Raw genomic sequence first — 283844 nt, forward strand, 5'->3', positions numbered from 1 at the left:
CTGTCCTCAAAGCCTCTACTGAAAGGCGAGCCCTTCCTGCGGCCGCCATGTTACGGGGCTCCGCGACTGTGCCAAACAGCTCTGGTGTGAGTCGTGGTTCCCTCCTCCACCCACCCCTACGAGCCCCTGTCCCCTTACCTGCGGTCCGCGGCCCTCCGCTCCGCGCTCGGATGCCGCGGGGGTGCCAGGGACCCAGGGGACAGATCGTTCCCGGCGGCCGCGCGCTGTCTACCTAGACCCGCGCCGGGTCGCCGGCGGCTGACGGCGACGAACCCCGAGGACGCCCCGCGCCAGGTGCGCTCTGGCCGGGACGCCCACTTCCGGGAGAGGCGCGCGGACCGCCGGCGCGCTCAGGTGAGCCGCAGCCAATGCCGAGCAACACCCGCCCCGCCGGCGCCGCGTCCGCGCGGCGCAGCACGGTCTCGGCACTCCGGGCACGGGCGCCTGGGGCCGGGCGTCCCCTCTCCTGCGAGCGCGAGGCAGGAAGCGGCGCCCCTGCGACGCCGCTAGCGATGCCCCGGCGCGCGGGCCCCTGTGGCGCCGAGACCGCTCCAGGCTGGACTCACCGAAGCCAACGCCGCCAGCAGGAGCGCTTAGCGGGACCCGGCTTGGGCGGGGGAGCTGCACACCCCCGCAAACAACCCAATTTTTTACATGGAAAAAGAACTTAAAAACACCCTTCTCCAGATAAGACATACAAATGGTCAACAAACACCTGAAGAGATGTTAAACATCGTTAGTCACTATGGAAATGCACATTAATACCACAACGCCATACCCCTCCACAAACACTAGAAGGCCTATAATCAAGAGAATTAAAAATAACAAGTTTTGGCAAAAATGTAGAGAAATTGATACAGAGTTTCCCATGGGGAAAATGAATCGGTCCAGGAGATGGATGGTGAGAATATTTGTACAACAATGTGAATGTAGTCAATGCCACAGAACTGTATACTCAAAATGGTTTAAATGTTAAATCTTAGTTTTAATCACAATGAACAAAATGAATGAAGCACTGATGATACATGTTAGAACATGGATGAACACTGAAAACATTCTAACTCAAAGAGGTCATACAGAAAAGGTCACCCAGATCATACTTATCTCGTGTGTTTTAAATCCATAAAGGTTTTCAAAATGAGGGAAAGTCTCAGTAATGGTTTCAGAGAAACAAAACTGGATCAGAATGGGAAAAGACATTTCCATAGAGTTGGGGAGATGGTGAATGTTGAAGTGGGCCCGTGGATAGGATTATAAGGTGGAACCATAAAATTTCGTCTTTGGGTCTTTATGTGCTGGTTCCCTGGGAGAGGACCCCAGTATTGCATAAAACACACTGGAGTAGTTTATGTGAGGTGGTGTATTTTCTACTACTACTTATAGTGTTTTTATACACTTGAAATTACTGGGAAGTACATTACTTTTCAAAAGAACCATGTCAAAACCATGCCCAAAAAAAGCAGAGAACACATCAAACTTCATAATACAGGCCAAGCCTTAACCAGATCCAGTTCACCTAAAGTGCTAACGCTCATCAGTCTTGTAGGGTCCACGCGTTATTAACAGGCACCATGGGAAGATAATATTAGGAGCCACTGTGTCTCGGGTGCTGTGGATGACCTGCCTGTGGTAGAAACAGTGGGATATCTGAATTCTAGTTTTCCACATCAAACCACCAAAAACCTGTTAAAACTAATAAACAAATTCAGTAAAGCTGCAGGGTAAAAAATCAGTACACAAAAATCACTTCTCTTTCTTTTTTTTTTAAATAAATTTTTTTAAAATATTTATTTATTTATTTATCTTTGGCTGCGTTGCGTCTTCGTTGCTGTGCAAGGCCTTTCTCTAGCTGCGGCAAGCAGGGGCTACTCTTCATTGCAGTACACGGGCTTCTCATTGCGGTGGCTTCTCTTCTTGCGGAGCACGGGCTGTAAGAGAGCAGGCTTCAGTAGTTGTGGCACACGACCTCAGCAGTGGTCGCTCGCGGGCTCCAGAGCACAGGCTCAGTAGTTGTGGCGCACAGCCTTAGTTGTTCCGTAGCATGTGGGATCTTCCCGGACCAGGGCTCGAACCCATGTTCCCTGTATTGGCAGGCAGATTCTTAACCACTGAGCCACAAAGGAAGCCCTAAAAATCACTTCTCTCTCTATACAGTAAAAATGTGCCATCAGAAAGAGAAATTAACAAAACAATCCCGTTTACAATTGCATCTAAAAAATACCTGGGAATAAATTTAACCAAGGATGTGAAAGCACACTAAAAACTGTAAAACACTGATGAAAGAAACTGAACAGACACAAATGAATGGAAAGCCATCCCGTGCTCATAGATGCAAACAACACTGTTAAAATGTCCATTCTACCAAAAGCAATGTTCAAATGCAAAGCAAGCCTGGTCAGAACTCCAATGGCATTCTTCACAGAAATATAGCAAGCGTTCCTAACATTTGTGTGGAAACACGAAGGCCCCTGAATAGCCAAAGGGAGTCTGAGAAAGGAGAACAGGTTGGAGGCATCTCCCTCCCTGACTTCACACTACATTACGAAGCTACAGTCACCAAAAAGTGTGCAATTGGCACAAAAACAGGCACGCAGACCAGAGGAACAGAACAGAGACCCAAGAAATAAACCTACGGTTATGCGGTAAGTTAATTCACAGGAAAAGAGCCAAGAACATACACTGGGGAAACAACAGTCCCCTCAATAAATGGTGCTGGCAAAACTGGACACCACACACCAAAGACCACTGCACTCTGTCTACACCACACAAAAACTGGCTAAAAACCCAGTGCTCCACATGAAGCCCTTCCTCTCCTGGGTGCTCTGAGGACAGACACCCTCAGCAGTCAACCAGACACAAGAACCTTCTCTCCCACTTTTCCTCACCTTTTCCTTTAGCAGCATCACCTCCCAGCAGGTCCAGAGGAGACCTGGCTCCTGTCACCATGAACCAGACCCCACAGTGTCCCAAAGCCCCACTGGGTTCTGAGGAGACCCGGCTTCTGCTACATCCGTTCTCCTGTGGAAATTCAAATTGAAATAGAGCCAAATGACCCATGAACTCTCCAAAATACTTAAGGAGCAATTAACTAGAAACCGTAAGAAATGAAATGATTATAGACACAGACTTTACTTATTTTTTTTTTAATATTTATTTATTTAGCTTCGCTGGGTCTTAGCTGTGTCACACGGAACCTTTTTCTTTTTTAAGTTGCAGCATGCGAACTCTTAGTTGAGGCACGTGGGATCTACTTCCCTGACCAGGGATGGAACCCAGGCCCCCTGCACTGGGAGCACGGAGCCTTAGCCACAGGACCACCAGGGAAGTCCCTAGACACGAACTTTAAAACTTATGCCAAATTCACACAAATTTATTCACAGACATTTCAAATGCAAGGCTATGAAAATTACACAGAAACATAGAAGAAAATCGACAAGACTTTGGGTTTCGTCTATAGATCACCAGCTTTGAGTTTTAACATACAAGGCCAATCACAAAAGAAAAAAATATGCTGGACTTTATAAAATTAAAGATTTCTACTCTCAAAGACCTTATTCAGAAACTCAAAATGAGGCAGGAGATAAATGGTCTCCAGCCTACACATTTACAACTGGCCTCCAGTTCACACTTCCTGCGATGAGAAAAAAATGGGCTCCAGGCTGGACATTCATTACCAGCCTCCTGTTTACATTTCCTGAAGCAAGACACAAACGGGCTCCAGGACTACATATTTATGACCAGACTCCTGTCTATATTTCGAGGTCTGCACCTCGATATGAAAACCAGCAACAAAAATAGCGTAAATAATCACACATTGGACATTTTTATGGGAGGGACAGAGTGGGACTAAACCCTGTTAAAATATCAAGAGGTCATACATTTCTCATCCTTGGGGCAAGGGAAACATTGCACATGTGCAGAAAGGTTCCTTCGGGGTCAAAAAGGAAGGAGCACCACCCCAAAATAGGTGATGCTAAGGTCGTCCCATAGGCCTCTGGGCTGTAATCCATCTTGGAAAAAAGTTGCGCACGCATGTTGGGGAGGGTCCTAGGGCAGGGCAGGTGTGGAAAAAGAAACCAGATAATTGACCAGAGGTGAACAGAGACCCGGAAGAACTGCCCTATGTAAGTGACTTAACTGCCTCTTTACTGCACTCCTCCTCATTAGGGAGGGTCTCCACACCCTTTCTCTCCCGGTGTGCATCTCTGCCTTCCTTCTGTCTTAACTAAACAAACTGTTTCTCTGTGTGCTCTCCCACTTGTTGCTGTGCTATGTCTCTAATAATAAACTTTGTACCTGTTTTTACAGTTTTTACCTCTATGAGAAATGCATTTTTCACTGGGAGCAAGAGCTAGTGGGGGTGGTGGCTAGGATTCCTGGTTTTCATCCAGGCTACCCAGCTTCAATTCCTGGGCAGGGAATGAAGATCTCGCTTCATGCCACCACTCACTGCTGCCTCTCCAAGATAAAAAAGACAAGCCACAAACTGGCAGAAAAATACTTGTAAACCACATATCCAGTAAAGGACTTGGACTCAAAATGGACAAAGACCTCTAAAACAACCCCATTTTAAAAATGGGTAAGGATTTGAACACACACCTCGCCAAAAAAGATACACAGATAATAAAAATCATACAAAAATTATACAAAAAATTCATATACTATTAGGGATTTCCAAATTAAAATCGTGAGCCATCACAGCACACCTACTAGGATGGCTAAACTCCAACAAAACCATGGCAACACCGACTGCTGGAGGGTGAGAAGCAACCCCTCCTCATAGCTGGGGTGCATGTACAGCCACGTGGCAAGACAGTTCCGCAGCTTTTTCCACAACTAATCAAGTCTCCCCTCGGGGTCCAACAATTATGCGTCCAGCATACAGGCAACTGCTTTGAAAATCTATGTCCAAAAGCAGACAAGGGTGCAATTATGCACAGCAGCACTATTCGTAATGGCTAAAAACCTGAAGAAATCAGGATATCCTTCACTAGATGACTGCATAAGCAAAGTGGAGGACATCCATGTCAAGGTGAGCAGAATATACCATGCCAATATATGTCTCTCTGGCATAAGGATTATTTCAGTCTAATTCAAAAAAAGAAAGATAGAAAAAACTGAGTAGAGACTGACCTTTTATGAAGGACATTTATAAGGAAATCTCCATTTGTAATGGCGTGTCTCTCTTTGCACCAGAAATAGAAGGATGATTAAATCTCAAGTCACTCTTATCAAGGGAGAATTCCCGACTTAAATCTGCATACAATACCCTTGTTTACTGTGCTTTGCATGATAACCTGCCACTATTGGCTTCCCCCCTTCCCCAAGGTCTTTTGTTTTTATCTGAAGATGGTATTTGGTATTTAAGGTGATGGCTTTGGCCATTTCAGGGAGTGACTCAGTTTTTCTGGGTATCTCCCCTGTATACAGGAGGTATACATGCTCTTAAACTTCTGTTTTTCTCCTGTTAATCTGGCTTTTATTACGGGGCGGGGGTGGGGCTCAACCAAGAACCTAGAAGGACAGAGTGAAAATTGTTTTTCCTCCCGTACACATGCAATGCAATACTACTCAGCAGCAGAAAGGATGAACCATCGACCCACGGAAAGACACGGATAAATCCTCAGTATATAGTGTTACGTGACAGCATCCAGTCTGAGGAGGCTGCACACACTATGACCCCATTGATGACATTCTGGGAAAGGCAACGCTACATAGATGATAAGCAGATCATGCGGTGGCGGGTCTGAAGTATTCCATGTGATACTTTAGGATGGATACCTGTCACTATGCATTTGTCTAAGCCCATAGATGTGTATAGCCCAAGGGGTCAATCAAACTCTATTCAAATTTAGTTCTTTACAGTGTAGGAGTATTACAGGATGGAATACTCAATGTGACAGAATCTAACTGTATTAGAAATGCATGGGAAAAACTCACTGTAGGGGATGGGATAAAAGGTGCTGGCCTAAGTTAACTGTGGAAATGAACGCAATCTCTAGACTAAATGCAAAATGTACACAAACAGTGGACTTTATTTTATGGAGTTCTTTCCAGGGTGTAGCAGCTAACAATTCTGAAAGCTCTGCACATGTAATCTGGAAAGGAGCAATGCATAGGTAAATGGCAGATAGTGGGCACCAAGCTCCTCATTGTGGGAGTGGGAAGTTACAGATAAGCAAGGGGAGAGCCTCTGCCCTCATAATACTTGGCTGAGCTTCCTGGGAGGATGGTGTGGGGAGTTCACTGGCCATAGGACATGCACAGATCTTTACACTGGGAAGGCTGTAAAGACATAGGAAACTCACACCCCATCTTTCCACCCATACCTGCTGCAAACACTCAGCCCTCTGTAATCAGCCAGTTGCACCTTTTTAGACATTCTTGCCCCCAGGCAGATAAAGGAGCGTGAGGGTCTTGCATTACCTCTAAGCTGTCCCAGAATCCAGGCCCTGGGGGTGGAGCCAGGATGGGGGTGCCTGGGCTCCTGACCAGCAGGTGAGAGGAAGGAGAAAGACCACTCCTGAGGACAGAGGCTCCCTCAAGTCTGTGAGCCCAGGAGCCCCGATGGGATTCATTCCCAGTGAGGACATGGGCGGGGTCTGCAGTGGTTCTGTGCTCCCCCTGGACCCCTCTGATGAAGCCATGGCAGCACTGGCCCCAGACGTCTCCTGGTGGTGTTTCAAACTGACACAGCAGTTTTACAAAGGAACAGGAGAATGAAGCTGAGCTCCTGACGGCCACTTCTTCTGGCTCTGAGTTGCTTCTGTCAGGCCCACAGACACATCCGTGGAGTCTGCTGTAACCCACCTTCCCCCACCTGGCCTTTCCTCTTCCTCCCTGCGATGATTCCCGTGACATTTCCAGCCTGGACCCCTCTCCCAGACCAGACGCCTCTGTCCAGCCACTGCATCCCCATCTCACCTTGGGGGCTAACAGCGCCCTCAGGGGACCGGGATCCTGCAGCTCCCCACACCCAGGAGCAGCCCCACCTTCCCTGGTTGCTGAGCCCAGGCACCGGGTATAACCGAGCAGGACCCAACGGGGCCTTCCCAGGACAGACCCCTCCCCCGCATCCTCTGCTGTAGCTCCTCTCTGAAGTACCTGGATAACAGCATCTGATGCACGCTTCCTCAGTTGTTTTACAGACTTCTACCAGATGGAAGACATTAACTACTGTACTTGATGATCAAGAGCCCCCAGACCTACTGGTACCTAAGGATTGATACTGTTCACCACCCTGTTACCTCACCATCAACCAACCAGAGAATTGTGCACCAGCTGATCTCATACCCTGCGACCCCCTCCTCCAAATTCACACTAATTCCCCTCTACACCCACAGCCCTGGCCCAAGCCCGATCTAGTGCCTGGTTCCTCCATCAGGCCCTGACAAAACTCCCTGCCCCCACAGCGTGTCTCACATCCCACCCCAACGTGGTCTTTCTAAAGCATAAACGAGACTGTGACTCTCTCCCACATGTAATCCCCAAATGTTTCCCCACTTTCGCTAGAGTATCTGCTGGGAGAGACATCTGCCAAGGCCCTGAGAGTCCCCGGCATCCCTACTAGGCTAGTGACTCTTGGGTTCCCTGATACTGAGCACCTCAGCAGGCCAGGCGAGATGGCACCAAACCCCAGAACTGCTCACCTCAGGACAGGGCTGGCACTGCTGCTGCCTGATCAAAGAGAGGAGAGAAGGGTTCCCCAACTGGGACACAGACTCTGCACAAGTGGCCTCTCCCTGAGCTATCGCATGTTCCCCACGGGACTTGAGGGAAGGAAGGACCCAGGCACGTTAGTTCCTAATCAGGATGCTGTGGGCTCAGTTGTGTCCCCCCCAAATTCACATGCTGAATCCCTAACCCCCAGGACCGCAGGATGTGGCAGTATTTGGAGATGGGGTTTTTAAAGAGGTGATCAAGGTAAAATGAGGTCACTAGCGTGGATCCTAATCCAACAAGACTGATGTCCTACCACAAGAGATTAGCACACAGAAGATCATGTGAAGAGAACATGGCTGTCTACACACCAAGGAGAGAAGCCTCAAGGAAAAACCAGCCTGCAGACACCTTGATCTCAGACAGCATCCAGGACTAGGAGGTAGGTCTGTTGTTCAAGCTCCCCGGTCTGTGGTGTTTGTTATGGCAGCCCTGAGCAGACTCACACACAGGGTAAAGAATGTCTCACACTAGATAGCCCACTCTCCATTCCCCTGTATGTGAGTGACATTAGCCTCAGGAACTGAGGAAGGTGTGCCCGAGGAAAGGCACAAAATATGAGATTTTAGGCATAACACGACTGCACTGATTTTTTTTTTCCTTTTTTAAAGATTTTTTAAATCTTTATTTATTTAATTTATTTATTTTTGGCTTCGTTAGGTCTTCATTGCTGCACACGGGATTTCTCTAGTTGCGGTGAGGGGGGCTTCTCTTCACTGCGGTGCACGGGCTTCTCATTGCGGTGGCTTCTCTTGTTGCGGAGCACGGGCTCTAGGCGTGGGGGCTCAGTAGTTGTGGCACACGGGCATAGCTGCTCTGCGGCATGTGGGATTTTCCCGGACCAGGTCTCGAACCCGTGTCCCCTGCATCAACAGGCAGATTATCAACCACTACACCACCACGGAACCCCACGACTGCACTGATCTTAAACGAGCCTGATCTACATTCACACGAGATGGTTTTGTCCTGTATATACACCCACATTAGCACCTTCAGTCTCAAGGGCAGACCTTTGGCTTCACCACCTCCACTGAGAGCATTACCTTAATCTGCTCTGAACCACCTCCTATAGGATTTCCAGAACCACAAAGCATCGAAGACTGCATGCTGATGTCTAATCATGTTTCACAGGACCCAGAGACTGTGTGCTAGCTTCCGAGTGACCCTGCCACAGCAGAGCCGCCCAGCTGTCCACCAGAACCCATGTCCCTTTTTCCTGTTCACAGCCACCCTGCACCTCCCAGCTTTCCCACCCATTGCAGCTCCAAATGGAAGTGGTGGAGGTGGTGAGGGCCTTGGCTAGCCTGTGTCCTAGGATGGAGGGCATGGTGCCATGTGGTCACCCCATCCCCTGCTGGTTGGAGCCCTCCACCTGAAAGCAGGGAAGAGAAACAAGGAGGACAGAGCCTGGGCCTCGACACCCACCTGCCCTGAACTATCACATGAAGGGAACACAGACATCTTGAGCATCAGACTATTTTGGGGGGACACTTTCTTCCAGTAACAAACCTTTGCTTTAAAAACCAAGGTGCTTTACAGATCCCTCCCCAACTATAACAGAAAGTGAGGCTTAATTTCATCATAGAATAAAGTTATGAGGAATTTACAGGCCAAAGAAACTTAGGTTTGGGATACTCAATTAGTGAAGAATCTAAACAGAGTTTGGGCTTGGGGTAGTAAATTAAAGAAGTACCAAGTGTTGTTCATATAGGCTTCTGCACCTTTCACATGAGAGACTTATTTCCTGCTTTCAAGGAGATAGATAGTCAGAGTGTCCCTCTTGCATCAGCCATTTATTAAGGAACTGTAATTCAAAATAATTGATATGCCATTGTGGAGCACCCCTCCCTGAGACCCAACAATACACAAAGGTGGGAATACATGCATATATTTCCTTGCATTATCAGCTGAGCACTTTTAGCTCCTATATGTAACTTTTTCATAACATTCTCTAGTGAAAAGAACCAGAGCTCTTTGAAATAATGGCTGACACTAGGACTGACACAGTAAATATATGAGCCAGGACAATCTTGAATCTTATATCAGAAAATAAGGAAGTATCAAGGAAAAAAATCCACAGGGTGGAATGATGTCAAAGGAAAACAGGAGCCAATGGAAAGAGCTCTCAATAGCCAAAGTAGGAATGAACTTAGCAACAAAATCTGGACTGCTGGATTATAACAAAAAGTTAAAAAAACAAAGAAAAACAAACAAAAAAAACTGTCCACAGGTGTCCATGCTAGTAAAAATAAGTAACTGCATAGGGTTTTGTTTGTTTGCTTGTTTGTTTGTTTTAATCAATAAGGTTGAATAGAAATCTCCTATGCAGAAGTCCAAATAATTGATGTGGACACTCAGCCATCCATAGATTGTGGAGGTGGAGATGACTCCTGTCTCCATAAGTGCTGGTTCCCAAAGTAGCTTCCTCCTAAAGAACACACACAGCACGGAAATGGGAAAAACTTAACTTCATTGTGGGGAAATCTGACCAACTACCTCAGCCAGGTGACCAGAGTTAATAGTAACAGTGATAAGTTGCCTTGAGAGCCTGTTCCCTTGATATAAAGTGATGAGAAAGCACTTTACCTCTGTGATCTGCTTACTCAAAACCCATAACTCAAGCCTAATCCTGAGAAAAACACCAGGTAAATTCCAATGCGGGACAGTCAACAAAATATCTGACCAGTACTCCTCACCAATGTCAAGGTCATAGAAACAAGGACAGTCTGAGAAACTGTGAAAGCCCAAAAGAGCCTAAACAGACATGATGACTAAATGTCACGTGATACACTGGATGGCATCCTGGAAGAGAAAAAGTTAGAATGAAGGAAACCCAAATGAAATATGGATGTCAGTTAATAAGTGACAATTCGGTTGAAAACTAGACTGAGAAACCTATTGCATCACACTAGAAATCTAGAGGAAATGGGTAACTTCCCAGTAAAAACACACATTAACAAAATGGAACATAACAAAGGAAAATACAAACAGAATAGTTAAGCCACCAAAAGACCTCTTCCCCATTTTGCTTCTCCTTTCATTGTTCCGGGATTTCGCTCTCCTGCGACAGGGAAGGAACAGAGACACAGCAATCTGGCAGTTCCCCTAAGTTCGGACCCTGCTCAGTGTCTTCATCTCTCCCAGCCATGCCCCATCCAGTAGGGCACCCAAGGGAGTCTCAGGGATTATTGGCTCTGATGTATCAGCTATGACTTTTTTGATTCCAATGGACTGGACACACTTACTAAAGTAAAATAAAACATTATTTTTAAACGATAGAAATAAATTAATAACTGCAAGAGACAGGTTTAAGAGTGCATTTGGACCTGGCAGTTCTGGTGGCTCACTCTCTTGCAGTGTGATCTGGTCTCCCTCCAATCCTTTGTCCTGCTAAATGCCTTTGGGTGGCCCCATTCACAGGAACACTCTCTCTCACTGCATCCAGGGCTTCCAGAAACTGCAGGCGACACCCACTCAATGTCCATTTTAACAGAAAAGAAGAGGTTCAGTTAAGGTCAGTGACTGTGGTCACCCATCCAGGGCTCTTGCTGTCCTCCCTTGATGGCAGGAAGCTCTTCCACTAGCTAAAATAGCAATTTCGCTGTTGGTGGGAAACTCAAGACTCTTGCTTTGGGCATCGGGGCCTCATATCAGAGGCTGGCCCTGATTGCCAGTGTACCTCAAAAGGCACACAGACTTCATTTGTGTCCCTGGGAGGTGGGAGCCCAGGAGTCACACCTGCCCTCTGACTATATTAATCACCCATCTCCACAGAACACATTTGCTAATTTTCCAGTCTCTGCTCTCTCCTTTACAGAGAACAGAAACCAAATGGTAGGTGGTAAGGAAACTGTTACTCAACGGAGCAGTGTCTCAAGGATTATTCTATACCGTGGAATCCACAGTTGGCTGGCTTTCCGGAGGCCGCAGGGACTAGGCCCGGGATGCGCATGGCTCCTGGAGACCACATAGCCTCAGAGGGAAAACACCAGTTGGGAAGCCACTTGCTCCCATTCCTTTGATTTTTAATGAGTATGAATGTCAAAGGTTTGCAACAACCCGAAGGCCAAAGGATTGCAGGGCCACGGTCTGCTGTATGCTGGTTGTGGCCAGGGCCACACTCAATGTCTGGAGGGTTATTTCTTCTCAAAAGGCTGAGAGGCTATGAGGGAGGAGGCCCTTTTCTCAATCACATGGATGTAGGGAACTGAAACATCCCAAGGGGCCGTCTACGCTGCCCAGGTAGCTGTTCAATTGCCCAGCAGCAAGGTCAGCTCAGTGATTGGCCACAGGGGCTTGACAGGGCCCAGGCAGGCCTGAGCTGCAGGACCGCAGATGCCTGCCTGGATGGTCAGGGGTCAAGGGATATTCTGAGATTTTATTATCTACTACTGCCCACTCAAATGGGACGAAGGATGCAGCCAGTCCTGAAGGGCACCGCCAGCCCTCAAGAAGGCAGCATAGGGGGGCTGGCAGCGCTACAGCCTTGCAGACATGCCAACATGTCCCACTGACCACACTGCGTGTCAGGGCTGTGCTGGAGCCTGGGTCCAGCCCCACCCTCCCCAGGTTGGCGGCGGGGGACCTTCCTGACTTCTGAGGCCCTCCACAACCACAGACTGAGGTTAAGTTGGAGATGAAACAGCCAGCAACCAGAGCAGACATTTCATTCATCTTCTTTAGAGTCCAGGATGCGGAGAGGAAGCAGAGGCGGAGCAGAAAACCAACAGTCCAGCTTGACCCTGCGTCACTTGTACCACGTGAGTCCCGTCCATCGTGGAGGCTCAGATAGAAGAGAGAGGGGAAGGCGAAGCAGGCCCATTAGATCGTGAACACTAGGTGTGTAAAGTATGAGTACTTTCTGGTTTTCTTTTTATTTACAGGAATTTCTATTTTTCAATCATTAAGATACGCTATTAGTAAAATAAAAAGATTAAAATTGTGTATATCTTTTCACACGCCCCTCACTAAATGTGAATTCTGTAGAAGGTACACATTTTCTGAAATCTCTTCTTACAAGAGTCACGGATTTACTTACTAAACGCTGGCTGGAATCAACACAGGTGACTTTGCAGTTTTAGGATTGCCTGGGTCCATGGCTTGCTGGGCTGCAGTTCCCACTTTCCACCTCTGTAACATGCAGGTGAAGAAGCAAGGGTGAGACCTGTCTCTCTATTAGCTGTTCAGCTAGGACTTTGAGGTACCTACCTTGTGCAGTATGTGGTAGCAGAAGCACGGGTCACAGCAGGAACAGAGTACTTGCGCTCGGCCCTTAGATGACCCAGACTGGACATTACATACTCAGCCAACAACCAGAAAAGAGAGTCCCTTTATTAAAAAAAAGAAAAAAAAAGACATTCAGCCAGCACCTTGGGTTCACCCAGGCCTGCTCTGACCTTCTGTTCCCCCTCTAACACAGGCCAACAAGATAGCTCTGGGCAAAACTGTGTTCCCACTCACCTCCCACCCACCTCAGTCAGGTCTTGCTGAACCCAGAGCACCAGGAATGCTGACCATCCTTGCACTTTGGGGCCCCAAGGCTGTAAGCTCATCCCAGTGGGCCAGCTCTCTGGGGTCCTTCCGGCACACTCCCGAGGGCAGTGACGGGGACGCAGCTGGAATCTGAGCTGCACAGTCTGCTCACTTCACCTTCACTCGTTACGAAAAAGGTCTTTACCCATGAAACATTCACCCCATTTTTGGTCCTTTAAAAAAACAAATTTTCTTAGGAACTTTTACACCAAAGTGTCTTCCGGAAAGCAAACATTCACCAATAAGATTTATTTCAGTACAATTTCATTTTATGTACATACAAGTGTACTTAAAGAGGGCCATGAATAAAATGAGATGCCTAGTTTCCCATTTCTTTGAAGTCTGAGGCACCTGAGGGTGAGCATACCTGAGGTTTATGATTGTTGCTTTCATAGAGTACTGTCTTCTCGCCTTTATCTCCAGACCCAAGGATGGGGAACAAAGGTGAAACAGGTCTGCACACTGCAAAATGTCTTCAGAAATCTGCAAACCCAGCTTCTTACAGGAGTTAACGGTTAAGGACCAGGACAATGAAAGGGTGTGCGGGGGAAGGAATAGCAAGTAACCAAAACAAGGTGTCTGCGACCAGCCCGCCTTCTCTGTCAGGAGTGTGCACCTGGAGCTGCTCTCTGCGTTTGGGCAGCCCTTGTGCTTCACAGAAGCAGTGCTGAGCCCGGGCGGAGCAGCTGGCCACAGACACCACCTGCCAAGTACCCACTCTCAGTCCTGAGCTAAGCTTAAACCATAATTACATTTATTTGCTTATTTACTGTGACAGGCAATGTGCTCAGTACTTGGAGTGACTATATTCCCCCCCATTTTATTTTTTTAAACCACTTTATGAAGGTATCATTGACATACAGAAAGCTGTACATGATTAATACATGCAACTTTGTGAGTATGGAGACAGATTACACCCATGAAACCATCACCACAATCTACACCGTAAACATATGTGTCACTCCAAAGGTGTCCTCCCGACCTATTCATTCCTTTATTTATTATTATTCCTATTATCATCATTCTTTGTGTGGATGGTAAGAACACTTAAGATAGGAGCCATCCTCAGTAAATTCTGAGCACACAATACAGTATTGTTAACTACAGGCACCGTATTATACAGCAGAACTCCAGGACTTGTTCATCTGGCATAACTGAAACTTTGTGCCCTTGCACTAGCACCTCCCAATTTCTCAGGGACTCAGAAGGGGTGACCTGTTGCCTTGGGCCTTGACAGCTGGGAGGAAGCAGAGCCTTGGTGTCTTCCTGCTCTGTCCAGACCTACGCGCGGTCTGCAAATGCTCTGCCCCTGGCCGCAGCCCCTTGCTCACACGCCCTGGTATAAAACCCCAAGTTTGGACCCCAGGCCACCCATGCATGAGTGGCAGAAACCCTTCCCCAGGGACCTCCCTCTGCCTCCTTTTTCTAGTCTTGTCCCTCCCTCCCTCCCATGCCTCTCCTTGCTTCCCCGTGAAGAAGGAGCTGGTGGAGAAAAGCAAAGCCCGGCGGCTACAATCACACACACACACACACGCACACGCACACACACACACACCCCCAGACACACACACACCCACACACACACACACAGTGCTCCCTGCTGTGAGGGCTGCTCTGAGTGGTCACTGCATTCACACATTAAGCCTCATGACGACCTCGGGAGGGCAGTCCTCACTGTTCCCGCATTTCACAGATGAGGGCCCGAGGCAGAGGACAGCAGTAGCGCATCCACCCTCACACAGGATGAGGGCCAGACGCCCCTAACCTGTGGCTCACCTGGCTCCAGCCACAGCCACCTCGGGTTCTCGGAGACTCTGCTGGGTCTTTTCCACAAATCCCTTCGAGACCTACAGGCTCTTAACTAATCTACGAGGGCAAGTTACTCAAGTTCGTCTGAAAAACATCCCCCGGCAGGTGTCTAACCAGCTATGATCACGGGAAAAACTGAAGACAGATGGGAGAGCCCAGGTTACAGAAGAGGTTGAAGCAGCCGCTTCGTTGTCACAGTAGGAGAAGGGAGAGCTTGGCAAGGAAAAGAAGGTGCGTGGCTGAGAAGGAGGGGCGTGTGCACCCTCTCAACGCCCCGTCCTCCACTCAAGCACAGACTTGGACCAAGCCCAAAGCAATGTGAGGACTCTGCAGTCAACAGGTTGAAGAAGGCGTACACCCTGGACCAAGGCCAAGTGCCAGCCAATGTCTTCAGAAGGGAAGAAAAATATAAAATAGGTAGCTCTGCTTGGAGTCTTTGAGATTGAGCTGCGAGGGGCAGACCCCAGCATCATGCCACTCCAGCACATGTTCATGCCCAGAGGTACCTTCTCCACGGGGAACTGTGGACATTTGTAGAACATATCTGCCCTTTTTCTCCACAGAAGAAGAACCTGAGAGTCAGAGAACTGAGGTATCCTGTGGAGGAGCACACACCGCTTACAGGTTGTAAATAGCTTCAGGAGGTCACCACTGCTGACCAAGCCCCAGCTGCATGCGCATTTAGGCACACAGGCGGGTCAAGAGTCAGGCAGGGTCCTTTTGCAAAGCTGCCCCACTAAGCTTCCACTCTGATAAGGTTTTGGTTACAGAAATGCGTACTCATGGCAGAAGTTTTTAAAATGCAGAAGATAACTGAGAAGTAACAATTCCCTGTGATTCCCTCCCAGGAGACACCGCCACCAACCTACTGATCCATCCATCTCCTTTCAGCCTCAGGCTGAGCCCCTCCGACCTGGACTTCAGTCTGGCGTGGACACCACACCCCGCGCTACCCCTACATGTCCAGTGCGGAGGGGCCAGCGTGCTGGGGCTCGGGGATGGGGTGGTCTGTGCCTGGGAGAGCCTTCTGAAGAGGCCAACTCCGAAAGGCCCAGGCCGTGGGGCACGGTGTGAGGCTGTGTCCTCGTCACACCTCTGCTACTGATCAGCGGTCCCAGAACCTCGCGACTCAGGGGCGTTCCGCAGAGCAGCCACCACCTCGCTACGAATCGGCCTAATTTGTCTCTTTCTACCCCAAATATCACCCTGTACATTACCAGTGACGCCAAGACCAAGCCTGCTAGCGCCAAATCCAGCAGCCACTCCCTCTGGCTTTTCAGACCCTGCTCTACAACAGCGGGGAGCGTGGGGGTAAAGCGCACTCTGAGTGCACAGAATTCGGGGAGCTAACGAGGCCCTCAGGCCCCGACTCCTAAAGCCAGGGCACCGGGTCACTCACCAACAGCAGACAGCAAAAGGTCCTTAAATTGGAGCAAGCTACAGGAGAGGACCATCCCCCCCTTGTGGGCAGGAAGAGGGTTGGGCTGTCTCCTGAACTTCTCCTGGAGGCCAGCATTACCACATACATAGGTTTCTCATCCTCAGCACTGCTGACATTCTGGGCTGAATCGTTCTCTGTGGTGGGCTTTGTCCTGGGCATTGTAGTGTGTTTAGCAGCGTCCCTGGCCACCTGCCACTAGCCCACCCTCCAGACATTGCTAGGTGTCTCTGGGGAGGGAGGGTAAACTTTTCTGTTCAGGAACCCCTGCACTCATCCTGCCGCTCCGGCCAGCCCAGGGGCCACCGTGCCTGCAGGACTCACCTCCTAACCAGGCATACCGGGGAGGGTGGGTGGGGAGGGTACAGGCTGGAGTCTCTTCTCCACCAGAGTTGGCATCCAAAAATCCTAACTGCTGATTCTGCAACTCCCACGAGGTTGACATTTCTCCCCTCTCTTATCAGGGGCTTGAAAACAATTTATCTCTCTGTGGTTTCATTATTAAATCCCTTTTCTTTCTGATGAAAATGCCTTTGGTCCCTAAATACATAGAGGTTTAAGATTTTAAGTGTACTGCTACTTCTATTTTAGATACTGATGACTATGAGGGCAAACCTAGGCCTTTTGGGAAACACATTTTTCTGGGTCTATAACATGTTTCCTTTTTGATACTGGGGGGCTCGGGTAGCAGTTTGGGATGGATTATTTGAAACCAAAGATTTGAGGATTGCATCCTTACACCTGCCTATTTTCCCTCTCAGTCTCCATCTGAAACTAGCCTGGATACATGGAAAGTGTGTACCTCGGCAGCCAGGGTCTCAGTGAAGGGGCGCCGCTGGCTGAGCTCTGTCCATTCATGTGAAGGGCAAACTGCTCACTCCTGAAACCTCTCCACCTTGGACCAGGTGTGTCATTGCAGGGAAGGTACAACCTACAGACACTTTTATTGGCAGACCTCTTTAAAGATTTCAAAGTGGGGCCACATGGTGTACGTTTGTTGCCAGGTTATCGCCATGAATACGGGAGGGAAGCGCTGTGGTGCCCACCTTACAAATAAAGAAAGCTGAGGCTCAGTTAAGTGGCTTGCCCAAGTTGACCTAGATTCTGGTCTTTCATGGGATGCCTGCAGGACACACAACAGGAATATAACGCCTCTACACACTCCCAACACCTCTGATGAAATGGCTTCTGCCGTCAGGCACCCATTTCCCGGCGGACACGCAGCACACTTACACGTGCTTTCTAACAAGTGAAAAGAGACACGAGCTACACACTGGGCACTTCCCTGAATCAGCGTTTCTACACGGGGTGTTCTGTGTGTAGCGAACTGCCTCAACTAAGGAATGCCTGAGTTAGGCCTCCGGGCCTGTGCTTGCTCCAAAAGCCTGCAGTGTTACACGAAGAACTGTGCTTTCCTTGCAGTTGGAACGCGAGCCGACGTTCTCCTGGAGGCAGGGTGACTTCAGGCAGGAGGTCCTAGAAGGAATGCTTAGCACAGTGCTTTTTCAGTGCAGCTCACAATAGGGCAACGAGGCACAATTCCATGGCATGTTAGACGGGGTAGAAACGTTTTCCTAAAGCTGTTGGAGTGCTGAGGAAATCTAGTTCTCTTAAGGAAGAGTGTAGCATGTTGCCCTTTGCTCGGCATACCCAGAGGGCCTCCGAGGGACCGACCTATGGGTCTCGATGTTGCTCAGCAGGCCCACAGCGGTCTGGAGGTACTCAGTGATCTTGGAGGGAAAATGATGCACACACGAGGGGCCTAGGAGTCCTGAAAAGGGTACTTCCTTTAAAATAAAGCACAACAGCGACTAAGACCTCATGGAAACAGCTGCATGCCTCCCTTTCTGCACGGCTACTCAGGGCCTTACCTCGAGGCCAGTACTCACGTTGAGTTTCCCTTTAGCTCTGGAGCATGGCAGGATGAGCTCCACCCCAGCCATGGAAGCACCCAGTTTAGCTAGAGAAAACTCATTTTCTTCCCACAGCCATGCCTACAGCGGCTAAAGGCCTGTCAACAGCACTCAATTTCAGGTAGCTTCAAGGAAGCATGAATGGAGCTTTCAAAACGGGAAAGCAAGGCTGCTTCCATCAGGCCCCCATTTCCATGTGCACACGCAGCATACATCCCTGTGGTTTCTAATAAGTCAAAAGAGATACATTTTACCCAGTGGTTCCTTCCCGGAATCAACTCCTCAAAGCAGGGTGCTCTGCATCTAGCGAACTGCCTCAACCAAGGAACGCCCTAGCTAGGCCTCCGGGCCTGTGGCTCTTCAAACTCCTGCAGTGTTACACGAGGAACTAGGCTTTAGTTGCAGTTGGAACGCGAGCCAACTTTCTCCTGGAGGCAGGGTGACTTCAGGCAGGAGGTCCTAGATGGAATGCCAAGCCGAGGGTCTTTCTCAGTGCAGCTCAGACTAGGGCAACGAGTCAGACTTCCACGGCATGTTAGATGTACTAGAAGGATGTACGTGAACCTGCGGGAGTGCTGGGGAAATCAAGCTGTCCCAAGAAAGAGTGCAGTGTGTTGCCCTACACTCGGCATACACAGAGTGGCTCCGAAGGGCTACGGGCCTGGATGTTGCTTAGCAGGCCCAGGGGGGCCTGGGGTGACTGAGTGTTCTTGCAGGGAATAGGGTGCCCACGTGAGGCTCCTAGATGTCCTGCAAAGCGTCCAGCCGTTAAAAAAATGCAGAGCAGTGGCTGCGGCCTCATGGAAACTGCTGCACGCCTATGCTTCCGCACGGCAATTCAGGGCCTTACCTTGAGGCAAGTGTTCTCGTTGAATGATCCGTTAGTGACACAGCACGGTAGGATGCTGACTTTCTCCTCGAGCAGAGTGACTTCAGGTACGAGGTCCCCGAGGAATTCCAAGCACAGTGCTTTCTCAGGGCAGCTCAGACGGGGGGCAAGACGAAGACTTCCATGGCACGTCGGACTGGCTAGAAATGTGGTCCTGAGGCTGTTCGAGTGCTCTGCAAATGTAGTTCACCTTAAGGAACGTACAGTGGGTTGCCCATCGCAGGGCATACACAGAGGGCCTCCGAGGGACCGACCTATGGGTCTCGATGTTGCTCAGCAGGCCCATAGAGGTCCGGAGGTACTCAGTGATCTTGGAGGGAAAATGATGCATACCCGAGGGGCCTAGGAGTCCTGAAAAGGGTACTTCCTTTAAAATAAAGCACAACAGTGACTAAGACCTCATGGAAACAGCTGCATGCCTCCCTTTCTGCACGGCTACTCAGGGCCTTATCTCGAGGCAAGTACTCATGTTGAGTTTCCCTTTAGCTCTGGAGCATGGCAGGATGAGCTCCACCCCGGCCATGGAAGCACCCGGTTTAGCTAGAGAAAACTCATTTTCTTCCCAGAGCCATGCGTACAGTGGCTAGTGGCCTGTCAACAGCAGTCAATTTCAAGTAGCTTCAAGGCAGCATGAATAGAGCTTTCCAAATGGGAAAGCAAGGCTAGTTCCATCAGGCCCCCATTTCCATGGGCACACGCAGCATACATCCCTGTGCTTTCTAACAAGTCCAGAGAGACACAGGTTACCCAGTGGTTCCTTCCCTGAATCAACTCATCGAAGCACGGTGTTCTGCATCTAGTGAACCACCTCAACCAAGGAACGCCCCAGCTAGGCCTCCGGGCCTGTGGCTCTTCAAAAGCCTGCAGTGTTCCACGAGGAACTGGGCTTTAGTTGCAGTCAGAACGCAAGCCGACTTTCTCCTGGAGGCAGGATGAATTCAGGCAGGAGGTCCTAGATGGAATGCGAAGCCGAGGGTCTTTCTCAGTGCAGCTCAGACTAGGGCAACGAGTCAAACTTCCACGGCATGTTAGACGTTGTAGAAGTGTGTACGTGAACCTGTGGGAGTGTTGGGGAAATCAAGCTGTCCCAAGAAAGAGTGCATCGTGTTGCCCTACACTCGGCATACACACAGTGGCTCTGAAGGGCTACGGGCCTGGATGTGGCTTAGCAGGCCCAGGGGGGCCTGGGGGTACTCAGTGTTCTTGCAGGGAATAGGGTGCCCATGCGCGAGGCTCCTAGATGTACTGCAAAGCGTACTGACGTTAAAATAATGCAGAGCAGCGGCTACGGCCTCATGGAAATTGCTGCACACCTCCGCTTCTGCATGGCAATTCAGGGCCTTACCTCAAGGCAATTGCTCACGTTGGGTTTCCCCTGAGCAACAGAACATGGTAGGATGCTGACTTTCTCCTCGCGCAGAGTGACTTCAGGTACGCAGACATTGAAGAATTCTAAGCAGAGTGTTTTCTTATGGCTCTGGAAATATAACCCTAACCCTCTAACACTAACCCTCACCCTCCCCTTAACCTTAAACCGTAAACCCTAACCCTTAACCCTAACCCTAGCCCCAACCCTAAAACCCTAACCCTAACCCTAAACTTAGCCCTAATAAAGGCCACGAACCTGTCCCTAACTCAGTCCCTGACACAATAGCTAACAAAGGCTCTGATGCTAGTCCTAACTAAGGCCCTGACACTGTCCTTAACTAAGGCCCTGAAACTACTCCTAACTCAGGCCCTGGTCATGTCTTTAACTAAGACCCTAATGCTGACCCTACAAAGGCCCTGATGCTGCTCCTAAGTCATGCCCTGAAAACGTCCCTAGCTAATGCCCTGACGTTAGGCTTCACTCAGGCCCTGTCGCTCTCCCTAAGTCAGCCTCTGACGCTGTCCCTACCTGAAGCCCTGACACTGGTTCTAAAGAAGGCCCTGATCCTCTCAGTAACTGAGGTCTTGACACTATCCCTAGGTTATTTCCTGACACTGTCCCTAGATGTTAACCTGACCCTGTCCCTAGCTAACCTCCTGCCTCTTATGCTAACTAAAGCCTTTGTGCTGTGCCTAACTCAGGCCCTGAATTTAGTCCCAAGGCCGTGATACTGTCTCTAACTATGGCCCTACCCCTATTCCTAACTCAAGACCTGACACTGTACCTAACAAAAGGCCCTGACACTAATCCTAACTAAGACCCTGACACTGTCCCTAACAAAGGCTCTGATGCTAGTCCTACCCAAGGCCCTGACACTGTCCCTAACTAAGGCCCTGACACTATTCCTATCTCAGGCCCTGACACGATACCCAACAAAGTCTCTGATACTAGTCCTAACTCAGGCCCTGACACTGTCCCTAACTAAGGCCCTGACACTACTCCTAACTGAGGCTCTGACACGATTCCTAACATAGACTCTGATGCTGGTCCTAACTAAGGCCCTGACACTGTTCCTTACTAAGGCTCTGACACTACTCCTAACTCAGGCCATGATACAATATATAACAAAGGCTATGATGCTAGTTCTAACTACGGCCCTGACACTGTCATAACTAAGGCCTTGACACTACACCTAACTCAGGCCCTGACACTGTCCCTAACTAAGGCCCTGACATTACTCCTAACTCAGGCCCTGACACTGGCCCTAACTAAGGCCCTGACACTACTCCTATCCCAGGCACTGACACGATACCTAACGAAGGCTCTGATGCTAGGCGTAACTAAGGCCCTGACACTGTCCCGAACTACGTTCTTGACACTACTCTTAACTCAGGCCCTGACATGATACCTAACAAAGGCTCTGATGCTAGCCCTAACTAAGGCCGTGACACTGTCCCTAACTAAGGCCCTGACACTACACCTAACTCAGGTCCTGACACTGTCCCTAACAAAGGCCCTGCTGCCGTCAATACCTAAAGTCCTGACACTATCCTGAGCTTATATCCTGACCCGTCTCATACTAAGGTCCTGAAACTGTCCCTAAGTGAGCCTTGACACTGTCCCTAAGTGAGGCCCTGAGGCTGTCCCTAACTCCGGCGCTGAAGCTATCCCTGAGGCCTTGACGCTGTGACTAACTCAGGCCCTGATCATGTCTTTAACTAAGACCCTAATGTTGATCCAACAAAGACCCTGATGCTGCTCCTAAGTTATGCCCTGACAGTGTCCCCAGCTAAGGGCCTGACGCTAGGCCTCCCTCAGGCCCTGTCACTCTCCCTAACTCAGCCTCTGACGCTGTCCCTACCTGAAGCCCTGACACTGGTCCTGATTAAGGCCCTGACACTGATCCTAACTACGGCCTTGACGGTGGTCCTAACTACGGCCCTGATGCTTTCAATAACTAAGGTCTTCACTCTATCCCTAGCTCATTTCCTGACACTATCCCTAGCCTGGAATCTGACTCTGTCCCAAGCTAATGTCCTGCCTCTTATGCTAACTGAAGCCATAACGCTCTCCCTAACTAAGGCCCGGAATCTGTCCCTAATATAGGCTATGCTGCCGGCCATATCTAACATCCTGACACTATCCTGAGCTCATATCCTGACCCATCTCTAACCAAGGTCCTGACACTGTCCCTAAGAAAGCCCTGTCGCTATCCCTAAGTGAAGCCCTGAGGCTGTCCCTAACTCAGACCCTGAGCTATCCCTAACTGAGGCCTTGATGCTGCGACTAACTCAGACCTTGATCATGTCTTTAACTAAGACCCTAATGCTGATTCTACAAAGGCCCTGATGCTGCTCCTAAGTCATGCCCTGAAAATGTCCCTAGCTAATGCCCTGACGTTAGGCTTCACTCAGGCCCTGTCACTCTCCCTAAGTCAGCCTCTGACGCTGTCCCTACCTGAAGCCCTGACACTGGTTCTAAAGAAGGCCCTGATCCTCTCAGTAACTGAGGTCTTGACACTATCCCTAGGTCATTTCCTGACACTATCCCTAGATGTTAACCTGACCCTGTCCCTAGCTAAACTCCTGCCTCTTATGCTAACTAAAGCCCTTATGCTGTGCCTAACTCAGGCCCTGAATTTAGTCCCAAGGCCGTGATACTGTCCCTAACTAAGGCCCTAACCCTATTCCTAACTCAGGACCTGACACTGTACCTAACAAAAGGCCCTGACACTAATCTTAACTAAGACCCTGACACTGTCCCTAACGAAGGCTCTGATGCTAGTCCTAACCAAGGCCCTGACACTGTCCCTAACTAAGGCCCTGAGACTACTCCTAACTCAGGTCCTGACACGATACCCAACAAAGGCTCTGATACTAGTCCTAACTCAGGCCCTGACACTGTCCCTAACAAAGGCCCTGCGGCTGTCAATATCTAAAGTGCTAACACTATCCTGAGCTTATATCCTGACCCGTCTCTTACTAAGATCCTGAAACTGTCCCTAAGTGAGCCTTGACGCTGTCCCTAAGTGAGGCCCTGAGGCTGTCCATAACAGAGACCCTGATAATGTCTTTAACAAACACCCTGATGCTGATCCTACAGAGGCCCTTATGTTCCTCCTAAGCCTTGCCCTGACACTGTCCTTACCTAAGGCCATGACGCTGGTCCTAAATAAGGCCCTGATGCTCTCAATAGCTAAGGCCTTTAAACTATCCCTCGCTCCTTTCCTGACCTTATCCCTAGCCCATAACCTGACTCGGTCCGTAGCTAATGTCCTGCCTCTTATGCTACCTGAAGGAATAAGGCGGTCCCTAACTAAGGCCCTGACTAGTCCTAACTAAGGCCCTGACACGGTCTGTAACTAAGGCCCGGAAGCTGTCCCTAATGTAGGCCCTGCTGCCGGCAATAACTAAAGTGCTGACACTATCCTGAGCTAATAGACTGACCCATCTCTAACCAAGGTCCTGACACTGTCCCTAAGTCAGCCCTGACGCTGTCCCTAAATAAAGCCCTGAGGCTGTTCCTAACACAGGCCCTGAAGCTATCCCTGAGGCCCTAACACTATTCCTAACTCAGGCCCTGACACTGTACCTAAGAGAAGGCACTGACACTACTCCTAACTAAGGCCCTGACACTGTCCCTAACTAAGGCCCTGACACTACTCCTAACCCAGGCCCTGACAGGATACCTAACAAAGGCTCTGATGCTAGTCCTAACCAAGGCCCTGACACTGTCCCTAACTAAGGCCCTGACACTAATCCTAACTCAGGCCCTGACACTGTCCCTAACAAAGGCTCTGATGCTAGTCCTAACCAAGGCCCTGACACCGTCCCTAACTAAGGCCCTGACATTACTCCTAACTAAGGCCCTGACACTGTCCCTAACTAAGACCCTGACACTACACCTAATTCAGGCCCTGACACTGTTCCAAACAGAGGCACTGATGCTACTCCTAACTCAGTCCCTGACACTGGCCCTAACTCAGGCCCTGACACTGGCCCTAACTAAGGCCTTGACACTACTCCTAACTCAGGCGTTGACAGGATACCTAACAGAGGCTCTGATGCTTGTGCTAACTAAGGCCTTGACACTCTCCCTAACTAAGGCCTGATGCTACTCCTAACTCAGGCCATGACACTGTCCCTAACTAAGGCCCTGACACTACACCTAACTCAGTCCCTGACACTATACCTAACAATGGCTCTGATGCTAGTCCTAACTCAGGCCCTGACACTGTCTCTAACTAAGGCCCTGCGGCCATCAATATCTAAAGTCCTGTCATTATCCTGAGCTAATATCCTGACCCATGTCTTACCAAGGTCCTGAAACTGTCCCAAAGTAAGCCCTGACGCTGTCCCTAAGTGAAGCCCTGAGGCTGTCCCTAACAAAGGCCCTGATAATGTCTTTACCGAAGACCCAAATGCTGATCCTATAGAGGCCTTTATGCTGCTCCTAAGTCATGCCCTGACACTGTCCCTAACTCAGGCCCTAAAGATAGGCCTCACTTAGGCCCTGTTGCTGTACCTTAGTTAGGCTCTGATGCTATCCCTACATCTAGCCTTGACACTGGTCCTGATTAAGGCCCTGACGCTGGTTCTAACTATGTCCCTGATGCTCTCAATAACTAAGGTATTCACGCAATCCCTAGCTCATTTCCTGACACTATCCCTGGCCTGGAACCTGACTCTGTCCCGAGCGAATGTCCTGCCTCTTATTCTCCCTGAATCCCTAATGCTCTCCCTAACTAAGGCCCTGACTAGTCCTAACTAAGGCCCTGACCCTGTCCCTAACTAAGGCCCTGACACTACACCTAACTCAGACCATGACACTGTCCCTAACTAAGGCCCTGACACTACTCCTAACTCAGTCCCTCACACTGTACCTAGCAAAGGCTCTGATGCTAGTCCTAACTAAGCTCCTGACACTGTCCCTAACTAAAGCCATGCTGCTGTCAATATCTAAAGTCCTGACACTATCCTGAGCTAATTTCTGGACCCATCTCTTACCAAGGTCCTGAAATTGTCCCTAAATAAGCCCTGACGCTCTCCCTAAGTGAAGCCCTGAGGTTGTCTCTAACAGAAGCCCTAATAATGTCTTTAACAAAGACCCTGATGCTGATCCTAACGAGGCCGTTATGCTCCTCCTAAGTCCTGCCCTGACACAGTCCCTAACTCAGGTGCTAACTGAGAGAGTCCTCAGGTATTCCCTGTCGCTGTACCTTAGTCAGTCTCTGAAGCTGTCCCTACATCAAGCCCTGACACTGGTCCTGAATAAGGCCATGACGCTGTTCCTATATAAGGCCCTGATGCTCTCAATAACTAAGATCTTCACACTATCCCTAGCCCGTAACTTGGCTCTGTCCCTAGCTAATGTCCTGCCTCTTATCCTAACTAAGAACCTAATGCTGATCCTACCGTGGCTCTTATGCTGCTCCTAAGTCATGACCTGACATTGTCCCTAGCTAAGTCCCTGACGCTCGGCCTCACTCAGGCCCTGTCGCTGTCCCTAAGTCAGGCTCTGACATTGTCCCTACCCGAAGCCCTGACGTTGGTCCTAAATAAGGCCCTGATACTGTCAGTAAGGTCTTGACACTATCCCTAGGTCATTTCCTGACACTATCCCTAGACCTTAACCTCATCCTGTCCCTAGCTAATGTCCTGCCTCCTATCCTAACTGAAGCCCAATTGCTCTGCCTAACTAAGGCCCTGACTAGTCCTAACTAAGGCCGTGACACTGTCTCTAACTAAGGTCCGGAAGCTGTCCCTAATATAGACCCTGCGGCCGGCAATAACTAAAGGCCTGACACTATCCTGAGCTAATATCCTGACCCATCTCTTACCAAGGTCCTGACACTGTCCCTATGTAAGCCCTGATTCTGTCCCCAAGTGAAGCCCTGAGTCTGTCCCTAACTCAGGCCCAGACGCTGTACCTAACTCAGACCCTCAAAATGTCTTTGAGACCCTGATGCTCTTCCTAAGTCATGCCCTGACACTGTCCCTAGCTAAGGCCCTGACGCTAGGTCTTACTCAGGCTCCGTCGCTCTCCCTAAGTCAGGCTCTGACACTGTCCCTGCCTGAAGCCCTGACACTAGCCCTGAGTAAGGCCCTGATACTCTCTGTAAGTAAGGTCTTGACACTATCCCTAGCTCATTTCCTGACACTATTCCTAGACCTTAACCTAACCCTGTCCCTAGCTAATGTCTTGCCTCTTATTCTAACTAAAGCCCTGATGCTCTCCCTAACTAAGGCCCTGAAATTAGTCCCAAGGCCCTGACACTGTCCCTAACTACGGCCTGGATGCTTGTCCTAACTCAGGCCTTCACACTGTCCCTAAGGCCCTGACACTACTCCTAACTCAGGCCCTGACATTGTACCTAACAAAGGCTCGACGTTAGTCGTAACTAACGCCCTGACACTGTCCCTAACTAAGGCCCTGCTGCTGTCGACAACTAAAGCCCTGACTCTATCCTGAGCTAATATCCTGACCTATCTCTTACCAATGTACTGACACTGTCCCTAAGTAAGCCCTGACACTCTCCCTAAGTGAGGCCCTGAGGCTGTCCCTAACTAAGGCCCTGACGCCCAGCCTAACTCAGGCCCTCATGCTAGGCCTAACCCTGGCCCTGACATTGTCCCTAACAAAGGCCTTGACCCTAGTCTTACCTTAGGCCCTGATGTTTGGTCTAACTCAGGTTCTGACGCTGTCCCTAACTAAGGCCCTGAAGCTCTCCCTAACGTCAGCCTTGCTGCCGTCAATAACCAATGTGCTGACACTATCCTGAGCTAGTATCTTGATCCATCTCTTACCATTGTCCTGACACTGTCCCTACTAAAGTCCTGATGCCATCCCAAAGTGTGGCCCTGAGGCTGTCTCCTTGAAGCCCTGTTGCTGTACCTAACTCAGGCCCTGATAATGTCTTTAACTAAGACCCTGATGCTGATCCTAGCTAAGACCCTGACGCTAGGCCTCACTCAGTCCCTGACATTGTCCCTAACTCAGGTCCTGACTCTGTCCCTAACTCAGGCCCTGACACTTTGCCTAACTCAGGTCCTGGCAATAACTTTAACTAAGACCGTGATGCTGATCCTAACTACAGTCCTGATGCTGGTCCTACGTCATGCCCTGACACTCTCCCCAGCTCAGGATCTGATGCTGTCTGTAATATCTTGGTCTCTCCCTCCCTAATTCCCTGAGGCTTTCCATAACTATAGACCTGACACTGTTTCTAACTAACTGCCTGACTCCGTACCTAACTGATACGGAATAATCAGCCTCTCTGCACCGGTTCTGAATCAAATCTTGAAAACAGTGTTTTGGAAAAATAGAAAAGATTAGTTTTATCACTCTGCCAGCCAATGGAGGACACAGCAGGCTCGTGCCCTCAACAGATGTGTGTCCCAATGCGGGAGGATTTGGTGTTTTAGAGCGATGGTTCAAGGGTGTGGTTGCTCATAAGGATCAGTGTGTATGCAGGGCCTGCACTCCTTTAATCTGGTCTCAGATAGTTTCTTGATGAACTCCTCTGGAATGAAGAATGCTAACATCTTCCATTTGTTGGGGGTTTTAGTTCTTTAAGGAGCTCAAAGATATTGTTATGTGTATCCCTTGAGGCAGAACCAGGACCCTGCCTCAAGGGTGCACTATTGTTTCGTGACTGTTCCTCCCTGTCTCTGCATCTCCTCACTTCCATGATTAACAACTGTTTGAATTTTCCCTTTGGAACTCAGGGAAGGTCCTGGAGTCTCTAGTCTATTCCCTACAAACAAGTTAGGAGGCACACAGAAAGGCTTCTGTGCCCAGGAGACCACAGAGTCCCTCTCAGTTTCACTCCTCCTCTTCTGGATACTCCTCAATCTTGAGGAGAACAAATTTTTGACAAGAAAAGGAATAATCATTTCAGACTGAGACATTAATCATAAACTTGGCACAGAAACTCGGTTTTCAGGGGACTCAGTTTTAATCCCCACTTCACTTTTATCTTTCCCCACATCCTTCAAGGAACAGGGTGATGACCGCTCTGGCTACTTCTTGCTGAAATGGGGTGCAGTCCTGCCTAAATCTAGGGAAATGGATACCAAGTTAGAAACATTTGAGTTCCAAGTCCTGTACCTGAGACTCGTATGATTAAGATCTCAGTCCCTTGGTCCCCCATTTTGGTGCAACCAATCCAGTTAAAATAGGAGGAGTAACAACTGAAATTTTAATAGTAAAAATAGATCTCATTCCCTTAGGAATTCAGGAGAATAAGTCTGAAACCTGGTCTGGAACTGGCACTTCAGAGAGACTTCACAGCCAGTTGTCTAATTCTACCTAAGTAGGTTTTAACTTCTGATGTAGTATTGATGTATCCATAACAGGAGCTATTGACCACTACACATATGTCTCATCTTTCTATTAGTATCTGATCTAACGTCATTGTTTGAAATTTAATCGTTAAGAGAGGAGTCCTTGAACGGTTGCAGCTACCAGCAGACATTGTTTTGAGAATGGCTAGTGGCATCCTGAGTCTGATATAGCTCAGAAATTCAATTTCAACAATACAGGAACGCGGGGACTTACCTGGTGGTTCAGTGGTTAAGACTTCGCCTTCCAACGCAGGGGGTGCCGGTTTGATCCCTGGGCAGGAAGCTAAGATCCCACATGCCTCGTGGCCTAAAAACCAAAACATGAAACAGAAACAATATTGTAACAAATTCAATAGACTTAAAAAATGGTCCACATCCAAAAAAAAAACTTAAAAACAAAAAAAAAAATACAGGAATGCATCTAAATCACATCTACAATGGTCACAGGTTTATCTTGGATGTCTGAACCATAGTTACTTTTTGACTGTCAAATGCATTCCCCTCCTCAATGCCAAAGCAGATGTACAATTCATATCCAAAAGGCCAAAAAACAGGCCACTTTGGTCAGTAAAATTTAAGTTAAACCATGTAGAAGCCAGAGTGACTTCCTCACACCTCAATACGTGAAGAGTTTTTTTCCCTTTTGATTACAAGTCTTTCAATAGAAAGCACTGATGATCAAAATGTCAATCCGTCAGTGCCAGAATGATTCAGCTGTTTGGCCCAGGTGTAGATCATGTCCCTCAGTGCTAGGCCTCCTTTATATTTGACTAGTTAATCCACATGGGGGGAATACTGATCAGGTATCGTGAACATGCTCAGAGGTATGTTAATGAGAAAACGCTTTATATAGGCCATACATTTTATTATTCATACCCAATTGTCACACAAGCATTGTACATGTGCTTTTAGCAGTAGACCTAAAGCAAACAGTGATACATCATGAGTAATTACATTCTGATAACTTCACTAGGTAATTTTCCTTTCCTCTTAAACATCAGGGCAAAATGAAGCCAACACAGTAACTTTCATAAATACACACTTCAATACAGAGGTGTCATTTACCCAATTGCTCCAAGTCCTAAGTAGCTTCAGGTGAAGGACTTCCCTTTGTCTGGGAAACACAGATCAAAGCCAGTAACAAAAAAACAAAAACATTATAACCATATTCACCAGTTCACTCAGTAACCAATCCTTTTGTTAACTTTTTATGAAGCCATCCGATTCTCCATTAAGATTTTTCATTTCTCACCCAGTTTGGCATTATGATATGAAATTTATCAGAGACCTGTACTTGCCAAAAGGTCCTTCACATAGATCTTCTTGAAGATGGAGCAGTTTTGCAAAGTGTTAGAGCACAACAGTTAACTATCTATAAATCACATAAAGACTTAAAAGGTCACGGTTAAACATTTGATCACAATGTAAATGACAAAAGAAACCATTATTGCTGTTACATACAACATTTTAAAATAACTAGAATTATGACTGATAAAATTTTACCAGGACATACTAGATTTTTAGGAATTCCATGTAATATACTAATCAAACATTTCTCTCTGAGATGGCTCAAGGGCCTTCTAAAGCATCTCAAAGTTAGCTGGAGGTCAAAAGAACTGTTAGAATTGGCCAAACAACACTTATTCACTGAACCAAAGTAAAGAGATTTCAAACAAAAATACAGATCACAGACACACGCAAAGAAACTCACAAGCTATCCACAATCAAAAGCAGCATTCCAAGAAAACTTTGGAGGGAGAAACCAAATCCAGGCTTGCCCTAACCCACTTCCAACAAAATCCATCTTAGAAAATCCCGGTCATGCAAAGCTCTTTCCTCAGTGTTCCCTTTTCACACATGTTCATCACTTCTGTATCCATCTTATGTTGCCCCTTAGTTTTTTCCGCATTCAGACACAAGCAGCTCTAGTACAAAGTGACTTTCTCTTTGTACCATCAGCCTGTTACCTAGCTGCTCACTTTCTTTATTACGTAGCTTCATAAATGTTTGAACATATAGAACTTCTTTTGTCTTTCTCTTCCTGTGACAAAAGAACTAGCTGAAGGATAGTATAGTCATTCAGGCTACCATTCAAAGACCACCTTCCTGCATTTTTCAAGAATGTATCCATACACTGGCCAAACAAAATTACAATAGAATTTCATTCTTTTCTTAGTCTTAGGTTTACAACTATAGGTTGACCAGTCTGCCAGGATTTTGCCCATTGGCTATCAGATGGAACTGAAGAAGAAGCACTTCTTATGTTTGAACCACAGAACACTCAAATGCGGACTAAGAACAAAACAAAATCCTGACCACCAACGGAAGCCTCAAACCAAAGGAACCAGAAACCAAACAGAAACCAAAAACCAAACAGCACAAGACTCAAATCAGCTTCCAAGTCTCAACTTAGCCTGTGACCTCTGTCCAAGTGGTACACCTTCCAAATGAGATTTCCTGGAATGAAAAGTCACCCAAATGGGAACCAAGGTTCCCCCAAATGTACAGGGCTAAAAGGACCTCAGACTGCATGCCAGCGGAGTTACCACACGCTGGCTGAGGTGCTGCAACGTCCCAAATGCTATTTTTCTGGTTCCCCAAAATAATCCCTTGGAGTAGCACATTCGGGGCAGTCCAGGCAGGAGGAAGAGAGGAATGTCCTCAAGGCAAAGACAGCCTCGGCAGCTGCTAGGGTGGTCGCTCTTCCACCATCTACTCCTGCCCCAGAGTTCTAACTGCTGGGACGACTAGGGCTCGGCCTTTCCAGGCAAGGGTCCCACGTGGTCTGGCCTCTAAAGGAATTCTCCAACCCTACACTTTCTCGAAAGAGGCTGGCATGGAGAAAATCTCAGTGTCCAATCAAGTCAGGGGACCCACAGGGGCCATCCCCAAGTCAGCCCCACATTGGGTACTAAATTTGATGTCGAAAACTCGACCTCTGTGCACCAGTGCCAAATCGAATCTCAGAGAGAGAGGTTTGGAGGAAGTAGAAAAGAATACCTTTACTGCTTTGGCAGCCAAAGGGGGACACAGAAAACTTGTGCCCTCAAAAACCGTGCGTCCCAATGCAGGAGGATCTGGTGAGGAGTTTTACAGAAATGGTTTAAGGACACAGTTGATCCTAAGGATTAGTGTGTGCACAGGGCCTTAACTCACTTTAATCTGGCCTCAGATGGTCTCTTGATGAGCTTCTCTGGAATGAAGACCACTAAAACCTTCTATTTTGTGGGGGTTTTAGGTTGGTAAAGAGCCCAAAGATACTCTTACGTGTATCCCTTGAGGCAAAACCAGGATCCTGCCCCAAGGCTGCACTATTGTTTCTTGACTCTTCCTCCCTTGTCTCTGCATCCCCTCCCTTCCCTGATTAGCAACTATTCGAATCTGCCCTTTGGAACTCAGGGAAGGTCCTGGAGTCTCAAGCCTAACTAAGGCCCTGACACTACTCCTAACTCAGTCCCTGACACTGTACCTAACAAAGGCTCTGATGCAAATCCTAACTCAGGCCCTGACACTGTCTCTAACTAAGGCCCTGCTGCCATCAGTATTTAAGTCCTGACATTATCCTGAGCTAATACCCTGACCCTGATCTTACCAAGGTCCTGAAACTGTCCCAAACTAAGCCCCTGACGCTGTTCCTAAGTGAGACCCTGAGGCTGTCCCTAACAGAGGCCCTGATAATGTCTTTAACGAAGACCCTAAGGCTGATCCTACAGAGGCCCTTATGCTGCTCCTAGGTCATGCCCTGACACTGTCACTCACTCAGGCCCTAAAGATAGGCCTCACTTAGGCCCTGTTGCCGTACCTTAGTTAGGTTCTGACGCTGTCCCTACATAAAACCTTGACACTGGTCCTGATTAAGGCCCTGACGCTGGTCCTAACTAAGGCCCTGATGCTCTCAATAACTAAGGTCTTCACGCTATCCCTAGCTCATATCCTGACACTACCACTGGCCTGGAACCTGACTCTGTCCCGAACTAATGTCCTGCCTCTTATCTTCACTGAAGCCCTAATGCTCTCCCTAACTAAGGCCCAGACTAGTCCTAACTAAGGCCCTGACACTGTCTCTAACTAAGGCCCGGAAACTGTCCCTAATATAGGCCCTGCTGCCGGCAATAACTAAAATCCGGACACTATCCGGAGCTAATATCCTGACCCATTTCTAACCAAGGTCCTGACACTGTCCCTAAGAAAGCCCTGTCGCTGTCCCTAAGTGAAGACCTGAGGCTGTGCCTAACTCAGACCCTAAAGCTATGCCTAACTGAGGCCTTGACGCTGTGACTAACTCAGGCCCTGATCATGTCTTTAACTAAGACCCTAATGCTGATGCAACAAAGGCCGTGATGCTGCTCCTACATCATGCCCTGACAGTGTCCCCAGCTAAGGGCCTGACGCTAGGCCTCACTCAGGCCCTGTCGCTCTCCCAGAGTCAGGCACTGATGCTGTCCCTACCTGAAGCCCTGACACTGGTCCTAAATAAGGCCCTGATACTGTAACTAAGCTCTTGACACCATCCCTAGGTCATTTCCTGACACGATCCCTAAACTTTACCCTAACCCTGTCCCTAGCAAATGTCCTGCCTCTTATGCTAACTAAAGCCCTTATGCTGTGACTACCTCAGGCCCTGAATTTAGTCCCAAGGCCGTGACACTGTCCCTAACTCAGGCCCTGACACTGTACCTAACAGAGGCCCAGATGCTAGTACTAACTAAGGCCTTGACACTGTCCCTAACTAAGGCCCTGCTGCCGTCAATATCTAATGTCCTGACACTATCCTGAGTTAATTTCCGGACCCATCTCTTACCAAGGTCCTGAAACTGTCCCTAAGTAAGCCCTGACGCTGTCCCTAAGTGAGGCCCTGAGGCTGTCCCTAACAGAGGCCCTGATAATGTCTTTAACAAAGCCCCTGAGGCTGATCCTACCAAGGCCCTTATGCTGCTCCTAAGTCATGCCCTGATACTATCCCTAGCTAAGGCCCTGACGCTAGGCCTCACTCAAGCCCTGTCGCTCTCCCTAAGTCCGGCTCTGACGCTGTCCCTACCTGAAGCCCTGACACTGGTCCTAAATTAGGCCCTGATGCCCTAAGTAACTAAGGTCTTGACACTATCCCTAGGTCATGTCCTGACACGATCCCTAGACCTTAACCTAACCTTGTCTTTAACTAATGTCGAGCTTCTTATGCTAAATAAATCCTTGATGCTGTTCCTAACTAAGGCCCTGAAATTAGTCCCGAGGCCGTGACCCTGGCCCTAACTGAGGCCTGGAGGCTCATCCTAACTGAGGCCCTGACACTGTCCCTAACTAAGGCCCTGACACTACACCTAACTCAGTCCCTGACACTGTACCTTACAAAGGCTCTGATGCTACTCCTAACTCAGTCCCTGACACTGTACCTAACAAAGGCTCTGATGCTAGTCCTAAGTCAGGCTGAGACACTGTCTCTAAGGCCCTGCTGCCATCAATATCTAAAGTCCTGACATTATCCTGAGCTAATACCCTGACCCATGTCTTACCAAGGTCCTGAAACTGTCCCAAAGTAAGCCCTGACACTGTCCCTAAGTGAGGCCCTGAGAATGTCTTTAACGAAGACCCTAATGCTGATCCTACAGAGGCCCTTATACTGCTCCTAAGTCATGCCCTGACACTGTCCCTAACTCAGGCCCTAAAGATAGGCCTCACTTAGGCCCTGTTGCCGTACCTTAGTTAGGCTCTGACGCTGTCCGTACGTGAAGCCCTGACACTGGTCCTGATTAAGGCCCTGACGCTGGTCCTAACTAAGGCCCTGATGCTCTCAATAACTAAGGCCTTCACGCTATCCCTAGCTCATTTCCTGACACTTTCCCTGGCCTTGAACCTGACTGTGTCTGGAGCTAATGTCCTGCTTCTTATCCTAACTGAAACCCTAATGCTCTCGATAACTAAGGCCCTGACTAGTCCTAACTAAGGCCCTGACACTGTCCCTAACTAAGGCCCGGAATCTATCTCTAATATAGGCCCTGCTGCCGGCAATAACTAAAACCCTGACACTATCCTGAGCTAACATCCTGACCCATCTCTAACCAAGGTCCTGACACCGTCCCTAAGAATGCCCTGTCGCTGTCCCTAACTCAGGCCCTCAAACTATCCCTAACTGAGGCCTTGACACTGTGACTAACTCAGGCCCTGATCATGTCTTTAATACCCTAATGCTTATCCAGCCAAGGCCCTGATGCTGCTACTAAGTCATGACCTGCCAGGGTCCCCAGCTAAGGGCCTGACGCTAGGCCTCACTCAGGCCCTGTCGCTCTCCCTAAGTCAGCCTCTGATGCTGGCCCTACCTGAAGCCCTGACACTGGTTCTAAATAAGGCCCTGATACTCTCAGTAACTAAGGTCTTGACACTATCCCTAGCTCATTTCCTGACACTATCCCTAGACCTTAACCTGACCCTGTCCCTAGCAAATGTCGTGCCTCTTATGCTAACTAAAGCTCTGGTGCTGTCCCTAACTAAGGCCCTGAAATTAGTCTCTGGCCTGTGACACTGTCCCTACCTAAGGCCTGGATGTTCGTCCTAAGTCAGGGCCTGACACTGTCCCTAACTAAGGCCCTGCTGCCATCAACATCTAAAGTCCTGATACTATCCTGAGCTAATTTCCTGACCCATCTCTTACCAAGGTCCTGACACCGACCCTATGTAAGCCCTGACGCTGTCCCTAAGTGAGGTCCTGAGGCTGTCCCTAACAGAGGGCCTGATAATGGCTTTAACAAAGCCCCTGAGGCTGATCCTACTGAGGCCCTTATGCTGCTCCTAAGTCATGCCCTGACACTGTCCCTAGCTAAGGCCCTGACGCTAGGCCTCACTCAGGTCCTGTTGCTCTAAGTTAGGCTCTGACACTGTCCCTACCTGAAGCCCTGACACTGGTCCTAAATTAAGCCCTGATGCTCTAAGTAACTAAGGTCTTGAACTATCCCTAGGTCATTTCCTGACACTATCCCTAGACCTTAACCTAACCCTGTCCCTAGCTAATGTCTTGCCTCTTATGCTAACTAAATCCCTGATGCTGTCCCTAACTAAGGCCCTGAAATTAGTCCCGAGGCCATGACCCTGTCCCTAACTGAGGCCTGGAGGCTGTCCTTAACAAAGGCCCTCAACTTATCTTTAACTGAGGCCATGACACTCTCCCTCACTAAGGATTGAGGCTGTCTCTATCTAAGGTCCTGAGTCTGTCTTTAACTAATGGCCTCATTCTTTCCCTAACAAAGGCCCTGACACAGTCCCTAACTAAGGCCCTGACACGGTCCCTAATAACATGAGCTGTCCCTCATTAATGCCCTGATGCGGCCCATAAATGATGTACTGAAGATGGCACTAAGGTCCAGACGATGTCACTAATGACCCAAAATGTCTCTTACTAAGGCTCTCAAATTACCTCTAACTGAGGCCCTAAAGATGTCCATAACTAAGTCCCTGACACTATCTCTAACTAAGACCCTCAAGTTATCTTTAACTGAGGCCGTGACAATGTCCCTAACGAAGAACTTGACACTGTCTCTAACTAAGGCCCTGAGTCTGTCTTTACCTAACGGCCTCACTCTTTCCCCAACTACTCCCTGACGCTGCCCCTAACCAAGGCCCTGACGGTGTGCCTAATTGCCTGAGCTGTCTTTCACTAATACCCTGACCCTGTCCATAACTAACGCCCTGATGATGTCCCTAACGAACAGCCTGAAGTGTCTCTTACTAAGGTCCTCAAGTTTTCTCTGAGTCCCTGACACTCTCCCTAATTAAGGCCTTGACACTGTCTTTAAGTAATGGCCTGATGCAGTTCCTACCTGAGATGCTGATGCTCTAAGACCCTGAAGTCTCTACCTGAGAAGCTGACACTGTCTGTAACTGATTTCCTGACTTTTTCCTTAACTAACATCCTAATTTTGCTCCTAAATAACACCCTGACACTGGTCCTACCTACGGCCCTGATGCTGAACCTATCTAAGGCCCTGACGATGTCCCTAATAGACTTAGATGTCCCTCACTGTGGTCCTGATCCTGTCCATTACTAAGGTCCTGAATATGTGCCTAAGTACGTCTCTGACCCTGTCCTAAGGCCCTGACCCTCTTCCTAACTAAGGGCCTTGACGCTGTCTCTACAGAAGGCCCTGACACTGCCCCTAAATAACGGCCTGACACTGGTCCCAAGTGTGGACCTGATCCTGTCCATAACTAAGCCCCTGAAGATGTCCCTCATTAAGTCTCTGACACTGCCCTTAATAAGCCCCTGACACTGTCCCTAGCTAATGGCCTAAGCTATAACTTACAAAGTCCCTAACACTATCCCCAAGATGCTGACACCCTCCCTAACTTAGGCTTTGATGCTGCCCCTTAGTACCTAAGCGGTCACAAAATAACACCCTGATTCTATCACTAAGGCCCTGAATATATCCCTAAGAAAGTCTCTGAAGTGTCCCTAACTAACGGCCTAAACTGTCTCTTACTAAGGCCCTCACGTTATCTCTGAGGGCCTGACAACACTGTCCCTAACTAAGGCCCTAACTAATGTCCTGATGCTGAACCTAACTGAGGCCCTGATGCTCTTCCTAACTAAAGCCCTAAGACTGTCTGTAACTAATGACCTGACTCTTTCCCTAACTAACACCCTAATTTTGTCCCTCATTAATGCCCTGACACTGGTCGACACTACAGCCCTGATGCGGACCCAATCTAAGGCCTTGACGATGTCCCTAATAGCCTTAGATTTCCCTCACTGTTGGCCTGACCCTGTCCCTCACCAAGGCCCTGACCTCTTCCTAACTAAGGCTGTGATGATGTCTCTACCTGAGGCACTGACACTGTCTATAATAATGGCCGACTCTTTCCCTAACACCCTGATGCTGTCCCTAATAGCCTCATGTATCTCTCAATAACGCCCTGATCCTGTTCATAACTAAGGCCCTGAATATGTCCCTAAGTATGTCTCTGACGCTGTCCTTAACTAAGGCCCTGATGCTCTCTCTACCTAAGGCACTGACACTATCTATAATAATGGCCTGACTCTTTCCCTAACTAACACCCTGATGCTATCCCTAATTGAGGCCCTGAAGATGTCCCTAATACCCTTAGGTATTCCTCTGTATCACCCTGATCCTGTCCATAACTAAGGCCCTGAATATGTCCCTACGTAAGTCTCTGACGCTGTCCCTAACTAAGGCCCTGATGCTGTCTCTACCTCAGAATCTGACATTCTAATGTCCTGACTCTCCCTAACTAACATCCTGACGTTGCCCCTAAGTGAGGCCCCGACACTCTTCTTAACTAAGGACTTGCCACTGTCCCTACCTAAAACCCTGACACTGTCTGTAACTAATGACCTGACTCTTTCCCTAACTAACACCCTAGTTTTGGCCCTAACTAACACCCTGACACTGGTTCTAATTATGGCCATGATGCTGGCTCGAAGGCCCTGAAGATATCCCTAAGTAACAGCCTGAACTGTGTCTAACTAAGGTTCTCACGTTATCTCTAACTGAAGCACTGACACTGTCCCTAACTTAGGCCCTGACGCTGTTCCTTATAGTCTAAGCTGTCACTAAATAATGCCCTGATCCTGTCCATAACTAAGGCCCTGAATATGTCCCTAACAGCCTGAACTCTCTTCAAGTTATCTCTGAGGCTCTGACACTGGCCCTTCCTAAGGCCTCACCCCGGGGTTGTCCCAGGCTGCTGGGCAGTTTTCTCTTGTCCGCATCTCTAGCCAGCTGCCTGCCATTGGCCACTCTAAGATTCTGTGATGCAGTGGTCCCACGTGGGACGTGCCTGTGTAGGCTCACCTGCGGGAGGAGAGTCATGGCCACTCCGCCCTCCAGGGGACTGCGGCTCAGGGTAGGAATCTCTCAGCCAGTGTCTGAACACAGGGTTCTGTGTCCTTGTTTGTTGTAAATCCCTTGGAGTTACCTCTAACATTTTTTAAATGGATCTCCCCCTCAGCATATTTATGATTTAAATTATTTACCACATTAAAATACAGGAATGACATTATTAGAATGAGCAGGAAGATATCGGATGCCCCCCCGCCCCAAATGATCTATTACTTGGAGGATTTAAAATTCTAATGAGAAAACACTCACTCTCCTCACCCTCTTGGGCGTCAGCACAAGGCGGGAATCAGCTGCATTCTTTATTTATCCCTCTGATTTTCCAGAACCTTTCCTTCAAGGAGAAATCTCTGGGCTCTGCGGGAACTGTGAGTGGTGACCATCAGGTAAATCTGAGACTGAAAAGCAAGAGGAAAAGAGAGAGGGGAGGAGATGAGGATTGGTGATGGGGAGAAGCAGGGGCATCCACGTTCAATCTCAGGCTGAGAGTCTGGGTTAGTCTCCAATGAAGCTAAGGACCACCAGGATCTGGCCCCACCGGCCTTGTCTCCTGGTGTGGGGATTGGGGACAGCCAAACCACCATGGCCACTCTCAGAGAAATAAAGAAGGTGGGAGGGCACCCCTGAGAGCCAGGTTGAAAATGGTCATGCTGTGAAATAATAAGATGCCCTTTTCAGAAAAGTGAAGACGGTTCTCTTGGTTCTCAAAGACTCGCAAATACTCTGTGTCCTTCTGGAGGCATGCTGAAGCCTTCAGCCTTTGAGGGCAGTAATGGGAGTGCATCTGGGCTCAAGACCGTCCAGCACTCACTCCTTGAGGGTGCAGAGGATGACCAGTGTCCACCCCTCGGGTGCTGTGGGGCCTGAGATCCCCTGATCACCGAGGACGGGAGGGGCCGCACAGACACTCCACTGGGCCACCGGGGGCTTGGCTGGTGGGCTACAGTCCTTTATCAGATACATGGTTTGCAAACATCTTGTGCCATTTTGGATGGTGGATTATCTTATTCCTTGCTCCTTTTATACACAACTGTTTTTCATTTTGAGGAAGTCCAATTCATCTACCTTGTCTTTTGTTGCTTGTGCTTTTGGTAGCAGATCTAAGAAATCATGACTAAATCCAAGGTCATGAAGATTTACTCTCATGTTTTCTTCTACGAGTTTTATAATTTTGGTTCTTGCATCTAGGCCTTTGGTCCATTTTGCGTTGATTTTTGTATACGGGGTGAGGGGAGGTAAGGGTCCAAGTTTCTTCTGCATGTGGGTATCCAGTCGTTCCAGAACCTGTGCTAACTGTTTGGGAGAAAATACGCGCAAATGATGCGACCAACAAGGGCCTCATTCTAAAATATACAAACAGCTCATACAACTCAAGTAAGAAAAAAAATCAAAAAATAGGCAGAAGGTCTAAATAGACATTTCTGCAAAGACATACAGATGGCCAATAGGCACATGAAAAGATGCTCCACGTCGCTAATTATTAGAGAATGCAAATCAAAACTACAGTGAGTTATCACCTCATAGTGGTCAGAATGGCCATCATTAAAATGTCTAGAAATAAATGCTCGAGGGGGTGTGGAGAAAAGGGAACCCTCCTACACTACTGGTGGGAATGTAAATTGATGCAGCCACTATGGAAAACAGTATGGAGGGTCCTCAAAAACTAAAAATAGAATTACCATATGAACCAGCAATCCCACTCCTGGGCACATATCCAGACAAAACTATAATTTGAAAAGGTACATGCACCCCAGCATTCACAGCAGCACTATTCACAGTAGCCAAGACATGGAAGCAACCTGAATGTCCCTCAACAGATGAATGGATATAGAAGATGTGATACATATATACAATGGAATATTACTCAGCCATAAAACAGAATGAAATAATGCCATCTGCAGCTACATGGATGGACCTAGAGATTATCATACAAAGTGAAGTAAGTCAGACAGAGAATAACAAATACCATATGATATCACTTATATGTGGATTATAAAATGAGACCCAAATGAACCTATCTACAGAACAAAAACAGACTCTCAAATATAGAAAACAGACTTGTGGTTGTCAAGAGGAAGACAGGGGAGAGGGATGGATTGGGAGTTTGGGATTAGTAGATGCAAATTATTATATATAGGATGGATAAACAAGGTCTTACTGTACAGCACAGGGAACTGTATTCAATACCCTGTAATAAACCATAAAGGAAAAGAATATGAAAAATATGTATATATGTATGTATGTATATATGAATCACTTTGCTGTACAGTAGAAATTAACACAACATTGTAGGTCAACTATACTTTAGTATCAATTAGTTTGAAGGCACTTTTATAAATTAGGCCTTATTTCTCTTGTCCTTTCACCCTGGGACAAATGTATAACAGAAACTAACCTGGATTACTCCGGGATGAACTCATATCACACAGAACTTTAATTGTTGAACAAACCATGAATATCAGTTACACCATGGGATGTCCTGATCCAATATGAAGTTTGTATACCTTGTATCAAGCCTGCAGAATCCACTAAATTTGGAAATTCAAACTGAAATGAAGCCACCTATCCCATGACTTCTCCACAACTAGTTATACAACATCAATTGGAAACCATATACAATCAAATGAATGCAGACAGAAACAACTATAGCCTTGCTTTTTTTTCCTTTTAGATAAAGACGGTATTTAAGGTGATGTCTTGGGCCGTTTCAGGGTGTTACTCAATCTCCTGGGTGTCTGTCATGCACACAGGAGGTACACATGTTAGTTAACTTGTTTGTGCAACTATATGAAGGTAGTTAATACCACAAAACTGTATATGTAAAGTGAATTAAATGCTAAAGTCATGTTTTGTATTTTTAATGACAAAGAAAAAAAAAGTGTAGCGCTGATATTTGTTACAAAAATGAACATTAAAAACATTCTTAGTGAAAAAAGCCATACAGAAAAGGCCACCTAGATCCCATACTCATCTTGTCTGCTTCAAATCCATCAAGGTTGTCCAAATGAGGGGGAAAGTCAGTAATGGTTCCAGAAAAAGAAAACTGGATCAGGATGGAAAAAGACATTTTCATACAGTTGGGAGAGCAGATGAAAGTTGAAGTGGGCCTGTGTATTAAATTATAATGTGAACATCAGGATTTCCTCATTTAGGGGTTATGTGCTGGTTCCTTGGGCAAAACACACTGAGCATTTTGTGTGAAGTGGCAAATGTGAGTACTTTTTGCCATTACTGCAACTTTTCTGTACATTTTAAATTACTGGAAAGTAAATTACTTTTCTAGACAACCATGTCAGTATCATGCCAGAAAATCAGATAAGACAGACATCAAATTTTGTTATAGAGGCCAAGACTCACCCAGACCAAGTTCAACCAAAGTTGTGATACTTATTTCCCTTGTAGGAGTCCGCATGGTATTAAGAGGCACCGTGGGAAGAGTATATTAGTAGCTACCATGTCTTGGGTCCTGTGGATTACCTGGGGTGCAGTAGAAACAGTGAGATTTTAGTATTGCAATTTTTCACATTACTTCAAAAAATATGTTAAAAAATAAATTCAGTAAAGTTGCAAAATATGGAATCAGTATACACAAATCAGTTTTGTTTCTATACACTAATAATGAACCACCAGCAAGAAAAATTAAGAAAACAATCCCATTTACAATTCCATCAAAAAGAACAAACTATTTAGCAATAAATTTAACCAAGGACCTGAAAGACCTATACTCAGAAAACTGTAAAGCACTGATAAAGAAACTGAACACACAATAGAAAACAATATTCCATGCTCATGCATCAGAAAAATTACTATTATTAAAATGTTTATTCTACCCAAAGCCATCAACAAACAGTGCCAGGAAAACTAGACACCAGACTCCAAAGAACGACACTGGTCACCATCTACACTGCACATAAAACTAACTAAAAGCGCACAGTATTCCACATTAAACCCTTTCTCTCCTGAGTCCCCTGAAGAGGCACCCCACCCACCCAGCAGTCAGCTGCACAGTAAGATTCTCCACACTTGCTCATTTTTTCCTCTTGTGGAGTCTCCTCACCAGTGGTTCCTGAGAAAACCCAGCTGCTGTCAGTGTGGACAATGCCTCATGGTCCAGAAACCTAAGCCCTGACAGGAGACAAAGCTCCTGTCTGCTTGTCACAGAGCAAAGTCTGTGGGCAGGGTGCACCTGTGCCCCCAGGGTCAGACAGGTGGGTTCGGCGCCCCCTGTGGGACGTCAGAGAAGTGCCGGGAGCGCCGCACTCACAAACCCAGAGGCCTCATCCGGAAGGCAGTTCTGCTGTATATACTAAGTTTGGAAATCCAAACTGAAATGGAGCCAAGTATCTCACTGTATCTTCTCAAAAGATGGTTAAGGAGCAATTAATTACAAACCATATGTAATGAAATGAATGTAGACACAAACTTTACAACTTAAACCAAAATTCACTCAAAATTGCCCATAGACAAATTTAAATTACCAAACTATAAAAGTCCTAGAAAAAAAAAAGATAATCTACATGGCTTTGGGTCTGGTGACCTTATTCAGAAAACCGGAAGACAAACCACAAACTGCAAGAAACTATTTCCAAAACACATATCTGATAAAGGATTTGTACTCAAATTATGCCAACAACGCCATTAAAATTTGGTAAAGATTGAAACACACACCTGGCCCAAGAAGATAAACAGGCAGTAAATAAGCATACAAGAATATACTCAATATGCTGGTGGAATGCATGTACAACCAACTTTGGAAGACAGTTTGGCAGTTTTTTCCAAATATAAAAAGTCTCATCTTAGGATCCAAGAAGTGTACCTCTTGTATTTAGACAACTGCTTTGAAAAACTGTGTTCAAACCAAAACTAGCATCAAGTAATGCACAGCAGCTCTATTCATAATGGCTAAAAACTTAAAGATATCAGGATGTCCTTCTGTAGATGAATTCATAAGCAAATTAGGGCACATACATGTCAAGGGGAGAAGAATACACCACCCCAGGATATGCCCATTTGATAAAAGGATTATTTTGGACTAATTAATTTAAGAAACAGCAGACCCAGGAGAATCTTTCAAAACCAAGTAGAAAATGCCCTTTTAGGAGGTAAATTTACATTTATTAAGGATATCTCCATTTGTAAGGGTATGTCCCTCTCTGGACCAGGAATTGAATGATGACTAAATATCAAGAAAAGCTTGTTGGGACTTCCCTGCTGGTCCAGTGGTTAAGATTCCATGCTCCCAATGCAGGGGACCAGGGTTCCATCCCTGGTCAGGGAACTAGATCCCGCATGCTGCAATTAAGAGCCCGCATGCCGCAACTAAAGATTCCACAGGCCGCAACTGAGACCCGGCACGGCCAAATAAATAAATGTTTAAAAAAAAAAAAGCTTGTCAATGAAATAGGTCTGGATGTAAATCTGTGTAACAACCATACCCTTGTTTACTGGGCTTTGCCTAATAACATCCCTTAAATGGCTTCCTCCATTCCCTAACATCTTTCTTTTGTTCTCAGCAGAAGATAGCATTTAAGGTAATGGCTTGGGCCATTTCAGGGAGTGACTCAGTTTTCCTGGGTATCTTTCAAGTATACAGGAGGTACGCATGGTATATATTAAACTTCTGATTGTTTTCTCCAGTTCGTCTCTTTTTCATTACAAGGGAGATCTCAATAAAGAACATAGAAGTATAGAGGGAAAACTATTTTTCCTCTCATATACATGCAATGCAATAGTATTCAGAGATATAAACGAATGGACCATCAACCCGTGCAAAAAAAAAAAAAAAATAGATGCATCTAACACTTACATTGCTAAGTGAAAGAATCCAGTCTGAAGTGCTACACACTGTATGACCTCATTTATATGACATTCTAGAAAAGGCAAAACTGACAATGGTAAACAGTTTACGGAATATGTGGTTGAAATAGTCCATATGATACTTTAGTGGTGAATACCTGTCACTATGCATTTGTCTACACCCACAGATTTTTACAACCCAACAAGTAATTTACAATCTGTTCAAACTTAGCTACTTAGGATATGGGAGTGTCAAAGACTGGAATACAGAACGTAACAAAGAATCTAACTGATTCAGAAATGTATGAAAAAACTCACTGTTGGTAGTGGGACAAATGGGCTGACCTAAGTTAACTTTGGAAATGTACAGAATCTGTAGGCCAAAGACAAAATGTGCCATACATACACAGTGGACTCTATGTTCTTTCCATGAGGGGTAGTAGCTAACAGTACCGAAACTACTATATCAGTAATCGAATGCAACAAGCACTGAATTTAATAAATGACAAATGGTGGAAGCCAGGTTTCTTACCACTGGAGTGGGATGTTACAGTCAAACAAAGGGAGAAGGTTACAGTATCCACGTCATAACAGATCCGGTTGGAGATATCAGTATAAACTATCTTTAGCCTACACATAGTTCCACATGGAAATCTTTATAATTATGTGTATACGCATAGGCTGGGATACATGCATATATTTCCATGCACTGTCAGCTGAGCATATTTAGCTCCCACATGTAAGTTTTTAATACCATTCTCTAATAAAAGGAACAAGGGCTCTTTGAAGAAAGGGCTGATGCTAGGACTGAGACAGTAAATATATGAAGCAGGATAATCTTAAAATATCAGAAAGTAAAGGAGTACCAAAAATTTTAAAAACCCACAAAAGAAAAATTATGTAAAATGAGAACAGGAGCAAATGGAAAAAGCGCTCAACAGCCAAAGCAAGAATTAACTAAGCAGTCTAATAATGTAGTGCTGGATTATAACCAAAAGTTTACAGTAATTATTCACGTGTCCAAACTGGTAAAAATAAATTACATAGTTTTTGATGAATGGTGTTAAACAGAAATCTCCTATGCAGAAAGCTTCTAAACAATGTATACAGCCACTCAGCTGTCCATCAAGGATGTGAAGCTAACCCCTCTCTCCTCAAGTGTGGGTTCTGCATTATGACTTCCTCCTAAATAAAACACACAGGATGGACATGGGAAAAAAATTAACCTCACTGTGGGAAAACTTGACAAACATTACTTCAGCTAGGTGACCAAAGTTAAGAATATAAGTGAGAAGTTTCCTTAAGAGCCTGTCCTCTTGATATATAGTGAAGAGGAAGCACTTCGCCTCTGTGGTCTGCTTTTTCAAAGCCAAGTCTAACCACGACAAAACCACCAAGCAAATCCCAGTGCCCGGCAGTCTACAAAATACCTGACCAGTCCTCCTCCACACTGTCAAGGTCATGGAAACAAGGAGAGTCTGAGCAACTGTCAAAGCCCAGAAGAGACTAAACAGACATGATGACCCCATGTCCTTTGAGATCCTGGAACAAGGAAAGGTATAACAAATGGAACATGAATAGGGACTTCACTTAATAATGAAGTATCAATATTTGTTCATTATTTGTCATGATTCTGTAGAAAATTAGACAGGAAAGATTAAAAGTCAAATAAGAGAAACCTACTGTAACAAACTGGAAATCTAGAGGAAAAGGGGGATTTCTTTGTAAAAACACATTACCAAAATGCACCCTAAATTAAGGAAAATACAAAAAGACCAATTAATCACTGAGGAACCTCTTCCCCATACTGGTTATCCTATCACTGTTCCAGGGTTTCCCTCTCCCGGGACAGGGAAGGAACAGGGACAGAGCTGTTTGGCAGCTCCCCTAGTATCTGACCCCACCCAGTGTCTTCATCTCCCCCAGCCACGCCTACCCAGTGAGGACACCTGAGGAAGGATCAGGGATTATTGATTCAGATGTATCAACCAGGACTTTTTCTTTTCCCAGCGACTGGACACACTTACTGAAGTAAAATAAATTAGTATTTATTGTAAGGGTAGAAATAAATTAATACTTGCAAGTGGCAAGTTGAAGAATGGGTTTGGACCTGGCAGGTCCAGTGGCTCACACTATCTCAGTGTGACCTTGCTTCTCTCCAAAACTTTGTCCTGCTCAGTGCCTTTGGGGGACCCCATTCACAGGCACAGGCTCTCTCACTGCCCTTGGGCCAACAGCAATTCTAGGCTGACAACCACTCACCATCCATTTTCAGAGAAAGAGTTTCTCCTTTTCTTGAATTCCAAGAAAGTCATGGTTTTAAATGCCTTAGATCTGGCTTGGGTTGCATTCTCATCCTTGACCCATCACCAGAAGATGGAAAATGGGACTGGCTAGATGTGGGCTGTAAACCCATCTTCGAGCTGGGTGGAACATGGGCTCATCCTTCTGCAACTGTTTGGACTGGAAGCAGGTGAGATGTAATTCCCAAAGGAAAACTGAGGCACTTGGGCCTGAGAACAGATGCTGGCTGGCAGAAAGCAACAGATTCTAAGTCAATGACCGCTCACTGCACAGCACAGAATCTGACACAAAAGGAAGAAAGGGGTTCACTCAGGGTCAGGGGCTGCAGCTACTCATCCAGTGCTCTTACTGTCCTCCCAAGACTGCAAGAAGTTCTTTCACTTACTGAAAAGTCAGGATCGTTGGTGGTGGTAAACTCAAGTCTCTTTCCTTGGGCATCAGGTCCTCACATCTCAGAGGCTGGCCCAGAACAGCCCATGTGCCCTCAGAAGACACACAGACCTCATTCCTGCCCCTGAGAGGTGGGAGCCCTTGAGTTATGCCATCTCCCTGGCCATATTAATTGCCCATCCCTGAAAAACAATACTGCTCCTTTTCCAGTTTCTTCTCTCTCCTTTACTAAGAGGAAGAAACCAAATGCTAGGGTGGTAAGGAAAACTCTTGTGCAATGAAGTAATGGGAGGCTCAAGAATTATTCCAAGCCATGGAACCCATAATTGGCAGGCTTTCCAGAGGCCACATGGATGCATATGGCTCTCCAAGACAATGCAGTGTCAGTGTGAACCTTCCATTGGGAGGTCCAGTTGCCCCCATATCTTTGATTCTTAATGAATATGAATGTCAAAAGTTTCTAACGACTGAAAGGACAAAGGATTGCAGGGCCATGGTCTGCTGTATGGTTGTTGTGTCAGGGACACACTCCAATGTTTAGAGGATTATTACTTCTCTTGGCAGCCTATGAGGCTGTGAGCAGGAGGCCTTTTTCCCAACCACATGCATGTTGGTAGTTGAAACTTCTCAAAGGAATGTCTACACTGACCAGGTAGCTCTTGAATTGCCCGGCATCCTGGTCAGCTCCGTAACTGTACATGAGGGCCTGACAATGCCCAGGCTGGACTGAGCTAGAGGACCACAGATGCCTACCTGGATTGTCAGAGGTCAAGGGCTGTCCTGCCTGAGACTTGATCATCTATTCATGCCCACTCAGATGGGACAAAGGATGCCTCCAGTGCCAGGAGGGCCCCACCAGCCCTTAAGAAGGCAGCATCTGGGGGCTGGCAGGTCACTGCACCCAGTCCTGTATAAATCCACACATGTCCACTGAGTGCCCTCCTGTCTGGGCTGTGCTGGAACCTGGGGCTGCCCAGGCAGAGTAGGGCCAGCATCACCCTTCCCAGGTAGGAGGGCAGAAGGAAACCATGCATGACTTCCGACACCCTCCCTAATCCTTGACAGAGGTTGAGTAGGATAAGAAACAGTCCGAGACAAGAACAGACATTTCATTCTTCTCTCAGAGCCCAGGACTGGGGGAAGGGAGGCCAGAAAAACAGTTACTGACCTCAGCTCCCTGACTCCTGTTTGACCCTGGGCAAGTCCTATCCATTCTGGAGGCTTCAGAGAGAAGGAGAGGGGAAGGCAATGAGGGTCAACTGTGCTTAAACCTAACTCTAACCTTTACCCTAAGAACCCTAACCTCTAACCTTAACCCCCTAACAACCCTAGCCCCAGACCCTCGCCCCTGACCCTTTAACCACAACCCTCTACCATAACTCTCCAACCATGACTCTCCAACAATGACCCATAACCCTAAACCGTGACCCCTGAACCCTCACACTGACTCAACCCCAGGCCTAAATCCTGGCCTAGTGGGTACCGAGGGATGACTGTATGAACTCTCAAATAAACCAAGGAATTAAATCTTCCTGACCATGAATTTAGCAATGGTTTCTTAGATTTGACAGTAAAGCATAAGAAATGAAAGAAAAAAATAGATAAATTGGATTTCCTCAAAATTACAAACCTTTGTGCATCAAAAGAGGTTATCCAGAAAGTAAAAAGACAGCCCACAGAATGGAAGACAATATTGGCACATTATATATCTGATAAGACTCTTTACCTAGAACATACCCAGAGCTTTTACAACTCATCAACAAAAAGACAAACAATAAAATTTTTGAAACAGACAAATGGCTTGCATGGACTGCTCTCCAGGCAAGACATACAAATGGTCAACAAGGACATGAAAAGATGTCAAACATCAGTAGTCATGATGACAATGCAAATTAAAGCCACAGTGTGATGCCCCTTCACACACATTAGAATAAAAATAAATTTTAAAATATATAAATAAAAATAACAAATGTTGGCAACAATGTAGAGAAATTGAAACCCTTAAAAGTTACTTGTGGAGATGTACAATGGTGCAGTCTATGTGTACAAAACTTTAGCATTTACTCAAAAATATAAAATATAATTACCATGTGGTTCAACAACTCCACTCCTAGATATATACCCAAAATATGGAAAACAGGCATTCAAACAAAAACTTGTTCACCAATTATTCATAGCAGAACTGTTCACAATAGCCCGAGGTAGAAAAGATTTAAATGTCCATCAGCAGGTAAATGGATAAGCAAAATAAGGTAGATCCATAAGCTGCATTATTCTGTCATATAAAGGAATAAAGTAAAATTATACAGTAGCTATGGAAAACTCTATGGTGGCTCCTCAAAAACATGGAAAATGTATGATCCCTTGATTCCACTCCAGGGTGTACACCCAAAATATTAGAAAGCAAGGACTGGAACAGATATCTGTACCCCATATTCATAGCAACATTATTCACAATAGCCAAAAGGTGGAAGCAACACAACACATCCTTCAACAGATGAATGGATAAGTACAGTGTAGTATATACACAATGGAATATGATTCAACCTTTAAAACTAAGGTAATTCTCACACATGCTACAATGTGGATGAACCTTGACGTCATTATGCTAAGTGAAACAAGCCAGACACAAAAAGGACAAACGTTCTATGATTCCACTAGTATGAGGTATCCAGATAAGTCAAATTCAAAGACAAAGTAGAATAAGGTTGCCAGGGGTTGAGGTGAGTTAGTGTTTAATGGCTATGGTTTCACATGGGGAAAATAAAGTTCTGGAGATGGATGGTGAGGATATTTTTACAACAATGTGAATGTAGTTAATGCCATAGAACTGTATACTTAAAAATGGTTTAAATGGGGCTTCCCTCGTGGCACAGTGGTTAAGAATCCGCCTGCCAATGCAGGGGACATGGGTTCAAGCGCTAGTCCTGGAAGATCCCGCATGCCGCAGAGCGACTAAGCCCACGAGCCACAGCTACTGAGCCCTTGTGCCACAACTACTGAAGCCCATGCGCCTAGAGCCCGTGCTCCACAACAAGAGAAGCCACTGCAATGAGAAGCCTGCACACGGCAACAAAGAGTAGCCCCCTCTCGCCGCAACTAGAGAAAGCCTGCACACAGCAACAAAGACCCGACACAGCCAAAAAATAAAAAATAAAATAAATTTTTTAAAAAAGCTTTAAAAAAAATGGTTTAAATGGTAAATGTTATGTGTTTTTAATCACGATGGAAAAAATGAATGAAATAATGATCAATGTTACAATGTGGATAAACACTGAAAACATCCTAAGTGAAAGAAGCCATACAGAAAAACCACCCAGATCATGCTCATCTTGTACACTTTAAATCCAGCAAGGTTTTTAAAGTGAGGAAAAGTCCCAGTGATGGTTCCAGGAAAAGAAAACTGTATTCGAATGGGAAAATACATTTCCACAAAGCTGGGGCAGCTGGTGAAAGTTGAAGCAGGTCTGTGGATAGGATTATAATGTGGAAACCATAATTATTCCTCATTTTGGGGTTATGTGCTGGTTCTCTGGGAGAGTGGCCCTCCCACTCCCACAGGGTAAAACAAACTGGAGTATTTTGTGAATGTGGAAAACTTTATACTGCTATTTAAAGTTTTTTATACACTTGAAATTTACTAGAAAATAAAGTACTTACCAAAACAACCATGTCATAGCACGCCAGAAATACAGACATCAAACTCTGTTATAGAGGCCAAGCCCTACCCAGATCCAGTTCACCCACAGTGGTGATGCTAATCACCCTTGTAGGAGTCCACATACTATGAGAGGCACCATGGGAAGATTATATTGGGAGCCACTATGTCTTGGGTGCTGTGGATGACCTGGATATAGTTGAAACAGTGGGATTTCTGAATTCTAGTTTTCCACATTCAACCACCAAAAAACTGTTACAACTAAAACATGAATTCAGTAAAGCTGCAGGATACAAAAAAAGAAAAATCAATGCACAAAAATCATCTGTGATTCTATACACTGATAATGAACCATCAGAAAAAGAATTTAAAAAAAAAATCCCACTTACAATTGCATCCAAAAAGATAACCAGGAGTAAATTTAACCAAGGACGTGAAGGACCTGCACACTGAAAACTGGAAGACACTGATAAAGGAAACTGAACAGACAAAAATAAATGGAAAGATACCCCGTGCTCATGGGTAAAAAGAATATTGTGAAAATATGCATTCTAAGGTGGGACTTTCCTGATGGTCCAGGGGTTGGGACTCTGCGCTCCCACTGCAGGGGGCACAGGTTCGATCCCTGGCTGGGGAACTAAGATCCCGCATCCTGCATACCACATGGTGTGGCCCAAAATTTTTTTTTAATTAAAAAAAAATATGCATCCTAGCCAAATTAATGTACACATTCAACGCAATCCCTACCAAAAGTGCAATGACATTTTCCATAGAAACAGAACAAACAATCTTAAGATGTGTGTGGAACCACAAAGGACCCAGAAGAGCTAAAGCGACCCTGAGGAAGGAGAACGGGCTGGAGGCATCTCGCTCCCTGACTTCACACTTCATTACGAAGCTACAGTCCCAAAAAAGTGTGGAATTGGCACAAAAACAGGCACACAGACCAGAGGAACAGAGCAGAGAGCCCGGGAATTAACCTACAGGTATGTGATCAGTTAATTCACAAGAAAGGAGCCAAGAACATACACCAGGGAAAGGACAGTCCCCTCAATAAACGGTGCTGGGAAAACCGGACGCCACACACCAAAGAACAACACTGCACTCTGTCTACACCACACACAAAAGGGGCCAAAAACCCAGTTTTCCACATCAAGCCCCTCCTCTCCTGGGTCCTCTGAAGACAGACACCCACAGCGGTCAGCCACCTACAGGAACCTTCTGCCCACTTTTCCTCACCATTTCCCTCAGCGGCGTCACTTCCCGGCAGGTCCTGAGGAGACCAGGCTCCTCTCAGCATGAACTGGACCCCACTGTGTCCCAAAGCTGAAGCCCCAGGGGGCCCTGAGGAGACCCGGCTTCCGTTAGTGTAGACTCGACCCCGGGTTGTCCCGAAGCCCGGCCGTCAGCGTGGACTCAGCCCCGCGTGTCCCAGAATCCAAAGCCCCAGCGGGTCCTGAGGAGACAGGGCTCCTCTCAGCGTGAACGTGAACAGCATGATCTGAACAGACATCCCACCGAAAAAGATATATAGATAGTAAAAGTCATACAGAAACAAGCTCAACATCATATACCATTAGGGAATTACAAATTAAAATCATGAGATATCACAGCACACCTATTAGCATGGCTAAGCTCCAAAAATAAGACACTACCAATTGCTAGAGGGTGAGGAACAAAAGGAGCTCTCCCTCGTAGCTGGGGGGAGGCATGTGCAGCCACTTTGTAAGACAATTTGGCAGTTTTTTCTAAAGCTAAACAAGTCTCACGTTGGGATCCAACAATCATGCTTCCAGCATTTAGGCAACTGCTTTGAAAATCTATGTCCAAATGCAAACGAGGATGCAATTATGCACAACAGCACTTTCATAATGGCTAAAAACTTGAAGAAATCAGGATATCCTTCAAAAGATGAATGCATAAGCAAATTGGGGTACATCCATGTCAAGGCGAGTAGAATATGCCACCCCAAAATATGTCTCTCTGGCATAAGAATTATTGGTCTGCTTTTAAAAAAAAAAAAAAAAGGGCTTCCCTGGCGGCTCAGTGGTTAAGAGTCCGCCTGCCAATGCAGGGAACACGGGTTCGAGCTCTGGTCCGGGAAGATCCCACATGCCACGGAGCAACTAAGCCCGTGCACCACAACTACTGAGCCTGCGCTCTAGAGCCCGCGAGCCACAACTACTGAGCCCGTGTGCCACAACTACTGAAGCCTGCACACCTAGAGCCTGTGCTCCATGACAAGAAAGGCCACCACAATGAGAAGCCTGCGCACCGCAATGAAGAGTAGCCCCTGCTCGCCACAACCAGAGAAAAGCCTGCATGCAGCAACGAAGACCCAATGCAGCCAAAAATAAAACAATAAATTTATTCAAAAAAAAAATCTCAGAAAACTGAGACTGCCATTTTATGAAGGACATTTACAATAGAGAAGTCTCCATTTATAAGGGTATGTCCCTCTTTGCACCAAAAATAGAAGGATAATTAAATCTTAAGTAACTTTTTTCACTGGTGAAGTCCTGACTTAAATGTGCAAACACTCATACCCTTGTTTACGGTGCTTTGCAGGATAACCTGCCAAAACTGGCCTTCCCCCCTTCCCCAGCATCTTTCTTCTGTTTTTAGCTGAAGACAGTATTTAAGGGGATGGTTTTGGTCATTTCAGGGAGTGACTCAGTTTTCCGTGGTATCCCCCCTGTATTCAGAAGGTATACATGTAATTAAACTTCTGCTTTTCTCCTGGTAATCTGTCTTTTATTTCAGGGGCAGGGGGGCCTCAACCAAGAACCTAGAAAAGTAGAGGGAAAATTGTTTTTCCGCCCATACACGTGCAGTGGAATGCCACTCAGCAGAAAGGAATGCAGCATCAGCCTATGGAAAGACATGGATAAATCCTCAGTGTACACTGCTAAGTGACAGCATCCAGGCTGAGGAGGCTGCACACAGTATGACCCCATTGGTGACATTCTGGGAAAGGCAAAGCTACATAGATGATAAGCAGATCATGGGGTGGGGGGTTTGAAGTATTCCATGTGACACTCTAGGATGGATACCTGTCACTATGCATTTGTCTAAACCCACAGATGTGTACAGCCCAAGGGACCAATCATAATCTATTTAAATTTAGTTATTTAGGATGTAGGCATGTGTCAGGATGGAATACATAATGTGACAGAGTCTAACTGTATTAGAAATATATGGAAACAACTCACTGTAGGGGATGGGATAAAAGGTGCTGACCTAAGTTACCTTTGGAAATGAATGGTATCTGTAGACTAAAGGCAAAATGGACCGTACATATACAGTGGGCTTTATTTTACGAAGTTCTTTCCAGGGTGTAGTAGCTAACAATTCTGAAACCTCTGCACATGTAACCTGGAAAGGAGCAATGCATACATAAATGGCAGATGGTGGGAGCCAGGCTCCTTGCTGTGGGAGTGGGAAGTTACAGATAAGCAAGGGGAGAGCCTCTGCCCCCGTAATCCTGGATCTGAGCTTCCTGGGAGGATGCTGACTGGCCGGGGGAAACACACAGATCTTCACACGGGAAGACCCTGCAGACATAGGAACTTCACGCCCCATCTTTCCACCCATACCTGCTGGAAACACTCAGCCCTCCATAATCAGTCAATTGCAGCGTTTAAGACATTCTCATCCCCAGGCAGATAAAGGAACATGAGGGTCTTGCTTACCCCTAAGCTGTCCCAGAATCCAGGCCCTGGGGGTGGAGCCAGGTTGGGGGTTCCTGGGCCTCTGACCAACAGGTGAGAGGAAGGAGGAAGACCAGTCCTGAGGACAGAGGTTCCCTCAAGTCTGTGAGCCCAGGAGCCCCGATGGGATTCATTCCCAGTGCGGACATGGGCGGGGTCTGCAGTGGTTCTGTGCTCCCCCTGGACCCCTTTGATGAAGCCATGGCAGCACTGGCCCCAGACGTCTCCTGGCAGTGTCTCAAACTCTGACACAGCGGTTTTACAAACGAACAAGAGAATGGAGCTGAGCCCCTGACAGCCACTCCTTTCTGGCTCTGAGTTGCTTCCAACAGGACCGCACTCACCTGCACGTAGTCTGCTGTGACCTACCTGCTCCCATTGGCCTTCCCTCTCCCTCCCTGCGATGATTCCCGTGACATTTCCAGCCTGGACCCCTCTCCCACGCCAGACGCCTCTGTCCAGTCACTGCACCCCCATCTCCCTTGGGGGCTAACAGGGCCCTCAGGGGACCGGGATCCTGCAGGTCCCCACACCCAGGAGCAGCCCCACCTTCCCAGGTTGCTGAGCCCAGGCACCGGGTGTAACGGAGCAGGACCCTACGGGGCCTTCCCAGGACAGACCCCTCCCCCACATCCTCTGCTGGAGCTCCTCTCTGAAGTACCTGGACAACAGTACCTGATGCACGCTTCCTGAGTTGTTTTACAGATGCTGAAACCACCACCAAACGGAAGAAATTAACTACCTGATGATCTTGAACAGGTAGCCCCGGAACTTCTGGTGCCTAAGAATTTAGAATGTTAACCGCCTGTTACCTCACCATCAACCACAGAATTGTGCACCAGCTGATCACATACCCTGTGACCCACCTCCTTCAACTGGCCTTTAAAATTGCTGTGCTGAAATCCTTCAGGGAGTTCGGGGATTTAGAGCACAAGCCGCCTGTTCTCCTTGTATTGGCACTTGTATAATTAAAGCTGCACTTCCCTTCACCACACCCGCTGTCAGTAGACTGGCTTTACTGCACTCGGGCAAGCGGACCCAAGTTTCGTTCGGTAACTCTGGGGTCTCCCAGGCTCCCACTCTCCTTGTGCCCCACTGACTGTCATCTGCTCCTCCAGAGTCTTGTTGCAGCAAAAATAGAAATGAAGTTTTCCCTCCCCTGAGAACAAGGAAAACAAAGGGAACAGCGAACAGGCTAGAGAAGAAACATAACCTGGCCTGAAAGAATTCATCACTCCTTGTTTTACTTTGTCACTAATTTGTAGTAACTAGATGTGTACTTTACAAAGCTAACCTCACCCCTTGACACTATGTAATTTACCTCTGGCACCCATCACCCCTAACTCTGTGTGAGTTACATCCCCTGCCTCTCACTCCCTAACCTTATTATGTCCAGCACTTACATTCTATATGCCCCTCATAACAAATCACCCCCTATAGTCTTTGCATTTCAGAAACAAGGTCACCGGCCGATAAATCAGAGGCAAACGGACGCAATTACCAGACTGCCAGACCCCAATTACCGGGCGGCCTGATGCCAACTATGACTGTTTTGAAATAATGCAAAGAAAAGGAGGAATGCAAGACCTTCACTACTTTGATCCTCATCCTATACCCCGGACTGCGAGAGCCCCACATATAAAATCTTCCCTGACTCTCAAGGAGGGCGGGCCCAGTTCTTGAGGCGCTAGCCGGCTGTGTCCCCTGCTGCCTGGCAGAAGAATAAAACCATCTCTCTTCCTCCAAAATCCCTGTCTCCGTATTTCTGTTTGGCCTCGGTGCACAGGGAAGCCGAGATTTCGACAACAGTCTGTGGCCAGTTCCCACACTAATTCACCTCTATGCCCACAGCCCTGGCCCAAGCCCGATCTTGTGCCTGGTTCCTCCATCAGGCCCTGACAAAACTCCCTGCCCGCACGGTGCACCTCACATCCCACCCCAACGTGGTCTTTCTGAAGCATAAACGAGACTGTGACTCTCTCCCATCTGTAATCCCCCAAATGTTTCCCCACTTTCGCTAGGGTATCTGCTGGGAGAGACATCTGCCAAGGCCCTGAGAGTCCCCGGCATCCCCACGAGGCTGCTGGCTCCTGGGTTCCCTGACAATGAGCACCTCAGCAGGCCAGGCGACACGGCAGGAAACCCCAGAACCGCTCACCTCAGGAGGGGACTGGCACGGCCACTGCCTGATCAGAGAGAGCAGAGAAGGGCTCCCCAGCTGGGACACAGACTCTGCACGAGTGGCCTCTCCCTGAGCCACTACATCACCTCGTGTGACTTGAGGGAAGGAAGGACCGAGGCACACTTGGTTCCTAAGGAGGATGGGATAGGCTCAGTCACGTCCCCCCAAATTCACATGCTGAATCCCTAACCCCCAGGACCCCAGGATGTGGCTGTATTTGGAGATAGGATTTTTAAAAAGGCGATCAAGATAAAAAAAGAGGTCACTAGGGAGGATCCTAATCCAATAGGATTGGTGTCCTACAAGAAGAGATTAGGACACAGATAGGCAAAGGGGGAGACCACGTGAGGACCTGGGGAGAAGATGGCTGTCTAAGCACCAAGTAGAGAGGCCTCAGGAGAAGCCAGCCTGCACACACCTTGATCTCAGACAGCAACCAGGACTGGGAGATAGGTCTGTTATTCAAGCTGCCCAGTCTGTGGTATTTGTTACGGCGGTCCTGAGCAGACTCACACGCAGGGTAACTCAGGGCTCAGACTGGATAGAGCCCACTCTCCATCCCCCTGTACGGCAGTTACAGGATCCTCAGAAACTGAGGAGGGGGTCCCTAAGGAGAGGCACAAGATAGAAGATGCTAGGCATTAACATGACTGCATTCACGTTAAACGTGCCTGAAGTCCATTCACACGAGATGATCTTGTCCTGTATGTACATCGGCACCTTCAGTCTGAACTGAGATCTTTGGCTTCACCACCTCCACTGAGAGCATTAGCTTCACCTGCTGTGGACCGTCTCCTATAGGATTTCCAGAACCACAAAGCATCGAAGCTTCACAGGACCCAGAGTCTGTGCACTACCGTCCAGGTGACCCTCACAGCAGAGCCGCGCAGCTGCCCACCAGATCCCATTTTCCTTTTTCCTGTTCACAGCTACCCTGCACCTCCCAGCCTTCCCACCCCTTACAGCTGGGGCACAGTGTCTCGTGTTACCAAGGGGGAGAGGTGGAGGTGGTGAGGGCCTTGGCCAGACTGCATCCTAGGACGGAGGGCATGATGCCCACCCGGTCACCCCACCCTGCTGGTTGGAGCCCTCACCTGGAAGCAGGGAGGAGAAACAAGGTGGACAGAGCCTGGGCCCTGCCACCCACCTGCCCTGGACTCTCACATGAAAGGGACAGAGACATCCTGAGCTTCAGCCCATTTTGGGGGGGACACTTTGTTCCAGTAACAAACCTTTGCCCTAAAAGCCAAGGTGCTTTACAAACCCCTCCCCAGCTGTCACAGAAAGTCAGACTTAACTTCATCACACTTTTCTCAAACCCCAGCTCATGCTGAGACCACCACTCAGCCTTAGAGTCAGCATTGGGCCCCCAGAAACCCTAAATCAGTGGCTGGACACCACAATTGTGAGGGGTCAAGTAGGAAGCCCATCCCTAAAGGTGCGGGTTGCACACGGCCTCCCGAGGTTCTTACACCTGTACATGTTGGGGGTATTTCAATCCTGACTGAGGACATTTAATGTCACCATTCATGTTGCTAATTAAGAACCCACTAGTTAGATGAAAACCCTATCAAGATACTTGCTACACTGATGAAAAATTCTGAAGTTGGTCAGAGGCGGGGCATTTTCTCACATGCTGCCAGCAGCCCCCCACAAGGAGCATCCTCATTGGAAAGCTGGTTGGACCGTGCGGAGGCGTCTCTTTGTGAACGTTAGCTGACCTCCAAGCCAGTTGCTCCTGAACTTCATCCACCCTTCCCAGGAAAGCCGCCTGAATATGTGCAAGGACCTTACAGGCTGGAGGAAAGGGCTTGCAGCCACCCCAGCGACAGCACACATGCTACGTGGGCTCCTGCACGTCACACAGGATGGTCCTGGCCCCGGCTGCTCTTCTGGAAGCTTTCCATTCCCCTACCCGAGTTACCCCTCCTGTCCTGGCCCCCACTGCCTTTTTCTTGCTTCCTCACCTCTGCCCGGGGACAACTTCCAGCAGAGGCCCTCTCAGACCGGGCCACCCTCAAGGCCGTGGCCCCTCACTCCCTCCCACCAGCCCAGCCCCGAGACTGCTGACAGGGCAGAGAATATGGTGTCAGGCACAGCTGCAGGGGCTCTTGCTGCCTGGAGGGGTGTTTATATTGACCTCAGCCCAGGCACACCTGGGGAGGGCTGGCCGGCCAGGTCAGGCTGCCCAGGTCAGCCAATCCTCGCCCCTCAGGGGCTCATAATTGCAGAAAACAGGCCTTGTTGTGCCGGCCAGGCCCAAGGAACAGGTGTGGGGTCCTGAGGGTCAGGATTGACATGGGGCTACAACTCTAGCTGATTTTCTAATCATTTTAACTGGCTCATGAGTAGGAAACAACTTCAAGAAGACCCTCTCCACACGAGAGGAACCCAGGAGTCAGGGAGAGGAGGGGCGGTGAGTGGAGACAGAGGCCTGGTGCCCCGGCTGCAGTGGAAGCCCCCGGAAGACCAGGCGGAGGGAGGCCGCACAGAGTGAAGCCCAGGGTCACAGACCTGTCGGAGCTGCTGTTTGTTAGTTCAGGTCCTGCTCTGAGGTGCTCAGGGTCAGCTCTGACCAACAGGTGGGCTGGGGTGCTCTGCAATGAGGGCTACATGCACGGTTCCTGTGTGCCCAGCCCTGCCGGGTGCCTGCCCAGGTGAGCTCCATATCCTGGGAGGGGCCTGACCACGAGAGCCCCGGGGGCTGCTGGGTGCCTGCCCAGGTGAGCTCCATACCCTGGGAGGGGCCTGACCACGAGAGCCCCGGGGGCTGCTGGGTGCCTGCCCAGGTGAGCTCCATACCCTGGGAGGGGCCTGACCACGAGAGCCCCGGGGGCTGCTGGGTGCCTGCCCAGGTGAGCTCCATATCCTGGGAGGGGCCTGACCACGAGAGCCCCGGGGGCTGCTGGGTGCCTGCCCAGGTGAGCTCCATATCCTGGGAGGGGTCTGCCCACAAGAGCCCCGGGGGCTGGGAGGAGCATGTGAATGAGCGTCCTCTCTATGCAGCCAGCACAGAGTTGCTTAGCGACTTCCCTGTGGGCGGTGCTGGGGTGAGATGAGAACCAGGAGCTACTGCGGGCCCCCTGAACCCCCATCTAGGCCCAGCCACAGTGACGAGGTCAGCAGGCGGTTGCTGGCTGCTGTGCTGCGTGAGGGAGGCCCCATCAGTACCTCTTGTTTCTTCTACCTGACACCACGGAGGCCTCCCCAGGACAGAGCGGACAGCCTGCACAGGATGAGTGGGAGCTCCTGGTGACCCTGCAGGGGACATGAGAGGGACGGACCAGGCAGGAGGGGAGTGGGCACCCAGGCAGAGCCGTGGGGCTTGGGGCCCAAGGGGGCATTTCTGGGTCTCAGACCCATTTCTGGGTCTCATTTCTGGGATGAGCAGGTGGTGAGTATCACCCAGGAAAGCTGCTCTGGTGACGTGAGGCTGAACACGCTTCAGGGTGATATAAGCTTCCCGGGTGACCCCAAAAACAGCATTGTGAGATGAATCCCATGAAAGGAAGGTTTTGTAACAGGAATCTTGCTGAAGGGAAGGTTTGCAAAGTGAATCCGCCTAAGAGGAGGCCCTGTGAGCCAGTCCCCTCAGAGGGGGGACATGGAACCTGCTGGGAGCAATCATCCACCCTGGGCGGGCGATGGGCACAGACCCCACTTCCTGCTCCCACATCTGTGCTTCTGCGTAGGTTACTTGGCTTCTTGGAGTCTCAACTTCCCAGTCTGTTCATCGGGTGACAGTAGCATGGATTGACTAGTAATTTGCTCACAACAGGGTAGAAAGGGGTCCCATGGAAATTCCACAGAACACCATCAGTATGGGAATCGCAGGCCCTGTTTCCCGCAGGTCTGTCTTCAGGATCAGGAGAGCAAATCTGAGCAGACTTGCAGCAGAGCCCAGGGATGGGCTCAGTTTGGTGGGTCCTCCTGTTTCCTGAACCTCAGAGAAGGGAGGCTCCAGTGGGTAGTGGCATGTTTACCCCACACCTGGGAGCATCTGGACCTCAAGTCCCAGCAGCCGCTGAGCCCTATCAGCCCAGTATCTGGGCCCCAGGAGGCAGGCGGGAAGCCTGGAGGGCTCAGGCAGGAAGCACTGGTGTGGTCATCACCCGTGCGGAAGCTTCCGAGCCAGTGTCCAGTGGGAGCTCTTGCCCTGCCCATGAGTTTCAAATCCACAGCACAGATCAGCTTCTAGCGGCTCAGTTTGTTCTCTAGACACAAAGCAAAGTCCTCAGACCCAGTATGTCCATGGCCCGTGAAAAGACACGTCTGGTCTGGCACCAGGAGCTGCCTCTGGGTCCCTCCTGATTGGACGCCCAGCAGCCAGTGTCACCATGTCATGACCGTCAGGTGGTGTCGGGCGTGGGGGGACGAGAGCACACGGTCCAGGCCCACAGGGGACCATGCTGTCCACGGAACCAGTGTTGCGGCTATAGGTGTGCCCTCCACCACCCCACGGGCAGAGACCACCGTCCCCTTACACATTGTTACCAAATTAAGTCATATGAACCCTACTCAGGCCCTAGCCTGGCTGAGGATCACTGCCTCGACAGGGAACGTTTCCTTTTTCCGTTCTGGTTCAAACAGGCGAATAACGAAACCAAAGCTGAGACCAACAGAGCACAGGCTTTATTCAGTGGCCAAAGAATGGAGAAGAGGGAACTAAGTTCACAAGTAAACTTCTCGCCCACCTGGAGAGAGTGATTTAATTTTAAAGAGTAAAGACACAATCAGCTCAGTAACTGGCCACGGGGGCTTGAGGGGCCAAGGCTAACCTGAGCTGGAGGAACGTGGATGCCTGCCTGGATGCTCGGAGGCCAAGGGCTGTTCTGAGACCTGCTTGGACACCCATGCAGATGGAACAAAGGATCCATCCAGTCCCAAGAGGGCCCCACCAGCCCTCAAGAACGCAACACCAGACTTCCCTGGTGGCGCAGTGGTTAAAAATCCACCTGCCAATGCAGGGGACACGGGTTTGAGCCCTGGTCCGGGAAGATCCCACATGCCGCAGAGCAACTAAGCCCGTGCACCACAACTACTGAGCCTGCGCTCTACAACCCGCGAGCCACAACTGCCGAAACCCACGCGCCTAGAGCCTGTGCTCTGCAACAAGAGAAGCCACTGCAATGAGAAGCCCCCACTCGCCGCAACTAGAGAAAGCCTCCGTGCAGCAATGAAGACCCAACACAGCCAAAAATAAATAAATAAATTAATTAAAAAAAAAAAAAAAAAGGCAGCACCTGGGGGCTGGCAGCCTGATGCACCCGAGTCTTACATAACGTCTACTTAGTATCTTGCATGTCAGGGCCATGCTGGACCTGGGGCTGCCCAGACAGAGTGGGGCCTGCATCACCCTTCCCAGGAGGGAAGGTGCAGGGAAACCCTGCGTGACCTCTGAGGCCCTAAGAACCCTTGACTAAGGCTGAGCTCAATTTGAAACAGTGGGTGACCAGAGCAGACATTTCATTCATCTATCAATCAGAACCCAGCACTGGAGGAGCAGAAAACAATGGCCTCGCTCAACCTTGACGCTAACCCTGACATGGACCCTAACCCTAAACTCTGATCCTGACCCTAAGCCCTGACCTAACCTTAGCCTAACCCGTACCCTAAACCTGTACCTTACCCTAACCCATGCTCTACCCGTATCCTACCTGTACCCCAATTCTCACCCACACCCTGACACAGAACCCTAACACCCTGAGACCAAAACCATAAACCTTAACCAATGAGCGAAACCATAACCATAACCAAACCATAAAATATATTCATTAACCATACCCACAAATAACTCATTAACCATAAAACTTAAACCATCACAGCAACCATAAACCATACACAGCCCCAACCCTCACACCAGCCCCAGCCCTAATGCTAACCCTCCAAACCACTTACACCAAGCCAAAATCCAATCAGATTATACAAATACATCTTAAAAAAGAAAACTGGGGAATTCTCTGGTGGCCCAGTGGTTAGGACTCTGTGCTTTCACTGCCAAGGGCTCGGGTTCGATCCCTGACTGGGGAACTAAGATCCCACAAGCCATGGGATGTGGCCAAAATAAGTAAATAAATAAAATGAAATAAAACCACTATTTTAAAAAAGATTTTAAAAATAAAGAAAAGAAAACTACCCCAGTATAACTTATAAATATGAATGTAAAAATCTATCACAAAATAATAGCAACACGAAGCCACCAGAACTTTAGATGGATGATGCCATAAGCAAGTATCTCTACACCAGAAATTTCAGGTTGCTCAACATAGTAAAAGTAAGCAACGTATTAAACCACAAAAATGCTGTGAAGTAAAAACACATAATCGTATCAATTAATGCAACAAATCTACAATGAAAATCCAGTGTTATTTCATGATAAACACTCAAGAAAGCAGGAATAAAAGGAAATTTGTTCAGTACGGAAAAGAGTAGTACAAAAAGCCACAGCGAACATCATGCTCAACGTTAAAGACTGAAAGGTTTACTCCTGAAATCAGGAACGAGGCCAGGAAGCTGCCCTTCATCCCCGTCACTCAACAGCGTACTGGAAGTTCTACCCAGAATCTTGAGGAAAGAAAGAAAAGGCATCCGTGGGTGAACGGAAAAATTAAAACTGTGTCTCTTCACAGAACATAGGTCACATCATCTTACATATAAAACTACCTATAATCAGCAAAGAAATTATTTGAGCTAATCAACTAATTAAGCAAAGTTATAGAACAAAATATCAATTCATGAAAATCTACCTTATATGCATACGCTAGCAAAAAATCTGAAAAAGAATTTATGAAAACAATTCCATTTTTAATAATGTCAACATCAATATTTAGGAGTATATTTAATCAAGGTACAAGACTTGTTTTTATGTATGTAAAGTTGTATGTTTGAAATTACTGGAAAGTCAATTACTTTTCAAAACATCATGTATGTCAATAGCATGCCAGAAAAGCAGAGAAAACATCAAACTTCCATGTAGAAGCCAAGCCTTACCCAGATCCAGTTCACCCAAAGTCCACATGTCATTTAGAGGCACTGTGGGAAGGTTATATTAGGAGCCGCTGTCCTCCGTGTTGTGGACGACCTGGATACGGTAGAAACAGTGGGGTTTTTGAATTCCAATTTTCCACTTCATTCCACAAAAAAACCATTAGAACTAATAAATTCAGTAAAGTTGCAAAATCAATACACAGAAATCAGTTGCATTTCTAAACACTAATAATGAACCATCAGAAAGAGAAAGAAAGCAACCCTATTTACAATTGCATCAAAAAGAACAAAATACCTGGGAATAAAGTCAACCAAGGAGGTGAAAGACCTGCACACTGAAAACTTTAAGACATTGATGAAGACACTGAAAAACACACCAATAAATGGAAAGATATCCTGTTCTCATGGAATGGAACAATTAATATTGTTAAAATATCCATTCTACCCAAAGCAATGGACACAGTGAATGCAATCCCTCCCAAAATTCCATGGTATTTTCCCCCCAAATAGAGCAAATCCTCCTAATATCTGTGTGGAACCACAAAGGACCCCAAATAGCAAAGAAACCCTGAAAAAACAGAACGGGCTGGAGGCATCTCCCTCCCTGACGTCACACTACATTACGAAGCTACAGTCACCAAAACAGTGCGGAACTGGCTCAAAACGGGCACAGGGACCAGAGGAACAGGACAGAGAGCCCAGAACTCAACCCACACGGACGGGGTCGCTTAATTTATGACACAGGGACCAAGGACACACCAAGGAGCACGACACTCCCCACGATAAATGGTGCTGGGAAAACTGGACACCCCATAACTCATGCTGGCTACCCTGCACACAAACCGGACCAAAAACCCAGCTTTCCACGCCAAGCCCTTCCTCGCTCACACGAAGACGGACCCCCTCAACGGTCAGTCGCCCACAGGAAGCTTCCCCCCACTTTTCCTCACCGTCTCTTCACCTTTTCCTCAGGCATCACCTGGGTCCTCAGGAAACCTAGTTCCCTAGTCAGCGTGGACGCAGCCCCACTTTGCCCTGAAGCCGAAACCCCGGCGAGTCCTAAGGAGACGGAGACCGAGCTCCTCTCAGCAGAGACGCCGAGCCGGGCGTCCTACCCGAAGGCCCCCACCCCCGCGCCTGAGGAGGCTCAACTCCTCTCAGCTGCGCTCCGAATCGAGTTCGCAGGGAACGAGCATGCGCTGTGGGTCAGCGAGGCGAACTCGGCGCCACCCTGTGGTCAGTGCAGGAAGTGCAGGCCGCGCCTCCCTCACAGGTCACTGGAGACAGCGCCCCCGACTGACAGGACTGCTGAATCCATTAAACTGGAAATTCAAATTAAAATGGAGTCTCTATCCCAAAAGTTTTCTAAAATTAGTTAAGGAACAATTAATTGGAAACCATTTGGAATGAAGTGAATGTAGATGCAAACTTTACAACTTATACCAAATTCACTCAAAGTTATTCAGAGGCAAATTTTATTTTATTTTATAATTTATTTTTGGCTGCATTGGGTCTTCGTTGCTGCATGTGGGCTTTCTCTAGTTGCGTCGAGCGGGGCTACTCTTCGTTGCGGTGCACGGGCTTCTCACTGCGGTGGCTTCTCTTGTTGGGGAGCATGGGCTCTAGGCGCGCAGGCTTCAGTAGTTGTGCCGCACAGGCTTAGTTGTTCTGTGGCATGTGGGATCTTCCCGGACCAGGGCTCGAGCCCGTGTCCCTGCATTGGCAGGCGGACTCTTAACCACTGCGCCACCAGGGAAGTCCCCACAGGCAAATTTTAAATACAAAACTATTCAAAATTATAGAAGAAAATTGACATGAGCTTGGGTTTGCCCATGTAAATCATGAGCTTTGGAGTTTTAACACACAACACAAAAAGGCAATCTAAAAATGAAAACAAGGAATAACATGAACTTAATAAAATTAAAGATTTGTACTCTGTGAATGACCTTACTCGGAAAATCAAAAGACAAGTCACAAGACAGGAGAAAAATATTTGCAAACACATATCTAATAGAGGTTTTGTCTCAAAACATACAAATAATTCTAACACAAACAATCCAATTAAAATAGGGAAAGATCTGAATGGACACCTGGCCAAAGAAGATACACAGACAGTACACAAAACTATGCCCAGGACTAGGGGGCAGAAAAACAATGGTCCAGCTCAACTCCCTGAGCCACTTGTGACTGTGGACTAGTCCTGTCCTTCATGGAGGTCTCAGAGACATGGAGAGAGAGGAAGGGGAAGAGGGCCAGTTATGCTTAAACCTAACTCTAACCCTGACCATTCCAGCCACTTTCATTTGACATGGTCTAAGAAGTCCTAGTCATAGTCATTAGATTTTAAAAAATAAAAATAAAAGGAATCTCATGGCAGAAGAAAAAGTAAACTGTCACTGTTTGTAGATGACATGGTACTCTATACAGAAAATCTTGAAGATGACACCCAAAACCAAATAGAACTCATCAGAAAACACAGTTAAGTTGCAGCATACAAAATTAATCTACAGAAATCGGTTGCATTTCTATACACTCACAACAAAATGTCAGAATGAGAAATTAAGAAAACAACCCCATGGACAATGACATTAACAAAGATAAAATACCTAGGAATACATCTAACTGAGGAGGTGAAAGACCTGTACTCAGAAAACTGGAAGACACTGATGAAAGAAATTGAAGACGACACAAACAAATGGAAAGACATACCATGCTCATGGATTAGAAGAATTCGTATTGTTAAAAGGATTCCACACCCCAAGGCAATTTAGAGATTCAATGCCATTTCTGTCAAAATACCAACGGAATTTTTCGGAGAACTAGAACCAAGAATTCTGAACTGTGTATAGAAACACAAAAGAACCTGAATTGTCAATACAGTCTTAAGAAAGAAGCACAAACCTGGACATATCACGCTCCCTGATCTCAAACTATACTACAAATCTAGAATCATCAAGACAATATGGTATTGGAACAAAAGAAATACACATATGCCCATGGGACACAATTGACAGCCCAGAAAAAAACCCATGCTTACATGGTCAATTCATCTATGACAAAGGAGGTGACAATATACAATGGGGAAAATATAACCTCTTCGATAAATGGTGTTGAGAAAACTGGACAGCTACATGCACAAGAATCAAACTGGAATCCTTTCTTATACCATCTAAAAACATAACCTAAAAATGAATCAAACACTTCAATATAAGACCTGAAGCCATAAATCTCCTAGAAGAAAACATAGGCAGTACACTGACATAAGTTTTAGCAATATTTGTTGGATCTGTCTCCTCAAGCAAGGGAAATAAAAGCAAAATGAACCAATGGGACTGCATCCAACTGAAAAGCTTTTCAACTGCAAAAAAAACTATCCACAAAACAAAAAGGCAGCCTACTGAATGTGAGGAATATTTGCAAGCAATATAGCTGGAAGTGGTTCATACACAAAGTAGACCAAGAACTCACTCACACAACTCAACCTCCAGAAAAACAAAAATCCACATAAAAAATTGGCAGAAGACTGAACATGTTTCCAAAGAATATATACACATGAAAACATGGTCAGCATCACTCATCATCAGGGAAATGCACATCCAAACCACAATGAGATTATCACCTCACACCTGAAAGAATGGCTATCATCCAAAAGATAACAAATAAAAAGTATTGCCGAGGATGTGGAGAAAAGGGAATCCTCATTCCCTTTTGCTGGGAATACTCATTGGTACAGCCACTATGGAAAACAGTATGGAGGTTCCTCAAGAAATTAAATATAGACATACCATATGATGCAGGAATTACACTTGGGGGTATCTTTCTGAAGGAAACCAAAAAATGAATTCAAAAAGATATATGCACCCTTATGTTCATGGCAGCTTTATTGGCAATAGTCAAGACATGGAAGCCAGCACAGTATGCATTGATAGAAAAATGGATAAAGAAAAGTTCATATATATAGTTTCTCTCCCTCTCTCTCTCTCTCCATATATATATATATGAAAACTACACACACACACACACACACACACACACACTGGAATATGACTCAGCCATAGAAAAGAACAAAATCTTACGACAACATGAATGGACCTAGAGGACATTATGCTAAGTGAAATATGGCAAAGAGAATTACCTTATGATGTCACTTATATATAGACTCTACAAAACAAAACAAATGAAAACAAAACAAAACAAAACAAATGAACAAACACAACAAAACAGAAAGGGATTCATAGATCCCAAGAACATGCTGGTGGTTGGCAAATGGGAGGGGGGGTGGAGGGATGAGTGCAATAGGTGAGAAAGATTGAGAGGTTCCAAATTCCTGTTATAAAACAAATGTCATGGGGTGTAATGTACAGCATAGGGACTAGAGTCCATAATACTGTAATAACATTGTATGGTGACAAATACTAACTAGACTTATCTTGGTGATTATTTTGTAGTGTATAAAAATGTCAAGTCACTATGTTGTATACCAGAAAACTAATATGTAATATTGCCCGTCAAGTATACATCAATTTTAAAAAATACTATCTTAAAAAAAAAGAGTGTTGGGGAATTCCCTCGCAGTCCAGTGGTTAGGACTCCATGCTTTCACTGCTGAGGGTGCGGGTTCGATCCCTGGTTGGAGAATTAAGATCCTGCAAGACTCACAGAGCGGCCAAAATTTTTTTTAAAAATTGAAAATTAAAAAACAAAAGTGTAGTGAGATCAAGAGCAGATGCAGAAGAAGCTTTGAAAAGATGCGGGTTGAAAGGCCAACTGTCCGCTGAAGTTTGACTTTCAAGTGGCCCAGACAGATTGAGGATTTGAAGAGAAACAGCCATGTGATGCTAATGGAATGTTATTTGTTTCTTTGCTTAAATAAGGTTTATCATTTTTTTAAAGAAGTTTTGAGTTCACAGCAAAATCGGGCAGAGTACAGAGAGGTGCCACGTGCCCCCTGCTCTGCTGTTACTGCTCTCCCCATCTACCCCCTCCCCACCTACGCAGGTGCTCAGAGTTTCCCTCTCTCCAACTATCCTATCAACATTCTGTGTGTTGGTCACTATCGATGAATCTACATGGACGCATCATGATCACCAGAGTCCAGAGTTTACACTAGGTTTCACTCCTGGTGTTGCACAGTCTATGCGTTTTGACAAATGTATCTCGCCATGAATGTATCACACTGAATAGCTTCACTGCCTTAAAAATCCTCTGTGCTTGACCTGTTTATCATGCCCCACCCCTCAACCCTGCCACAAACCCTTGGCAACCCACCCTTTCTTTGGTTTGCCTTTTCCTGAATGTCATATGTGGTTGGTACCCTAAGCTATGCCACCTTTCCAGATTGGCTTCTATCTATCTATCTATCTATTTATTATTTATTTATGGCTGTGTTGGGTCTTTGTTTCTGTGCGAGGGCTTTCTCTAGTTGCGGCAAGTGGGGGCCACTCTTCATCGCGGTGCGCGGGCCTCTCACTATCGCGGCCTCTCTTGTTGCGGAGCACAGGCTCCAGACGCGTAGGCTCAGCAATTGTGGCTCACGGGCCTAGTCGCTCCGCAGCACGTGGGATCTTCCCAGACCACGGCTCGAACCCGTGTCCCCTGCATTGGCAGGCAGATTCTCAACCACGGCGCCACCAGGGAAGCCCCAGATTGGCTTCTTTTAGTGAGTGATATGCACTTAAGGTGCCCCTCCTGTCTCCCCATGGCTCCATATCTCTCTCATATCTTTTCAGTGCTGAAGAACATTCTGTTGCATGGTTGGAGACCAGTCTGTGTGTCCATTCACCTCTTGAAGGACGTCTTGGTTGCTTCCAAGTTTTGGCTGTTATGAATAAAGCTGCCATAAAATGTCCCATACAGGTTTCTGTAGAGATATAAGCATTCGACTCATTTAGGTCCATCAATACCAAGGAATTCAAGGGCTGTATCGTAGTGTACAAACGTGTTTCATTTTCAAACACACAGCCCATGTTCACAGAGCTTCTGAAGATGGTAGCTGAGAGCATGTCAGCATGCTGAGGAATCAAGCCAAGGAAGGAGGTAGAATTCAAAGATGCTGGCAAGGAAGATGTGGCTGAGACAAAACCAGACCGCCACCCTCTTAGAGCTGAAGGCTGGTCCTGAGAATTAAATGGACATGAAACAGACTCACAGGAGGGAACCATACACATTTATTTCCCACAAGTTTTACCTGACCCAGGGCGCTCTCCTAAGGAAATGAAGAAAGACCCAGAGAAGTGGCAAAACCTAAATTCTTTTCTGTTGGGTTGAACAAAGAGAGGCGATTGTGGAAAAGGAACTGCACTAAGTGGGGAGGCTAAGGAGGATGAGAATTAGGTTGAACAAGGTCTGTTTGTACAGAATTCTCTCATTCTCCACTCTCTGCCCTTGACGATCACAATGTCACTCTCCTTCCAGGAGAGGGAAGATGTCTTCCTGGGGGGGGTGGGGCATGACATGTTATCTGCTGCTTCCAGGAAAAAGAAGGGGAAGGCTCAGCATGCCCTTCTGCACCTGGTGTATTGCGGGGTGGGGGGGGGGAATGTTGTTTTTGCTTTGTTTTTTGAAGTGTCTGTAGCTCAAGACAATATTCTGGTTTCCTTTACATCTAAGTCCTTTACCTGGCATCTGGCTTCTGACAGGAGGAGGGACACATGTTTCTGACATGACGGGCTGGGCAGGCAGAGGAGGATAAGATGGGTGCGGGCCCATGCCTGTTCTCTTCTCATGTGTTGGGAAGATGATTCTCCTCTTGCCAGATGGGATCTAATTTGTCCATGAACAATCTAGCAAGATATCAGCTAAAAAGAGGAAGAGCAAAGGTCAGAAGAACATGGAGAAGATGGACGATAGATGCTGGGGTCTCCTGAGCAATGATTTCATCAGAGGCACATGCACATCCCTGGTCTCTGGACCACCGTGTTTAAGGCCGATTTGGTGTGTAGGTCATTTTCAATGTATGGTGGTACCATCAGGACACTTTGGGGTACTGTCTCCGGCTCACCTGAGTGGTGCCGTCGTGCCCACATAAGACGGGGCTCGCCCAGGGATGGCATGGTGCCAGAGAAAGGGAGACAGCAGTATGTCACTGAGCTTAAGGTATTTCTAAGAGAGCGACTCTCTGAAGCGGCTGAGGTAGGAGAGCAGCCGGATATCTGTCTCCTTGTTTGTTGGGGATGGGGGTGGGGATGGGGGTGGGGATGGGGATGGGGGTGGGGGTGGGGGTGGGGGTGGGGATGGGGGTGGGGGTGGGGGTGGGGGTGGGGGTGGGGGTGGGGGCTTTGTTTATTTCCTGGACGAGGTGGAAGAACTCTTAAAGTGAAGGTGTTTCTACAAGGGGTCTGTCAGGATGAGAGGGTGCAGGTCAGTCCATATGCCAAGAAATCCAGAGAATCTATAATGGCTCAGACTCAGGCCTTTTCTCAGAAATAGGCAGAGAGAGGAGTTGGCTTTGGTCATCACAAAGCTAACTGGCGCCTCAGTAGTCACGACAGAAGGTTCCCAGGATGAATTGATTTGCAGGGGCCAGCACGCCTGCAGCCCTCTGCCCTCAGGTCTCAGCCCCCAGGTGGGGTACCTTTCACAGGAGAGATTTATTTCTTCCTAAAAAGAGGTAGAAAGTGTCTCTCTTGCACGGCTCTTAAGTAACATTAATTCAAAATAATCAATATGTCACTAAGGCATATTTAGAGGGAAATGCCCTCAAATGCCCCCACTCCCCTGATTACAGGGGAGACTTCAGGGTCCTCTTAGGTGGGAAGCACGAGGACCAACCATCTGCACCCAGGATCCCATCTGTAAGACCACATAGATGTGAAATCAACATAAATGTAAATAAATCTGCTTGTGTGTGAGAGACAGAGACAGAGATAGAGACAGATAGACCCTGAGAGAGATGCACCAAACCATTCAAGACGGTCACCTCTGGGGGTGGGATTGGCAAACCTCTTTTCTTTAGGTAATATTTCAATTTTTTATAACATGTGTGTATTACTTTAATAATTCTAAAAAGATTACAATCATATGTCAAGTGTGATCCATTCATCACTCATCTATGGAGTAATTAAAGTACAATATTTCATTTTTATTTTTAAAAGATTTATTACAAGGACAATAAACATTTATAACAGTAAAGTAATGAATTCTAAAGGAATTAAGAATCAAGTAAAGAACAAAAGTTTTTGGTGACTCAGTACCAGGCCAGCTAGGTGGCAGCACATGGCAGGGTCGGGGCAAGTTTCTCCAGGAGGCTGTGTGTGTTCTCAATCAGCCTCCAATAGAGGTGAGGAAAAAGGTGTACAAGAATTGTACACTGGGGCTTCCCTGGTGGTGCAGTGGTTGAGAATCCGCCTGCCAATGCAGGGGACACGGGTTCGAGCCCTGGTCTGAGAAGAGCCCACATGCCGCGGAGCAACTGGGCCCGTGAGCCACAACTACTGAGCCTGCGCGTCTGGAGCCTGTGCTCCGCAACAAGAGAGACCGCGATAGTGAGAGGCCCACGCACCGTGATGAAGAGTGGTCCCCGCTCGCCGCAACTAGAGAAAGCCCTCGCACAGAAACGAAGATCCAACACAGCCAAAAATAAATAAATTAATTAATTAATTAATTAAAAAAAAAAAAAGAAAAAAGAATTGTACACTGAAAACATGCAGATTAGAAAAGACAGTCTAGGGGCTTCCCTGGTGGCACAGTGGTTGAGAATCTGCCTGCCAATGCAGGGGACACGGGTTCGAGCCCTGGTCTGGGAGGATCCCACATGCCACGGAGCAAGTAGGCCCGTGAGCCACAATTGCTGAGCCTGCGCGTCTGGAGCCTGTGCTCCACAACAAGAGAGGCCGCGATAATGAGAGGCCCGCGCACCGCGATGAAGAGTGGCCCCCACTTGCCACAACTAGAGAAAGCCCTCGCACAGAAACGAAGACCCAACACAGCCATAAATTAATTAATTAATTAAAACTTTAAAAAAAAAAAAAAGAAAAGACAGTCTAGTTATTTTTTTAAATTAATTAATTTATTTATTTATTTACGGCTGCGTTGGGTCTTCGTTGCTGCACGCAGGCTTTCTCTAGTTGCGGAAAGCGGGGGCTACTCTTCGTTGCCTACTCTTCGTTGCCGTGCGCGGGCTTCTCATTGTGGTGGCTTCCCTTGTTGCGGAGCACGGGCTCTAGGTGCAAGGGCTTCAGTAGTTGCAGCATGCAGGCTCAGTAGTTGTGACTCACGGGCTTAGCTGCCCCGTGGCATGTGGGATCTTCCCGGACCAGGGATCGAACCCGCGTTCCATGCATTGGCAGGTGGATTCTTAACCACTGCGCCACAAGGGAAGTCCCGTCTTGGGTGTTCTGGATGACCTGGATGTGGTAGAATCAGTGGGATTTCTAATTCCAGTTTTCCGCATCAACCCACCAAAAATCTATTAGAACTACTAAATGAATTCCGTAAAGCTGCAGGATACAAAATCAGTAGACAAAAATTAGCTGTGTTCCTATACACTAATAATGAACCATCAGAAAGAGAAATTAAGAAAACAACCCCATTTACAGTAACATCAGAAGAACAAAATACCTAGGAATAAACTTACCCAAAGATGTGAAAGACCTGCACACTGAAAATGTTATGACATTGATGAAGAAATTGAAGACGTAAATAAATGGAAAGATACCCTGTGCTCATGGATAGAAAGAATTAGTAGTGCTAAAATGTTCATTCTACCCAAATATACACATTCAATGCAATTCCTACAAAAATGCCAAAGGCATTTTTCACAGAAACTGAACGAACAGTCCTGACATTTGTATGGAACCACAAAGGACCCCAAACAGCCAAGGGGATCCTGAGAAAGGAGAACAGCAGCTGGAGGAAACTCACTCCCTGACTTCAAACCATATTACGAAGCTACAGTAACCAAACAGTGTAGAAATGACACAAAAAGAGACAAAGGGGCCATAAGAATAGAATAGAGAGCCCAAGAATAAGCCCACACACATGTGGTCAGTTAATTTATGCCAAAGCTGCCAAGGACATACACCAGGGAAAGGACAGTCCCCTCAATAAACTGCCTGGAAAATGGAACATCACAAGCCAGAGGAGGACACTGGACACTGCACCACACACAAAACTCACTAAAACCCACAATTTTCCACATCAAGCCACTCCTCTGCTGGGTCCTCTGAAAACAGACACCCACCCCCAGGCAGTCAGCCACGCAGTCAGCACAGCAACCTTCTCCCCACTTTTTCCTCCCCTTTTTCTCCCATGGAGGCACCTCCCAGCCGGTCCTGAGGAAACTGAGCTTGTCTCAATGTGGATGCAGCCCTGCACTGTCCCGAAGCCAAATCCTTGGAGGTTCCTGAGGAGGCCACGCTCCTGTCAGCTGTGCACAGGGCCAGGCCTGTGGGCAGAAAAGGCAGGTGCGCACTGGTAAGAGGGGCGGGCTTGTCGCCCTGTGCTGGCAAAGTGGGAAATGCAGGCTGCACCCACTCCCAGTTCAGAGGAGACCAAGTTCCCTGCTGGCCGTCCTGCTGAATCCACTAATGTTTGGAAATTCAAACATATGGCAGCAAATATACCATGACTTCTTGAAAAATAGGTATAGAACAATCAGAAACCATATGCAATGAAATGAATGTAGACACAGACTTTGCAACTTACAACAAAAGTCATTCCAAAGTGTCCACAGACAAATTTAAAATATAAAACTATAAGAACTATAAAAGAAAATATAGAAGAAAATCTACATGACCATGGGTTTGGTCACATAGATCATGAGCTTTGACTTTTAACACACAACACAAAAAGCCAATGCACAAAAGGAAAAAAGTTAATAACATGTTCTTTGTAAATTTATTTTTTTTATTGAAGTATAGTTGATTTACAATATTGTGTTAATTTCTGCTGTACAGCAAAGTGACTCAGTTATTATACATACATATATACATTCTTTTCCATTATGGTTTATCCCAGTAACGTGTTCTTTATAAAATTAAGAATTTCTATTTGGTGAAATGCCTTTTTCAGAAAACTGAAAACCAAGCAACAAACTGGGAGAAAAATATTTGCAAAACACATATCTGATAAAGAATTTGTACTCAAATTATACAAAGGACTATAAAACAAACAACTGCATTAAAAATGGGTAAAGATCTGAATAGATGTCTGGCCAAAGAAGATAAACAGATAGTAAGTGGACAAAAACGTGATCAACATCATATACCATCAGGGAATCACAAAGTAAAACAAGACACCGATATGGACCTATTAGAACTGCTAACCTCCCCCCACAATGAAGACCCCGATCACTGGAGGGTGGGGAACAACAGCAGCTCTCCTTCATCACTGATGGAACGTGTAGACGGCCTCGAGATACAGTTTGAGAGGATTTTCCAAAGCCAAACAAGTCTCACACCTTGAGATCCATCAATCACACCTTCAATATTTACACAACTGCTTTGTAAAACTCTATCCAAACAAAAACAAGGATGCTATTGTGCACGGAAACTCTACTCATAATGTCTAAACCTAAATGGAATCAGGATGTCTTCAGCAGATGAATGCATAAGCAAATTGGGGTATATCCATGTGAAGGGGAGCAGAATGTGAAACGCCAAAATATGGAATTTCTAGAGACCCCAAAGAGCTAAAACAATTTTTCAAAAGATATTCAAAGTTGGAGGCTCACACTGCCCAATTTCAAATGTTAGCACACAGCAACGGTAAATAAAATACCCCCCTCTCCTGAAGTGTGGGTGCCACACAGTGACTTCATCCTAAAGAAGACACACAGTACAGACTTAGGGAAAAAGTAACTTCACAGTGGGGAAAATCTGACAAACACTACCTGGGCCAGAAGGGCAAAGCTAACATGAACAGTGATAAGTTGCCTTGATGTATGTTCCCATGATATAAAGTCATAAGAAAGCACTTTACCCCTGTGATGTGCTTCCTCAAAACCCATGACCCCATTTTAATCACAGGAAAAACACCAAGTAAATCTCAATGCGGGACAATCTATGAAATACCTGACTAGTCCACACAACACTGCTGAGGTCATAGAGTGAAGGATAGTGTGAGAAAATGTCAAAGCCAAAAACATACTAAAGTGACATTATGACTCAATGCCATGTGATACCCTGGATGGGATCCTAGGACAGAAAATGGGAGAATGAAGGAAACCCAAATAAAATATGGATTTTAGTTAACAATAAGGTACCCATATTTGTTCGTTAATTGTGACAATTCTGTTGAAAACTAGAGAAAGAGGAAAAATTAAAACTCAAATAAGAGAAACCTATTGCATCAAACTGGAAATCCACAGGAAATTGGTGATTTCCTAGCAAAAACACACAATAACAAAATGCATGCTAAAATAAGGAAAATACAAACAGACCAACTCACCTCCCAGGGACTTCCTTCCCCTGCTGGTTGTCCTCTCGTTATTCTGGGGATTCTCACTCCTGGACAGGAAAGGAAAAGGAACAGAGATGTTCAGCAGCCCGTGTAAGGTCTGACCCCCACCCAGTGTCTGCATCTCCCCCAGCCATGCCCAGCTGAATAAGGACACACTGCCAGAGGGATTCCCAGGGATCACTGATTCTGTGTCACCTAGGAGTTTTGCTTGTTTGTTTCTGGAGTATAGTTGCTTTACAACGTTGTGTTAGTTTCTGCTGTACAGAAAAGTGAATCAGCCTTACATATACATATATCCCCTCCCTCCTGGATGTCCTTCCCATCCAGGTCACCACAGAACACCAAGTAGAGTTCCCTGTGCTATACAGTAGGTTCTCACTAGTTATCTATTTTATACATAAACCTAGAACATCATAGTTTTAATTCACAGAAACTTCAACGGCTATTTAGGGAGGCCTATGTGTCTAGGAGTCAAGGGTGGCCTCTGGCTAGTGGCTAGCAGGAAGCCAGGGCCTCAGTCCTACTGCTGCAAGGAAATGAATTCTGTCAATAACCTGAGTGAGAGTGGAACTGGATCCTTCCCCAGTCGAGACTCCAGATGCGAACACAGCCCTAGCCAATACCTCGAATGTAACCCTGCAGAGGACCCACCAAGCTATGCCCAGGCTCCCCACCCACAGATGCTGAGATCATAAATCATAAAACTTAGTTTTAAGTTACTAAGTTTGTGGTATTTGTTATGAAGAGATATAAATCTAATACAGACTGTATTTATTTGCTAGGGCTGCCATAATAAAGTACCACAGATTGGGTGATTTAAGCAACAGAAATTTACTTTCTGACAGTTCCAAAGGCCAGAAGTCCAAGATCAAGGTGTTGGCAGTGTTTGTTTCTCCTCAGGCCTTTCTCCTTGACTCCTATATGGCCACCTTCTCACCATGTGTGCACATGGTCTTCCCTCTGTGCCTGTGTGTCCCAATCTCTTTTCTAAGGACACCAGTCACATTGGATTAGAGCCCACCCAAATGACCTCATTTTAACTTAATTATATTTTTAAAAGCACTGTCTCCAAATAAAATCACATTATGACCTACTGAGGGTTAGGCCTTCAATATATGAATTTTGGGGAGCACCCAATTCAGCCCATAACAAGAACCACTGGAAGGGAGAAGATGTTTTTTGTTTTTCTGAGATGTTAGCAAAGTGTGGAGATTCAAAGCTCAGGCTCAGAGTCAGACCGATAGCTCTGAATCTTGGCTCTGTGGCTGTTTAGCTGTGTTACTTTGGATATGCTACTTTACAGTCTGACATCATTTCTTTGTCTGCAATAAAAAATAATAAGATTACCTACTTCAAAGGGTTGTTGTGTTAACCAAATAAAATAATCCATTTAAAGGGCTTGATCTAGTGCCTGGCAGGTGATAAACTAGATAAACCTCAGCTGTCATTAAATGGTTATTATTAACATTCATGGTTAGTGTGTACTGGTGAGAAGGTGGTAGAAGCTTAGACTGTCGTCGTCAGAGCTTGGGAAAACTGACTCGTTATAGACTTATCACATTTAAGGCTCGGAGACACACCTTGGAGTCTGCCTTGGGCCTGGTCTCCTTAAAGGAGAGCCTTAGAAGAGAGGTCGGGTGCATAAGCCTTAACAAGGGAAGGCTCTGGGGAGGAGGATGTGAAGAAAGCAGGAGAAAGCAGCAGGGATGTGGTCTTAGCTGAAGACTACCTTCAACTTCATTCCAGAGGAGCTCGGAGCACGAATAGCACGAGTCAACACTCTTGGAGGCAAAGGAGCTGGGCCTTTATACTGCAACCCCAGTCAGTCATGAGCTCCAGGTGTTTGGGGAGTGATAACTTCCAGGGCGCAGCAGTTCCCATCAGCCAAGGACAATTAACTATTCAGAGAAGGGGGTGGCTGTGAGCTGTTGGCCCCCAGCACACCCAGAAGCCGGAGATGGAGGCACCGGGCAGTAAAGGGGTCTGGATGCGGCCCCAAGAAAGTCCCGGGGTCCAATCCCGCACAGGGACACCCAGACCCAGGGAGTCAGCTTGCCTTCTGGAGGTCACTTAGCGAGGTAACGGCAGCCCAACTCGAAGCCATGGTCGGAGACGGCGTCCTCTGCACAGACCTGCCCAAGACACACGAGGGCTCTCAGGGCGATGGCACCTGACTCAGCAGGCTGCTGAGGAGCAAACGCGGCAAAATGCGTGACCGCTCCTAGCAGGAGGCACGGCACACAGCATAGACTCCACAAACCCGAGACAGCCGGAGCAGTTCAGACCTTAACAAGGGGCTGGCGGTGCCTTGCGGGCAGACGCCCCGGAAGTACACGAGGGGCCCGTGCGCTCTGGCCCGCCCCGCCCCGGAAGCGCCCGGACCGTGGCGCGTATTTCCGGCGCGACGGCAGACGCGGGGGCGCCGGGCACCTGTCTGGGTCTCCCGTTCGCGCTTGCTCGGAGGCGGCTCCCTGGAGGCGGAAGCTGCTGTCTTTGGGCGAGACGTGACTTGGGGTCCGGGAGTCCGGATCCCGGCCCGGCGGGTGGGCACGATGCGGCTGGGCTCCGGGACCTTCGCCTCCTGCTGCGTAGTGATCGAGGTGCTCGGGGTCGCGCTCTTCCTCCGGGGATTCTTCCCGGTTCCCGTTTGTTCCTTTTCCGGGACGGAGCGCCCAACAGAGTCCCCAGCGCCCGAACCCTCGGCTGGTATGGACCGCTCCCCGGGCGTCTCTGTTCCCCGAGCCCCACTTTTCCCGGAGGACCCTCCTTATGAGTCTCGCCTCTTGGACTTCTTCCCGCGGCTCCCCGGTGGTCTCTTCCATTCTGGTCCCCAACCCCTAGGGTCCCCTTCTTACCGTTCCAGCCTCCTTTTATGTATCCTACAAGTTTGTGGTAAGCACCACTACCAGCCCTACTAAGATTCTCCTCCCTGGTTACCGCAAAGTAAGGTCTCCCTAACCGTAAAGAGTAAGCCTCTCCCCAGCTCTACTCATCCAGTGACACCCCAACCCCCTTCCCTGAGCGGATGTTTGGGTCACTCCCTGTTCCAGGCACCCTTTTTGCTCAGGAAGACACAACAGATAAGATTGCTGCCGACCTCTCGTGTTTTCTTCTATGGCATTCCTCCAAGACCCCGTTTTTTCCAGTAGTTAAGACCTCCCTGCCTAGGCCCCTTCCTAGCCCTCACCTACCCAACAGTATATCTTAGGTAAAGGAACTCACGTTTTGGATCAAATCCACACAATACCAGCTGCTAACCATGGAAAGACAGTTTGTAAATGCTCGCCCATCCCCTACCTGCAACACTGTGTTTTAGGTCAATCTCCCTAATGTCCCATTCCAGGATACTCATGAAGGGACTCCCCTGTGCCAGTACTCCCCATCATGCTAAGGGTAATTCACTACATAATATTAGGGCTCCCTGAGCTTACTTGTTGCCCACCCCCTGACCCTAGCGTTGTTTCCCAAGAACAGGCCTTTTTCTTTGGCTCAGGATATGTAGGTGTGACAGAGTATGTGCTGGAGAAGTAAGCAGAAACTAGATTATAAGGTGCTTGAATGCTAAATAAAGGTTAAAATTCAATTTCCTTTTTCTTTTTCAAACACTTAGGAGCCATTTCCAACTGGACCAAGCTCCCACCACCTCTCTTCAGTAAAGTTGTTATTATGCTGATAGACGCCTTGAGAGATGATTTTGTGTTTGGGTCAAAGGGTGTGAAATTTATGCCCTACACAACTTACCTTGTGGAAAAAGGATCATCTCACAGTTTTGTGGCTGAAGCAAAGCCACCTACAGTTACTATGCCTCGAATCAAGGTAAACAGTTTGACTTAATATATTATAGATCATGTTTTGGCTCTTTCAGAGGTTTAGAGGGGTTCTCTGTAGTCTGTTACTTGGAGTCCCAATTTTAACTAAGTGGAAATTAGTTTGGCGCTGTCAACCTGGCTGGGGCAATAGAATGCTGAAAAAGCCTCCCAGATAGGATGGAACTAAGACCCATGATTTATGCCCTCTGTAAAGGTAGCCAAAAGCTCATGCTTCATGGGAAGCATAACAGATTTAGAGCCAGATCATCTAGGCCAATCTAATCCAAGAGATACCATGCTCCTTGCTAACCTGCTATCTTCTTTAATCATCAGTGGGTCAGTTAGAATTCTGGGAGGAGCCTCTAGGGTTATCTAGTTCAATCACTTGACTTTATGGATGAAGAAGCAAATTCAGATAAGTTAAATGACTTGTACAAAATTTTAGTATACACAGTGACCAAACCAACATGATCTGGCCTCACAGATACCTGTTTTTACTCTATAAACCGCCTTCAGGTGTTCAGCTTAGTGGGAGTGCCTTTGAAGTACATATGCTTTACTTAAGAACTATGGGGAAAGAAAAGAGTAAAGCTTTATTGATTTGCTCAAAAACAAGTTTTTTTTTTAAAAATAACATCTCTGCCTTCATGGAACTTTCAGTCTCTAATGAGAGACATAGCCATTAAACAAATGAACATACAAGTAAATGTGCAGTTACAAAGTGTGATTAATGCATAATGAAAAAGAACAGAGCGTGATGTTCAGTGCTGGTTGGGGGCTCAGTTTAGATTGGGGTGGTTCAGAAAAGCCTGTCTGAGGAAATTGCGTTCAAGCTTAGACCCGAAGGTTGAGTGAAGAGGTGGGATCAGAAAAGGACAGAGGAGCTTAAAAGTTTGTGAATATACTGCAGGCCGGTACGGTGTAGAAGTCTCTGGCTGAACCTTACATCTGTGGATGATCGTGTGACACTTTATTATTTGGTGAGAAGGTGTCACTTGTTGATTTAAAGCTTGGGGGCAGCACTGGTAGTTACTCAACAAATGTTTACTGGATGAGTAAAGCAGTCTGGGATTAAAGGGGTTCATGCCGCATCTTTTACTGATTTTTTTTTCTTGAGTTTCCCATTCTCTCTGCCACTTTTGGATGTGGTTTGTCCTTCATTCAATATTCATTGAGCATCTATATGTACTGTGTGCTGTTCTAGATAAGAGGGGTTCAGTGAAAAAACAAGACAGCAACTGTCCTGTCCTCATGAAGCTCACTTTCTAATTGAGGGGACAGAAAATATGTAAGTATACAAATAAATAATCAAAATTGTTTCAGGAGGTGATAAATGCTACGGAAGAAATTGAGGAGGAGAATGTGATAGAGAGTGATGGGGAGTGGGGGAGGCCACCTGTAGTCAGGACGCTTGGGAACAGCCTTTCGGGGTGCAGTCATTCTGCTGAAACAAGTCCTGTGGAAGCTGGAAGAAAGGCATCCAGGCTCCTGACCATCAGGATCACTGCTTTCTTTATCTGTCCTGTCAGAAGTGTGGAAGGAACTCATTCCTCCTTTGTTCTGATAAGAAAAGAGTTATTAGGAATCTGGGCAGATTTGTAAGAAAAAATATAAGTGAGCGTGGTGGCTCCAGGTTCTGTTCAGTCTTGCACATTGGCCGCTGTGGTCCTCCCTTCTCCAGTTTGTTTCATTTTACCAAACCAGTGTTTTGTTTTGGGTCCTTTGCAGGTTCTTGCTCCTCATTCTCTATCAGGGAGGAGCTAGTATACAGGAAGTCCATCCTGGAGTTAGGGTTACATTGCTCTGGAATTTGATAGGATCGGGTAGTGTTGGCTAAGGAGTGTGTCCCCTGCCCTGCCTCCACTTAGGAAGGGACTTAGTTCATCTGGAGGTGCTGATACAATTGCCACGAGACACCAGTTTTAAAATTTCAAGACTAATGTCTCTAGTAGCATGTTCACATGTTAAGATGCTGCAGTAGCTTCCTTCTAAAATGTTGTAACTGATTTTTGAATGCCTTTCCTTTTCCTGGGAATTTATAGTTGTAATAGCGGCAGTTACCACTGGCTGTGGTGCGCCCGTGGTGGAGGCACTGTCTTGTACACTCTTACCACAGCCCCGTGGAAGCTCCATGATGTTGGTGCCACTCTCTTCTCCATTTCCCGGATGAGGAAACAGGCTTGAAGTGTGAAATCTCACAGCTGGCATCAGAAACCGAGCATAACCTTATGTGTACCTAGTTCCAGAGCCTCGGTTGGTCACACTGTGTTATACAGCAACACTGTGTTATACAGAATAAGGTGACCAGGTCAAATTCTCTTTCAGTAGTCTCTGCAGAGCCCTCCTTAATTCTCAGAAGTCAGGAAACTACTGTTCCCAAGACCACAGCAACCCCAGGAAAACCTCCAAGGAGATGACAGACAATCACTCACTTAAAATTTCTGGGCTCTCAGCTGCAAATTTTTTGCTGCCTACATGTTTCCTGGGGTGAAGGGGATACCAGGTAGTCCCTGCCCTTCTTAAAAATGTCCGTGTGAACCCAAACTAGTGTGAAGAGGAGGGAAGTGCCTTATAAAAGCCCAGAAGAAAGGGTGGACAGATTCAACCCAAAGTGGTGGAAGACATTATAAACAAAGTCAACTGACAGACAATAAATGGAAAAATTATTTACAGTTAACACAACAAACAAGATGTGAACCCCATGATATGTAAAGAGGATCTGATCAAGGGCAACAATCCAGTAGCAACTGGACAAAGGATATAAAGAAATCCACATAGAAAGAAATTGAAATATGTCAGTAAGCATATGAAAAGATTCTTAACTGTACTAGTAATCAGATTAAAGGCAACTAAAGAATCTATCACATTGTAAAAATTGAAAGGTTGATGATAACTCTCCTCACAAGAAATGAGGTGAACAGATCTCTGTATACTGTTTATGTGACTAACCGGACTCAGCCGCCACCTCCAGTACCCCCACTGTAGTCCAGTCTGCTATGGTGTGAGCCTGGATGGAAAACTGTCCCAGCACTTCTCACCCAGAACCTGTCCAAACAGATCACGTTGCTCTGCTCTAGTCCCGACAGTCCTCCAGTGGCTTACACTCTGCCTCCTAACCCAGGCCTCAGGGTGCGTGGTCTTCCACCGTTTACCTCTTCACCCTCATCTGAGCTGATTTCCCTCTTCCTGTGTGTTTTATCCACGCAGATCACACCTAGCTCCGTTCCCCATGTGTGCTGCCCCCTTTCACCTTGGGGTTTTTGCAGTTTGCTGTGTTTTGCCCTGGAAAGCCTCACCTCAGCTCACCTAGACAACACTCCACCTTCACACCTCAGCTCAAATGGCACTTCCACTGGAGGCTTTTTAACAGCAATTGCCATTACATTTTTCACAGAACTAGAACAAAAAATTGCACAATTTTTATGGAATCACAAAAGACTCCGAATAGCCACAGCAATCTTGAGAAAGAAAAACGGAGCTGGAGGAATCAGGCTCCCAGACTTCAGACTATACTACAAAGCTACAGTAATCAAGACAGTATGGTCCTGGCACAAAAACAGAAATGTAGATTAATGGAACAGGATAGAAAGCCCAGAGATAAACCCACGCACATGAGGTCACCTTATCTTTGATAAAGGAGGTAAGAGTATACAATGGAGAAAAGACAGCCTCTTCAATAAGTGGTGCTGGGAAAAATGGACAGCTACATGTAAAAGAATGAAATTAGAACACTTTCTAACACCATACACAAAAATAAACTCAAAATGGATTAAAGACCTAAATGTAAGGCCAGACACTATAAAACTCTTAGAGGAAAACATAGGCAGAACACTCAATGACGTAAATCACAGCAAGATCCTTTTTGACCCACCTCCTAGAGAAATGGAAATAAAAACAAAAATAAACAAATGAGACCTAATGAAACTTAAAAGCTTTTGCACTGCAAAGGAAACCATAAAAAAGAAGAAAAGACAACCCTCAGAATGGGAGAAAATATTTGCAAACGAAGCAACTGACAAAGGATTAATCTCCAAAATTTACAAGCAGCTCATGCAGCTCAATATCAAAAAAACAAACAACCCAATCCAAAAATGGGCAGAAGACCTAAATAGACATTTCTCCAAAGAAGACACACAGACTGCCAAAAAACACATGAAAAGATGCCCAACATCACTAATCATTAGAGAAAAGCAAGTCAAAACTACAATGAGGTATCACCTCACACTGGTCAGAATGGCCATCATCAAAAAATCTACAAACAGTAAATGCTGGAGAGGGTGTGGAGAAAAGGGAACCCTCCTGCACTGTTGGTGGGAATGTACATTGATACAGCCACTATGGAGAACAGTATGGAGGTTCCTTACAAAACTAAAAGTAGAACTACCATGTGACCCAGCAATCCCACTACTGGGCATATACCCTGAGAAAACCATAATTCAAAAAGAGTCATGTACCACAATGTTCATTGCAGCACTATTTACAATAGCCAGGACATGGAAGCAACCTAAGTGTCCATCGACAGAGGAATGGATAAAGAAGATGTGGCACATATATACAATGGAATATTACTCAGCCATAAAAAGAAACGAAATTGAGTTATTTGTGGTGAAGTGGATGAACCTAGAGTCTGTCATACAGAGTGAAGTAAGTCAGAAAGACAAAAACAAATACCGTATGGTAGCACATATATATGGAATCTAAAAAAAAAAAAAAAAGGTTCTGATGAACCTAGGGGTAGGACAGGAATAAAGACACAAATGTAGAGAATGGACTTGACACGGGGAGGGGGAAGGGTAAGCTGGGATGAAGTGGACAGTAGCATTGACATATATACACTACAAAATGTAAAATAGATAGCTAGTGGGAAGCAGCTGCATAGCACAGGGAGATTAGCTCAGTGCTTTGCAACCATCTACAGGGGTGGGATTAAAGAGGGTGGGAGGGAGACGCAAGGGGGAGGGGATATGGGGATATACGTATGCATAGAGCTGATTCACTTTGTTATACAGCAGAAACTAACACAACATTGTAAAGCAATTATACTCCAATAAAGATGTAAAAAAAAAAAAAAAGGAAGAGTGACAAAAAGAAAAGAAGAAACAGACACAGAGGAAAAAAAGGGACACATGCGAGACTGTGTCCTTTGAGTGACTGAGAGAACCACTAGCCTTAGTTCCTGTCAGCTTTCGAAAAGTTAAATCTCTCCTCAAACCTGACTGGACTTTCTGCTCGTGGGTACTCAGTATCCATAAAATAAATTCTCTTTTCTGCTTTCAAAAATAAAAATAAAGCAATTGTCATTAAATTCATCTTGGATAAATATATTGTATATCCAAACACTGGAGTACTTTGTAGCTGTTTTTAAAAAAGAAGGTGAAATACCTGTATGTTTTCTGTGGAAAGGGGTTCATGATATTAAGTGAAAAAAGCAGGTTGCAGAATTATCTATATAGTTTGTTACCATTTTGGTAAAAAAAAAAAAAAAAGTACTTTATATATCTCTGATTGTACATAAACAGATGAAAGGATACTCACCCAAAGTAACTGGTTACCTTTAGGAAGTAGAATTTTGGGGTGAAAGGCTCACATTTAAAAAAATAACTTCATTGAGGTAGAATTTTGTTTCATACAATACTGTATACTACAGTTTGATGAGATTGACCGAGTATGTACATCCATGCAACTCCCACCTCAGCTCAGTCCTGATCCCCACCCGGGAGTGCTGGTGGCTGTTGCTGTTTTGCTGACTTGCTGAGGCTACTTCTAGAGAGTCTGTCTCTCCTGAGGTCCTGAAATGTACACTCACTGATGTCTCTGCTTGTGTTTTTTTTAATTCCTGGGTTTTTTTTTAAGCCACTCTTCCGGAGGGGCAGCCAGGTCAGCATGGCTGAGTGGTGAGCCAATGACTGGTCACAGGTTGTGCTTAAACACATTGTGGTGTGGCCTCCACTCTCTACAGGGGGTCTTTGTGTGTGGCTCCAGCCATCAGCTCATCTTCAGGCAGTTTATGAGTCTTCCCTGACTCTCACTTTGTTTGAGCAGGGCCTTGTGTTCAGCTGGAAGGACCAGGCAACTAGGCCCTCTCTGTTCTCTCCTGAGTGTACACTCACCCTGTGTGTGCACACAGCCTTCCAGATTCCAGGAACATGTGGGAGCTCACAGAAGCCTACCGCAGCTGTCCCATTCCCCAGACCCCCTTTCCAGACTTTTTGCTGTGTCTTACTGCAACCAGCATTGAAGCCTCAGGTAGCTGTGATGTTGGCCTTCCCTGTTTTTACCTTGTCCCTGGCATGGGGCTTCTCCATGGAGTGCCAAATTGGGCAGGCCCCTCCTGGTCCTCATGGCTACCACGTCACAGAACTGGGTGTGCGGGAGGGGAGCAGCCCATGTTAAAACACCATAGATACAGTTCTTACTGAAATTCGAAAGTGTTTTGAATAAGAACATTTCAATTTGTGTATATCTTCGTTGAGTTTTCAAAGTCTTGAAGGGGTTGTTTTTGACAGTTTTATCCAGTTTTGTCGTTGCTCTTCAGGGAGAGGATTTGCCAAGCTCCTCATCCTCAAAGTCCAAGATTAATTCATTTTTGCGTTACTTTGCTGTTAAAGAAGTCTTGGCAAAATTATTATACTTGTTAGCATTGTCCAGATTCCTCTTTCTTTTCATTGCACAGGTCCCTGGATGCCAGTGTTGTAGGTTGTCAGCTAACTCCAGATCATGGAGACCCACGACCCATTTAGATTCTGCTAAAATGAGGGAGGTGGTTGACTTAATTCTATAGCAGAAAGGTGTGAAGACATGTCGCAGCCACCTGCTCCTCCAAGAAATTATGGTGCTGAGTGGGGCGGGGAAGTGGCCCCACCAGCATCCCTGGACGAGTTTACTGTGAGGATTCCTCAGAGTTCCTGTTTAGAGACCGCTTTCCTCCCTGGCTGTGTGAGAGGCTGTTCTTTCTCTCGGGGGTGGACAGTAGAATTACTGGGTTTCAGGGTCAGTGTGTGGAGTTTGCTTATCACATGAAGCAGATCTGAAGCTTAGATGAGGACCTGACAGTGGGTTGGGGTATACAGAGTGCATACCACCCTTTGCCATTTGTTTCATTTCTTATTATCCCTCACTGCTTTTTTGACCACAGCCGTCTAGCTACCCCACGGCCTCCTCCTTTGTCCTCTCATCGGCTGAAATATGGTCAGTTCTTCACTTATTGAGTCTGCTGGTTTTGCCAAGAATCTGTGTAGCTTTTCCCACTTTCTCCTAATACTGACCCAGCCTTCAGTACTGGTGTTGCTTTAGCTTTATGTTTGCCTCTTTCATTCGTTAGAATCATCTTCGGCAACTGTTCCCACGCTGTACTTGGATTCTGTGGTCTGACTCCTGAATGCTTCCTTCTGCAGGCATTGATGACAGGGAGCCTCCCCGGCTTCATCGATGTCGTCAGGAACCTCAATTCTCCCACGCTGCTGGAAGACAACGTGATCACACGAGCAAAAGCAGCGGGGAAAAGAATCATCTTTTATGGAGATGAAACATGGGTGAAGTTATTCCCAAAGCATTTTCTGGAATATGATGGAACAACCTCTTTTTTTGTATCAGATTATACAGAGGTCAGTTTTTAAGAAAAATATATCCTATGAGACAGAGCCTGGTACCCTCTAACTTAGTGAGAGGCAACGTTGTTTTGTATGTGGCTTTTATCAATATACTGAGAATAGTATGGAGAGATTGAAAAAATTGTTCCTTCCCATAATCAGCTACAAGCCAGGACCATAAACCCTAACGCAGGTCTGAGCATAGTTCTCTGAGCCCAAAGCCCAGACCAGGTGAGCACCCATCGACGGATACGGGGGTCGGGAAGGGCTTCCCAGGAGGAGCCGCTCAGCCGGAGTTTTGACAGGTGAGTGGGGCCTTCACAAGTGGACAGAATGGGGTGGCGGAGTCTACGAGGCAGAGCCTGAGGTCCCCACGGTCTGTCTGGGATCCTGCCTTGCTGCTGTTCTCCTGCGAGGGCGGCAGCATGAGGGCAGACGTGAGCTGGGCGAGCCTACCTGGTACGGAGAGCATAGGCCCTGTGCTGCGTGTGCAGCCTCCGACAAGGAGGTTACACCCCCCATGTTGGCCCCGGGGCAGAGGGAGGCCCGCAGGGCAAAGGCACCGTGCGTCTGAGCTGGCGTTGGATGGACCCATTTGCTTGGCCCGGGGGAGCGCCTGCCGTCCTGTTTACACCGACACCCTTTTCCAAAGCTGACCGTGTAGACACAGCAGTCACTGCCCACCCTGTGTGTGACGGCTCAGAAGCACTTGTCTTTGTAGTAGATTCTCCAGTGGGAGGGAAGGGTCAGGGCTGACCTGGCTAGTGGTTCTGTCAGGGGCTGTGTGGCTGGGAACCGCTGAGTGAGTGCCTCTTTCTTCCCCAAACAGCCTTCTCGTAGGACACAGGCAGACGCCCCCAGCTTCACCCTGCTGGTTTCTTGAACTCTGGGCACTGTCCTGTCTTAGCCAACTGCCCTAAGCCCTCACTTGCCTCATAACAACCTGGCACCCATTTAACTTGGTTATCTGGTCAGCTTTAGTTTAAGCTCCAGTAGTGATCCTGAAGAATTGTTTTGTGAGAACAGCCTTTGTTCGTTTAAGTTATAATATGTTCTATCCATAACTTAGAGACATAAAAACAATATTAGTGAAAGCTTAATCTAATGCAAACATTTTTTAAGACAGTTTTTATTTTGGGGGTTGGTTTGTTTGGTGTTTTGGTTTTGGTTTTGGTTTTGGTCTTTTCAAACTCCCATGAGTCCTAGTACCTAAAATAAGCCCGTAGATTTTAAAATGACCATATCACTTTTCCTTGAAGAGTGAACACCAGGGAAATTAGGGAGGCTATTCATATGTACTCTTTTTCCCTTTAAAGGTGGATGATAATGTTACAAGACATTTGGATAAAGTATTAAAAAGGCGGGATTGGGATGTGTTAATCCTCCACTACCTTGGGCTGGACCACATCGGCCACGTTTCTGGGCCCAACAGCCCGCTGATCGGGCGCAAGCTCAGTGAGATGGACAGCGTCCTGATGAAGATCCACACCTCACTGCTGTCAGAGGTGGGCCTAGAATGTCAAGGTGCCAATGTTTCCTAGAAGAAATGTAGCTTCTAAAGTGAACTGGGGTGACCTTGTGTGAGCTTCATACCTACCATCACTCAAGCAGCCTTCACCTACAGAGCACGTGCCGTGTGCCGGGCACCGTACCCAGCAGCCCTGCAGAATAGCGGCTCTTAATATCTCTACCTGTTCATCCAGCTCATGTTTCCTGGAGGCCTTCTCTGTCACTGTTCCTGTCTGGGCATTTGTGGAGCTTATTCTCTAGCCAGGAGGGAAGAACAGGAAGCATAATCAATGAGGACATAAGTATTCTAGACAGTGATTGGTGCCATAGCAGAACGTAGGGCAGGAGGAGGGCACAATATCTGAGAGAAAGGCTGTAATTTTAAACTGCATGGTCAGAGCAGTCTTCCTTAAGGACGTGGGAGGTGTGAGCCGAGACTTGAAGGGCAGGGGTGCCGATGCGCCATCTGTGAGGGGGTATTCCAGGTGAAAAAGCAGCAAGGGCAAGTCAGAGCCTGTCAGGTACATGCAGGGGCAGCAAAAGCCACAGGCCGGAGCTCTAGGGGCCAGGGGCAGGCAGCTCTGTTTGACAGATGAGGAGACTAGAGCATGAAGAGCAATGTGCCCAGGCTCCCATAGCTTGGAAATGGCAAAGACAGAAACCAAACCCTGATTCTCTGCCCTGAGAGGCCTAACACAACCCTTCTGTGCTCTGTGACCTCCATATGATTCCGTCTGTTTTATTTATGGCATTACTCGACGTTGACCCTTTGATCTGACTATAAGCTCATAGGTTAAAAAAAAAAAAAAAAATTTAGGAAGAGCTACTATTTACAAAGGAAAGCTGAAATCTGAGAACACATGATCTTCTTCTCCCCAGTCTGGGTTCAGCTGAAATGTATTTCCTTTGCCTGTAGAACCAATCTGCTGGTTCTTTGTGGTGATCATGGCATGTCTGAAGCTGGAGGTCACGGGGCCTCTTCTGTGGAGGAAGTAAACACCGCTCTGATCTTAATCAGCGCCGCATTTGAAAGGAAACCTGGTGAGAATTTGGGAATGTTTCACACTTTAAAACTGTACTTTATTTCTTTGCTTTCTGTAGTTTGATTTTAATTTTAAAAACCATTTAACCATTTTTGGAAGCTGTGTAAGTTTGAAAAACCCTGAACAATGTGAGAATGAAAAATAATGGGACAAGGGCCAGTCAGGATTTGGAGTTTACGTTTCTTGCCGATTCTTAAAATACAAATGTTCTTTTTGGGAATTGTGTGCTATGAATGTCACTGCCTCGATATCTGGAACTGTTAATTAAAAGTGCCAGTGGCTTAGAGACATCTGAAGTGCATGTATGAATTGAGAGAAACATAAAAATTTAAAGTTAAGAAATAGTATCCGTTATTTGAGACTATATCTTGAGCAGCAACGGTCAACGAGAACCACAGGAGTAGGGCTGAGTAGGACCGTCTGAGGGCCCACGTTCAGCGCTCAGACACACCGCAGCTCTCCAACCCAGACCCGCCGGGGCCCTCGGCCAGCACAGACCTGTGCACGGCCTCTGCCCCCTCACTTCGTCACATGCAGGCAGCCAGCTCGCCAGCTCTTTCCACACTGGACACTCTGGCTGCTCTCAGGTGACCCTTCAGCACCATTCGGCAGTGCTGACTCCTAGTCCTGGGACCCCCGACGTTTCTGGTTTCCCTCTACCTCTCCCTTTGCTGTCCAGTCTTCTTTGCTGGCTTAGCCTCCTTGCCCTGGCCTTTTTTCTGGACTGCCTCTGTTTCATTCTGCGTTCGCTCCTGAGATGATCTCATCCACTCCCATGGTTTTAAATGCCATGAATAGGCTCACACCTGTCAGATTTATCCCTCCAGCTGTCTCTTTTCCAACCTCCAGACTGTCTACTCGACTGCCTACTGATGCCTCCACTTGGATCTTCCACAGATAGAGCAAATGTGACTTCACCTGCAATCTGCCCTCCCTATTTCCCCGTCAGCAGATGGCGCCATTCACACGGCTCTTCAAGTTGGAAACCTGGGCGTCCACCTTGATCTGCCCTCTCCCTGCTCCTCGCATAAGCCAGACCGTCCCGGCTCCCAGCTCCCATACGTACCACCTTTCAGTAGCTGAACCTTGGATACAGTAAAAATCCTACGTGAGACTTCTCGCCTACCTCACGGCTTTGTCTTGAGCCACATTCCCCGTTACTCACTGAATCCTGGCCTCTCCCGCAGGTCCTCCAAGTGATAACTCTTCCTCACGTGCCCCGACCCCGTGCTCCTCAGCCCCTCAGCCTGCTCGTACGCTCGTCCTTGGTCTCAACCAAAAAACTAAAGTACCTTCCTTCCGGTCGTGCCGCAGTGCTCGTATATTCTACCATCATCCTTCGCGTGGTTTGTAATCACAGCCTGAATCGTGTGGTTTGTGTCATCTCTCTTCTTGCTGCGAGCTACACTTGGGCAGAACAGAGTCTGTTTTATTCATCACTATATGCCTTGGGCCTCAACATTGCCTGGCATTTGATGGACGCTGAAAATATTTATGGAGTGAATGAATCTTCCACTTGAGTGGGGATTGGTTGGGGAAGAAGCTCCACCTGGTTCCTTTTGTCTTTTTACAGCCCTGCCTCCTCTTGGATGTCTGACCTCCTAAGGTATAAGTTTTTGACTCTTGTAACCTGAGCCTTTCCTGGGTGCCCAGCTGGAGCCTGCCTTCCAGTGAGTGCACACGGTGCCCATCAGAGCACTGGCCTCCATGCACCCAGCTTTCCCGCTCTGCACACCCAAAGCAGGGTCCCGTGGGGCTCCTCTACCTCAGTGAGAGCCCCAGGCCAGAAACACCCTCTGCATCCATCTGTCCACCCATTCAGCAGAGGGGTACTGACAGGGAGCTTGTAGTCTGGGAGAGGGGTACTGGGCACCCACGGTGGGCTAGGCACTGTGCCGGCACTACGGACAGGGAGCTTGTAGTCTGGGAGAGGGGTACTGAGCACCCACGGTGGGCTCGGCACTGTGCCGGCACTACGGACAGGGAGCTCGTAGTCTGGGAGAGGGGTACTGGGCACCCACGGTGGGCTCGGCACTGTGCCGGCACTACGGACAGGGAGCTCGTAGTCTGGGAGAGGGGTACTGGGCACCCACGGTGGGCTCGGCACTGTGCCGGCACTACGGACAGGGAGCTCGTAGTCTGGGAGAGGGGTACTGAGCACCCACGGTGGGCTAGGCACTGTGCCGACACTACGGACAGGGAGCTCGTAGTCTGGGAGAGGGGTACTGGGCACCCACGGTGGGCTCGGCACTGTGCCGGCACTACGGACAGGGAGCTCGTAGTCTGGGAGAGGGGTACTGGGCACCCACGGTGGGCTCGGCACTGTGCCGGCACTACGGACAGGGAGCTCGTAGTCTGGGAGAGGGGTACTGGGCACCCACGGTGGGCTAGGCACTGTGCCGGCACTACGGACAGGGAGCTCGTAGTCTGGGGGAGGGGTACTGAGCACCCACGGTGGGCTAGGCACTGTGCCGGCACTACGGACAGGGAGCTCGTAGTCTGGGAGAGGGGTACTGAGCACCCACGGTGGGCTCGGCACTGTGCCGGCACTACGGACAGGGAGCTCGTAGTCTGGGAGAGGGGTACTGGGCACCCACGGTGGGCTCGGCACTGTGCCGGCACTACGGACAGGGAGCTCGTAGTCTGGGGGAGGGGTACTGAGCACCCACGGTGGGCTAGGCACTGTGCCGGCACTACGGACAGGGAGCTTGTAGTCTGGGAGAGGGGTACTGAGCACCCACGGTGGGCTCGGCACTGTGCCGGCACTACGGACAGGGAGCTCGTAGTCTGGGAGAGGGGTACTGGGCACCCACGGTGGGCTCGGCACTGTGCCGGCACTACGGACAGGGAGCTCGTAGTCTGGGGGAGGGGTACTGAGCACCCACGGTGGGCTAGGCACTGTGCCGGCACTACGGACAGGGAGCTCGTAGTCTGGGGGAGGGGTACTGAGCACCCACGGTGGGCTAGGCACTGTGCCGGCACTACGGACAGGGAGCTTGTAGTCTGGGAGAGGGGTACTGAGCACCCACGGTGGGCTCGGCACTGTGCCGGCACTACGGACAGGGAGCTCGTAGTCTGGGAGAGGGGTACTGGGCACCCACGGTGGGCTCGGCACTGTGCCGGCACTACGGACAGGGAGCTCGTAGTCTGGGAGAGGGGTACTGGGCACCCACGGTGGGCTAGGCACTGTGCCGGCACTACGGACAGGGAGCTCGTAGTCTGGGAGAGGGGTACTGAGCACCCACGGTGGGCTAGGCACTGTGCCGACACTACGGACAGGGAGCTCGTAGTCTGGGAGAGGGGTACTGGGCACCCACGGTGGGCTAGGCACTGTGCCGGCACTACGGACAGGGAGCTCGTAGTCTGGGAGAGGGGTACTGGGCACCCACGGTGGGCTCGGCACTGTGCCGGCACTACGGACAGGGAGCTCGTAGTCTGGGAGAGGGGTACTGGGCACCCACGGTGGGCTAGGCACTGTGCCGGCACTACGGACAGGGAGCTCGTAGTCTGGGAGAGGGGTACTGAGCACCCACGGTGGGCTCGGCACTGTGCCGGCACTACGGACAGGGAGCTCGTAGTCTGGGAGAGGGGTACTGAGCACCCACGGTGGGCTAGGCACTGTGCCGGCACTACGGACAGGGAGCTCGTAGTCTGGGAGAGGGGTACTGAGCACCCACGGTGGGCTCGGCACTGTGCCGGCACTACGGACAGGGAGCTCGTAGTCTGGGGGAGGGGTACTGAGCACCCACGGTGGGCTAGGCACTGTGCCGGCACTACGGACAGGGAGCTCGTAGTCTGGGGGAGGGGTACTGAGCACCCACGGTGGGCTAGGCACTGTGCCGGCACTACGGACAGGGAGCTCGTAGTCTGGGGGAGGGGTACTGAGCACCCACGGTGGGCTAGGCACTGTGCCGGCACTACGGACAGGGAGCTCGTAGTCTGGGGGAGGGGTACTGAGCACCCACGGTGGGCTCGGCACTGTGCCGGCACTACGGACAGGGAGCTCGTAGTCTGGGAGAGGGGTACTGGGCACCCACGGTGGGCTCGGCACTGTGCCGGCACTACGGACAGGGAGCTCGTAGTCTGGGGGAGGGGTACTGGGCACCCACGGTGGGCTAGGCACTGTGCCGGCACTACGGACAGGGAGCTCGTAGTCTGGGAGAGGGGTACTGGGCACCCACGGTGGGCTCGGCACTGTGCCGGCACTACGGACAGGGAGCTCGTAGTCTGGGAGAGGGGTACTGGGCACCCACGGTGGGCTCGGCACTGTGCCGGCACTACGGACAGGGAGCTCGTAGTCTGGGAGAGGGGTACTGGGCACCCACGGTGGGCTAGGCACTGTGCCGGCACTACGGACAGGGAGCTCGTAGTCTGGGAGAGGGGTACTGGGCACCCACGGTGGGCTAGGCACTGTGCCGGCACTACGGACAGGGAGCTCGTAGTCTGGGGGAGGGGTACTGGGCACCCACGGTGGGCTAGGCACTGTGCCGGCACTACGGACAGGGAGCTCGTAGTCTGGGAGAGGGGTACTGGGCACCCACGGTGGGCTCGGCACTGTGCCGGCACTACGGACAGGGAGCTCGTAGTCTGGGAGAGGGGTACTGAGCACCCACGGTGGGCTAGGCACTGTGCCGACACTACGGACAGGGAGCTCGTAGTCTGGGAGAGGGGTACTGAGCACCCACGGTGGGCTAGGCACTGTGCCGGCACTACGGACAGGGAGCTTGTAGTCTGGGAGAGGGGTACTGAGCACCCACGGTGGGCTAGGCACTGTGCCGGCACTACGGACAGGGAGCTCGTAGTCTGGGAGAGGGGTACTGAGCACCCACGGTGGGCTAGGCACTGTGCCGACACTACGGACAGGGAGCTCGTAGTCTGGGGGAGGGGTACTGAGCACCCACGGTGGGCTAGGCACTGTGCCGGCACTACGGACAGGGAGCTCGTAGTCTGGGAGAGGGGTACTGGGCACCCACGGTGGGCTAGGCACTGTGCCGGCACTACGGACAGGGAGCTCGTAGTCTGGGAGAGGGGTACTGGGCACCCACGGTGGGCTCGGCACTGTGCCGGCACTACGGACAGGGAGCTTGTAGTCTGGGGGGAAAAGAGACAGCTAAGCTGGCGTGCTTTTATTATAGGAATGTTAGAGTTATTTTTAACTAAAGTGCTGATGTTTCATTGCTCAGATGGGTATTTAAGGATCTCCTCCCTGGGAGGCCTGACACATCTTCAGATAGGAAGGGCCAGGGCGGCTGTGCATAGGAACTGCCTGCATGGGCTGCTCACATGGCTGACCTCAGTGCCAACAGTGAGTCTGAGCTCTTTCTTATTTTGTTTACTTGTTTGTTTGCTTTAAGAATAGTTATATTGTCTTCTCATCATGCTTATTTTTTGAGCGTTTTAGTTCATTCAGACTTGGTTAGCCATCGTCAGTGTCAATTTTGGGACATATCACCTCTTTAGTGGTCACCCCCACTTCCCCCCACCCAGTAGCACACCCACCCCCAGCCACTGGCAATCACTAATCTACCTGTCTCTACAGATTTGCCTCTTCTGGACATTCCATATAATAAATGTAGTGTATAAATGGTCTTTTAATAAATGGACCATGTAATAAATGGTCTGTGTGACCAACTTCTTTCACTAGGGTAATGTTTTCAAGGTTCATCCACATTGTAGCAGGTGTCAGGACTTCATTCCTTTCTATTGCTGAATAATATTCCATTGTACAGATGTACCACATATGTTCATCCATCCATCCATCAGTTGATGGATATTTGGGTTGTTTCTACTTTTTGGCTATTATGAATGATGCTGTTGATAACATTTATGAACAAGTTTCTGTGTGGACATGTATTTTCTTATGGTGCCATTTTCTTTCTCTAGTACAGCTTCGCTTCTCTTTACCTGTGCTGTTGTTGTCAGATACATTCCATTTCTATATGTTGTAGGCTGACAACATATATATATATATATATATATATATATATATATATATATATATATATATATATATATATATATATACAGACACATAGATGGTTTTATATATACATATATATGGTTTTATATAATTGCTTTGAAATTTAAGAGAAAAAAATATGTATGCTGTCTTTTGTAACTGTATAATTACTGATACTCTTTGTTTTTTTTAAACTGGATCCAGATTACCATCTGGAGTCACTAGCTTTCAGCCTGAAGAACTTCCTTTAGTATTTCTCGTAAGGCAGGTTTGCTAGCAGTGAATTGTCTTTTTTGCTTTTTTAGTTTGCGGATGTCTTCATTTCACCTTGAGTTTTTGAAAGGTAGTTTTGCTGGATGTAGGATTCTTGGTTGACTGGTCTTTTTCTTTCAGCTCTTTGCATATGCTGTCCTACTGCCTTCTGGCCTCTGTGGTTTCTGATGAGAAATCAACCATTAATCTAATTAGGTTCCCTTCTTTCCCTCTTTGTCTTTCAACATTTTTATTATATCTGTTAGTTTGTGTTTGTCCAACTTGGAGTTCATCGAGCTTCTTGGATGTGTTGATTTGATGTTTCCCATCAAATTTGGAAGATTTTTTGTCTGTTTCTCAGGTTGCATAATTTTTATCAGTCTGTCTATAAATTTGCTGATTCTTCTGCCAGTTGAAAATCTCCTATTGAGCCTTTACAGAGAATATTTCATTTTAGTTATTATATTTCTCAACTTCAGAGTTTCCATCTGGTTCTTTTTTATAATTCTTGTCCCTTTATTGATAATCTCTATTGGATGGCACACTGTCATCATACCTTCCTTTACTTCTTTATGCATAGTTTCCCTTAGTTCTTGGAACAAATTTACGATGGCTGCTTGGAAGACTTTGTCTATGAACTCTGACATCCGGGCCTTCCCAGGAACGTTCTGTTGCCTGCTTTTTTTTCTCTTTGAATCGTACTTTCCTGTTTCTTGGTATAATTGCTTTGAGTTTTTGATGAAAACTGAACATTAAATACTATATTGCAATAACTCTAACTACTGCTCCCCTCCCCTCCAAGGGCCTATTGTCATTGTTTGCGTGTTGATTTGCTGAGTACCTTGACTGGACTGCTCCAGGGAAGCCTTGACCCCCCACGTGTAAAGTCTGCTATCGTTTCTGTGAGGGCACCGTGCCCTGGGAGCCAGCGGAGCTCTGTGACGGTCACTTTCTGTGGCGGCTCTAAGCTGTTGCCTCTCTTGCTGCCACACCCACCCAGCTGTTGGCTCCCCTCATTGCAGGCTGATTGCTGTCTCATTTTTGACAATTTATAATCAATGTGCTCTGCAGTCTGGTCTCATCCTATTTGGGCCACTTTGCAGAAGTCATTTCGAGGCCTGTCTTTGAGTTTGTTCTGATGCCAGGGGAGCCCTTCTTAGCTCTCTTTTCTCCCTGACCCTCTCTGGTAAACTTCCAGCTGGCCTGCGGTTTAGCCTGTTGCTCTCATGAAGCTGCCAGCTTCCTCTTAGTTGCTTACCTCCAAAACCTTCATAGTTTTCAAGAGCATCCTTAGGCTTGAATTCCCCACGTTCTTTTTAAAGTAACGTCAGTTCTTGTTGATATGTCTCTAAGTCTCTTTTAATTTATAGGTCTCCACCCCCATCCTCTTTTATTGTGATTATCTGTTGAAGAACCTGGTTAGTTGTCCTGTGGAGTCTCTCTCTGCATTGTCTGCTAACATGTCCTTTGCTCATCCAGTAAATCCCACCTGACCTGGAGTCGTGAGCAGATTCAGATCCTGTTGGTTTGGTTGGTTTGGACCAGACTCTTGCTAGCAGGAAGCACAGAGTGCCCGACTTGTCTGCTATGTGGTGATATCAGTAGCCACTGATGACCACCTAGGGCCACTAATTCACTAGAGGTTACAAATAGTGATGTTTTAATTCTGTTAAGTCCTTTTTTTTTTTTTCATTAATTAGCCAAAATAATTCAGTAAAGAGAATCTTCCTCCATCTGCTTCTTGGTTACCCAGCATTAGCATTTATGTAAGAGAGAGGAGGTAAATGATGGCTTATTCTTCCCAATTGATTCCCAGTTTCAGATCAGTGAATTAGTTCACTATGAGTTCACTAGCATGCTTCAACTATGACCAATTCGTTTTTATTTTTATTTTGGGGACATTTTGAACTCATGGATTTAAGCTTATTTTATTTGTTTCAATTCACTATAGATACTATTTAATATTATTTACTATTCAGTTTGTCCCATCTTTGGGAACTGGGAGCATCTTCAGATGACCTCCTGAGTCCTTCTGACCTTATGGTCCCAGAGGCCTTAGTATCTCTGAGGGCTCTGTTGCTGTCTAGTCTGAGAAGGTGTCCCAGCCGCTTGTGCACAAGCCCTTCCCTGGACCTGGAATCAGCTGCTTCTCCAAGATGCCCTGGTTCCTTTCAGTGGAAAGGGGTCTTTGAGGACCACCGTCTCACAGCTAGCGGTGCTCTTGCATACTGGCTTACTCATTTCTGGACAAAGTGAGGAAATCTTTTTAAAATAAAATTGATCTTGAGTTCGTATTGATAACTTGCACTTCACTTCACTGCTGTAAAATTACCTCCTGAGATCTTTCACCTGTACCGTCTCCCTCCCGAGCTTAGAATCCTGGTTGTCAGTACCCTCGGATCTGACAGAGTATCCTGTGAGACCCTCAGTAGTCTCAGCACAAGACCAGCACCATCACTAATATCAGAGCAAAAGCACTTTAAGGTGGGGTTTTTGTTTTGGGTTTTGTTTTGTTTCAGATCAAAGCACCTAATGTAAGAAAATTCTAGAAGAAAACAGATAATAATGTTGGGTGGAAATGTTCTTCTAAGTGAACCCAGAAGCCATCAGTAAATGGTGGGTCAAGAAAAGATTAATACATTTCATCAAATTAAAAAGAAAAATTGTATACAACCAGAAATTGCCACAATCATAGTAAAACCTTTATAAACTCACACTAGAGTATCTAAGAGGCTTGCACCAGCACTGCCTCTCCTGGGTAGACTCTCCTGGTGACCCCTCAGCCCCCAAGACCTGCATTGTAGCTTCTGAGGTCTGTGGGCCAGATGCTCTCTTTACAGATGACAAAATTCTGAGTTTCTTGTCCAAAGCCTCCCACTGGATGGTGGCACAGCAGGGGCCTGAGCCCAGTGTCCTGACGTCACACCTGTTCTCCTGGCGGGAATTCGGAGGCTGGCCAGCCACTGCTGGGCCTTGGACTTGTTGGGAGGCGGCGTCTCGCTTGTCAGAGTTGGTTATGGAGCTCGGCCCAGCTGGAGCCAGCCTCGTCCTGCTCGCTCTCCCCGGTAGAGGCACCTGCTGCTGCTCGGGACGCGTGGAGAAGTCTGCATCAGCTTCCCTGTGGGGCCGCGTGGACGGCCTGACTGCAGCGGGGCAGGGCCGCCAGAGATCCACCCTCCCCCTTGTTCAGCCGGGTGACCGCTGACCTCACCAAAGTGAACATCTCTCGGCATCCACCCCACGCTCTGAAGCTCACGCGGTGTTGAGCTTCCTGCGTTAGTGCCTCTCCCGTGTATTGTGTGCTGCTTTTTAGGGAGGCACCAGGCTCCGCAAAGAATGAGCGTTCAGTGTTTTTACTGACGTGAAAAACAACGAGGTGGTTTCTGTCTGAATCTACACAGGACGGTTTGAAGAGATGGGTGGTTTGACTTACATTACTTGTAGAAGGTCAAATTCAAGAGTGACTGCCATCACACGTGTCCTAGAGCCTGTCACTTAAACTGTTTTCTTTCTTCTAGGTGACGTCAGGCATCCAAAGTATATTCAACAGACTGATTTGGCTGCAACACTATCAATAGGGCTTGGTCTGCCGATTCCAAGGAGCAGCATCGGCAGTCTTATATTCCCGGTTGTAGAAGGAAAACCAATGAGGGAACAACTGAGATTTTTACATTTAAATACAGTACAGCTTAGCAAGTTGTTGCAGGAGAATGTTCCGTCGTATAAAAAAGGTAAGCTAGTTAGTAGCTGCTAACATCTGTTATGCTGTGTGTGTGTTTCCATTGCGCCTGATGTCTTCCTGATGTTCCCGTGGTGTGCACTACAGCAGTCTTTGACTGTGTGTTCCTTTTTATTAGAACCCTGACTGTCACCATTAGCAACACCCACAGATGCAACCATGTAAGTCAAAATCTTTCATAAATGTATTTATTCAGCAAGTGCTGAATTTTTTTCACTAAGTTCCTGTTTGGCCGGGGGCTGTTGAAAGCACTAGAGACACAGCAGGAGGAGAGCTCTGCCCTCGTGGAGCTCATCATCCAGAGCGGGAGAGAGAGAAGAGCAACAGCAGATGTCAGATAGTGATGGGCGCCTTAGGAAAAGGCTCAACCAGGGAAGGGTGGGGATGCAGGTGGGCGAGGGCCACTGGGGCAGGTTGGCCTGGGAGGGAGCCTTGTGGCAGACGCAGAGTCTTGTGGTGGGGATGTGCCTGCGCAGTCGAGGAGTGACCAGGGGCCCGAGTGGCTGGAACTGGCGGAAGGCAGAAGGAGATGAGGTCTGAGGGGTGAGGGCCTTTTGGACGTTGAAGGGGTTCTCACTCCCATTCTGAGTAAATGGGGAGCTCCTGCAGGGTGTTGTGCAGAGCTGGAACCTTCCACTTGCGTTTTCAGAGGCGCCCGTGTGGAGGGCTCTGTGTTGTGCTGCCGCAGAGCCAGGAGGCTGCTGTGCTACTTCAGTGCAAGGGGAGGGAGCGAGGGCCCAGGCAGTGGGATCTGGGACAAATGGTTGGTTCTGGATCTGTTTTGAAGGTAGCGCAAGCAGGATTGGCTGATGCACTGGATGTGAGGTGAAGCGATCCAGCGACATAAGGAACAACTTGGGGTTTGCAGCTGAACAGTGAAAGGATGCAGTGACCATCACTGAGGTGGGGAAGGCTGTGGGAAGAGCGGGCTTGCAAGGCAGGTGCTTGTGTGTATGCTGGGGGGCCGGGGCGGGATCGGTGTCCACGAAGCCAAGTAAAGAAAGAATTTCAAGAAGGAGAGAGTGAGCAGATGTGTTGAATGGGGTTCAAGGTAAAATAAAATGAGGAATTGAGGGGACTTCCCTGGTGGTCCAGTGGTTAAGACTCCACACCTCCACTGCAAGGGGCGCGGGTTCGATCCCTGGTCCGGGAGCTAAGATCCCGCAAGCCATGCGGCGTGGCCAAAAATAAAATGAGGAACTGAGAACTGTCCACTCGTATGGCAGGTGAGGTCTCAGCAACTTTGCTGACAGAGCGGTTCACATGGAGACAGCCTGGCTGGCGTGGGTGCAGGTGAGGACCAGGGACAGGGCAACGGGCTGGCATCTGAGGTGGATGGGGCCCAAGCGGGGTGTGTCCTTAGTTTTAAGCTGCAAGAAACTGGAGGGTGTTTATATCTTGGTAGGACAGCTCCCCAGGACCATACTTTCAATCAGTTTACTCTGACCCATCCAGGGACGTCAAGGCTAATGTTTGACGCTGGGGCTGGGGCTTGTTGGGAAATGCAGAGGAGGTCACCTCCCAGTTTGAGGCAACATTTGATGGGATGTTGGCAGGTTTTCCTACTTGAAGTGGTGGGGTACTGCCCAGTGGAGTGAATGCCTGTGAGTTTGTGGTGACATGTAAACTGACCTTGAGTTGGTTGTGGAAGACACACCCTGCCAGCAGGGAGTGGTTGGGAACCAGGTGTCCTGAATGGCAGGAGGGCATGGGGAGCACCAGCTCTTAGATCGTGAGACAGCCCGGCCAGCAACTCTGTCAAAGGTGAGGCCCAACCACCGTGCATGTTTCAGTGCAGACCAGAGGCAAATAACTTATGAGTTTGGTAGCTTTTGCAAATCTGTTGTTGTTGGTAGCATGTGTCCTTTCTCCTATACCGACAACTAATAAAAACGAAACCCAAAAAACGGTGGGGTCGTTTGCTTATTTCAGGGATAGCAGGGTAGGGAGGATTGAGCACTGCAGTGGCTGTGGCCGTAATGAGCCTGTGAAATGAACAGAGGCCAGTCCCCGGAACGAGAAAGCACCCCCAGGGCCTCACACCCCCATCCAGGATGCCCGTCGTCTGTACCATCAGTGACAGTGTTTCCTGAAGCAAAGCTGGGTACATGTCTGACAGGGAAATAGATGTCAAGGCCTGCCATGATATCCACCCCAGTCTGATGCAACTCGCTCGTCTGACCATGTTTTGGTCGTAGTGGGGGCTGTTATCACCTTTGGACCTTTGCGTGTGCTATTCCTGCTCATTGGATGCTGTTCTACCTGTTCTACTGGTTAGTTCCTGGGCATCCTTTACATTTTAGCTTCACGGTCAGACCTCCCTTGTCCCCCACGCTCAACCCCATTCTTAAGTCAGTTCCCTTTCCGTTACCAGGGGTCTCTCACTATTCCGTCTACTTCCCCTCCATAGTATTTTTCACTATTTGTAGTTTCACGCATGCGTGACAACCCTGCTGGATCACAGACCCACACTGGCAGGACCTATCCTGATGCATCTAGCATGTAGTCAGTGTTCAGCCCATTTTTGTTTGGACGCATGCACAGGTGCCCCCCATGTCTCTGGCACTCTAGGCGGTGGGGTGCAGACACAGGTGCCCCCATGTCTTTGACTTTGGGGTGGTGGAATGTAGCAAGTACGGGTACCAGCTTGGATCCAGACTTAGACCCCAGCTCTCACCTGCCCGCCCATGAGCAGGTGTCTGAGTTGCCTCCTCTCTGAAATGGGCATTTAACCTTTCGGGTCCCATAGATCACGGGGAGAGGACCTGAGTGAGGGGCTTAGGGTCGTGCCTGCCACCAGCACTTGGTACAGGTCAGCTGGCTCCAGCAGCAATGGTGGGGCTGCAGGCATCGGGGCCCACGCTCAGGGGTTGTGCAGTGAGGATGCCGGGCTATGATCAGGGAAGGCGGGGTGGGTGCACTGCTGGTGGGCTGGACCAAGGCCCCTGAAAGGCATGGCCCAGACCGCCTTGGAACAGCTCTGCTTGAAGTTGAAAGAGCATGTTAAGTACCAGGGAGTCTCGGAAAAGAAGTTCTTGCTCTGCCGACCAGTCGAGTTACAGGTGAGTCTGGTCCAGCCCTGACAGGAAGGAAGGCAAGCTCCCTGGCCTTGGGCAGCACGCCACTGTCATCCCTAGTGGGGAGCCAGCTGCAGCCGGGGCTGGGCTCCATCCACGAGCCATCACGCAGCCCTGGCTTTATGTCGGCCGTGGATCATTCAGCCGGTGTGGTGCATGGGAGACATAGCGTTGTGGTAGGAGGGCTGGGAGACTGCCATCCCTTCCCAAAGAGGACGGGTGAAGAAGGGAAGCAGGTGAAAGAGGGGCGCTGACGGTGAAAGGCAGGAGGGGCCAGCCTGCCTTGGGGAAGGGGCCGCGGTGCAGCAGGCCTCAGGCCACTGCCTGCCCCGTCCTCACACAGAGCGTGAGGGTCGGAAAGATTTTGTAGAACTGAGGGCCTTCTCATGCAGTGCATTTCTGGGATGTTTTAATATTGCATCTTGAGGAAGAAGAGTGGAGAGAGAGAAGGGGGAGGAGGAGGCAAGCGGGAGGCAGAGAAGGAGGGGCCGAGCGGCGGGCAGACGCTGCTGTCCGTGGTGTGCACCGAGGGCTGGCGGGCAGGAAGGACGGCAGAGGACGGGCTGGCTTCATCCGCTCTTGGGGTTTTACTGAGGGTGTTGGCGGCCACCCCCACCCCCAGAATTTATCTTGGTTAGGTGTCAGGCTCTACCATGTGCCATGAATAACTGAGGACTCTGAGATTACACATGCGCGTGCATGTCGGTGATATGTGTGTGTTGCCTTTTCTTCTTGTCAGAGCCTGGATTTGAGCAGTTTAAAGTGTCAGAAAGGTTGCACGGGAACTGGATCAGACTGTACTTGGAGGAAAATAACTCAGAAGTCCTTTTCAACCTGGGAAGCAAGGTTCGCAGGCAGTACTTGGACGCGCTGAGGACCCTGAGCCTGTCCCTGAGCAGGCAAGCAGCCCAGTATGACGTCTACTCCATGGCGGCGGGGACCGTCCTGGTCCTGGAGGTACGGGTGCCTGTGCAGTGTTGCAGCTCAGCTGTTAAACTGAGCAGATAGCTCAGCCAGGATTTGGGGGTTTAAAGGATGTAGAGTATCAGTGTTTCTACAAAAGAGAAAGCGGAGTCCCCTGTCTGTCAAAGTCGCAGACACCACCGCTGTTTCCTGTTGCAGGTTGTCGCCCTGCTCCTGCTCTGCGTCCCGCAAGCGCTGAGTGGCGAGGCTGAGCTGGACGTCCCTCTGCTGTCGCCCGTGTCCTCTCTGCTCTTCTACCTGCTGCTCCTGGCTCTCGCCGCGCTCCACGTCGTCGTGTGCACCTCCTCTGACAGCTCGTGCTATCTGTGCAGCCTCCCGTGGCTGACGGCAGGCGGAGTGATGGTGCTGATCTCCACACTGCTCTGTGCAGTCGTATCTGCTCTCACCGGGATGTTTGCCGCTGGAAAGCGTCTGAGTAAGGTAAGGCTGGCTTTCCAGATAGGCTGTTCTTGTTACTCCAGCTGATGAGACATGGGTTAAACCCCCGGTGTGTACCAGGCGTGGTGCTGATGGGAGCTGAGGAAAGCGCCCACCCTTCGTAGGAGCCAACAGGACGTGCTCACAGTGGCTGGTCTCCCGGGTCCCTGAGCATCCCGACTTGACACGCTCAGACCTGTGCTATCAGGTCTCGTGCCTTCCTTCTCAGTTGGAAAGACAGGGTCCCTGGGACCATAACCAGGGGACTGTCCAGAGCGGCTGGCACAGAAGGACAGGCAGCTGGCTGACGGGGGGTCAGGAGGGGACTCAGACCCCGTCCTCATCCTGCCTCATGAGATGCAGTTTCCTGTTCTAGACTGATGTTTCCCTTTAGAATTCTTGCAGCCTTTGGCCTCTGACACCTTCATTCATCAGCTGCTTGTGGCGGCAGGGTGGCGAGAGAGAGGCGGGCAGTCCCAGTTGGTCCACAGTGCCCAGAGCCCGAGGGACCGAGTGCAGTGACTCCAGGCCCCCAGTGCAGCTCCTCGTCCCAAGGCCACAGACGCCCCACCACCACCACCACCTGTGTGTTGTCGTTTACCACACACATCTCTCCCCGCTGGAGCATGGGCTTCCCCAGAGCAGTCTGATTCTCCAGGGCCTGACCAGGCTCACAGTATCAAGCTTTATCATGTACTAGCTGCACACAGTTAATAGAACAAATATCGAGTAGTATTGAATGACGGCCATTGAGTCCTCATTTTACTTTAAATGCTTTAAATTAGTGTATTTAAGGGCTAGTACTGTGATGCCAACCGTTGTAATGGAAACTCTCTGGATTTCTGGAAAGTTCTTGGAGAACTTAGATGTCTGGTTTGGTGGAATATACCCTTGGGGCTCTTTGGTTTCGAGTAGCAGGCAGGGGCTCAGAGGCGAGGACAGGGTGCAAGGAGGGCCAGGCTTGGGGCTGGTGGGCGAGCGCTCCAGGCTCTGGCACCGCCGAGACGGTTTGGGTCCAGACATCTCCAGTCTCCTTGTCACTCAGCTTAGAACCTGCAGTCCCGGGGAGGACCACCCTGCTGCTTCCACGTCCTCCTGGCGGTGCTCGGGGGGACGGGGAGGGGTGGGTGCCGGGCGTGAGGAGCAGCGGGCTGTGTTCCGTGAGCAAAAGCTGGAAGCTCCTGCAGCAAGAAGACGTCCTGTTCAGACTTTTCCCTTACAAAATACATTTTCCTTTTTACAGAATCCGCCTCCATCCAACTCAAGGTGGTCAGAGTTAGATCTTCTCGTCTTGTCGGGGACCGTGGGCCACGTGTTGAGTCTGGGCGCAAGCAGCTTCATCGAAGAGGAGCACCAGACATGGTACTTCCTCGTCAACACGCTGTGTCTAGCTCTGTGCCACGAAATCTACAGAAACTGCTTTGTGGGAGACGACTGTGCGCCTCAGCATTGCCCGCACGCGGGAGAGGAGTTTGACAGGGTCGCAGCGGCCCCACAGGGCAAGGGCACTGGCCCTGACGTGTGGGAGCTCGACAGAGCGTCCAAGCACCCCTCTCCCCTGGAAGCGCTCAGAGGCCCTGAAAGGTGGATGGTGCTGGCGAGCCCATGGGTGATTCTGACCTGCTGCCGGCTGCTTCGGTCACTGAACCAGACGGGTGTGCAGTGGGCCCACCGGCCTGACCTGGGACACTGGCTCACCAGGTGAGAGCATAAGCCGTGGCCTCGGGCCAGACCCTCCATAGGCCTGTTTTTCATATTCAGGATAGAAATGGTATTTGAGATCTGAAGAAATAGAAAACTAACCCATGATTTGACATTGAGAGGTGAATTTATTTGAGGCTAGCTTGATAGTTTGGTTTTTTATTGCCGAATCACTGTAAGTGTTCATGTTTGAGAACCTGTGAATTTTAAAATGATCGCTGCAGCAGGATGTAGTTTGTCACTCGCTGCCCTGTCCCCGATGGTGCGAGGCTGGGGTGACAGGCTGGCAGGGCATGTGTCCAGGAGCCCTTGGGAGAGTGGCTTTGCCTTCTGTGCTTCCGCCCTTCTCTGTCCTCCTTCCTCTCTCCCCGCCCCCAGGAAGGGCAGCTGCGTTGGTTGGAGCCTGTAGGTGAGTCTTGAGCCCCCTCTGAGGCCTCTCACGAGTGGCCGGGAAATGTAGTAGAAAGTATAGCAGATACAGAGGATTGAAGTACAGAGAAGAAACTAGGACAGAAAAGACCAGCATTTGGCTATATCATAAGTTTTACTCTCTGTCAGTGAAGGTTTAGAAAACTAAAGTACGGGAACAGTGAAATGAAAAAGTATTTCCGAGAGTGACAAGGGTCACTGTCGGATCGCTGGGAAGAGCTTCTGTAAGAATTGTCAGCAGGAAGCAGGACTCAGGAAGGTGGTAGACACGTTCCTAAAGGAGGAAGTGCCAAAGGAAAGAACAGGAAGTGCTCACTCCTGCTCGTGATTCGGGAACTTCAGTTAGATAACAATGTGCGGTTTTGTACCTGATGAGGGAGGCGTCAAAAACCCAGGCTTGGCGAGCACCGGAGGGTCCTGGGACCACACACTGGCACGGTCCTTTTGGAAGATACCTGGAATTATACATCAGAGGCCGTAAGATCGTTTATTCCTCTGGCCAAATAATCCTCATGATAAATTTCTCCCAAGTGTTAACGATACTAGCAAACGTTCGGCAACCATAGTAATCACAGGTAGCGTTTTTCAGGTTCCTGCTGTGTGCCCACTCATTTCATTTTCACAACAACCCTGAAGAGAGGGCGCTGGCCTGTCCGCGCTTGGGGTGTGAAAGCAGAGGGGAGCTGAGGCAGCAGCAGGCGGAGCCAGAGCACGTGAGGATGAGAGCATGCTGGGGCAGCACAACGACCTCACTTCTTATTTTCCTGGGAAGTTGCAGCACTGCAGGAGGATTTGCTGATTTCCACCCACAGATGCGCTAACATGCGTGCAGGGATGCCCCCACCACCCCTGGCCCACTCTCCAGGGTGCAGCTGTGCCCGCTCCTGGGTCTAGACCCTCCTCCAGCACTCTGGACCCCCACCCCTTTCCATCAAGGGTGCTCCCCTCCTGCAGCACGATTCTCCCTGTCAGTTTGTAAAGAGGCTGCAGTTTCGGTGATTCCTCCTCCAGGGCAGAGCCTTCGAGAGACGCCCAAAGTCGCCATCTCTAAGCTCCATTTTCCATGTGTGACAATTAACAATCCAGGATCTGCATGGAACATGCAGCTTACAGAGCAACAACAGAGGCCCCAGTGTGGCCCCCATCACCGTCTGCCATCCCCGGGACCCATGCCCCGACACTGGCCTCCTTTCCTCCGCATCTTTCCAAGTTAGTTTTTCCGTGTGGCATATACATACCTTGGCTTAACAGCTATTGAGTATTTGGGCTTTGTGAGCATGAGCTGCAGTGAAGAGAACAGGAAAGAGCCCTGCCTCCCCAGGGCGCAGCTCAGCGAGGTAGCAGGGAGTGGTGGGCGAGGGCCAGGCAGAGAGCGGGCCTGTGACAGCTCTGTGCCCAGCCTCTTCCCTAAGTCTCCCCACCTGGGAGGGGGCAGACACTCCTGAGTGAGTCTGTCTGCACTGACGAGTGAATGGAAGAGGATGGTGCCAGGATGTGTGCGTCTCCCGTGAGCGGGCGCACGCTGGTAAATATGGAGTTTGCACACAACCTCTTCACCTGTGGTTGGGGAAAATGAGGCTGCCCCAGAAAGGGGGCACCAGGGGAGCCAGTGGATAGTGTTAAATATATCACTGCCCTGGCCAGTGCAGAGCTGATGGTAGGTACCAATTGTGAATGAGCAATGAGAGATTGGGTTAACGGCCCTTTATTTGTTCCACTTGAAGAACCTCTGTTTGAATTTAAAAAACCAAAAATTTTCTTTTTTGCTTTTCAGGAAAATGAGCTCTTTTTAGTACAGTTCTTAGAAAGCCACTTGGTGTAGATCCATAATATCACTAGTTATCCTTGGTAGTAATTTTTGGCATTTTACATTTCATTTCAGCTCTGATCATAAGGCTGAACTCTCTGTTCTGGCCACAGTTTCCCTCATCATGATTTTTGTGTTGGTTCAGAAGAGGTGCTCCCTGGCATCAAAAGTGGCCATGGCGTTTGGCCTGCTGGGCATCTATTGCTACAGGGTGGCCGTTGGAAATCTGCTGTTCCCATGGCAACAAAACAACAAAGACATTTCAAAGTAAGTGTACTGGCAGACACGAGCATTTGTTTTTAGATCTGTTCTAATGTTTTATGTACTAAAAAATGCCATGCAATCTTGAGAACATTGGAGTTTGGTCTTTGTGAATTGTGATTTTGTCAACAGTTACTGACAATGCCTCAGTGAACCAAGTCTGTTAGCCTCTTTTTTTGATAGGAGAGAGACAAATAACCTGGAAGCAAGGTCACTAAGATTTATTTTTTTTTAGTAAGGGATTCTTTAAAAATAAAGAATTTAAAGGATTCAGTTTTGCTCCATCATCAAGAAGTAACTAGTAATGACGATAATAACGAGTGGATGCTTCGTAGCAGTTGGGGGGCGAAGCATGCCAGAAAACCAAACTTTCCCATAACTTACGTGAGCTCCTGGAGCGGGGGTTCATGGTGATTGAATCGTCAATACCACTTTTTGCATGTCAAAGTGGCAGCTTTTTTGTTTTTAATGGTGATGTGGGTTGGGGTGGGCAGAGCCTGTTCTGGAGGGCTGTTCGTAAAACGTGTTAAGAACCTAGACTTTGTCCAACCCTCTGACTTGGGTGTCCTCTTATAGAATTTATCTCAAAAATACAACCAGAGGTGAGGTGAGAGACTGGGATATGGGCATGCTCTCTGAAGCATTACTTTACAGTTGCACAGAGTAAAAAACAAGGTAGTTGGCCAACAGTAGTGGATAAGCCTCGGAGTTATGGTTTCAGGTCTTACATTTAAGTCTTTAATCCATTTTGAATTTATTTTTGTGCATGATGTAAGAGAGTTGTCCCGTTTGATTCTTTTAAACGTAGCTATGTAGTTTTCCCAACACCACTCATTGAAGAGGCTGTCTTTCCCCCATTGTATATTGTTGCCTCCTTTGTTGTAGATGAGTTGCCCATATAAGTGTAGGTTCACCTGGGCTCTCTATTCTGTTCCATTGATCTATGTGTGTGTGTTTGTGCATTACCATACTGTTTTGATTACTGTAGCTGTGTAGTATAGTTTAAAGTTAGGGCATGTGATACCTCCATCTTTGTTCTTCTTTCTCAAGATTGTTTTGGCTATTTGGGGTCTTTTGTGTTTCCCTACAAATTTTAGAATTCTTTGTTCTAGTTCTGTGAAAAACACCATTGGTATTTTCATAGGGATTACATTGAATCTGTAGATTGCTTTGAGTAGTATGGTCATTTTAACAATATTAATTATTCCAATCCAAGAACATGGTATATCTTTCCGTCAGTTTGTGTTGCCTTCAGTTTCTTTCATCAGTGTCTTATAGTTTTCCAAATACAGGTCTTTTACCTCCTTAGTTAGATTTATTTCTAGGTATTTTATTCTTTTGATGCAGTTGTCAGTGGGATTGTTTTCTTAATTTCTCTTTATGATACTTTGTTGTTATATAGAAATGCAACGGATTTCTGTTTATTAATTTTGTACCCTGCAACTTTACTGAATTCATTGATGAGCTCTAGTAGTTTTTTGGTATTGTCTTTAGGATTTTCTATGTATAGTATCATGGCATCTGCAAACAGTGACAGTTTTATTTCTTCCTTTCCAATTTGGATGTCTTTTATTTCTTTCTCTTATCTGACTGCTGTGGCTAGGACTTCCAATACTATATTGAATAAAAGTGGCGAGAGTGGGCATCCTTGTCTTGTTCTTGATCTAGGTCTTTTCACCACTGAGTATGATGTCAGCTGTGGGCTTATCGTATGTGACCTTTATTATGTTGAGGTATGTTCCCTCTATACCCACTTTCTAGAGAGTTTTTTTTTTTTTATCATAAATGGATGTTGAATTTTGTGAACTGCTTTTTCTACATCTATTGAGATGATCATATGGTTTTTATTCTTCAATTTGTTAATGTTGTGTATCACTTTGATTGATTTATGGATATTGAACCATCTTTGCATCCTTGGAATAAATCCTACTTCATCATGGTGTATGATCCATTTAATGTTTTGTTGAATTCGGTTTGCTAATATTTTGTTGAGGATTTGTTATCTGTGTTCATCAGTGATATTGGCCTATAATTTTTTTGTGTGCAATATCTCTGTCTGGTTTTGGTATCAGGGTGATGCTGGCCTCATAGTATGAGTTTGGAAGCATTCCTTCCTCTGTAATTTTTTGGAATAGTTTGAGAAGGATAGGTATTAAGTCTTCTCTAGATGTCTGGTATTGCTTTCCTAATCAGAGAAAGAAAAGCAAGTGTTATCCTCTCTAAAAAGGTCTCAAGGTGAATTTTGAGGGCTATGGCCCGGTTGTTTGGGTGGCTGAGGGGCACAAGGGCCACACCTGGAAACAAGACCTGTCAACTGGTGTGGGACGTCAAGGTGATGCCAAGGGCCTGGCTGAGGTGACGGCAGAGTGGCAGGCCTTCATCTGAGGCAGGGAGGTCAGGTGGGGAGGGCATGGTGGGGAGACATCTTGAAGACTGTTCACTTCAAAGTCTGAGACTCTGGGCAGATGTCAAGGCTGGATGTCACATGTGAGGGCGTCCAATCCAGGGGTGTTTGTTTAAATCTCAAAGTGCAATACATGAATAAATTCCTCTTTCCTCTCGGATGCACCTGATTTCAGCATCACTCACCTCAAGACTTCGATGACTTCATTACCTTTCATGGATACAACAGCATGTACCTTGTTGGTGCCCAAACTATAGGCCAGTGCACCCTTTCATTAACCGGCACTGCTTGGTTCACATCCGTCCCGTAGAATGCTTCCATCCTCCACCCCCATCTGTCCTGATTCTAGACCCCTCTTGGTTCTAGATCTGCCCCAATTCTAAAGCTGCCCTAATTCTAGGTCTCCCTGAAAGCTGCTTCTCTCCTTTCAATCCCCGCAGGTGCTGCTGTCTATCGGTATTCTAGAATCCTCTACATTTAACTCTTGACTTTCTTCTCCACTCTGAAGCCCAGACCTGGCTGGAGCAGAAAGCCAATTTTCAGTGGTTCTGGATGTGCAGGCACAGCTTACTGGTTAGGGCAAGAGGTGGATCCATTAAAGGCATCCGGTGGTGCTCTCCCTCCTGTTCACAGTCAGTCTGCCCTGGCATCCTCCTTGATACAGAACCCAGCCCCTTTCTTCTTGGAAACTTCTATGATTACTTGGGCCTTTGCTCATTTCTCCCTCTTTGACCCTGTGGGTCCGTCATCAGCACTCAGCTTAGCACACACCTTGGCTGTGGTTGCATCTGACCCCAGCTCCTCCACCAGGATGTGGCCCCGTGGCGGGCCTCATATCAGTCTCTGGTGTCTCCATGTTGCCAGTAGATAGTGCTCCACTGTTTAAATTAAACTGATCATCCTAAAAAAAAAAAGCATTTTTAAAAAACGCAGAAACTGGGCTTCCCTGGTGGTGCAGTGGTTGAGAATCCACCTGCCAATGCAGGGGACACGGGTTCGATCCCTGGTCCGGGAAGATCCCACATGCCGCCGAGCAACTAAGCCTGTGCGCCACAACTACTGAGCCTGCGCTCTAGAACCCGCAAGCCACAACTACTGAGCCTGTGTGCCACAACTACTAAAGCCTGCGTGCCTAGAGCTGTGCTCTGCAACAAGAGAAGCCACCGCAATGAGAAGCCCGCGCACCGCAACAAAGAGTAGCCCCCGATCACTGCAACTAGAGGAAGCCCCGCATGCAGCAACGAAGACCCAACGCAGCCAAAAATAAATAATAAATAAGATAAATAAATTTATTTTTAAAAAATGCATAAACCTTTTCCTAAGAAAATCTGATATAGGAAAATTCAGTTTTCAACACAGATACATTCTTTTTTTTTTTTAATTTGTTTATTTATTTATTTTTGGCTGCATTGGGTCTTCATTGCTGTGTGCAGCTTTCTCTAGTTGAGGTGAGCAGGGACCACTCTTTGTTGCGGTGCGCGGGCTTCTCATTGCGGTGGCTTCTCTTGTTGCGGAGCATGGGCTCTAGGCGCGTGGGCTTCAGTAGTTGTGGCTCGCGGTCTCTAGAGCACAGGCTCAGTAGTTGCGGCGCACGGGCTTAGTTGCTCCGCGGCATGTGGGATCTTCCCGGACCAGGGCTTGAACCCGTGTCCCCTGCATTAGCAGGCAGATTCTTAACCACTGCGCCACCAGGGAAGTCCCCAGATACATTCTTAAGGTGAACATTTCATTTAAAATTTTATTTACTTAGCGTCACTTTAAAAATCAGCTTTTCTAGTATATATAAAATGTTTGATTTATGAAATGGATCTAAAATATGTTTTTGGAATATCTAGTGCCATAAATTGTATCCTTTACAGATGAGGACTGTGCTAAAATACTTAATCCACAGTAGTATTTAATATTTACTGTGTGTCAAACGCTTTACGTGCGTTCTCTTGTTTAATTGTCAGGACAGCCTTGTGAGGTGTAGGTACCATTTCTTTTCATTTTATGAATAAGAAGCTGAGCATCAGAAGTCGTAATTAACTTGCCCCAACAGCAGAGCTCGTCTGTGGCAGTGCCCAGACTAACCTGGCGCCACCTTCCTCCAGACCCGCAGTCTGGACTGCACCACTGTATGTGTGTGTCTATATACACATGCAAGCACGTACTTAAATCTGCTTGGTCGTGAACATGCTCGGTTGTGTCTTAGCATTTATGGACTTACGGAATTTCCTGACAGAGCTGGACCTTATCCTACTGCAGTGGTTTTTCAAACTAACTATGCAAAGTAGGTGGACAGTTCTTTTGGCTACAAGTAATGGCTCTGGTCCTACACCCAGGTGATCCTTGGGCCACATGAGCAAGATTTCCTGTAAGCCAGCTCCATCAGAGAAGTGAGCACAGAGAGGACAGGCCTGCCGGCTTCTGGGCAGGGGGTCCTGGGGGGCTGATGTGCAGAGGCAGATGCCCTCAATTCCACAGAGCTCCCCTGGCGGGTGGGTCCTAAAGCTTGTATTGTCAGCTCAGTAGACACGTGGTTTTCATGGGAAAACGTGTGTTTGAATTTTTCTAGCTGGTGCTAATGAATCTGACTTGTTTTGCTTTCTTTAGGGGCATTACCGAAGCTCGTTTTGTTTATGTCTTTGTCCTTGGCATTCTGTTCACGGGCACCAAAGACTTGCTTAAATCTCAAGTCACTGCTGATGACGTCACAGTCAAGACCGTGGGCCTCTGGGAAATACACAGTGGATTAGTTCTCCTGGCGGCACTGCTCCTCAGGCCTCACAATCTTCCCGTCTTAGTGCTGAGCCTCGTCATCCAGACCATCATGACTCAGTTCGTCTGGAGGCCCCTGAGGCACGACGCAGCTGAGGTCACCGTGATGCATTACTGGTTCGGTCAAGCATTCTTCTATTTTCAGGTAGGTTTTCATCATCATCGTGGGTAGAAGACTATTAACTTTTTATGTCGTTTATCTTTTAGTTTTTCTTTGAGAAAATTTTACCATAAGCTAGGAAGTTATAATGTATGTTTAGTGAAAGAACTGTCAGTATGGCATGGTGAATTATGCTTAAATTGCACATACAACATAAAGTACATGTAGTTATTGAAGACAGACATCCTTGGTGGCAGTGTATAGTAGCTGCGCTGGATCTGCTTTCAGCGGGCGGTTAGGGAAGCGCGTCGTGTTCCCGTGGCTTTATCGGATGTGGATGATGACTGCTGTCACCTGCTCCCCTGGCGGTCAGCACTGGGCGTTACTGGGGCTCCCCACTTGCTTATTAATCTCTTGGGCCCCGTGGTTGTCACGTCTTCTCTCCAGTGTTGAAGGGCCCGTAAAGGCAAGTCCAGCCGCCTCCAGGGTAGACCTCAGTGTGCAGCTGTGTACTTGGGAAACACCTGGACAGGTGAACAGAGCATCCAGCTGCTGGCCTTGGAGGGACCGAGTTCCACCCCAGCCTTCCCGCATCGCTGCCCTGGGTCAGGTGGCCCCGCCCTTGACCTGTACCGCATGCGTCACTCCTGTGGGTGGAGCGCAATCGCTGGAGTCCCCATCTCGCTCCGCACTCCCCGGCCAAGGAACTTTGCAAACCTACTGAACGTCTAAGTGTGTTTTCCCATCTGTACAGTGAGGATCTGTATTTCCTCCCTTCTCCTCTGTCTAGACCCTGGAGCTTGCCTGGTTCTCTGTGTCCCGACAGCTTGGCCTGGGGCCTCTTCCTCGTCTCCTCCTCCTCCTCTCCTGGTTTCCTGCTGCTTCCAGCCTCACCACAGTTGCATGGCTTTTCCTTTTGTTCCCTGAAGCCCAGAAGTGGGTAGGGGTAAAGTACTAGAAATCTGTAAGTCCTGGAGGGATGTGACCTGACCCTCACCCTGTCTGTGCCTCCCCAATCCTCCAACCCCACTTTCCTTCCATCTCCCTTTCACTCCAGCTGTAGCCTCGCCCCAAGGACCCCCACTTTCAGTGCCTACCATTGTCACCAGGACCCCACAGTGACGTCACAGCTGGGGTCCGTGTGGACCCAGGGAGTGGACCACACCTCCCTGGAGTCTGAGCCACCCATCGCAGGAAGGCGCCCTCTCTGACAACCAAACGCCGGACCACAGATTCTGTTCCTAGTGTGCCTCATGGTGTTTTACCACCAAGGACACAGCTGTTCGTACCTGTCAGAAGAAATTCAGAAGGTCACAGGCGTCATGGAGGTGGGGAAATGCAGAGCTTGCGTTTCCAGAATTGCAGAGTACCAGCTGGGAGTGGGAAGACAGCGAAGGGACCAGCGTGAACATGGGCCCCAAGGGAGGAGGGAGGAGAGCGGCCCGAGTGCCTGTTCCGAGGGCGCCTGCGTCAGAGCTGTCCTGCCGGCCGGTTGGCGTAGCTCATGTGTGGCCTCGGAAGGACTGTAGGTTTCACTGCACGTTTCAAGAAATGTCCAGATGGCCCATGTCAGTCTCTTTCCTCTCTTCATCTGGACGTCACTTGCAGGCCTGATCCTGGTGGTTGCCTCCTGTCTGGAGGTCAGTTAACGATGGTCACTCTGTCTCTGAGCACAAGTGGCTTGGTGGGGAATGGGAACTGTCACATCGGAAGATCGCCTCGTCCCTCTCCCTTCTCCAGGCTCCCCAGGGCCCAGCTGAACAGTGGGCTTGTCTGATGAACGCAGGACACCCCTGCCCGGGGGCGCACAGCCCCACAGCTCTGCGTGAGAGCCCTCCCGGCAGCGCCCACACAGTCTACAAGCTGCAGGTGCGTCCTGGTGGCACAGCAGACCCTGCTGGCCTGATCAGGCTGGTGCCCACAGTCTCCCTCTGAACCCAGACGGAGAAGGCGGCTGCTGGTCAGGCAGCCTGGCTCAGCGCTGAGGCCTCAGTGTCAGGAAGACTGACCACAGGTAACGCCCGAGCGAGGAGGCAGCCTCTGACGTTCGGTTTGCTCCTCTGGGGCATGTGGCCTCGTCCCACGGGGGTGAGCACGAAGCTTCCATGACGGCATGTGGTGCTGGCACATCTCGGGCGCTGCCCGTGGGCAGCCAGAGCGCACGAGTCCAACGGCCACGGGCGTCCCTGCAGCGGGCGCCATCAAACGTGCTAGAGGTCCCTCGGGAGCAAGACCAGCACAGGTCGGCCGTGCACGGCGGGCCCCGCAGCAAGTCAGACGAACAGCAGTTGTGCGGGCCTGGGAGCAGAGCGCCCCGGGGCCTTCCTCACCTCCCCTCCCACAGCCCTTCCTCCAGACGTCTCCCTTTTCTCCCTGTCGGGTTTCCTGGCAGGAGGATCACAGGCTCTCTGCTCCTTCCGGGCTTCAGCTCACCAGCTCCTCGTGGTATGGGGTCAGGAGCGTGGTGCCCAGCTGGCATCCACAGCTCTCCACAGGCCCCTGGGTCTCTCCCTGCCTCGGTTCCCCACCTGCACGGTGTCAGGACTGTTGAGGATCTAGTGAGTTAACGCAATGAAAGCCCCAGAGCATGCAGGCCGCGCCTTAGGTCGACCCTCTCTGACAGCTGAATCGGCTTCAGCGGGACCTCCAGCGACCTGCCTGGTGTCGGACCCGCTTTTCCATCTTCGGCCCGCCTCCCCTCAGCGTGGCGTTTGGGACCCTTGTTCTTCCTCCCCCCCCCCCCTCAGCAGCTCTAGGGTCTCCTCCTTCTCCAGGGAGGGAGTCGTGCAGTTGGGGGAAAGCCCAGGCGGACGTGGGCAGAGAGGGGGGGTCAAGGGGGAAGCTGCACGAAGGAGGTTACTGTCGAGAGAAGGGCACAGCTCTGAGATGTTTGGGGTCTGCACCACGACCCAGTGACTGCCGGGAGTGGCACACGGCCGAGGGAGAAGGCGGTGGGCTTCACCCAGCCGGACTTGTGTCCCAGGCCATCGGGTCAAGAGCTCCTGGGAGGGGCCTTCGCTGGGCTGGGACAGACGTTTGTGCTGTCAGACCCGTAAACATCATGAGTGTCTCAGAAAAGGCCCCCAGCGTCAATAAAGACTGAGAGTGGAGAGGGACTGAACCTTGTGAGACCCTTGCCTTGGATTCAAAACCCCACCCTCCCTGCGAGGGACAAGCTGTCCTGTTACTGGCCAGGATCTTGCATCTGACACGTGAGCCAGACACCGGGCAGCCAGCCCGCCCTCCGTCCGCCACCTAACAGCAGCGTCCCCCCTCGAGCGAGCCGCGTGGCAACACCGCCCTCAGCGCCCCCATGCCACGTGCAGCCCTCAGACTGGGTCCCTGAGGAGGGAGGTCGGTGTGTCTGTCTGAAGTAAATAGATCTGGGGAAGTTTGGAATTTTCCATAGTTATCATCAGACTTACATTTGTATAGTTTCTTGAAGGTAAAAGACATTCCACTTGCTCCTCCTGCCTGGACGTGAGGCGCGCAGGTGGAGGAACAGCATCTAGGGTCAGCCCCGGAACCAGGAGTGAACGGGCAGCTGGGGCTCCTGTGTGTCCAGGTCACCGTGACTGGCTCTCACAGTTGCTAGTGGCCATGGTATGAGACCACCCGGCTCAGCATGTTTCTCCCCGTGTCCAGGGAAACTCCAACAGCATCGCCACTGTGGACATCTCAGCAGGCTTTGTGGGCCTGGACGCCTACGTGGAGATCCCGGCCATGCTCCTGACGACGTTTGCGACATACACGGGGCCTGTGCTGTGGGCCAGCCACCTGGTAAACTTCCTGACCTCAGAAGCCAGCAGGTGAGGCTCCTTCACCTTTAATCTGATGGCAGATTAACTCCTGTTCCAGAGACAGGGTGCCTGAACCCCAAGGGCTCAAAGGTCTCTTTCATTGGTTTTACCTTGAACAGTCCACAGTGCGTGGCAGGGCTGGTCTGTGTGGGGACGGCTCAAACGCCCCTGCTGGCTTTTTCCAGCTCATACCAAGGTGTGTCTCCAGAGGGACAAGAAGGAAAGTCTCTTTGCATTTTCTCTACTTGCTGGTGACCTGGTTGGAGCACGGGGCGGGGGGGATGGGGGGGTTCCCTTTGGAACAAGAGAACAGGAGGTGCTGGTTCTCACCTCCAGGGTCCCTGCTGGAGAGAGGAGCCTGGACAGGCCTGAGGGGCTGTCCGTGGGGGTGCGACTCTGTGTTGCCCTGTCCTGCCCCCGTAGAGTCCAACGGTCACCAGCCCCAAAGGCTCCTTTCCCACCAGACTGACGGGGCAGCTCACTGCTCTGTCCTGCCCAGCACGTCCATCCGTCCACCCCTCCCCTGCCTGTTTACTCCACAGCATTCCCACCCCCTCACATGCAGTGCTTCCTTCCTTGTTTATACACCGCTCCCCTCAGAGAGGGGGCTTCATGAGGAAGGGGCCTCCAGCTTCTATCCACACAATAACCTCGGTGGCCAGGCCCACCTGGCAGAGTGCAGCCCGAGTGGGGTGTGGCTGCCTGATTCCATGCTTCCCACACGGGCCCTGGCTCCCCGGTCTGTAAAACGGGCGATGGTGTCGCCGCCATGGGTTGTAGGCCCATGTGAGGTTTCGCGGGGTGTGAGGCTCCCTTAGCGCCTCTGAACTCCTGACACGCTCCCCTCCGCACCGCGGGGGGTCACGCGGGTCAGGGAGGCCCCAGGAGGACACTTTGCAGCTGAGGGGAGGGCGAGCTTCCTGTCCCCGCCCCCCTCGGGGCCCCCACTTCTCCGCCCGAGTTAACAGCACGGGCCTCACTGTGGTGACGTCTGACCCCACACTGAAGCTGCCCCGCTTCCTCGGCCTCCTTCACGGGTTCTTCTCAGTCCCACGTGTCACCCCCAGACCAGCTCCTGAGACACAGGCCTCCGGGACCGTCTACCTCCGCACCAAGCTCACGTCCACGTCGATGGACGGGCTGAAGGCGAGCATCGGATTTGGGAGCAAGAAAGCAAGGGCGGCTCCCACTGCAGGGGGCGGGCTTCTGCTCTGAGGCCGCCGGCTCCCGGTGGGCTCCACCTGCCCTCTGCCCTCCAAACTGCCACGGCTGACCCTTGGCTTCCCCAGCGAGAGGCTCTCTCCCCAGCTGCAGGCTTGCTGAGGACAAGGGAGGGGCCTGCATGTGGCCTCTGGGATGTCTGTGGACAGACTCCCCTCTGATCAGCCACTGCCGATCTGGTCTCCCGCGAGCCGAGCGCCTGCTGGCGGGAGCGGAGGGACGTGGGGTCGCTGTGCGGCCCAGGACGCCCTCCCAGGCTTTTGTGCTGGACGTGAACCCACGTCAGCTGCAAGATCGCCGCTGAGCTGTGGGTTCTTTCATTAGCGGATTCCTAGATGCCCCTGGGGGTGGGCTTGGTGGGGTCGAGAGGCCCAAACTGACCGATGGGTGTCTTTGCATGTCGGGGACCAAGGGGCCATGAGCCGGTGAGGTGCGCTCACCGCTGCCCCAGAGGGCTGCCTGCTCTGGAACACGGCTCTCTGCGTGTGCCGCGTCTGCAGACCCCAGGCCTGCTGGGCAGGTGGACCCAGGCGGGTGAGGGCCAGACGGTGAGAGCCTGGGCTTCTGTGAAGAGCAGCTTCCTGGTGCTAAAATCACAACTTGATTTTCCTGGCACTTCTCATCTATTACACTTGTACTGGGGAGAAAAAAAGACAGATGAAAGCATTTTTTTAAAGTGAGTTGAAAGCATTTTAATCAGTTGGAGAGTGTTGTATGATGTTTTCCCTAATTAAGGAATGTTTCTCCTTTATTTTAGAAAAGGTTTTTCTTCTTCATTTTCACTCAAGTTTCACTCATTGTTTCTACTTTTTCTAGTAAAATAAGAAAACTATAACCAGATTAAAGTGGTAAAAAAAAGAAAATATATTTCTAATGGCTTAAAATTTAGGCCCTGGGTGGCCCGTGCCCCTCTGCTTTGGGGGCTGGCCTCCGGTCTGGAGCTCGCCGAGCGGTCCAAGCTGCAGGGCCTTCGTTCATCCCCTAGGTCGCAAATTGTCATTTGTTGAGGTTACGGGAACTGTCACCCCACTGGCTGTCTCTGTGGAAGGAACCCCAGTCAGAGTCTTCCGAGTGTGTGAAATTGAAACACAAGGAAGTGAGTGTCCTGCGCTCCCCTCCCTCACTGTCTGGTCAAGAGGGGAGTGGGGTCAGCAGGCTCCCAGCTGAGCACAGACGCCCTGATGCCCCAGGAGGGGGCAGCAGAGCCCGCGCTGAGGCCCGTCATCCACCAGGCCTTTCCCTAGGGTGCCCTTTGCTGGGTGTTGGGGGAAAGGCCCTGGGGAGGGAGGAGGTGATGCTTCAGGGCCCAGCTCTCCAGGGATCCCCTGCCGGATGGACTGGATCCCAAGTGGGACCCACGGTGTGGGCGTGAGGACTCGCTCCAGAAGCGTGGGGTCTGGTGGGGCAGCGGCGAAATGAGCCAGTCACAACGCTGGGGTGAGGGGTCAGGACGGCATCCCAGAAGAGGGCCTGCAGGTAGGAGTCGAGGCTGCGTGGTGCATCAAGGGAAGTAAGCAGAGCGTGTTGCCTACTGAGGGTGACGGGCAGCTGGAGAGCCCAGCAGGGAGGATGGGCACTGAGGCCCCAGTGGGGGGCCAGTTAGGGCCAGGCAAGGACACCTGCGCGCGTGACGGAGCCCCTGCTCCAGGAGGGGTGACCGCGGACAGGCCACCTGGAGACTCGGTGCGGGGTGTGAGGAGAGGCGCCAGGACTGGAGTCGGGAAAGCCTGGCCCCCGAGGATCTGTGGGGTTGGCAAGGAGTGAAAGGTGCCCGGGTGGTGGAATTTGTCATCCTGAAATGGTCACAACCCCGGACGGTGCCTTGAAGAACAGGCCAGATTTATGTAATGGTGTGGGCATGGCTTGGAAACAAAGGCAGTGCATGCATGTGCCTTGAGGGGGACTGTTCTTATTTCAGGAGTGAGCCAATGTCCCCAGACCAGACCAGACAGACCAGACACCCCACTGGACACCACACGTATCTCATCCTTGCGTGATTTTCTTTTCATTGTTTATATGTTATAACATGTATAATTTTAAAATAAATAACTGTAGAATTTGGGGGTGCATTTTTCAAAACTATTTTGCAGATTGTGGTGGCCCTAAGTGACTGGAGGTGCCCATCTGCAGCTGTCCTCTCCTCAGGTGCCACAGTGCCCACCAGACTAAGTCCCAGGAACAGGAGTTACTGTAGTCAAAGTACAAATATCGATTATTTGTGTGTGTTCATGCCTCACATGATCCAGAAGTGGCATGTACTAATGCATGTTTCCCTTTTTATTAACAGCGGTTCGGCACTGAGTCATGCTTGCTTCTGCTACGCACTGATTTGTTCTATTCCAGTTTCTGCGTATATCGTTTTGGTGACATCCCTGCGTTATCATTTATTTATATGGAGTGTGTTTTCTCCAAAACTTCTCTATGAGGGAATGCATCTACTCATCACAGCTGCTGTCTGTGTATTCTTCACAGCCATGGACCAAAGCAACACAAAGTCTCATAGACTAAGCTATTAAGACACTGGAAAAAGAATATATTTTTAAACTTTACTGTTTACTTCATGGATTTGCATAATGAAAGAAATCTGTTTAAATGCAAGATCATTCTTAAAAAAACAAGGTGTGAATTCTATAAGGTTGATGAACAGTTTCAGTTTCTTTGACTACTGTACTTGAATTTAGGTTAAATAGTAAGTGGTTTAAAAAGGTCATTTTAAAATACTTAGTTTGGATATGAATTGTATTCCCCTATTGACAATCACTCCAGAAACTTCTGAACTTTTAATTTCCTCTGGATAAGTTACCCAAATATATCTGTTTAAACTGAAGAATAAAAAGTTTCCAGGTTTGTCACAGTGCACGGGAGCCTCGGAGGGCCTGGGGCCTCTGTGGGACGAGGCTCATCTGCTGCCGGGGTCCCCTCGCAGAACTCAGGAACTACCGGGGTCCCCAGCAGCTTGGGTTTATGTGGGCTACGTCTGTCAGCATTTATGGCATTTAAAATTAAAACTAGGACATTCAAAAATATGTATTCATTTGAAAATAAGGTTATAAACCCATTGTGTGTTAATATAACATTTTAAAGAAAAATAACTATATTTTCCAAAACAAAAATATTTAGCGAGGAGAGTGGCATTGCTTTACATTTTTGTAAATCTAATGTCTGACTTAATTGAAGGCGGTTGGATTCTGCGTCTGTCTGTTGTGGTCTGTGTGTGTGGTTGCAGCAGTCGCACAGATGAGTCATTGGAAAAGGGAAAAGTACTTTAATATCCTTTTCTGATCATCATGGATGTTCTTTCTTGATACTGCACTAAAACTGGACCTGTGACAGTTTCTTAAAGGTTAGTTGGAGAAAGAAGAAATGAGCGTGTGTAAAACAGGTGAAGACCTACTCAGGTCTCACCTGAGTGAACAGACTGGCACCCATGTCCGCTGCCAGGTTTGACAAGGACTGTGGCCATGTTAGGTACTCTTGTTGGGGAAAGCTGGGTGGATTGTACGTGGGACTCTCGGTAATATTTTTATAACTTGTGACATTTAAACTTTTCAAAGTAAAAGTTATTTTACAAAAGAACAGATCAGTTGCATTGTGGAATCTGAAACCATATCAATGAACTTTCATGCTCTGCTTCATTAAAGTCCATTGATCTGTCCTGCTCCCTGAATGGATCTTCTACATGGGTGTGGTTCTGTAACATCTGTATTATCATTTGGGAAAAAGCGATGCTTTAAGCTGTATAGATCTTCCGGATGTTGACCCAGTCGGTCCATCATTCACCAAAATTCACTTGTCACGTCACCAACAGTCTCATCAGAAAAGTCTTTAAGTATTGGAAGCTCACAGTGGCAAATGTAAGTTTTCCAAAACTTTACTTACATGTGAAAACTCAAATTTTATGGTTGACAGCAAATACTGAGTGTTTTTTTCCTTGAACTGGCAGTCTCACTTGGTTCGTTTTCAAGGAAATGGCTGCCACATACCCAAACCCTGGCAACCAGTTTGTCATTCTTTCAAGTACAAATAATGGCATTCAGTGATGGGGCTTTTCCTGGAGACAACCTCATGGTCCAGGCGCATCCTGTGTATCAGGTACATTCCCAGCTCTTGAGGGATCGGTCCGCTTCTGCCAGCATGTCCTAAGGGACCTGGTGCCCCTCTGCTGAGCTACGGCGGTGAGGAGCACCGTGACCACGGGCATAGCGGTTTGACCCACTGTTGCTCTTAATGTGCTTGGTGCCCATCACAGGCAGCCTGTAGAGTTTATTCGAAAGAATGAACCTCTGATCGTTCTCACTGAGGTACTAGGAATTAGAGCCTGATTTCAGCTCCTGAACAAGTATTTGCTTCCTGGGTGCCAGCACATCCTGGGCTCTGGGGAACCTTAGTGAACAAAACGGGCAAAACCCTGCCCTCATGGAGCTGACATTCTATTGGAAGGCAGATATAACTCAGATCCATTGTTCCCTGCTGAGAAGAAGATGATAATAAAGAAGGGAAGTGTGTAAAGAGTGGCCAAAATGCTGTTTTTAGAGAGGATGTTCAGAATCAGCTATTCTGAAGAAGCAACTTTGAGCAGAGCCCTGAACAAAGCGTCGATGAGCTACACCTAGGTCAGCACAGCCCCGCGGCAGGAAGGAGCTGAGGGAGATGTGCAAGCAGGGAGGGGACATAGCGGGCTGGCCAGCTGCTGCTGCAAGAGTGCCACAAAGCCAGGACCAAGGGGGACTGCCCAGAGCGCTGGAGGGGCATGTGCCCCAGGGGGAGCCGCTGAGGAAAGCAGGCCATGCCCTGTCTGCAAGGCCCTTTGCATATGACCTTCCCACCATCCTGGACGATTATTATCAGAACTAACCACAGATGAAAAACAGGTGTAGAGGCGGAAAATTCTGTTTGGGGCCACAAAGCTAGTGAATGTGTGGGCAGTCTGAACAGACACTATGAGACTCTGCTGTGGTGAAGGACATGGGATGAAGAGTTAAGTGCAAGAGAGCTGGTCCAGGGTCAGTGGCCCTCTGGGCTTAGTGGCCAGCGGAGGGCAGAGCAGCCACACAGCAGGAACGCAGAGGAGGAGGAGCAATCTGGGGATGCAGGCAGTGTGTGGGAAAGCTCAGGGTCACACCAGACCTGATGTGAGAAGAGAAGGCTCCAGACCTTGCCTCCTGGCCCTGTGTTGGAAACGGCAGCATTCCCCCACCCCAGGTGCCCATCACACCCCCCTCAGTGGCATATGCCACCCATCAATGCACCCTGTCACCTGGCCTCAGTCACAGGCGTCTCTCGCCTGGGTTCTGAATAGAGCAGGCCACGGTCATCTTTGAAAGTAAAAACCAGGCAACAGGGCCCTGGTCAAAACCCTTCTAGGGCTCGTCTCATTCATGTAGAATAAGACCCAAGCTCCTGGTTCTGGCCTGTGCCGCCCTGCCGTCACTTCAGCAGATGCCCTAGTCTGCAGCCCACACCGGCTCCTTCTGCACACAAGGCAGTGCCCAGTCGTGTGTGGTACTGCTTATGGAGCTGTGCTCTCCTGCACTGTTTTCTTGACCTTGAACCTGCTTATTTCTCCTTTTGCTGCCCTCTTCCCCCTCCTCCTCACCTTCCTAGGGCCTGCCCCACCCCACCTTTTTAAGGAAAAATAATATTTTTTGTCATTTTTTAATTGTAAATACTTCAAACAATGAAGAAAAACACACCTATGATTGTGGATTTATGTGTTTCTTAGATCTGTTAGATTTTCTTCATATATTTTAAAACTGTTGTTAGACACATATATACTGTTTGTTATATTTTCCTTATATATCTACTTTGTATCATCATGAAATATCCCTATTTATCTCCAGTAATACTCCTTGTCTTAAACTCTATTTTGTCTGATATTAATACTGCCACTCCAACTTTCTTATGATTACTGTTTGCATATATCTTTTTCCATCCTTTTAATTTCAGCCTACTGTGACTCTGTTTAAAGTGGCTCTTGTAAGCTCAAAATTTGCAACCTGCTTTTTTATCCAGTCTGACAATCTCTGCCTTGTAATTGAAATTTTTAGTCCATTTACATTTAATGTAATTATTGATAGAATTGGATTTAGAGCTGCCATTTTTCTCTTTGTTTCATTTTTGGTTATTGTTGTCATTCTTCTGTGTCTCCTTTCTTGTCTTCTTTGGGTTAATTTAATACTTTTTAGTGTTCCATTTTATCTTCACCGGTGTCTTTTTTTTTTTTTTTTTTTTTTATTTATTTTTGGCTGCGTTGGGTCTTCGTTGCTGCACGCGGGCTCCCTCCAGTTGCGGCGAGTGGGGGCCACTCCCCGCTGCGGTGTGCGGGCTTCCTCATTGCAGTGGCCTCTCTCATTGCAGAGCACAGGCTCCAGGCGCGCGGCCCTCAGCAGTTGCGGCACGCGGGCTCAGCAGTTGTGGCTCACGGGCTCCAGAGCACAGGCTCAGCAGCCGTGGCACACAAGCCCAGTTGCTCCGTGGCACGTGGGATCCTCCCGGACCAGGGATCGAACCCGTGTCCCCTGCATTGGCAGGCGGACTCTCAACCACTGTGCCACTGGGGAAGCCCCACCATTGTCTTTATATTAAATTAACAGACTATCTTTTAGAATAGTTTTTGCTGTATGGAAAAATTCAGTGGAAAGTACAGAGAGTTCTCATGTTACAATCTCCTCTCTGCACACACACAGTTTGCTCTATTATTAACATTGTGCATTAGTGTGGTACACTTGTTACAATTGATGAGCCAATAATGATACATTATTATTAGCTAAAGTCCATAGTTGACATTAGTGTTCACTCTTTGTCTTATATATCTACTGGTTCTGAGAAATGTATAATGACATATATCTACTGGTATATCATCATATAAAATAATTTCACTGCCCTAAAAATCCCTCGTGCTCCACACCCTCCCTGGAGCCCCTGCTCTTTTTATTGTCTCCATGGCTGGAATCATACAGTTCGTAACATTCCCAGGTTGGCCTTTTTCACTCAGTCACGTGCATTTAAGTTTCCTCCATGTCTCTTTGTGGCTTGATAGCTCATTTCCTTTTAGTGCTGAATAATATTTCACTGTTTGGATGGACCACAGTTTATCCATTCACCTACTGAAGGACTTCTTGGGTTCTTCCAAGTTTTGACAACTATGAATAAAGTTGCTATAAACATCTGTGACTGGCTAGTGTGCTCAGTGGGATTTCAGCCCCACTTGCCACACACCAAGATCTTGGGACACAGTGTAGAGCTGCATGCAGGGACCTGAGCAGAGCAGAGGGAGGTCCCTGGATATTAACTGTGCAGAGACCCCCCAGAGCCCATGTCAGGAGGGATGAGAGCTCAAGAAGGAGGTCTGTACGAAAAGAAATCCTGGATTACTTGGAACATTTGAACACATGGAGAGAATGTTTTAACTTCTGTCAAAAGTTGGGGATGGGGCTTCCCTGGTGGTGCAGTGGTTAAGAATCCACCTGCCAATGCAGGGGACACGGGTTCGAGCCCTGGTTTGGGAAGATCCCACATGCCACGGAACAACTAAGCCCGTGCACCGCAACTACTGAGACTGCACTCTAGAGCCCGCGAGCCACAACTACTGAGCCCACGTGCCACAACTACTGAAGCCCGGGCGCCTAGAGCCTGTGCTCTGCAACAAGAGAAGCCACTGCAATGAGAAGCCCGCACACCACAACGAAGAGTAGCCCCCATTCGCCGCAACCAGAGAAAGCCCGCATACAGCAACAAAGACCCAACACAGCCAAAAATAAAAATAAATAAAATAAATAAATTTATTTTTTAAAAAAATTAAAAGTTGGGGGTGACGTGGCCACAGGTTCATGGAAAACATCAGTCAGCTGTTAATTTCAACAAAAACAAGAAAGAGAATGTAGTCACAGAACCCCATTTATCTCACCTATGGACAATGTTTATGATCTTAATAAAGGAGAATACCGATTTGACCCCTAAAAATCCCAAAACTCTACTGGGGAGAGAAGGTTGTGTGTCAGGTGGGGGGTATAAAAAAAACTAGTCCCAATGTTCAATAGTAAGAAATCAGAGGGGGAAGGGATAAATTGGGAGATTGGGATTGACATATACACACTACTATGTATAAAATAGATAACTAATAAGAACCTACTGTATAGCACAGGGAATTCTACTCAATACTCTGTAATAACCTATATAGGGAAAGAATCTTAAAAAAAGAGTGAATATATTTATATGTATAACTGATTCACTTTGTTGTACACCTGAAACTAACACAACATTGTAAATCAACTATACTCCAATAAAAATTTTTTAAAAAAGAAATCAGTAATCATCTAAAATGGAAATAACCAGCATAGTAATCATTTTTTCCATACATATGGAGGCATATTATCAAAGAAAATGGTTGCTTACAGGGGTGGAAATATGAATAGACGGATAAAACAATAGTACAATTGACTTTCAAATTAGATGTAGTATTAGCTTGACTTAAAATTGAACACTGGCTTAGTATAATTTACCACAGTAACAGATTAATCCAGGAAAAAACTGTGGAAGGAAAATCAAAATGGAGTCAGTATTGCTAAGAGAGCTCTGAAATGGAGCTGGGGGCCACTGCGGGAGCTTATATGGTCCCAACCTGAATGGAATCTGACCTTTTGACCAGTTAATGTCCCAATGAAGGCATCTGCCAGAAACTCAAGATACTAATCTGACCCTCACCCTAAAACAACTCATGACAGCCATCGCTTAAGGACAAATATTTCCTTTCTTGTGTCAGAGCACAGCCTCATGGCTTTTGGTTTATAAGCTTCTGACTCTTTCTATTCCCTAGAACACGCTTTTGGTTTTACCTGAATCTGTGCCTCCTGAATTATAATTCTTAAGACCCCAGATAAACTCTTTTCTTAATTGCAAGCTTCTGTGGCTTTTTTTCCTCTTTGGTTGACAAAACGAATGATCATGATAATCGATGGAAAAATACATAGATAGAATTCAATGCTTATTTATATTGGAAAAAAAACACACACACACAAAAAAACAAATCCATCCCCGCAAAAAAAACTCTTAGCAAACTAAAAATAGAAGAAACTTCCTTAATGTTAAAAAGTATCTACCAAAATTCCAGGCAAACCTCATACTTAATGACTTAACTCAGAAAAAAGAAGAGGAGGCCTGTCATTCCACCTCTACTCAATTTTGTGTTGGAGATGTCGGGGAGGGAAAAATTTCCCCTTGTACCCGCCTTGAGTTCTTGTGGCTGGACTAATAACATTGACACAGGGCAGATTAACAGGAGACAAAGACACAAACTTAATTCATGATCACAGAGGTCTCTTAGAAAGGACTTAAGAAGTTGCCAAAGCAGGCAGCTTTTATACTTTTTAGACAAAGAAACAATAAATTTGAAGGTAAGTGACAGGACAAAGAAATTTAGGTTTGGGTGCTTGACTAGTAAGGAATTTAAGGGACTTCCCTGGTGGCGCAGTGGTTAAGACTCCGTGCTCCCAATGCAGGGGGCCCGGATTTGATCCCTGGTCAGGGAACTAGATCCCACATGCCACAACTAAGAGTTCGTGTGCCACAACTAAGACCCAACACAACTAAATAAATAGATTTAAAAAAAGGAATGTAAGCAAAATTTGGGTTTGAGTAGTAAAGAAGTAAAAGTTTGTTTAGACAGGTTTCTCGCCCTGAATTCCCTGTCTCTGGAGATAAGGGTGTCCTTCTACATCCAGATGCAGGGACGGCACCTTCACATGAGAGACATTTCCTGCTTTCAGGGCACAGAGAGGAAGGTCAGAGTGTCTCTCTTGTGTTGGCCATTTCCTAAGTAAGTTTAACTCAAACTAACTAATGTGCCATTGAGGTACATTTTTCTACCTACCTTGGGCCCCAGCAGAGGTCTTAGCAAGAACACTTGGATTACTTGCAGAGGGTTTGGAAACCAAGGACATCATTTATGTCAACTGAAATTTTTAAATGCACAATGTGAGAGCTGTGAGTTTCAGTTTTATTCAGGGACATTACTGATCACAATAGCCTAGGAGACAGCCTCTCAGGTAGCTCTGAGGAACTGCTCCGAAGAGGTAGGGGAGCAGTCAGTATATGTGCATTTTTGGCTGAGAAATACTCCCATCAGGGAGCGTGAGCCACCCGTCTCCTCGCAGGGCCCTGCAATGAACCTCTCTCTGCTCCAAACTCCGACGTTTTGGTTTGTTTGGCCTCACTGTGCGTCAGGCACACGGACTTGTGTTGGGTAACAGGAGGTTAACGACTGCAGTGGTTGATGACCTGCCCTTGTAAAACCAGATGGAAGACAACATTATTAGTCACAGATGATATTGGAAATGGACAAATAATTAGAACTAAAACGAAATTTTTGCAATGTTCTTGGTTACAAAATTAGTACACCAGGTCAGTAACAGTCTTTACACCAGCAATAACCAAATAGAAAATGAAGTTTTTAAAAAGGCAACATTTACAATAGCCACAAAAACTAAAATGCATCTCAGGGAAAATCTAACAGAAGTCATGCAAGACAGTTACAAAGAAAAGTATTAAGCTTTATTGAAAAACATAAAAGAAGACCCAAATAAGTGGAGAGATAGACCTATTCAAAGATGGAAGGACTCAAAATTACAGGATGGCATTCTACTCAGAGTAATGTGTAAACCCCATGCAATTCTAGCCTGTGCCCTGGCAAGGTAATGCAGGGTACATGACAGTCTTATCTGAAATGCACATGGAAAGTGCCAAGAGCAACATTCTGAAGAAAGACATTGGACATGCAGTTCAATAGAAAAAAATGAATAACATGGAAGAAAATTTGTGTAAATATAGAATATCAATACATGTGAGTGTTGGGGAGGGGGAAATTTTCCTGCCCCTTCTAGGTTCTTCCCACTGGTCTAACAATTAAATTGACATGAGACAAATTAACAGGAGAAAATCAAACTGTCAATGAAAAGTTAATTAGTCAATCTAAGGAAGAAATGGAAAATTTTATTTGCTCCAAATTTGAGGATTATAGCCCATGAAGAGCATCTCAGAAAACTCTGAGAACTGTTCTGCCTGTTAGAAGTCAAGGCATAGTTATATACGTTTTTTGAGACAGAGGGCTATACATCAAAAGATGTATTATTGACAGTTTACATAATCCAGATCTAAGCGTCATTGTGGTGGGTCATGTGACCCCTTAGAAGATCAAGACGGAATGTTATCTTTAAGGAGTTATCTTGTTGACACTGGGAGAATGTTGCTCTTTATGGTTGAGCAGGTGTTCCTGCCAATGGGGAGGTTTGCTTGATGCATAATGCAGATATACGGTGAGGGGAGACAGGAGGCCAAAGGGCAGAGAAAATTTTTTATGTTTAAATTTTTCTTGTCTTGCCATAAACTATGAATTTTATTTCACAAAAGTTTACTAACACGTATACATGGGAGAGACCCAGGAAAACTGAACAAAATGGCCAAAGCCCTCACCTTTAATACCATCCTCAGCTAAAGACAAAAGAGAATGTTCAGGGCTTCCCTGGTGGCGCAGTGGTTGAGAATCCGCCTGCCAATGCAGGGGACACGGGTTCGAGCCCTGGTCTGGGAAGATCCCACATGTCGCGGAGCAACTAGGCCCGTGAGCCACAATTACTGAGCCTGCGTGTCTGGAGCCTGTGCTCCGCAACAAGAGAGACCGCGATAGTGAGAGGCCCGCGCACCGCGATGAAGAGTGGCCCCCGCTCGCTGCAACTAGAGAAAGCCCTCGCACAGAAACGAAGACCCAACACAGCCATAAATAAATAAATAAATAAATAAAACTACAAGCAAACAAAAAAAATTATTCCCTTTAAAAAAAAAAGAGAGAGAATGTTCAGAGTGGGATGAATCAATTACGGGTGGTTACAGGAAAAGCACAGTAAACAAGGGTAAGATTGTGATTCAGATTTAAGTCAGTGCCTTCTCCACTGTTAAGAGTTTCTAGAGATTTGGTCACCCTCCTCTTCCTGGTATAGAGGTGAAGACACCCTCACAAATGGAGATTTCCCTTACAAATGTAAATGTTTCTTACAAAAGGGAAGGAAATTCCTGCTTGGTTTTCAGAGTTTTCCCCAAGTCCTGCTGTTTCTTAGAAAATAACCAGCTTAAAATAATAGGCTGTGAGACACATTTTGGGGTGGCAAATTTTGTTCCCCTACGTGAGAGATGATGTTACAAACAGCTTAAAAATAATAGATTTAATAAAGGCACTGAAATAAAAAAGAAAATGTGTGAGAAAAATTAGCTATCCCTACAATAAAGATAAAATGATAAAGGAGATACCTGGATAGATGACAGATAGATACACACACACATCTGATGACAAATTAAAATTATAATAGAGTAATCATAGTGAAACTGAAGAGGACCCTGTGGGGCTCCTGGACACAGAAGCCTTTCTGTGTCCCCTGTTTCTTGTTTATAGGGAACAGACTCCAGCCTCCATGGCCTTCCCTGAGTCCTAAATGGCAGGTCCAAACAGTTGCTAATCAGGGAAAGGAAGGGATGCAGAGACAAGGGAGGAGTGGCCAAGAAACAATAGCGCCGCCTTGGGGGAGCGTCCTGGTTCGGCCTCAAGGGATACACAGAACAATATCTTTGGGCTTCCCTGGTGGCACAGTGGTTAAGAATCCGCCTGCCAATGCAGGGGACATGAGTTCAAGCCCTGGTCCGGGAAGATCCCACATGCCGCAGAGCAGCAAGCCTGTGCGCCACAACTACTGAGCCCGCGTGCCACAACTACTAAAGCCCAAGCGCCTAGAGCACATGCTCTGCAACACAAGAAGCCACCGCAATTAGAAGCCTGTGCACCGCAACAAAGAGTAGCCCCTGCTTGCTGCAACCTGAGAAAGCCCGTGTGCAGCAACAGACCCAACACAGCCAAAAATAAAATAAATAATAATTTTTTTATAAAACCAATATCTTTGAGCTTCTTACAGAACTAAAACCCCCAACAAATGGAAGATGTCAGCATTCTTCATTCCAGAGAAGACCACCTGAGGCCAGATTAAAGGACCCAGAGAAGCTCATCAGGAGACCACCTGAGGCCAGATTAAAGGAGTGCAGGCCCTGTACACACCCTGATCCTTACCAGCAACCTGCCTTTGAACCACTGCTATAAAACTCCTCACCAAACCCTCCCGGGTGGGGACACACAATTTGTGAGGGGCATGAGCTCACTGTGGCACCCTTTGCCTGGCAAAGCAATAAAGCTCTTCTTTTCTACTTCACCCAAAACTCTGTCTCTGAGATTTGATTCGGCACCAGTGCACAGAGGCCAAGTTTTCGGCAACAATAGCTCAGGCATGATCTTGGGTGGCCTTGGCCTGCAGCGGCTTGAAGCAGGATTTCAATTCCTGGCCAGAGACTGAAGTCAGGCTGCGGCAGTGAGAACGCTGAATCCTAGCCACTAGACCAGTGGCCAGTAACAAGGCCCTGGCCCGTATGGCTTTGCAGAAAATGAATTTCCACAAAGAAACAGAAAGTAGTGAAATAAGTGAAGTGTTTATTAGGAGGAAAAAGAGTACATGTGAATAGGCACACAGGGGTAGGCTCAGAGAGAGAGTGGCCTTCGTGGTAGTTTGAATCACTTTTATGGGGCATTTCTTCCAGGTTTCCTTTGGCCAATCATCTTGCTTTGTCTCATTTTGAGTCCGTATTTGCTTTATCTCAGGATCCTCCCATGTATGTGCGTGCATCTCTTAGCCAAGATGGATTCTAGTGAAGAGGCCTATGGGTAGGTTGACATCACTCCCTTTTTGACCTCCAAGGAGTCTTTCTGTGCATGTATCGTCGGGAAGGCCTCTTTGACCTCGAGAATGAGAACTATGTGGTCTCTTCTCTGGGCAGCGCTCAGCTCCCCCTCCTCTTCATCTGGCAGTATCTGTCCACAGGGGACAAACTCCAGCCGCTCAGCCAAGGGCCCATCTATCTCCTGTCTCAAGGCATACAAAAATGGAGTCAGGCAACCACTGAGGACCTGGTCTCAGACACTACCTGCACCACTGAGAACCTGAATTTTCTGAACCATATTAAACTCAAGGACACCACCAGCCGTTCTCAAGACAGTATCTGCCAGCCACTGCCAGCTGTAACCTTATGATCTCAAGGTTTCCCCTTCTAACTATGCAAACATTTTGGACTCCAACCAATCCTTGCTTAACTAGCATCCTTACTTCTTGCCAGCTCCAGTTATAATTCTTGATAAAAAACTCATTTAACTAACTGTAACCTTGCTGATTTTGCCTTCATACGCATCCCCCGTTTTGTAGTCCCACAGAACACAATTCAAGTGATCTTGGATCTGTGCCTCCTGGGCCACAGTCCTAACAAACCCCAAATAAACACCTTTTTATTTTAATCAGGTCTCATCTCAGATTCTAAAATGTTGGTTAACACATACATTTATATCTAATAATAAAGGATAAAGTGAGATCTCTACCTTACATTATAAACAAAGATAACTTCCCAGATGGATTAAAGGCCTTATTGGAAAGGAGGAAATTTCTCTCTCTATCCCTCGTGAGTTCTTGTGGCTGGACTAGTAATAAAAGTGACTCAAGACAGATTAACAGGAGAAAAAGAAACAAAATTTAATACATGTGCACAGAGGTCTCACAGAAATAGTACCTAAGAAGTGGCCAAAGCAGGCAGCTTTTATACTTTTTAGACAAAGAAACTATAAATTTGTGAGGAATTGAGAGAGGACAAAGAAACTTAGGCTTTAGTGCTCAATTAGTGAAAAAATCTAAGCAGAGTCTGGGCTTGGGGAATAAATTTTAAAACTAACAAGGTTTGTTTAGACAGGCTTCTCAGTCCTAATTCCCTGTCCCTGGAGATAAGGGTGTCCTTCTGCGTCCAGATACAGGGAGGGCACCTTCCCATGGGAGACTTATTTCCTGCTTTCAGGGCACAGAGAGGAGGTCCAGAGTGTCCCTTTTGCACTGGCCATTTCTTAAGTAACTTTAATTCAAAATAATCCATATGCCATTGAGGCACATTTTGGGGCAGCCTACCCTGGGCCCCAACAACTTAAATATAAAAGCAAAACTGTAAAACTTTTACAAGAAAAGGAAAAATACCTTTAAAACATCAGGATAGGGAGTTCCCTGGTGGTCCAGTGGTTAAGAATCCGCCTTCCAATGCAGGGGACACGGGTTGATCCCTGGTCAGGGAGCTGAGATCCCACATGCTGCGGGGCAACTGAGACAGCGCACCGCAACTACGCCCACGCTACAGCTAGAGAGAAGCCCGAGCCCTGCAACGAAGAGTCTGCGGGGCCAAAAACAAAACAAAACAAAACAAAAAACCACCAGGATAGGGAGAATTTCTTAAGCGAGAAACAGGAAGACAAGCGTCGACTTACAGAAAACTGCACAACATATGTGTTGTGAGCTTAAGTTTTATTCAGGGACCTTACTGAGGACAATGGCCTGGGAGACAGCCACTCGGTAGCTCTGAGAAACTGCTCTGAAGAGGTCAGGCGAGAAGCCTAGCTTATATATAATCTCTGGCCTGGGAATATGTGCAGTCAAGCTTACATCTTGGTAAAAGACTACTGCTGTTCATAAAGAACAGACATCTCAGGTTAAAGGTTTTAGTGCTTTTCTATGTAGGGGAAGATGCAAGAGCCTGGCTTCATTAAAATTCTTCCTGAGATATGCATCTAATGATCTAAGGAGCCTGCTTGTCCAAAGCGCAGATCGCCCATCCTGTTTTCTTCCTAAATTCCTCTCAGGGTGCATGTCGGTCAGCACTGCAGTGGCTGATGACTTAATCTGCATTTTCTTTATTTATCACAAGCCATATAGGAAAGGATTAATAAATGTGATTTACTTTTTGACAAATGACACCCCAAACAAACGAAAAGGCAACTCAGCTCTGGGATAAGGAGCAGTACCCAGGGTATGTGTCTAGAAATCAATCAGTAAAAAGACAAGCAATTTTTTTTTCATGCTAGAGAATAAGAACGTAGGAGTTACAGAGCAGTCAATACCTCACTAGTAACTGTGGAAATGCAGGTAAAAACTGTGAGATACCATTTCACAGCAACTAACAAGAGGAAACACGAGGGTCTCTGAGGGAGGTTCAGGAGACGGCCCTGAGCTGCAGGGGGGGCAGGCCCTACACACGCCTGCCCAGAGCCCCCATGGTGCAGCTCCTGGGAGAGCAGAAAGGCACAGGCCCCAGGAACACACCTGAGTGTGAAGCTTAGAGAAGCCTTGCCTGGGAATGAGACAGGTGAGGGGTTTTGTGCAGCACGGATTGTAAGGGGAGAAAGGAAATCCCCTAGGAGCGACTCGGTGGGGAAATGGCAAATGAGCTGAGGGTTGGCTGCACGATCCGACGCAGCACAGCAGTTAGAATACGGGAACAAGTTCCAGTGAGACCACAAACAAATCTCAAAGACATGATGTTGAGGTTAACACACTATGTGTCCTGTGATATTATCATTTACAAAATATGCACGTGACGGAAATGTGTTTCTCAGATGTATTTGCTCTTCACCCACAGTTCCTGGCTCCCAGTTCCCAAAACCCTTGGAATTTTCATGTCGATGAGATCAACGGGAGTATCCTTTGTTATAACATTTGGCCTCTTGTCTTCAGTTTCTGAAAGTGTTTCACGGCCATGAAGGTGAAGTAGCTGTCCTGTTATCCGTAACAAGCCCTGTCTATCACAATTGGGTTTACGTTAATGAGGTGACTTTTGTATCCCAGCCCAGGGTGGGGGCTGGTTGCCAGGAGAACCAGCCAGGTGATTAGGGGGCTGGAACTTTCAGTCCCACCCCCTGATTTCTGGGGAGGGGAGGGGAGGGGCTGAGGTTGAGTCAATCACTATTGGCCAATGACTTGGTCAATCATGACTATGTTTAATGAAGCCTCCATAAAAACCAAAAAAAAAGGAGTTCTTTTTGACCCTTTTTGGAGAGTTTCCATGTCAGGGAACCAGGAAGGTTCCTGGTGCCACCGTGCTGGGCCCCCAGCTCCACGAAGACAGAAGCACCTTTGTTCAGGACCTGGCCCTGTGTGTCTCTTCATCTGGTTGTTGATTCATATCCTTTAATATCCTTTAATAATAAATCGCTAAACTACTGAATAAACATAAGGTTTTCCTGAGTTCTCTGAGCCATTCTAGCAAATTAATGGAACGACCCAGAGGAGGGACTCATGGGAACCTCTGATTTATAGTCAAGCTGTCAGAGATACAACGTGGACTTGTGTTTGGTGTCTGAAGTGGAGGGCAAAATCAGATTCTATCTCTGGGTTGATAGTGTCAGAATTGAGTGGAATTCTCAGATTCCATGCTGGCATCAAGAACTGCTTGGTGTGAAGAAGCCTCCACACACAGTCATTGGAATTGGGTCCAGGAACTCTTCTCAGTATGACACCATTATGTAAAGTTTAAAAACGTGCACCCCAATGTTCACTGCAGCACTATCTACAGTAGCCAAGACATGGAAGCAACCTAAACGTCCATCGACAGAGGAACGGATAAAGAAGATGTGGTACATATATACAATGGAATACTACTCAGCCATAAAATAGAATGAAATAATGCCATTTGCAGCAACACGGTTGGACCTAGAGATTCTCATACTAAGTGAAGTAAGTCAGAAAGAGAAAGACAAATACCATATGATATCACTTATATGTGGAATCTAAAATATGACACAAATGAACTTATTTACAAAACAGAAACATACTCACAGACGTAGAGAACGGACTTGTGGTTGCCAAGGGGGAGGGATGGAGTGGGAGTTTGGGATTAGCAGATGCAAACTAGTATATACAGGATGGGTAAACAACAATGTCCCACTGTATAGCACAGGGAACTATATTCAATATCCTGTGATAAACCATAATGGAAAAGAATATCAAAAAGAATGTATATATATGTATAACTGAATCACTTTGCTGTACAGCAGAAATTAACACAACATTGTAAATCAACTATAGTTCAATTATTAAAAAAAAATTTCAAAGCAACACTATATAATGTGCACAGACACACACTTTTGTTGTGGAAGCATGAAAACACCCCAGGCATGACCCACAACCAACGAGAGGTGAGTGGTGACCCAGAGGACGAGGGGGACACCCTGGCTGCCCATGTACCACTTTACATATTTAAAATTAGAAGAGAAATGGGGACCAAGTACGGGGAAGGACATTTTAGACTGTTAAGAGTTTTCTGTTTTATTTTTGATGCCATGTAAACTGAATCTAGACGGTGGATACGCGTGTATTATATTATATGCGGTACATCATATTTAACATTTTTACTGATGAAAATAAAGGAAGCGTGTGGGGAGGAGGCTGTCCGCAGTTAGGATGCTCAGCAGCCACTCGCCACGGCAGCTACTGAGTCTTTGAAACGTGGCCGGTCCAAGTTGAGATGTGCCTTAAGTGTAAAATACAACCAGATCTGTGCACTTCGTATGGGAAAAAAAGAATATGAAAGTCTCTTTACCCTCCAGTCTCCCAAGGGTGAGCACACGCACGTGCATCGGGGCAGGCGGCAGGGAGGGAGCGTGCAGCACCCTCTGGGATTCGCATCTGGCCCGGTGGGTAGCTGTTGAACGAACACTGAGATGAATTAGCAGAGGCTGAGTTGAGGGGCTTGGTGACGGGCGTAGGGACGGAGCCCCTCAACCAAGAAGAGGGAGATGTTGAGTTTTGGCAAAAGGCTGAGTTTAGGGTCCTGAGGGACCCTGAAGGGGGCAGTGAGCAGGCCGTTGGCTGAAGGCACAGAGGTCTGGAGGGAGCTGGAGATGGTTACACTGCCCACCCCACACCTGGGCTCACAAAACTCCCACAAATGCCACTTGGGAACAGAACCTTGGTCCTGCTTGTGGCTGCAACAGGCAGGGGGCCCAGGCACCAGGCAACACTGGGCTCAGACTGCTGCTCTCACGCCAGCTCCATCCCGCGCACACAGCATGTTCCCTAAGCTTCGGTTTGCCCACCGGTAAAGTGCCATTTCCAGGATTAGGGGAGGCAGTGTCTGCAAAGTGCTTGCCACATGGGGCCTGGCCCATGGTGAGCCCTCAAGACAAGTTAGCCCTTGATCAGGTGATGCCTGTGCTGACAGAGATGGCAGCGGGTGTGGGACCCCGGGGGCTGGCATGCAGGCTCCATCAAAGCTAGTTGCATGGGCAGGTGAGGGCATGGTCTCCGGCAGCCCCTGGAGCTTTTCCCAGCCTCCAGGAAGGGATGGGGATGGCAAGAGGTGAGGGAGGCGGGAGGCGGGCAGAGCTCACAGCTGTGGGCGGCTCCACTGGGCAGGGGCAGGGGGCACTGCCTCAAGGGCCGGGGGCGCAGGTGGTCCTGCAGGTGCACCTGAGGGGCGCTCCCAGCAAAGGCGACGTCCCAGCGGGGCCACGACACGGGGCGGGGACGAGGGTCCAGGAATGGGCAGAGGCGCTGAGGGGACTGTGCGAACCAAGGCTGGGAGGTGAAAGAGCAGGTGGGCAGAAAGCCCTTAAGATGAGCAAGGCCGAGGCCGCAGCAGGGTCCGCGCTGCCCCAGGCGGAGAGGCCTGGAGACGGGAAAAGCCCCCTTTCGGAGCAGCCTGGGGCCGGGAGCACACAGTCCGTGGCCTTTCACCTGAACCCGAGCGGAGTCTCCCAGCGGGAGGAGAGCCTCTGACACCAGGGCCACCCACCCCCCCACCTGCCAAGAAGAGGAGGGTGATACATTCCAGGCTGGATTCACAAAATATCGCAGTCTCCGGGGCTCTTATCTGAAAATGTTTGCAAATACATCAAATGGAACTTATTTTCAGAAAGTTTTTCGCCTCGGGGGATTAATTTTACTCTTTCAGCTTCTTTTAGAATGTTCATCTGACAGCTGACGAGGGCTCCACCAGCTTCATGCCTGTGCCCCGGTTCAGGGAAGGGGTGCCTGTCCCCAGGGGTCCTCAGAGCTGGCCCCAGGCAGGAAGGAAGGAGCAAACCACTCAGCCTCGACTGAGTTCTGTACTGGGTTCAATATAGTTCAGCACTGTCCCACCCAAATTCTTGTTCACCCAGAACATGGCCTTATCTGGAAATAGGGTCTTTGCAGATCACTCTGGACTAGAGAGGAACCTAAAGCCAATGGTGTCCTTTTAAGAGGCAGAGAAGGACGCACAGAGGTGGAGGCCACCAAAGGCGGGCAGAGATAGCGGTGAGTCCACAGGCCCAGGCACGCCTAGGACTGCCGGCCCCCAGGAGCCTGGAGGGAGGCACGGAATGGATTCTTCCTCAGAGCTTCCAGAAGGAGCCAACCCTGCCGACCCCCTGACCTCAGACTTCTGGCCTCCAGACTGTGAGAGAATAAATACTTGCTGTTTTAATCCACGTAGTTTGTGATGCCTTGTGACAGCAGCCCCAGGAAACTAAGATAAGCTCCCAAAACGTCCAGGCGCCCGAGGCAGCACAGACCCCGCGAAGGTCCAGGCCCACGTCCTCGCGCCCCTTCCTCTCCTCCCGGACTCAGCGCCGCCGCTCCGTTAGCTTCCCCAAGGAAGCACACCAGCCTCGGTCGCCACGCCTACTTCGGCCCCACCAGACAGGAGCCCCCCGTGGCCCCCAGAGAAGGGTGAAGGGTCAGGCTGGGCCAGGTCCATGAGGGTTTCCTTTTCTTCAGAAAAGGCAGTTCTTGAAAGTTTCTGGGTAGGACAGCACGATCTGACACACGTTTTAGGAGAAAGTTGTATCAGGAGTGGAGCTGAAGAGAGGGCTCAGGCTGGCGGTGTAGGAATAGTGGACGGGCATGGCAGGTGTGCGGCCAAAGCCAGCCTGGGGTCAGGGAGAAAGGCAGCCCTCCGGGTGCCAGAGCCGTCCCCATCCCCCCCACCCCCCGGTCTGCCGGGAGCTCCTGCCCTCGGTAGAGCCCAAGTGGTCGTGACCACGCAGTCTGCTCGATCAGGACAAGCGCCGCAGAGACAGGGAGGAAATGATCATTTTGTGGAACGTGCTGTGCTCTGACACAGATCTCACTGGTCCTAAAGTAACAGGACTTCTATTGACATTCTGTTGAGGATCAATAGTAGATAAAAAGGTAAAGTAGAGATCGTGGCTTCTCTATATGAAACAAACATGGAGATTTTAAGAAAACCATTATAAACGGCGACAGGAACCACCAGGCTTTCTCCCACCTCCCCAGTAAGTCCTTAGAATTCAAACTGGGGACATAATGATGTATGGGCACTGTTTTCCAAAGTTACATTTTCTTTTTCCATTTTGGTGGGGGTTTTTCCTGTCAATCACTAGGCTGAAAAGTAGCAAATTAAGCAAAGATATTGGATCATCTAGAAAATAAACCAATGGACGTTAGGCTGCTGCCTCTGTCTCCTATAAAAGTAGGTACACAGGTATATAAAGAGTTTATACTTATTTATATGCCAGAATTCATTTTTCTTCGAGTCTCTCATTTATTAATTTTCATTCATATCTTGGTGAGAAAACAGTGCTTTGGGGCAATAACAACACTGAGGGCTTGCGTGCAGCCCTCCCCCGGCCCGGAGGTCACCCAGAGGTCAGTGCCCACCAAGCCCAGCAGTGTCTCCCTAACACTGCCGCCTGGGAGCCTGGGAACTCAGCCTGCGCCCAGCCCTCTTGACCCCGGCGCAGCCCTGCTGTGGCTGGCTGGGCTGTGCTGGCTTCTGGGTGAGGAGCCGTCCCACCAGCTCGCCACACCTGGATGTGACAGAGTGTGCAGGTCTATGTGGTGCCGCTCAGCACCCACAGGTGCCCTCCAAGCTGTGCTCCTATGACGCCTTGTCAAGGGAAGCGCCAGCCCACGGCCAGGCCACTCCACCCGACACGTTGCACCTGGCGTCCTGGGTGCCCCAAGCAGGGCCACCGGCCTGGCCCTCAGACATCGCCGGGGAGGCTGTGTGTGTGTGTGTTCATACACTGGTGCATGTGCTTGCAAACAAGTGTATGTGTGGGAGTATGAACACATGCATGCATGTGTACATGTGCACACGTGTGCATTTGTGTTTGTGGGCTTTCCTATGTGTATGTGCACTCATGTGATGTGTGTGCACGCTCATATGTGCATGCATGCATCGCACATAACTGTGTGCCTGTGTGTGCATTCATATGTGTGCATACATACGTATGTGTGTGCCTCTGTACACGTTGGAGGTTCCCACCTGCTCGGCGTCATGACACCAGCCAAGAGTAAAAACATTGCTCACCAGCAGTTTCATCTTCACCACAAACACCATCTGCCTGATTTTTTTAAATTAAATGATTGTTTAATTGAATATCAGTCAAAAATTCAGTTTTGTGGTTGCGATTTGTGTTGCCAAGAGCACCTCCTCTGCCTGAGGAAGCATGTAAACCCAGGCACTCTGGGATCACTGGTTCATCAGTCTTAAGAAAACACGGCTTGTTTGGTGACTGTGTCATGTGTGGTGTTAATTAAATTATTCTTTTAAATGTAAACAACTTTTATGTTTAAAATAGTAACTTACAAACTCAGCATTAAGTGATGTAAAAACACTAAAATGTGTTTAATTTTGGTATTTCATGATGATAATAAACTCTTGGTCTGGCCTCCACCAGGCCAAGAGTTTATTATTATTCTGAGAAATAGAATAAGACCCATATTTTAAGAAAGCTCCAAGAACTGGCATTATTTTCCAAGGAGCATAAAGAATCAATTCTAAACAACTAACTTAAACTTTCAAAAAGGAGAACAAGCGTGAATGAGAAGGGCTTGCGCAGTGGATAAACTTCCAGGACTCTGGAGCCATCACAGGAAGTTCGTCCCAATTAGAAGGAAGCTGGGCAGCTTCACGATTCTCCACTCGTTTCCCTGAGTACTGGTCTTTCGAGAATTTGAGTGTAGGGATATTTGAGATTTTATTTCCTCTAGTAAACTTTAAAAATTAAAACCCTGGTATCCCACATCATTATATCAGCCTCTATAACGTGGACTTAACCATATTCATGGAGTTAGAAACACATCTTTAAAAAGCCCATCTGGCTTCTTGGTCAAACGTACACTTGACAGGGCAGAAGCCGCTGTCCGCACCCCGATGCTCTCTGCTGCCCCGCCCCGTTCTGCCTTCTGCCCTACCCCAAGGAAGGTTTGATGCTTGATTTTGCTTGCAAGTTTGAAAGCTTCACAAGGCATCTAACATTTTCAGCTGCACAGACCGTGTAGACAGAACCTCAGAAGACAGGAAGGATACGGGAGGGTCTGACATCTGACGTCTGCGCTGCGCACGTATTTGCTCCGTGCCGGGGGTCTCTGCCCAGCTGCCTTCCGCAAGAGCCCACCGCGTGCCCAGCCACTGGGCACACACTGGCCAGGCTGCCTCCTCGCGTAGTTCTGGAAGGTAAGCCTTGCAGCTGCCAGTGAGGTCTCTGCCCCAGGAGTGAGGAGCAGCCCTGCTCAGGGGGCAGGAAATGCCTGGCAGTGCCGTATTGACTGGCTTAGGTAGATGGGGAAAAGTATTTTAAAAGTCACTTTTGCTGCCACTTATCACTTTTTCTACTTACGTTGATGGCCAGTGGGCTGGGGGTGTGGGGGCAGGGGGCGCCAGGCCATAAGGACCGGCAGTGGGACTAGTTGGGCCGGGCCCTCAGCCTGGCTGAATCCAGAGGCCCGATATGGACCATCATCTGAAGATATGGACCATCATCTGAAGATATGGACCGTCATCTGAAGATATGGACCACCATTTGAAGAGGTCTGTGGATGAGGACCTAGTAGGTTGGCTCTGGATGATTCTTCTTCCTCGGGTGGCATCAGCATAACAAGGAGAAGACACTGCCCATGGCCGCTCCGATCAGAATCCCCAGGTTTCACAGTAATTGTCCAAGCATCAGCACCACGGCTTTGCCTCCTCCACTGAACGGTGACAGGTCTGCACTTCTCTGAGTGGAAAGAGGGCCTCCTCTCTGTAGCAGTTTCCGTTGCAGCTGGGCAGTCTGGCCAGGTCCCGGCTGGACGTGGGCCTCGGTCACCTGGGTACATGGGGACTCGAGCTGCAGGCAGTGCCCTGGGAGCTAAGGAGAGGTCTCACCCAGAGCCTGCACCCGGAAACTGCATCTCCAACGCTACATCTGGCTACTTTTTCACAGTTAGAAGTGGACCCCTATACGCTCTAGAGAGATTACACATTATTTCCTTAGCTTTTGTCACCTCAAGTGTCTTGTGCTGTGCTCACCCTAGCAGAGCACAGAGTGTATCCTCAACTCCTTTTGCAGGAGGCACACACCATTTGGGTCAAGGTGGGGCTCTGCTTAGAGCACGTTCAGAATTAGCAGCACACCTGCCTGGCACCACAATTCCAGCACATGGGAGTTGGATCACCTTTTCCCAAGATTCAGAGCCTGCCTGGCTCCCAGTCAGCCCACAAGACTGGGTGGAAACACACTTCACCATCATCTGGAACGCATTTCATATTGCATGTGTAAACATGCACACACATGCATATCCTAATGATTTGAAAGTATGACCTTCACATCAATTAAGGCTATTTAAGGGGTATATTTCAAATGAAATGCTATAATATTCAAAATCACCAGATTAATGAATTAATCAACAGGATAATAATCTTTGCCAGAAAAACTATGACTGTGATTTTCCAGAATAGGATTGGATTGTTCTTATGTATTAACCAAAATAAGCTCAGCTTTGCTGTAAAAACCCCTTCGCCAGTTTCCAGAAAAAGAAATGTATGGGACCTGATATACACACAGAAATCTAGTCTCAGAAAGAGGTTGGATTTCGTCAACCAACTAGCATAATACAACTGTTCAAACTCAACATTTGTCTGACCAAATTCAATCATTTCCCCCCAAAACGGATTTGTGTCGACATCCTCTAACCCCAATGTGATGAATATCTCCAATAACATGGCAATTAATTTAATAAAGGAACTCACCAATTTTAAATTGCAATAAATTTACCAAACATTTTCACTGTTTATGGAGAGCTTTACAGTAAGAAAGTATCAACAAAAGCAGGCACATCCGTGTACAAAGTGTTGCTGTTGGGTGCTTCTTCACTTCTTCCATTCCTAAAGGACCAGCTGCTCTGTCTTTCTGTCCTCTCAGCGAGCGTTCTTCCCGCCGCGAAATCACCCTCGCTGGGTGAGCTCTCACTCGGGTCTCGGAGGGCGCCCAGGGAACGGACTTGCCAAAGAGAAGTGCGGTGGGGCGAGCCAACCCCAAAACATTTATTGTAAACTTTAAAATGGAGTCCGGATACGAACAGACACAGAAAAGAAGAGAAACCTCCCAGACACAGAAATAATCATACTGGAGGGCCAGTCTCGTGGCGGGGGGCCCCCAGAGGCGCTGGGCCAGATCGCCCCTGAAGATGCGTCGCCACGGAGAGGCCTGGCTTTGCGCCCCGCCAGCCCCCTACCTCCCTCGCTGCGGTGGCGGGTAGGGAGGCGGCCGCAGTACATCCGGATCGGCCCGGGGGCTCAGCAGGCCCGGCTCGGCTCCCAGGGGCGCGCCGCCTCGCAGGGCGGCCGGCAGCAGTAGGGGTAGGAGGCGTTGAGGTCGGGGTCCGAGGGCGCGTACCCCGGCAGCTCCACAGACGGGTGCCCCCCGCAGCACACCTCCACGCCCGCCTCGTCAAACGCGTGGAAGACGCCCACGTTGATGTAGGAGACCGCGTGGCGCGCCGCGAAGCCCGCGCAGTCCCCCGGGGCGGCGAAGTCCGACTCCTCCGGGGACAGGATGGAAGCCTCGCTCGGCCGCTGCTGCAGCCTCCGCCCCCGCCGACCCCGTCGGCCCCGCCGCGCCCGGGAGGCTGGCGGCAGCGCACGGAACCCCGGGCCGCCGCGGGGCCGCGCCAGGGCCCGGCCTCCCTTCCGCCGGCCGCGCCGGCCGCGCCGGGCCTGCGAGGACTTGTAGTTCTTTACCAGCAGGAGGCTGAGCAGGCCCAGGAGGCACTCGAGCGAGTTGAAGACGGTGGAAAGCACCAGGCCGCGCTGGTAGTCCTTCAGCTGGCGGCACTTGGCGGACGTGGCGCTGTCCAGGGTGCTGCGGGCGCGCGGCGCGCCGGGGGCCGCGGCCGCAGTGCCCGGGGCCGGGCCAGGGGCCGCGGCCGGCGCGCGCGGGGGCAGGCAGTAGTGGGAGTACTTGCGTTCCACTAGGGACACGGTGTCGCCGTCGATCACGGCGCCCGCGAAGGCGCTGAGGACCCCGAGCATGAAGACGAGAACGCCGAGCAGGAGCAGGTTCTGGCTGTTCACCCGCCCCGAGGGCCCGGCTGCGCTCCCCGGCTCGCCCGGCGCAGCCTCCGGAGCCCCCGCTGGGGCCGCGGGGACCCCGAGCCCCGGGCCCGGCCCCGGCCCCGCGAGGGGGGCGTCCCGGGGCCCGCAGCACAGCAGGGCGGCGCCGAGCAGCGAGAGGCCGGCGGCCAGCAGCAGCCCCGAGTAGAAGGCGCCGGCGGCCGCCCCCAGCCGGAACGGCTCCCCGCGCAGCTCCGAGCCCAGCGAGAAGCACTTGAGGCCGACGGCGGCGGCACTGAGCGCGCAGGCGAGCAGGAGGCAGGAGGAGAGCGCGGCGCAGGCCCCGCGGACGCTCCACTTCATCCTCCGCGCCCGAGCCGGCCCGCACCCCGCGCGCCCGCCGCCGCCCGCCGCCGCCCCCGCCGCCTGCGCCTCCTCCCGGCGCCGCGCGGCCGGACCGCCGGCCTCCTCCTCATCCTCCCGCGTCCTCCCGGGCCCGCGCCGCCGCCGCCGCCGCCGCCGCCGCCGGAGCCCGCATCCTCCGCCTCCCGCCGCCGCCGCCGCGGCCCCGCGCAGGGAACCGATGCGACGCGGAGGACCGCAGGACGCGCGCGCCCACTCCCCAGCCCGCGGTGCCCCTCCCAGGACGTTCAGCTCCCCCCCCACCCCACCCGCGGCCCGGTGCGCCAGGCCCAGGCGCCGCCCTCCCCCCTTCCCCCCAACCCCCGTAGCCCCTAGGACACCCCTCTGCCGCCTCCCCAAGGAGAGGTGCCCGCTCGCCGCGTCTCTCCGCCTTCCTCCCCCTATCAGCGCCCCTGGCCTCTCTGGGAACGCCACCCCCCACCCCTGCCTCCCTCCCCTGATGCCCCCAGGCCCCACCTCCGGCACCTCCCACCTCTCGAGACCCTGCCTTTGCGCTCCCCTGGTCACAGGGCTGGGGTCTCACTCCATGCCCACCGGCCTGCTAGAAATCAGGAAGCCTGGGAAGTTAGCTTGGGGGCAGGAATAGGGGAGCCCCGGCGCTGAGGGGCTACGGGGGAGAGCCTGACTGCGGGAGGGGGAAGAGGCGAGTCTGGGGGAGAGCGGAAGAAGGAAGAGCCCGGGGGGGAAGGAGGTTTGAGTGCGGGGGTGGGGGTGGGGGAAGGGACGGGGAGCTCGGAGCTCGGGGGAGGGGTGAGATGAGGGCGGGAGTCCGGATGCGGGGTGGGGGGGAGGGTTTGGAGGAGGAGCCCAGGGGCTGCGACCCTCCGGCGCCGCCCGGGTAGTACTGGCTCGAGGGCGCGGGGGAGGGGGTGGAAGTGCTGCGGAACTGGAGGTGAAGCCTCAGGCAGAACCTTGGAGGAGTCTCGTTGCGCTTTAGTCGCAAAAGCCCTTCTCAGGGATCATGCAGGAATTTCCCCCAGATGCGGGTGCGAGTGAGTTAACTCATCAGAAGGCGGTTCACGGCCTGAGAGCACCGCGGGGGAGGGGGATGCAGCGCGGGGGAGGGTAAATCGGCTCCTTCCGACCGACGCGGACCGAGAAGAACTCTCGATGAGTGAGAGGAAGGCTTGGGGATGGGTGGGGCGTGGAGATGGCCTTCCCCCAGGCCTCTCTGGGCCCCCATCCTCCTCCCGGAACCAGACCTGGGAGGGGCGTCTCTGGAAAGCCCTCTGAGGTCCCACCGGGCCGAGCGGCTGGGCCCGCGCCCTCGGCTCTTTCCACACCGCCGCTGCCGCTGCTGCAGCGAGGCACGGGGAGCCGATGACTCACCCTGCCGGCTAATTGCAGCGTTAAATAACTTTGCGCTGGATCCAGGGGAGGCGGGAGTGGCAGCAGCTAGAGAACGCGCCGGGGGAGGAGGGGACGGGGGAGGTGCAGGGGTGCTTTGAGAACACACCCACGTTCCTGCCGCCCGCTTGGCAAGTTCAGGCCTGGGAAGACGTCCCCCAGAACTCACAGCGTCATGCCCCTTCCTTCACAGAGTGTCCAGGGTGCCCGGCGAGCAGGGGCACAAGCCCCCAAAGGCCGCTTGCGCCTGGAGAAAGCCTCACCCGCATTCGCCAGGCAGCCCGCGCGCAGGGGTCCCTCGCCCACGTTTCACGGAAGCCATCTGCCCAGTGAATATATGTGAGCGCCCTTCATGCGGCTCTCTGGACATTTGCGTGGGATTGACTTGAACGTCAGTAGCTGCGCGGAGAAGGAGCAGGTTTCGCGGTATTTTTAGCGGGGGGTGCAGATTTTAGAACATCGGCTGAACCTCCTGATTCTGTCCTGCTCCGCATGCATGACGACTTGCCAGAAAAGTAGGGGTAGTGAGCCTTCTTTCACATTTATGGTGTATAGGTTTTAAAAGGACAGTGTGTAAATCAGCTTGTATAATAATTGTGGCACCCACGCGCGTAAGCGGAGTTGCCATGAGCTGACTTCCAATGATTATTTCGGTTTCCAGGGAGACGAGGTTTGCAGCCACCTCCGTGAAGGATGGAGCCGCTTCTCCATTCCCAATGCGGTGCCGCAGCAGCCCGATTGATTGTGCTTTGCGGGGAGAAGGGAGCTGACTCGCCTGGTCCTGCGCCCGGCCTCGAAAGAAGGCCTGAGTCGGCCTGGGCGGGCTGGGGGGGCGGGGTCGTGCAGCAGCCTCTCAAATCGAACGACCTGAACTAGGCAGGTCTGTGGTTTCGTATTTCTCCGGGATCTGGCCTCCTCTCTCCTCCGGAGCTCGCCACCGCCCCCTCTCACTAGACACTTCCCTCCCCTTGACCACCTCTATGTTCCTTAAATGAGCCGTGCCTCTTCCACAAGCAGGGCCTTGGCACGTGCTGTTGCCTTTTTCTGCTTTATGTTCCCCATGCCACATCCTCAGCCTTTTCATTTCTTAGACCTTAGCTTCAGCTCCCTTAGTCGGACCTAACTTTTGTTGGGTGCCCTCTGTCCTGCCGGCAATGTAAAGAGTGCTCCCCAGGGCTTTCTTGTTCAGTCCTTGCAACAAACCCTGAGGCACCTGGCACTGTGATCCTAACAGAGGCTTCCCACCCAAAATCGGGTGACCTGTGGAGACAGAACTCAAACCCAGACTCTGTGCCCTCCCCCTGCCCCCCCACCACCCTGCACCCCACCTCCCTGCACCCCACCTCCCTTCACCCCACCTCCCTCCACCCCACCTCCCTGCACCCCACCTCCCTGCACCCCACCTCCCTGCCCTCCAGCTCCTAACAAAGAGTCTCCCATAACAAGCAGGATCTCCCAGTGGTCTCAACGTCTGTCTTCCCGACCAGACTGGGAGCTCGGTGCAGGCAGGGTGCAGGCAGGGTCCATGTCCGACTTGTCCCCGCCTCCTCCCCATCAGGGCTCGGCCCTGCCCTAGCCGAGCAGCATGGATGAGTGAGCAGATGGGTGAATGGGTTGATGGCAGCCAACCTGGGGTTGCTCTGTCCTGTGACAGCATCTAATGTCAGTCCAGTTCTGCTCCCAAGGAGAACAGGGCCAGGTGACACAGGCCAGGCCAGCAGGCGGGAGAGGACCCACCTCCCTGTTGCGGAGAGCTTGTGGAGCTCTGCCAGCAGAGAGCGACCAGCGGGTGTCCTGTCATAAAGTGTCTTGAGCTGTGCAAGTTCGGACTTCATCCTGAGGATGGGGAGACCCTAGAAGGGCCAAAGGATGCTGTGCTGTGTTTTACAAGCACTGCTTCGAGAAGGCACTGCTTCAGAAGGGCTGGGGAAATGGCGGCATGTGGGGGGTCTCGTGCAGGTGGACAGTCCTGCCCCCATCACGGTGTTCATCTCGTGTTTCCCCCCCGCCCGGCCTCCCACCGCCTGGCCTCAGCAGATGGTCAGCTATCTTGCCGAGTGTGTGTCTGTCTCCCCTCTGTGTCCGCAGGAGGGAGGGGCAGAAGTCTGGGGTCCCTGCCATACAAAGCTCACAGGGACCCTGTAACCGCCCACTTTCACAGTGAGCGCCTCTGCACCTGAGCTGGTTTCTGACACCTACGACCAGGGGTGTAAATTAAAACAACCCATGCACATTTTGAAAGCTAATTCCATTGCTTTTTGACAGAATCCTTTTCCCCAACCCCTGACGGTCTCACCTGTGAAGCTCCTCCCCTCCCAGCCACCTGGCAGCGGCCAGAGGGGACCCTGGCACAGCTGCGGTCCAGGGAGTGACTTGGGGGCCCCACAGTGAACTCTGAGGCAGGGAGCTCACTCCGGAAAGAAGCACCGCCCTCGTGAGAAATGCCCCTCTAGGTGGTGAGGGGCAGGTGGGAAGGAGTAAGTTTTGAAATCACAGACCCTACCACATGCCAAGTAAATCCACAGGGACCCTTGAGTCGCCAGCGCGTGGGACGCATCACTGCCACATTTTAAAAACAGGGCACAGAGAGCAGAGATGACGATGTTTTTAAACCGTCATGTGTTTTTTTCTGATTACGGAGGTAATCATGTGTCAAGTGAAGAATATTTTCCCTATTAACTTTAAATTGCATTTTAATCTTACATATTTATTAGCATCTAAAATCCAATCTCCTACAGTGTTTACTTCAATTAATTTGGCTGATTCTAATTATTTTTTCTAATCTGTTTTTCATTTAACTTTCCAGCATTTTTATCCTTTATCTTTTTAACTGGTTAAATGCTCAAATGTTTCTTTTATTATTAATCCTAAGCCCCTTTTTTCTCCAGGAACAATCAATATTGATCTTCACGTATAGGTGCAGTGTGTGCATCTCTGTGCCAACGCTGCACAAGTGATGCTTAATGTAAAGCACTCAGTCTCACAAAACCAGAGCCAGTGAATTATTGGTGATACAGCATGCACTTTACTATTTTATAAGCTTTTGTCTTGTACAATATAATAGAGCCACAGAAACATCCATAAAATATGCATGGAACAGTTTAATGACTTATATATGAGCACCTGCGTCCTTGCCACCACATCAGGAAACAGAACACTGAAGATGCAAAGATGCAGCTCGCCCTGCCCTCCCCCAAAGGTTCTGCTGACTTCACTGAAACCACTTCTTTGTGTTTATTTGTACTTTGATCACCTAAGCATGCACCCCTAAACATTTCAGTTTGGCTTTGCCTGTTTTTGAACTTTATACAAATGGAATCATAGAGCATGATTGTTGCACATCTGGTTTCTTTCATCCAACTGAATGCCTGTTGTTGTGTCTGTAGTTTATCCCTTTTAATGCTGGTACTAAGCCATTGTGCGAATGTGCCACAATTTATTTATCCATTTTACTGATGATGAGCATTTGATTGTTTCTAGTTTGGGGATATTATGAATAAAGCTGTTGTGAACTTTCTTATGCTTGTGCACTGATGCACTTGAGCCTGCATTTTGTTGGATCATGAGTAATGTATATGTTCAGATTTTTGTGCGCGTTTTTATTGAGACACAATTTATGTGCAATAACAATCACTGATTTTAAGTGTTCGATTCAATGAGTTTGGACAACTGTACACATTGGTATGAGTCACCACCACAGTCACCACCACTAGTTTGGACTAGTCCAAACCCTCCACCAAAGTTCCCCTTTTCAGTCATGCTCTCCTCCACCCCAGGCCCTACATAACTGCTCATCTGATTTCTGTTGCTGTAGTTTTAGTAAAAACTTTCATGCTCCTACAATCATAAAGTATGTAGTCCTTCATGTTTGGCTTCTTTCACTTGACAATGCTTTGTTTTTATTGTTGAGTAGAATTCCACCAAAATTTGACTATCCATTCACAAGATGATGGACATAGTTTGTCCATGTGGAGTTACTATGAGTTAACATTCACGTGCAAGTCTTTTGTGAACGTAGGTTTTAATTTTTCTTGGGTACATACTTAGGAGTGGAATTGCTAGGTTGTGGCTCAAGTTTACATTTAACTTTATAAGAAACTGACTAGTTGTTTTCCAGAGTGGCTGTGCCATTCCGCACTCCCCTCAGCAGAGTGAACGTCCCCAGCGCTCCGTGCCCTCACCGCACCTCGGTGTTATCAGCAGTCTTCTTAGTAATGCTGACCAGATGATTTTGATTGGAATTTTACTGAACCTATAGATTAATTTGAGCATACGTGATATGTTAGCAACGTTGAATCTTCTGACCCATGAACAAGGTTTCTCTCTACATTTATTTAGGTCTTCATTAATTTCTCTCAATATTTTATAGTTTTCAGTATACAGGCCTTGCACGCATTTTGTTACATTTACCTTTAAGTATTTTGTATATGTAATCCTTCTGTAAATACTACTTTAAATAATACTTTCTTGTCCAATTGTTTGTTACTAGTATATGGAGATACATTTGATTTTTTAAGTTGCCTTTTAATTCTGTAACCTTGCTAAATTGACTTATGCTAGCAGCTATTTTTGTAGATTCCTCAACATTTTCTATATAGACAATCATATCACAGGTAAGTAGAAACAGTTTTAATGCTTCTTTTCCTACCTGCATGCCTTTTATTTTTTATTTATTTGTTTATTTATTTATTGTGGCTGCACCGCAGCAGGGATCTTAGCTCCCTGACCAGGGAAGCACAGAGTCCTAATCACTGGACCACCAGGGAATTCCCCATTGTTCCTGATTTCAGTGGGAAATCATTTGATTTTTCATCCTGAAGTATGATGCTTTTCTGGAGAAAATTTTCATCAGGTTGAAATCTATTTCGAGTTTTCTGAGAGTTTGTTTAATCATGAACAGGTGATGAGTTTTGTCAATTTGTTGTTGTTGTATTTGTTGAGATTATTATATGGCTTTTCTTTTTCAGTCTGTTAGTATGGTGAATTACATTTATGGCATTCCTAATCTAAATCCCACTTGGTCATTCTCAAGCAAGGAGCATCTATTGCCTATCATCAGGAAGAGAGGTACAGATACTTCTGCCCACTACATCTTGCTTTAGGAGTCACCAAGGAAAACACAATACAGTCAAGCACTCGATGGAACAAGCTTTACGCACACAGAGAAGTGACAGAGCAGAATAACAGCTTCACAAGTGAGTGTTGGTCTCCCATGGCCAGCGGGTCCTTCCCAGCAGCTGATGTGTGGCCATTAGCCTGCATGCACCCTGCTTGTGCTGCAGCAGCAGGACCCCGTCTCCTCCCTACGAGGAGAAGGTGCGGGGCTGCTCAGGTGCCCTACGGCACACGCTCTTAAGCAGAACAAAGGAACACACACTGAGCCTGAAACAGGGGAAACTATTCCCACACAAGGTGACAAGCCCAGTACAGGCTGGAGGGCTCTTTACCTCCTGGTGAGGAAGTGCTCCAGGCCCAAGGCCCGTTGTTATGGGCCGAGTGGGGGATTAAAAGGCTGCGTGCACAAGACTGCCTTTCTCAACAGTCACAAGGTGTTGTCCTTTTTATACTGGACGGAGGTGATTTGCTATTAGTTTGTTGAGGATTTTTTTTTTTAACATCTTTATTGGGGTATAATTGCTTTACAATGGTGTGTTAGTTTCTGCTGTATAACAAAGTGATGTTGAGGATTTTTGTGTCTAGGTTAATGGGGGATACTATTTTTAGTTTTCCTGTAATGTTTCTGTCTTGTTTTAGTGTCACGGTGATGCTAACTTCATAAATGAGTTGCGAAGTACTCCCTTATTTTCTCTTTTCTGAAGAATCTGTGTAGAATTGGTATTATTTCTTCCTTAAGTGTTTGGTAGAATTCACTTGTGAAACCATCTGGGGTTAAAGTTTTCTTTCTGGGATGATTTTAACTATACATTCAATTTTTTTAAACAGTTATAGGGCTACTCAGGTTATATGTTTTTCTTGATAAGCGTTAGTAGTTTGTGTCTTTTGAAGAATTTGTCTACTACATTTAAGTTTTCAGATTTGTTGGCATAAAGTTGTCCACAATATTCCCTTTTAAGTTGTGATTTTTATTATATGTAAAATATATCTCAATAAAGCTGAAAGAATAAAATGTTTAAAAATTAAAAAAAAATTTTATGTCTGTAGGATCTGTAGTGAAATTCCCTCTTTCATTCCTGATGTTGATAATCTGTGTGCTTTTTGCTTGATCAGTTTGGCTAGAGGTTTGTCAGTTTTTGACCGTTGGCAAAAACTAGTTTCTGGTTTCATTATTTTCTTTATTTTTTGTTTTATATTTCGTTGATTCTGCTCTTCTATTTTCCCCCTTTTTTTCTGCTTACTTTGGCTTTAGTTTGCTCTTTTTTTTTCTGGTTCTGATTTGAGACCTTTCTTCTTTTCTTACATAATCCTTTAATGCTATAAATTTCCCTTTAAACATTGCTTAGTGGCTTACATCAACACTGAGTGAATTGAATCCCTTAGTTTGAACTTGAATTCATAAAAGAAAATTCACTTTTTCTTTACATGCCCCCATAACTTTTTAAGGTGGTACCTGATGGAAGATACTAGAAGGTAGTACTCAAACTGAAAGACAGGAGCTGGGAGAACATATGGATGGTGGGTGGAGGGATAGGTAGGGGACTTCACTGGTAGTCCAGTGGTTAAGAATCCACCTTCCAGTGCAGGGGACACGGGTTCGATCCCTGGTTGGGGAACTAAGATCCCACATGCCGCGAGGCAGCTAAGCCTTTGCACCGCAACTACCGAGCCTGCGAACCACAACTAGAGAGAAGCCCACGCACTGCAACGAAGATCCCGACACAGTCAAATAAATAAATAAATAGGATAAGTGGATAAAATAAAATGCAAGATGGAATAGGACCAGTGGTGACAATGTGTCATGAACTGGGGAACAGGATTAACTCAACTCCGATCTGCGGTTAAAAAGGAAGTTAACTTCTTGTGTTGTGCTGGGATAGTAATCAGCCTCAGATGAGTGTGGCTTACAACCATCAAAGTATCCCTCACTCATGTTTCATGGTTGCAGGAGGCTGTGGTCTGTCTTCTTCATTCTAGGACCCCAAATAGCCCCTTTGGGGATGTGACACATTCATAGAAGAGGGATAAAGGGCCCTGGAGGCCCCCACGACTGCTGAGAAGTGCCATTCTTGCTTCCTTCCACATTCCATTAGCCAAAGCCACAGGTCAGTTGCCTGAGGTCAGTTGCAGGGATGTGGGGGTGGAGCTTAATCCTCTTACCAGACTGTCAGCCACTGCTTTTACGATTCCCACTGGGCAGTAGTATTTTATCCCAACTCCTTACGTGTCACCTTACGTGCAGCCACGGTTTCTTCTGAGCAGACTGATCCTTTGAACCAGAATATTCTGTCACAGGGCTTTTCAACGTTCCTCTTGGCCCTTGGGTCTGTGATCATCACCTGAGTTTTCTGTCTCAGTCAAGCATACATCCCGTCTGAGGTGAGGGCCCATCCCTTTCAGCTTGTTTTCTGTGCATTCAGACACTTCCCACGGTGAGTCTAACTCTGAGATTCACGCTCAGGCCACAGAGCCTACTGGTCTGTTTCTCTGGGGAGCCCGGGCTCACACGATAACAGCTGAATTTCCTCCACTGGTTGAGAAAAGCTGCTCACAGGGCTGAATGAACACCCGCTGAGGAGGGTGGGTTCCAGGCCCGTCCCCTCAAGTTCTTGGCGCTTCCCTCCTCTGGTCTTGGCCCTGCCCTCAGACTTGCCTTCCCCAGTACAGCCACAACTGGGCAACCACTGTGCGTGTCCCAGAGCAAAGAATCATGACTGGCCAGCATGGCCCGGGTGTTTCCCTCTGCACCGGTGGCAGTTGCCAGGAAACATTCGAGGCAGCTCCAAGCTGGCCCCCAGCCAGTCTCTGGCCCCAAGATGAGGCTGGCTTAGACCAGGCAAACTACAGTCCACAGCCAAACCTGGCCCACCACCTGCGTTAGCCTCGTGGGGCTGCCCTAACCGAGTACACCACGTGGGGGCTTGAACAGTTTATTATCTCTCAGTTCTGGAGGCCAGAAGTCCAGGCCTCTCTCCAGCTCCGGTGGGGGCTGGCTGCCCTTGCGCCTCTTGGTTGCAGACACAGTACCGCAGTCTCTGTCTCCGTCCACGAGTGGCCTTCTCCTCTGTGCCTCTTCTTATAGAGACACCACCCACCCTAGTCCAGTAGGGCTCATCTTAAATGGGTTACATCGGCAAAGACTTTATTTCCAAATATATTCCCATTCACAGATTCCAGGTTAAAAAAACAAAAGGCAGAAGTTAATTCACCAAGGCCTTCTTTACAGTTTTAAACAGAAAAGACAAAGCCCTGTGGTACCAAGGGGATGCCTGCTCCTACTCCCCTGCCCCCCCTGAGCTCTCCATGTGCCCCTCTCAACCCACCCCATGGAGGCGGAATGCTACTTGGTTGGCATTCACAGCCATAGGTCCTTTTTTGGTTGAGCTAAGTGAAGCTATTAAAATTCTGTAAGCTTGAGGGATCCCATCTCTTCTGCCCCTGGATCCATGTAGGTAATGGCCTGGGAGGCCCTTACCTGGGAGGGAGGCAGCATTAGCTAGGCCACCTGGCAGCACCCGAGGCCACGCCTTCTCTGGAGGGCTGGCAGCAACAAAGGTGATGGTCCCCTCCATCCGCTCTCTCAGCTGTTCCAGAACTGGGGCGGAGAACAAGGGAGCATTAAATTCCCCTCAAAACTCAAACAGGAACATCCTAAATGTCCATGAATAGGAGACTAATTAAATAAGTGTGGAACCTCCACAAAATGGAATTCTGTGCAGCCACTAAAAATGGTGATGGGCAGGCCAGAAAGGGCCGGTGCCCTGGGTCCCAGTACAGAATCGCTGGCTTGGACTTGTGTGCAGAGAGGAGGGACCAACATCGCCAGCAAAGCTCCTGGCAGGGAAACGGCGCCAGTGAGCGTGGCTGCATCTACCCCCTGGACCCGACACAGCCCCTTCGTGGGAGGTGGCAGGGTGATCCTCTGCATTGCTAGCTCTCCGACGACACGTGTTTTCTTATGTTACTTCTAACATGTCCGATTTCAGCTGGAGAACTGCCTCCTGTTGGGTGGTGACCCACTGGGAACACTGCGTGAGACTCCCACTGTGGCCCCTGGGGTTGTCACAGTGCCCCAGGCCCTCCCTCTGGTCCACCTCACCCCTCTGACCTCCCGCCTGGGGCTCAGGGGGGGCACAGTTCCCCTTGGCTGCTTCTCCTGCCACTTCTGGCCGAGGATGGATCGCCACCCCATGGCAGGGCGCCAGGGTTTCTGAAAGTCTGCCCACAGGGCTGGGGTGCCCCTGAGGGTGTGGAAGCTCACTCCCCACGGGGCAAGCCTTGGCCAGTGGGAAGCGGGAGACTGGAGGAAAAGAGGAGATCAAGTCCCCTCCTTCCTCCTTCCTCCTTCCTCAGCTGTCCTGGGGCACGTGGCCGAATGGTCACACCTGCTGCTCGGCCAACTGTGTCTGTGGCTCCTTGGGAACCAGGGTTCACTCTCCGTCCACCCCCACTGCCCCCGGGATCGTAGCTCTCCTGTGAAGTATTTGCCCCCGGCTCTCTTTTCAGGGAATCAGCCACGCACGGCAGGACAAGACGCCCCAAATCTTAATGGCTTAAGCAACTTCCTGTCTCATGATCTGTGGGTCACTCATTTGGACGGGGCTCAGCTGGGCAGTTCTGCCAGTCTCGCCTGAGGTCACACTGGGGCCGTGGTCAGCTGGCAGCTGTCCTGAGGCGGGATGGTCTAAGATGTCCACACTCATACGTCTGGCAGTGGGGCCGGCCCCTGGCTGTGGGGCGGGGCCCCTCCGCACACCCCCCCTCCTGCCTGCCGCGGGGGACCGGCTCACAGGGACTTCAGTCACCCCGAGCCTCCCTGGGGGCACCACAGATCCTGCTGGGATGGGACGTGTTCTGCCTCCTGCCCCTGCCCTCTGTGCTCTGGGCGGCTCGTGGTGCTGGCCCCCCAGCCTCACCCCCGGTTGGTGTGTGGTCCCGTTTGGAGGTCCCCTCACCCCATGCCGGGCTCAAGCACATCAAGGCCCGAGTCCGTGCCACACTGAAGATGATGACAAAACATGAGTGAGGAAGTGCCAGTTTCCCCTGGACACCACCGCCCAAACGCCAGGCACCAGGCCTGCTTTCTCTTCTCCGTCTGATGTTGTTTTCTACCCATGTTTTGGCTCCCCCAGATCAACACAGACCCCAGATGGGTGGCCACCTCGCCCCCTCGCCCCACTGCTCCCAGCTCTGTGCCTCCTCCCCCCAGGCCCCCTCGAGGTTGACCTCTGTTCTCTCCCCAGTCCCAGCCTCCCTGCCCGGCCCTCCGCGGCCTGTTTAGTGGGCCCTCACAATGCACTACGCCCGCACCACACCCTTCATGTCGCCACTGCTCACAAAAACACACGGCAACGTGCTTGTTGGCTAGAGTCTGCCCTGGAGTCAGGCAGCAGGTGGGGGCGGGGATGCAGGGGTCAGAGTCTGAGCAGCTCCCCCTCACCCCACCCCCCGTTAGCATCCATCCTTTCACGGCGGGACCGCTACCACCTTCCCATCATCTCTCCAGTGAAACCACCCTGTAAAAGGTCTTAATGGAGGTGTCCATTTTCTGCACCACAAATTTCATGAGATTTCTGAATGGGAACTCCGATCTTCTCATCCTTTCCACCTCTTGCCATTCCCCTTGACTGGTTAATTTTAATTTCAGGGCATTTGCTCCTTGCGAAATTGCATCCTCTCCACAGTTTGGGACAAGAACCTAGAACTCTCTCCAAGTAATAGCTATTGAGACACGCCTTGCTGTAAATGGCTCCCAGGATGGGCTTGCTGATAAAATCCCACATGATGATGAGGTAAAATTAGCAGGACCCTGGTGAAGGAGCAATCCCATTTCTCCTCAAACGCCCTCCAGGTTCACCTGTGGAGAAGTTACCTGTCGTATCTGATGGACCCTTGAACACAGGTGTACGTCACGTGTGCACCCCACAGGTGCAGCACCTCACAGGTGCATCTCAAAGGTGTATCTCACAGGCGCACCTTACAGGAGCCCCTCCAGACACACCTTTCTGCACACCTTGCAGGCACCCCTAAGTGGTGCATCTAACTGCATCGAGTCCACCCCTGGGGGCTGCTCAGGGGCCCAGGCACCACCACTGGGCACATTGAGAAGTGAGAGGGGAGGAGCACTGCAGGTGAGGTGGCTGGGCACTTACACCCCCGGAGCCACGCGCCCAGGGCGCCTCAGGGCACTAACGCCGGAGCCTCTGCTCCCACACCTGCAGGCACTTGAGGGCTGGGGGCAGCGAGACCCGCCAGTAGCTCACTCACTGCCCCCCGTGTCCCACGAGAGTGCTCCCCATGCACTCTGCGCTGAAGCCCCACCGAGCCCCTCCAGCGGCGGTGCCTCTGAGCCCAGGGCCGTGCCCCCAGCCCCGCCAGAAGCAGGCGCGAGCCTCACACAGGTGAGCGCCACGCCCACGCCCCGCCCTCTTCAGCCCCGCGGGGAGGGGAGAGGAGAGGAGCACATGCAAGGAGGGGGGGCCCCGGGTGGGGTGAGCGAAGGGTCTGGGAAGCATCCCCCCAGCGGCCCGCTCGGCCAGATGGCTGCCTCGTCGGCACTGGCCTCACATCCAGGCGTGACCTGGACTCCAGCTCTGGGGGCTCTGGAAGCCGTCTGGGGCTGAATTCAGAGCGCGGTGACCACAGCCCTGGCCGCAAAGCCAAGCACCAGTGCCCGCCCACAGCACCTCCCACAAGCGTGTGGCTGTCCCTTGGCCCCAGTCACACTCACTATTTTCAGGGAAGTGGGGGACCTCAGAGCAGATCCGTGAAAAGAATCTGCTGGTGACTCAGCAGAGGCAGGAACGTCGCGGCCCGAGGCCAGTGCCCACGCTTGGCCCGCTGGGCCCACTGTGGCCGGTACGGCTGCAGGGAGCCCGCCCGGGGCCCACGCGGAAGGCTCCCTGGAACGGACTCGTGCAAGCCAAGGGGCGCAGGGCCCACACGCAAACGTGCGCGTGCACGTCTCTACCAGCTCAGTGCACACAAACCGTGCCTCCCAGCTCAGAGCGTGGTAACAATATAGACACAGGCAGCACGAGAAAGACAAAGAAACTTCAGGCTCTTTCCCTCCGGGTCCTCAGTGACTCCTGGTTCCAGCTGAGCTGCTCTGCTCCCGTCTCTCACGGGTGGTCAGCATCCCTCTGGCTGCTGCAGAAGGTGAGCCCAGAACGCCAGGCCCCCCCCAACCTTCGTGAGTGGTGTGCACGGCTGGTCACACACACGTGGCGGTGTGATGTGTCACACCGTGGACAGAGCTCCCACCCCCAGCCGTCCAGCAGTCCCCGGGCACACGTGCACACTCACGCACGCACACACCCTCGTCCTCGTGCGCACCCAGCACCCCCGCACATGTAAGCACACACACGTATGCACACACATCTGCACATGGTTTCTTGTGTGACGCGAGAGTCAGACTGACCTGGGATGAGTCCTCCAGTTGTAACCCCCAACCTTTCTGATCGCATCCTGGCTCACAGGGAGGCTAATAACTGTCTGACTCGGGGGAGGACGGCCGCGGCTTCAGCCGGAGGAGCTTGCTGCCGTCTGGGCCGATGGATCCCCGATGGAGGCACGGATGCTCAGGAATGATCCCGTCTGTAAAATATGGCAGTGCAGCTGCGGGTCCTGTGCAAGGAGAGGGTCCAGCAGCGTGAATAAGGGTCCCAATACGTAGGAATTAGGCCGAGAAGGGAGATGCGTGGTGGGCATTCGCCAAGACCATTTCTAACTAAGGATGCTGGCTCTTAACAGACAAGAGCCGCCTCTTCACCACATAGGAGAAGGGAAAGTCTGTGCAGACCGCCCTATGGTCCCGCTTCCACATCTTCCTCCCTTCTCCCCACTTCCCTCCGTGGGCGTGGGCAGCACCGTCGGGGGGTCCCTCCACCTCCCCGAGGCAGAGCTGGTGCCCTGCCACCCCACAACACCTGAGCCCGAGTCTGGGGGCCCAAGAGACTTGGAGCTACCTGTCAGACCATCCCAAGTCCTCGGGCGGCCGCTCGGGCAGAAGGGGTCATGGCGCTCCGGGGGTTACCCCTCTCCAGGGGTTGGGTGTGAGGGCCTATCCCAGCGCCCAGGATCCCTGCCTCAGGCAGAAGGCCCTGAGCTGTTACGCTGCAGCCCCCGGTCCAGGGGCTCTGGTTTTCCCAGGAAGCGGGCAGTCCGGGCCTGGGGGTGGGGGGAGGGCAGGCGTGGGCGAGTCAGCTGGTGCGGTAATCGGTAATCATCGCTAAGAAAGGCTTTGCTGATGACAGCGTTTGCTGCAGGGCCTGGTGCGCTGGGGGCCGGCGCTTCTCCAGACGGGAAGCCGGGCACCATGAGCCTCAGTGAGGAACAGGTGCAGGCGTTCCTGGACCAGAACCCCGGCTTCGCAGACCGGTACTTCGGGCGGAAGCTGAGCCCTGAGGCTGTGGCCAGCGCCTGCGAGGATGGGTGCCCGGCGGGCTGCACCCGTTTCCAAGAGCTGTGCCAGGTGGAGGAGAGCACGGCCCTGTTGGAGCTGGTGCAGGACATGCAGGAGAGCGTGAACATGGAGCGCGTGGTCTTCAAGGTCCTGCGGCGTCTGTGCTCCATCTTGCATGCCGACCGCTGCAGCCTCTTCATGTACCGCCAGCGCAACGGCACGGCCGAGCTCGCCACGCGCCTCTTCAGCGTGCAGCCAGGCAGTGTCCTGGAGGACTGCCTGGTGCCTCCCGACTCCGAGATCGTCTTCCCGCTGGACATCGGGGTCGTGGGCCACGTGGCTCAGACCAAGAAGATGGTGAACGTCAAGGATGTGACGGAGGTGGGTCCTGGGCCTCGTGGCGGTTGGCGAAGGGTTCCCACAGGCCCCGAAGGACGGGTCAGCCCACTGGCTGCGAGGGGACCTTCGGCTTTTAGGAAGGCGGCCAGAGAGGCAAGTGGAACAGGTCCAGGCCAGAGCTCGCGGGAAGGAAGGAGGCCCTGAGGTGGCTGGGAGGGCGGCCTGGGCAGGCCCTGCTGCCCCCTTGACCTATGATTCCCTGGATGGGGGTTTGGGGAGGACGGGGTCTGAGCAGGGGCTGGCGCAGAGGCCCAGAATGGAGGGGCCAGTGGACCCCAGAGCCCTAACCATACTGCTCACTGGGGCGAGCAAGTTTGGGGGTTCAGGAGAAGCTGATCCAGGTTCCCCAGTAGTCCAATGGTTAGGACTCGGCGGTTTCACTGCCGCGGCCTGGGTTCAATCCTGGAACTGAGATCTGCAAGCATCACAGCCAAAAAAAAAAAAAAAGAAGCAGCTGGTCCAGGAGGGGGCAGGAAGGGTGGACGCAGTGCCTGGAGCAGCGAAGTCTGGGAGGACAGGTTCTGGCTGGACGGGAGGGAGGGAGAGGCCAATGACACTTCTGGGGGTGGGGCGGGGCGCCGGGAGGACAGATGCCCCAGGGGAGAAGGGGGCTGGGACTGGGGGGACCACGCCTGTTGGACATGTGTGAGGGGCAGGGCCCCGAGGGGGCGCAGGGAGAGCCGGCTGCCTTCTCCCGTCCCCTCCGTCCCACCTCAGAGAGGGCCGCTGGTATGGCCTGGGGGCGGGAGGCAGGAGCCTTGGGCTGGCTCACCTCCTCCACTTTCTGTGAACGAATCCAGAGGGCGTTACGCAGCGGGACAGGCCTCCGCCAAAGCAGCCAATATCCCCTCGTCCCTGGAGACAAACGGACTTGTGGACGGACCACCAGACCCCTGGCTCCTTGGCTGCAATCCTCTTAAACTTATCTGCTCAAACAAGCCTCAGTCCAGCGACCTGAATATAGTAATCTCTCAGATTAGCTTCATCTTCACTTCCTTTTTAGGAAATGGGTCACCCGTGAATTGGAATATCAGGAGCATAAATTACCAGGAAAAAAAGTTCGGCAGGAATGGGGGGGCTACAACGAGCGCCTCCCCTGCTCCCCGCTCCCTCCCATTTCTCCCTCCCTCCCCCCGCCTCTCCCACGCTACATCTCGCCCCCTCCCTTCTGTGAGCCTCCAGCTGCGCCCCGACCTGTGCTGCTGGTGTCTCTGAGGGTCTGGTTCAAACTGCCTGTGCCCGCCCAGGGGCGGGGCTGTCTCTCCCTGGGGCTCAGCTTCTCTTCCAGCCTTCACCCGGCCGGCTCCCTCTGATGTTTTCCCCAACTGCCCAGCACAGCTAGATGCCTCCTTCATGGGGCAGGGGCATGGCACTGGCCTTAGTCCTCAGGGCTACGCTGGGTCTCGTTTGTCATAGCTGCAGTGGAACAGAGACCAGAGTCAAAATCAGCAAAAAATCGAGTTTCCAATAAGTGTATCATGAAGCTCAGATGTCACTTTATGGAGGGGAAACTGAGGCAGAGCCTGTGTCCCACCGTGGCGGGGGGGTGTGGACAGCGGTGGCCAGAGGGGGTGCCGCAGGGCTGTGATGTCACCCCGCCACCCCTCTGTGGCCCCTGAGACTCCAGGGCTCATGGGGAGGCGGCCAGGCAGGAGGTCCCAGAAGGCTCAGCAGGGGCGCCTGGCTCGGCAGTAGTCTCTGAAACCGCGTCATGGGGATCCGGCATGTCACCGAGGCATCTAGACCCTGTCGAGGTGGGCGGCTGGCTGTGGGAGGAAATTCCCAGGAGCCGGGATGGCTCAGATCAGGGAGGAGGGGGCAGGACTGAGCAAGCCGTGCTGAGCACAGTTGGGCCAGGAGGTGGGGGAGCGGGGGGGTGCCGGGGATGCTGTGGTGACCAATGACTGGGTCTGGGCAGTGGAAGCAGAGAGTTGGGGGCACTTGAAAGAAGTGGGTTGGGTCGGAGGGGCAGGGAAGCACCAAGGCCCAGGTCCTCTCTGTGGGGTGGAGGGTGGATGCCAATCCTCGGAATGGGGACGGGGCGGGCAGGCGTTTCTGGCAGTGCGATTCAGGGGCAGTGGGCCTGAGGCTGGTCACACTCAGTCAGCTGGGCCCGGACAAAGCTCAGATGAGCTGTCCCCTGTGGAGACAGACCTAAGAGCCCGTCAACCGGCCCCTGACCAGGGAGCGGCCCCGAAGAGCCACTCTAAGGCCGGGGGAACCCGCCCTGGGGGCCAGAGTCGGGCAAAGGTCTTATGGCGGGGGCAAGAAGCCCGCTGGAGCGGGGGCCCAGGAGACGCCCCCCGGGGCCTGGCAGATAGGTCCTCGGTATGGGAGCTGGCCCACGGTGGCTGAGGGCAGCAGGAGACGGCAGCCTGGACTAGGGGGGGCTTGGGGGCAGGTGGACCAGACAGACTCAAGAGGCATCTAGAAGGCCAGTCGGCCAGACGGCAGCAGATGTGGGAGAAGCTAGGTCTGCCCGCAGCCCAGGGGGGCGTGCAGAGCCTGCAAGGACTCTGCAGCGCCCGTGGATCGAGAGCTGGGGGTCGCTCGCTCTGAGATGGGGTGATAGAGACTGAGCCAGGCTGGAGCCCCAAGGACAGGCCATTGTCCATGTCCTCATGTGCTTCCCAGGCTCCTGATACCCGGGGCATGGCCACCTGGGTCTCAGCACTGGCCTGGGCAGCTTAGCCCTGACCCCCAGGGACCAGGGAGACCAAGACTCCAGGTCCACAGAACGACGGCCTCTCCCTTCTCTCCTCTTGCCTCGCAGTGTCCCCACTTCAGCTCCTTTGCTGATGAGCTGACCGACTATGTGACAAGGAGCATCCTGGCCACGCCCATCATGAATGGCAAAGATGTTGTGGCTGTGATCATGGCTGTGAACAAGCTGGACGGCCCGTGTTTCACAAGTGAAGATGAAGACGTGAGTGTCAGTGAGCCCTCTGGACACGCACACCCGTCTGTCCCTGAGTCTTCACAGTCCTGTGCCTGGCGGGGCCCGTGCCTGGCAGGTGATGTCTGTGTAGGCACCTCTCCTAGGCTTGGCTCCGAGGGCCCACCTACGCATCTGTGTGTACAAGTCCATGGCCCGCGGGCTGAGGTCCATGCTGCATGTGCGCCCCCTCCTCCAGGCAGCTGGGTGTCTCCTCCACAAACGCACACCTGGGCACGCATCTGAAAACCAGGGTTTTTACCTGCTGTTGTCACCACTCCTGTTTCAGGTTTTCCTGAAGTATCTGAACTTCGGGACGTTAAACCTGAAGATCTACCACTTGAGCTACCTGCACAACTGCGAGACCCGCCGAGGCCAGGTACCCGCACGTGCTGCCAGCCAGGGCACCCCGCCGGCTCCAGGCCCTCCGGGCTGCCTGGGTGTGTCCAGGTCGCCCCACCCTGGTCTCTCTGGACAGAGGCACATGGTTCTGTGGGCACCTGGGCAGCCGAGGGAGAGGGCCCGGGGCTTTCGTGGTTGTGGACGCGGAGCTGTGAGTATACCAATCTGAGGGCAGGGAGGCCGGGTGCCTCGCCCTCAGGCCCCAGGGCTGTGACCACCTGCAAACACGGGCGTCAGCATTCCTCCTTAGAAGCTGCCTCAAACCTTCTGCGGGAGGAGCAGGGGTGGGTTATGAACGTAGAGCAGGGGCAGAGGGTCCCACCACTCCGCGGCCGAGCCTCCCGGTGGGCTCTGCCTCTGGCCACACAGGAGAGCAATGGCTTCCAGGACTGGAGTCTGCCTCCCCCCGAGCGAGGAGGCCTGGGGGCCCCGGGGGGACACGGCGCTCCACCCTCTGTGGCCCGTGCGGAAGGCGGTGGGGGGGGGCGGACACGGTGGGGAGGGGAGGGCGTGAGAGAGGGCCCTGGGCCGGGCCTGAGGCCGCGGAGGAGCTGGAGGCCTGCGGCCAGCTGGACTGCAGCGTGGGGCTGAGAGCGGGGCCTCGGGGCCCACTGAGGGCTCCGGAGTGCACGTAGAAAGGCCACCAGGCGGACTCAGCCCCACGCTGTGGGGACGAGGTTGCACGGGGGATTTATTAGGCCCGCTTCTTTCTTTCTGCGGTCGTTTGTCTATCAGTCTGGACTCACGGGTGTTTCCAGCACGACCTGACTGATTTCTTTGCTCAGCTTGTTTTCTCAGCAGCTCCTGTGCCCTCCGACATGTCCATCGACCCCATTTGTTCGGTTGTTTGGTGGGTGGATTTTTTTGGTTTGGGGGTTCTGCACATCCTTATTCTCTGGCACTACAAAATGCTTCAGTCTCATTTGTATTTTCCGGCCCCGTCCTGGAATTCGCCACTCCTCAAGGAGTACTGGTTCTTTTTGCTGGAGACGGTCTTAGAAACAACGACCTGGGCACCAGGTGTGATCTTGGCTTAGCGTGTCATAGCTTCTAGGCCCTCTCAGCTGACGGAGCGAGGAGATATGTGTGTGTCTACAAGCCCATGCATGTGCACGTCTGTAAATACTTCTACGTGTAACCATCTGCATCTATATTAAGTTAAGCCTGAGTTCTTGCTGATGTCACCAACCCCAATCATCCCCACACGGATTGTTCTGGCCTCCGCCCCCTCCACGCTACACGGAGACCCCTGGCTCCCGTCCTCTGCTGTCCACTTATGTCATTGTCCAGCCCCCTTGCACGTGTACAGCAGGGTACCTGTGACCCGTGAGAAACAAGTTCATCACTGGAGCACAGAGATGTGTGCAGTTCCTTTGCCTTTACTCTCACAGACGCCATGTATTTCCAAAAACGCTGAGGTTGGCACCTTTTCCCCATCCCCTTCAGTGAGGAGGTCTCTTGCATTCTCTTGTCACAGTCTGCATTCTTTCCTGGAATCCCCCAACCTACCAAATGATTTTTAAATTTGCAAACATTATGGTTCATTCTTTGTGCTGTAAATTTCTATAGGTCTTGACAAATGCATCATGACATGTACCCACCATTACAGTGTCATAAAGAATCATTTCACCACCCTAAAGACCCCCACCTCCACCAAAGCCCTGACAAGTACTGATATTTTCACTGTCTCCATAGTTTTGCCTTTTGTAGAATGTCATATACTTGGAATCATATGGTATGGAACCTTTTAGGACTGGCTTTTTTCACTTAGTAATATGCATTTAGGGTTCCTCCGTGTCTTTTCATGGCTTAGTAGCCCATTTCTCTTTTTTTTTTTAGCATCTTTATGGAGGATAATTGCTTTACAGTGGTGTGTTCGTTTCTGCTGTGTAACCGAGTGAATCAGCTGTACGTGCACACGCATCCCCGTGGCCCCTCCCAGCCCATGTCTTTTTATTGCTGAATAGTATTCCAATGTCTGGATGTGTTACGATTTATTTATCCACTCGCCCATGGAAGGACATCTTGATTGCTTCCAGCTTGGGGCAATTATGAATAAAACTGCTATAAACATTTGTAGACAGGTTTTTGTGTGGGTACAAGTTTTCAATTCGGTTGAATTAATACCAAGGTGTGTGATTGCTGGATAATACGGTATAATCGTGTTTAACTCTGTGAGAAACTGTGCAGAAGTGTCTGTACCATTTTACATTCCCATCAACAATGAATGAAAATTCCTGTCACTCTGCATCCTCGTCAGCTTTTGGTATTGTCAGTTATTTAGATTTTAGTCATTCTAATAGGTGTTTCGTATTATTGTTTTAAATTACAGCCCTCCAATGACAAATGATGTTGAGGATCTTTTCATATACTCATTTGCCAGCTGTACATCCTACTCTTTGGTGAGGTGTCAGTTCAGATCTTTTGCCCAATTTAAAATTATGTTGTCTGTTTTCTTGCTGTTTAGCTTTAAGAGTTTTTTTGTAAAACTGGGGTTTAAGTCCTTTATCAGGTGTGTATTTTGCCAATATTTTCTCCAAAAGTATATCTTGTCTTTTCATTCTCTTACCAGTGTATTTGGAAAAACAGAAGTTTTACATTCTCTTTTTCTAAAATCGAGTGTAGTTGATTTACAATGTTGTGTTAATTTCTGCTGTACAGCAAAGTGATTCAGTTATACATATGCATACATTCTTCTTTAATATTCTTTTCCATTATGGTTTATCACAGGATATTGAATATAGTTCCCTGTGCTGTACGGTAGGACCTTATTGTTTACCCATTCTATATATAAAAGCTTACATCTGCTAACCCCGACCTCCCACTCCATCCCTCCCCAACCCCTCCCCCTTGGCAACCACAAGTCTGTTCTCTATGTCCATGAGTCTGAAAAACAGAAGTTTTAAATTTTAATAAATTTATTTAATAAACTTTTCCTTCATGGATTGTAGTTGGGTGTTGTATCTTAAAACACCTCAGCAAACCCAAGGTCACCTAGATTTTGTCCTATGTCATCTTCTAGCAGTTTTATAGTTTTGCATTTTACACTCAGGTCTATGAGTTAATCTCATGAAAGGTGTAAGTGTCTACATACACTTTTTTTTGCATGTGATGTCCAGTTGTTCAGCAGCAGTTAGTGAAAAGACCAGCCTTTCTCCATTGAATTTCTTTGCTCCTTTGTCAAACTGCAGCTGACTGTTATTTGTGTGAGTCTACTTCTGGGCTCTCTATTCTGTTCCATTGATCTATGTTCCTATTTTTTTCACCAATACCATACTGTCTTGATCACTATAGCTTTATAGTCTTGAAGTTGGTAATATCAACCCCCCAACTTTTTTTTCTGCAGTATTGTACAGGCTATTTTGTGGGGTTTTGCCTTTCTATATAAACTTTAAAATCAGTTTGTCCATATGCACAAAATAGCTTGCTGACATTTTAATTGGTTCTGCGTTAAATCTGTACATTAAGTTGGGAAGAATTGGCATCTTAACAATAAGGAGTTTTCAACTCATGAACGGAGAATATCTGTTTACTTAGATCGTCTTTGATTTCTTCAGAGTTTTGTTGATTTTGCTTATAGATTCTGTACATATTTTGTTAACTTGTACCTAAGAATTTAATTTTATACTAATGTAAGTGGTATTGTGTTCTTAATTTCACGTTCCAATTGGTCATTGCTGGTATAAAGGGAAGCAACTGACTTTTGTATGTCAACCTTGTTATCCTGTGACCTTAAGACAATAACTAATTAGTTCCAAGAGGTTTTAAAGATTGATCCCTTGGTATTTTCACATAGATGATCATGTCATCTGCAAACAAAGACAGTTTTTTTCCTTCCCTACCCATCTCTATCCACTGTTCTTCCTTTCCTTGTCTTATTGCACTTGCCAGGACTTTCAGTACGATGCTGACTATGAGTGGTGAGAGGGGCATCCGTGTCTTGCTCCCAGTATTAGGGAAAGAACCAGTTTCTCACCATCAGGTATGACATTCGCTGTAGGGTTTTTGTAGAATTTTTATCTAGTTGACCAAGTTCGCCTCTATTTCCACTTTGCTGAGAGCTTTTATTCCGAATGAGTGTTCGATTCTGTCAAATATTTTTCTCCATCAATTGATATGATCGTGTTATTTTTTTCTTCTTTAGCCTGGTAATATGGTGGATTACATTAATTGATTTTCAAATGCTGGACCAGCCTTGCACACCTGGGATAACTCTCACTTGGTCATGGAGCATAATTATTTATATATACTATTGCATTTGTTTCACTAATATTTTGTTAAGAATTTCTGTACCTATGTTCACGAGAGATTTTGGCCTATAGTTTTTCTTTCTTGTAATGGCTTTATTTGGTTTCTGTATTAAGGTAATGCTGGCCTCAGAGAATGGGTTAAAAGGTCTTCCTTTGCTTCTATTTTCTGGAAAAGATTGTAGTGAATTGGTGTAATTTCTTCCCTAAATGTTTCGTAGAATTCACCAGTGAATCCATCAGGGATTGGTGCTTTCTTTTTGGAAGATTATTAATTATTGATCCAATGTTTTTAATACTTAGAGCTCTATTCAGATTATTCTATTTCTCCTTCTGTGGGTGTTGGTAGTTTGTGTCTTTCAAGGCATTGAAACATTCATTTAATCTAAGCTATTTAATCTAGATTATTAAATTGGGGGGCATAGAGTTTTAAAATTTATTACTTATTTTCTTCTGCTTCCTTTAGGCTTAAATTAGTCTTCTTTTTCTAGTTTCCTAGGATTAGACTATTGATTTTAGATCTCTCTTCTTTTCTGATATGTACATTCAATGCTGTATTTTCCCTACAAGCACTGCTTTCACTGCATCCCACAAATTTTGCCATGTATTTCCATTTTCATTTAGTTCGACATCTTTCTAAATTTCTCTTGAGACTTCTTCTCAAGAGAAATGTATTAATTAGAAGTGTATTGTTTAATCTATTTTGGAATTTTCCAACATCTTTCTGTTAATGACTTCTAGTTTATTGCCCTGTGGTATGAGAATGTATTCTTTATGATTTTTAATTCTTTCAAATGTGTTAAGATGTGTTTTGTGGCCCAGAATATGGTCTATCTTGGCGAATGTTCCATGTGACCTGAGAAGAATGTGTATTCTGCTGTTGTTGGATGAAGTAGTCTATAGATATTCATTATATCCATTGCTGTTTAGTTCAACTATTTTCTTACTGATTTTCTGCCTGCTGGATCTATCAATTAACTGAAAGAAGAACATTGAAGTCTCCAACTATAGTAGTGGATTTATCTATTGCTTCTTGCAGTTCTATTAGTTTTTGCTTTATGGAATTTGATGCTCTGTTGTTAGGTGCATACACATTAAGGACTGTTATGTCTTCTGGGAGAAATAACCCCTTTATCATTATGTAATATCCCTTTTTACTCCTGATCATTTTTCTTCTTCTGAAGTCTGCTTTGTATAAAATTAATATAGCTATTTAGCTTTCTTTTGATTGGTGTCAGCATGGTATATATTTCTGCATCCCTTTAATTTTTTCCGAATTATTTTCATTGTGGTAAAATACACATAACAAAAAATTTACTATCTTAATCATTTTTAATCTACAGTTCAGTGGTATTAACTACATTCATGTTGTGCAACCGTCTCCACCATCCATCTCCAGAACTCTATACAGCTTCCCAAATTGGAACTCTATCCTCATTAAACACTAACTCCCCAGTACCCGCATCCCAGCCCCTGGAAACCACATTCTACTTTCTGTTTCTATGATTTTAACTCATATAGGTGCAATCCCACAGTATTCGTCTTTTTGTGACTGGCTTATTGCACTGAGCACAATGTCCCCAAGGTTCATCCATGTTGTATCATATTACAGAATTTTCTTCCTTTTTAAGGCTGAATAGTATTCTATTGTATGTATATGCCACATTTTGCTTATCTATTCATCTGCTGTTGGACGCTTTTGTTGCTTCCACATTTTAGCTATTATGAGTAATGCTGCTGTGAACATGGGTGTACAAATATCTCTTTGAAACCCTGCTTTCAATTCTTTTGAGTGTATGCCCAGAAGTGGAAATGCTGGATCATATGGTAATTCTGTTTAATTTTTTAAAGAACTTCCATACTGTTTTCCAAAGTGTCTACACCATTTTACATTCCCACCAACAGTGCAAAGCAGTCCCAATTTTTCCACATCCCTGCCAATACTTATTTTCTGTTTTGTTTTGTTTTTAACAGTAGTCATCCTAATGATATTGGTCATCTTTTCATATGCTTATTGGTCATTTGTATTTTTTCTTTGGAGAAATGTCTATTCAAGTTCTTTGCCCATTTTTAAATCTGGTTGTTTGTTTTTGTTCTTTTTGTTGAATTTTAGGAGTTCTCTACATAATCTGGGTATTAATCCCTTATCAGAAGTGTGATTTGCAAATATTTTCTCCCATGTGGGTTGCCTTTTTACTCTGTTGATGGTGTCTTTTGATGCACAAAGGTTTTTAATTTGCAGAAAGTCCAGTTTGTCTATTTTTTTCTTTTGTTGTTAGTGTCTTTCAAGTCATATCCAAGCAATCATTGACAAATCCAATGTCATGGAGCTTTTTTCCTGTGTTTTCTTCTAAGTTCATAGTTTTGCATGTGGATATCCAGTTTTCCTGGTACCATTTGTTGAAAAGACTGCCCTTTCCCCACTGAATGGTCTCGGCATTCTTGTCAAAAATCATTTGGCCATATATGCTAGGGTTTATTTTTGGACTCTCTAAGCTATTCCTTTGGTCTATAGGTCTGTCTTTATGTCAGTATCACATGTTTTCATTAATGTAGGTTTGTACTATGTTTTGAAATCAGAAGATATGAGTCCTCCAGTTTTGTTCTTTCTCAAGATTGTTTTGACTATTCAGGGTCCCTTGAGCTTCTATATGATCCTTAGGATGGGTTTTTCTACTTCTGCAAAAACATTGAGATTTTGATAGGGATTACATTCAATTTGTAGGTCACTTTGGGTAGTATTGACACTGTAACAATATTAAGTCTTCCAATTCATGAGCAAAAGATGTCCTTCTAAGTATTTGTGCCTTCTTTAATTTATTTCAGCAATGTTTTATAGTTTTCATTGTTACAATAATTCTAGCTGTTATAATTGCTCATGTATTTACCTTTACCGGGATCTTTATTTCTCCATACAGCTTTGAGGTCCTTTCATTTCACCTGCAGGACAGTTCTTGCAGGGCAGGTCTAGTGGTCATGAACCCCCTCAACTTTTGTTTTTCTGGGGGTGTCTTTATTTCTCCCTCGCTTCTGAAGGACAGTTTTGCCGTTATTTTTTGACGTTATTTTTTTTTTCTTTTAGCACTTTGAATACATCAGGCCACTGCCTTCTGGGCCCCAAAGTTTCTGATGAGAAATCTGCTGATAAACTTACTGAGGATCCCTTGTATGTGATGAGTCACTTCTCTCGCTGCTCTCAAGATTCTGTCTTTCGACAGCTTGATTATAATGTGTCTTGGTGTGGGTGTCTTTGAGTTCATCCTACTTGGTGTGTTTTGAACTTCTTGGGTGGAAATATGCATGTCTTTCATCAAATTCCAGGGGTTTCCAGGCTTTATTTCTTCAAATATTCTCGCTGTGTGTCCACCTGCCCTAGGTGAGGTCTAGCCCATCTCTCTTGGAGGAGGTGTTCTGAGTGGCTCTCATTCTGCCCTTGCTTTGAGGCTTGCTTTCTCCCAGCTTCCTCTCAGCCAAGCCCCTTAACCTGACTGCTGTGAAGACATTTCCCCAAATTCGTATCAGCAGCTCCAAAACAGTGGCCTCAAGGCAAGATTCAAATCCAACCCCACATACCCCAGGTGCGGGCCTAGTGAGGCAAGTCTGGAGCACTTTCTGGGTCCTGCCCCACCACACACACTTTCCCCCAGTGGATCTCACCCAGGGGGATCGTGTTCCCTCTAAGAAAGTCAGATCTCAGGAGAAGCCAGGTTTTTGATTCTCTACCTGTCATGTCCTGAGTCCCCACCTCCCTCTCTGGATACCCCCGCTTTTCTGCTCCCCCTCATGCATACTGTCTCAGGGTCCCTTTCCTTCTGCACCTCTCATCAGCCACCCCAACTCAGCAGTCAGAGCCACACTTTGAAAACTTAGGTCCTGTCACTTGGTGGCCTTCAGGGACTCCCCTGCACCTTTCTGGCTCACCCCATTCTACCATTCTGCCCCAGCCATGCTCCCCTCAGGGGCCTCTGTATTTGCTGGTCCCTCTGCCAAGAACACTGTCCCACACACCCTATGGCTCCTCTGTGGAGAGATCTCCCCCGACCTGAGCACCCCCGCACTCTGGCCCTGCATTCCCTACCCAACTCCACCTGCCGTATCCCCTGCATTTACTCATCTCCCTGTACCAAGCCATCTGGTTGGTTGGTTTGTTCATGTTCTAGCTGCCACCCCTTCCCCCCTTTAGAAAGTGAATTCTAAGAGTTGGGGATTTTTGTCTGTTCTGTTGTCCAGTTATACCAGACCTAAAGCAGGCAATAAATATCATTCCAGCAAATGCATTTCTGACACTTAGGAAACACGACTATCTGGAGACTCATCGTTTCCAGCTCTTCAGACCGCATGCATGTACAGATGTGCTTTCGGTGGGAGTTCTAAAGGGGACTTCCAAAAATGGGCATACACATCTCAATTAAGTACTTTGATTTCCACTCAGACGTCGCCTAATCCCAGTAGAAAGCCGTTTCTGAGACTTACACTCTGAACAGCATTTTAAAGAAACCTAATTACTTCACAGCTCTACCTCACAGCTCTTTTTGAAAAGAAAAGTCTAAAATGAACCAAGCCTGGCTGCCATGTTGCCTGTGCTTCAGCCTGGTGCCCACTTCTTCCTCGTGCTGTAGGGGAGCCCCAACCTCGAATTAAAGCAGTTCCCACCACAGTGCCCACCCTTCCCTCCCCCAGACCTTAGCAAGCCTCCAGGGTCCTAGTCCCCCCTCCCCAAGTCAAGAACCACTGTCAGTCAGTCTTGCTCTCTGTCTCCATGGACTCTGGCTTGGGGGCTCCCGTTAATCCCTTTCTGAGGGTGTCTCAGCCACTTTGGTCAGAGGCCATAGAAGCAACAAAGAAATCATAGGTTTGGCCCTGGGATGTTGGAATTTATCTCAGACCTGCTGCGTCAAGCTGACGGGCCAGCTTTAGCTGTGGTTCCCACCGCCCAACAGTCCATGTTGCATCACAGCTGGATGAAAGTCCCCAGGCGTGCAGGACCTTGGCCTCCGTGCTGCCCCCCAGGCTGTGCTTTTCTCCACGACCCACTGGCTGCTGTGAAGACTGGAGCATGTGTGCTGCCCCTCCCAGGATGGGGTGGGAGACGTCCCGATTCAGGAGCTACATAGAGAGCATACAGGCTCAAATGCTGTCGCACATCCCTGATCTGTGAACAAGTGGAAGCATTCAGAAGTCAGGATATGTGAGTCTGGAGACAGCAAGGAGGGGCTGGCTCTCCTCTCCACCCTGGGCAGTGCAGGCTGGTTTCTGTCATTGCAGCTCCCACCGTGATGTCACTGGACACGAGGTTGGGAAGAGACGTGCTATAGTGTGGACCTTCTTTCCACCATCAGAAACCTTAAGAGTATGAATAACAGTGAACTGTAGTGAAATAATGAGGAAGCAATGCGTTTGCATATTTATTACCTTTGCCTTAATGTAATTTTCTTAATTTTTAATTTAATTTAATTAATTTATTTTTTGGTCGCATGGGTTGTGAGATCTTAGTTCCCCAAACAGGGATTGAACCCACTCCCTTGGCAGTGAAAGCCCCCTTCTTGGGGGCTGGAAAACTCTAAACCCTGACCTGGCAGTGGCTACAGGTGCCTCCGAAGATGCCTGCACCTCACTCAGGGTGCACCCTGCACTCAACTCAGAGAGTTAAAAATGGAACAGGAAGAAGGGGAAGGGCAGAGGCCTGGGGTGGCCCGCGCGTCTGGCTTCAGACCACCGTGGACACGCTGCCTGGCCCACTGAGCCCCCGTTTCCTTGGGGCCATATTAGAACCTGCTTCAGAGCAGGGTCCAACGTGGGGACTGGTCCTTGGTCCGACTGGGGCACTGGAAGGGCAGGGGAGACAGGACACTCTCTGCTGGGACAGAAGGAGGAGACAGGGTGAGGAGTGGAGGAAGGTCTCGCCTAGAGGCTGTGCTGGGACACCTTCTCACTCTGTCCCCCTCCTAGGGGATGAGTTTGGGGACTGAAGTACTCAGATGGCTCAGAAATTAGGTGTGTGGCCCAGACATCCTCACCTCTGAGCTCAGCTGTCCAGGACATCCCTGAGCGCCTGACCTCCCCCACCCTGACATCTGTGACATGGGTTCTGGTCCCAACCAGGACTGGTACCCGGGGATAGCTCAGCGAGTACCTGTGGGATAGATGCACAGGTTACTAACACTCACACACATTCACACTCAGATGCACACATTCACACACACCCACACTCACAGACTTGCTCACACTGGCACACGGGTCTCCTGAGAGAGTCTGCCACCTGGGAGTCTCCCACATGTGTTGGGGGAGGGGGGGCTCCATGGTCACCCACACCCACTGCCCTGCATGTCCTTCCTCTGTCAGCTGGTGACTAAGCACCTCAGTCCCCTGCTGCTAATGGCCTGGAAATGAATGCACCCGGCACGGAACTCTCTACCTTCCCCCCACGTGCAGTGGGTAAGGATGCCGGTCTGCCGCTCCCCAGCTCTGTGACCTCAGGAAAGTCAAGTAACTTCGAGACCTCAGGTTCCCCACCTATAAAATGGGATAGCGAGGTTCTGCCCTCTGAATGCTGGGAGGATTAAAGATCCTCAGAACAGCGAATCTCACCGCCTCCCATGCACTCTGCAAATGCACGCTGAGCACTCAGGGGCCAGGCGCTGCTCTAGCCATGAAAAAGCTGTGCCTCCCAACCTCATGGAGTTTGTGGTCGAGTCCGGAGACAATCAGACTGTACATCTGTGAGGCCGGGGACGAGATGGGGTGCTGCAGGGGATCTGGTACCACAGGTGCTCAAGGAGGGCCTTCCCTGAGCCACTTTAGGCTGAGACTCAAGGATGAGAAAGTTCTGGGCTGAGGGCTGTGAAGGCAGAGAACAGAGCTTGTGCAAAGGCCCTGTGGTTGGTCAGAGTGAGCTTTGAGGTCACAGTGGGAGTGCGATTCGTACACACGGGCAGAGAGGTGGCGGGGCCAGGCTACTGGGAAAGCCTCCTCCACCAATGGGGAGAGTTGGGCACAGAGGGGGCGGGGCCGGGCTGCTGGGAAAGCCTACTCCACCAATGGGGAGAAGTGGGCGCAGAGGGGGCGGGGCCAGGCTGCTGGGAAAGCCTCCTCCACCAATGGGGAGAGGTGGGCACAGAGGGGGCGGGGCCGGGCTGCTGGGAAAGCCTCCTCTACCAATAGAGCGAGATGGGCAGTGGGCTGCCTCCTGGTGAAAGGACTCTAGGGCAAGTAGGGTCTCCAACGCCCATCCCTACCTGTAACGACAAAGGGTGCGGGTGATGCAGAGGGCCCCGAGGGTGGCTGGCAGGAAGGGAGCCAGGCAAGGAAGAACTGCAGTGGAGGAGGAGGGGCTGGGCACCAGGCCGCCCTTATTAAAGGTCAGAAGGCACGGAGGTGGTGAGTGAGTGTGAAAGGGTGGGGCCTAGAGGGACCTGCCTGTGGGCTGTGGCTGAGGAGGTGGGGAGGAGAGCCTGACGGGTGGCCCTGGACAGCAGCCTGGGGCCCAGCTGGGCATCAATGTCTGGGGCAAGGTCTGGCCAGGGCCACTCTCAACTCACTTTGCAGAGACCACAAAAGCACTTGACATCCAGAAAACAATGAATTCATGTTCTCAAGCCCCAGCTTCTCATAGGCTAATTATGGAGGGCTGGCTGGTCAGATCTTTGCCTTTCAAGCTCATGGCAATTGATTTCAGTTTTCACTCATTCAGTCACTGACCCAGCCCGAGGCCAGCGCCAGGCAGTGAGCGGCAGGGATGTGGCCAAAGACTGGAGACTTTACCTTCCAGAAGGTTTGCAGGGCCCCTGAGGCAGGGAGCAGAGAGTCATGTGCTTGGATCAAAGCCTGGGTGCCGGCACCCTGTTGGGAGAGGCACCGTCAGTGTCCCCCAGGGCTCCGTGGTCAGAGCATGTGTGAATGTGTGTGTCTCAGGTGTGACAGCTCACACCCAGGTGCCGCTGTGGTCAGACGGGTGTGGGCAGGTGTGGCCACGACCCACAGGTATGTCACTCCCCAGGTGCTGCTGTGGTCAGCCAACAAGGTGTTTGAGGAGCTGACGGACATCGAGAGGCAGTTCCACAAGGCCTTCTACACTGTGCGGGCCTATCTGAACTGTGACCGATACTCAGTGGGCCTCCTGGACATGACCAAGGAGAAGGTGAGGCCTCAGCGCCCCAAAGACCTCCTGGCCAGCCTCGCCCAGCTCCGCCGCTGACTCAGTGACTCACTCCCTTCTCTCCTCTGCCCAGGAATTCTTCGACGTGTGGCCTGTGCTGATGGGGGAAGCCCAGCCGTACTCAGGCCCACGCACACCTGACGGCCGTGTGAGTCATGGGGCTGCGGGGAGGGACAGGCCCTGCCCGTGCACCCTGGATTTCCTGGCTCCAACTCTGGGGTGGGAAGGGGCCTGTCCCGGCCCGACCCAGGGTGGGAGAGGGAAGAAGGGCTAGGGGAAGGGTGTGGGGGCCGAGGACGAGGCTGTGGGCCGGCTGGCTATCTGACCGCTGCAGAGGTCAGGCCCCCGGGGCCATCTCCCCCGACTCCAGCCCTGCAGTGCTTTGGGGCCGAGGGCCAGCCCTGGTCTCCTGACGAGGATTGTCAGCCTGGTTGTAAAGACCAACATCTGTTCTGGTTGACCAGTCTTCCTGCTGCCCTATTCTTAAATCATTGTAACATCTGCCCAGGTGGGGCTTCGTGGGTGTGTGTGAGCAGGGTAGGGACATGCGCAGGTATCTCTGCCACTTATTGTGCGTCCAACCCGGGTCATACTTCAGAGCCTGGCCATGCCTCAGTCTCCCCTTCTGTCAAATGGGGGTAATAACAGGGCATCAGAGGATTCCGTGGGTTCTGTGTGCCAAGTGCATGCAGGAGTCTCTGCGCAAAGGCTGGCTGTGACCACGGCTTCTCATAGTTATGTGAGTGTCAGTGAGTGTGTGTGTGTGTGTGTGTGTCACAGACGTACAGACCTGGGTCAGCTGCGTGCGTATGTGTGAAGGAGTACAGGGCCCAGTTTTTGTGCGGGCTTGAGTGGGACACGAACGGAGGGAAGACAAATGTAAACCAGAGTGTGTAATGTGTGTCCCACGACGGTTGGCGCGTGTGTACATCGTGTGCACCTGTGTGCCTATGTGCAATTATGTGGGCATATGTTGTGAGGGGTTCCCATCGGGGAGCCCCTCACGCCTGCTGTGGTCTGTTTCTCAGGAGATCGTCTTCTACAAAGTCATCGACTACATCCTCCATGGCAAGGAAGACATCAAGGTCATCCCGTAAGTGTCAGGGTTTTATGAGAAGCATCACCCAAGGGCAGGACCACCCCGGACCCAGGCTGGATTGGCCTGAGGACCTGTCACAGCGGAGTCAGCGGCCCCTGGTTCGGCCCCGCACACCTTGGTGCTCCCTGAGCTGGGGGGCGCGGCAGGATGCGGTGGGGAGGGAGGCCCACGTACTGGTCCGGGAGGAAATGAGCGGGGGCTTGAGGAGGCCCGAAGCCCCACGGATGTTGGCGTGGATGTCCAGGGGATCACGTGAACTGTCCAGGCGGCCCTGTCAGCAGCGACTGGCCTTTGAGGCCCTCAGGGTCTCGTTTTGGTTGACCCGGCCAGCCCAGCAGGCGGAGCCCCCAGACGGGGAGGCCCAACACTGCACCCCCAGCGGGGTGGGACAGGAGGGGACCCAGCCCAGCGGGCAGCAGAGCCGGGTGGAGGTCAGGGCAGCCTAGAGAGACCGGCAGGTGGCAGCTGGCCATTACCAGCCCTACAGCCGCATGGCCATGTGACCTCCGTGGCCCCATAAGCCTGTCAGGACCCCACCCCGCAGGTCCCATGCAGGGACTGGGATCCAGGGCCAGGCCCGCGGGGATGAAGCGTGCGGCGCCCTGTAGGGCAAGGGGCCTCAGCGTGGGCCGAGGAGGAGGAATGAGGCAGCTCAGGTGCCCCCAGACCCCACCCCTGACCTCCCCCCACCTTCGGCTTCCCACCACCCACCTGGAGCTCAGAGAAGGGACTCGGCACGAATACGCAGCTGAGCGTCTGGCCCATCTGACCCTCTGCGTCTCTCCCCACAGCTCACCCCCGGCCGATCACTGGGCCCTTGCCAGTGGCCTGCCAACCTACGTGGCGGAAAGTGGCTTTGTGAGTCCCCCAGAGCCCTGTACTTGATCGCTGGCGCCGCACCCCTTCCCACCGGCCTGTGTGCCCCGGCTTTGCTTACTTGGAAGTTCATCAGCTCGGACAGTCTATTTTAGAATCATACCGTACACTTGGCTGCTTCAAGTGAAACTGTGTTTCTGATCCCTTTTCAGATCTGTAACATTATGAATGCCCCGGCTGATGAAATGTTCAAATTTCAGGTATCTGTCTCTTCATTCATAGAAAGTGTATTGTACTTAGGAAAGAAGATATTGTGGTTCAGAAATGATGGACTGAATTCGTTTTTGCTGTTTAAGGAACAAACTCAAGTCTCACAGGCTAACGGCAGCAAACACGTGTTCCGTACACACAGGTCTGCGTGTTGGCTGGGCATGGCTGTGCCTGGCGAGGGTCCACGTCTGCTCCATGTGGGGACACGTGACCAGGGCGGGCTCTTTTCTGAAGGAGGCTTAGGTCAAGTGGGCCAGTGGAGATGGGCTTTGTCTCTCGGGGCCTCCTCCAGGAACTGGCCAAGGTCCCTATTTCACTGACCAGGCATCAGTGGGATGTAAGCTAGGACCCGCTGTAAGGCCCACCGGGATGGGAGTGCTGGGCCCCTTGCTCAACAATTATTAGGAACTTGGCAGCAGGGCATTCAGTCAAGCGGGGGGCCTTCCAAGAGTGGGACCCTGTGCGACCACAGCGCTCACACAGTGAGGCCGCCCCTGTGGACAAGGCCGCCCTTCTCCTCTGGGGAGAAGTCACAACACGCACCCATGGGGGCCAACAGACAGGAACAGTGACCGTCTCCGCAGTCTGAGGGCCGAAGAAGCGAGGTCCACACTCCCTGGCTGACAAGCCGGGCCTGGGCCAGGCCCAGACCCGGGGCAGCGGTCAGCTCCGGACGCCTCTCCCTGCAGGAAGGGCCTCTGGACGACTCTGGGTGGATCATCAAGAATGTCCTCTCCATGCCCATCGTCAACAAGAAGGAGGAGATTGTGGGGGTCGCAACGTTTTACAACCGGAAAGACGGGAAGCCCTTCGACGAGCAGGATGAAGTCCTGATGGAGGTAAGCACCTGTCACCGGAGGGCCCCGGAGGCGACACCTGTGTGGTGGGGACACCGTCTGCTCCGGGCCCTGACCCGGCACGAGACCCCAGGAAGAGCTGAGAGGTCCCGTTCCGGGGGCTGGAGGCCGGCCCACCGGGAGCTCCCTGTGCGCCGGAGGGCGCCCGTGGTGGGTGACGCGCGCCTTCAGTCTCTCACACAGTTCCTGGGCTGGTCGGTGCTGAACACCGACACCTACGACAAGATGAACAAGCTGGAGAACCGCAAGGACATCGCCCAGGACATGGTTCTGTACCACGTGAGATGTGACAAGGACGAAATCCAGTTGGTCCTGGTATGTCCAGAGCTCCCGCGGGGAGGCGGGGCCTCCCAGGAGGGAAGGCACAAGCTGGAGTCCCGCTCGCTGCACGCGGCTGGGGGCGGCCCCTCCCTGTGCCCCAGCCCTCAGCGGTGAGCAGGCAGTGACCACAGCCCTTCTGGCCGTGCGGTGCGAGGCCTCCACCATCATGGTCCAAGTGGAGAGCTTGGACAGGTGTGGAGAGGCGGGGACGTGCAGGAACTGAGAGCCGGCTGGGCTCTCATCATCACCGTCTCGGAAGCCAGAGGCTCCAGCTGGGGCTTCTGGAGGCTCCCGCTGTTCTTTTGTGCCCAACGTCACTTTGTCCCCCAGTCACGAGGGGTGTAGCTGACACTGTCACTCTGTCTCATGACACGCGTTTTCTCTCCTAGCCGACAAGAGAACGCCTCGGGAAGGAGCCTGCTGACTGTGAGGAGGACGAGCTGGGGAAGATCTTGGTCAGAATCTGCCTCCCGCCCCTCAGGTGGAGACTGGGAGGGCCTGCGGGCGGGGGAGACGCCTCCATTCCCAGGAGGCCAGAGTGAGCTTGGGCACAGTGTGGGCTTGTGATGTTTGCTGCTGATATGCATCCACGTTCCTGTGCATCGTGTGTGCCCGTGTCAGGGCATGTGTGTCTGTGCGTCCTTCCGTGTGCCTGTATATTCACGTGTCCTTGTCTCTCTCTGCGTGTGCCTGTGTACGTGCGTATCTTTGTGTTTGTTTCCCTGACAACATCACCATGTCTGCCCAGCTGGCAAGTTCTTGTTGTTGGGCCACAGGTGGGGGAAGGGGAGAGGAAGGGGGCTGAGCTGGGAGGGGATGTGAGTGCCCCAGGCTACTGGCTTGATGTTACCGGACACCTGGGGTGTCTGATGCTGGACAGAGTGTCCTGAGAGGAGAAGAGCCGAGGAACAGGCGGGGCTTCGGTGGGCCTGCCCCCTTCAGCCCCACAATCCTTCCCACAGAAGCAAGAGCTGCCGGGGCCCACCAAGTTTGATATCTATGAGTTCCACTTCTCTGATCTGGAGTGCACGGAGCTGGAGCTGGTCAAATGCGGCATCCAGATGTACTACGAGCTGGGAGTGGTTCGAAAGTTCCAGATCCCCCAGGAGGTGAGGGGTCATTCATGATCAGGGTCCCAGTTCGGGGAGAGGTGGTCAGGGGTCCCAGATCCCGCAGGAAGTCTGGGGGCAAACATGTTCCTTACAGAATGGACAGTGCAGGCCAGCAAAATATACAGGGCAAGTGTGCGTAGAATACACGACTGGCTGGCTGGCTGGATGGATGGCTGGCTGGCTGGCTGGCTGGCTGGCTGGCTGGCTGGCTGGATGGCTGGCTGGCTGGATGGCTGGCTGGCTGGATGGATGGATGGGAAGTTTGTTACACAGCTACTCCAGGCAGTCTGATCATCAAGTGCGTCACTGGGCAGCAGTGGGTGTTTGGTTTGGGGGAAGAGGAGACAGAAGCAGCCCAGCACCTGCGCAGAAAGCACACAGCACCTCTAGGTGTGAGCACAGAGCCCGTCAGAGGCGGTCCCAGGGAGGGGGACAGCCTGCCCTGCTGTGCTGCTTCCCTGTGGTTTTCCAGGTCTGCGCTGCCTCCACCTGCACACCTCAGGGAGCCTCCGCTTCCCCAAGGCCAAGTGAGGGAACCGTCCTTCTCTGTGCCCTGGAGAACAAGTGCAGCAGGCTGGCATTTTCTAAGGACACTGTACAAAAAACAAAGGGAAAACACAAAAGAAATAAACTGTAGAAAGTATTAACAGAATAAAAAATTTCCAAATAATTTCTGGCCCTAAAAACCACAGTGGAAGCAACGAGAGGCTCCCTTGGGCCCACGTTCTACGGTCCAGAGACCCGCCACCCCTCGGCCTCTGGACCTTCAGCCACCATCCCCTTTCCCCCATCACTGGGCCAGGTGCCCACACATCCTGCCCCTTTCAGATACCCATGGCTGAAATGGACCTTGTCTTCTGAAATATCCCAGCCCCCTCTCCTGGAGTCCTTGTCCCAATCTGGGGCTCGGCAATAGGACAGAGGCCCCAGACGCCCTGTGAACTCCGGAGCTGCTCTTGGCTTTGGCTCCGCCCCTCCGGCTGCCTGCCACCCCTGGTCCACCCCGCAGGTGCCACCCACGAAGGTGGCTGGAGGCCAGTGGTGGGGCAGGGGACGGGACGTGGGCCTTTCCCACAGCTGTCAGCTGGGAAAGCAACGGTGGGACCGGGCGCTCGGTGCCTGGAGCCCACATCTCCGCCCCCCTCAGGTCTTGGTGCGGTTCCTGTTCTCCGTGAGCAAGGGGTACCGGAGAATCACCTACCACAACTGGCGCCACGGCTTCAACGTGGCCCAGACGATGTTCACGCTTCTCATGGTGCGTGGGTGCGGCGGGGGTGGGGAGAGGGCTCACCCGTCTGATCAGGGTGGGGAAGACCCTCCTGGTTCCAAGGGCAGCACCCTAGGTGGTGGCTCCTCCACGTGGGAGGTGGGGGCCTTCAAGGGCAGAGGCCCCTCCGACTGGCGCACACCCCCAGCCCAGGAAGTGGATGGAGAGTACCTGCGCTGGGAAGGGGCAGTGGGGTCGGGCCCAGCTCCCCACCCCCCACCCCCCCTGCCCCCACCCAGCGGAGCAGGGAAGCAAGGGCGGGCAAGGGTGCTGACAAGGCTGCAGGATTCTGGGCTCCTGTCTCTGCAGACGGGCAAACTGAAGAGCTACTACACGGACCTGGAGGCCTTCGCCATGGTGACTGCCGGCCTGTGCCACGACATCGACCACCGGGGCACCAACAACCTGTACCAGATGAAGTAGGCGCGCTCCCGGGGCGCCCACGTGGCTGTGCGCAGGAGTCAGCCACAGCGTCCCCGGGCAGGGGCCCTCGGAGAGCTCGCCTCCCAGCAGAGCGGCTGGGGAAAGCGCTCACCCCTGAGGGCCTGCCGCACCCGCAGGGGTGCCCCTTCCTCATGGGGGAAGCTGGGGGCAAACAGGCTGCTCTGGGGCTTCTGACCACTGCTTGTTTTTAACTAAACCTCTGTAACAGATCCCAGGACCCTTTAGCCAAGCTCCACGGCTCCTCGATTTTGGAACGACACCACCTGGAGTTTGGGAAGTTCCTGCTCTCCGAGGAGGTCCGTGCCCTCCCTTTCCTCTCCTGCTGGATTTCCTGGCGACTGACCTTCGCCCGCACCCCTGGCACCCCACTGCCAGCGCCCACACCACACAGCTCTGGCACTGGAGAAGGGAGGCAGGCTTTGTGGTGGTGGCCATGGGGGTGATGGGACGGGCCTGGTGATTCCAGTTTGGAAATGCCCCCACAGGGGGTGGGGTGGGCTCAGGTCCCCGGAGTGTGGTGGGGGAGAAGGGGGTTGGGGGCCTCCCGGTGCAATGTGCGGCCACCTGGGTCTGGGGCCCATGACCCTTGGGTAGAAGCTGGCCAGCAACGCCAAGAGAGACAGACGGATGACCTCCAGGAGGGGTGGGGGAGGGGAACAGACGGGGGGTGCGGGGGACGCACCTGTGACCAGAGCCCCACCTGCAGACCCTGAACATCTATCAGAACCTGAACCGGCGGCAGCATGAGCACGTGATCCACCTCATGGACATCGCCATCATCGCCACAGACCTGGCGCTCTACTTCAAGTGGGTACCACCGCCCACCCGCCTCGCGGAGACCCCCAGGAGGCCCCATGGGGAGGGAGCCTGGCTGGGGGGTACCTGGGGCTCCAGGCAGACAGCCCGCCCCGGGGCTCCACAAAGCATGCACTCCCCGCCTCGGTTCCTCTCCTGGAAGGGCGGGTGGGGTTGAGATCAAGGAGGACGTGTGGTCCTGCGTGGCGTGAGGGGGTGGGCTCGACTCCCTCCCTTTGTCCTTGGGGTTCAGGAAGAGGACGATGTTCCAGAAGATTGTGGATGAGTCCCAGAACTACGAGGACAGGAGCAGCTGGGTGGAGTACCTCTCCCTGGAGACGACGCGGAAGGAGATAATCATGTGAGTGCAGGGCGACACCTCCCCCTGCGGGACGCGGAGCCCCGGGGCCCCCAAACGCTCCAGAGCAAGAACAGCCCGCTTCTGGGCCGCTTCAATGCCTCAGACAAACGCTTCACCTCGCCTGCTCTCCTTTCGGGGGGGACTTGGGGTCGGACAGGCCATGTCCACAATTCAATAACTCGCTCACTTCACGAGCCTCCATCCCTTCACCTGCAAAGTGGAGATGCAGAACTACATCCAGCCCCAGGCCTGTCCCAGAGGTCCAATTAGGAAATATGTGTAAATCACTGGTCCCCAAGAAGCACTTGCTGACCTTCATCGTCCCTGGCTGCCTAGGGAGAGGGGCGAGGAGATGGGGAGCGTGGGGGGAGGGCTGGAGTGGTGTGCAGGGTAGGACCGTCCACTGCCGGAAGGACACCGGGGCTTGGACCTGTGCCCCCACGGCCACCGGGCCTTGCAGAGGTGGAGGGGAAGGAGGGAGGCCAGTGTGGACGCGCCTGGAGCTCCGTCTGCCCACAGGGCCATGATGATGACGGCGTGTGACCTGTCTGCCATCACCAAGCCCTGGGAAGTCCAGAGCAAGGTCAGAGCCACGCGGGGCCCCAGACGTCTTGCCAGTCCTCACGGGGTTGCAACTAGGTGGAGCCTGGGATGCGGGAACAGACCCATTCGTCTGCAAGTAGTGCCGAGGGCTGCCGCCCAGCTCTGGGGCCCAGCCAGTGCCGCCACGGTGGAATGGGCCGCTGCGCTCCTGTGTGCCAGGCCCAACCTGAATCGTAGGGACACCAGAGTCTGGGGTGCAGAAGACCAAGGGCACTGGCCAACCTGACAGGATCTCAGGACAATATCTGACCGAGCACTGAATCCACAGCATGCCTGCCTTCTGTGTGCCTTTCAGGTCGCTCTGCTGGTGGCAGCTGAGTTCTGGGAACAAGGGGACCTGGAGAGGACGGTTCTGGATCAGCAGCCCATTGTGAGTGTTGCTTCCAGAATCCTCCACACCCATCACAGTGCTTGGGAGCCTCAGGCCTGGCTCGGTGCAGACAGGGTACCCCCGGGGGTTCTGGGGTCCTGGGGCCTAACTGTCACTTTGTGGGGTCATGTGACATGAGTCTGGTGAGAATTTAGCTGGGACCGAATCTGGGTAAATTGTGGAAAAGACAGGGATTGGGTAAAACCGTGATGCCCTGCAGTGATGGAAAGCCGTTGCCGAAGCTGCAGAGCCAGACTGTGGCTCATGACCGAAAGCCTCCAGGGGCCCAGGCAGCTCTGCAGTGAGCCCCTGCCCGGCCGTGAGCTGCTCCAGGAAGGCCCAGGGCAGGGCAGGCCTGGCCCGTGGGGAGAGAGCTGGTGGCTGGAGACAAGGGCTCACCCCGGGTGTGGCTGAGGCCGCAGGGAGGAGGGGGAGAGGAGGCGGGGAGCGGGGGGGAGGGCTGGCGTGGTGTGCAGGGTAGGGCTGTCCAGTACTGGAAGGACCCTGGGGCTTGGACCTGTGCGCCACGGTCACCGGGCCTCACGGGGCGGAGGTGAGGGAGGGAGGCCAGTCTGGGCATGACTGGAACTCAGCCTGCCTTCAGGGCCATAACGATGCCGGGATCTTCAGCTCAGCAATGTGGGGGTCAGGAATCTGTTGCTAGACCGAGGTGGCACCTGCATGGGGACAAGGACACGAGCATTACCGAACAATGAGCAGAAGAGATTTAGTCTTCCAAGCCAACTGCAGCCACTGAAGAGCTCTCTGAGCAGCGGGCTGGGAAGGCTCTGGGGCCGGGCGCAGAGTGCAGGAAAGGGTGCCCTGACCAACTAGCAAAGTCTCTTGGGGGAAGGGCAGGCAGCCTGTCTGTCTCCTCCGGGCCAGGCCTCTAGGGTCCTGCATGGCTCACTCCAGCACGCCGAGCTCCAGACAGAGGGCAACTCTGAGGAAGAGACTGCCAGGAGGCAGCTGGGGTGGGGGTGGGGGGGCGGGAGGGGGTCCAGAGTCTGGACACCAAGGACAGCTCCTTCAAGAGCATCCGGGGTTTACCCCCTTGGGAGTCACGGGCCAGGCCTCGGGTCAGCACCATGGATAGCTCAAGCGGGGGGGAAGCTGGAGGAAGGGGCTCCGCGCTCCACCCCCGGCTGACGAGGCCTGAGCCCAGTGCTGCCTAGGGCAGCTCCCCAGAACGGGGCGGTGGCTCGGAAGGGAAGGGGCGTCCTGGCTTTCCCTCCCGAGGCCAGCTCATCCCTGGGGCGCTGCTCACTCCTGTCTCCGTGGACAATTTCATCGCGCTGGGGTGGGGCTGAGTCCTGGGGGCGTGGGGAGGTGGCAGGCATGCCTGCCACCAGGTGCCTCACGGTGTCCCTGCTCCCCCACAAGCCGATGATGGACCGGAACAAGGCGGCCGAGCTCCCCAAACTGCAGGTCGGCTTCATTGACTTTGTGTGCACGTTCGTGTACAAGGTGAGCGGGGTGGCCCAGGGCCTGGCTGGGTTTGCAGGGGAGGGGTGGGGGGGTGGGCGTGGGGGGACGCGGGGGGGACGGTGGCTCCCATCCCTTTGAATCTGCACTTAGAATCGAAATCCTCAGTGTCACCCCAAGGGGGTCCCCTCCCCATCAGTTCCTCAGAAGCACCAGGAGCCCCCCCCCAATTTCTCCCTCCCAGAATGTCCTCCTGCTCACCTCGAGGTCGTACCTCAAACGTCCCTTCCCGAACCCCATCTAAGGCACCCCTGCCCAGGGCCTGCACACTGTTTTCAGGGCACTGACTGCAGTATATGTGCAGTGCATTTGTTCAGTGTCTGAACCCTGGGAGGAGGAGGATGGTCCACTGTCGCCAGCTGGGTGCACGCAGCCCAGCAAACACCCGGGCACAGCCGAGTGACAGTGGGACGCATGCCAAGGAGCTGGGACAGGTGCTGTGACATCAGCTCCAGGGACTGGCAAGGGAGTGAGGGGGCAGAGCCCTCCCGAGTGACACACACCACGAGGTCACAGGCCCCGCCCATCTCGGGGCGGGGCAGACCCCACTCTCCGAGGAGGTTTTCAGGTTCTGAGTGACGTCCCTCCTGCCCCACTCCCCACCCCAGCCCCCAAGGTCTCAGGCTTCCCTTTACTGAAACACCAGCTCCCTTTTCTGCCCCCGCCAAGGGGGGGCTGTCAGTGCCGGGGAGGGAGGCGGGACCAGGGTGCACATGCTGGTCCTGAGGTGGTCACTGCCGGGAACCACCAGGCACTCCCCTCCCACTGCCTCCCCCGCCTGCATCCACCTGCACAGCCTCTGGGCGTTCATACGTGTTCCTGCGCGAGCATGTGCTCTGTGTGATGTGCGACGTGCGTATGAGAGAGGGTGAAGGAGCCCCAAGACCTGCACGTCTGCCCAGCCTTCCCAGCCCCGCTGCCGGGGGAACGTCCCTTCTGCTTTGAAGTTTTCTACTCTATTCTTGGGGACCTCGCCCCGCAGCTCCTGTTCGAACCTCAAAGACACAAACCCCCGAGTCCTTCTCCCTTTTCAGGCCTTTGCTGGGAACGTGGCACCTCCATGCGCCACCCCACCCCGGCCCAGCCTGCCCAGGAGCCGCTGGGGGTGTGGTCCGACTTCTCGGTTCCCTTTCCAGGAGTTCTCCCGCTTCCACGAGGAGGTCCTGCCCATGTTCGACCGGCTGCAGAACAACAGGAAGGAGTGGAAGACCCTGGCCGACGAGTACGAGGCGAAGGTGAAGGCCCTGGAGGAGGAGCAGAGGAAGGCGGCCGAGAGGACGGCGGCCAAAAAAGGTCTGCGCTCCACGCCTGCCGCCGCCAAGACCGCACAGCCGGGCCTCGGCCTGCAGGGGGCGGGCGCGAGGCAACAGAGTTCAACCTGGAGAAAAGCCAGGCTCTAGGCGGCCCTGCGGTCGGCGCACCAGGGCTCCTGGCTGCACGGGCGGCCACCGTGGGGAGCCCCATCCCACAGCAACAGCCCCGCTGATTCAGTGTAGCTGACGAGCACGGACTGACAGGGCGCGCTCGGGGTCCTAGCCAGGGGCTCAGGAGGGAGGTAACTGAGTGTTACTTCCTCTATAGAGGGGAGGAAAGCCCCGCGGAAACATCGTGGACTCTTAAAGCTCCTCTGTTCCATAATCAGTCAGCAGTGCCCTCTTAAGGGGCTCAGGAACTCCACCTTCGCTCCCGTGCCAGCCTCAGAGATAAAACAGCAGACCCGCAGACGACGACATAACACGAGCTAGGAGTCGGCGTGCGCGGTGTCTCCCCCTGCGCTGCGTGCAGACCACTTGTTCACCTTCACCCCGCACTGTGGGGACGTGGCTCTGTTGTAACCGGTCAGCACGCCCCCCAAATCAGAACCTGTGAGCTGTTGCCTTGGTTCTTGCTTGCGCTCTGCAACTTTTGTCGCCATTCCCTGAAATGTCCCGCAGGGGAGGGAACCAATAGAAACAAGCCAGCTTCAGAGGCCCAGGCTGGAGTGTCACCAAGGGCTAAACTAGGAACTGCTGGGCTAATCGGCTTAGGCCAACCAGCCGGTCTCTGCCCTTCCTCCTGCAGGGTGTGTGGAGGGGAGGAGCTCGGGTTTCTCGCTCACCGTCTTGTCTTCTCTCGCAGCGGTTGGGTTTCTCGCTCACTGTCTTGTCTTCTCTCCTCTCACAGCGGGCACAGAAGTTTGCAACGGCGGCCCAGCACCCCAGTCTTCCACCTGCTGCATCCTGTGAGCCGGTCAGCGGGCCCCCTGCCCCCTCACCCCACCGGGGCTGTGCCTCTAACCACCGGTACAAGAGGTTAAGAAGCCTGAGAAAATAGCTAAAGACCATTTTGCATATTTTGAATTTTTTTAAGGTTTGTGTGTTTACGAACCAAAGCCAACTACGAACAATTTGAACAGTGTAGCCTACCTTACACTCATCCATCTTTTGGATGCATAGTAATACCACCAAGAGATCTTCAAAAAGGGTCTGTGAACTGTGTGTCTAAAAGCACTGAGTGAATATATTCACACTGCACATGTATCTATGTGTATATGGGTGGAGAAATGGATACATAGATGCCAATTCCCATCTGGTTTAGAAAAAAAATATATGCACAAAAATTTAGAATAAAATCAAAAGAAAACACACTGCCCTTTTTTTATTTGGCGGACAACGTTCATTTGTGACCAACCGGAAAATCCTGCCAGAAAGGTCCAGGCTGTGAGAACAGCAGTGATCAGACTTGAGTGATCTGTGCAGAAATAATCTGTAATAAACCCTGCCCGGGAGCTGCTCTGAACCACGCTGACGGACCAGCACCTGTGGTCTGCACCACTGAGGTTTCCTTCATGGGAGCAACCACATGCCTCCAAGGACCTAATTAATGGTTCTGAGCCGGGAAGAAGAGCCGAGTCAGACCCAAATGGGACAACGCAAAACTCACGCTTGAAATGGGTACTAAATTACCTGATAGAAGTTAAGGACTTTTAACTCATAACGTTAACTCCAAAGCAAATGTTTCCAGATACTGGAAACTCTTCTTGGCTGCACCCTTGGCCAGGACTGCAAGGCCAATTGAGTTGTTTTAAGGCCGGTTCAAGATGCTGCCCTCTGCCAGCGCTCCCGGTGGGGCAGGGGGGGGGGGATTGGGGGGGGGTGGACACGCCCCACAAAACCTTCAGCTCACAGTGGCACCTGGTGGTGACAAGGGCCTGCGGCTGGGGACTCCTCCAGGTTCCCAGGCGGACCCAGTGCCAGCTACCCATCAACCTCAGGCTACCCCAGGGGGTGTGCACCATCACGCACTCCAGCCTCACCTTAACTGAAAACAGGGCTGTACGCCGCTTCTCACTTTCTCCTCACGTTTGCAGATGAACTCATTTGACAAATGAACTGGGGCTCTAAGCCTAGGAAACCTGCTCCTGGCACAAAACTGGGAACAGCAACTTCTGACACCAGGCCTGGGGATGAAAGGCCACAGCCACCAGGGGTGGAGTCTGCCGTCTGCTCAGGCACAAAGGCCTAAACCCCCGGAACAGCTAGCTGCACCCCAGCCTGGTCCTCAGGAGGCCACATCCCCTCCCTGGGGTCAATGGGAGAATGTGCAGGAGGGCGATGGAAATCCAGGTCCCAACCATAAAGGCATCAGGCCATCTCCACCCCCACCATCTGCAAAGCCTGCCCCTCCCCTGCCCATCCAAGGGTCTGGGCCAGGCTCAGAGCATAGAAGGCCGAGCAGCGCTCACATGCCTGGCCAGCTGTGTCTCCACTACAGACCGCATCCTTTGGGCTCCGCCACAGATACCCCAGAGCAGGCAATGGAGGTTCTGTGCATCCCGCCCGGTTTATGCACTGGTCACTGACTGGTTCTTCTGGAATCCCTCCCCATCCACACCCCACATAACCTGAGAAGGTAGGCACACAACTGCTAAGTCTGAGTCCAGAAACCAAACAACCGGGGACAGTAAAGGAAAGTCAGAGAATCACACAGTACAGGAGACTTTATTCATCCACACTGCTCCGGGGAAAGGCAGGCTCACTTTAATATGCTGTCCTCTTGGGCTGAAAAATTGGAAGGAAAACAGACGCGCCGTTACACACTCGGGCCATCCAAAGGGCCCACTTTCGACGTTCGGTGTTAAACCACCCAGCATCTCATTCCACGGTGAGCCCGGCTATGCTCTGCTGCCACTCCCATCCTGGGCCTTCCTTATCCCGCCCGTCCTGACTGGAACCTGCCGCCGCAGGCAGGGAGACGTGAGCCTAGTTCTGGTCCTGGGGCCTCTCTGAGGGTGGCAGACGGTTCGCCTCCAAGGCCTAGGGGCCCAGGCCTCACTAAAGGCAGGTATCGCCGTGGACCCCCAACACCCACACCTGCTCTCCCTCCCACTCCCCAGAAGAGGACCCAGGGGCCAGTAGGGATCAAGAATGCGGTCCCTCCCCTCCACTGTGGGGCTCATCCGGAGCAGCAGCTGTTTCTGAAAATCCGGATGGAGAACAAATCTATGAGATTCGGCAACACGAGTACCTTCTGCCAGTTCTTTCTCTATGCGTCTCTGCTCATCCTGCTTCTTTTTCTCCTCAGCTGCTATCCTCCTCTCCTCCTCTGCCCGGGGTTTCAGGTAATCTGTTAAAGGAAAGGGAAAGGGAGGGGTGATATCAATGAACTTTTTCACCGAAGCGCTGAGCAAAAGGAATTCAGTCCACAAGCAAAGTCATCTTCAAGTACACTGTGAACGCCAGAGGTACCTGCTTCCCACGCTCCTTTACCTAGATATACATAAAGGCCTGACACTCACTCCTCAACAGAGAGTCCAACCCGGAAGGCAGCTACAGGGTCCCCGCTGCCACCGCAGGCGTCTTGCCGCGCCTCACTCAGGCCTCTGTGCTGCAAGGGGCTGCCCGGCCAAACTACACGCCTGCCGCGGCGGCGCTCGGGGGTCCAGCCCGCTCGGGTTTCTGGATCTGGCGCCTCCCGCCCTGCCCCCTCTCCTGCCCGGCACCGGGGACCCCGCACCGTCTTCGAGAAGCCCCGTGAGCGCCCCGTGGGCTGGGACGGCTGTATCCGCCCGTGGTCACTCACTGTAGCGCTTGGCTCCGTAGGCCACGCCGAGGAACAAGGCGGAGTAACGGCCGAGCTGCGGGGAAAGGGCGGTCAGAACCGGCGGAGCGGAACCGGGGTCCGGGGGCTTTCTCAGCCCGCGGGGCGGGGGTCCCGGGCGCCGGGGACGGGTGAGGGGAAGGGGGGGCTCGCACCCGCGGCGTCTGGGGCCGATGTGGGGGGGGGGGGGGAATCGCAGCCTCCGGGTCGGGGCGCGGGGGGGTGAGAGAGGGGTGGTTGTCCCGCCGGGCGGAGGCCGGGCCGCAGGTCTCGAGCTCCGCGGAGTCGCTCACGCGCGGGCCCACGCGGAGCCGAGCACCCGGCCGCGGCCGCGAAACCTGGTTCACCTTGATGAGCGGAGAGACCTGCACTGGCGGAACCATCTTGCCCGTGACCTTCGCACCGGAAGCACAACGCGGACCGAGGAGGACGCCGCAAGGGCCCGGAAAACACTGGAGACGCAAAAGCCCACCCCGGTGGGCGCATGCGCCGTCAGCAGCGAGAAGGCGTCGGAGCCGCCCCCTGGCGGCCGGAGGGAGAACGGCGCGCGCGCCCGTTCGCGGAGGGGTGACGTCACCAGGCGCGCGGCTCGCGACAGGCTCCGCATGCGCAGTGGCCCCGGCGGCACGTGCTGGTTCCCCAGAGCGGGTGCGACCCCTCCAGGCACTGAAGTCTTCGGACCAGGTTGAGCACAAATCGAGGCCCGCACACCACAGGTACAAATATTTGAAAAGTATAAGTCCACATTACAAAGTGCGAAATAGAGTGCTCGCTATCTTCCCTCCCTGGGCTGTCCCGCCCCGCCCACTGCTGCAGTGCGGCCCCAGCCACGCCGAGGCTTGTCCAGGCCCGCAGCAGCCCCAGGTCAGCCCAGAGGACAGCCCAGGAAGGGGCTCGAGGCTCTGGGCAGGGAATCCGGGGTCCGGGTACAAAATGTAACCTGAGTGCAGGCCGGCTCCCAGCAGAGAGGGGTGGCCGTGGCCGGCCCCTCTGGGCTCACAGGCCAGGCCGACCATGTGGCCTCCGAGTCACTTCCCGGGACCGCACTGCCTGGGGTGCCCCCTCCTGCCACCCCCACCCCCGGTCCCGGACCCAGCCCCCCAGCAGAGCTAGAGCTTCCTCACCCTAGGAGCCTCTCCAGCAGAAGGGGGCTCAGGTCTTCCTGAGAAGGCCACCCTAGCAGAGCCTGCTGCCTGGGTCTCCCCAACTCCGGCCCTCAGGATCACACGGCCCCAAGCTTCAAGGTTCACATCAGACAGGTCCTCACTCTCACTTCTGCTGCCCTCTGTTGGGGAGGCAGGGGTTGCACTGGTGGGGTACTCTGGCCCCCTCAGAGGAGAAGACTGTCTCCCCCAGATCTGTGGTCAGCCCCAGCGAAGACACAGCTGACCGAGCCCAGGTGTGCAAAGAGGCTGCCCAGAGATGGGCAGTGGTGGCCAGACAGCCTCCCAACTGAGCCTGCTGTGCTGACACATAGTTCCCATGGCAACGGGGCTTGGGGGTCTGGTGGGAGGACCACCCATGCCCTGGGCCTTGCGCTGCTCCAGGCATAAACTCCCGGAGAACCAGGGCTGGGGGCTCACAAGCGTCCCTGCTCCACTGTTAGGGGAGATCACGTCTGATTCTAAAGAGAACAGAATGCAGGGACAGAAATTCCAGGGCACATAGCATGTGCTCGGTAACTCTGCACCAAGGGGAAGCCCCTCGGCAGCCACCAGGGGCCTGAGCAGACCCTGCTCCCTCTCCATTTGCTGGGGAGTCCTGGCTCTGGGCCTTCCACTGGAAAACTAGTAAATCACCTGTGCTGTTTCCTGGGCTGGGAGTGGGAACGCCAAGGCGGATCCTACAGGGCAGCTGGGCTCTTTTCTGAACCCTCTGAGGACTGCTGCCTGACGCCCGTCCTCTGTGGCCTCTGCGGGGCCTGGGGTGGGGGGAGGGCCTCTTGACCCGCCCCCTCGCCACTCATTCCTTCCCAAGGAAGCTGTAAGCACACACTGACTCCACAAGGCACAAAGTAACCCTCCTGCACCGCCCACATGCTGTGTGGCGATGCTGAGCACCACCCCTCCACCTCCATCTTGCCCTGGAGCAGCCGGGCAGATGACCTCAGGAAGCAAATGTGTTTTCCCTTCCCTGGATTTTAAAATAAACCAGATTCCTCAGCAACTCCTTTTTCCAGAATCAAAAATAAATTTCTCTGGGGCTGAAGGTGGGGCCAGAGTGCTGGTGGGGGGACCACATACCAGTAGCTTCCACGGTGCCGGGGGGAGTGGCGGCCAGCGGAGGGCACGCACAGGCCCAGGAACACACGCTTACGGAAACCGCCCAGGGAAGACCCCTGAAGCTGGGGAGACCCACATTGGCCCAGAGTCCTTCCTGGGGACTGCGGGGTGGGGTCGGGGGGCGCATCCAACCTGGCTCAGGACGCAGGGGCTGCCTGCTGACACCCCTGCACCTGTCAGGGCCAGCTGTCCGTGCTGAATCCCGATATTCTCCCAGGAGCCAGGCTCTGCGGCTATCTTTAGAGCTGTGCTCAGACCGAGGCCAGCCGCAGGACACCTCCCCAGGGGCTCAGCTAGCCTCCTCTGGCCCTCCCTGAGTCTGGGCCTCCTGAGCACAGACCCCATGGGCCTACCCTCTCTCGGTGTGCTGTTCCCCACTCCCGTAGCCCGGCCGAGGTCCGTCCCGGCGTCGCACCCAGACCCGCCTGGCTGGGAGTGATGGGGTCCCTGCGCAGCCCAGGCCCAGGTGTCCCACATCGGTCACACGTTAGCCCTCCAGGGGTCCTCCAGACAGAGACCCCAGGAGCCCCCAGGTCCCTCCAGGTGGGTCACGCATCCCCAGCCAGGTTCCTCAAATGGTGAGCTGGCCCTGGGATCGCGGATGGCAGCACCTCAGGAGCACCACGTGACGGAGGGTGTGTGCCCCTCGCCTTCCAGCCGCAGCAGGTGCTGTGTGGTTCAGAGATGTGCCCCTGAGGACCCCCACCCAGTGATTGCAGCTCATCCCAACCCCACCCAGACCTGGCCCCGGAGGCTCAGAAACCTTGGTCTCCAGGTATGAAACTGTGGGATCCCACCTGCCCACTTCATCTGCCCACTGGCCTCCTCCTGCTGCTCGGCCTGCAGGCCCACCCCCCCATCCCTTCCTGCCACCAACTCTGCACTTCCCCACCGCCAAGGACCAGGGCATCTTCTCCCTGACTATGTGGTGGCCGCCAACATCTGGCACCACCAACGGGCACCTGGGCCAGGTTCCCTCCCCAGACTCTGCCCCTGGGGCCATGGTGTAGCAGGAAGATCTGGCTGAGTGCTGGGCCCAGCCCAGCCCATATGGGCCATCCTCCATCCCAGAAATGTCATCCCCCTCTGAGGGCCAGGCAAGGAGCTCCCTGCCGTGGGGACAGGAGGGCTGGCCCCAGGGCTGGGGTCGGGGCCTGGGACGTCTCTGCCACCAAGGCGGGGAGGCAAGGGCAGACAGACATACTTGGGGAACGCTTGCTGACTGGCCACCAGGGTCATTCGCAGTAACTGTGTGCAAGTCTGGGAAAGGTACCCCTTCCTCTGGCTCCCGCAGTCCCCAGGCCCTTGACCCATGTGCAGGTCACCCCAGAGATGCACAGAATCCAGGAGAACACAGGCTCCAGGGTAGGGGGCAGGTGGGGAGGTGCCTGGAGGCTGGGGGCCTGTTGGGCCAGCAGGATGGGGGCGTCTGACTCACTGCTGGCTGCCAAAGCTCGCTCTGCAGTTGTCCAGTCCCCCGGGGAGCCCCGAGCCTGTCCTTGTAGGGAGTGGCAGCCAGAGTCTGAGCTGTCCTGGGGGACTGGGTAGGAGCTTAAGACGGACGACCTCAGCAGGGAGGGCACAGACCATTGCCTCAGGCAGACCCAGGCATGGTGAGTGTGCTGCGTGTACACACACGAGTGTGTCTGTACCTGATGTGCGTGTGGGACCGTGTGGATGGGTGTGTGTGCACGTGTCACGTGCATGAGTGTGTTTTGCCTGATGACGTGTGCATACAAGTTGAGTTTGTGCGCATGTGTGAGGGTCTGCGTGTGCTGGGGTTTGGGGGAGATCTGTGCCCTATGACAGCCCTGGTGACAGCCTGGGGCTGGAAGGTGGGGGTCCTGGCCTTCACCCTAGTGGGATCCCCAGAACAAGCCCTTCCACCTTCTGGCCGCCGGCACGGTTCATTTGCTCCCTGGTCCTCCTGGCTGGACTGCAGGCTGAGCAGGGCATAGTTCAGGGTGAACCCTGGGTGCTGTGCTCTGCCAGGGGCCCCCCAGGGGTCCCTCTGACCATGCCAAGCACCTGCAGCTGCCCCAGCCCAGGGACACGGGCTTGGGGCCCCCTGGAGCCCCAAAATGCCATGGTCCACCCATCCTCTGCATTAAGTCTCCCCAAATGCCTGGGTGCCCCCAAGGAGACCCTCGGGCAGGCTGGGGGACCCTGAGCCTTGGTGTTCTCATCTCAGGCCAGCAGGAAGACCAAGAAGAAGGAAGGGGGGGCCCTGCGGGCCCAGAGGGCATCATCCAATGTCTTCTCCAACTTTGAGCAGACCCAGATCCAGGAGTTCAAGGAGGTGAGGCCCTGCTCTTGTACCGGGAACCCCTCCACCCAGAAGCTCATGCCTGAGGGGTCCCCTGGGAAATGTAACGCAGGTGACAAGACCCTCGATCCAGAGCCAGGAAAGGGGGCACCTGCCCTCATTCGGGGCAGCCCAGTGAACCTGGCCTCGGTTCCAGGCGTTCACACTAATGGACCAGAACCGAGACGGCTTCATTGACAAGGAGGACCTGAAGGACACCTACGCCTCCCTGGGTATGTGCCCCAGGGGCAGAACTCCACCACAGCACCCCGACTCCCCCGCCCTCCGGCTCCCAGGAGTGTCCTCGCTCTGGTCCTCGGCCGTAAAGCCTGACCTGACTTCCCGTGGGCTCTGAGGAGGAGGTGGGCCTCTCCTGGGGAGAAATTCCCCTCTAGTTTGACCAGGGCTGGCAGAGGGCATCACGGGGTGGGTGGCACAACCCAAGCATGGGCGTCCCAGAGCGGGAGGCTGGGTAAAGAGCTCGAGGAAGGGGCTGATGCCTCTGCGCGGGGGAGGCTGGCACTCCCACCCCCAGGCGCGGTAAGGAGGCCCAGGAATGGAGCTGGCAGGGGACAGGGAGACCCACCTGTGCTCCTCCGAGGAGCCAAAGGCTCGTCCTTGGCAGGCGGCACGGCCCAGCCCGCGGCCCTCCCTCACTCCCCACCTGGGGACGGCTGTCCTCCTCCTGAGGCGGTCCTGCCCTTGGAGCCGGCCGGGGGGGGCAGGCTGGCTTCTACCTGGGGGGTGCCCGCCTTTTCTCCGGGCCCCCTCACACCCAGGTAACAGATCACAGGCCTTCTGGGCTCCTCTCCCCCACTCAGGCCACCTCCCGCGGCCGGGGCTTGAGGTTCTGCTGACCCTCAGAACCCGCAGCCACCACGCCTGGGCCACGGGTGCCTGCACTGGCTCACCTCTCTCTCTCCGGTCTCCCCATCTTCGTTCTGGGGTTGCCTGGAGAATGATGGAGGGGGGTGGCCCCGTGGGGCATCTGTACGGACCACAAGGCAGCCAGGGCGGGCAACACTCCTGCCCTGTGACCCCACCCCCCCCACCCCCGACGTCTGCAACAGGCACAACCAACGTCAAGGACGAGGAGCTGGACGCCATGCTCAAGGAGGCCTCGGGGCCCATCAACTTCACCGTGTTCCTGAACATGTTTGGGGAGAAGCTGAGCGGTGAGTGCCGGGCCAGCCCGCAGGTCTGCCAGCACAGTGTGTGCGCTTACTTGCTTCCAAGCACTTAGAGATCCACATGTCTCACATAAAAACCCAAATTTGCAGATCTCTGGAAAAGCCCCAGGACCTGGCATTCTGATGCCTGACAGATGTGGGTCCCTGTCAGCCCCCCAGGGTGGGTGAGCTGACAGCCCAGACGCAACTCTTTGCCCACTGACGGGGGCCTCTGTCCCTCACTGAGAACTCGCCCAGCTCTGGGCCTAGCGGGACCCAAGGGACCCCGACAACAGTACCCCTGGGGTGGGAGCTGGGGGTCTCCCAGGTGCTCAGAGTGGGAAGGCCATTCAGGGCACTGAGTGGGCAAGGGCATGGACCCCAAGACGCCCAAGACTCAAGGCCTCCTGTGGGCAGGCACGGATGCCGAGGAGACCATCCTCAACGCATTCAAGATCCTCGACTCGGACGGTAAAGGCAGTATCAACAAGGACTAGTAAGTGTGGCCGCAGGCGCCCGGGCATCACCAGGGTAGGAGGGGTGCCAACCCCCCCGCCCAGCTTTCAGGTCCTGATTGGCCTGCCCGGGATCCTGAGTCCCTCTGGGTAACCGAGGGCAGGATCAGCCCTACCCACCCAGGGCCAGTGGTCACTGCCATTCAGATCATCGCTGGGTCTTTAGCCCCTTTGGGGGCTACTTCAGCCAGGCACCGTGAACGGACCTATTCGGTGTGCCAGGCACTGGCCCCCAGGGATGTGGGGGTCAGGGAAGGCTCCCTGTGGGCGCCCCCCCCCCCCACCCCAGTGCCCAGGACTCACCCAGAGCCAGGCTCCCAAGAGGCACCTGCCCTGTGAACAGGTGGGATTGAAGGGGGGGCACCCCCCTCGGAGCAGCCCTGTCCCCCATGTGGGCCCGTCCCAGGGCTCCCCCGGGGCCACCCCTCCAGTTCAGGGCCATGCCTTCTCCAGGGCAGCCTAATTTGGCCCCTCCCTCCTGTCCTCAGCGTCAGGCGGCTGCTCATGTCCCAGGCCGACAAGATGACTGCTGAGGAGGTTTGTCCCCTCACCCCCACCCCACCTCCTCCCCCAAGGCCCTCTGTGAAGCCCAAGCATGGCTCTCGGGGCTCTGGGGGCTCAGGATGTGCCTGAGCCCCCGGAGGCTGCAGCCTTGGGGAGGGTGGGACGCCCGGGGTCCAGGAGGGGAGACACCTGCCCCGGCCCCAACCCTTGCTCTGCAGGGTCTCCCCCCACTTCCTTCCCCCCAAGCACAGAAACAAGACAGCCTGGAGTCCAGTTCCTGTAATTAATTCACCTGCTGGCTACGGCCTCAGGGACCCTCCCACTCCCTCCCACCCCTGCCTGGGCCTCACGACCCCCACCAAACTCTCAGGTTGACCAGATGTTCCAGTTCTCCACCATCGACGCTGCAGGCAACCTGGATTACAAGGCACTGAGCTACGTGCTCACCCACGGGGAGGAGAAGGAGTGAGGGGCACCCCTACCCCACTGGGCCGTGGCCAGTTCAATAAACGTGAACCCACAAACCAGCCTGCGAGTGTCTCTTTCGGGGGAAGAAGGTGTCCCCCTGGGGGTGGGAGTGTCCCCCTGGGGGCAGGAGGGTCTTAAGGGGGTGGGAGCGTCTGCCTGGGGCCCACCCTCTGCTTCCGGCCCAGCCTGGCCCCACCTGCTCTCCCCACCTGTGCTAGCGCCAGGCTGGGGGGCTGCTCGTTCAGGGGTCCGCAGAGGTTGAGCATGGCTCTGGGATAGGCTCCTTCAAGGAAGGCCTTCCCCACACCTGTCCACTCCAGACTCGGCCACGCTGGGGCTCTCAGAATCCCCAGCCCACTCAGCGCCCCCTCAGCCCGTGCCCCCAGGCCAGGCCAGCCTCCCCACACGCCGCCCCTGCCCCAGCCATCCTGGGTCTGGCCTGGCCGCTGGAGCGCCCCGCCCGGTCAGCGGCCTCTTGTCTACACAGCAGCAGCTCTCCTTGCTACATCCACAGGGAGTCCCCTGGGCCAGCCGCCTGTGTTCGAGGACCCCGGGCCCCCTGGATGCTGACACCGTCCCGGCCTCAGGTGTGACTGGTGCAGCCGAGGGGACCAGGGCCTGCCTCTCCTGGCCGCCCCTTCACGTCCCCAGGCCCTCTTCTCATCACACCAACTGCTCCCTGGCCTCTGGTCCTCTGCAGGGGCCCCATGACGTCTCGGAGGACTCCCAGGGGGAGGGAGGCAGAGCCAGGAGCACCGGCCCCAGGAGGGGCTGCTGGGGACGGGGGGCCGCGGCGGGGCCTCGGGGGGTGGCTGCCGAGGTTGCCGAGTGCACGTCCTCCTGGATGGAGGGGCTGGCATCGGCCTCGGCCTGCAGGCGCCGGTATGGGGTGTGGAGGAAGAGTACCACAAGGCAGCTGAAGAGGACGCACAGGTCGGCCATCAGCAGCGTGGACACTGGGGAGACGTGGCCCAGCTCTGCCGAGGCTCCCCAAGTGCCGGAGTGCCCACCCGGGTGCAGGGGACCCCGGACCCCACTAACCATGACCTCAGAGTGACCCCGGGGACAGATCCTGTCCCAGCCCCAAGAGGCCCTAAAGGTGGGTTCACAGCCATGAGCCCCAAGGTCACCGCACCAGGTCTGGGGACGTGGGCGTGCAACACGCCATCTCTCTGGTGGCCGACCCCACTCCCGTCTCTCTCACACTCTCTGTCTCTGTCTTTGTCTTTCTCACTCTCTGTCTCTCCCTGACTCTCTTTGATCTAATTTCAAAACCAGTCACGTAGGGATTAGAGGTTGAGCTCTCATAAGGGCCTCAGGGCTGCTCCCACCAGGCTGAGCCTGAGGTTCGGCCTGTTGCCCTCTGACCCCACCCCGACCCCCCAACCCCCGCCGTGGGTGCCCTGCACCCGCCCACCAAGGACAGCGGAAGTCGCCAAGAGGCCCATGGAGGGGAGATTCCCAGGGCTGGGTGGGGGCCGACCTGCCGGCTTGCGCGCTCGGAGCCCCACAGGCTGCGGCCCTCACCCTTCCAGTCTAGCGGGTCCTGGCCGTCCCGGCAGGTGGAGAAGGACGGCTCCACGCGGCGCACGGTCAGGGAGGTCAGCAGCGCCATGGTGAGCACACCCTCGGCCTGCCTGCACAGCCACGAGGCCCTCAGCCCTGCCCGGGGCACTGCTTGCTGCCCCGGCGCCCGTAGTCAGCCCGAGGGCAGGGCACTGCTCTGGTCACCATGGGCCCAGCGGCCAGCCCAGGCCAGCACATGGCAGGCACGCAGGTCACCTGCTGTGTGGCCTGGGGTGGGGTGAGGGGAGGGTCTCCGGGTCCCCAGGGAAGCGTTGGGGGATGGGCACTCACCCCAGCACGAGGACCAGGCCCGCGCCCGCAGCCTTGCCCACAGGGAAGGACCACTCGACAGCCAGCTCCATGGCGACAGGCGCCGCTGAGAAGCAAAGAGCCCAAGCAGCGAGCAGATGGCGGCCAGCGCGATGGTCTGTCCCCCCAGCTGGGAAACCTGGGGGCAGCGAGCCGCACAGACGGATGGGGCAGGAGTCAGACGTGCCACAGCCCTAGATGCCCAGACCCAGCCAGGCCCTGCACCGGGGGGTCGGGGCAGTGCCCAGCGTCGGAGAGGCCATGGAGCCTGTCCCACGCAGGGACCACCCCAACGAGCAGTGCCTGGGCTGGAGTGCGTCTGGATGTCCGTTACGGCCGACCTGCCGACTCCCCCACCCCGAGGCACCCCACTTTGACTCCTGCAAGGTGGTCTCGGCTCAGAGGACTCTCACCAGGGCAAAGGCCACGCAGACCAGAGATGTCAGGCAGAGGCCGATCTTGACAGCTCCAGCGAAATGCTTGGTCCGGTCCACGTACAGGCCAAGAGCCAGCGCCCCCAAGACCCCAAACGCAATGAAGAGAGCCCCGCAGAGGCCTGCAAATTCCTGGAGGAGGAGAGGAGGCGGGGGCACCCTTTCATCTGGGCTCCAGGAGGAGGCCCTCATCCTTAGGATGTACGCCGTCACCGGGGAGCCCACGGCAGGGTCACTGAACGGAGCCTGAGGCCCAGGCAGGATGACACGGAAGGCTCGGCTGCACCGTTGGCTGGGGGAGAGGTGTCCTCCCCTGGAGGTGCCATTTCCCTGCGTTACCCCCACCCAGGAACTCAACAATTGCTAGAGAAAGGGCCTGGCTACTGCAGACACCCCTCAGTGCCAATCACCCCTGAAAAACTGGGAACACGAGGGGCCCGAACCCCACACCCAGGGCTGGTGCAGACAGTGGAGGGCACGGCCAGAGATGCTATGAGCAGAGCAAGGCCCTCTCCTCTGCATCTCCACTTTCAGAGGGTCCCACAGGGCTGGGGTGGGTGGGGCATGGGGGAAAGTGCCACACAAAATCCCAGTGGAACACACTTGGGCTCTGCCAGCACCCCGTCCCCACGGCCACCACCCCACTGTCTGCAGACACAAATTTTCACACAGCATCTCAGTAGCGCCCACATCACCCCGTCCAGGTGTGGAAACCCAGCGCCTGGGGAGGTCGTGGGCCATTCCACGGCCACCAGCGGGAGAGCGGCGGCGGAAGAGAGCCTGTGGGGTAACAGGCCCCCAAAGCTCCGTCCTGCCGCGGGGCCCCCAGGGCGGGGCCGGCACCCATGCTGGAGTAGCCGTTCACGCAGAGGATCTGCTCCAGGAGGGACGAGAAGCTGGAGAAGATGCCAATGCTGCCCCCAAAGCACACGGCCAGGATGATGTAGGGCTCGTTCCTTGCGAGCTAAAGGGGAGGGGCTGCTCAGTCCAGGAGCTCCAGCAGCACAGCCAGAGGCTCCGCGGGGCAGCCCCGCCCCCTTCCCCTCCTGGCCTCCCCCAGCACACACCGCACTGACCAGCTCCAGCCCGGCTAGGAACTTCTGCGAGGTGGAGTGGACAGCCCCCGCGGAGGGCGGGGCGGGGGGCGTGCTCTCCCAGACGCACTCAGCGGCCAGCAGGGATGATGTAGATGCCCAGCTGCGGGGAGGGTACGCACGAGTGCACTCGCGTGTGTGTGCAGGCACAGGCACAGGCCCTCGAGGATGCGTGCACACGCGTGTGGGTGCCTCATGCCCGCTGCTCCAGGCTCCTTGCCGGCTACCCCCACAGGTCATCCCCAGGTGGACGTCGGCAAGCACCAGGGTTGTGCTGGGCCTGCTCTGCTTTGTTGCATGTGGAAACCCAGCTTTCAAGATATGTCTGCAACCCAAAGGTGACTGCGACAGTCTCAGCTCAGCTCAGCCCTCTCCGGAAGCTCCATCCAGCGGCCACCTGGAACCCCCCTCCCACCTCTGTGAACGACCCCAACACTCGGCCAGCTGGAAGCCCCTTCTCACCTCGGCGCACCTCCAAACCCCCAGCCCTGAGCCTGCCCCACTGCCCCACCCGATCAAAGCCCTGGTTCTCTCCCTGGACACTCTGGGCACACCCTTGGCTCTCCGAGTCTTTCTGGACCAGATGGAGTCACTCTCCCCTCAGACGCCCCCCCAGGTGTCCATCACGCCAATGCTTGCCACCTGCGCTGACCCTTCCCGACACCCTCCCCTTGCTCGGCGGACACACTGGCCTCTGGCTGCAGGCCCCGCCCCTCGGCCTCGTGCCCACCTCAGAGTCTCCTGGCCCCTCATCTCCCTCCCTTGCCCCCCACAAACGCCTCCTCCTGCTCCAGCCAGCCTCTCGCCCCTCCGGAGCTGTCTCCCCGCCAAGGAAACCGCCAAACATCCGGGTCCCTGGAGTTGTGCCTGATGCTGGGAAGGTGCCCAGTACTTGCACATGAGGAGACCCCACGTGCATGGAGTGCGACCCATGTGTGACCGCAGAAGGTGGCAAGTGCACACTCACACAGACAGGTGTGGACACACGAGCCCACCACTACGGCACTTGAGCACACACGCACTAGCACACAGCCCATAAACATACACACACACATGCAAACACGTAGCCATTCATGCACACCGACACACTCCACACCATACATACGGGTGCACACACATGCACACAAACACACATGCACATGAGCATGCATGCACACACACCGCACACACACACACTCACGTGCGTGCACTCCTGAGCTCCCTCACCATCAAGGGGATGTCCTCCTCCTTCTTCACCAGGGTGGGAGACAGCAGGTTGGCCACCAGGATGCCCAGGGGGTTTGCTGAATGGACGGGGACATGTGTCAGCTCAGAGTGGCAGGCTGGTCCCCAGCCCCCAGGAGGAGTCCCCACCCTCCAAGAGCGGGGAGCGCAGAGGTGCCGGACCACGCACTAAGCCAGCGGGGATGTCGGCCTCACCCCCGGGACTCACACACGGTGCCAATCGTGTTGGCTGTGGCCCTCTGGCGCTCGGGAAACCACAAGGCGGGCAGCTTGGCTGGAGAGATGACCAGGGTCTGGGCGAGGGCACAGAGGCTTTGCCCACCCATGAGGAAAGCAAATGGGTCCTGGCTGCTGGTGATCATGCAGGGCTGGGAGCGGATCACGCTACCCACAAAGTTCAGCCACGCACATAGGATGGTCTGCAGAGCTGGGGTCAGAAGAGCTGCCCACCAGCCCAGACTACCCCCTGCAGCACCCCAACCTCCACCCACCATGCAATGACTGGGGACCCGGATCTAGGGAGGGGGTGATGGCTCTCGAGCCCGCACTCGGGGACCCCGCCCCCCAGCCACGTGGATGCGTAGTTTGCCCAGATGGGCCAGGCAGAGGAGCACACTGGGGGCCACTCAGCGGACACTCAGTGCCTGTGGGGGACAGCCAGGTGGACAAGGGCTTACTGCAGGAGGGAGGGGGAGGCAGGCCTGGCTTGGCCCTGAGATGAAGGTGTCGCAAAACAAGCCCGTGAGCACTCCAACTCCGGGGACCCAGCAACGCAGGAGCTCGCCCCGGGCCACGCCCCCCACAGTGGAGGCTACGAGATCCAGGCTTCCTAACCCAAACAGAGCTCTGATCACAAAGCCTCACACGACTCCGAGCTTAGGCGACAGCTGCCTTTCCTTCCCTTTTTTCAGGACAGAGCCGGGCGCAGATCTCCCAGGTTTAGGAAGAGCTCCATGCAGGCCCAGCGGCTTCCTGCCCGGCCTGATCCAGCGGCGAGAAAGCCTGGTGTCTGGTCGCCACACCTGCCCTGCTGAGCAGCCAAGCTCATCCCTTGCCAGCCTCGCCCCATCCTCGTTCCTCCCCAGAGCTTGTGGCCGGAGGGGCAGAGACAGGTCTAAAACACACACAGCGACGTGGGGACAACTGTTTGCCCCCATTGCACAACATTTCCCTTCCACCCGTTCCCAGCCTGCCAGGTGCCCCCGCACGTCCTTTGAGAACGCTGGCGGCCGCCCCACACGCTGGCTCTCACCCAGACCCACTCCGGGGCCACCCAGACCTCACTCCAAGCACAGCCCCACCTGCCCTTCACACTGCCCCTCAGAACCCGAGGGCCCTGCTCATCTGGCTGCAAAGGGCGTAAGCAAGGGGCCACGTGGACTTGGCCGGGGAACACCTGATGGTCCCTGCTCCCTGTGGTGACCACGCAGGGATCATGACAATTCCGGGTGCGATTCCTGTTTGCTCCGTAGTGACTTGTGAACGAGAGAAGTGCAGTGGGACGCCTCGGTGTCCAAGGACCTTCTCAGGGCCGCCCGATGCCTGCCCACCCCCAGACTCATCAGAGCAGCTCAGGGGGCTGGGGAAGACCGCTGCTCTGCATTCTCAGACCAATGCACCCAAACCCAGTTCTGGCTTCACAGCGTCTAGACACAGGGACGTGGTGAGTCCTGCAGAGAAAAGAGGCTTCTGGAGTCCCGGCAGACCCCAGGCCCAGGCAGCAGAGGCCACCTGTCCCAGCATGGGGCTAGCCAGCAAGGAGAGGAGGGAAAAGGCCCCAAGAAGTTTGGAATGACATCCAAGAGGGGCTGCCGCCCGAGAACTTCTCCGAGGCGGTGTCTTCCTGCCTCGCCTGCCGCCCCTCCTCCTCTCGGTCTCTGCTTCTGACTGTCCCTCGGCCGCTTGGCACCTCCCTGAGCTGTGGGTCCCGCTGCCACCTGCAGCTCTGCATTACGTGATTGTGGCCACCCAAGGCTGCCCAACCAGTCCCTGGGATCCTGAGGGAGGCCAAGCGATGTTCCTTCGGCAGACGTGGCAGCACAGGGGAGGGGAGCCCAGGGAGCCGGTGGGGGCAGCACTGCAGCCTGATCCCCAGGGAAGGCGGCCACGCGGGGTCAGCTTTGGGAAGGGCGTGCAGATAGATGCCTACCCAGGGCACACGAGGGTGGCCCGGGCCAGGGCTGGAAGGGAGGAGAGAGGTCCACCGGCTGAGCCCGGCAGGCAGCGTGTGATGGGCTGGGCGGAGCAACTGGGGCCTCAGGGGTGAGTCTGGGGGAGAAGCAGGCAGGGAGAGATGGCTCCCTGGAACTGGCAGACCTGGTTCTCACTGCCTGCTTCTCTGGTCTCGGGGGCTGTGATGATGAACATAGTCCCAGACAGCAGTGGGGACAGTTCTAGAACAGGTGACGGGTCACTGCAGACCCCAGCTGGGTAGCTATGAAGAGAACGGTTGGGCAGGTAAGGAAGGCCTCCTGTGAGGGACCTTGGAACTGAGTCAGAAACCCAAGGAGGGCGTCCAGGGCACAGGTAAGGGGGTGGGGAGGGCAAGAACCAGAGCCAGATGCGAAGGCCTGTGCCAGGGGTTGTGCTTTGCAGAAGGGAGGCGGGGACCACTTGAGGAGACCTTCTTGGCTGTGGACAGGGACCCCCTCCTGTGGCAGGAGAGGGATCCTTTCCAAACCAGCGAGGGTCACAGGACCCATGCGCAGTCACCGCGAGGGCAGACACAAGCCCCGTTCTCCCTGCTCAGCCTCGGCCAGGGAAGGGGCTCTCCGTCCCTGTCCCACCCTGAGGTCGCCGGCGGCCCCGCCCCCGCGCTCCCGCCGTCCCGCAGATCCCGAGAGGTTGGAGGGCCGGTCCTAGACCGGCCGCACCCGGGTTCTCACTGTCCGATTCTCCGGAGAGGCGGGCGCCCGGCGAGCACCGGGACACTGGCGGGTGCGAGGGGCGCGACAGTCGGGGCTCAGCGGGGTCCCGGCCTCGGCTCGCGCCCCCGCCCCAGCCCCCCGAGCCCCGAGCCCCGAGCCCCGTTCCGTGGCGTTGGAGCAGCTGAGCCGGCTGGGCACCGGCAGGAAGACCCAGCGGGGCGCGTAGGTGCCCAGCACGCTCCGGGCGGGAGTCGCGGCGGCCCCAGGCCAGGCCACCGCCGGCCCCGCCATCGCCGCCGCGCCCCGGGTCCCGGCTTTTGGAGCCGCGCGTGGACTGGGACCGCCCTCGGAGGTGGGGTCGGTCAGTCCCCGCCCGGCGGAAAAGGGACGAATTAAGAAGCTGGATCTTCCCCCGTCGGCCGGGACAGAAAGCCGCAGAAACAAGAACAAGGTCCCCTCGCAGGCGCGGCCTGTGTGTGGTCCCTGCGGTGGAGGCGCCCACGCGGCGGGGGCAGGACAGGGCGCCGGGAAGTCACCGCCCCGCAGGAGGCCCGCACTTCCTGAAAGGGGTTGTGGAAAGATCCTTCCGCCCGCGCCCCCCCCACCCCCCCACCCCCGCCAATTCCTGAGGTCCAAACAAGTCACAAGGAGCAGCAGGAGGCCAGCCTGGAAGAGGAGGCTGGGGTCAGTTTGCAAAGCGCCTCGAATCCGTACTAGTCATTAGACTCAGCCCCGTAGGGCAGCAGGACCTAGGGAGAGCGGGCAGAGGTGGTCCTGGCAGAGGAAGGAGGGCGGGGCCACCTGTCCTCCTACGGGGGAAAGGGCTGTGCCAGAGCACGGGACCTTCGCCCAGGGAGGGGGCAGGCAGCCTCTCCCACCCGGTTATTATCTGCAGTTTACAGCTGAGAAAACAGCTGGGGCAGAGCTAGGAGATGTAGGTTTCTGTGCGCAGGAAGGCAGGGAGGAGGGAGGTACCACCTTGTTCCTCTTCCACAAGAGCTCCCCTGTGGGCGCAGGAAGTCTCTTGCCCAGCTTCCTCCCTCCCCCGAGGTCCACCTTGGGCATCTCTCCATGACTCCGCTAGTATTACTCCCGCTGAGGTCACCTGTGTAGCCCCCTGTGTGGGGCTGGCGTAAGTGGACATGGTGCTGGCCTTGGGCTCTCCTTCCTCTCCACCTCTCTGATGTTCCTGCTCTGCTGTGGGACTGCCCCCCCATCCAGAGGGCTCTTACATGGAGTAGGCAGCACAGAACAATCAATCACATTTCTATACACCAACTCTGAACGCGTGGAAACCAAAATTAAAGACACATACCATTTACAATTATGTCAAAGAAATTTAAATACTTGGGTGTAAACAGCAAAGTGTACACAGGACTTGTATGCTAAAAATTATGCAACAGTAATGAAAGAAACCAATAAAGACCTAAAAGATGGAGAGAGAGACCATTCTCACGGATCAGAGAACTCAGCATGGTGAAGATGTCAAGTCTTCTCAGACTGATCCGCAGGTGTAACACAACTCTTATCAAAGGGTTATTGTAGACATAGACTGGGAGAAAACATTTGCAAACCATGTACCCAACAAAGGACTGGCATCCAGAGTATATAAAGAGCCCTCAAAACTCAACAGTAAAAAAAAAAAAAAAAAGTCCAATTAGAAAATGGGCAAAAGCCGTCAAGGGACATGTGTCTGTATCTTGACTGTGGCATGGATACACGGACCCACACACGTGATACACTCATGTCAGGTACACACACACATACACACACAGTGAATGCAAGTGAAACTGGAGAAATCTTAAAAAGATCGTGGATTATATCAGCAACTGTGTTATGGCTGTGATAGAGTACATCTGTGTTTTGCAAGATGTTACTCTTGGGGGAAACTGGGCAAAGTGTACAAGGAATCTTGGTATTATTTCTTACAACTGCATTTAAACCTATAATTATCTCAAAATAAGAAGCTTAATTTTTAAAACTTACATAATGTGGAAAGTACATTCATTTGGAAACAATGACTTTTTCTACTCACATTTAATGAAAGAGTTTTGTTTAAATTCTGGACAACTATCTTTACTGTAAGCATCTACACTGTTCAGGTTTTGACTCAAGCTGTACCAGCATCCACACAAGTGTCTCTCTGCACCTGGAATCCATGTGCATATCTCTGGAACCATCACATCTTGGAGATACATACCCTTTAGTGATCTCCGCACAAAACCCACCTTGCATCTTACTTTCGAAAATCATCTTTAAAGGCTTGTTTAAAATAACATACAACGCACACAATTATGACTAAATCTGTGTTTCAATTTCTTTTTTTCCTTTTTTCTTAACCAAATATAGACTCCGATCAGCATCCCACACTACCATGAACAGAAGCTTTTTCGGGCTGATGTGTCCTCCTTAAACTGTCTCCTGCTCGTGATTAGGCAACTGAGGGGCGTCTCTTTGCCAAGATTGGAGCAAAGGCAACACGTCTTTGCTGAGGATAATATCGGGGAAGAAAGCTCACCTTCCAAGAGGAGTTGCCTCATCCCGTTTGTTTGGTGTTTACTTGGTTTTTATCTTCTCCCCTCAGGAGAATACCAGCTACGTGGGGGCAGGAATCAGTCTGTCCACACTGGAATCCCTGGAGCAGGATGGGGCCGGCATGCGGTTGTGGCTGAGAGGGGACTGTGTGGGGTTGGTGGGGTGGGTGCGCTTTCTGCCTTGTGCCCCCCTCCGTAGCCCCTGCGTCTCCAGGCCCCGGCCTGCCTGGCAGGTTCTCGGAGGGGGCCCACTTCCCCAGAGCGCACCCCTGGGGCAGAGCCCGCCAGACTGTCTGGTCCCGAAGCACAGTGTCCCCTCCCAGAGTCTAAGCCTTTACTGCTTCCCTCGGTTCCCAGCTACTGAAGGCCACACACCCCAATACCACCCTGACAGGGAAGTGAGTAAGCAAATCAGTATCTGGATTCTCTGGCTGCATCAAAATGACAGTGACTTCATCCTTTTCCGTGTGGGAGGCCGAGCAGGGAATCTGTCCACTGAAAACACTTGACAAACCTGCACTGGACCGTGAGCCTATTTACTTAAACAAAGGAACGCTCTGGCCACCTTGGCCTGTGTGCAGTTGGCTCTCCCAGAGAGAAGCCCTTAGGGTGGCCGCTCCCCACTACCCACGTCTGCCCCTCTGTCTTCCCCCAGCATAGCTGGGGAAGGTCAGCACGGGCTTACATACACCCCAAGGTCCTGGCAACAAGTATCTGGGACCCAGCTTGCTGCCCCTTCCCACCGGGGAGCCTGTGGCCCCATCCACCCACACTTTTCAGAACCATTCAGCCTGTTGAAGAAGTAGGAGCTTCTTGTGTGTGTGTGTGTGTGTGTGTGTGTGTGTATACAGAAGATGGACAACTTTTTGTATGTGCATGATGTGAGGTCGTATTGTTGGGGCGGGGAGAAAGAGAGAGAGGGAGGGAGAGAGGGGGAGGGGGAGGGGGGAGGGAAGGGGGAGAGGGGAGGGGGAGAGGGGAGGGGGAGAGGGGAGGGGAGCGAGGGGGAGGGGAGAGGGGAGGGGGAGGGAGGGAGGGGAGAGAGAGAGAGAGGGAGGGAGAGAGGGAGGTGGGTACGCAACGTCGTGCATGGCCTGATGTCCATCTATTTCGTGTGTCTGTTATGAGATGGGTATCCAGTGTGTGTGCGCAGTGTGTTATGTAAGGCTGTGTGGCTAGTGGTTAGTGAGGTATGTGTGGTGTGAGATGGGTTTTGTCTTTTGTGTGTATATATGGGGTAGAAAGTTTACCTAATTTTTCTGCCTGAATGGAAAAAATGGGCATCACGTTCTTTGGCGTAAAATGTGTGTTAGGTCAGAAACCGTGAAGGGGCTGAGACTGCTCTCTCTGCAGCTAACAAGGTGACCCAGCACAGTCTCCCCCGTGTGCGTCTGCGGGATCGCGACCCCCGGGTCAGAGGCAGAGTGTTGGTTCCTTGCAGCCGCGGCAATGCCCCTGACCAGCTCCTCCACCTCGTCTCCACGGGCATGCAGGTGGCACCCGCACCCACAGAGGGGTGTGTTTCAGAAGAACCCTGAAATTAGGAAACTCTGATCTTATACAGGACTGCTGGGGACCTCCCCATCCTGCCTTCCAGAGAGAGAAACCTTCCTTTACTCTGAAATGTAAGCAAATCTTCTCCCAGTGGGGACATTCCTGTCTGCCCTGGAATGTCTCTGAGACAAACCTTCTTGATTTGGCTGTAAACGACCTTGCTCTGAGAGCCTGGACCTCGCAGAAACAGAGACGTGAGATTTCATGGAGAACTGCTTCCCAACAGCATCTATTGCTTAAAAATACTTCAAGATGGGTGTCTAGGGCTTCCCTGGTGGCACAGTGGTTGAGAGTCTGCCTGCCAATGCAGGGGACACGGGTTCGAGCCCTGGTCTGGGAAGATCCCACATGCCGCGGAGCAACTAGGCCCGTGAGCCACAATTGCTGAGCCTGCGCGTCTGGAGCCTGTGCTCCGCAACAAGAGAGGCCGCGACAGTGAGAGGCCCGCGCACCGCGATGAAGAGTGGCCCCCGCTCGCCGCAACTAGAGAAAGCCCTCGCACACAAACGAAGACCCAACACAGCCATAAATAACTAAATAAATAAATAATTTTTTTAAAAATCTAAAAAAAAAAAAAAAAAGGATGGGTGTCTAATTTTCTATGTGTGGATATGGCGTGATAAATCTTTTAGCATGGTGTTCTGAGCTGGAAAAATATGGTGTGTGTGTGTGTGTGTGTGTGTGTGTGTGTGTGACATGAGTGACTAATTTATTTGTTTAAAATGTGAGGTGGGTGTCTAGCTTTTTTCTCTATATGGCTGAAATTAGTATCTCATTTTTCTGTCTACTGTGTGGCATGATATTTGGTGTATGGTATGAGATAGTTACCAAATTTTCTGGTATACATTGGAAATAGGTATCTATTTGTCTGTGTGCTGTAAGTTGAATATCTACTATTTTGTATATGATATGAAATTGATATCTCATTTTTTGTATGTATGGTGCGAGAGGGTATCTAATTTTTCATATATGTGTTTTTGAGATGGATATCTGTTTTGTGTATTGTGTGAGATGGTCATTTATGTATATCTTTGTGTGTATTCATGGTGTGAGTTATCTAATTTTATTTTTACCATGGAGATAAACATGTAGCACTTTCATTTTCATCAGTTCTAAATATTTTGTACTTTCCTTTGTAATTCTCTTTTTTAAATAACAGCTTTATTGAGATATAATCCTCATGTCATATAATTCACCCATTTAATGTGTAAATTCAGTCGATTTGAGTATATTTGCATATATATGCAGCCGTCGCTATGATCAATTCTAGAGCACTTTCTCACCCCCAAAAGAAGCCCTGTCCTCATTAGCAGGCTCCCCCGAGTCCCCCCCAGCATTCCAGCCCCTGGCAGTCACTAATCTGCCTTCTGTCTCTTCAATTGGCCGATTCTAGGCATTTCATGTAAGTAGAATCATAATATGTGGTCTTTTGTGACTGTCTTCTTTCACTGAGCATAACGTTTTCAAGGTTCATCCATGTTTATGCATGTGTTAGTTACTTCCTTTCTTTTTCTTGCCAAATAATATTTCATTGTATGGATGGACCACATTTTGTTTATCCATTCATCAGTTGATGGACATTAGGTTATTGCCATCTTGGGGCTGTTATCAATAATGCTGCTATGGACATTTAGCATGCCAGTTTGGGGCAGACATTTGCTTTCGTTTCTCTTGGGTCTGTAGGTGTGGAACTGCTGGGTCATATGCTAACTTCACATTTAATTTTTTCTGAGGAACTGCCAGACTCTTCCAAAGCAGCTGCACCATTTTACATTCCCACCAACAATGCCTGAGGAGTCCAATTTATCTCCGTCCTTGGCAACATTTGTTTTTGCCTGTCTTTTTGATTCTAGTCATCCTAGTGGGTGTGAAGTGGTATCTTGTGGTTTTGATTTGCATTTCCCTGATGGCTAATGATGTTGAACATCTTTTCATGTGCTTATTGGCCATTTGTGCATCTTCTTTAGAGAAATATCTATTCAGATAATTTGTTCATTTTAAAAATTTATTTATTTATTTATTTTTGGCTGTGTTAGGTCTTCGTTGCTGCGTGTGGGCTTTCTCTAGTTGCGGCGAGTGGGGGCTACTCTTCCTTGCGATGCACGGGCTTCTCATCGCGGTGGCTTCTCTTGTTGCAGAGCACGGGCTCTAGGCGCACGGGCTTCAGTAGTTGTGGCACACGGGCTCAGTATTTGTGGCTCACGGGCTCTAGAGCACAGGCTCAGTAGTTGTGGCGCACGGGCTTAGTTGCTCTGTGGCATGTGGGATCTTCCCGGACCAGGGATTGAACCCATGTCCCCTGCATTGGCAGGCGGACTCTTAACCACTGCGCCACCAGGGAAGTCCCAATTTGTTCATTTTTTGATTGAGTGTTTGTCTTTCTATTGTTGAGTTATAAAGGTTTATGTGTTGTTTGTATTCTTACATATTTTATGTGTTCTAGGTACGAAGCTCTTATCAGATATATGATTTGCAAAAGTTTCCTCCCATTCCTCGAGCTGTCTCTTCACTTTCTTGATGGCGTCCTTTGAATGTGTATGTTTTTTGTTTTGATGATATTCAATTTATCCATTTTTCCTTTTGTTGCTTGTACCTGTGGTATCATGTCTAAGAAACAATGCCTAATCCAAGATTTATACCTGTGTTTTCTTCTAAGAGTTTAAAAGTTTGAGCTCTTACATTTAGGCCTTTGGTGCATTTGAGTTAATTTTTGTATACGGTGTGTGGTAGGAGTCCAATTTCATTCTTTTGCACATGAATATTCAGTTTTCCATTTCTTGAAAATACTATGCTTTCTCCATTGACTTGTCTTGGCATCGTTCTTGAAAATCAGTTGATCATAAATGTGAGGGCTTATTTCTGGACTCTCAACTCTAATCCATTGATCTGTATGTCTGTCCTTATACCAGTACCACACTGTCTTGTTCACTGTAGCTTTATAGTAAATTTTGAAATCAGGAAATGGGAGTTCTCCAGCTTTGTTCTTCTTTTCTTTTCTAATTTTCATATATATATTTTTTGGTTGCATTGGGTCTTTGTTGCTTTCTCTAGTTGCGGCGAGTGGGGGCTACTCTTTGCTGCGGTGCGCGGGCTTCTCATTGCTGTGGCTTCTCTTGTTGCGGAGCATGGGCTCTAGGCACACGGGCTTCAGTCTTGCAGCATGCGTGCTCAGTAGTTGTGGCTCACAGGCTTAACTGCTCCGTGGCATGTGGGATCTTCCCGGACCAGGGCTCGAACCCATGTCCCCTGCATAAGCAGGCGGATTCTTAACCGCTGAGCCACCAGGGAAGTCCCTGTTCTTCTTTTCCTAGATTGTTTTGGCTATTCTGAGTCCCACGAATTTCCATACACATTTTGGGATCACATTATCAATTTCTGCAAAGAAGCCAGCTGGGTTTTGATATGGATTGTAGATCAGTTGGGTGAACACTGATATCTTTTTTGGGGGGGGGGCGCTGCATCGGATCTTAGTTGCGTCACGCGGGATCTTCATTACGGCATGCAGGATCTTTCGTTGTGACGCAAGGGCTTCTCTCTATTTGAGGCTCGCAGGCTCCAGAGCACACAGGCTCAGTAGTTGCAGTGCACAGGCTCTCTAGTTGTGGCGCGGGCTCTAGAGCGCATAGGCTTAGTTGCCCCATGACATGTGGGATCTTAGTTCCCCTACCAGGGATTGAACCCTCATCCCCTGCATTGGGAGGCGGATTCTTAACCACTGGACCACCAGGGAAGTCCTGGAATATTGATATTTTAACAATATTGTCTCCAATCCATGAACATGGATGTGTTTCCATTCATTTAGGTCTTCTTTAATTTTCTTCAAAAATGTTTCATAGTTTTCAGAATGTAAGTATTGTACTCTTTCATTACATTTATTAGTAATTTGTTTTTTAATTAATAATGCTGTACTTTTTAGAGCAGTTTTAGGTTTACAGAAAAATTCGTCACAAAATACAGAAAGTTCCCACATGTCCCCTCTCCCCCAGCCCCTGCATACCACGTCCCCTATTAACATCAGTATATTTGTTGTAACTGTGAACCAGTATCGATACACTGTTACTAACTAAAGTCCATGGTTGACATTGGGTTCACTCTCAGTGTTGTACGTTCTGTGGGTCTGAGAAACGTATGATGACATGTATCACCATTACAGCACATGACACAGAGCAGTTTCCCTGCCCTAAAATCCTCTGTGCTCCACCTGCACACCCCTCCCGCCCAGACCCCTAGTAAACGCTCATCCTTTCTTTATCTCCACAGTTTTGCCTTTTCCAGAATGTCATAAAGTTGGAATCATACAGTGTGCAGCCTCTCCCACTGGCTTCTTTCACTTAGGAATATGCATTGAAGGTCCCTCCGTGTCTTTTCACGGCCTGACGGCTCATTTCTCTTTAGTGCTGAATAGTATTCCATTGTCTGGGTGGACCACAGTTTGTCCGTTCACCTATTGAGGGACATTCTGGTTGCTTCCAAGTTTTGACAATTATGAATAAAACTGCTATAAACATCCATGTGTGATTTTCTGTGTGGACATACATTTTCAGCTCCTTTGGGTAAATACCAAGAAGCACAGCTGTTGGCTCTAATGGTAAGAGAACGCTTAGTTTTCTAAGAAATTGCCACACTATCTTGCAGTGTGGCTGCACCATTCTGCATTCCCTCCAGAAATAACGAGAGCTCCTGTCGCTCCGCATCCTCACCAGGATTTGGTGTTGTCAGTGTTCTGGATTTTGGCCATTCTATTAGGTATGCAGTGGTATCAAAATGGTGCTTTGATTTGCATTTCCCTGATTACATATGATGTGGACCATCTTTTCATGTGCTTGTTTGCCATCTGTAAATCATCTTTGGTGAGGTCTTTTGCCCATTTTAAACTTCGGTTATTTTCTTATTGTTGAGATTTAATAGTTCTTTGCATATTTTGCATAACAGACATGTGTTTTGCAAATTTCCCCCCAGTCTGTGGCTTTTCTTTTCATTCTCTTAACAGTGTCTTTCACAGAGCAGAAGTTTTTAATTTTAATGAAGTCCAACTTATCCACTTTTTTCCTTCATGGCTTACACTTTCAGTGTTGTATCTAAGAAGTCACCACCAAACCCACGGTCACTTGTATTTTCTTCTATGTTATCTTCTACGGGTTTTATAGTTTTGTGTCTTACACTTAGGTGTATAATTCATTTTTTAGTTAATTTTTGTGAAAGTTGTAAAATCTGTGTCTTTACACATGTTACGTGTTTTGGCATGTGGGTGTCTACTTGATCCAGTAACATTTGTTGAAAAGACTGTCTTTTCTCCATAGAATTGCCTTTGTTCCTTTGTTGAAGATCAGTTGACCAAATCTGTGTGATTCTATTTCTAGGCTCTCTATTCTCTTCCATTGATCTATTTATCTGTTTTCACCAGTACCGTACTAACTTGATCACTGTAACTTTATGGTGAGTCTGGAAGTGGGGTAACCTCAGTCCTCCAACGTTTTTCTTCTCCTTCAATATTAGGTTGGCTGTTCTGGACCTTTTGTCTCTCCATATAAACTTTTTTTCTTTTTAAGATTTTTTTTTTTTTTTTTTTTGGCAGCGAAGGGTCTTCGTTGTTGCTGCGCGGGCTTTCTCTAGTTGTGGTGACCGGGGGCTACTCTTCGTTGCGGTGTGCGGGCTTCTCACTGTGGTGGCTTCTCTTGTTGCAGAGCATAGGCTCTAGGCACGTAGGCTCAGTAGTTGTGGCGCGTGGGCTCAGTAGTTGTGGCTCGCGGGCTCTAGAGTGCAGGCTCAGTAGTTGTGGCGAACGGGTTTAGTTGCTCCGTGGTACGTGGGGTCTTCCCGGACCAGGGCTCGAACCTGTGTCCCCTGCATTGGCAGACAGATTCTTAACCACTGCGCCACCAGGGAAGTCCTCTCCATATAAACTTTAGATTCAGTTTGTCCATATCCACAAAATAATTTGCTGGGATTTTGATTGAGATTGCATTGAATCGATAGGTCCAGCTGGGAGGAACTGAAATCTTGACAATGTTGAGTCACCCTATCCATGTACATGGACTATCTCTCCATTTGTTGGGATCTTCTTGATTTCTTTCATCAGAGACTTGTAGTTTTCCACATTAGTTTCTGTACCTAATTCACAAGTTATTTTTAAATGTATTTCTAATTTTCCAAACAAGAATTTTTAGAAAACTGTCTTATTGTTTAATTCCATATTACTTGCAGAGATGTCAGAAAGTGTCGTTTGTATGAAATAATTTTTTTTCAAATTGTCTGAGACTTTCTTTGTGATTGAATACCTGGTCAGAGTCAGGCTTCAGCTGTTGCCAACGTGGTGTCTTCTGATGGTCTAGGTGCTGTTCTCCCATCAGTGTCTGCCTTCTCTGGCCAGAGGAGGCTGGTGGGTGGCTGACCTCCCTGGTCCTTCCCCGGCTTCAGGGGTTTCAGCGTGCTCTTATCTTTACGTTAGTGTCTGGATCTGCGGGGTCAGGTTAGTCTTTAAATCTGAAACTTCAGCTACTCTCTCATCAACTGTTGCCTCTGTGTCCTCTCACCTTTCTTCTGTTAAATCTGTCTGCCAGGCCAGCCCTTGACCACCCTTCAGTGTTCACCTGCCTTCCTGCTCCACTGCCCCAGCCTGAGCCTCTGGCTGTCATCTGCACGTGGACGAGGCCTCGGGGCCAGGCTCCACTCCAGGTGCAGGGTCTACAGCTCTGAAGAAACTGACGAAGGCATCCCCGCCTCCCAGGGGAGCCTGATTTCCAGAGAGGAGAGTGAAGAAGACAGAGTCTGTACTGCGCCCAAAGGTGGTGAGCACTTCAGAAAAAGAGCAGAGAGGGCCAGCAGTGAATGTGCTTGCAACTTCTAAAGTTATTATTATGGAAAAATTGAAACAAACACAAAGGGAGAGAGAATTGTATAATAAATACACATGAATGTATCACTCAGCTCCAGTAATGATCAGCTTGTGGCCAATCTTGTTTTCTCCGGATTCCTCCCCACCTCTACTCCTCCAAATTATTCTGAGAAATTACTCAGACACCATATCATTTCCATCCCTAGATATTTTAGTATCTACCTCTGAAAGATAAGGATAAGATAAAGATAACCATAATTCCATGATTACACCTGGAAAATTGACCATCAAATATCGTTGCAGCATCCAGTCGATCCAACTGATGCGTGTATGTTTAGTTTAATTTAGTTCAGTTTGTTTGACTCAGGATACAAATCAGTCATTGGTCTACACTCACCTCCTTCTCCATCTCTAGTTTCCCTCGCTGTATCTTCTCAGTCCCTCGCAAGTCGTTCTTGGAAGAAGCGGAGCCTCTCATGCGGCAGCTTCCGAGCTTCCCGAGCTGCCTCCCTCCTGCCGGGGTGCCTGAGATAAAGACCTGGGTCAGGAGCTGCTCTCGGGAGATGACCTTAGGAAGCAGGAAAGAGTGAGAAGTGAGACACAGGCAGGGAGGAAACACCAGACACAGAGGCACGTTAACAGGGCAGCTTGCAGGAAGGGCACTTGATTCCTCCTGGTGCTGGAGGGATGCAAAACGTGGCTCCAGAGGTGCACCCCCGCTGCCACCCCACTGTCGGGGGCTGACCCAGGCAGCGCCTCTTCCTCGCGTGTGTGGTCACGGGGGCTTCTCCCCCCCCCTTGCTGGAGAAGACCTGTGACAGAGACTGAACAGACTGTGCTGGCCACTTGAGGGCGCTCACGGGGAATGGTGTGGGGTGAAGCACAGAGCATCGGCTGCACTTGGATTCAGGTTCGGTTTTATGGTGCGGCCTTTGACCAGAAGGCATGCATGTCTGACCATCTCCCTTTGGGGCTGGCATTACCATTAGGGCTGTGAAATGGTACTATTTTTAAAAATTTATTTATTTTATTTTTGGCTGTGTTGGGTCTTTGTTGCTGCGTGCGGGCTTTCTCTAGTTGCGGCGAGCGGGGGCTACTCTTCCTTGCTGTGTGCGGGCTTCTCATTGCGGTGGCTTCTCTTGTTGCACAGCACGGGCTCTAGGCTCACGGGCTTCAGTAGTTGCAGCACGCGGGCTCAGTAGTTGCAGCATGCGGGCTCAGTAGTTGTGGCGCACTGGCTTAGTTGCTCCATGGCATGTGGGATCTTCCTGGACCAGGGCTCGAACCATGTCCCCTGCATTGGCAGGCGGATTCTTAACCACTGCACCACCAGGGAAGCCCGTTAACTCTATATTTCTTCTTCATGTATTAGCTGGAATATTCACAAAGAAAACGGAACCCTCATCACGTCTTTGGTTACCCTGCGATGCGGTCTGTATACAAGGCCAGGTGGATGATGGGTTTTCTCCCATCATCTACCAGGTTTGAAAATTACAAGTTGGTTCATCAGAGCCCTATAGCAACACCATGTTGGGTTTTTAAGTAGCATATGTATTTGTGGTTTAAACATATTTGGTATATTTTAACCTGTTGCCGCTGTTATTCTCTTTGATGCTTAGTGGCCCCCATTTGGCTCCTGGCTCCTGGCCACAGCAGTCTGTGCAGCGCCTTTGCTTCCTGTGGCCTTGTTTGTTTCTTGATCCACGTCCAAGCGTGCCCAGCCATCTTCCCGGCCTTTGAACACGTGGGATACAGTTACAGGAACTGTTTTAACGCCTGTTCTATCTGTTCTGGCATTAGTGTCAGCAGTGCGTCTGCCTCAGTGACTGACTTCCTCCCCCACTGCGAGTCACAGGTCCCTCTCCTCACCCGGTGAGTGTGACTGGACCCCAGATGCGGGGCACCGTCCTTGTCGAGTGCCTCCCCATCATGCTTTGTCCTGGCTGAGGTGGGGCTCCTGGACGCACTTGGTCCCTTCCATGCGTTTCCTCTGCAGGCTGACGGGGGCTGCCTTTCTGCTGAGGCGGTGATTGTCTGGCCTGGTGCCTGGCCCCCAGGGCTCCTGGGCTGGCAGGACACGCCCAACCCTCTGTGACCTCCCAGAACGTCTCTCCTGGCGCCTCTCAGGGGTTCTACGTAGCCCCGGGCAGCTTCCTCCATGCACATCCCTATCAAGGCTCGCCTGGACTTGGCACCCTCTGCCCAGCTCTGGAGCACCCCTCCGGACAGGCCCTCCTCTCTGGCCCCCCGCCCTGCAGCCTCCAGCACTTTGGCCTCTGGTCCTTGGCTCACTCCATTTGTCCCTCTCTTTCGGGAGTCACGGCCTGCACTGCCTGATGTGGTCCAGCGTTTAGCTGCTTCCGGTGGGAGGGTGAGCTCAGACCCTCCACACACATGCTGACCTCAGGCAGCGGAGGCCGGAGGCCGTAGCCACCTGCTTGTCATGGAGCTTTGGGGTCAGTGTTGGCCACCTGACTGTTGCTGCACTGCTGCGTCCCCCTCCGTGCTTTATGAGGGGTCCGGGGAGACATAAGTCCTGCTCCTGGCACCACCTTCATGGAATCCACGTGGATTTCTAACACAGGCAGACGCGCGGAACGCAGAGTAGGAACCCCCCACCCTGGGTGCGCGGTAGCAGAGGCTGAAGACCCTTTTCTCCTTCTTGCCCATCTTCACGGTGTGCCCTGGACACAGTCCTGGAGGCGAGCCCGTGACGGCAGGTACCGGTGTCTGGCGCTCCTTTTACAGCTGCAAGCCCCTGTGCGGAGGGTCAATGGTTTATTAAGGACTTGCACCTGATGCCATGTGGACCGTTCCAGTTTTTTCTATTACAAATTATGTCGCAATTAGTAGCCTTGTTCATGAATCTTTTGCATTTTTGCCAGTGTATCTTAGGGATAAATTCCTACTTGGTGATTGCTGGGCCAAAGGATAAATGCCCGCGTCATTTTGCTGGATACTGGCCATCTCCCCTCTGTTCCAACCAACAATACATGAGATGAGAGTCTTGCCAACAAGGTAAGTGGTCAAGCGCTGGGGTTTGTTGCCAGATCGGTCAAGAGAGGCCTCAGGAGATATCTGAGCACAGGCCTGAGGGCGGGAGGAGCCATGTGGACAGCCAGGGAGCACCACCCAGGCCTGGGAGCAGCTCAGCCGTGGCCGTGAGGTGCGAGGCCCCGGCATGTCCAGGAGGGCCGTGGAGGCCAGGCCAGAGCTGGGGCAGGGCCCAGGCCCAAGGCAGGACCTCGGGGACTTGGAGCAGCTGCTGGGCTGCTGAGCAGAGGCCTGCTGCACTCTGACCCAGGCGTTGAGGGGTTGGCCCGCTGGCTGCCCTGTCCGGGAGAGACCGGGGCTCGGGGGCGGAGGCTGTGGCACCAACCCAGACGGGACAGGTGGGCTTGCGCCAGGGCAGCAGCCACTGCAGAGGCTGAGCGCCACGGCTGCATTAGGCAGGTTTGAAGATAGAGCCGAGAGGACTTCCCCATGGACTGGATGTGGGAAAACAGAAAGAGAGGAATCAGGCATGAGTCCAAATGTTTGTGGCCCAGTAGCAGAAAAGATGGCGCGCCATTGGCTGAGACGGGGAAGTTCACCATCTGCAGTTCACTGAGGGACACACCGGTGCACAGACACCAGTGAGAACGCTGGCCAGGAGTGGCTGCAGGGAGAGGAGAGGAGGATGGCTCGGGGGCAGAACATGGGACAATGGGCCGAGGGGAAAGTGTTTCCAGGAGAAGAGAGCAGCGCAGAGGGGCAGAGATGACGATGGATGCAGCCCACAAAACCTGGGGTGACCTGGACCAGAGCATTTTCCTGGGGGAGGGCAGAAGCCTGCAGGGTTAAGAGATAAAACAGGGAGGGAAATTGGGGCGGGCGAGTGTAGACAGCACTTCTGAGGAGTCGTGCTGTATACAAAGACGAGCAGAGAAGCACTCGGTCGAGAGAGCCTGTTTGTTCTGTTCTGCTGTTCAGATGGGCAGCCTCGCCGGAATGGCCCACCAGAGGGGAAGGGGACAGGTCCGTCAGGAGACGGGCAGGGAGGAGGCCCCGAGCGGGTGTGGGGTATGGTCGCCCCCAGGGGGTGGCTAGAGGCAGAGGAGCGGGGACCGCTCACCCTCTGGGGAAAGGGGAGGCGTGGGCATGGTGGGGGGGGGGTCACCTCTCACTGCTGGTGACCTGGTTTCTGGTTCCTTCTTTCTGTTCTGCCCTATTGGGGTATATCCACACAAGGTAACCTGTACACTTCAGTGAGTTCTGACCCATGTACACACTCAGGAGCTTATCACCACCATCAACAAAACACACATTTCCATCATCCCAGGTGTCCTTGGGCCCCCTTGACCTCCACTCTTGTGCTTTTGCTCTGAGTGAGGCCCCTGGACGGTTTCGGGCAGAGGAGGGACATTCCTTGGCTAATGTGTTATGAGAGTTACTATTTCATGTTAAGAATAGATTTGGGGCCCAAGGGAAGAAGCAGAAGGCCAGTCCTGAGGTGACACTCCAACTGGGGGAGTTGCTCGGCCTCGGGCCAGGGGTGGGGTGGGGGGGTGCTGTGGCAGATTCTGAGGGGTCTATTGACAGCCCACGTGAGCATGGAGGGAAGGACCCCGGTGCCTCGGCTCAGCAGGCAGGAAGGAGCCCTGCGATGGGGGCTGTGGGAAGGCCAGGGGTTGACCTTCTGACATCAGAGCCTGAGTTCCCTAAAGATATCCCAGCAGAGATGTGGCCAGGCAGCTGGACACCGGAGCCCAGAGTTCAGGGTCAAGGTCTGGGGTGTTGTCACCAATGAGGTCACCCGGGAGAACAGGTGGGCAGCCCAGATGTCTGGTCTGCATCCTCAGCAAGAGATCCTAGGCCTGGAACAAATTTGGAACTGTTGCCATGCCTCACACACTTGCTCCTGGCTCTGCCCCATTTGCAGACAGGTGGCCACGGTGTCAGAGGGCTGTCAGGCGACTTCCTGGGGTCACTTTCCCCTCAGCCTAGGGCTGCTCCCACTCTGCTGTCCCCTGGGCCTCCACTTCCGATCTGGGTCAACTGAGCTCCCATTTTACTGGAAAACAGAAGCAGCTAGAAGAGACCATGCATCGGGGTCTTCCCCTCCCCCCCAACATGAAGTGCTGCCAACTACCCCCTGCATCCAGTCCCCAGTCCTAGGTGGGGCCCTCGGCTCATGCAGCGTGGTCATTCTCCCCCTGCACCCAGTCATCACCACTGAGGTCAACAGGGCTCCAGCCCAAATAGCAAACTGTCTTCTCCTCCTGGCCTCCGAGCCCCATTTGTGGCTTCCATCTACAACCTTGAAAAGTTGTCTATATTTGCCCTCCTCCTTTGAGCAATCTGTTTTCACCCCAATAATGCATCCACACTGCACTGGCCATGGCCCCGGAGGGGCCTCACCACCCTCATCCCTCCAGCAGCCAAATGGACATCACTCACCCCTGGGGTCCTCCTCCTCAGTCTGCTCCATCTGGGTCTTTCTCACCGGCTCCTCCTGGACTCCTGGGTTTCTCCACTGGGAGGGCTGCAGGGGGCTCGGTCCCCCATCCCTCACTGGCTCCCTTGACCATCTCATCACCTCCAGACACTACAAGCTCACGTTGCACTCCTGCAGCCCCCAGCCTCACAGCAGTCCCAGTTGGGGGTCTAGCGACATCACCTCCCCAGATGGTCAGCAGCTGCCCACCCCGCCTCTTCTTCTCAGCAGTCCCACCCTTCCCGCCCTCCAGGGCACCACCAGGTGTAGCGCCCTGGCACCCCTGCACTGCCTCCTGCTCCAGCCTCGCCCCCGCAGACACAGGGCAGCGGGAGGCCAGCCCCGTGCCCACAGCCCTCTGCTCAGCCCAGGCACCGCGCATCTGACCTCATCTCCAGCCTCTCTGTGCCCTCTAGCTTTTGGGCTGGTCACTGGAAAGCATCCTCCACACCCCCCTCTTACTTCGGGGCCTGAGGCTGGCTGGACTTCCTGCCTGTGAACCGGCCCCATCCCCAGACACTTGCAGGGCTCGCTCCCTGCGTCCCTTCCGTGCCCATTCACTCTATGTAACCAACTCCGGACACCCACTGCCTCCCCCACCCGGCTTGTTTCCCACAGGACACCGCATTTACGTTCTCCTCTGTTATTCCCGCCCCCCCTCGCAGTGCGGACCCCACGAGGGCGTGGACGTCACGGTCACTGCTTACAGCTCCAGGGCGGGGCCTGCGGAAAGCCGGAAACAGGGACGAGTTGTGGGGTCAGCCTTGTTGCCTACTGTCCGGGAGCCCGGGAGGCAGGGTCCCTGTCTGAGGCGCCCCCGCTCCTGCCTGGTGCTAGTTCCCAGGAAGAACAGGAATGCAAGAGCAAGACCGCCTCCCTCGGAGGAAACCCCTGGTCCCGGAGCGCCAGCTGCCTGCAGGTTCCAGGGTTCCGCAAGCCGCTCCCCCTCCTGGCGCGGCGCCAGCCGACCACGCCCCGGCCCCGCCTCGGCCCCGCCCCCAGGCCAGGGATCGCCCGACACCTCCTCGAGGCCCCGCCCCATCTCTGGCCCCGCCTCCCCGACCCCTCACGGGTCTCCGCGCAGAGCCCGGCCCCGGGGCTCTCCAGGTCCATCTCCCTCTGACCCCGCCTTCTGTCCCCACCCACACCTTCTGACCACGCCCCCTCCTAGGTTCCCGCCCCCGGCCCCCTCACCTCTCCAGGTCCCAGGGCCGAGCCCAGGCCGGACGCGCCTGCGCCCTCTGACCACGCCCTGGCCCCCGCCCCGGGACCCACCGACTCCAGGCCCCGCCCCTGCCCCGGCTGCCGGGTGGGAGCCGGTCCGCGCAACGCGCATGCTCCAAGAGCGGCGCCCCCGACTCTGCGCTCGGCTCTGCTCGGGCATTTCCGCCTCTTTGTTTTAAACTCCGGACGGGTTTTTTTCTCCTGCTCTTGGGGGGGACCCGGAGGGAGCGGCGCCCCCTCCCTCTCCCGGCGCGGCCCCCGCGTGCGCCCCGCTCGCCCGAAGCTGAGACGGCAGGTCAGTGAGTCCGCGCCCCGCCCGGCCCGGCCCGCGGCGCTCGCTACACAGGCCGCGGCCTCGGCCCGTGTCCGGGCCCGGAAGGCTCCGAACCCCGGCCCGCGCCCCTGCGCCCTCGTCGGCCCGGCCTGCGGATCCCCGACTCCGTTCGGCGGGGCCGGGACCCCGGGGAGGGCCCGACCCCGGGACGGGTCTTCGGGGAGGGACCAAGGAGGACTGGACCCCAGGACGGGTCACCGGGGAGGGACCAGAGAGGACCAGACCCCAGGACGGGTCACCGGGGAGGGACCAGGGAGGACCGGACCTCAGGACGGGTCACCGCGGAGGGGCCAGGGAGGACCGGACCCCAGGACGGGACACCGCGGAGGGACCATGGAGGACCAGACCCCAGGACGGGTCACCGGGGAGGGCTGGACCCCGGGACCCACCAAGAAAAGGACTAGGAAGCACTCACTGTACCCTGAGACAGATCACCTAGGAGAGCCCAACCCTGATACGGGTCATGGAGGAGGGTTCAGCCTCACTATGGGTCACAGAGGAGGGCTGGAACCTTAAGACTCAGCAGGAATCAGAGAGCTGGACCCGAGACAGGTCACCGAGCAGGGCCAGGACCCAGGAACAGCTGGGACACTGGGACAAGTCACTGAGGAGGCCTGGACCTTAGGATGGGTCACCTGGGGAGGTCTGGACCCCAGGACTGGCCCCCAGTAGGACCAGAATTCTGGAACCATCCTGTGAGCACCTCTGGGACCCTGGGACAGCCCCTCTTTCCCAGGAGGCCATGACCCTGGGACTGTGCCATGTGGAGGGCTCTTGCCTTGTGACAGGCTCCAGGGATGACCCAGGTAGGTCATGTAGGAGAGTCGGATGTTGGGGCAGCCATGAAGAAGGCTGGCTCTGAGAGGGCCACAACCGTGATAAGAGCTGGAACTTGGAGACAGGTCCCCAGGGAGGCCAAGGCTCTTGAATGAGTCACTGAGAAGCACTCAGACCTCAAGGGTGGTATGTAAGGCGCGCTGGGACCCCAGGCTGGACCCCCAGGGGGTTGGGCCCTGGGGCAGGTTCCAGAGGTGCCCAGAAGCTACCCAGCCCACTCAGCTGGACCCAGCTTCTATAAAGGCTCTGGAGCATCAGGGATCCTGGTCACCTGAGCCCCACAGGTGCAAACCAGCCCTCTCCGTGAGGCCCCTGAGCACCTGGGCCTCACAGACCTGACCTTCAGCACATGCTGCCTGGGCTGGGCCCTGGGGGTAGGCAGGGTTGAGGCCCATCCTCCCAGCTCTGGGGACTCAAGGGGGGGGGCTCCTAGTCCACACTGGCTCCATGCCCCAGGCCAGTGCTTTGCCCCTCCCCAGACCCAGAAAGCTGTCCCCTACCCTGTTCTCCCGTCCCTGCTCCAGGGCTGCCATCCTTTCCTTACCTGGGCCCTGTGGTCAGTGTCAGGCACCTTCAACCACTCCTGCCCTCCCCTCCCTCCAGTGGTGTCACCAAAAGAGCCCCATTCTCAAGGTCTGGAGGTGTTTTCTGTGTCCAGGAATTTCCTGGAGGGGTGGGGTCCAAGCTGGGAGTGTGGGCTGAGGGAAGGGTTTGGGGCCAGTCGGCCCAGTGCGTGTCAGGTGAGCCATCAGGCACCTTCTCCACTCCAGGAAAGGACCTTGGGATGGGAGCTTTGCTTCTCTGAAACCTTCAAAGCAGACTTCATCTAGATCTTGCCCGTGTTGCCCTTTAATTCGGAAGTGGGGATGGAGAAGTGCTGCCCTTTGGCTGGGGAAGGGCTCCAGAGTGTGTCCAGTAGGATAATGTTGGAGGAGTTTGAGAGGATGGAAAGCCCAGGCAGGCACTGGCTCCCTGGCATGGGGTGGGCGTGCAGCACATTCATTGCATGGACGAAAGGCGGGAGTGCTTTCAGAAAGGTCAACCTGCATTAGGGTGAGGCACGAGTCTAAAATTCCCGAGGGAGATGCTTGAACTGGTCAGTTCAGTATTTCATTTTGTGCCATAACTTCACTTCTTGATTACTTAGGAGAAAACCCCTTTGCATTTTCAGTGTAACATTTCATTGTAACTGAGCTTAAGCGAATGGAGCCCCTGAATAGTCCAGCCTATTTTTATTTGTCAAATGTAACCACACTTGGGACCGTGTTACTCAATGCTTACTTTTTCTGTGTGTGTGTGTTTTTTTGTTTGTTTGTTTTTAAATTTATTTGGCTGCGTCGGGTCTTAGTTGTGGCACGTCTTAGTTGCGGCACGTCTTAGTTGCGGCACGCGGGATCTTTCATTGCGGTGCGCGGTCTTCTGCCTAGTTGTGGCCCGTGGGCTCTAGGGCTCGCGTGGGCTTAGTTGCCCCACGGCATGTGGGATCTTAGTTCCCCGACAGGGATCGAACCAGCGTCCCCTGCATTGGAAGGTGGATTCTTAACTACTGGACCACCAGGAAGTCCCTGTGGGTTTTTTGTTTTTGTTTTTTTAACATGTACTTTGCTTTTTAAAAAACTTAATTTGCTTTGTGAAGCTTTGGAAAAGACTTGTAAAACTGGGCATTCAGGTTTGGTTAGGCTTTTTATTTTCCCATTTTTGGATTTCTGAAGGTGTGACAGTGCTGGATGGTTGTATTTATATATTACTGTCCCGTAAACTACCCCAAAATGTAGTGCCTTAAAACAATACCAGTTATTATGTCACACTGTCTGTGGGTCAGGAATCCAGGCATAGCTTAGCTGGGTCCTCGGGCCCAGGGTCTCACAAGGCTGCCGTCAGGGTGCCCACCGGCACTGTGGTCTTGTCTGGAGGTTCCACTGGGGAGGATTTGCTTCCAGGCTGCTGGCTGGAGACATCCGTGGGGCAGCTCGAGGGCTGGCGACAGGACAAGGGAGCAAGCAGGAGGCCGCAGTCTTCATGACCTCATCTTGGCAGTGATATCCCATGCCTTTTGCCATATCCTTTGTTAGAACCTAGTCACCAGGCCCAGCCCACGCTTGAGGGGGAGGCACTCCACAAGGGTGTGCTTCCTGGGAGGGGGTGGGGGCCCCTGGGCCATCCTGATGCCTGGCATGGATGAGGTGTTGTTAGCTCCTGAGGGGCCTGTGCCTGAGAAGTGCCCTGCAGGTGAGTGCACAGAATTGTGTAGAGCCGTGCGCTCAGCCCAAGCTTGCGGCAGCTCCGCTGTCTCTTTAGTTACACAGGTTGCTCTGATGTCACCATTGTGATGATGTGATGACGCCGGAGCTTACGCATGACAGGAGAGAAATTACAAATAAGAAAGATTTTTAGGAATTAACTTAGAACAGCTGTAGCAAACCGTAAGCTCCCCCGCTTCCCACATACAATTAAATTGTAGGTGTGTATGTGTCGGTGATATAGAGTTCTTGGAAGCTTCAAGTACAGTGATTTTAGTTGTTTCTAGAGCTTCATTTTATTCCTGCCAATTATTTTCCTCCAGAAATGATCAACTGACATTTGTAAGACGTTTTTAAGATGTGAGATCCCAAACTGTTTTTATTTGACCTTTGTAGGGAAGGATGCTCCAGGAACCTGTGTGCAAGGGCCTCTGTGCTCAGCCCTGTGGCCTCTCCTCCCCGGTGCTTGGACTTTGTGGCGCTTGGGCTGGGGCTGCAGCACAGGGCACTCATGCAGGGCCCGCAAGGGAGGCTCCCTCGAGAACTTGTCACCACATGGAGGGAGGTGTCCCCTCCTGCCACCCTGCTCTGTGGACCTGCCAGGTTTCCACCCTGCTGGGGTGAGGCAGGGCCCTTTGCCAGTGATTGGAATTATTTATTTGGGTTGTTTGATTTGGATTATAAAGCAAGGTTTGTTTTGGTCTGTACTGTTACTCTTTAATCTACTAAATGGCAGGATTTGTTACTTCATTGGAGCTTTATTTGGTTAATGGTCAGAATCGAATTTGAGACTGAAAATGTAATTTTCTTCTCTATTGAAATATGTTGAGGTTTGGGGACAGTTTCTTACTACCTTTCCGATATTTGCTGTCACTGTTGCAAAAATGCTGCACAATTCATTGTGTGTCAAAAAATGGAACTGTTCTTCAGTTCTACAAGTTGATAGTTTTTCATTGAATTTTAAAAAGTGAGGTTTTAAAAAATAACTAGAGGGACTTCCCTGGTGGCACAGTGGTTAAGAATCTGCCTGCCAATGCAGGGGACACAGGTTCGAGCCCTGGTCCGGGAAGATCCCACATGCTGCGGAGCAGCTGAGCCCGTGCGCCATAACTACTGAGGCTGTGCTCTGGAGCCCGCGAGCCACGACTACTGAGCCCGCAGGCCACAACTACTGAAGCCCGCGTGCCTAGAGCCCGTGCTCTGCAACAAGAGAAGCCACCGCAACGAGAGGCCCGTGCACGTCAATGAAGGGTAGCCCCTGCTCGCCGCAACTAGAGAAAGCCTACACACAGCAAGAGACCCAATGCAGCCAAAAATAAATAAATAAATTTATTTATTTATTTAAAAATAATTTAAAGAATAAAAGTAACTAGATTGTCTTTTCTAATCTGCATGTTTCTCCCTACAGTACTGAATTATATGAAGGCCCAGACGACAATAATGAAACACTTAACACGTGATGAGAGGGTTAAGGCGGGAGCATTGCTTCAGAATTGTCCATTGAATTAAGCAAAACCCTTCATTGAGAAGAACTAAAACTCACTAGAAAATATTGTCCTTAAAAACCAATTGTTAGGTTGAGTGGGTTTTTTTTGAAGAGAACTTCTAATGCTTAGGTGAATTTAGAGAGTTGAGGTAAACTGGAATTTTTTTTTTTTTTTTGGGCAAATGCATCAATATTTGCTGGACTTTGCTACACTAACAGCAAATTCCAGTTGTTTAACACGAAATAAGCAAACAGTAGAAAGCTGTCCACAGACCTCTTGACCTATGTGGGTCTTGTGGGGGTCGTGTCAGCTGCTATATTTGCTGATTCTTAGCAGGGCCTGACCTGTAATAGGTGCTCAATGAAGAATAACTAAAAGCTGACCTTGTTGTTCCCTTTTGTGGTCCTGTTCTGAAGGTGTTCTGTGTATTAACACCTTCAATCTTTTTTTTTTTTTTTAATATTTGTTTATTGATTTGGCTGTGCCGGGTCTTAATTGCGGCATGTGGGATCTTTTAGTTGTGGCATGTGGGATCTAGTTTCCTGACCAGGGGTTGAACCTGGGCCCTCTGCATTGGGAGCGCGGAGTCTTACCCACTGGACCATCAGGGAAGTCCCAACACCTTCGATCTTAAAGTCACCCCAGGATGCTTTCTGCTCACCCGCATTTGCCTGGTGAGGAAATGCAGGCACAGGGCACGGTCACAGGTAGTGAGGAGCAGAGAAGGGTTAGCCTCTTCTTTTTTTTTCAAGTAATTTACTCTTTTTTACTGAAGTTTTTGAGAAAAAAAACACAGTGGAGAAAAACCAAAAGAATTAGACAATGAGCACTCTTCTACCCTTCCCCGAGATCCAGCAATTACGTACGTCTTGCCACATTTGCTTATCTCTTTTTTTAAATACATATTTATCGTTGAATCATCTGAAAGTAGCTGCAAACCAGCTGCCATGTTCCTTAGGTAATTCAGAGCACGGAGGTCCTAGTAAGAGGATGGTCTGCACACGACTGTAATGTCATGACCACACCTGAGAAGTAGACACTTATTCCACATACTGACTAATTTCCTGTCTATTTTCAACTCTCCCCGGTTGTCTCAACAGTGTCTTCCAGGGCGTTTTCCCTGAACCAGACGCAGTTCCCCATGGGGCACTGGGGGTCATGCCCCCTGTAGTGTCTTTCATTTCAGGCTCCCCACTTTCCCCCTACAGCATCGACTTTTCCAGGCCATCTGTCACATCTGAGTTTTTCTGATTCTTCACTTATGGTGTCGTCCACCTTTGTCTGTTGTCCTGTTTACTCCGTAGACTAAAGGGGGTGAGACGGAGGCTGGGCCAGGCTCTGGGTTGAGCTGGCTTCTCAGGCACTGTTGTGCTTCGTGCCGTGCCATCAGGTTGTGGCACCACTCGGTCAGCGCTGCTGGTCACACTTCTTGTGCCTCGGTTCCCAGGGCCCCGTGGGCTGGGCTGAGTCTCCAGGGAGCAGAGACTGTTGGGGAGCCCAGGGGAGTCGTGCCTTCGTCCTGGAGAGCTGCCCGTGCTCTTGCAAGAGGGTGAATCCATCAGCCGCCTCCATCTGTGTCTGACGGGGAGGTGTCCTGGAGCCACTGTATCACTTCTTGCGGGCACATGGTGGTGAGTCCCACTCCAGTGGGCTTTGTTGCTTTTAGCAGACTTTATAAAAGGTTTAGGGCTTCCCTGGTGGCGCAGTGGTTAAGAATCCGCCTGCCAACGCAGGGGACACGGGTTCGAGCCCTGGTTCAGGAAGATCCCACATGCCGTGGAGCAACTAAGCCCGTGTGCCACAACTACAGAGCCTGCGCTCTGGAGCCCGCGTGCTACAACTACTGAGCCCGTGCACCACAACTTCTGAGACTGCATCACAACTACTGAGCCTGTGCTCAAGAGCCCGCGTGCCACAACTACTGAGCCCACGTGCCTAGAGCCCGTGCTCCGCAACAAGAGAAGCCACTGCAATGAGAAGCTCGCGCACCACAACAAAGAGTAGCCCCCGCTCACCACAACTAGAGAAAGCCCACACACAGCAACGAAGACCCAACGCAGCCAAACATAAATAAATTTATTTAAAAAAAAATATATATATATATGTAAAAGGTTTAGTGGGTAGAATTTTTTGAACTTGTTACAGGAAATAGGGCTTCTGCTATCACAGAGAAACTGCTTTCTGCACGCTGGAGCTGGGAGCTGCTGGAGGCAGACGGGTTTCCCTGGCCTTTCACTGAAGGGGCCCGGAGAGCATGCCTCAGCGTGGCTGTGGGACAGAGCGTCACGGGCTGGTTTCTGTTGTTTTTATTTATTTATTTATTTATTTATTTTTGGCTGCATTGGCTCTTCGTTGCTGTGCGCGGGCTTCAGTAGTTGTGGTGCACGGGCTCAGTAGTTGTGGCTCGCGGGCTCAATACTTGTGGCTCACAGGCTCAGTAGTTGTGGTGCGTGGGCTCAGTAGTTGTGGCGCACGGGCTCAGTAGTTGTGGCACATGGGCTCTAGAGTGCAGGCTCAGTAGTTGCAGCACACGGGCTTAGTTGCTCCGCGGCTTGTGGGATCTTCTCGGTCCAGGGCTCGAACCCGTGTCCCCTGCATTGGCAGACGGATTCTTAACCACTGGGCCACCAGGGAAGTCCTTCACAGGGTGGTTAAAACAGCAGGCATTTATTTCTCACAGTCCTGGAGGCTGGGGTCCAAGCTCAAGGTACCGCCAGTGGGTTTGGTTCCCGGTGAGGACCCGCATCCTGGCCTGCAGACGCGCCTTCTTGCCGTGTCCGCACAGGCACACGGAGAGCCTGCCGATCCCTTCCTCTCAGGGCACCAATCCCATCCTGGCCCCACTGTCCTGAATCTCAACCTCCCAAAGGCCCCATGTTTGGAGATGGGGGTTAGGGCTTCAACACATGAATTTTGGGGGCACAATTTAGTCCATACCAGGGGACTCCCGCTGCTTCCATGTGTTTATTAACCTGATTCTGGTCTCTAGAATTGGGAGAGTACTTGCCTAATGAGAATATTTCCAGAGTTGGTGGCGACTCTGTATTTTACATGCTTGGGACTTCTGCCAGCATCGTCCATTTCTCTAAACACTATTGTCTTCGTTTTCTATTGCTGGAAAGCAAACTGCCACCAACTTAGTGGCTTAAAAGGACACCCAGTTATTAGTCACAGTTCCATGGTCAGGAGTCCAGCCGGGTGTGGCTGACTCCTCTGCTCAGGGCCTCAGAGGCTGAAGTCAGTGTGTGGGCCAAGCTGCAGCTCTTGTCTGGGACTCACGGCTGGGGACTGCCCTCAGCTCCTAGAAGCCCCCTCGTTTTTTGCCCGGGGGGCCATGGGCAGTTGACAAACCATGTTGCTTTCTGCCAGGTCAGCAGGACTCATCCCTCTGACCTTCTCTTCTGCCTCCAGCTGGAGAAAACTCTGCTTTGAAAGACCATGCAATTTGGTCAGGCCACTGGATACTCGCCGTATTTTAAGGTCAGCTGATTTGAGACCTCAATTACATCTTCAAAAACCCCTTTACAGCAGTACGTGGGATAGTAAGGCCAGAGGCGTGTGTACACCAGGGCCCAGAATCTTGGGGCCTCTCAGAATTCTGCCTACCATAGTCTCCCCTCTGGCCCCCCTAAAATTCATATCCCCCAAATGCAAAACACACTTGCCCCTCCCTTCCAAGGTTCTGCAGAGTCTCATCCCCTGGATCACCTGTCTGGTGTGACCTACCAGGTGCAGCTGTGAACCAGCGAGGTGGGCGCTGTGCCCGCCCCATAGCACCACAGGGCGGACGTGCCAGCAGGCGCAACTGTTCTAGTTCAGACGTGGGAAGTGGGGGGTGACGAGGAGTTGCCGCGCGGTTCTGAGACCCTGTGGGGATCCCGGCCCAGGTCCGTGGTTCCGCCCGTGGTTTTTTCATGAAGGGGCCCCGTGTCTGCTGTGGAGTAGCGTCCGCAGCCAGATGCCTGCCAGTGGAAACTTGGGGTCCCCAGTCCTTTCGCGGCATTTTTCGTGCTTCTCCAAAGCTTGGATCTGAGTGGGAAATCGATGTGATTATGTAAATACAGTCTGTTTCAGGCTACGTTCTAACTGCACCTTCCCTTTGGCCTCACTTTGTCTGACGTTACTGTCCTGGTCCAGGTTCTCGAGGGTTGGGCCTGATCCCCGCACCCTCCTTGGCCCCCTGTCTTCACCCCCGTCCTGTCTAGAGGCCTGGTGCTGAGCGTGCGGGGTCCCTCGCCCTGTCTGCACGGTGCCCTGCCCCCCAGGGTCAAAGTTGCAACGTCCCTCCGCATGGTTGTCCTCGGTCCCGGTCAGAGCGGCCCAGCCTGCTCATCACTGCACCTGTGCTGACCTGTGAGCACCTGTGGGCACGTAACACGTGCTCAAGGGCGTTTTTGAAGCAGTGCTTGAGCACGTTTCCTGAGACCTCTGAAAGTTCGCACTTGGTCGGTAGTTTGGCTGGATGTAGAATCTACCTTAAAGTTGTCTTTCCTTGGACCTTGGAAAGAGTCACCGCTTTGCCTCGTAGAGTTAGGTGTTGCAGGTGAAGGGTCTGGTGCTGGCTGACTCCTACCCCGCGTGGGGCACCTCCTTTCCCCAGAACCTTTAGGATCCTTCCTGGTGCCCTTGATGGCTTCAGGTGCGGGGACCTGGTTGGATATGGGTCGGCACTTGGTCCCTTGCCGTCTGATTCTTCCAGCTGGGGAAATACTCGAATCATTTTTTCCAAGTCATGAAATATTGCCTGTAAACGAGCATAGCGGATGACACAGGAATACACGGGTACTCATTACCCAGCTTGAGAAGTAAAACATGAGACTGGACGTCAAAGCTCCTTCTCTGTTTTCTTTTTCTGAAACACCTGTTAGTTGGATGTTGCATCTCTTCTCTTTCCTGTCTTTTCTACCCTTTGGAAGGATTTTCTCAACTTTTTAAAAAATATTTATTCATTTATTTATTTATTTATTTGGCTGCGCCGGATCTTTGTTGCTTGCAGCATGTGGGATCTTTCGTTGCAGCATACGAACTCTTAGTTGTGGCACGTGGGATCTAGTTCCCTGACCAGGGATCGAACCCGGGCCCCCTGTGTTGGGAGTGCGGAGTCTTCCCCGCTGGACCACCAGGGAGGTCCCAGGATTTTCTCAACTTTATCATACAGTCTTTCTGTTGAATTTTCAATGTTGCCAGTCACATGGCTGACTCTGTAGTCTAGGGAGGTGGGTAAAAACAGAATCAGTAAGTTATAGGTTGCGGGGGTAGCTCAGAGTCCTGTGTGTGTGTGCGTGGACCTTAAACAGGTGGTCTCAGAAAGCTCGCTAGGGAGGTGGCACTGGAGCAGAGGCTTGCTGGGGGTGACGGAGGGGCCACGTGGCCGTCGGAGAGAGAACGTCCCGGCAGAGAGTACAGTAATGTGAGGACCCCGAGGCGGGACTGCACTTAGAATGATCTAGACCCCCAAGGGGGTCCACCGTGGCCGTCGTGAAGGAAGGTGGCCTTGGGGCCTCGTGGGCCACCGGAGGCCGTAGCTTTCCCTGAGCCTTTGCAGGATTTCACACCGGGGACCCCTCGAGCCGTGTTGGGGTCAGTGCGGCCCGACGTGGACGGCACGGGAGCGGGGCAGGTGTGAGCACAGAGCCCGGTGGGGCCGTCCACCTTTCAGGCCTCGCACAGACCCAGCGCTGCTACCAGAGTGTGAGTCCCGTGACCCGCTGTGTGCCAGGCACCGTCATGGGTGTGGGCTCGCCTGGTGAGCAGGACCGGGCAGAGCTCGGGTGGTGGGTGTGCGAGTGAGGTCGCCGGGGCTGCTGGGAGAGCAGTGAGGCCGTGGGGACAGGCCAGCCGAGGGGAAAGGGCCTCGGGGGACCCGACAGAGCGGGGCTCCTCTCATGCACCCACCTGGGGCACCGGGGTGGCCTGTCCAGCTCCGCTGGGTGCAGTCGGGGGGGAGCTGAGCACAGCCTCCGCTCGGAGCGCCTTGTCTTGAGAAGAGGGTGTTGGCGGGGAGCAGAGGCTGGCAGTTTGGTGATTTCTGTGTGAAATGAGGAGTAGGGTTCCCAGAGTGCTTGGGTGCCAGCTGACAGGACAGGGCTTCCTTCCTGGGCACCGGCTCTGGGGCGGGCGCCCTGCTGGACGTGGTGCCCGTGGGCAGGACACGGCCTTGGCGCTGCCGGGGGCGCCGGGCACAGACACTGAGGGTGGTGACAGCATGGGGACAGGACAGCGCAGGTTCAGATTGGGGCTTGGGTGGCCTCTCCAGGAGTCTTGGGGTCTCTGGTGGCCGCCCTGAGGACGGAGTGCCAGGCTGCCAGGGAGCAGCACACACACAGCTGAGGGGTGGGCAAGGCCGAGGGCAGTGGAGCCGTCGTGGACACCGACGTGGACACGGCGGGACGTGGAGGGCGGGCCCCCCTTGTCGGCGCTCGGGCTCCTTCGGTTGGTTCGTTCGGGGGGCTGTGTCTGCTTCGTGTTTCTAAGGCTGCTCAGGCTGCTCTGGAGAAGGGATCGGCGGCGCCAGTGGTTGAGGGGGCCGTCCAGCCAGGAGCCACAGCGTCCTCCAGGGCAGGGCCGCGGGTGCGGAAGGCCGCGGAGGCCGTGGTGGCGGGGCGAGGCTGGGAGAACGGCCCCCCGGGGCACAGGCGGCCTCCACAGTGGGCGTGTCCCCAGAACGGCCGTCCGCACAGCGCCTCGTCCCCACAGCCCCGAGGGACACGGGCAGGTGGCCCGCTGTGGGCGAGGGGCCGAGCGTCAGGGCAGGCGCCGCTCAGACAGAAGGAGGGAGCCGCTGCCCACGCGGCCGCTCGCGGGTCTCAGGACGGCGGCCTGCCCCGTGCACACAGCTTCCAGAGCCAGGGCCCCGGCGGTCCTTTAAAGTACGTGCCGTTGTTATTTGGCAGGCGTTCCGCGGGGCAGCTGTTTAATGAGTTTACAGGCTGCTGTGAGCAGTTCTGTGCCAATCAATTTGATGACCCGTTTCCTAGGAAAGTATAACTTAGCAACACGAACCCCCAAATAAATAGAAAACTTTAAGGTTCTCGTAAGATATGTGAACGGCAGGAAGCATGACCAGGGTGGGCTTGTGTGGGGCAGCAGTTCTTTCTCTGGGGGTCCTGAGGGGAAGGGGATGGGACTGGCTGAGGGAGGGGCCGAGGGGGCCCCCGGCCACACGTGGCCACGGCCGCAGTCGGAGACCCCGGAGTGTGCCCAGTGCTGGGCGCCAGCGCACCCTCGCATTTTATTCGTGCGTCACAAGGGTCTGAGGGTGCATTTGAGTGAGGATGCGGGTGTGTGTGCATTACAAGTATTGGAGGGAAGTGCACTGTTACACTAGGAGCAGTAGACATTGGGGGGTTAGGACTGTAGGGCTTTCTCCTTGATTACATTCAGTAAAGAATTCCAGATTATGATTAGAAAATGCGTTTATGCTGCAAAACAAACCCAGTGCATCTCCCTAGAGGACGAAAAGGGATAACGTAGGTGTAATACAAGGGTAGCAGTGCAGGGAAGACCCCTTAGACATGCTGTGGAGTCAGGGGCGGGGGCGTTGCAGACAGGGTGGGCAGGGGCCTGGACAGGGCAGAGATCCGAGGCGAGTGCACAGGAAGGCAGGGCCTCTTCTCGCAGGCGCGAATGCCCCCGGCATCGGGGTGAGCCTGAGAGGTGTGGGGAGCGCGGCCTGGCCCTTCTTCAGTGTTGGGCTGGGGTCGGTCTCCATGACCTGCTGCTTCCCCCGTGTCAGGGGCCACATGGGAGGGGTCAGCCGGGCTGCAGGGTGGGGGCGTTGGCGCTGTCCTCGTCACCGGGAACTTGTCGAGAGCAGATCTGTGGGGTGGGGGACGGAAGACGGGAGGGAGAGGGCTGAGCGGGTGGGTGGGTCCTGTCGAGGGGGTCCTGTCAGGAGGGAGGTATGGAAGATTCTGGAATGAGAAGGGCTTGCTGGGACCGTCAGAGCCCTTGAGAAGCAGAGTGGGGTCTGGATCAGCCTGGAGACCAGAGAAGGGGGTTTGGAAGCTGATGTTCTACCCCCAGGGAGGAGGGAGCAGGGTCCCCTTGGAAAGCGGGGGTGCAGGGGGAGTGGGGAGGTGGAAAGAGGCCGCCTGGCAGTGTCGGGGCCCCTTGGGGGAGGCTAGGCCTCCTGGAGCGTTGGTGCCCTGGAGCGTCTGTCCAGTCACGAGCCCCCCAGGGGTGCTGACTTCCTGCCGTAGACCGCGTCCAGAGGACACGGGACACTCAGCCACGCTGCTCCCCACGGGCGGCTGCTGGGAAGAGAGCTGTGAATGTCAGGCATAAACCTTCGAGTGGATACGTGTGTTAGTGGCTCTTAAATGGAGAGCTTTTATCAGGTGTGGACAGTTACTTCTATTCTTAATTGCTGAGAGTTGTTTGAAAATCATGAATGGATAGAGTTTCATCAAATGATTTCTGTGCGTCTTTGGGAAGATCTTATCATTTCCCTCCTTTTAGCTTTTGTCATAAGTTCCATCCGTTTCTTACACGAGCCCCTCGTATTCTGGGGTGGCCCTCCTGCACACCCTGGAGGAGGTGTCACGACTGTCACTTGGTCTGTCCCCCCCGTTCCGCTCCGGTGTGTGTTGTGTAGGCCTCACACAAGAGTCGGGAAACACTGTCTCCTGGATTCTCTGGGCGGGTCTGTGTGGGATGGGGGCTCCCACAGGTTTGGTAGAACCGGCCTGGGTCAGCTTCCTTAGAACTCTGCAGGTTCTGTTTCCACTTGCCTCAATTCTGCCGAGTTATTTTTCTAGGAATTTATCAATTTCTTATGAACTTTCAACTCGATTGGCATAAAGTTGTTCATAATGTTATATTATTACTCAGATGTCACCTTCTCAGTGAAATACTCCCGACCACCCTGTTTTCCCGACCCCCTTTCCCTGCTCTGGTTTGTCCTGTTTGTCACCTTTGACATCTAAATAATGTACCTGTTCGTGGCATTTATTACTTATTGTCTGTCTTCCTCCATGAGAATGTGGGCTCTAGGGAGTTGTGTCTTTTTTGTTCACTGATGTCTAAGAACTCATGTCAAGCATCTGTAACTGTGTAGCTGGCCACACCGAGATTAAATCAAACTGAGTACGCTGAGGTGCTGCATTCAGACTTGGCCAGAGTTCAGGGGCTCGGTGGCCGCTGTGTGGACGGTAGGTGGAGCAGTTTCCACCCTCACAGGGGTCTGGTCTACACCCACATTCGGGGCTCCTCTTTGTTCTCTCATAAGTGCCTTTTAATCTCCCTGAATAACTGACCCACTTCCTCCCTCCCTTTCTTCCTTTTTCTTGTAGAAGTTAATTGAGCTTTAAAGACTAGTTACTAAAACATGCAGTTATGGGAAAACTTGCAGAGTAAAAGTGATATAAGTTGGGTGTGATATGAATCACTTGAGTGTCAGGCCCCTTGTCCCCAGGTGGCATTTAACCACTGTTGTTAAGCCACAGGTGCCTCTCGTGGTATCGGGGCCCTGGCGCTTTCCACCCCTGCTTTTCAGAAGGGAGCAGCCCCCGGGCCCTGCCCCCTTACCCCCCTGATGGGTGGGGAGACCTTGGGCTTCCATGAGGAGGGGGAGCATGGGCAGACGAGGGGGGGGGTCCACTGAGGTTCTGGACGCCCAGCCACCCCACCCCTCAGAGCTCCGAGAGCAACTGGCGGCTCTCTGGTCCCGCAGCTCCCGTTGCCCCGAGCTGAGGCCAGGTCCTTCCAGGGGCCTTGTGCTACCGATTCACTGCCGCCCTTCCGCTGCCCCTTGGTTGGCCTGCCGCTCGTCCTAGCCCCTCACCTGTGCTCGCCTGTGCTCACCTGGCTGAGGCCCCACGCAAGCCTGCATGGGCCTGCTCCATCCCCACGCGTTGGTTTGTCCGTTGTCCTTGGTGGCCCAGAGCCCGGCTCGAGCCTGTGGGTGTCCTCATTTCGGGTCACTGAGTGAGCGGCCCGGGGGACACCTTCACAGGGCGTGAGATGCGAAAAGCATCACAGAAATTAAATAACACGGTTCGCTCTCCCCGGCGTCCCTGAGGCCCAGCCTCCCACTAGGTCACCCTGAAGCCCACTGCCTCCCCAGGAGCTTTCCTGGGCCCTTGTCCTGCCTTCTTGGTCCCCAAAGCACATGGTGCAGCCCCTGCATGCCCCCACCTCCCAGCAGCCCCTGGGCCTCAGTGCCACCAGGCTGCCACCAAGACCTGCCCATGTCTCCGTGGTCCGTGCCTTACTGTCAACCAGGCTTGTTTTTCTTTTGGTTGTTTTAAGCAGGTAAAGGAAGAGGCCTGTTTGCCTGAGCAGTCGAAGCTGCTGGTCCGGGGAGCCAGGCTCTGTGTGGACGGCACGTGGGGGTGACGCCTCGTCCCGTGTGCCTCCACAGGCTTCAGAATGTAGCGGACGATCCGGCTGTGTGTACAGGTAAATGCAGTGTAAACTTTGATCTTCCTCTTCTGTCAGTGCATGTGGATTGATTAAATTTACCTTGAATTACACCTTATGAGTCTGTTGTAACCATAGAAAAAGTCAGTGCCTTGTAACTCCTTTAAAATTTAATGTGTGACAGCTCCAGAGCAGATTAGGGCACAATTGTTTATATATATTCAAGTTTTCTCTTGATTAACATTTCTGATCAACTCTGTTCCACTGTTTGCTACGTGGGACTCATCTAAAACTTCTAGCAAAACTGTAATTACACGGCTGTGTGCATCACATAAATGACATGAAATTGAATAGCAGGTGCCGTTTCTGTGCTAGAAAATGGAAAGACAGCGAGAGACACAAGGCAGGCACAGACGTGACGAGCCAGAGCGCGGAGGGCACGGCGGACGAGGAGTGACCGCGTCGCACCCGTAGCCGGAAGCGTCCGATGCAGAGGCAGCAGGAGGGGACAGACGGCCTCGCGAGGAGGTGGGAGATGCGGCCTTCTCCGGGCGGGCCTGCTGTCCCAGGAAGTGTCCCAGCTGCCGCCTGGGCCCCGCAGTTGGCGGGGGAGCACGGAACCCAGAGCCTCGAGCCACCCTCCTTCTCTGTCCGGATGGGCGCCCACCTGGTGTCTGGTGTTGGGTGTCGGGTGCTGTGCAGGGCAGCCTGGGGACCGTGCCGCGGTGGTGGTGACCGTGAGCGTTGGCCCCTCGTGATGGCAGCTGCTTGTGCGCCTGAGGCCGGCATGGAGGCCCCGTGTGGGCAAAGCTGGCTGCCCAGGCCCCTTGGAGGGCACTGCGCCTGGACAGCCTGGCCCCCTGTCTGGCCTTAGCTTTTACGACCCTGATGGCATTGCAGAGTGACCTCTCCCCTGGGGACTCGGGGTGGGGGGCCCTCTGGCAGGAGTCCTGCCAGGGGTGCTGTGTCCTTCTCCACGTGATGGCTGGCCGGTCCTCACCTGGGTGTCACCTGGTCACCCAGTCGGGGACCTCTAGGGGTTTCTCCCCCGAGGGTCCCGCCCTCCCTTGGGGCTGATGAGTGTTTGGTGGGGAGACGCTTGGAGCCTTTATGAACCTTCACTTCCTTGGCGAAGTCTCGCTGCTGCTGACCACCCACCGAGGATTCCTAAGCGAGTGGTCACTGCAGTTGTTCTTGGGTGGTGACCTTGCAGCCCTCCTTCCATTTATCAGCTCACATTCTGTGAGGAAGGGTGTCCCTTGTCTGTCTGTCTGTGTAGCCTCATGGGCTTCTGTGTTATCCTGCTGTAGTAGTAGTTGTCCCCTATCTGAGCACAGGGGGACCCCAGGTCCTGCTATGCTCCTTGCCCAGCCCGGAGCTGGCTGCATGTCCAGGCAGCACTGGCCCCTTGCGGCAGACGTGGTGTGGACACGCCAGGTCCTAGGGCTGCCCCGGAGTGGTCACTCCCGGGCCCTCCCAGCAGACAGAGCTGGGAGTGAGTGGGTGAGTCCACACTTGTGTGCATACACATCTGTATCTGTTTGCCTGGTTGCCACTAAACATGAGTTCACACTGACCCCAACCCCTGGTCTCTGTGGCTTCAGAGCTGGTTTTGGTTTTGGTCTGGCTGTTGGGTTGGTGACGTGTGTGAACATGTCCAGTGTGTAAACAGCACCCAGTGAGCCGAGGGCACAGTGCTGGGCTCGGTCGGGCCGGTGGTGGATGGCACACCCTGGGCCTCGGCGTCCAGCGGGGACGTTGCCCAGTCAGCGCTCTCCCGTCTCTGCTTTGCTTCCCTTGGGAATGACTAGGGTTTCTCTTCTTTTAGGTTATTTCCCATTACTTCCTGCTCCACGAGGCGTGTGGGCCCTTCTTCACGGAGCCGGTCCTAGAGGGTCCGAGTGGTCAGGCCGGGCCTGGCACAGCACGTGGTGACCATGACACCAGAGCGAGTGGGCCTCGCAGACGTGGGCTCGTTTCCCGTGGGTTGGCCCGTGGAGCCCCTGTGAGAACCACCCCTTTTAGTCTCTCCTGACAGCTCAGAACCCACTGCACGGGCCGAGGGAGAAGTGTCTCTAGCGGGGACCACGTGTCGGCTCGCGCCTGTGACCGAGGGGAGAGGAGAGACTTGGATGCGAACCACAAGTGTCTGCCTCACGTCTTACTTTCTATGAAAATCGTAGGGCGTTCTTGCTGGTTTAGAGGCTCTCTCGTTTTATAGGTGAACTGAGCCTGGCAGCCTTGCTGGTTGCGTCAGTCTGCGCTGACAGTCGATTCTGCTGGGTTTCAGCGCAGGTGACGATTTAGTCTCCAGGGGGCCCCGCCCCTCCGGGTCCCGCTCGGCCTGTCTGCCCGCCCAGCCGTCTCCTTCCCTCTGCCTTCCATCAGTGTTGAGCCGCGGGAGCCCGTGCGCCACGTGCGCTGTGGCCGCTGGGCGAGGCGGCACTCTCCAGCCTGCCGCCCCCGCGGATGCGGAGGCCCTCCGTCTCCCGGAGCGTGTTTCTGTCTCTCTCTGCGGAGTTCTCTTAGTGACGCTTGTCTTGAAAATTCCTGGATCCTGCACGGCGTCAGCATCCGGCGAGTCTCCTACTTGTACTGCAGGGAATCCCCAGGAATCTAGTGGCTGCAGCCGCATGGGTGTCTCACCTGCCAGCGCTGCAGGCCAGAGTCCAGAACGGGTCTCACGGGGCTGAAGTCCAGGTGTGGGCAGGGCTGCTCCTCCCGGAGAGGCTCCTTCCAGCTCCCAGAAGCCCCCTCCCTGTTCCCAGCCCACAGGCAGCTTCTCCTGTCTCCTGCGAGCCTCCTGCTCCCTCGTAAGGGCCCTGTGGTGACACGAGGTCCCCCTGGGGCTTCCAGGGCCATCTCCCGCCTCAGGGGCCTTTTGCCATGTGAGGTGACACACAGGTTTTGGGTAGGACGTGGTATCTTTGGGACTGTTTCCCCTGCTGCACAGCATTGTATTAGGTCAGATGACAAGACCCTGCCCTCGTGAGCCTGCGGTCTGGCAGGAGAGCCAGTCAGAGCCACCACAGCTCTGGAGGGCACCCGCCCACCGGGGCAGAGACGACGTGGCCACACTTCAGTGCACAGACGTTTGGACTTTTACGATGCCGTGTTGTGGGCTGTGCTTCCCAGGGTGGGGGGGGCCTTAGCTGCTCCCGTGTGGTCAGCTTTACGGAGGAACCAGAGCTCCAGAGGGACCACGTTTTCTTCTGCCCGGACCCAGACTCAGCTCGGCCCGCCTGCCCCCTGGCCTCTCCTCCCACTGCCCCCCAAACCTCCCCTGCTTCGCGCCACCTCGCCAGCCGGCCTCGCGGGGTTCTGGGCAGGAAGAGAGGGCCCGGGCGCCCGGAAGGGGGAGAAGCGGCAGCACGTCTGGGGCCCAGTGCTGCCCTGGGGGCAGGATGATCCAGTCCTCCCCGGGGCGGCTGGGTGGTTGCCTGTCTCGTGGTGGAAGCAGGGCCGCAGGGCGGGGACCTGGCCTCAGCCCTGCTCACGCTGATCTGCTCCTGGACACACAGACCGTAGCTCGATTTCCGCTGAACCCGAACCTTTGATGACACATCACACCATTTCATGTATTAGTTAATACGTGTTTTTTTCTTGCAGAAGCCAAAGATGTTGACCAGAAAGATTAAACTCTGGGACATAAACGCCCACATCACCTGCCGCCTGTGCAGCGGGTATCTCATCGACGCGACCACGGTGACCGAGTGTCTGCACACGTGTATGTGCAGAATAGTCTAGAATGTGGCCTTAGCCGGGGGTGGGGGGGGCGGTGACTGCACACGTGTATGTGTGGAATATTCTAGAACGTGGCCTTAGACAGCCGTGGTGTGAGGGGGGCGGTGTCTGACCGAGCATCTGCACACATGTGTGTGCGGAATATTCTGTGTGCTCTTTGATACTTGGGCTTTTTTTACCAAAAGCTTTTAGCTCAAGTACAAAGCAGGACACGGCAGCAGGAATAAAGGAGATCTTGAAGATAAATGAGAAAAATTGTCTGAAGTTAAAACACTGGGTAATTTCAGTAGAGATGTCATTTAAGAAAGCCAAATAAGAACAGGAAAATTTAGGTATTTCGATATAACAACTAAACCATGACGTGTGGTATGACAGAATATTCGCTTCTAGGGGGCAGAAATGCTTGCTTCTGCCGTTTGCAAATGATTTCCTTAGACTCTGTGGACAGAGAAGTCTGCTCGTCTGCCCCTCGGGCCCGTGGCCTGTTGGGAGGTCTAGGCTCCTCGTTGGCGCTGACCTGGGCCGCGCCTGTCTTCAAGCCCCGCCGCCCCTGCCGCTGACAGTAGGCTGCAGCCTTCACCTGGAGGCTGGGTCCCCTTGTGAGGCCGGCCCAGGATGCCGAGGGGCACTTCCTAAAGTGCAGCGAATCCTCTAGCACGGACGAGTTTTGATCCTGTATTTTTCAGTTTAGAAAATAAAATATTTGCCAGTTTTGATAGAATTTTTATTTTAAAGTTAATTGTATTTTTAGGTATTGGCTGGCAGTATTTTATGTTATATTTAGCGAATTTTATCTAATTTTGTCGTACAAAGAAATTCCGGTGATCTTTCAGGCTACCTTCTAGAATGTAACTATTCGCCCCTGTGGCGGAGCCCCTGTGACAGGACGTGAAGGCGCGTCTGCGGCCCCCTCAGCTGCTCCTCCCGTTTCCCCTCCTGTTTCTGGGCCTCAGCTCTGTCCAGGGGCAGCTGACGCTCCTCCGTGGTGGTGGGCCCGGGCGGCGGGCCTGTCACCAGTGTCCCGTCGTGGCCTCGGGGAGCCCCGCCGGGAGGAGCGGAGACCCCCCTCCGACGCGCTCCCTGCCGTGCGCGCTCCCGTCCCCTCTGATGTGCGCGCTCCCGTCCCCTCTGGCGCGCACGCGCGCCTCCCCCTGACGTGCGCGCTCCTGTCCCCTCTGGCGCGCGCCCCGCCCCCCTGACGTGCGCGCTCCCTGCAGTCTGCCGGAGCTGCCTGGTGAAGTACCTGGAGGAGAACAACACGTGCCCCACGTGCAGGATCGTCATCCACCAGAGCCACCCTCTGCAGTACATCGGGTGAGCGGACCGGGCCTCGCGCCGCCTCAGGCCCCGCTCGGCTCGGCCGGCCCGCCCCGTCGGTGCCGTTTCCGCCGAGGCGCTGGCCTGGGGCCCGGGGCAGGTGGGGGCCCTGCCAGGAGGGGCGGGGCTGAAGGAGGGGGCCGGCTGCACTTTCACCCCCGAGTTGAGGTGTGTCGTGGGCGGGAGAGGCCGCTCCCAGGTCAAGACCGAGGAACCAGCCGGCCCGGATGTCAAGGCGTGTGGCAGCGGTTCTACCCAGCGTCCTGTCCTTGTGGGTCGGACGAGCTTTCTGAGAAGCTGGTGGCTTTAGTAGGAAATACGGAGGGTGTCGTGTCTGCTGGAGGCCAGCTGTGTTTTATGCTTCTGTGTGTGCGCGCGCGCCACGCGTTCACGTACATGGGAGTGTGAAAGGTATTTCTTGTCGCGGACCCTGGTCAGGAAAGTGAGAGAAACTCCCTTTGGTCTGGCACAGCCCAGGCTGCCTGATACCTGTTAGGACTTGAGAAGCCCAGGGGCAGAGGAAGCTGGTCACCGAAGGACCTTGCCTGTGTCGTCCTCCTTATTTGAAATGTTCACAAGCATCTAGAGCCCAAATTCAGCAACGGGTTCCTTCCGGCCAGATGTCCCTTTTGCTAGCACAGACTTGTTTTGAAGTGCAAACTAGAAGCAAAATTCAACCAAAACTCCAAATTTGTGATTGTGGAGTTTATTATTGTTAAATGGAAAACGTTCGAGAATTAGAGAATTGATGCTTCTGGCTAACCCACCTGTTCTGTTCTTTTTGCCAGTCATGACAGAACCATGCAAGATATTGTTTACAAATTGGTCCCAGGCCTCCAAGAAGGTAAGTGTCAGAACATCCACCTGGACTCCTGCGGCCGCAGCACGGCCTTTGAGGGGCTTTTCTCTCCGGGGTCCTGGCTTTGGACGTCTCGCTCGACCCTGCTCGGAGCTCACGGCCATGTGCTGGCCGGTTTCACCCATCATCACTCACACCTCCCGCTTCGCTCAGGAGGTGCAGGGTGGCCTCTCACTTGTGCCGCCCGGAGGTGACGCCAGGAACCCTGTGTCAGTAAAGTTTAACTGTAGTTAAAGTCAAATCTATGAGAGGTGAGAAGAAATATTGTGTGGTACAAATATCCTGAAAGTGGAAACGGCTGTTCTTTTTAAAACTTTTCTGCAATTCTGAACACTGAGACTGTCCTGCCCTTGTTGAGGGGCAGTGATTGGGGGTGGGGGGGTGGGGGGGGGACACAGGCCTCAGAAATCTGTTCAGTGTGGGCAGTGGCTGGTGAAGCAGTGCCAGCTGATAAAACCTAGGCGCAACTTTCTTTCAAAGATAAGATACGTTCGCAGTTCATTTGGGCAGTGTTTTCTCACTTGTGTTTCAGAAGAGGGTTGTAATTTCAAGTACAGGCTTATTCTGTTAGGTCAGTGGATGTCACGTCTGATCTTTAAGACACAACCTAGGGAGTGATGTTGTTAAAGTCTTCTTTCATTGTTCATAGAATTCATTCATAAAAGAAGAGTTTAAATTTCTTGAGTAAATGTAGATAAAAACAATCATATTTGGATGTTTGAAGGGTTTTCTAGTGCTGGGGAAAGGCAAAGAATGCAGGAAAATAAAATGCTGACACCGTTAAAAATCATTATAGGATATTTTCAGCGTGCAAAAGTCAAGATCTCGTAAAGAACTCGATGTATTTATGATCCAGAGTCAGGAGTTGTCAGCTTGTGGTGAAGCCTGTTCATCTCTTTCCCCCACCCTTCCTGTTGTTTCATCTGGAAACGTTGCCATTCGTTCCCCAAAGAGAAGGATTTTTCTTAAAACACGGAGCTACAGCACCTTTGTAAACCGAGACGACAGTGCTGCTTCCTTATTAGCGTCAGGTACTAGTGGGTGAGGCGTTCCCGTCTCTCGGGGTTTAGTTGGTCCAGGGTCCACTCAGGCCCCCCCTCGGCCCCTCCTGTCTCCACGTTCCTGTGTGTGGGTGGGACCAAGAGGCCCCGTCGGACTCTGGCGCCTTCCAGTGTCACTCGGTCCAGATGGGGCCCTCGCAGATGCGGTCCTGGCAGCCAGGCCCCGCAGAGCCCGTGAGGCCTGGAGGCAGCCAGACCGCGCCCCCTGTTCCATCACCCGCCTCCACTGATGGCGGGGAGGCCTCCATAAAGACGCGCTCCCTGACTTGGTTTCCCGAGATCCACTCTGTACAGAACAGCAGAGCAAATGCATGACGTTTCCCTTCATTTGTTTACGGAAAATGAGCTGGTCTCCCGGCCCCTCCGGCCACGATCAGATGGCTTTGAGCGTCTGCTGTTCTCACGTTATTGCACTTACTGTCCTTTTTGAAGTTCAAAGCCTCCCCGATCTGTGGCTGGCGGGCACTGCCCCCTTGGCTCCCTGGAGCCGGTCTGCAGGGTCTGGGCTCACCCCTGGGGGCGGTGGTGTCTCAGGCCAGCAGTCGGCGCGTGGGGAGCACGGTGACGCGTTCTTAGCGGAGCTCTGGCTTGTGCAGGGAGAGGGCAGGTGGAAGACTGCTGACTCCTGCCGAGTCTTTACTGCGCATGCGTCCCCTCGTCCGCTCCACAGGCAGCGTGGAGCCGTGAACACCGCCCTGAGGTGGAAGAATTGGAGAGAGTCCAGAATTCCCCAAGTTCACACTAATGCCCAAGGCAGCCTGAGCTCTGCCCTCAGTCCAGGGTATTTTCTGGGTAGGCAAATAATCCATTCCCCTGTTTTCTCAAACTTTCAGTCCTTCGTTGCTTTTTAAAAGATCACTGTAGTGTCCAAGTCCATAGCAGCGGGCTGTTTTCTGAATGTGGGCTGTCTGCGGTTTCTCTGGTTTTGTGCCAGCGTTGTAAAGCTGATTTCTCAGATGGGCCCTCTTCCTGGTCCTCCAGAGAATCCAGAGCACGTTTCACCATGACGCGTGGTGCTGAGACAGAGCAGTGACCCTGGGGGTCCGGCGGTGTCTGGAGGATGCCCTCCTGCTCTGCGCTCTGCAGCCCCTTCGAGCTGCCCCACCCCGTGGCAGGGGTCTTCACTTCTGGCATCCGTCCTCTCACGAATTTTGGGAAATAAAAAGCGGCTTGGCTCTCTGGATCCAGCAGGTGGCTGGTAGACTGTTTTTCTGTTCCCTTGTAGATGAAGCCTTTTAGGTAGAAAATGAGTTTTTTAGTTGTTTGTTGTTTCTTTTTGTTTTTATAATTTAAAAAAGCCTGTTTTCTCCGAGGCAGCATCTTCATCTGTAAACTTCATGCAGTGACCTATTTTGTGTGTCACACCCCCTTGCTCGGCTGCAGCTGCTCCTCTCCAGGGTCTTGACAGTGGCTGCTGGGGTTCCTCCTGTTGGTCCAGGGTCCTCTCCTGACTGACACTTCACGTGTGTCTCATCTTTTGCTTTAACCTAGGGGAGGGGGCGCAGTGAACGTTCTCTTATAAACTTTGTGGACGTGGGTGAGTATGTCTGTGGGCTTTATTCTGGAACTAGGGTTGCTCCGCCAAGCATCTGCATCTGCATTTCTTTCTCTTGCCTCTTCGTGCCTGGCTGGAGCAGGAGCCAGCAAACCCCAGCCACCGACCAGATCCGGCCCCTGCCTGTCATATGCAGCTCCTGAGCCAGGAGTGTTTTTCACTTTTTTTTTTTTTTCCGCTGCGCTGGGTCCTCGCTGTGTTTTGCCGCGCACGGGCTCTTTGTTACGGAGTGCGGGCTTAGTTTCCCTGCAGCATGTGGGATCTTAGTTCCCGGACCAGGGCTCGAACCCATGTCCCCGGCATTGGAAGGCGGATTCTTAACCACTGGACCACCAGGGAAGTCCCCACATTTTTAAATAGTTGGGAAAAATCAAAAGAAGAAGAATATTTTGTGACGTGAAAGTTTTGCATCCATGGATAGTTCACTGGAACACAGACCCGCTCATTCAGGGACGCACGTTTGTCTCACACTCGACGGCGGGTGAAGCATCTGCGGCAGATGGACCGGCCCCGTCGGCACAGACGCCGTGGAGGCTGCATTACCAGCACCCGCCGCGTCAGAACAAGGGGAGAAGCGTCCAGCTTTTCAGCCATGGTGACGGGTGGATGGTTTTGTCCTTGGATTGTCATTGTCAGCCAGGGAAGCATCCTGTTTATCTTGAGGTGACACTACATCTGTGTTAAAATAAAAAGTTATGATACGTGTTGGCATCAGACTAAACACTCAGAGGAAAGCAACTTTTAGAAAGAATTGAAAATTTAAAATGGAATGTCTCATCACAGCAGGATTTCTTCACAAAAATAAGAATAACCTATAAGGCTGCAATCAGAGTAAGTTTCTGATTGGCTCATTTGTTGGTCACGCAAGGAAAATCACGTACTAATGGTAAGTTGATTAAATGTTGTTTGATTGCGGCAGCTGAGGAAGTCTGTCCGGAGAAAGTGAGCTTGTTTGAGGGCGGCAGCGGCTGCGGGAGCCGTCGCTCAGGGAGCGGACAGCTAGGAGCAACACCGACCCTCAGAAGCGAGGCCGGCGGTTTGAGGGCTTTTCCCTGGCTCTGGAGTCTCCGAGCCTGCGCGATGTTTATTGGGTGCGTTTGATGTGACGGGCGAGTCTACGGGGCACAACCGCAGGAGAGAGGGTTTTCCAGGAAGTTGAGAAAATGCTAATTCAGTATAACCTGAAGCGGGCTCTGTTGAGATGTGTTACAGCCGTGTTGGTGAACGTGTGTGGGGGTCAGGGAAATACTTGGTTGAACAAATTAACCAAACTTGTGAAAACGTTAGGTTTTAAATGAAAGCTCGTCACGATACTCATCAGTAGGTACTTGGCAGAAAATACTTGGATCTTTCGTATGTTCTGAACCAGCGGTGTCCGCGGTGGAATTCATTCGCGCTTTTGGATGTAATCATTTGTGTGAATTTCTGTCAGAATTAAAAGCTGAATATCCCGACTTTCCTTATCACAGCCACACAATATTTTGATGCCTTGGCGGTGGTAGTTTTTTGGTGTGTGTGTTTTTTTGTTTTGGGGGGTTTTTTTGAGCTAAGGGCAGATTGAAATTTTTCTGAATGAAAAGAAACACCTTTAACAACGTCACACCGAATGGCTTTGGAAATTTGCTTTTGTTAAAGGCCTGATAATGTTTCTTGATGAATCCAGCCTAATGTCATAAGGTAGAGCAATACTGAAATGCAAAACCTACAATGTGGGAAGTTTTCAACAACTAACATCTCTTGAATCGCAAGCCCCATCCAGCTGCCGTGCAGACACCCCGGGCTGTCGGCAGCTCAAGGAGGGCGGAGACCACCCCCTGGACTCACAGCAGACCTGTTTGCTGAGCGCCAGCAAACAGCCCTGGTGGAGTCTGGGGCCTGGTACAGGGGAAGCAACTTCCGTGTTTCAGAATCCATATACCTGTGCAGTCGAGGGGCATCCACCTGACCTCCACTGGGAAGTGATCAGTCTGCAGAACAGAGGCAAATCCCGAGAGAAGAATCTAATAGAACTCCCTCAGTGCCTTCTGAGTGATGACTGCTCCGGACTGAAGTCAGTCTTTCTGCGTGCAAAGACGTTCTCAAGGTGAAATGTGTAAGATCTCATTTCAGATGAACATGAGCAGTCACTCACTTTTTACCCCACTAAACAAATGTTATCCCCCCCACCCCTGACAGGCGTCTGTTCTTCTCGTTAGTGGCCTGCACTGCAAATTTCATGCTCAGTTATTACTACTGTGTTTTTAACTTCGTGACTTCAGGTTTCTGGTGCCTCACGTAAGGAGCTTAGAAGTCTCCACTCGTCCCAACGACAAGTAAAAGGCAGAAGGCACTGAACAATCAGCAGTTCTTAGATTGTAAGAGAGGAAGGTGCAGGGCCAGCCGCTGCCCCCGAGATGGGGGACTGACCACAGACGCGGGGGCACACGGCTGCCTGCCGCAGACTCAGGGCTGGACACGCCCAGGAAGCAGAGCCTGGGCAGGAGAGCCTGACCTGTGACTGAGGGGTCGCTGAGCCTCCTGGTGGACAAGTCCAAGAGTTGAGACCTGCCCGGGGGCTGTCACAGCGGGCCTCGCGATGCTGTGAGGTTCGCCTCCAGGAACTCGACCAGGTTCCCCCAGCAGGGGAGGGGAAAGAAGTGCCCCGAGCCCCGTGTACGTCTGAAGAAGACCTGACCTCCGGGGACCCAGTTACCACAACCTTGTCTGCTGGACTATTATCAGAGCAAAACTGGCCTGGGGGCAGGAAAGACCCAACTCCAGCCATCTTGTCCCACCCGAGTGGGGAGGAAAACCCGAGAAGCACAAGCGAAGTTCACAGTCCAGAGGCCCAAGCTCACCAAGGACAACCCTGGCCAAGGCTGTAGGATGTCCCCTCCCCGACACCTCACCGCCACAGCACTGAGGCCTATTTACAGCAGTACCTTTTACCCAGTATCATGTCCAGCTAACAAGAAAAAAACTATGAGTCATACTAAAAGGCAAAAAACAGAATCTGAAGAGACAGAACACGCATCAGAACCAGACGTGGCAGGGATGTTGGAATTATCAGACCGGGACTTAAGACAACTGTGGTCAACGTGCTGAGGGCTCTAATGGATAAAGTAGACAGCATGCAGGACATATGGGGAATGTGAGCAGAGAGGTGGAAATCCTAAGGAAGAACCAAAAAGAAACGCCAGAGATCAGAGCCCTGCAGCAGAAATGAAGGTTGCCTTTGATGGGCTGATTAGACTGGGCATGGCTGAGGAAGGAACCTCTGAGCGAAAGGACATCTCAACAGAGTCCCTGAAAACCCAGAAGCGGAGAGAAAAGGCTGAAAGAACAGAACATCTAAGGACTGTGGAGTGAAGGTTTGACATAATGGGAAACCCAGAAGGAGAAGAGAGAGAAAAACAGAAGAAATACTGAAACATTTTAACTGAGAATTTCCCCAAATGTCAGACACCAAACCACAGATCCAGGAAGCCCAGAGAACACCCAGCAGGACAAATGCTGGAAAAACTACACCTGGGCATGTCGGTTTCAACTTGGGCATGTCGGTTTCAACTACACCTGGGCATGTCAGTTTCAACTTAAAGAAAAAAATCCCAAAGGAGCTGAGGGAGTGGGAGGGGAGGGGGACACTTTACCTACAGGGGAACTGAGATAAGAATTACATCTGACCTCTCCTTAGAAACCATGCAAGCAAAGAGTGAAGTGAGATATTTACAGTGTTGAGAGAAAAACCAGCAGCCCAGGATTCTGTACCCTGAGAAATTATCCTCCAGAAGTGAGGAGAAATAAAGACTTTCTCAGACAAAGAGAAATTGGGAGAATTTGTTGCCAGTAAACCTGCCTTCTAGAAATGTTGTTAAAAGAAGTTCTTTAAAAAGAAGGAAAATGATAAAGGTCAGAAACTCAGATCTACTAAGGAAAGGAAGAGCATCAAAGAAGAAATAAGTGAAAGTAAAATGAAGACGCTTAATTTTCTTATTCTTCATTTATCTAATAGATAACAGTTTGTTCAAAATAATAATGGCAGCAATGCACCCGATATATATGCCTATGTACATATTGTATTGAATATATATCTGCTTCAGTTTCCTCAATAAAAATTCTGTTCTCTCTTCTGTTATGTAAGTACTGATAAAATATCTCAGTTTTGATGTTTAGCTTACAGAGCCCCAAATATTTACTGTCTGGCCTTCACAGCAGCATCTGCCAGCCCCGGGCTAGAACTCTGTGATGTGGGATGCTTCCTGTTCCTGATCCCTGGGAGGTGTTCAGTCTCTGACCCGCAAGCCTGAAGTCGGCTGCAGGCTCCCGCATGCCCTTCGTCAGGCGCGGCCGCTGTGTGTCGGGTGGATGTTGGATTCCATCAGATGCTTCTTCTGCATCTGTTGTGATGATCCCGAGGTTTGTGGTGCAGTGAAGTACATGTGCCCAGGGCAGTGTTACTTTTTATTAGCCTTTCCTCCCTCCCCGGAACTCACGGCGTCCTAGTCATACCACTATCATAACTTTCACCCAAAAATGGGGTCATATTCTGTCTATAATGTTCTCATAACAGTTTGTTGTAGAGCTGCCCCGCATCCATAAATATGGTCTGTGTCATCTTTCCTATTGGCTGCAAAGTATCCAGTGAATAAATGGCCCACTCTCTTACCCCAGCGTAGCAGATAAGTTAGATTTATCTTGCGTGTCAGCTGTCAGTAGTGGATGGTGGTGATACCCCAGTGTGGTGTTGAGAAGGGTCCTGAGGCTCTGTGGCCCTGTCTGGAAATGTCTGCTGGGACAGAATGAGGCTGGCGGGGAGTCAGCTCTTCTTTTTTTTTTTTTTTTTTTTAATAAATTTCATTTTATTTATTTAATTTTTGGCTGCATTGGGTCTTCGTTGCTGTGCGTGGGCTTTCTCTAGTTGTGGCGAGCGGGGGCTACTCTTCATTGCAGTGCGCGGGCTTCTCATTGCAGTGGCTTCTCTTGTTGTGGAGCACGGGCTCTAGGTGTGCGGGCTTCAGTAGTTGTGGCACTCGGGCTCCGTAGTTGTGGCTTGCGAGCTCTAGAGTGCAGGCTCAGTAGTTGTGGCGCACGGGCTTAGTTGCTCCGCGGCACGTGGGATCCTCCCGGACCAGGCTCGAACCCACGTCCCCTGCATTGACAGGCGGATTCTCAACCACTGCGCCACCAGGGAAGCCCCGGGGAGGGGGATTCTCAACCACTGCGCCACCAGGGAAGCCCCGGGGGGGGGTCAGCTCTTCTGATTGGCCCAGCCCACGTTGTCAGGCACTTAGCATTTAGGTTGTTTCTGATACTTCAGTGTTGCAAATAAGGTTTTATCTCCTTATGCCCTTACCTGGTTATTTCCTTGGGATAGATTACTAGCAGTAGGGACTTTTGGGTCAGCAGTTAAGTTTTTAAATATTTTTTATATATATGCCGAGGTACTTTCCTGAAAAGTTATCCCAATTGACATTTCTACACCTGTGTATATCTGACATTGAGTATTGTTATTTTTCAATCCTTTTTCATTCTTATAGGTGAAAATTAAAGAAATGGAAATTAAAACCAGGTACAGGCAGACCTCGGAAATACCACAGGTTCGGTTTCAGACCGTCGCGGTAAAGCGAATATCGCAATAAAGTGAATCGCACAATCATATAAAAGTGCATATAAAAAAGTTATGTTTACACTGTACTGTGGTCTATTAAATGTGCAATAGCATTATGCCTAAAAAACAATATACATCTTTTAATTAAAAATACAAAACAAAAATAACAATTAAAGTAGTAACACCAAAGATCACTGATCACAGAGACCATAACAAATAAAACAATAATGGAAAAGTTTGACGTATTGCGAGAATTACCAAAACGGGACCCAGAGACCCAAAGGGAGCAGATGCTGTTGGAAAAAGGTGCCGACAGACTCGCTTGACGCGGGGCGGCCACAGACCCTCCCTGCGTTCCAAGTGCAGTGTCTGCCCGTGTGTGAAGCTGCATCCTGTCACCCGTCAGGTGAGGAGTCCCTCTTCGCGTTGACCAGTGGGGCTGTTACCTGCAGACCCCGCCCTCCCTGAAGGACAGATAAGAACGGGCTCCCACCACCAGCAGTGCGTTTCAGGCCTCCATTCCTCTGCCGGCATTTATGTGACTGTTTAAGGGAAATGTTTCCTTTCAAGCTGATCCCAGACTTTCCAGACTCGTGGTTTCGCCGTCTTTGGTTCCAACGCCCCCGGCTCTGGGCTGGCCTGCGCCCATCAGTTCAGTTCTGAGAGGCCTCCCTCTTTCCGTCCGAGTCCGCTGCCTCACACTTTTATTTTTTCCTGCACAATCAGATTATTTTGGAGTGTCTGTGTGGGTCCAGGACGTGACCAAGGCATGTTCCCGGCCCTCGCGGAGCTCGTGGTGTTTAGGCGAGACAAACGTGCAGGCGAAAAGTGCCACCGAGCTTTCCTTGGTCACCTGCACATAAATATTTTTCACAGCGTGACTTATACGTTATTGGTTTGAGCAGCTTGGGTTTAAATTTCCTTTGCTACCTCCCGTGTGGCCCTGGGCAGTGACCGTTGCTTCGTTACCTGCATGTGAGCTGTATGTCAGTAGCCACCTTGTGTCACAGAGTCGGCCGTTCCCAGGAATGTGCGAGGGTCCAGCCTGGACCAGCTGTCCTCTCGCCGCCCGGCCCCGTCCCCACTCAGTGGCTGGAGGCCAACGGCCAGGGCAGGAGGCTGCGTGGTGCCCGTCGCCCCCGTTCAGTAGGGACCCTTCCCCTGTGGTGGGCGGCTCCGTGCCTCCAGGACTCAGCGAGCTGTGACCGCCAGCCACAGACACCAAGGAGTACTGGTTTCCCCGCGTCGGGCACGCCTAGGGGCGGCCACAGCAGGGGTGGGGACGGCAGCCCTGCCTGGGAGGGGCCCGCAGGGATGTGAACGCGCGTCCAGAGAACCAGCAGCACCTCCACTTGGGGGGCTCAGGCCCCAACCCAGGACGCGTCCCACGGCCCACAGCTGGCAGCTGCTCCAAAATTTGAGGGGGCACAGTCCAAAGTTGTTATTTTCTCACGAGTAGAAGCCTTCAGACTTTTAATCCAAATCTTCAGTTTTCTTCATGTGATATTTGTGAGCAGAATTTTAATGTGATCCACTGCCTACTTAAGATTAAGGATTATATATTAATTTTTAATAGCGGAAATGAGAAAACAGAGGGAATTCTACCACAAATTAGGCCTGGAAGTGCCTGGAGACATCAAGGGGGAGACCTGTTCTGCAAAACAGCACCTAGATTCCCATCGAAATGGTGAGTGAGCTGGGTTTTATTTACTAGACCTTTTGCTAAGAGCCCCTTGTGTCCCTCCCACTCCCCCCCCCTCCACACAGGTTCTTGACAGAGGTGTGGGCAGGTGTCAGCGTCACTTGGTGCTGACGGTAGCAGGTGGTGCTGAGAAATGGGGTCTCCGACCGAGGGGTTACGTGGTGGGCCAGTGAGAGGAAGCCTGAGGGGGTACCCGAAGGTGCCTGGAGGTGGGGTGTGGAGGGAGCACGGACATGCGGACGGCGGGCCTCCCAGGGCTCTTCTCCCGGCTTTGTCTGTTTTCTTGCAGAATGGCCAAACTCCACTTTGGCTTTGACGTAAAATTAATGGTGCTTTAGAATCTGTACATATCATAACAACTTATTTGAATCTTTGACTCCGTGGACCACACAGATTCCGAAGCCCCTTTAGTCCGCCATGTGCATTTCTAACAATGTGAGCAGGAGGGAGAGGCTTGGCTGTCGGCCTGGGGAAGCGGGGGCTGCAGACTGTGCGAGCTCGGGACCCCCGGGGAGGCGAGGCCAAGAGGCAGCTAGGGAGCCAGGAATCCCGCCTTTCCCTAGGTGGGGTCTTAACATTTAAAGCCGTGCCAGAACAGTGAGAGTTCGGGGATGGCTCGCTGCCTGGTGTAGTTGAGGCGCGAGGCGTCGGTGGTGCTGGGCCGGCGGGGCGCCTCTGCCCGGACACGCGCCGCTGGCCCCGAGGGCGCAGCACGTAAAGCACCGTGGAGAGCAGCGCTCCCCCGACTCTCACGTGTGCAAACTCTTAATACCGTGGGTTTTTGTAGCGTTCGAGTGTACGGTAGAGTTAAAAAACAATGGTTTAACACTTTGGATTCGTGACCCAGTATTTTCTGTTTTTGCTAAAAGGAGAAACCAAAGCGGATGACAGTTCGAACAAAGAAGCGGCCGAGGAGAAGCAGGAGGAGGACGGCGACTACCACAGGAGCGACGAGCAGGTGGGCGCGGCCTCGGCCCCCAGCCTCCCGCGGGCGCTTTCTCGTTGACAGAGGAGCAGGCCGAGAGCAGCAGGCAGTACACACGTTACAGTGTCGGCAGCTTTCTTAGTTTTTCCTTCCAGTTCCTTCCTTTACTTACCTTTTTTCCTTTTTTTTTGGCCATGCCGCGTGGCTTGCGGGATCTTAGTTCCCCGACCAGACCAGGGATCGAACCCGGGCCTTCGGCAGGGAGAGCACCAAATCCTAACCACTGGACTGCCAGGGAATTCCCATTTCCTTCTTTTTTTAATTGCCAAAGTAATGCATACTCACTGTAGAACATTTTGGGTATAAAAAGTTTAAAGTTCAGCCTCCACCCCCCATGGGTATCTTCAGCTCCCCCCGACCCCAACCCCGGGTTGTCATGTGGAGAATGTGGGGCAGGCATCTTCCGTGCAAAATAAGGTGAGAATGTAACCTTGAGGGCACTATTCATATGTCACTTACTACGTTATCAGATTAGAAAAGGAAAACTAAATCATCACAGTGCTGCTATAAAAGAGTTTGATAAAATCCCGTATCCATGTCTATGGATCTTTTTCTTGGAGTACCTTGACTCGACAGCTACGGCCGTCGTCACACTTGATGATGGAACCGAGTTGTCTCATTAGTGTCAGAACAAGAAAATGTCCCTTCTCAGCTGTCACTCAGCATGAGTTGGGGGATCCAGCCCAAACAGGAGATGGGAGAACGTGAGCCGGGCGTGCCATGGCTCTCAGATTACTCGTCTTGTGACGTGGCACCTCGGACAGCGCGGGGTAACTGCTCGTTTGGGTGATGGGACCAGGGTGTCGTAGTCAGACGCTGTGGGCGGCCTTGTTCACATAACTAATAAAAACGCTGAGGCCACCTAACGAGAAATGTGTGAGGCTGAAACAAAGACACGTTCTTCTTATGGAAGAACATAAGAGAAAACTGAATAGTTGGATGTTTCTGGATGGAAGGTTGATGTTAAGATGTGAGTTCTCCCCAAATTAATCTCAGTGGTTGTGATTTTAACCATTTATTATAAATAGGAATTTAACCAGCTGCTTCTGAGCCTCATCTGGGAGAGGAAAAGCTCGGGAATAGCCATGAAAACTTAGGGGTATTGGCTGTATCAGGGTATATATGTAGCATAGCTACCCACACACATATTTACACAGACAGACACCTCGGGAGACACTGCAGTTCGGTGCCAGACCACTGTAATAAAACAGGTTGTGGATTTTGGGGGTTTCCCAGTGCATATAAAAGTTATGTTTCCACTGTGCGGTAGTATATTTAGTGTGCAGTTTCGTCATGTATAAAAAACAACGTACATTGCTTAATTAAAAGATATTTTATTGCTAAAAATTGGTAATCATCATCTGACAACGCAGGGCTGCCACAAAACTTCAGTTCATAAAAAACACAGTATCTGCGAAGCACAATAAAGCAAGGTCTGCTTTTATCTACCTATCTATATATATATATATTCTAGTCAGTATATATATATTTAATAAGTAAAACATGTGTATGTGTACACTTATATTTATTAAAGACATAATTAAATAGTGTGCTTTGGGTATAAGAATGGAATAACGGAACCTTAATTTTCCAGTTTATATGCTTCTGTGTTGTTAAAACATTTCCACGAGCATCACAGGAGTAGAAGCACGTCTGTGTGGAATGCTGGGTGTGCTCAGATACGTTTCACGTGAATGGAGAGAAGAATAAACACTGGGGTGAAGGGCACCCCTGTGGGGCCCGCGTGTCCCCTCTCCTGGGCTCTGACGAGTTACCTCTTGTTGGGCTTGGAGGCCCCGCCGGGATCTGGGGTCAGAGCTGCCGGCCCGGCCCCTCCAGGCACAGGGAGGGCCCTCTCGTTCAACCCCTGCTCCGTCAGTTTTTAACCTCCAACGTCTGTGTTTATCGTTACTAATTTTTCCCTTTTCTTTCTTACCCCGAACATGCCGCAGATTTGTCTATTTGATCGGTTGCTTTCAAGAGCCAGCAGCCTGCCCGGGGGGTGGGCCCCGCTGCGTCGCTGTGGGGCGAGAGTCAGTGCCGGGCCGAGCGCCGCGCACCTGGTCTGTCACTGCTCTGAGCCGCGTGCGCTCACCAGATGGCTTCCAGTGACCAGGACGTTCGTTTCTCAGACGTTCCCCTTCCTCAGGAGCGCGCTGTTTCCCCCGTTCGGAGCTTGGCGGGATCTCTGTCCCTGGGAGGTCAGGGTTTCGGGAGCCCGTCTCTGCTACCATCCTGTGTCTGGCGTCCCACCTTCTCCTCCCACTCGGGGACCCCGCTCTCCGCGCTGCCTTCTGGGACCCTGAGCCCCCGGGCTTCAACTTCAGATCCCTTCACAGCTGTTCTTCTCTTTTTCAAATAAGTTGTTCTGTTGTTACTTTAGTTCCAGGACGCTCCTCCCGAGGTCTGCCCCCTCCATCCTCCAGGGCAGCTGCAGGCCCGCCGGGCAGGGCCAGCTCCTTCCTCCTCAGCCTGTGCGGGGGGTGGGTTGCTGTTGATTACACAGGCAGTTTCGAGGGTGGGGTCGCTCCCCCCACCTGCTGCCGTCACCCCGCCTCCTCTCCGGCATCAGGACCCTGTCAGCTTATCTGCTCCTGGCTGTCCTGGTCCTGTTCCTTGCAGGACACTCTGTCCTTCAGGTGGCTTCGTCCATGGTGGGGCTCAAAGGGGGTCTGTTCAGCCGCCTGTTCGGCAGTGTCCCTGCCGCCCGCCCCATGGCTCCCTTGGGAATCAGGTGTCCTGCCGCCAGGAGGGGGGCGCCCGGTCGGTCGGCGCCCGGCCTGCCCTCACCCAGGACGCGCCACGCGCTGCCCGCGAGGACCCCCACCCCGTGGGGCTGAGGCGCCCTGGGGTCGGGGCCCTCGGAGCCACGGGGCGGGGGCGCGCCAGGGGCTCCAGGCGTGGGGAGCGGAGGAGGGGAGAGGGTGGGCCGGGCCTGGAGCAGGGTGGTCAGACGAGGCCGGGGAGCAGGGCCTGCCAGGGAGGGAAGGGCCAGGCGCGTGGGCAGCGCATGGCACAGGGCGCCGAGCGCTCAGCCCGGATGGGTTAGGAAGCAACCGCGGGACTTGCTGGGCTCTACAGAGACTGTTTACCAAGCGGGGTCCTGAATCTTCATGCTTATGATGTAGCCACAAACCACAGAGCCCAGAGAACAGGTGTCTCTGTGCAGCTCCCTTTTCTCAGGTAAAATTATACTTTTGAGTTTTTTTGAGGTGCGTCATGTAGCTGCTTCCTGTAGGTGCCTTGTGACACGGAACAGCTGTAGGACCGGCAGAGTGTCCCGTGTCGCGTGCATAGCACACGCCGTGGGATGAGGATTTCACTGTTTTGTCTGATGTTCTGAATACTCCAACCCTCGCGGACTCCTGGGTGCTGGCGCCAGTCTCCCCGGGCACGTCCTCCTCGCGCTGCCCATCCCAGACTCCCTGGCTTCTGCAGGTCTGTTTCCTGACCATCTCCAGCTCCTGGGGAGGGAGTGGGGCTCTCTGGGTTCCTTTACATGCAGATCGCTTGTTGTGTTCATGGACCTGTGTGTTGGGTGTTTTGACCTTTTCTCAATCATTTTGCAGGAATTGGCCTACACCTTTTTCATGTGCATTTGTTTAGTTTTGGTATCAAGGTAGTAAGTCTCAGAGCTGGGGATAGGCTCTCTTTTCCCATTTTTATTCTCTAGGAAAGTTTGTATGAGATTAAGAGCATCAGTTTTGTTGAATGTTTTGGTTAAACTTCCTATATAAAGCCATCAGATCTTGGTTAATTCTTTTGGAAAGGGGTAGGAAGATTTTTAACTATCAGTACAAATTAAATTTCCTTAATGATTTTAATCCTACTCACATCTTCTGTTTCTTTTTTATTTCATTTGATCAGTTATATTTTGTCTACGAAACTTTCTGCTTGGACTTAGGTTTTCAACGTTTGGGGCATGAAACGGTTCCTAGAATTCTTTGCTTGTCTTCGGGCCTTGCCACCTGTGCACCTATTTCTCCGTCTCTCTCCCTGGCATCACAGCCTGCCTCCCGCTTTCTTGGCCGTTGTTGCCAGAGGCTGAACCGCGTTCTTTTCTGCCAGTCGTTCCTTCCTGCTGCTCTTTCCTACGTTCCCTCTTGTTCTTTCTCTAATTTCTTGAGTTGAATATTCATATAGTTTCCATTATACTATTTGGTTCTAAATATTTTGAAATGTTCATTGTGATTTCTTTTTGACCCACTAGTTATTTTTTAAAGCATGCATTGAAAATTTAGAACATCAAATCTTACTAAAAAGCTACAGTAATCAAGACGTTTGTTATAGGCGTTAAGGTAGACTTTTAAGTCAATAGAACCAATTCTGGAGTCTAGAAATAAGCCCTTAGATTTAGGGTCATTTGGTTTTCAGCACAGGTGCCACTGCCCTTCACTGGGGAAAGGACAGTGTCTTCTTCAAATGGTGCTGGGACAGTTGGAGAAAGGTTCATTTGTGCCTTGCCTCACACCACATACGAAAGTTAACTCAAAGTATAAGAGCTAGGGCTTCCCTGGTGGCGCAGTGGTTAGGAATCTGCCTGCCAATGCAGGGCACACGGGTTCGAGCCCTAGTCCGGGAGGATCCCACATGCCACAGAGCAGCTGGGCCCGTGCGCCACGACTACTGAGCCTGCACTCTAGAGCCCGCGAGCCACAGCTGCTGAGGCCCCTTGCCACGGCTGCTGAAGCCCACGCGCCTGGAGCCCGTGCTGCGCAACAGGGGAAGCCACCACAACGAGAAGCCCGTGCACTGCAGCGAGGACCCAATGCAGCCAAAGATGAAATAAATAGAATAAAATAAATAAATTGATTAAAATATATATATAAGAGCTAAAACTTGAAAACTTTTATAGGAAAACATGAGAGAAACTGTTTAGGGCCTTGGGTTAGGCCTGTAGTTCTTAGATCCAAAACCAAGAACACAACTCAGGAAATAAAATTGATAAATTGACTTCATCAAATTAAGAACTGCTGCTCTTGGGACTTGCCTGGCAGTCCAGTGGTTAGGACTCCACACTTCCACTGCAGGGGGTGTGGGTTTGATCCCTGATCGGGGAGCTAATATCCTGCATGCCGCATGGTGGGGCCAGAGAATAAGACAAATAGAACATGAAAGCAAGCAGCACTTCGAGAAAAGAAAAAAAAAGAACTGCTGCTCTTGGGACCTCCCTGTGGTCCAATGGTTCGGACTCCGCGCTCTCACTGCCGAGGGCCCATGTTCAGTCCCTGGTCAGGGGACTAATGGCAGTGCCACCAAAAAAAGAAAAAAAAAAGAATTGCTGCTCTTCAAAAGACTCTATTAAGAAAATTTTAAAAGGCCACAGACTGGGAGAAAATATTGGCAAATCACATTTCTGAAAAGGACTTGTATCTATAATATATAACTCAATAAGAAGATAAACAATCCAATTAAGAAATTGGCAAAAGATTTCAGTAGACATTTCACCAAAGAAGAATTACAAATGGTTAATAGTCACGTGAAATGATGTTCAACAACTTTAGTCATTAGGGAAATTCCAATTAAAAGCATAATGAAGTAGCATTTTACACTCACCAGGATGGCTACAATCAAAAAGACAGCCACTAACATGCGTTGACGGGGATGTGGAGAAGTGGGAACTGGTCAGCGGTGCAAGGTGCTGCCGTGCACCTGAGTCTCACACCGCTTTACTGTGTGAGGAAAGTCAGACGGGAAGACTGCGTCTTGTATGATCCCATCTATAGCCCGTCCAGGAGAGGCCGGTCCACAGACACAGGCCGAGGGGTGACTGCCTGGGGTGGGGCGGGGTTGACCGCCAAGGCTCCGAGAGTCTTTATGAGCTGATGGGACCGACCTCAGACTGGATGGTGGTGACCGCTGCCCAGCTCTCTAAATTTACTAAAAATTACTGAATGGTATACTTAAAACAGATACATGTACATTATACCACAGTGAAGCGGTTCAAAAGTTACAAACATGCTTTATCTTGGTGCGTTTAAATAGGTAATACATTCATACAGTCCAGAGGTTAACATTGTGTGAAAGGTTTAAACGTGTCACAGTCCTGAGTTCCACCACGTAGGTCACACTCTGTGGTCGTTCCTGCGTTCACACAAACTGAGCCTCCTCGTCGGGTGACACGCCCATACTTGGGGAGCCTGTGCCCTCTTTACCTGGTCAGCACCTCTGATGGGCACGAGGCCTCTCCAGCTGGGGTGCAGGAGTGCAGCTGGCAGCCCTGCCCGTGCACACGCGGCTACCGGTGCTGGGTTTAGGGTTCTGTGTGCGGTTGGTTGCTTCCGGGGTCTTGTGCCTGTTGCTTTGGGCCTGGACACAGACGCCCATCTGGTCCGTGTGCCTGAGGCCGGCAGAATTCAGCATCCCTGACAGAGACTCTGAAATCCCCACTGCGTTGGGGACTTTAGTTCTCATCATTCTGTCAACTTAAGTTTGTTACTAGGTGCATTCAATTTTAGAAATGTTTCCCATCCTGAGGGAGTATTTTCTTATTAAGAAATTTGTTTTATGTAATAGTACAGGTCTGTCTGTTTTCTTTTTGGCTGATATTTGCCTGGTATTTCAGTTTTTTTAACATCTTTCTTAAATGTGACACTTTTTACAGCAGAGAGCTGGGGGTTTTTTAAAAATCAAATCAGAAAATTTATTTAACCAGCAAGTTATTTTACATTTACCACGATTGCTAGTAAAGTTGGGTTTATTTCTGCTTTAGTTTGTGCTTTCCATTTATATTTTTTATGCCCCCTCCCTTGAGTCCCTTCTGTAGAATTAATAAATTTTATTTAATCTCTTTTTTGCCTCTGATTAGCAGGTTATATGTCCTATTTTTTATTATTTTAGTGCTAATGAAATTCTAAAATGAATGCATTTTTTAAAAGTCCAGAATTAATATGAGTCTCTTCCTGTCCCTCCTAAACAGCACCAGAGCTTGCCTGCTGCCTGGGCACCTCCTAAACCCCAGCCAGTCCGTCCACTTCAGCCTTTTTCTTCCTGAGCTACATTTTCTCCTACTTATGTTCTGTTTTCGTTTGCAGATGACTTTATTCATTTCGACTCTGAATGATAATTTAGCTCTTCCTTCCTGTCGGCTCAGTGTCTGGGCTCAGTGGCCTGAGCGCCAACCCTGCCTGTGGGCCCACCTCTGTGGCTGCCCTGGGCCTTGGCCCACTGTGTTCTGAGGGGTCGCCATGTCTGTCTGGGTGCAGGTTTCCTCTTACTTCCTTTGTTTTGGGTTCTTTTGCTTCCTGAATTTGAGGACTTATGTCTTTCATCGTTTGGGGGGGATCCTTAGTCATTATTTCTCAAATTTTGCCTTTCCCTTATTTTCTCTTCTATCCTCTGGAACTCTTGTGATGTGTCTTTTAGACTCTTTGATCTGTCTTCACGTCTCTTACCTTTCTTTTGTTTTCTTATTTTAATTGATATCTTTGTCTCTATACTTCTTTTGGATAATTTGCTCAAATTGATCTTTCAGAAAATTGATCTGCCTTCAGCTGAGACTAATCTGTGATTTGACCATCCATTGAATTTTTAATTTAAGTGAATAGGTTTTTTATTTTTAGAAGTTACATTTGGTTATCTTTTATACCTGCCTGTTCTTTATTCTTAGTGTGTTATGTTTTTAATTCCTTCTTTCATACCTCTAGTAATTTTAGACATACATATTTCAGTTAATTCCTTTGTTAATTCTTTTGTCTGAATTTTTGGGGTCTGCTTGTGCCATTTTTTGTGACTGTTGCTAGAGAATTACTTGCCCGTGAGTGAGGTGAGGTGAGGTGTCTAAAGGTGGGACTTTCTCAACTGTGGCCAGGGCTGTCCCTCCTCAGCAGATTCCCTTCTGCATCTGCCAGGCACCACCTGATCCTAGAATCACTTTTACTTAGTTTGTTGTCTTGAAGTTCCTTGTCACACACCGAGTACTCTAATCCCACTGAACTCTTGATCTTCCAGAATAGAACTGTGAGCTTCAGACTTTGTGCCTTTGCTCAGAGTGCTCTGTTCTCTAGTGAGTTTGCTGTCTTCTCCAAGGCTGAGCGTAATGTGCCTCCTTGGTAGACCTTCCTCGGTGAAGGGTCCGTGGTGCCTGCCATGTGTGTGGCGTGTCTTTCCTTGTCATTCTGCAGAGCACTTAGCACAGCCTCTGGGGAGACGTGTGTGTGTCCCACCGGCCAGAAGCTTTTAGAACAGGATTCCAGTCTTTGTCGGTTTAACTCTGAGGCCAGCACATACTGCCACAATAAATAAATAATTCTCGGGTTTACTTTAAAGTACTGTGCTAATAAGACAGAATTAATAGTGTTAGATTTTTATTTCACAAAATGGCAAATAGTAAACAGATTTTAACACAGGGTATGTAAAATGATTAAAGTAAAATTCTTTTTCTACGGTGTTTAGGTCAAAACGGATTTATGATTTCAAAAAAGTCAGCATTCTTAGATTTAATGGAATCAGTAGATATCTAAGAAAGCCTCCAGTGAGTAGCCCAGTAGGATCCCCCTTGATGAGCTTGCCCAGCTGTGTCCTTTCTCTTGAAGGTGAGCATCTGTCTGGAATGCAACAGCAGCAAACTGCGGGGCTTGAAACGGAAATGGATCCGCTGCTCAGCCCAGGCCACAGTCCTGCACCTAAAGAAGTTCATTGCCAAAAAACTCAACCTCTCGTCTTTCAACGAGGTAAATAGAAACTACAACGAGTCACTTCTTATTTGTAAAAGTGATACTTCTGAAGTTCTTTGGGTTTGCTTTTTACGGTTCTGTTTGGACATTTTCAATCAGAAAAAAAAATCGGAATTTGTTTTGCCTACCCCCAGATAGTGTGATAGTAAATAGCGGTGAAGACAGTGGAGGCCCAGAGCCCACAAACACGGGAAGCCACTGTTAAGAGAAGAGGAAATGCCAAGGGGGCTGCAACAAGATATGTTAAATATTTTCTTTTTTTTTTTAATTAATTAATTAATTTATTTATTTTTGGCTGTGTTGGGTCTTTGTTGTCGCGCGCGGGCTCCTCACCGCGGTGGCTTCTCTTGCTGCGGAGCACGGGCTCTAGGCGCGCGGGCTTCAGTAGTTGCGGCACGTGGGCTCAGTAGTTGTGGCTTGCGGGCTCTAGAGCGCAGGCTCAGTAGTTGTGGCGCACGGGCTTAGTTGCTCCGCGGCATGTGGGATCTTCCCGGACCAGGGCTCAAACCCGTGTTTCCTGCATTGGCAGGCGGATTCTTAACCACTGTGCCACCAGGGAAGCCCAAGATATGTTAAATATTTTCGCCACAAAGAAAAGTTCTGCTCTTCAGTTTCACAAACGGATGGATGGGTGGATGGGGATGGATAGGACAGGTGGGTAGATAGAGAAGATACTTCCCAGTTCCGATAAATGCTGAGAATAAAGTAAAACGTGTGCCCTAGTGGTGCAGAGCAGGGTGGGGCACAGAGGGGTGAGAGAGCACATCAGCTTAGGGGTCGTTGGGGAACCCTCCCGAGGGCGTTCACTTCTGCTCAGACATGAACTGTCAGCAGGAGCTGGCTGTGTACCAGCAAGTGTCAGAGGAGGCACTGGGGGGCCTTAAGCCGGGGGCTTGTGATGAGAACAGCCCTGAGGCTGTGAGGCAAGTGGGCTGCTGGGGTTCCGAGACGGAAGCAGGAGTGGCCAGTTGAGGGGAGTCTGTGGCAGAAGTCCCAGGAGAGACGGGCCAGGGTAGTGCGGTAAGGATGGAGAAACGAGGCCGACTTCTGAGGTGGGCTGTAGAGAACAGTGGGTTGGACGTGGCCCCGCAAAGACGTGTGTCCACAGCCAACCCCGCAACCTGTAAGCGTGGTCTTTGCCAGAAAAAGGGTGTTTTCAGATATACTGAAGTTAAGGATCTTGAGATGAAATAATCCTGGATTATCTGGGTTGCCCCTAAATTCAGTGACATGTGCCCTCACAAAAGTGAGGCAGAGGGAAATTCGAGACACGCACAGAGGAGAAGATGGTGTGAGGACAGAGACGAGAGATGGGGGTGATGCGGCCACAAGCCAATGGATGCCTGGAGCCCCCAGAAGCTGGAAGAGGCAGGAAGGATCCTCCCCTGGAGCCTCCAGACTGAGCACAGCCTGGCCGGCACCTTGATTTTGAACTTCTGGCCTCCACATCTGTGAGAAAATAAGTACCTGTTGTTTTAAGCCACCAGGTTTGTGGTACGTTGGCATACCTGCCATGGGAAACCAAAACAGATTTCAATACCAGGAAGTGGAGTGCTGCTGTAGCAAATACCTAAAAATGAGGCGGTGCCACAGGTTAGAAGGTTGGAAGAATTTTGAGAAACATGATTTTTAAAAACGCTGACTGCCTTGAAGAGACTGTTGATATGAATATGGTCATTAAAGGTGACTCTGGTGATAGCCCAGAAGGAAGCGAGGAGCATGGTAGAGAAAGCACCCGTCATCTTTGAAGGTACATGTTACACAAACAGAGTGTTGGTAGAAATAGGAATATTAAAGATGCTACTGACGAGAGCTCAGAAGGGAAAAAGGAGCATAGTATTGGAAATGGGAAGAGAAGTGATTCTAGCTACACAGTGGCAGAAAACTGGCTGAGTTGTGTTCTACGGTGTGTGGAAAACAGAACTTGGAAGTGATGAACACGGATATTTAGCTGAGGACATTTTCAAGCGAAGTGCTGAAGACGTGGTCTGGTTTCTTCTTGCTGCCTGTAATAAAATGTCAGAGGAGAGAGATGAATTCAGGAAGGAACTGCTAAGCAAAAAGGAACCAGCACTTGATGATTTGGAAAATTCACAGCCTATCCAGATGGCAAAAAGATGGTAATATTAGGAGTTTGACTGTTAGAAAAACATGCTCTGGAGAGAAGGCCAAGTGTGTAGCTGTTCAGCCTTTTGCTAAAGGGATTAGTTGTTTGACTCATGGTGGCGCAGCCATCTCATGGGAGGAATGGAGAGGAGTTATCCAGGAAAGATCTGCAGAGCCTGGACCTCTGACACACATGGGAGACTCACAGGGTTTCTAAGAATGTGCTATCAGCAGAAACACCACCAGCTCGTGCTGAAGGGGACAGAGACCGGAAGAAATGAGAGAAGGCTATCAGACTTCAAAATTCTGCACGCGGGAAAGAGGCTGATAGAGCTGCTCAGCTGCCAAGGTGAGCTTCCCCTAAAGAAAAAGGAAGAATGACTCCAAGGCAGAGCCTGGGGCCCAGAGGATGAAGCCATCACGGGCCCAGAGAGCAGAACCTTGACCCACAGTGACGTGTTCTCAGGTCTTGAAACCTCATGGAATTTTCCCTGCTGGATTTCAAACTTTATTGAGACCAGTGATCCCTTATGCCTTCTAATGTGTCTCCCTTTTGGACTAGGAATATCTGTCCTGCCCCAGCCTTGTATTTGGAAAGCAGATAATGTGTTTTCTAGTTTCGCAGATCCACAGCTGGAAAGGCATTTGCCCCAGGAGGCATCATACCCAGAGTCTCACCCATACCTGATTCCTGTGATTTAGAAGATAAGATCTGGGACTTTGAGCTGATGGTGTGTAGATGAGATTTGGGGATTTGGAGTTGATGCTCGAGTAGATTGGGTCTCTCGGAGATGTTGGGGTTAGGTGAATGTGTTTTGCATGTGGGATGGATGTGGATTTTGTTGGGTCAGAAGGCAGACTGTAGTATGTTAAGTGGTGTAGGTTAAGTGGTGACCCAGCCAAAAGATATGTCTACTTCTAACCCCCAGAACATGTGAATATGACTTTAGTTGAAAAAAAGATTTTTGCAGACATGTAAAGAATCTTGGGATGAAGAGACCATCCTTTATTTTCCAGGTGGGCCCTACATTCAATAACAAGTGTCCTTATAAGAGAAGGGCAGACACAAATTGTCTCAATAGATTTAAGAAGATAGATATTATACAAAGTATCTTCTCAGACCACAATGGCATGAAGTTAGAAATCAATAACCAAAGGAAAACTGGAAAATTCACAGAATTGTGGAAATTAAGCAACACAGTTTTAAACAACCAACGGATCAAAGAAGAAATCAAAGAGAGATTAGAAAATACTTAGAGAAGAATGAAAACAAAAACACAACATACCAAAACTAATGGGATACAGTGAAAGCAGTGCTAAGGGGGAGATTTATAGCTGTAAACACTTACGTTAAAAGACAAGGAAGATCTCAAATCAACAACCTAAATTTACAACTTAAGGAACTAGAAAAAGAAGAGTAAGCTAAACCCAAAGCTAGCAGAATGAAGAGAATAATAAAGATTAGAACAGAAATAAACAAAATAGGGAATAGCAAAACAATAGAGAAAATCAATGGTTCTTCAAAAAGGTCAGCAATGTTGACAAACTTTTAGCTAGATGAACTAAGAAAGAAGACTCAAATTATGTAATCTGAAATGGAAGTAGGGACATCACTACTGATTCTTCAGAAATAGATTATAAGAGAGCACTATGAACAGTTGTATGCCAACAAATTGGATAACCAAATGAAATGGACAATTACCTAGAAACACAACGCCTATCAAAACTAAATCACAAAGACATGGAAAATCTGAATAGACCTATAACTAATAAGAAGATTGAATCACTAATCAAAAATCTCCCAACAAAGAAAAGCCCTGGACCTGACGGCTTCACTGAATTCTACCAAACATTTAAAGAATTAATACCCATCCTTCTCAAACTTTTCCAAAAGGTCGAAGAGGAGGGAGCGGTTCCCAACTAATTTCATGAGGCCAGCATAACCCTGATAACAAAGCCAAATAAAGACACTACAAGAAAAGAAAACTACAGACCAATATCCCATATGCACATTGATGCAAATATCCTCAACAAAATGCTAACAAACAGAATTCAGTATGTTAAAATGTTTTACACACCATGCCCAAGTGGGATTTACTTCTGGAATGCAAGGATGGTTCAACATATGAAAATTGATTAATATAATATGCCACATCAACAGAGTGAAGGAAAAACCACATGATCATCTCAATTGATGCAGAAAAAGCATTTGACAAAATTCAATACCCTTTCACGATAAACACACTGAACAAACTAGAAATAGTAGCCATATATGAAAGTAAAATAAAATCCATATATGAAAAACCCGTTACGAATATCATACTCAGTGGTGAAAAAGTAAAAGCTTTTTCTCTAAGATAAGGAACAAGCCAAGGATGTCCACTTTTACCCTTTCTAGTCAACATAATACTGGGAATCCTAGCCAGAAAAATTAGACAAGAAAAAGAAGACAAAACATTATCTCTGTTTGCAGATGATATGATTTTATATGTAGAAAACCCTAAAAATTCCACACACAGAGACATGAAAAAAAACCTGTCAGAACTAATAAATTAATTCAGCAAGGTAGCAGAATACAAAGTCAACGGAAAAATCAGATGCATTATCTCAGTATCAAAAAAAACAAACAACCCAATCCAAAAATGGACAGAAGACCTAAATAGACATTTCTCCAAAGAAGATATACAGATTGCCAACAAATACATGAAAGGATGCTCAGCATCACTAATCATTAGAGAAATGCAAATCAAAACTACAATGAGGTATCACCTCACACTGGTCAGAATGGCCATGATCAAAAAATCTACAAACAGTAAATGCTGGAGAGGGTGTGGAGAAAAGGGAACCCTCTCGCACTGTTGGTGGGAATGTAAATTGATGCAGCCACTATGGAGAACAGTATGGAGGTTCCTTAAAAAACTAAAAATAGAAGTACCATACGACCTAGCAGTCCCCCTACTGGGCATATACCCTGAGAAAGCCATAATTCAAAAAGAGTCATGTACCACGATGTTCATTGCAGCACTATTTACAATAGCCAGGACATGGAAGCAACCTAAGTGTCCATGAACAGATGAATGGATAAAGAAGATGTGGCACATATATACCATGGAATATTATTCAGCCGTAAAAAGAAACGAAATTGAGTTATTTGTAGTAAGGTGGATGGACCTAGAGTCTGTCATACAGAGTGAAGTAAGTCAGAAAGAGAAAAACAAATACCATATGCTAACACATATAGATGGAATCTTAAAAAAAAAATGGTTCTGATGAACCTAGGGGCAGGACAGGAATAAAGACACAGACGTAGAGAATGGACTTGAGGACACAGGGAGGGGGAAGGGTAAGCTGGCACAAAGTGAGAGAGTGGCATGGACATATATATACTACCAAATGTAAAATAGATAGCTAGTGGGAAACAGTCTCATAGCACAGGGAGATCAGCTCGGTGCTTTGTGACCACCTAGAGGGGTTGGGGTAGGGAGGGTGGGAGGGAGACGCAAGAGGGAGGAGATATGGGGATATATGTATAGCTGATTCACTTTGTTATAAAGCAGAAACTAACACACCATTGTAAAGCAATTATACTCCAATAAAGATGTTAAAAAAAAATCAGATGCATTTTTGTACATGAGCAATGAACAATCTGAAAAGGAAATGACAAAACTCATTTCATTTATGATAGCATCATAAAGAATAAAATACTTAGGAATTAACCAAGGAGGTGAAAGACTTGTACAATGAAAGTTACGAAGATTGCTGAAAGAAAGACAAGCACGTGGAAACACATCCCACATTCATGGATTGGAAGACTTAATATTGTTAAAATGTCAATATTACCCAAGTAATCTACAGATTCAATGCAATTCCTATCAAAATCCCAAAGATGTTTCTTGCAGAAAAAAAAAAAAAGTCCTAAATTTTTTATGGACTCTCAAGGGACCCAAATAGCCAAAACAGTCTTGAAAAAGAGCCAAACTGGAGGACTCAGAACTTACTATAAAGATAACACTAATCAAAACAGTGTGGTGTTGGCATAAAGACAAACAGACTAATGGAGCAGAATAGAGAGCTCAAAAATAAACCCTCACATATGTGGTCAACTGACTTTTGACAAGGGTGCCAAGACCCTTCAGTGGGGGAAAGGACAGTCTTTTCAACAATTGGTGCTGAGAAAACTGGATATCCACATGCAAAATAATGGAGTTTGACCCTTACCTAATACAATATACAAAAATTAATTCAAGGGACTTCTCTGGTGGTCCAGTGATTAAGAGTCCGTGTTCCCAATGCAGGGGGCCCGGGTTCGATCCCTAGTCAGGGAACTAGATCTCACATGCCGCAACTAAAGATCCTTGCGTGCCACAACGAAGATCCCACATGCCTCAACTAAGACCCAGCGCAGCCAAATAAGTAAATAAATATATTTTTTTTTAATTAACTCAAAATGTATCAGGGATATAAATGTAAAACCTAAAACAATAAAACTCTTAAAAGACAACATAGAACCAAAACGTAATGACATTGGATTTGGCAGTGATTGCTTGGATAGAATACCCAAGGCACAGGCAACAAAAGAAAAAATAGACAATTTGGACTTCCTTGAAATTAAAAAAAAAAAAACTGTACAGAATGGAAGAAAGTGTTTGCAAGTCATATTTCTGACAAGGAATTACTATCCAGAATATATAGAGAGTTCCTAAAATTCAACACAAACTCAAACAACTTGAGTAGACATTTCTCCAAAGAAGATACACGAACGGCTGATAAGCACATGAAAACATGCTCAGCATCACTAATCATAGGGGAAGTGCAAATCAGAACTGTAATGAGACCCACCCCATATCCAGTAGGATGGCTACTGTAAAAAGTAAGTAAACAAGTGCTGGTGAGTCGGATGTGGAGAAATTGTAACCCTTGTGCACTGTTGATGGGATGTAAAATGGTGCAGCCGCTCTGGAAAACAGTACAGAGGTTTCTCAAAAAATTAAACATAGAACTACCATGAGCACCAACAATTCCACTTCTGGGTAATACCCGAAAGAATTGAAAACAGGATCCCAAGGAGATATTTGTACCCCCAAGTTCGTAGCAGCATCATTGACAGTAGGCAAAAGGTGGAAGCAACCCAGGTGTCCATCAATGGGTGATACATGAACAAAATGTGGTCTGTCCATACAATAGAATATTCAGCCTTAAACAGGAAGGAAATTCTGACACCTGCTACAGCATGGATGAACCTTGAGGACACTACGCTAAATGAAATAAGCTGGTCACAAAAGGACAAATACTGTCTCATTCCACTGTACAAGGTCCCTAGAGTCATAATCATAAAGACAGAAGGTAGAATCAGGGTTTCCAGGGGCTGGGGACAGGGGGATGGGAAGTTAGAATGGGGACAGAGTTACAGTTTTACAAGATGAAAAGTCTGTGGATGGATGTGGTGACAGTTGCACGTTATGAATGTATTTAATACCAATGAGCTGTGCACTTAAAAATGGTTAAGATGGTACATTTTATGTGTATTTTACCACAATTTTTTTTAACAATGAAAAGGAATGAACTATGGATACCCACAGAGAAAAGAGTAGAGGGAGTTTTGAGACACAGAGTGGAAGGGCCACCTGAGGATGGAAGCAGAGGTTGGAGGGATGCAGCCACAGGTCAGGGAACCCTGGAGACTCCAGAGGGTGCGAGCCCGTGGGCTCCCAGACCGAACTCTGAGGCTGCGTTTCTGGAGTTACACGGCCCGAACTTATGGTGTTTCCATGGCAGCCACAGGAGACACAGATGCCGGACCCTTCTTCCGTTGCCCTGAGGGAGAAGTTTAGAAGACCATCTGGGGACTTCCCTGGCGGTCCGGTGGTTAGGACTCAGCACTGTCACTGAGGTGACCCGGGTTCAGTCCCTGGTCGTGAACTAAGATCCCGCAAGCCGTGCGGTGCTGCCAGAAAAAACTAGAAAATATAAAAATAAAAGACCATCAACAGCATTTGTCATCAGGGAAATGCAAATTAAAACAACAACAAGATCCCACTCCACACCTGCCAGAATGGCCAAAATCCAGAGCACTGGCAACACGGCATGCTCAGCAGCAGGAACCCTCCTCGCTGCTGGCGGGAACGCCGGACGCTGCAGCCGCTTTGGAAGACAGCTGGGTGGCTTCTCACAAAACTAAACCCACTCTCACCATACGATTCAGCCATCAGGCCCCTTGGTACTTACCCAGAGGAGTTGAAAACTTACGTCCACACAAAAACCTGCACGCAGATGTTTATAGCAGCTTTCATCATAGTTGTCAAAACTTGGAAACAGCTAAGGTGTCCTTCAGAAAGTGAATGGATACATAAACAGTGGTCCATCCAGACAGAGAAATATTACTCAGCACTAAAAAGAGAGGAGCTATCAAACCACGAAAAGACATGGAGGAACCTTCAGTGCGTATGGCTGAGTGAAAGAAGCCAGTCTGGAAGGCTACCTACCCACTGTGTGCCCCAGTTCTGTGACATTCTGGAAAAGGTAGAACTGTGGAGACAGTGAAAGGGTCACTGGTTGCCGGGGGTTGACGGGGAGGGATGAACAGGCAGAGCCGAGGATTTTTAGGGCAGGGAAACTACTCTGTGTGATGCTGTCATGGAGGACACACGTCGTCATACGTTTGTCCAGACCCCCAGAAGGCGCAGCACGGAGCGTGAGCCCTCATGTAAACTACAGGCTGCGGGTGGTGATGGGGGTCATCGGTTGTAACGAACGTTCTCATCGGGGATGTTGATGGTGGAGGAGGCTGTGAGGTGGGGGCAGGAGATACATGAGAACTCTGTACCTTCTGTGAAATTTTGCTGCAAACCTAAAACCGGTCTAAAAACTCTTTTAAAACTAAAAAGGAAAAAGCTGTCTGTGGAGCCCGTTACCTTTTTCCACTGAGGTGAAAGGGACAAACCTGGCCAAGAGCGGACTGATGTTGGGGGACAGCGTGCTCTTTAGTGAAGGCAGTCTGGGCGCCGAAGCCCCGTGACGGGGGCGCTGCCTCGTTGTGTGCGGACGGAGGCCCCCCGGTGCTCTGGGGCCTCTGGGGGGGATGGGCCTTCCAGGCGCTGCTTCCCACCTGTGCAGCCCCAGAAGGAGGGCAGGTGGCCCCTCAGCGACTGGCGTGACTGCTGCGGCACCAGAGACCATGGGTCCTGAGCGCCGAGCCCTTGGCCCCGCTGACCGAGGTCTTGTTCTCCCGCCAGCTGGACATTTTATGCAACGAGGAGATCCTTGGCAAGGACCACACGCTCAAATTCGTCGTTGTCACAAGGTGGAGATTCAAGGTGAGACTTTGACATGATACGTTGTGTGTGATTTTCAGAATCTGCTCGGAACAGCAGCTGCTTTTGTGGGCACATTTGTTTTCTGGAGCTTAGGAGTAACGACCAGACCAGGCACGGGGTTGTCGGGAACGCAGCCGTTCTGAAGTCATCGGCCTCAGAGTTGTGTGGTCGGGGAAGGCGTGGCCTCCAGGCCCTGACTCGCCCCACCCCTCCTGGTTGAGGTGACCGATGTCCTGGGAGGGAGTGGCCGCTGCAATCAGAGGACACGTCCCCTCGAGCCGCAGCGCCTCTCTCTGGAACAGGAGGCAGATGAGTGGGACCCCATCTTCAGGGGCTGCCTGGGAGCAGGGGAGAGACAGCCCGGCCGACACCCCCAGCTGGAGCCGAGGTCTGAGGGCGAGTGGGGCACAGAGAGAAAGGGCAGGAGCAGGTGTGGGAACGGGCGTGGGGCTCATCCTCGGCCGCTGACGAGTGTGGGACCGTCGCCAGCCTGTCCCCTTCGGGGTCACCGGTGCCGCTCCCTCGCCCCCTTGTCTTGCAGAAAGCACCGCTCCTGCTGCACTACAGACCCAAGATGGACCTGCTGTGAGCCGCGGCACAGCAAAGACTCAGCCGCCCGGGGGCCCCGCGAGGACGCAGCCAGGCGGGGCCACCAACGCGTAGGATGCTGCCCTGGGCACCGTTTGGACTGGATCCCGAGCAGAGAATATGTATCACTTCTGTATGAGAATCGCACTCGCCGAGACGCTCCGGCACAGGGTTACAGGCGTGACGCGCCTCGCGGCCGGAGCCGCCTCTGCTCCAGCTCGCCGACCAGCGGGAGGGTGTGGCGACGGCCTTCATCCCGACCCGTGACCTTTGCTTGCTTTCCAGGTCTTGAAAATCTCGGTCACTTCCGTTCAGTTTATGAATTAGGTTTCACGATAAGCCCCCAAAATACTTGTACGTTTATTGAATCCTTCCTAAGTTATTGACAAAATGTCTTTTCACGGTGAATGACGATATTTATGTTGCCTTTAGCTTCCTGAAGACTTAGAAGATATATAAAAATTTAATTTAAAAGCATACCAAAAGAGGTTTCCATGAGTATCGTGAGTTAACCATGGTATTTCATTTTCCACGTCAGGGAACGTGAAGCCGAGGGCTGCCCTGACTCCCGGGGGCCCGCAGCCCGGCTGGGGGGCTGCACCCTGACCCCGATGCGGCTGCCCCGCCCGGTCAGCAGGGCGGGCCGGAAGACGACAGTTCGCAGAACGATTCTTGTTCTCAAAAATTGCTTCTCTTAAATAGGGCACAAGTCGTTCAGTGCCGTCGTTTTACTTCCCGCTTATTCTTTCCCATTTTTGTTTTGCTGAAGAGATTGATGGTGGTGGCGGGGGGCTTTCCCGAGACGGCGCCCCCGTCCACGGCGGGGCTGGTGCCCAGGGGGCGTGTCTCCACCAAAGCCCCACGTGTGCAGACCCCGGGTCCCGCCACGCCCGCCTTCGGAGGTGGGCACGGAGCAGCTGGCACACTCTGGCCGCTGTTGGCGGGGACGCTGGAGCCACAGAGGGCGGGCGGGCGGGCCCCTATGCGGCTGAGGCTGCCTTTCCAGTGACTTAATGACCTACAGCGCGGGCAGACGCAGCACACCCTCTGTTAGCCCTTTCTCCTCCCAAATGTTAATATTTTTGTGGAATTGGAGAATAAACTCTTTGCCAGCACATCCATTTTTGTTCCTTTAAGATAGTAACTTGGAATGTGTAAAGACAGGAACAAGGAGACGGGCCTTCTCCGGGTGGTAAGCTGGTCCCCGCTCCATGGCCGTCCCTGTCCGCATCCGGTGGCTTCTGCCTGACCTTTGGGCTCCTCCCCCTCTGTCACCTCCTGCATCACCGGGGCCCTGGGGTCCTGGGGCCGCCTCATTTGGTAGGTGGTCCTGACGGTGGCTTGAGAGCCGGGTTTTCCATGAAGAACTTCACCTTGGTGACTAGAATTTTTCTTGAACTTGCTTTGGAAGTGGTGGTTGGGCTCATCGACATTCAAGTTTGTTTGTTTGTTTTCTGCTTCCTGTTTCATACTTATAAATGTCAGAAGCAGCTCCTTAGTGATGGGAAAAGCAAATTAACTCAGTCCAAGTGGTTTTAATATAAGGCCTTTCAAAAACATAAAACCAAGTTTTACTTAGGAATTGGTCAAAATTCATCTCTTTATTTAAGCCTGTTATTCCCGGGACTGTTTGAATTATTCAGTTACCTGAGCTTGCTATTCATCCAGATCATTTTTTAGGGTTACTATTCAAGGGTTCAGTGAGTAGATGTGTATGACTAAGTATTACCTGTCTACCTCAAATACACATTTCTGCTGAAGCATTCTGTAAAACCGTGTGTTCTCAATGCAGTTGAAGTGTAACATTAGAACTTAGGTATTTTCCTGTGTGATGAAAGTAAGGAAGGATTAAACAGTACGAGCGTCCAAATTCAAATAAAATTAATGCACAGGTCAGATTAAAATGGACCTGGCTGTATAATCTCATAGTATATATTTGTAACTTTGCAGCTATCTTTGCAATCACTTGAATTTGCTATGGTGCTAAGTTGATGTACTTAATACACAGAGAGGTGGAGATGAGTCAGAGCTGGCGTCACCACCCCCACTGGGCCCTGACCACCTGCTGATCCCACGTTTGTAACCGTGTTCCCCTGATGAAACCTCAGCAGCAGAAGTACCCATTTTTCTAAGATGTCCTCGTGCAGACCGTCTTCACCGCAGGAGATCCCTGTTCCCGCCACCTCTGGTCTGACCACAGCCTTACGGGGACGGAGCTGGGGGCCTCGCCGTCAGAGGGAAACTTTCACTTTTCTCTCGTGTCCGTTTAACATCAAAGGCAGAATTTTATCTTTTCCAGCATGAAAGCCAGGATCAGTTAGTGATTGGATCCTATTACGTTTTGTTTTGTTTTTTTTAACAGATGGAGTTACTGTGAAGTAGTTTTCACAACTATTTATGCTGGTAAAACAAACGCTGTCAGTTAGCGAACGGCACCCTCATCAGCAGCGTGGCCCGTCAGCGGCGCAGGGTCTCACTAGGTACAGGTGTCGTGAAAATAGAAGAGTCAGATAGAATATATAATATTGAATTTACGATTTGGGGGGTTAAAAAGAAGAAAACTTAACTTTATAAAATTATTTATTCTATTTTAAGCCTTCTATCATATTTTCCCATCCAATTGTTTGGTTTCAGTGGTCCAGCTTTATTTACAGGCATATAAGATAAAGTTGTGAGGTGTTTGGCAAGCTTCTTCTTTTTACTTTGAGTAGCGTTTAATTTGTGTGTGTTGTTGTACGTGGATGAGGAGCAGTTTACGCTTCTGTGCAACAGGCTCCAGCACGCGTTCACTAGACTTACGTTGGATTGTCCGTAGCATCTGTTCTGCTGAATTGAGGCAGTGTAGGCGGACTCTCAGAACATGTACGTTCAGCTCTTTGGTTTTCCTTTTCCGTCGTCGTTCTCATGAAAACACTGTTGCTGGGAGTGTGCGTGGGCCTGTGCAAGGGGCCTCGGCCATCGGTAAGAGTGAGTGACCAGCCAGCGGCCGCAAGGTGACGTGTGGCCTAGACTGGCCTCGTGCCTCAGACCCCGCGTGCTGGTGGCCCAGGACGCACCCCTGTGTCAACCACAGATGTGACGGTGCTACTTTCCCAGGCTCCTGAGCCCGCCAGGGCGTGCGGCCTTGATGCCTCCTCGTGGCATTTGAGGTCTTTAGAAATTCGTTTGTTTTTTCTTCAAAGCCCACAGGATGGATTTTACAGTGATTTTGAAGTGTGTCATTGGATTGAATATTATAGGAACAAGCCAGCTGATTTCTACTTTGTACGTGAATGTTTGATGTGCTCTCAAAACATTGAAAACACATTTAGTGCAGATAAATCACAAAAAGTTCAGTTTCTCTGTTTCCTCAGGAAATCATTTACACTCCAGCACATCACATGTGACCTTAGTGTGATAAACCAATGTGTTTCTCTGCCTTGGTATTTAAACAAACTAAATAGGTTGGGATAAGTCGGTTAGAAAATGATTCACGTGACACCGAAATCATCACTGAGATTCTGTCCCTTCCTGGGGACTGCCGGGCCCCTCACCAGCTCACGTGAGTCTCCGCGTCCATGGGTGCATCTGAAGGGGGCCTGAAGTTTACGTGTCCCCTAGAACGTGTGTAGCATTAGCGTAAATGTCTGTTTCACCAGCTTCATTGGGTGCAAGAACACCATTTTTCCCGTATGATGCAGCGTTCGGGGCGAGAGCCCTTGCCGACCCTGGCATCCCGTGTGGAGATTGGGGGCTCTGGGGGATTGTGGAGGTGACGCTGCAGACGAATGTTTTTGACTGTTTAGTTTGGAAGTTTACATTTTTTTATGCTTTGTGTTGGTGTGTAATTTTTTGTACTCTTGGTGGCTAGTTTTTATCTAAAATCTTTTTTGGAATATTGCTTAACTGTTTTGATTTTATGATAGTGAAGCTTGTATTCAGTGTTTTGCCAATTGATATTATATGCTTGTAATAAAAGCAAAAGGAAAACCTACCTAGTTCTCTGAGGCTGGACATTTGTTACCTAAGATGTTTGTAAGAGCGTGAGATAGGTGCCCTGTTAGGGTGATACAGCGTAACGAAGAGTGCCGTGGGTATTGGTGAGGGCGCGTACACGCCACACCAGGCCCTCTCCTCCCACCCCCGGCCTGGACCCTCACAGGTTAATGACTCTGCCCCACATGGTGTTTGTGACTGTGACCTTGGTTGCAGAACTTCATTAAGCTGGGCCAGTGGTGGTACCAGAGGTTTGATGGGGACCCTGGGAGCCCACACTCATCTGTTTGCTTGGAGAGAGAACTGTCTTTGGTTCGCAGCTGTGTGTGCCAGGCAACCTGTGTTAAAGAAAACCTCTGATCCCGTGAGCGGTGGACCGCCGGTCGGAGTTGCACCCTCTCTTGGCGTGTTAGGACACGTGTGCATACACGTTTCTCGTGAGGGTGCCCTCTGCCTCCCTTTTGTTCTGTCCAGGCCTTGGTGGGGGGCGGTGAGTGATGCCCACCCACACGGGAGGGCTCAGCCCACCGGTTCTAAGACTCGTCTCTTCTGGAACACCCTCACACACACACCAGAATAATTTTAATCTCGGCACTGGGGCCCTGTCAGGTTGACATGTGAAATCAGCTATCGCAGACAATTTACTATACCCAAAACTTCTAATTTTTAAAGGTTAAGTAATTTACAGCAATCTTGAAAATCTGAGGAAACTAGAATTGAAAAAAAGGGAGAATATGTTGACCAAAATTATGCTCTCGTGGGTTTCAGATCATTAAACTTTAAAGATAAATTTAGTCTTAAGAAACTAATTTTACCTATTTTACTTATTTTTGGTAAGTCGTTTACTCCGCCTAACGAATGTCAAGATGCCAAAGCCACGTGTAAATGTCCATGTTCACCGAGGTGCTGGGTGAACAGCAGGGATGGCAGGAAGCAGGCTTCATCTGGTCCCATTCGCTGGGCTCCACATGGGCAACGAGCCGGGGCCCCAGATGCCAGGAAAAGGCGACTCCAGGAAAGAGTGAGAAGGAGATTAGCCAGGCCCAAGTCTCCCCTGCCCCCCAGCCCCTGAGCCTGGGAGGAAGGGCTGCTGAGGGACAGTTGGCTGCGCCCACCTGTAGCGCTCACAGGAGATTTGCTTCTCCAGCAAGACTCCGTTTGCATGAAACATGCAAGTCCCGCTTTAACCGGCAGCGCTGTTACAGATGTGATCCTGCATCCCCTGCCGTGAGACAGAGGCTTTGGAGGCAGCAGGAAAGGAGCACACAGCACGCACAGCCAGGGGCCTCCGCCATACCTGCTGCCTGGCCGAGGATAAATGTCTCCCTTTGACTTTTGGTTCTTAACGGATAAAACCCCCAGTGGGGCCAGCAGTCCTCGTAGGGGCAGCTGTGGCCAGGCCCGGGGGATGGGGCCCTCCTGCTAGGTCGGTAACCTCGCGGCACCCTCTCCCAGTTGCGCTGGAGTGCAGCCGTGCTCCTGTAAGTAACAGGCTCCTGCAGGGTGCACAGGCAACCCCTCCGTCCAGGTGGCAGGCAACACCCCATGCATTTGGTGTGTTTTGGTTTTACGTGGCAGGTGGCCATGAGATGCCTCCCCAGTGCCTGAGGCCTGTCAGTCTCAACCACCAGCAGGCTGACGTGTCCATCAGACTCTTGTTGCAGCCTGATTGTCTCTGGATTTTATTTGAATGTGAAAATATAAATCATTTGACAATCCTGTGGGGTTTTTTTTTTTAATGTGTATTGGGTACTATAGTAACAAAGTTGCTTCTTTAGGAACCCTTTTAGTCAAAACTCTTTTGAGGCATAAACAGATCTGGCCTTTATAACAAACAGACCAAGCATGAAAATGCACCAACTAAGTACGTATTCTTGTTGGTGGGAAATGGCTTTTTCCACTAACATCTCAGGAAGCACAAAGCAGGCATTAATTCCAGCTCGGTCCTGGGAGGCGTTTCTGGTGATTCTACTGTTTACAGGCTATTGTCTGTAGGACCCCAGGGCTTGGGCGGGGAGGTCCTGGGACCCCAGGGCTCTGGGGGGGGCAGGGAGCCCTGGGACCCCAGGGCTTGAGCAAGGAGGTCCTGGGACCCCAGGGCTCTGGAGGGAGGGGTGTGGTCCTGGGACCCCAGGGCTCTGGAGGGAGGGGTGTGGTCCTGGAACCCCAGGGCTCTGGAGGGAGGGGTGTAGTCCTGGGACCCCAGGGCTCTGGAGAGAGATGGGGAATGGTCCCAGGACAGCCAGGGCTTCTGAGAGTCAGGGGTCCCCGGGATCCACACTTCTCTTCCTGGTCCTGCGTGGTGCCTTGGCTGTGCAGGTGTTACAGGTGTTACTCCTGCTGCCCCTCGGCTGTCTCTGACCCCACACCCAGGGCCGCGGGAGGGGCCTGGAGCGCCATCTCCCGCGAACGCAGCCAACACGGATTGAAATACTGCCTGATGGAGCTGCGGCTGGTCTGGTCCGCCTGCCCCCTCAACGCCCGGGTGGCCCCTGTGAGGGTTCCTTTTGCGGGCTTGCTCAGTGACGCTCCCAAGGGTGAAGTGGGGCCCCCGGGGACCTGCCAGGATCGCAGGGTGTGTGTGCTGTTTGTCGTCCAGTGTTGCCTTTTCACCCATGACGCTCGTGCGCTCAGACCCCCTTCAGGGTCTTGCAGAGGGGCTTCCGGGTTTTCCCCCTACAGGTCTCACATATTTCTAGTTTGGTTTACTTCTTGTATTTTCTCAGGGAGGTGGGGCACCTGGTTATGTGGAATAGAGAGAACACTGGTGTTTGTACCGAATCTGCTGGTTCCGAGAGCGGCTGGCGGGTGTCCTGGACGCCCACCCAGGCAGCAGCGTCACAGCAAACGCACGGACCCCTTTGCTCCTCTGCAGGCTGCATCTGCGCTGCTGCATCTCGAGGAACATTGGCAGTGAAGGAAGCTTGCTGTGCGTTCCGACTTGAGTGAGAAGATTCTTAACGTCTCCATTTAAGCACAGTTGTGGAGTTTTGATAAATACCGTTGACTAAGTCGAGAAATTTCCTTCTGTTAAAGCTCACTAGACATTTTAGTCTAGAATGTGTAATTTCCATTTTTTAAATTACAAATTTTAAGTAAAAAATATTTAACCTTTCTGTTTTGTTTTTGGATTTTTAACACATACACAGATTCATGCAACCACCACTACAATCAGGACACAGAACGGCTCCATCATCCCAAAGACCTCCTGAGTGCCGGTCCTTTTCTGCCACCACCCCCCATAATTCCTGGCAACCACTGATCTCCGGCATTATAATCTTGCCTTTACCAAGGCCAAGGTGGCTCCAGCTGCCGCTCAGGTTCCCACAAAGGCTCCCGAGTAGAGACCTTTATCTGCCCATGTGAGGACAGAAGGACTAGTGTGACCCCTGGGCTGCTGTCTGCATGGGGCTGGTGTCCTGTGCTATTTGTACAAATAAACCTGAGGCAGGATCTGTCAAAAAAAAAATGTCGTGTAAATAGAATTGTACACGTCACCTTTGAGACTGGATTCCTTGACTCGGCATACTGCCTTTGAGATCCATCCGAGTGGCCGAATAGTTCGTACTTCCTGTGACGTGGATGGACCACAGTTTGCCAGTTCACCTGATGAAAGGCTTTTGCATTTTCAATTTTTGATGATTGTGAACCTCATGTACAGGTTTGCATGTGGACGTAAGGTTTGTTTCTCTACAGAGTAGGATTTCTGGGTCGTATGGTGAGTGTATGTTTAACTTTAAGAAACTGCTGAACAGGATTTCCCTGGTGGTCCAGTGGTTAAAATCCGCCTTCCAATGCAGCGGGCGCGGGTTCTGTCCCTGGTTGGAGAACTAAGATCCCACATGCCGCGTGGTGTGGCCAAAAAAAAGAAAAAGAGAAAAGAAACCTCCGAACGACAGTTTCCAGACTGGCTGCCCAACTTTGCATTTCCAGCTGCAAGGCCTGAGCCATTCCAGGCACCCCACATCCCAAACTGTCAGTGTTCTCTTTGATCTTAGACGTTTTTGCTGGTGTGTAGTGGTATGTCATTGTGGTTTGAATTCGCATTTCTCTAATGGCTTTGACGTTGATCATCTTTTCATGTGCTTATCTGTCATTATATCAACTTTGGTGCAGTGTCTATTCGTGTCTTTTGCCTACTTTTTAACTGAGTTATTTTCTTACTGAGTTTTGAGAGTTTTTATATATTCTGGATACAAGTCCTAAGTTTGATACGTGATTTGCAAATAGTTCTCCCAGTATTTATCTTGTGTTTTCATTTTATTTACACTGTCTTTGGCAGAGCAAATGTTTTTAATTTTGATGAAGTCCAATTGATTTCTTCGTTTATGAATTATTTTATGGATTATGCTTTTGGTATCATGTCTAAGAATTCTTTGACAAAGGCCAGGTCATGAAGGTATTTTTCTGTTTTCTTACAAACATTTCATAGTTTTGTGCTTTACACTGATGTGTGATTCATTTTGAATTAATTGTAAGATGTGAGGCTTAGGTTGAGGTTCGATTATTTGCATGTGGACGATCAACTGATCAACTTTTCATCACTGTTGAAAAGGCTGTCCTTTCTCCACTGGATTCACTTGCACTGTTGTCAAAGGTCAAATGGCCATATTTATGTGGATCTGTTTCTGGACTCCTTATCATTAATTTCTGATCATTGACTGTGTATTTGTCCTTTGCTGATACCATACTGTTTGGATTGTTGTTGCTTTATGGAAAGCATTCAAATTGGGTAGAGTGATTTATCCAACTTTGTTCTTCTTTGTAAAAATTATTTTAGCTACCCTGGCTCATTTACCCTGCCATATAAATTTTGCACTCTTCTTATCTATATCTAAAAAATGTTCTGCTGGGAGTTTTGGAATTGTGTTAATTCTATAGATCACTTTGGGGGAGATGACATCTTGACTATGTTGGTAACCGAGCAGGACCCTGGGGGGCCTTCCCGGGACAAACATCCCCCACCATGTCCTCCGCCTGCCTCTTGTTTGTAGAAAACCTTTAGCCTCCTAGGCCTTCCCTGAGTTCCAAAGAATACATTTAATCAGAGAAGTGAGAAAATGCAGAAACAAAGGAAAACAGCCAAGCAAGACAAAA

The 283844-nt window shown here is 51.1% G+C and overlaps 7 protein-coding genes and 2 long non-coding RNA genes across 16 annotated transcripts; 4 read left to right on the top strand and 5 right to left on the bottom strand.

Annotated features, from left to right (window-relative positions):
* Positions 1-8373: 8373 nt before the first annotated feature.
* On the bottom strand, positions 8374-14671 carry LOC133092502 (uncharacterized). Of its 3 annotated transcripts, none has more exons than XR_009701059.1 (6): positions 13619-14671; positions 13234-13424; positions 12928-13047; positions 12758-12849; positions 11046-12502; positions 8374-8582 (listed from the first exon to the last, which is right to left on the bottom strand). It is a non-coding gene; the product is annotated as an uncharacterized LOC133092502 (long non-coding RNA). The 3 variants fall into 3 exon arrangements; XR_009701057.1 differs by having other exon boundaries at positions 13191-13424; XR_009701058.1 differs by lacking the exon at positions 13234-13424.
* Positions 14672-14701: 30 nt separating this feature from the next.
* LOC133092503 (uncharacterized) lies at positions 14702-78314 on the bottom strand. Of its 2 annotated transcripts, none has more exons than XR_009701061.1 (7): positions 78015-78314; positions 76274-76332; positions 63890-63980; positions 42217-42336; positions 39121-39257; positions 29229-29321; positions 14702-20357 (listed from the first exon to the last, which is right to left on the bottom strand). It is a non-coding gene; the product is annotated as an uncharacterized LOC133092503 (long non-coding RNA). The 2 variants fall into 2 exon arrangements; XR_009701060.1 differs by having other exon boundaries at positions 39112-39257.
* Positions 78315-78696: 382 nt separating this feature from the next.
* Positions 78697-121672, top strand: PIGG (phosphatidylinositol glycan anchor biosynthesis class G (EMM blood group)). Its single transcript, XM_061191049.1, has 14 exons — positions 78697-78991; positions 79896-80101; positions 87489-87698; positions 89000-89181; positions 89687-89713; positions 90109-90233; positions 99965-100177; positions 104002-104219; positions 104385-104666; positions 105907-106364; positions 108676-108867; positions 113861-114170; positions 117771-117934; positions 121434-121672. Exons 1-14 carry the CDS (start codon positions 78838-78840, stop codon positions 121660-121662), a joined length of 2970 nt encoding a protein of 989 aa, XP_061047032.1. The 5' UTR covers positions 78697-78837; the 3' UTR covers positions 121663-121672.
* A 22926-nt stretch (positions 121673-144598) lies between these two features.
* TMEM271 (transmembrane protein 271) lies at positions 144599-145717 on the bottom strand. Its single transcript, XM_061191051.1, has one exon. The coding sequence runs from the start codon at positions 145715-145717 to the stop codon at positions 144599-144601; it is 1119 nt and encodes a 372-aa protein (XP_061047034.1).
* Positions 145718-160556: 14839 nt separating this feature from the next.
* On the top strand, positions 160557-188806 carry PDE6B (phosphodiesterase 6B). The gene is made up of 22 exons (XM_061191813.1): positions 160557-161024; positions 163816-163968; positions 164267-164356; positions 176623-176763; positions 176855-176929; positions 177810-177874; positions 178672-178738; positions 178909-178956; positions 179656-179805; positions 179995-180138; positions 180534-180599; positions 181107-181253; positions 182404-182511; positions 182833-182942; positions 183176-183263; positions 183674-183774; positions 184016-184123; positions 184643-184706; positions 185022-185096; positions 186480-186563; positions 187718-187874; positions 188745-188806. Exons 1-22 carry the CDS (start codon positions 160557-160559, stop codon positions 188804-188806), a joined length of 2571 nt encoding a protein of 856 aa, XP_061047796.1.
* Positions 188807-190542: 1736 nt separating this feature from the next.
* On the bottom strand, positions 190543-192116 carry ATP5ME (ATP synthase membrane subunit e). The gene is made up of 4 exons (XM_061191052.1): positions 192008-192116; positions 191643-191697; positions 191088-191186; positions 190543-190621 (listed from the first exon to the last, which is right to left on the bottom strand). Exons 1-4 carry the CDS (start codon positions 192041-192043, stop codon positions 190596-190598), a joined length of 216 nt encoding a protein of 71 aa, XP_061047035.1. The 5' UTR covers positions 192044-192116; the 3' UTR covers positions 190543-190595.
* A 2427-nt stretch (positions 192117-194543) lies between these two features.
* MYL5 (myosin light chain 5) lies at positions 194544-198904 on the top strand. Its single transcript, XM_061191797.1, has 7 exons — positions 194544-194717; positions 196134-196241; positions 196405-196480; positions 197318-197422; positions 197834-197912; positions 198420-198468; positions 198806-198904. The coding sequence occupies exons 1-7, from the start codon at positions 194544-194546 to the stop codon at positions 198902-198904; spliced, it is 690 nt and encodes a 229-aa protein (XP_061047780.1).
* A 133-nt stretch (positions 198905-199037) lies between these two features.
* SLC49A3 (solute carrier family 49 member 3) lies at positions 199038-207541 on the bottom strand. The gene is given in 14 exon segments (XM_061191798.1): positions 199038-199349; positions 199573-199859; positions 200431-200540; positions 200761-200854; positions 200857-200917; positions 201192-201334; positions 202050-202176; positions 202289-202382; positions 202384-202409; positions 203513-203589; positions 203739-203957; positions 205680-205710; positions 206416-206957; positions 207454-207541. Coding segments are annotated over 14 exon segments (2211 nt in total).
* A 16582-nt stretch (positions 207542-224123) lies between these two features.
* PCGF3 (polycomb group ring finger 3) lies at positions 224124-278745 on the top strand. Of its 5 annotated transcripts, none has more exons than XM_061191804.1 (12): positions 224124-224315; positions 239170-239319; positions 239656-239808; positions 241109-241262; positions 242890-243007; positions 244242-244338; positions 245130-245185; positions 254980-255090; positions 255975-256063; positions 264625-264762; positions 274104-274184; positions 274726-278745. In XM_061191804.1, exons 4-12 carry the CDS (start codon positions 241218-241220, stop codon positions 274771-274773), a joined length of 783 nt encoding a protein of 260 aa, XP_061047787.1. In that variant the 5' UTR covers positions 224124-224315; positions 239170-239319; positions 239656-239808; positions 241109-241217; the 3' UTR covers positions 274774-278745. The 5 variants fall into 5 exon arrangements, with proteins under 5 accessions (XP_061047787.1, XP_061047789.1, XP_061047788.1 ...); XM_061191806.1 differs by having other exon boundaries at positions 239173-239319; positions 239635-239808; XM_061191805.1 differs by having other exon boundaries at positions 239173-239319; positions 239638-239808.
* The last annotated feature ends 5099 nt before the right edge of the window (positions 278746-283844 follow it).

Source organism: Eubalaena glacialis, chromosome 5 (genome assembly GCF_028564815.1).
Source record: "Eubalaena glacialis isolate mEubGla1 chromosome 5, mEubGla1.1.hap2.+ XY, whole genome shotgun sequence".
Lineage (NCBI taxonomy): Eukaryota > Metazoa > Chordata > Mammalia > Artiodactyla > Balaenidae > Eubalaena > Eubalaena glacialis.

Coding starts and splice junctions, on each gene's coding strand:
- TMEM271 (XM_061191051.1), bottom strand. CDS start 145,717: ATGAAGTGGAGCGTCCGCGGGGCCTGCGCCGCGCTCTCCTCCTGCCTC.
- MYL5 (XM_061191797.1), top strand. CDS start 194,544: ATGGCAGCACCTCAGGAGCACCACGTGACGGAGGGTGTGTGCCCCTCG. Junction 196,242..196,404: donor AGATCCAGGAGTTCAAGGAG/GTGAGGCCCTGC, acceptor CCTCGGTTCCAG/GCGTTCACACTAATGGACCA. Junction 197,913..198,419: donor GGCAGTATCAACAAGGACTA/GTAAGTGTGGCC, acceptor TCCTGTCCTCAG/CGTCAGGCGGCTGCTCATGT.
- PCGF3 (XM_061191804.1), top strand. CDS start 241,218: ATGACACCAGAGCGAGTGGGCCTCGCAGACGTGGGCTCGTTTCCC. Junction 256,064..264,624: donor ACCACAGGAGCGACGAGCAG/GTGGGCGCGGCC, acceptor TTTCTCTTGAAG/GTGAGCATCTGTCTGGAATG. Junction 274,185..274,725: donor TCACAAGGTGGAGATTCAAG/GTGAGACTTTGA, acceptor CTTGTCTTGCAG/AAAGCACCGCTCCTGCTGCA.
- PIGG (XM_061191049.1), top strand. CDS start 78,838: ATGCGGCTGGGCTCCGGGACCTTCGCCTCCTGCTGCGTAGTGATCGAG. Junction 100,178..104,001: donor TGTTCCGTCGTATAAAAAAG/GTAAGCTAGTTA, acceptor TCTTCTTGTCAG/AGCCTGGATTTGAGCAGTTT. Junction 108,868..113,860: donor AACAACAAAGACATTTCAAA/GTAAGTGTACTG, acceptor TGCTTTCTTTAG/GGGCATTACCGAAGCTCGTT.
- ATP5ME (XM_061191052.1), bottom strand. CDS start 192,043: ATGGTTCCGCCAGTGCAGGTCTCTCCGCTCATCAAG. Junction 191,698..192,007: donor AGGTCTCTCCGCTCATCAAG/GTGAACCAGGTT, acceptor CTTTCCCCGCAG/CTCGGCCGTTACTCCGCCTT. Junction 190,622..191,087: donor AGAGAAAGAACTGGCAGAAG/GTACTCGTGTTG, acceptor CCAATTTTTCAG/CCCAAGAGGACAGCATATTA.
- PDE6B (XM_061191813.1), top strand. CDS start 160,557: ATGAGCCTCAGTGAGGAACAGGTGCAGGCGTTCCTGGACCAGAACCCC. Junction 180,139..180,533: donor ACGAAATCCAGTTGGTCCTG/GTATGTCCAGAG, acceptor TTTCTCTCCTAG/CCGACAAGAGAACGCCTCGG. Junction 182,512..182,832: donor CGATGTTCACGCTTCTCATG/GTGCGTGGGTGC, acceptor CTGTCTCTGCAG/ACGGGCAAACTGAAGAGCTA.